General features: G+C 39.7%; 5 protein-coding genes across 9 annotated transcripts in view; 2 read left to right on the top strand and 3 right to left on the bottom strand.

Moving 5' to 3' along the window:
• The first annotated feature begins 2,020 nt into the window (after nt 1-2,020).
• Nucleotides 2,021-8,546, top strand: cmklr1 (chemokine-like receptor 1). Of its 3 annotated transcripts, XM_041788164.1 has the most exons (3): nt 2,021-2,083; nt 6,818-7,829; nt 8,130-8,546. In XM_041788164.1, the coding sequence occupies exons 2-3, from the start codon at nt 6,835-6,837 to the stop codon at nt 8,146-8,148; spliced, it is 1,014 nt and encodes a 337-aa protein (XP_041644098.1). In that variant the 5' UTR covers nt 2,021-2,083; nt 6,818-6,834; the 3' UTR covers nt 8,149-8,546. The 3 variants fall into 3 exon arrangements, with proteins under 3 accessions (XP_041644098.1, XP_041644095.1, XP_041644097.1); XM_041788161.1 differs by having other exon boundaries at nt 6,818-8,546; XM_041788163.1 differs by having other exon boundaries at nt 2,040-2,111; nt 6,818-8,546.
• A 7,082-nt stretch (nt 8,547-15,628) lies between these two features.
• On the bottom strand, nt 15,629-134,143 carry wscd2 (WSC domain containing 2). Of its 3 annotated transcripts, none has more exons than XM_041788438.1 (11): nt 133,701-134,143; nt 102,033-102,100; nt 73,025-73,076; nt 65,547-66,440; nt 49,031-49,145; nt 38,724-38,908; nt 28,904-29,025; nt 28,655-28,829; nt 24,761-24,925; nt 24,473-24,673; nt 15,629-16,979 (listed from the first exon to the last, which is right to left on the bottom strand). In XM_041788438.1, the coding sequence occupies exons 4-11, from the start codon at nt 65,920-65,922 to the stop codon at nt 16,627-16,629; spliced, it is 1,692 nt and encodes a 563-aa protein (XP_041644372.1). In that variant the 5' UTR covers nt 65,923-66,440; nt 73,025-73,076; nt 102,033-102,100; nt 133,701-134,143; the 3' UTR covers nt 15,629-16,626. The 3 variants fall into 3 exon arrangements, with proteins under 3 accessions (XP_041644372.1, XP_041644374.1, XP_041644375.1); XM_041788440.1 differs by having other exon boundaries at nt 102,033-102,103; XM_041788441.1 differs by lacking the exon at nt 102,033-102,100.
• Nucleotides 134,144-175,234: 41,091 nt separating this feature from the next.
• On the bottom strand, nt 175,235-218,411 carry si:ch211-225b11.1 (uncharacterized protein LOC561694 homolog). The gene is made up of 13 exons (XM_041786635.1): nt 217,992-218,411; nt 211,410-211,544; nt 202,552-202,762; nt 198,768-198,900; nt 198,306-198,440; nt 197,039-197,142; nt 195,213-195,337; nt 194,504-194,616; nt 180,489-180,629; nt 180,140-180,239; nt 179,442-179,542; nt 179,175-179,342; nt 175,235-177,214 (listed from the first exon to the last, which is right to left on the bottom strand). The coding sequence occupies exons 1-13, from the start codon at nt 218,197-218,199 to the stop codon at nt 177,086-177,088; spliced, it is 1,803 nt and encodes a 600-aa protein (XP_041642569.1). The 5' UTR covers nt 218,200-218,411; the 3' UTR covers nt 175,235-177,085.
• A 4,071-nt stretch (nt 218,412-222,482) lies between these two features.
• Nucleotides 222,483-273,540, top strand: limk2 (LIM domain kinase 2). The gene is made up of 16 exons (XM_041788332.1): nt 222,483-222,713; nt 222,949-223,045; nt 243,307-243,442; nt 258,749-258,858; nt 261,180-261,365; nt 261,540-261,645; nt 262,912-263,126; nt 263,214-263,400; nt 264,804-264,890; nt 265,116-265,247; nt 265,715-265,771; nt 268,634-268,699; nt 269,045-269,219; nt 269,308-269,363; nt 269,705-269,862; nt 272,376-273,540. The coding sequence occupies exons 1-16, from the start codon at nt 222,698-222,700 to the stop codon at nt 272,587-272,589; spliced, it is 1,998 nt and encodes a 665-aa protein (XP_041644266.1). The 5' UTR covers nt 222,483-222,697; the 3' UTR covers nt 272,590-273,540.
• A 1,263-nt stretch (nt 273,541-274,803) lies between these two features.
• The window catches only part of pik3ip1 (phosphoinositide-3-kinase interacting protein 1), an 18,245-nt gene continuing 4,690 nt past the window's right edge, over nt 274,804-288,358 (bottom strand). Inside the window, exons 4-6 of the mRNA XM_041787764.1 lie at nt 283,742-283,924; nt 283,533-283,611; nt 274,804-278,541 (exon numbers count right to left, since the gene is read on the bottom strand). Coding sequence (XP_041643698.1) covers nt 278,322-278,541; nt 283,533-283,611; nt 283,742-283,924 — 482 coding nt within the window. The 3' untranslated portion in view covers nt 274,804-278,321. The remainder of the gene's footprint in view (nt 278,542-283,532; nt 283,612-283,741; nt 283,925-288,358) is intronic.

Genomic DNA, 288,358 nt, shown 5'->3' on the forward strand with positions numbered 1-288,358 from the left:
ACAGGATCCAGAAATGCCATCGTCCTCTCTGGGCCAAAACCTATTAAAAATGAACTGAGGCAAAACGGAAAACTGTTCTGTGGTCAGATGAATCAAAATGTGAAATTATTTTTGGTAACTGCAGATGCTGTGTCCTGTGGACTAAAGAGGAGAGGAACTACCCAGTTATTCTCCTGCAGCCTGTTGCACCAGCGATGCGTAAGTTCTGCCTTAAGTTATGGTGTAAAGTCCACGCTAAACCCTACGTTGAAACTAGTTCCATTCTAACTTAAGTCGTGTCATTGTTCGGTTGCACCACAGAGACGTAAGGTTGATCTTAACTAGTAGAGATTTATGTCCAAACTAACCAAAATATTGTCGCAGATATGGCGTATTCTCTTACTTTAACCAATCATTGAAAAGCATTTTTTAACCCTGTGTTTGCTACACATGCCAACGGCTAAAAATAACGTTTGCTCACTGCCGTTAATCATCAAACAGCATCCAGCGTGGATGAAAAATATGACGAGGCGCTTTGCCTGTGTGACTATTGTGAAACCCACAGCCTAAACCTAGAGCCAGTATAAGATAACAACACTGCCAGTGAGTGGTGAAGTTGCTAATAACACAAGATAATTTAACAGTGGACGGTGGGAATGATCTCCGCTCATGGAAACAACAGCTATTGATCATGGAGAACGCAGTGCCGACTCCAAATTTCCGGTAAAATCCTCAACTCCTCGCCACCCTCCGGCTTATCACGTCTTTTAGAGCTATAACTATGACAGATGTATTCTACGGAGGACTTTACACCTAGTAGGGGTTAGGTGTAGGATTTAAGTTATAACTTAAGCCTACATTCAAACTATTGTGAGGCAGTGTTACCCTCAGACAGTTGTTATAGTGTAATTATTCCCCCGCTCCTTCTTTGTTAGATGCGTGTGTTACACTATGTTGGTTAGACAGTTGTGTGACGTCTGCACACACCACTACACTACTGGGCTGCTTCTCACAGACATGGTCTGCAAGAGGGGCCTGAGATCTGCAGTCTGTGGCCAGACCCCTGTGACATAGAAGGGCCCATGGAGGTGAGCAAAGATATGGACCATCCTATATTTAAGAAAACCTCCATGTCTATTTTAAACCTAAAAGTTGACCAGTACTTAGAAGCTCTAAAAATACACATTTTATTATTATTATTGCCTGTTTCAGAACATAATCTTCCTTTTCTTAAAATCAAATGGGCTTTTACTGTTATAATATTAATGTTGTAGATGAATGGACCTATTAAACTTTACTGTCAGAGCAAAAATGTCTGTGTGTAACAATGTTTGATCTGCAACAAACTCTATTATTCGGTCAGCTCCAAAGCGTATGAGAGCAAGGCTAGTGCTAACGCAAATGATCCAACATGCATCTTCTAAAGTTGGATAAAATCGGGTGCTTCACCCATTTCTATGGGTGGTACTGTTTGCAACTGCAACAGGCATACAAAAGAGGCTGCAGAGCAGAAATTTAGCTGAGTGGTGTAGAGTGGTGTGGACAAACCAAACCACAAGTACATGGTGCTCGCAGCATAAACCATCCTGAGCTAGATATATGAGACATATATGAAGCAGGCTTGAAGAGGATGTGGTTAGATGATTTTACAGCTGATGATTACAAAAAACAGGTATGTACACATGAGAAGTTCATGCAACACAGTATGAGACTGAAGACAAGCATGCAGAATACAGTCTAGCTGCTACAGTCAAGGGTACAAATAAAGCACCCTCACCCTGTTAAAACCTGTCTTCATGTTTCTAAAATAAAAACTACAGCTGATTTTTGAAGAAACATGAAAAGCCACAAGCACACAGATTGATGTTCCTCAGATTGAGTCTTACGTAAAGTTTGTGTGTGTTTGTTTTGGAACAAGCTGTATTCTGGTGTGTTTGAGCTCAAAATGCAGTACTGAAAGTGAGGAGGAGATGGAAGTGTTGAGAAACCGCTCTGTCAGCTGATTGCAAAGCAGTGTGGGTTATGTGGCGTATCACATTTAAAGAAACCACACAACCCATCTGGACAGCAACGAGTCAACAGCTGGAGGAGCTCTGAGCTGCAGGTACGACATCTATCTATCTGATCTGAATGTAAGTGAGATTTATCACTAAAACAAACTCAAATATCTGATCAGTTCAGCTGAGATAAAAACCTGATTTTAAGATGTAAAAAGCAGAACAAAAGGCATTAGTTCTGTAGTTAGTAATTTCTTCTCACATTTCATTGACCTGGATGAACAAACCACTTTAAAAATAACACTTTATTTTAAGACACTCAACAAGTTGATTTTGCATGCTGCATTAGCAGCCATTTCTACTCACTACAAGCAATGCAAACCTTAATCTGAGCTTTTTATACCTTAAAATAAACTCTTAATCTGGAGTTGTACAGTGTGTTCAGCTTATGATTAGTGTAATTTGATGAAGGAAGGGCAACTTTGGTTACAGTGAGGGCCGCATTGATTTTATTGCCAATAACTCTAATTCTCAATTAAAAATATTCAGTTAAAGTAAGAATATATTGCTTTCATTATCATTTATAATACCATCATTTTAGTTTTTGAACTCAAATGCAAAAAAAAGTTAATTTAATGAGAAACAGAATTAAATCAAATTCAAACTGTTTTTAATGCAGTGAAAGTGATTGTTTTTGGTTTTTTACTTGCATATTTATTTTTAAAGTGCATTTAGTGATGAGTATAAAAAGTTTTACAGAAACGCCTGAAGCCAATAAAATCTACTAAAAAGAAAAAACAAAATAAAAAAAATAGAAAAAATGAAAAATTAATCAACTCAGAAAAATAAAAGGGATAACATGTAATCAAAATAAAATAGAATAAAATAACACAAATAAAACACATTTAGCATTTATAAATGTTTTTTATTTTCTTAACAAAAATAAAAATAATTTTATTGAAACTAAAAATAAACTCAAAAGTAAATATGAAGTAAAATAGATAAAAATAAAATAAAACACCAGAAGAAATTGAAAGAAATTGTTTTAAATAACTAAAATACACCAGAAGTGAAAGACTATATGAGAAATGTTTCTGTTTTCGTGTCATATTTTTTTCTTTTTCCTTTAAATTTGTAATTTTTTGGTATTTAACACTGACTTGTGGGCAGCACTGAGTGAGGTGGAGGGCCACCAGCTGCCCGACCCTGATTTAGATCAATATCCTTGCTGTGGGTGGAAGTTGTTGAGGTTCTAGGCTCCGGTGTTGTTGATTTCAGGTTGTGAGTTGAGTTTGGAGACATTTTGGTCTCCTACAGTGAAGAGTGACAGACTTATAAAGAGTTTTTTACATCAAATCCAGCTCTCTTTGTATATGCAATTTTATTTTTGTTTAAGAAGATGCATTGCTCACTTATACAGTCATTTTGGCCACTAAAGATAAGAGACACAGGTTGAAAATTCTGAGTCTAGTCCACATCAGTGGGTGAATGTAAAAGAGTTTCAATGCATTTATCTGGAAATTATGATAATATCCAGAATATCATGGTGTAGAAATGATGTGTTTAGGGAACGATTTCTACATCTTTGGCTGATTCTGACTTAAGTTGTTTTTAAGGTCTGGCCTGTTGATGCTTATTTTAACTGATTTAAGTTTTATTTTCTTTAGAATGACAGCTGACTTCAAAGCAAAGATTTTGTAACTTTTTGTTTAAATTCAATTTTATGTTATTCATAAGACGAAAAATATCTTCAAAACTGCACCAGGTTACGAGAGCATTTTCTAGTTTCTATTGATGAGAGTGAGAGAGTGCGTGGTAGGGAGCAGAGTGCACGCAAACATGCTGACACAAACATCCAACTGTTTACGCGCTTTAGTGTCAATGAAAACACACTGCAGTTTTCAGTTTCTGTTCACAGTAATGACAACAGCTTTTTCATATCAACAGTCCTAATCAATCGGATCAAATCAACCGTATTTATGAAGCACTTTACACGAAACACAGATGAGCCAATGAGCTTCACGGTGAACAGAGAGAAGACGACGTTAAAAGAATGAAAGGAAACAGAATAAAAGGAGTAAAATTTAAGAGATATAGTAATGGTCATAGTAATGATTATAACAACAATAATAAAAGAAACTAGGGCTGAAAGCAGCACTGAATGGGCCTCACACCTTTGTGCATGTCAGGGTTTGGTGCACAGCCGCTAAATCTGATATAATCATAATAAGAGTACACAATACAACTGACTAAAGCACGCTCACCAAGAGGTTTCCCCTCTAAGACTTTTCTTAATCCTGTTTCATGTCTCTGTAACAACTTTGACCCCTTCGCAAAACGACTTCGTGTTTCATGGCCAACAAACAAATCGCCAGCATTGAATGAAACCTCATGACCTTCATTGTGGTGCAAGGTGAAGGTCTTTGGATATTTCAGAGCAAATTTAAGTGTGATTTAAAAAACAACACAGGAATTGTGGTTGATGATAAAGAAGCAGTAACTTTCTACTTCCTGTTTCTTGAAAAATATGCAAATTCGAGTGCTCGTCATGGCCCCTTTGAGTTCTGTACAAGATTTTGATAAATTTTCATCATTCACATCTCCTCTAATGGCCTATTAAAATTCAGCTTGACTGGACTAACGCCCACGGACAAGTTAATCCTCAACCTCAACCAGTAAAATACAAAATATTTCACCAGGCCCCATGCATGTGTCACATTTTAAGACTTTTTGGATATGTTCAGGCTGCCAAATTAAAAACTTGCACAGGATAAGAACCGCGACAAACAATCTCTAACAGGGCCAACAACATTAAGAAACCTGAGTGTGCTTAGTTCGGGACAGTCATAACGCCAAAGAGCAGAAAGGAGTTTCCAGATGTCTCTTGAAAATCTCAGCAGTTAAAGAGAGAGTTCCATAGTTTTGAGGCAAAGAAGGCCCTGTCTCTCTGAGCTTTGGGTGGCTTTCACATTAGGGGCCCGGTCCTGGATCCGAGTGCACTTTAGCCCAAAGTCAGTTCATTTTGGTCAGTGTGAATACAAACAGACTGGGCCCGGCTGTGGTCTCAGGGTGCGATTCAAGTGGAATCTGGCACAGTTCAGATAAGATGTGAATGCAACCCCTCCCAGATACAGGAGAGAGTGTTGTATCAGCTACGTGAAGTAATCGTAAAAACTAAACTTCTAAAACCCAAACTGAAGCCTGTTTAATCTGCAAAAAGGTCAATTTAATTTATCATTTTAAGTGCTGATAATAGCAAAAATAATCAGATTTTAGCACTCAAGTGTGCTCTATAGTGTTCTTATCTGTGGTTTTCTTCTTAACAAAGAACAAACCACTGATAAGAAAACCTAAGTGAATGTGAAATCCTCTTAAAAACTGCAGAAGTGTAACCTTGCATAGTAGATGTATGAAACATGGATGTGTGAAACAAATCCATCTGTGATGTCAGGTTAGCAGAAGCGGGTTTAAAAAACAAATTTCCTCTTTAAATCAGTTGGTGGATGAGGCCCGTAGTCTTTAAAAACTCAGTGTCTTTTCAGCATCTCTCAAAAGCAGCCATAGCTGGAGTTTACTGTAACGCATCCAGCTCACCTGACTAAAGTCCTGTTTCACTGCACTTATCCTTATTATTTACAGTTTTTTCCAATTGCTAAAAATACTTAACACAACTCACAAAACCACACACCTAAACTGCAAAATACCTCATATATCCTGCAAAATGAAGCACTGCAACCAAAACTATATATAGCATTATCAAAATCAAACTTTTGCACCAAATGGCACACACTTCATTCATATCACCAGATTTTAGTCTAACCAACTACACACTGTTGGGCTTAATGAAAAGCACTCTCATCTTTAGTATGCTTTGACATAATACTAAAAAAAAGTTCAAACTGTAGAAAATTCTTCAGATTGTTCACATGCACAGAAATATTTGCAGATAAACAGACATGCTGTTGAAACATTTATTTTCTATTTTTCACCAAACAAGTCCGTGCAACAAATGCACAGCAGCTATATTTGCATTGGAGTGAACAAAAATATGCTCACAAAAAGCAGAAATTTGAAAAATAATTTGCAGTAAAAATGTGCAGAAAAAAACATATAGAAAAAAAAAGAGGCAAGAGAAATTGCACCCACATCAATTTCATCACATGCCTCTTCCATAGCCTGCACAAGCCCACTAAGGTTGCTCTGATTTCATTTGAAAGTTGTCATCCTCTTTGGCCATGAACTCCTCTAGCTCTACCCCTACCTCTCACTCTTCCTCACCCTCCTTCTTCTTCCTCCTCTCTCTGCAGCGTCTTCCATTGTTGTAAAAAAAAAAAAAAAAAAAAAAAAAAAAAAGGTGCTCACCTGTGGTGTTTTTATAGTGCTTACTTCCTGATTGAAGTGCTAACAATTAACCATTGAGGTGTTCAGCCAGGTGACACATATATTGGCCAACTAAGCTCATGTAGTGTCATTCTGAATGGCAGTGTTTGGAAATGGCAAACGTGACTATGTCAGATTGTTGTGTTGAGTGCATTTAAAAAGTGCCATTTTGAATTGCAAAATGTGTGTAAAGCAGAAAATGTGTTTAGAGTTTTAGAGACTTGAGAAGAGGTTTTGCTCTCTGTGTGTCAGTTTAAATAATTGTGCTATGCATGTCATTTCAGTGTGTTAGCAATTGGAAAAAAAACTGTAAGTCAGATGAATGTGGCTTGATAGTAGTATAGTATCACATTTTGATTCGAAAAAGTTAAACTAGACTATTTTGGATAATATTTTATAAATATTGAAAAATACTCATCTGATACTAACACTTCTTTTATGTCTTTTCCTTTCTCCCACAGCACTGTTGAGATTGAAGATGGAAAATTTTGATAATTATGATTCCAACTACTATGACTATAACTACACTGAGGGAATCACCGAAGCTCCACATGACTCGGCCGTCTTCGCACACAAGGCGACGTGTTTGGCTGAAGCGCTGTGCGTGGGCTTACTCGTCATCAGCATCTTCATTTTCCTGCTCGGCTTCTTGGGAAACGCCCTGGTGATCTGGATCTCAGGCTTCAAGATGAGGAAGACCGTGAACACCACCTGGTACCTGAGCCTCGCCATCTCCGACTTCGTCTTCTGCGCCTTCCTCCCGTTCAGCATCGTCAACATGGTCATGGAGGAGTGGATATTCGGACGCTTCATGTGTAAATTCGTGTCCTCGGTGATGTTTCTAAACATGTTCAGTAGCATCTTCCTCCTGGTGGTGATCAGCATTGACCGCTGCATGTCTGTGGTGTTTCCGGTTTGGTCACAGAACCACCGCACCGTGAATAAGGCATCCGTGGTTGTGTGTCTCTCCTGGGCTCTCGCCATTGTCCTGTGTGTCCCCTCTGCGATCTATCGTGAAGTTGGCTCTCACATGGGCCGAACCATTTGTTATAACAACTACACATCGTCCCAGTACGGCCACAAAACTGTCGCAGTGAGCCGCTTCTTTGCAGGATTTGTCGTCCCCTTCGCCATCATCATCATCTGTTACTCCATCATCATCCTCAAACTACGCACCAACAGACTGACCAAATCATCCAAGCCTTTCAAAGTCATGACGGCGCTCGTCTTGGCGTTCTTCGTCTGCTGGCTGCCGTACCATGTCTTCGTCCTGCTTGAGCTAGACCACCAAAAGTACGACCACAACGTGTTAGTGACGGGACTCAAAGTGGGAACTTCTCTGGCTGCAGCCAACAGTTTCCTCAACCCAGTGCTGTACGTGTTCATGGGAAACGACTTCAAGCAGAAGTTCAAGAGCTCCATGCTTTCAAAGATGGAGAACGCCATGGGAGACGAAGGCCGCACCATCAGCAGGTACCTGTCCAGGTCCAGCTCCATGGACGCCAGAGCCTCCACCCACATCTAGACTTTACTGCACGACTGTTTTACAAGCACAGATACTTCAAATGTTTAATGACTGTAGCACAAGATATGAAATATGTTAACACATGCTGTAAATAACTGTTCTTTTATTGTTGACAGCACAGGGAAATCTGCTGCCAGTTACAATGTACATAACATAAATCATAATGTAGTCAAAGACTGTGTGAGCATGAGTAGACATGTTCCTCTCATGTCCTGCTGCAGACTTACGGTGTCTATCTCTCCCTGCAGAATGAAGGAAGGCGGCTAAAAGTCCTAAAATTACTTCCTACAGGTACGGCCAGGTGGAAAACTGAACTCCATATGGTGTGGGTACTAAACAGTGAACTAAGGTTTAATTTTCATGGATGAATTTCACATTTTGAGAGAGAAGAGCTGCTTAAAAAGTGCTGATGTTATTCCCGCTTGTGCTTCCAGTGGATGGGAGCCACATGCAAAGCATTTTGGGAACCTAATGCAGCGCGAGGCTGGAAGGTGCTGCCATTTCCCACCCAGGTTGTAGTTCTTTTTCAGACTCAATCAGATTGTCCTCAAGGATTTTCTTATATTTTACTGCATTTATTTTACCCTTCACCTATACAAGCCTTCCAAGGCTGGCTGCTAAGAAGCATCTCCACAGGATGATGCTGCTACCACCATACTTCACGGTGGGGATGGTGTGTTTGTGGTGATGTGCAGTCTTTTTAGATGGCCCAAAAGCATCATTTTGATCTCTGCAGACCAAAGAACTTTCTCCCACATGCCTTTTGGTGAACTCTAGCCCAGATTGAATCTAAGTTTTCTCCAACAGTGTCTTCCTCTTTGCCAACTCGCCCTTAAAACTTTGACTGGTGAAGAACAAAGCCAGCAGTTTTTGTCTGCAGAGACTCTCCCATCTCAGCTGCTGAAAGTTGGAACCCCTTCAGAGTAGTCATAGGTGTCTTAGTGGCCTCTCTGACTAGTCTCCTTCTTGCACACCCACTCAGTCTGTGAGAACAGCCTGATCTGTGCAGATTTACACATGTAGCATAATACTTCCATTTGTTGATGATGGATTTAACTGAACTCTGGGGGATGTTCAGAGCCTTGGAAATGTTTTAATGTCCATCCACTGTCTTCTACTTTTCAATCACCTTTTCTCTGAGTTGCTTGGAGTGTTCTTTTGTCTTCATGGTGTAATGGTAGCCAGAAATACTGATTAATTAGTGACTTGACCTTCCAGGTTGTGATAAAAACTCAAGTGAATAAAAAAAGTTATGAATTGATTTAATTCATTTGAGGTCAATTTGATTGAAATTGTTCTCATTTGATAAATATTGTGTCAAATTTGATCATCCTGGTTGTTTTTTATTCATACAGCTCAAACATTTCCATGAATGATTTAAGGAAAGAGGCCTCAATGATGGAAGGAACAAAAAGAAAGAATAGAAATTAAGGTGATGTAAGTGTATGAGATTTGATGCATCAGAAATGCACATGAATTAAGACATCAAGTGATGAAAATGTTTGTGAAGTGAAATAAAAGTTAATCCTGAGATTTATGAATCACTTTTTATAAATTACAACATGTAATTTCTGTTTCTTCCATCTTTGAAAAAAAAAGAGTGTGCTTCCACCGAACCTTACTTTAATGTCTGGACTGCCAGGAGACTTTTTAGAGCCTTTCAGGTACTGTTTCAACACTGAATTACCTTTAAGTGATTTCTGAGACAAGAAATGAATGTTGGTGATTGTTAAGGTCTTTGCACACTGAGTCTGTTATTTATAACTGATTTAAAAAATTAATAAAGCACCTGTATATATGCACATTTAATTCTGTTCTGTTGTGTTTAAATTGTACAGAAATATGTGATGTTCACCGAATCCAACATACCCCCCCAAAAAAGCAGCTGCAAACATTCAGAATCCACTCTAGCACACTTTTATGTAACAGTACTTTATCAACTCCAACATGACAGCTGATCAACAACCACAACACAACACAACACCACTGCAGCATCAGCATCAGATCATCCTCCCTTAGCTCACTCATCCCTTTGAAATGCACACACCATATGACACACAGCACCAAAAACAGCACCTGCTGCTAAACTGTTCTGCACTTATAGAGGAGACTTCTGAGTCACCTCAAAAATAAAATTATTTTATTAAAGACTTAAAAATGATCCAAACACTGTTTTAAGTTTACTTCACTAAGAAATGCCAAAATAAGCTATTTTAAAAATGAATACCAAAAGGCATGACCACAATATTTTCCGTAGAAAGCAATAATAATAATAAGTTGGTTAACATGTGAAAAAAGCTGTAAACATGGCTTTTTAATTTCTTAAGGTGTAAAACACATCAAAATGACTTTAAATTGCGTTGTTACGTTTTCTAACCTGCTGCCCTTCAATCCAAGGGCCTGTTTTCCTCAGAATGGGGGCGTGGTCACCTTGGAAAGCAGGAAGTGACATTTCATCAAAATGTGATTGGCTAATGACACTGTCACTCAACGCTGTAACCCCAAAAGTGGCGGCTAGCTTCAATTTAAGGCTTGTAATGCATCTACCGCTGGCAGAGGGAAGGAGCTGTGATGCGTTTAGAATGTAGGAAATTTCTGCTCTGCGCCACAAAATACAACCATTCATTTTCTGCATAGAGTTACATACTAAAGAAGTACGGAAGCAGATTAGGGCCATTTTTGAAAGAGAAAATAATTTTGGACAAGTCGAGATTAAAGTCGAAATGATGAGAAAAAAGTCAAAATTTCGAGAATAAAGTTGAAACATAATTTTGAGATTAAAGTAGAAATGATGAGAAAAAAAATGACGAAACTTCTTATTACTAGCAGATAGATGCTGTGTATTTAGATATAAAAAATAATAAGGTAAAATTTCACATATTCTTTGATATGAGGCATAAGGCATACAGAGACAGTCAGGATTCTCTGTTATTGTCTTAAATATACATCAACAGGAGCACAGCAGCGCTCGTGTCTCTCTTCCTCTTGTTCTCTGATCACCTGTAGAGACGCACAGGTGAAAGACCCAACCTCGTTACCTAATGGGAGAGTGAAGGGAGACTGATCGCTCGTTTATTGATCATAGGCTGCTGCTAATGACTAAACGTTAAAAAAGGCAAAAAGGGAAAACTTTGTCACGTGTTGTATTGGAAACTCTAGTTAACAGTATTGTGTATGATACAGAAAATGTTACATGCAAAACGCCATGTACATGATGTACATTACATTTGTGTATGGAATTTAGAAATAAAACCCCCCATATGTTTTTATTGCTGCTTTCATGCATGGGCTCCATGCTTCCCTTCAGATGATGATGAGTATTTAAGACAATAACAGAGAATCGTCACTGTCTCTACACAATGCCTTATAAACATCTCAGCAAAGATCCAGAGAAATGGGAGGAACCTGAGCTACATTTACAGTGTTGCTGCAAAGGGTCTGAATACTTACGTCAGTGTGATATTTCAGGTTTTTTATTTTTAACAAATCTACTATAGTGTTTACAGATTATCTTTTAATTTCACAATGATAACAGGTTGTGTGTGTAGATTATGGAGAATATTTTTTTTTACTGTAGCATCAGACTGAAACAAACACTCAATCCCAGCGCTCTTTTTTAAAACAGTCAACCAATCACCATGATTTCATGTCCTCATTTATTGGGCCTTATCAGATAACATTCATTCCATAGAAAATACATTCAGATGTGACAGCTCTGTTCACAAAGTGTCAGCTTGTCAATGAGAGCAGGAGCCAATAAAGTTTAAAGCATGTGTTAAAAATAGAAACAACTTTTCCTGTTTGCTCGCTGCCATACAAATATTGTTGATGTGTCAGCACACGCTACAAAAATATATTTATATCATCCTGAAAATGGAAGTCAGCTCATGTTTAAGGGCTCTCAGTCGCCAGTGTTTAATTCCTTTATATATTCATGTCAGTATTATTGATATATCTGTTTATCTGAAGCATATAGCAGAGCACAATGAGTACCATAATAAGACGTGCTGCTTGTAAAGTCAGAGAATATTTCACACCCTTTAAATTAAGAAGAGTTCACTCTATCAAAGCTCTTCTCCCTACAAAGCACTAAAAAAAATTCACATTCTGTATGATTAACTCTAAAATAAACCTCTACTGATCACTACTGCTGATCTAGAACACGAGCATAACGCCTGATCTCGGTGATCTTTGGGGAAAAGTGTTGCACAGTGAAGTGCTTTTTGGATTTCTGCATCGAGTCCAGTGTAAAGAAAAAAAAAAATCACAACCAGATTATTCAGCATGTGCACGGCACACACCAGATAAATAAATGCTGTGGAGAGAAATCCTCTTCGCTCGTTGTGTCAGTGCCTTCAAGACTGAGAGTTCATCTTCTTGAATATGAAGAGCTGAGAGTGGAGTTCTTCTCTTATGTAGGACAAAACACAGTTTCACTTTCAGGTAGTTAAAGCCTGCATATTGCATTTTTACCCCTCAGACTGGGGTTATTACTTTAACAGTGACATTACATAGAAAATAGTGTTGTTCTGTAACTGTTATAGCAGCAGAGGATTAACACATTTTTATATTTGATTATTCAGAATTAAAATTCTCCTTTGCAAAAATAAGCTCATACATCACACTTTGAAGTAAGGTTGTCAAGATTACTGATACCACAGGATTTAAATATTACAATCCTGGCTATTTTGGTGAAGACAGCAAATAAATAACTATTTCATAAGATGCATATGGAGGGGAAGGAATCTGTCCAAAATTGCAAGAGAAAAACCTGCACTTTGTCTCGATTGCACAAATGCAGTCATGTGCAGAAGTTTTAGGCATGCAGTGTGCCCCCCTCCTGGCCTACTGGCAGTTTTCTAGCCATCCACATTACAACCAGGGGCAACCCTACTTATCCAGGCAGTATCCTAGGCCATGCTTGCTCACCACATACACCCCTTACTCCACCCTACGTGTGTGGAATTTGCTCCTGGTAATACGCAAGGACATCCAGAGCACAACCCGGGTTTTGCCAATCCTCCTTGGCTTACTCACGATTACACGCCTCATTAGTTGAGATTTTGGCCCAAACATGCCTAAAAGTTCTGCACAGTACTGTACATTGGCATATTTCAGATTTTTTTAAAATGCATGTCAAGTGCAGAAGTCTGCCTCCAATTGTGGACACTGAGAGTAGAACATAATAGTACCATCAAATCCAGGTTGACCAGCTTTGGATACCCATTCTTTTGTGGCTTTGTCCTGTTTACCTGTGCCATCATTATACCACCTGAAACATGCATCACCATGACCACCAGTGCAGCTGTGACCATTACTTGCCGCAAACAACCTGACGCTACACAAAGTGTCACCCATGCATATTGCAAAACCAATGCTACACTAACCACCCCTAAAAATGTGCTGGGATGCACAGCAAGACAGACCAGGCAGGTTGTGACACTTTTTAACAGCTTTTCTCCCTCATTAACTCCTAATGACTCATTCAAAAACTGCAAATGTAAAGACTTTTTGTAGACACGCCACCACAGTGGACCATGGAACTACCACTGACGACATGACCCACATGGTGACATCTTGTCAGTGTTTGCTAGCATTAGCAGTAATGAAATCAACCTCCGATGGCATACTGGAAACCTGTCTGAGCATAAGATCACAGAAAAATTAATTTAACAGTCTGTCTGTGTTCACTTCTTTATAACTGCTCTTGTAGTTTTGGTTTCATTCCTCTCTTTCCGTATGTTCGACCAAAAGCTTTGCTGGAAGCACCATGTTTATCATTGATTTAACTTGGCGTTAGTAACGGTGCTGGCTAGCGTGTTTACAGCTGCTCCTCTGACCTCTTTAATGCCACAGCCCACCTCTTTAGTCATTATAGACTTAAAATAACAGTCATCTGTTAGAACACACCATTGAATAGTTTCAGCCCTTATGATACCAGCTGGTGCAGCACTGGGCTCAAGACGAACCTAGGTGGAAATTTCTTCATATATCAGATACAATCCCTTCACGTAACAAAAAACTTAGTTTAACCAATTTACCTGACACGGAGATTAATATCACAGTTTACTCAGTACTGCAGACCTCCTAGCTTCCAGCATTGTCTAGCCAGAGGACGTCAGGTGAGAGTCTAATGGAATCTTGTTCTGATCTAGGAGGCTAGCTGAGCCTCTTTAACATCTAAAAAAATTCCTCATTTAGTCACAAACATGCTTGTAATTGAAATGGTGAAGTCCTACCAGCCAAATAATCCTTGTGCCATTCATGAACGAGCCTGTGCTATGAAACGGCTCCTTCAGGTGAGCCACTGTAGCTAGCTCCTGTTTGAGTGCCAGTTTTCTTTCCTCCATCTTGTCTCGTTATTTAATCTGCATTTAAAAAGCCAAACTGGTACCAAATGAGAAACCATTTGGGAGCCAAACAACCAGCTCCACTGAGCTAGGCCAAATGATCTGGGTCTCTTTAAAGAGACGGATTTCCCACCACAATGAGTGAGGCTGGACAGACATCAGCTCAAGGAAACACATGCAAAAACAGGATTTAATGAGCCAAACCATGGCAAAACTGTACTGAACTAAACCGGACTGTTTTGTGGGAACGGATCATACACTATGATTGTGTGACACCGCTCAACCAGGCATTAGACGGAGGCTTTTTAAAGCTTTTAAATGTTTTTTTTTTCTGCCTGATTGTTTTACTACTTTTGGGACTGGTTTGGGACACAAAAGTACCTGAAGAACTAAGAATGTTTTTATCTGCTAACCCTTTATAAACTAACCCTAACTATAATGCTGGCATGTATGTGGCATTCCTGGTGTCTAAGCATGCAAAAGAAATTCAGTCTTTGGTCCTTGGTCCTCCTGGTCTTACTTTCTTGTGAGGCTTGGATGTTGACTGATGGCCAGAAACACCAGCTGGACTCCTTTGTGACAACGTCTCTTTTGGGCATCGTTGGCACGACCGTGTGTTTAATGCTGACGTGCTCAGGAGAGCGGGCATGTGAAGGGTCTGCTGCTTGATATGGGAACAGCAGTGGCACTTTAGACCAGGGGTGTCAAACTCAAGGCACAGGGGGCCCGTGGAAAAGTTAAATCTGGCCTGCAAGATCATATGATATTTCTGTTATAACTAGCAGATTTCCTCAAGTATAAAAATGTCAACTTAGATATCCTTGTTAGGTCTTAAAATCTGAAAAATTAAGGAGTAAAAATAATTTTATATTGAAAATTACAAATTGATTTGTGTTTTAATTTCACATTTTCAATTTTGCATCTCACAGTAAGGACTCAAACTTGGGATTTGGGTTTTTTTATTTTGGACTTTAAGCATCTCAACTCAGAATTCTAACTTCTTATATATTATTTTGAGCTTTTAGATTAATAATTTAAATTTTAAGTCATATTTGACCCTTTTAACTGATTATTTTGTATTTCATCTCATATTTACAAATCCTTACTTTGACTTCATAATCCCATAGTTTGACCTTTTAGACTTACAACTGAAAATTTCAAACATCTTTTGACTTTTAATTTCATGATTACAGATTTTATTTCATATTTTGACCTTTAACACTCATAATTTTGACTTCTTTCTTATATATTTGCCTTTAAAAACCACAATTTTTCAATTTCATGTTATGACCTTTTTGAACTAATAAATTTACCTTTCTCAGACTATGAGCCTTTAAACTCATCTTTTTTACTTTTTTAACCTCAAAATCGTTTTTCATCAGTGCTAAGCTTTTTTTTCATATTTTATTACTGGTGAAATGAGGTTAACAGTTTATGGTTAAAAAGGTGACCCTGGTAGGCCTTCAGGTTAGACTTGAATCCAGAATCCAGACCCTGCTGTGATTGAGTTTGACACCCTTGCTTTAGACTAAGATTTGAATATACCTATTGGAACTTTTAGAAAATAAAATTTAAGAAGCATATGTTGGATTAAAAACTCCAGAATAAAAGACAACACGGGATCAGAGGAGGTCTGCAGAGCAACTTTTGGGCTGTTGGTCTGCGCGCCATCATCAGTATTATTACAGACAAACAGCTTAACCAGTGTACGGTTAGCTGGCGATCACAAACTCAGTCTGGTTAAAATAGATGGTACTAAAAGCTGCACACGTGCAGAAACTGAATATTGTGGACTTCACCAAAACAAAGGAAATTGCTAAGTTGGAACTTTATTCTCCCAAAGAGATGTCTACCAAAAGACTGCATCTGATAATCCAGATTTTGTGGCACCAAATATTGGTGTCTACCAGTTTTGCTGCTATGGTGTTAAACCTTTATCAATACGATTTTATTTTTATGATTATTATATCAGAGTTTAAAATTCCAGTATCATGACAACCCTACTTTGAAGTATTTTTAGTATCTTTTATGGGTCAAATGTTTGGATCACTGGCAACAAATCACCCAGCACAGTCTGCAGTCACAGCTATGGTACCTTCTACATGTTAAGGCATGTGCACACGCCCAACAGCACATGTGCATAGAGCAGGTTAAGAAGTGCTTTTCATTCAAACCAAAAAGTTCAAAACAGTTTTTTTATGTGAATGCTGCAGAAGTCCAACTGAGAATGTAAAAGATAATGAAAAGTGAAAAAGAAGAGACTCTCATTAGCTTCAATCAATGTGACTGTAGAGAAAAAATAAAGTATTAAAGCTGTCCTACAAAGAATGTTGCAGAGTCCGCTGACAGAACGGTCCAAATAAAGGAGAAAAAAGAGAAACAGAGATGACGTGTATCATCTCGGCATGTACTCCTCTGGAACTCCGGACATTTTCCTCTTCTTCAAGGCAGCGTCGACTGTTCTGATCAGTTCGTCGATGCTCGCTCTCATTTCAGGAGTGTACGGGTCATATTCCAGCTTTCTTAGCCCTGATCGTTTAAAGTTTCCGTCCTTCTGTCCCTCCACGCAGAGCAGACGGTCCTCAGAAACCCTCAACCCTAAAAACTGGACCATCCCTTTCAGCTGGGCGAACAGGTCCCTCTTCAGATCCTCGAAGTGGACCACGTGGACGTTCTTCCCGTAAGTCAGCCAGTCCAGCGTGTGGGATGCCCACCAGGGGGCGTAGTTCCTCACGAACTCTGGCCACTCTGCAAGACAGAACAGAGATTTAAACGTGAGTACTCCCCGGTCCAGTTTGAATTACTGATAGAGATGCTGAATGTGAACATTTAGTTTTTCCTGCAGTATCCGAGCAAACAAACTTACTAAGAAAGTTGTTGCAGTGTCATTTTGCACAGACCATGTGTGAGCACTGTTTTATTGACAAAAAAATCTCCCTGTTTCTTTAAAAAAAAGTCAAACATGTCTGACACGTTGCTGAAGGAAACATTTAGAAAAGTTTCTCTCGACAGCGTCCCGTTTTTACCCAGGTCTGTCACCTTGGTGCTAGTAGTATCATATTTACCGAAATGGGAATCACATGAGTGCAGTTAATGTGTCTCAAGTGACTGTAGTATAAAGATACTGGTTAATCAGTATTCCTGGCTACCATTACACCATAAAGACAAAAGAACACTCCAAGCAACTCAGAGAAAAGGTTATTGAAAAGTATACGTCAGGGGATGGATACAAAACAATTCCAAGACTCTGAACATCCCCCAGAGCTCAGTTAAATCCATCATGAAGAAATGAAGAAATATGATACAACCTGCCTAGATCAGGCCGTCCTCATAAACTGAGTGAGCGTGCAAGAAGGAGACTAGTGGGAGAGGCCACCAAGACACCTATGACTACTCTGAAAGAGTTACCAGCTTCAGCAGCTGAGATGGGAAAGACTCTGCAGACAACAACTTTTGGCCAGTGGCAAAGAGAAAGACACTGTTGAAGAAAACTCAGGATATATCTGGACTACAGTTCGCCAGTGGTGGCAGTATCATGCTGTAGGAATGCTTCTAAGCAGCCAGCCCTGGAAGGCTTGTAAAGTAGAGGGTAAAATGAATGCGGCAAAATAAAAGAAAATCCCAGGAGATAATCTTATTCAGTCTTTGAGAGAACTAGGGCTTCAGAGAAGATCTATTTTCCAGCATGACAATGACCATAAGCATACAGCGAAAGCTACACAGAAATGTTTTAAAGACAAGGTGAATGTTCTGGAGTGGCCAAGTCAAAGCCCAGACCTCAGTCCAATGGAGAAGGGCTGTTCACGCTTGATCCATGCACAACCTGACAGAGCTTGAGCAGTTTTGAAAAGAAGAATGGAGTAAAACAGCACAGATGTCCTGATTGATACCTGTCCACATGGACTCAGTGCTGGGATTGCAGCCAAAGTTGACTCTACTGAATTCCTACTTAAAGGTGGTGAATATTTATTTAGTCACATATTTTAGTAAAAAAAGCAGTGGAAGTACAGCGGTAGGTCAAGCTGAAGGGCTGGGTGCGTTTGTAGCAGACTTATGATCGAAATCTAATTATGAGGGGATAAACATGAGGCCTAATGACCCTGACCTTGACCTGTGACCCCAAAATGAAACCAGTTTGTAATAAAGTCAGAGTAGGCATTTGTGCAAAGGTCAAAGGAAATCTCTCAAAGATATCTGAGATACTGCTGTCATAAGCAAGGGGTGAACATGAGCATCCAACTGTCTTGACCTTTAACCTTGAACCTTAAAACTCAACAGGCTGTCCTTGAGTCAGAGCAGACGTTTGCTGCAGGTAAAAAGTGTTCTTAAGTTGCACAAGAATGGCCGGAACATAAAGACGGATGAAACGGATGATCGGACGGGTAACCTGAAATCAAAAAGCCTCCAGCATCTTCCAGCCTGCGAAGGGCTGAAAAATGATCCAACATGAAAAGAAATGGAAAGAAAGACAACAACCTTTTGAGAAGTAAAAGATTTACAAAATGCAGACAAAGAACAAATTCTCTAACGCTCTGACATGTGAGTAGAACGGCTTGAATAAGGAAGCTGAAAATGTGAGTGTACTTAGTTTGACTCTTGGCTTTTCTTGGCTCTAACATCACTTCCAGTACTTTAGTTTTAAATAAATGTCCTCTCGGGACAAAAAATCTCTGAATTAAAAAGTCAAAGTGGGGGGTGAATAAAGGGGAAATGAGAGCCGAGATAGGCAAACATGGTCTGGGGGTATTCATGAACGAGCACATCAAGCTTTTTCTGAAATGTCTGCAGGGTTAAGTGGACTTTCTTGGTTGTCAAAGTGCAGAGGCCCTGCAGGAAAAAGCCTTTGCTTGCATCTTTTTACCCATTGATAATCTGCTGGCCCATAAAAGCGTTGGCTTGAAGGAGCTGCTCTGTCATTAAAGTTTAAAGCTGCTGAGTTTGGAGGGCAGTCTTAGAAACCAATGAGAGAGGCAATTTTTGTTCAGAGTGGACAGAATATTTAATACTGCTTTGAAAACACAACAAGCTGTGCTGAAACATCAACTCAAAGACTCTTCTTCTTATCAGACTTTCTAGAGAAACCACAGATTGGTATGAGGAATGATTCTTGTCAAACTACAAGGCCGTCATGAGCTCAAACTGTTGTTTAACTGAGTTGTGCTCACCTTTGGTCTTAAAAATCAGATTTCTCTCAGCAGGGGTTAGCAATACAGAGGATGACTGAAAGTCCATTTTTACCAGTAAAGAGAAAAGAGTCAGAAAACAGGGATTTTGAACAATGCATCAACAACAAAGACTTCTCTTTCGTGTGAGTCTGTTGAGTTTTTTTAATCATTAAACATTTTTAGGGCTCTGTCGATCATGGGAACTTAAAATCTTCCTATGGTGCCCCTGCATGCAGAAAATGTGGTAATGGGACTGGATAATGTGTAAGAAATTGCACAAACCAGGCTTTAAATGACATGCGTCTTCAACATACAAGTCTTCACTTACTTTCATATTATCTGAATGCCTCTCTTCTGCAGCTACTGACAACATCAACCTATCTACACTTTATGGACAAAAGTATTTGGCCGTCTAACCATCCCCCCAGTCTGTAATGACATTCTATCCAAATACATGTACTTTAATATGGAGTTGGCCTCCTTTTTCAACTATAACAGCATCTACTCCCCTTGGACAGCTTCCCACATGATCTTGGAGTGTTTTTTTTGGGAACTTTTGCCCATTAATTCTGTAGAGCATTTATGAGGTCAGGCACTGATGTTGGACGAGGTGGCCAGGCTTGCAATCTCCATTCTAGTTCATCCCAAAGGAGTCAAATGGGGTTGAGGTCAGGCCTCTGACTCATCAAAACATGTCTTTACATCCTTCTTTGTGTACTGGGTCACAGTCATGTTGGAATAGAAAAAGGCCTTTCCCAAACTGTTGCCACAAAGTTGGAAGCATAGCATTGTGAAAAATGTCTTAAAGCATTAAGATTGGCCTTCACTGGAGATAAGGGGCCTTAACCAAACCCTGAAAACAGCCCCATACCCAGTGTTTATTTTGTCGACTAAAACTAAGACTAAAAATGTTCGTCGACAGCCTTTTTTTCCATGATGAAAACTAGACTAAAACTAACAAAAATAGATCTTTGATGACTAAAACTGACAAAAACTAAGTTTAGTTTTTGTCAAGATGACTAAAACTAGACCAAAATGTAATTTAGTTCTTGTTGGACATTCAAAATCTGTGGTATTTCTTCACTGTAGGTAAATCTGTCAAAAAACAATGCAGCTGTATCTCTTCTGCCTCTCAGCTGAAGAAAGCAGGGACTCCAAGTTTGGCAGGATGCAGAATACACACTAGCATGATTTGGTACCAGATTTAGGCAAGAAAATAAATGCTTGGACTAAAAGTAAAGACTAAAATGTGAGGACTTTTAATGGAACAAAACTAGACTAAAATGTTTTTGAGTTTTCATTGACTAAACTAGACTAAAACTAAAAAGGATAGAAATGACTAAAATGTGACTAAAACTAAAATGCATTTCATTTAAAGACTAAAACTAAGACTAAAATTAAAAATAGCTGCCAAAATTAACACTGCCCATACCATTACCCCTCTTCCTCCAAACTTCACAGTTGGAACAGTGCAGTCAGGCAGGTAATGTTCTCCAGGTACCTGCCAAACCTAGACTCACCCATCTGAGTGCAAACAGAGATTGGTCACTCCACAGAAAACGTGTCCACTGCTCCACAGTCCAGTATCAGTGTGCTTTACTTCACTCCATGGCCAATTGGCATTGGACTTGGTGATGTGAGGTTTTCATGCAGCTGCTCGGTCATGAAAACCCATTCATGAAGCTCCTGCTGCACAGTTTTAGTGTTTATTTTATTTACAGTGGAGGTTCAGAACTCTTCAGAGATGGACTCAGCAGAGCGTTGACCCCTCTCTGTGATTCCACGTGGTCTTACGTTTCCTGGCTGAGTTGCTGTTGTTCCTAAACTCGTCCACTTTCTAATAATTTCATTTACAGTTGACTGTGGAATATTCAGGTCAGGTTCAGGTCTGGGAGCCACGTCGACCTTGGTCCTGTCCTGTTCTGGCCTGCTGATAGCATGACGAAAGCGGTTGGCCCCCGGCATCTGGGCCATCCCATCTTGTCCTGGGCACCTCAGTATACACCAGGGATGAAACTACAAAAACTGTCTTATTTCAAAGGTGCATCCATCATAGTCCCATGCTTGAAGTCACTGAACTCTTCGGAACGACCCGTTTAGGATCGCAAATGGAGACTGCATGGCTAGGTGATGATTGTATACACCTGTGGTAATGGGTCAATAACTAACAGGTGTGGCCAAAAACTTTTGTCTTTATAGTGACAATAGATCTGTCTGTCTGTCTATGAGAGTTCATAGTCGTCCTCAGATGACTCTGTTATGTAAAACATCCTTCCCTCTAACAGAAGTCGTCCTTCCCGCTGTCTTCTCTTTCAGAGGCATCAGCAGTGTAAGACCATGTGAGGCCTGAAGTCTCCCTCTGCAGAGGTGAGCGCTCCAGATCAAACACTGGCCGCCCTGAGTACAATGTCATGCTGACTCTCAAACTTCTCCTCTGCATGTATTTAATGTGGCAGCTGTCATAAAGCCTCTCTTTCTGACGGTGCTGATGTCACAGTGGCGTTTCCTCGCATACAGCGGGAACAGACAGTCATAGGACGTGACGGGATAAATGTGCTGATGTTCTCACAAAGAGAGGCAACTGCTGGGTCGGCAACTCCACCGCCTCTGGAAAGAATTGATTTAAACCCTGAAAAGAGTCAGAGCATGACAATGCGCTCGGTGGACGACACAAAAGCAGCTGCCATGGTTACGAGGACACCATGAGGAGAATGAACGTGGCGAGAAAAAAAGAATAATACATGACATGTACGGTTGACCCAAAGTCACTGGACCCAGAGGTTTCATTTCCGTATTTATCCGCTCAACATTGACATCTTTAAAAGTATTAATCATCTCATGGATTCAGGAGGAATTTAACTTGAACTAAAGAGCTAAAATGTTGTAACAGTGTTGCACAATGCAGAATGACACATCACTTGATGTGGACATTAACATCATGGAATAATTCAAAAAGGAACAATTTAATCTGTAATGCAATACCCAACACCTACAGTAAAATCTGGATTATAAATCACATCAGCATGCAAGATGGTCAGTCTTTGGGGTCTCCCAGAGGAAAAACTGCCATCCTGTGTTATGGTTTCAACTGCATTCAAATCCACAACGTATAGTTTCTATGCAGCTGTGTGACAATGCCATACCACGTCTTTACCATGCAGTTTCTATGCAAACTTAGTAAATGCATTTCCTGATTAAATGTCTCACGAGAGTCTGAGGGCCAGTCTGGTTTTAACCGGTGATACAGCTCATGATATCAGGATGAGTGTGGTTGTTTGCCTAAGAGTTTCATTTCTTCTTTCTGAAACAAATTTTGTCAGATAAATGTCAGAGCATCTTCAAAAATAAAGTCCTGAGCTCTGCCACATCTGTGGATAAGTTCAAAACCACAAAACGGACATGGGTTTGATGCTCATTTCCTCCATTACTTACTGTAAAACTTTAACGGTGGTCTGATCTGACTTCATGTAGTCAAAACAAACTCAGTAAAGACTGGGGATGAATTTACTTCTACATGTCAGTATGTAGGGCAGAGGGGATGGCTTTTGTTGTCTCTTTACATCAGTATCAGGACTGCAACCTTCAGTCTGGAGATTTTTCTGCTCACAGATGTTAATATTTTGGTTTGTAAATCTTAGCCAGTGATCTTGCTTCCAGTAACATATTGAATATTCTACACAGGATGCTATGTCTTAACATAACTATGCAAAAATGAGCTGTCACACATCAGCGGTGGAGAAACTATGGCTGGCATCTTCTCTATACTTGGTGCCACATGTTTTGAAATGATACGATCTTTGAGTGTCCTGGCCAAGACAGGCAGCAGTCTATTTTAACAGAGACAAAAACATGACACAGTAACAAAGAGATCAACCAATCCTAGGTCACAGAGCAGGAAGTCACTGGTCAAAACTAGGGTGGGAAATTAGCCCCCGCAACCAAGCAAATGTGGGTATTTTTGAGCGGTGAATTTGCTAAACCTACCAGCAACTGAGGCAGGTCAATAAAAGCAGCATAACCAGATGAGGCTGTGATGGTAAATGACCTAAATTAATTTATGATTTTTCTTTTTTGCTTGTTTCTATCAGTTAAATGACAAGGATCAAGCAGACAAAATTGACCAAAGGACCAAAGGACCCTGCTGCCTCCTCCTCCCTGTGCCAGAGCTGCTGTCAGATCTTTAAAGTCGGGTGTTCGCTGGAACAGTTTGACCCAGTATCATATGAGTAGTGCTGCTAAAGGTGTCTTTAAACCCACGTTTCACTTGTTTTATGTCCATCCATCCATCCATCCACCCATCCATCCATCCATCTATCCATCCATCCATCCATCCATCACCTGCTCTTGGATAATAATGCACCAGTATCCACAGCCACCTGTAAATGAAAATATCAACAGCTCCAAACAAACATGCAGGAGGGAGATGGATTTATGTACAAACTCAGCTGTGCTTCATCCCTCAGGCTGTCTGTGCCTCTGCTCTGCCTCACCTACAGCTAACAATAACAAAGACAGACTGTTCAGATTCACAGCTTCTATAAAGTCCCTTTGGTGTGAGATGAGGATGCACGAGGAGTTTGTCTGTTGCATACAGATCATGAAGGATGAGCTCCATTTCTTTTCTAGCTGCCACACAAACTATTTGAGAGTGGCAGGAGCAGCTGCATGGGCAATCTTCAGTTCAATTAGACCACTAACAGGGGCTGCTGCTCCGTTTCTATGTAGCTCTGTAATCTCATGAGATGTTTTTCACCTTGACAAGAAATATTGCAACATCTTATGGCATGAGATCATGCCACATCCCTCAGTCTTTACCCTGTTTTGGGGGGATAAACCTCCTCCTGATGCTTTTCTTTCCCTATTAAAATGATTTTAAATGAGTTGGCTTGTTTTCAGCTGCTTATCTGCAGCAGTGCTGTGAAAAGGTTTGTAAATAAAAAGAATATATTTCCAGTTTTCTGCTGCCAAAGACTTGTGTTTTGTTGCTGTGGTATCATAGCAGGCATCAGTGGAGTCTGCCTGTTAACAGGATTGTATCAAAGTTAAAAATCTGGTATCATGATTACAGCAGCTCACCTTTCCCTCTCCAGTGAGCCTGGGAGGCAAATCCAATATGGCCGCCGTATTTCCTGTTAAACTCTGCCATGAGGGCTTTGTATGGGTTTCGGATCATGAGGATGCTCGAGTCAAAGGCTTCGATCTCCTTCCTGCCGCTCTCGTGTGTCTTAATGCAGATCGTCCTCCCGCTCCTCCAGTGGTCCCGCTCCCCTTTAAACCCTGTGTAACCATGACAACCGACAGTAAACACATTTAATCCCCAAAGGTTTCCTCACAGATTCGAAGGTGGCATGAGCTGAAGCATACCTTTATTATAAAGAGATCCATCAAAGTAGTAGCTGCCGGTGTAGAAGCCAGTGGCGAGCTCTATGAGGTGGCGAGCCCATGTGTTTCCGGCCCCGGGGAAACTGGCGAGGGCGACAAGCTGCTTGGCACGAGTGGACAGGAAGTGACGGTCCATGCAGCGGTTATCTAAGAAAAAGCACAACAAAGACTTTTCATCAGGGTTTTTATAAACAAATATCTGTTTTAGCTTGTCATAATCCTGTTATCCTACAGAATTAAAGTATTTTAATTGTGATCTTTTTTGATAAAACTAGAAGAAAAATAGAAGTACTACATGGCCAATTGTACCAAAGGCACCCTAATGTTTTTTTTTTTTTTTTAATCAATAATCACATATTTTTATGGGATTTTAGATTTCCACTGTTTTGCATTTTAAACTGCTTTAGTGTAATTTGGGATTTTTATACTGTCTTAACTGAGGTTAACTGACGTACTTTTTTGGGTGCAGATCTACTTTTGTAAATAAATTAAGAGATTATTTAAAAGGTGCAGATGACACTGAGCTTTTTGAGAGTTTTTCAAAAGGGAATTAATATAATAAAAATACTAAAAAAAAGAGATAAAAATAACTTTATTCTTATAGCACGTTTTTAAAAAACACAGTTACAATTTGCTTCACAAAACCCAGAGGGGCAGACAGATAAGCAAACAAACAAAACAAACATACCCCCAATAAGTAACACAATCAACATACTGTATGTTTAATTACAACACATATAAAGTGAAAAAAGGGCCCAAAGTGTCACAAAAAGACAGCACATCTCAGAATCCAAGTTATGGAGGACAAAACAAGACAGTTTTTACTAGTTTATTAGGCTCACATCACAAACAAAGGATTATATGTTTTGGCACAAGGCCTTCATCAGAGCAATGCCACAAATGCTCTGATAAAAATGGTATTGTTTTGTCCTCCATAACTTTGATTCCGCGATGCCCTGCCTTTTTGAGCTTGGGCTCAGCACTCCACTGATGGTATACGTTGATGTGAAGCGCAACTTTCCCCTCCAATGAAGTGAAAAAAGGATTGGACCCAGAATTGGCCCTTGTGGGACTCCACATTGCAAGGGGGCTGAGGAAGACTTAAAATTATTAATGTACACATTATAATATCTGTCAGACAGGTAGGAGGTGAACCATGTAGGAGCTGTACCTGAGATGACAACCCACTTTGCAAAAAAGACATCAAGCAACAGTAAGGATGTATTTTACATTACTTTGTCTGCAGGAAGATGCTGCTGAGGCCTCAACCAAAGTGTGTTGAAAGGGACAATAAAGCATGCAATTAATCACAATTAAAAACTATAAGTGCACTAATTGTGGACCTTAGTTAGTCATGATTATCAGCTCTGATCGTTTCCTCTATTTGATTCCTCTATTTGTTTCCTCATCATCTCAGTGCATCAAACCATACATCCCTAATTTGTGTTGTTAGCAGCTGATCATCTTGCATAAACCAAGCCTTGGTCTCCTAAGGACAGTAGTCCTATTCGGACTTTGGGGGTCCCACAGGACCATGTGCTAGGTTATCTAAATTTCATTATGAGGGTGTAAACTGGGGGAGGAGGTTTCCTTTTCTGAGCATGTATCTGTTTCATCCGGTGTGTGTTATATCAGATATTGATCTTTCTTTAAAGAATAGAGAGATCACTGTGGGGTTTTTTGGAGGAAGGACAGCAACCGTGAGAGAGCAACATGTTTAAAAAGTTGCTCAACATGAACAGTCCTAAGATAGATACTGAGAGTTGGCCTCTTCTGCTTTTAAAGAGTTCTGTGATAATGTGGGCAAAGACAAAGAAGTTTTATGTTGAAACACTGGAAGCGTGGTTCAGACATTTAACTCTATTAGACACAAAGAAAAGGTCATAAAGTTCTCCATTAAATGAAACAGAAAGGTTATGATATGAAGTTTTTTGTATGTGGGTTCCTCTGATTCCTCAACATCTCAGATTGCAAAATAATCCTACGTACTGATGTCACTGTGTTGGCTAACAAATGCAGTCATGTCAAAATTACAGAAGAAGCTAAATGAAGTTCTGTTACACAGGATTTTGGTTTTAATGTGTAACTTTGCAGCATCTAAACCTCCTTTATCATCATCTGAAGTCCGGGGTAACAATGCAGCACTCAGCTAAATAATCAGCCTAAGATGACATCGGGATACATCTCTCTGACTTTGTTTGACTGACTGGCAAATAGTGCTTAAATTTTGTCTTTACAGTGCTGTGAAGAAAAATTTCCCTCCTTCCTTTTTGCATTTTTTTCACACTTACATGTTTCAGATCATGAAACAGATGTTAATACTAGACAAAGATAACCTGAGTAAATACAATGTTAAGCTCCACATCACTGTGGAGGAATTTTGGCCCATTCTTTGCAGAATTGTTTAATTTTAGCCAGAGGGTTTTCCAGCATGAACGGCCTGTTTAGGTCATATCACAGCATCTCAATCAGATTAAATCCAGACTAAGACTAGAACACTCCAGAACCTTCATTGTTTTTTAGTCCATTCAGAGGTGGACTTGCTGGTGTGTTTCAGGTGTCGTTGTCCTGCTGCATAATCCAAGTGACCTTGAGCTTGAGGTCGTGAACTGATAGCCGGACATTCTTCAGGAATTTCTGCCAGAGAGCACAATTTATGGCTCCATCAATCCCAACAAGTGGTCCAGGTCCTGAAGCAGCATAACAGCCCTAGACAATTGCAATATCACCACCATGTTTGACTGTTAGTCTGATGTTCTTATTACCAAATGCTGTGTTAGTTTTACTCCACATGTAAGGGATCACACCTCCCAAAAAGCTCAATTTTTGTCTGGTCAGTCCACAGAATATTCTCCCGGAAATCTTTGGCCTTAGAACTCTCCCATTGTTGCCCAGTCTCTTTCTTATGGTTGAGTCATGAACTCTGACCATAACTGAGTCACATGGGGCCTGCAGGTCCAGTAGGTTCTTAAGGGACTTCCTGGTTGAGTCGTTGAAACGCTCTTAGAGTCATTTTTGTTGGCCAGCCACTTCTGGGAAGGATCACCACTGTTTCAAGTTCTCTCCATTTGTGGATAATGGCTCTAACTATGGTTCACTGGAGTCACAAAGCCACAGAAATGTCTTAACAACCCTCTCCAGACTGATAGATGTCAGTGACTTTGTTTCTGATCTGCAGCATGATGTGTTGCTTTCTGAGATCTTTTATCCTACTATACTTTATCTGACAGGTTCTGTTTAAGGGATTTCTGGATTCAACAGGTCTGGCAGCAATCAGGCCTGGGTGTGGCAAGAGGAATTGAACTCAGCTGTCCAAAAAATGTGGTTAATCACAGATATTTCATGATTTGCCTTGGGGGCTAATGACTTTTCCACATAAGGCCATGTAGTTTTGGATGATTTTTCCCCTAATAAACAAAATCATCATTTAAAAACTGCATTATTTTTGTTCACTCTGGTTGTCTTTGTCTAATCTTATAATTTTTGATGATCTGAAAAATTTGAGTGGACAAATATGCAAACAAAAAAAAAAAGAAATCATGAAGGGGGCATTGGCTTTTGACCAGCACTGTATAGACATAAAAACTGGATTTGAAATGCAAAAATAATTTTAAACATCAAAAAAAAGAATGAAGTTTTTAAAATGAAATGTTTGACAGCACTTTAAAAAAGGAAACAGGGCTGTCATAGTGTGGCATCAGCTATTTTCCTACTTCCGATAATTTGACTTTTCACACTTCAAAAAAACAACACGCTCTAGAGCGTTTTACTGCAGGATGTGGTTAACATTTGATTTTCCAAACATAGACACATACTGAAGATTGACATTTACTTTCTGTTGTGGCTTTGCTGCCTCATTCGAGAGAGATTACCTACCTTGAACCTGCGTCTGGTACACCACAAAGTACTCCTCATTCCCACAGCTCTCAAACTCCTCGCTGTGGCAGCGGTGCAGACACATGCCTTCGTCCTCCGGCTCATGCAGTGAGAAGAGAGGAGTTGGGAAGCCGCAGAGGCATCGATCTCCAGCCAGGACGGCCAGGGTTTTCTCCTGAAATACAGGCGCCGTCACACACACCCTCACATGCAGAAATGTACGATGCATGAATACACACGTCCACTCACCCTCTCTGTGCACATGTCCACACACTTGTCCACAGACATGTTCTGGATGACGGCGCTGAAGGGAAGCGCCACAGTGACGTTGTCAGGTCGGTGGAAACATCCTTTGAAAATAGCGCTGCCATCTGAAAGAGACAGAACGAAACCAAACAAGGCCTCAGAGAAAGAAAAAAGACAGTCTGATGGTTTGTGAGCTCAGCCTCCATCAGCCTGGCCTCCATTCACTGACCCCTGATGAAGAGCTCCCACTGGGACTCTGTGAGTTTCCCAAGACCCTGACCTGCCAGCAGACCCAGCACACAGCAGCTCTCACATCTCTGCAGTGTGTGGATGACCTTTAATCTGACGACCTTGCTCTGCTTTGATAGATGGATCATATATCACACAGCAGAGGAGACCGGATCCTTTCTATGCAGGATGTGAGTCAGTGAAATGATGCTTCAGAGGTTGATTTTTGCTATTTTTGGACATTTTTGTTTCCTACCCCTGCACATACATCCCACTGAATGATTAGACATGACAGGTTTAGCCTCAGGGGACCTTTTCACACATGCATTCATGAAATTTTTAAGAAAACTTCAGGAAATCTTTCTTCACACGTCGCTGGCAGAGGGAGAGTTTCCCTCTTGGATGGGAGAGTGGCTGTCCAAGGCTGGAGATATACTTGTTCCTTGCTATACTGGCTTAACTACACATACAAATATGCATGATGGCTAAAGTGTATTCCTGCATCTGTTGGCAGGTTCTCAAACATTAACATGACACAGATGCAGGAGGCACAGTGCTGTGAAAAAGTATTTCCCACCCTTCTGATTCCTGAAGTTTTTGCATATTTATAAGACTTAAATATTTTGGATCATCAAACCAATTTTAATATTTCACAAAGACAGCCCAAGTAAATAGTAAAATGCAGTGTCTGTGAATATTTCATTTTTTAAGGTGGGGGAAAAAATCCAAACCTCTCTGGCCCTGTGTGAAAAAGTAAATCCCCCCTTAACTTAATAACTGGTTTTTCCACCCTTGGCAGCAATAACCGAAATCAAGTATTTGTGGTAACTAGTGATGACTCTATGGCATTACTGTGGAGGAATTTTGGCCCACTCTTCTTCACAGAAGTGTTTTATCTCAGCCATATTGGAGGGTTTTCCAGCATGAACTGCCTGTTTAAGGTCACACCACAGCATCTCAATTGGATTTAAGTCCAGACTTTGACTTGGCCAATCCAAAACCTTCATTCTGTTTATTTTGAGCCATTGAGAGGTGGACTTGCAGGTTTGTTTCAGGTCGTTGTCCTGCTACATAACCCAAGAACTCTTGAGCTTGAGGTCATGAACTGATGGCCGGATATTGGCCTTCAGGACTTTCTGGTAGACAGCAGAATTCATCGTTCCATCAATCACAGCAAGTGGTCCAGGTCCTGAAGCGGCAAAGCAGCTCCAGACCATCACACTGCCACCACCATGTCTGACTGTTGGCATGATGTTCTTTTTTATCAAATGCTGTGTTATTTTTACTGCAGATGTAACGGGCTGCACACCTTCCAGAAAGAATTCGGCCTGAGGCCCTTCACCGCACGTCTCTCCCTGCTCTCTTCCCTGTTTCCAACTCTATCCACTATCCTCTCCTCTATCAAATAAAGGCACAAAATGCCCAAAATAAACCTTTAAGAAAAAATAAAAAAAAACTCAGAAAGGGGGCAAATACATTTTCAGGGCACTGTACATGTCTGGTAAGGGGAGACTGTAACTGAGGGAACAACAGAAGTTATGAGGTGCTGATGGACCACAAGTCCACAATGATCTACATCATATGTCACTGTTGGTGTTTATGTCTACTGGCTGAGTCCAAGATGGGCCTGGGGTGGCCCACAGCCTGGAGTAGGTTGGGACAGTCTCTTTGCCCTTCCCCTCTGGCCCCAGTCATGTCAGGCTCAAGGGGAGTCGAAGACGTCCTATCAGACATAGCAGCATAACTTGGGCTGGGCGATATGGCCAAAAATTAATCACAGTATTAAAAAATAAAAAGAGATAAAGCACAACCCCACTCTCCTCCGAAAATCCTGTCTGTAATGTGGTACTGACCTACGTTTTCAATATGGTCTTAAAATTGGATTTCAAATGCAAATACATTAAATTTGAGTAAAATTACGAAGGAATTAAAGACGTTTGACAGCCCTGCAAAGAAAGGAAACTGGGCTCAGGGTATTGCCAGCTTTCTGCTTGTCATTCAATAATTTGACTTTTGATGTTTGGAAGACTTTAAACGTCACGCTCTAGAGGTTTCTGCTGCAAGATGTGGTTAACACTTAACATTATAGCACTGATTTCTTCAATGTCTGATTTTGACAAAATGATGGCGAAAAGCTGTCACTCTGTGAGCACACAGACCATTTTGATTGGCCTGCAGCAGATTCCAGTTATAAAATGAAACATGGCCCACATTTGAACATGAAGCTTGTGCCTGACTGTGTTGGAGTTCATGGTTTCGTTACAAGGTGGTGCTTCCGTGCTAATTCTGTAAACAAATATCTTGACTAGAAGAATTTATTGATTTTTTGTGACTAAATTGAGACAACACTGTACATGGTTAACATACTGGCATCCAAAATAATAACAGTATCTTGTTTTCTAACTCCCTGGTGATTATAGCAGCAAATAGCAGTACTGATAACATTCCAGTGACGGCGCCAGTGGTAACTGGGGTCAAACATGGCCAAAGCCTGGGAATAATTATCTATTTACCTTGTCAGCCATCAAATCCAGCAAAAAGTGTTAGTCTGGGTGCTGCCATAATTGCAATCAGCTGATTACACACAAACCCTCATCAGCTGACGGCCAGCTGATTTGCTCTGAGGACGCTGTTGGCTATTCGCTCTCATGCTGCCTTATGAAAACTGCTCTTTCCTCCATCCCAGCTTCTCCTTCATTCTGCTTCTAACTCAGTCAGTGTGATTCAGTTGCCCTTGGTGCCTGCTCTGCTCTGGGGTTTTGCTGCTTCTCTCCCTGCCTTAGGCTTTTCTTATCAGCATAGGAAAGGCAGACACATGCTGATTGATGCTTTCCATATAGGCTCATGAAAGGGCAGAGAGATCCCAGAACAACCACACCCCCAAACATAAATAACAGCAATAAGTGCTAATTAATAACTGCTGGTAAAGAATATTTATGTAGATATAAGTAAGTGTGTTTCTGACCAAGTGGTCCTGACTGTACTAGGCCATACAGGCATACTCAGTCACTTACAAGCTTTCAAATACCTTATCTTGTGGAGATCAAAGTGGCACCAACATCCGTGTATATTTCTGTGTGCCCCTCATCTGAAAAACTTTGGACCCCCTTTCAGTAGACTGTAGCCGTCTAACAGACTACCGACTATCCAACACCCTAGAAAGTTTCTAAAGTTTCCTTTAAATCTTGCAGCTAACGCTCCAGATGAGCAGGAGGCTGAACGCTGCTGATTGGAGTCAGTGCTAAAGAAAATCTTTACATCTCTTTAAAGATTTACCCCAGGCTGTCAACATGTCAGCCGTGCTCACACACTTCAAGTCTCTGCTGACTGTGCATCATTAATATCAGAGAAATGAAACCAAACACTTGAGAGCTTTTCAAACTGACAGATAACATGAAGAAGAAAAGGGGGGCAGCTTTCTGACTCAAATAGGAATAAATAACGTAAATGGAGGTATTGGTGGTATTGCTTTGTTTTGATTTATTTCTTTTATTTAGGCTCATACTACTAAAATATGCACCTCCACATCCTGCAGAGCTCCTCTCTGCTTTTTCTTAATCCCACCCCCAGTGGATTTCTGACCAGCTCTCACCTGTCCAGTCCTGCCCATGCCTGAGTTTTCTTGTTCCATGTGTGCAGAGGGAAGTGTTTGTCTTTGAAGAGAGCCGACTTTGATGGAGGAGAGTGTCGTGGGTGTATTGTCTCTTCAAGAACTGAATACAAGTCCACTATATCAGAAATTTTTATGTTTCAGCAGAGTCCAGTTATTTTCCATCACTGCCTCTTACTAGAAATGAAAAAATCTGTCCACAAATAAAACTTTCCTCATCATGGGCTATAAAACAGCGTTTCTCAACCTTTTCAGCCTGTGACCCCCAAAATAAAGGTGTCAGAGACCAGGGACTGCCACTGTACCTGAAGGTGGTTGAACACAGCCATGCACATTCAAGAATAGTCAGTGGAGACAAGGCCGTCCATTAGGGGGGATAAGGGGAGAGCTTTCTGGGGCCCGGCCAAAATGGGGGCCCATGGAGCTCGGCAAAATCATGGTCTATTGTAAAGTTAGGCTGTGATCGCCATGTTTTATATTTAACCTGAAAAAATAACCACTCATATTAATGGAAAAAGTTAAAAATGGAAAAAATGGGTTAATCATGGCAAAAAATAAATAAATAAATGGGGAAAAGGTGGTGAAATTCAATCCCAAAAGTAGCAGAAATGGGTTAGAAGTGGCAAAAATTAGATAAGAATGGCAAAAAATAACAGAAAAAAGGCAAAAATGAGTTACAGTGGCAAAAATGGGCATAAACAGTGGTGAAAGAGAATTAAAAATTGGCTGAAAAGGAATCAAATTGGCAAAAATTGGTGAAAATTTGGTGAAATGGGAAGAAAAATTGATATAAACTAGCAAAAAAGTGCTAATTGAGAGAGAAGAAATAGGCAGATATTGGCAGAAGTTAGTCAAACTGGCAAAAATGGGCATATCAGATAGTGAAATGTGGTTAAAATGGGTAAAAACTGGGAATAAAAAGTGGTAAAATGGGGTTAATAGGGACAATAGTGGGTCAACAGAGGCAACATTAGGCTTTTGTGGCAAGGAATGGTTTAGAAGTGGCAAAAACAGGCAGAAAAAAAGTGTTGAAAGTGAAAAATGACAAAAATAAGTGTTGAATGGCAAAAATGTGTTGAAATATGTGGAAAAAATGATAAAAACTGGTTAAAATTTGGCAAAATTGGTGTAAAGTGGCAACAGTTGAATTTTAAAATATATTCTTAGTTTTTTTTAGGGAATCTGGAGACCCCCTCTTAGTGTCTCGCGACCCCCAAAGGGGTCCTGACCCCAAGGTTGAGAACCACTGCTATAAAAAACATTCTTCCTTTTTTTCCCTTTTTGTTTTGCTTGGGTCGATTCAGACCCATTAAAAAGAACTGATAACAGCACCGAGGCCGAGGCCGTGGCTCTCTACCAGAAAAACGGTGGGTTGCTCCCTCCGGGTAGTGAGAGTGTCTCTGCTCCAAGTGAAGGAGTTCAAGTAGCTCAGGGTCTGTTGAGGGTGGAAGGAACCTCAAGATCGACAGGTGGATCGGTGCAGCATCTGCATTACTGCAGACGTTGTACCACACCATCGTGGTGAAGAGGGAGCTGAGCCAGACGGCCACTCCAGAAAGATCATGGGTTCAAGCTGTTGAAATGAGATTCTTCAGGAGGGTGTCTGGGCTCAGCTTTAGCCATAGGCAGCTCGGACATCCAGAGGGGGCTTGAGGTAGTTGCGTCGAAAAGGAGCCAGTTGAGGTGCTTCAGGCATCTGATTAGGATGCCTCCTGGTCTCCTGGGCATGTCCATTTATTTGTGCCCATGTCCATGAAATTTCTGAACAACAGGTGATGTAAGACGTGCCAAGAGGTTGTGCAATATGCCAGCATGCCACTGCTGCCAGAAGTTTGCTTTTTATGTAGATGTAGAAAATTGTTAGATGGATATACTGCTGCTACAGGATGTAATGTTATGTGCTCTGTATGATCTTTATGTATGTATTTATTGATTTTGTAACTGTGGGACAGAGTCCAGGATAAATTTCCCTACGGGGAGATTAAAGTCTATCTTATCTTATCTTATCTTATCTTATCTTATCTTATCTTATCTTATCTTATCTTATGTCCAACTGGAAGGAGACCCTGGGATGGACCCAGAAATCACTGGAGGGATTATACATCTCATCTGGACTGGGAACACCCTGGAATCCCCCAGGAGGAGCTGAAAAATGTTACTGGGGAGAGAGATGTCTGGGTTGACCTGCTTGCTGCACTATGATGTCGAAACAGCTGGGCAACCGTAAGTAGAGTCAGTCATCTCGCAATCAGAAGGTTGTAGGTTCAATCCCCAGCTCCTGCAGTCACATGTCGATGTGTCCTTGGCCAAGACACTTAACCACACTTATAAGTGGTGTGTTAATGGGTGTGCATGCAATTTAATGGAATTAGCTTATACTGATGGTCAACTCTCCATAGCCATCTCTGCCTCAGTGTGTGAATGAGGAGTGAATGGTGTGAAAGAGTATGCATGGGTGTGACCTGAGGTGTAAAAGTGCTTTGAGTAATCTGATGACGAGAAAAGAGCAATATGAGCTCAAGTCCATTTACAACATGGATGGTTTCCTTCCTTTGCAAATCAACTCTGAGATCAGCACTTATTCTAGATGCCATTACTGATTTGTATCTGAACTTCCAAAAAGAAAACAGAACAGCTATTACAAAAACAGAATGCTACCACCTGAAAAACATTTCTAAACTGAAGTACTTCAAGCTACAATCCGACTCTGAGAAGCTGGTTCGTGCATTTATATAAAGCAGACTGGATTACTGTAACGCCCTCTTTGCCGGACTTCCTAAAAGTTCATCGCAAGGCTCCAGCTCATCCAAAACGCTGCGGCCCGCGTGCTCACAAGGACGAGGAAAACGAGGATCTTACGCCTGTACCAAAAAATCTTCACTGGCTTCCTGTTCAGTACTTCTTGTCCATAAATCTCTGAATGCTATGGCACCCCGACTACCATCCAATCAGACTTCTCCAATCATCAGGCATGGGTCTCCTCAGTGTACCTAAAATTAAAACTAAATCTGGTGAAGGTGCATTCAGTCACTGCTTTTGTGTGCAGATTTGTTCATGGATGTTAGTATAGTCCTTTAAGGAGACCCCTACATTAGTTTATGCAAAATGCTGTACAGATTGGTGCGATGTGTGTCTAAGCTCATTAATTGTTTTGCCTAGAATTTCTGTTTTTCTTCACTGACTGGTGTATCGTCATTGCTCTTTTTTTTGTGAGTGTTTTTATCTTCTGTAAAGCACATTGAGTTTACATTTGTGTGAAATGTGCTGTATAAATAAAATTCAATTGAATTGAATAAAGGGGTTGTTAGGAAAATGTATAGGGTTTGCTGTCTTGGTGGGTCAATGAGCCCAGACTTAGCTCATAACACATTTTAAGGTGCACAAGTTATATCCACTCTCATAGCTTTTTAAACAACAGACATAGTTAATTAGAAAGTGGTGAAAAAACACATCAGAATCAGGATAGACGACGAGCTAAAATGTTGTTTTAAACATGAGTATTGGCCCTGAATTTGACAAAAGTCTCCCCATGTGTGAACGTTATGGTCTCTAAGCGGTAAAAACACAAAACAGCCACATCAACACATTTCCTGAGTTTCCTCTTTGATGGTTGCAGCGCTCACATGATGGGGATCAGGGTCAGAGGTGAAAACACACGTTGATTCAGCAGTCTCATGGATGGCAAGAAGGGGTTAGAAAGCAGAAATGAGAATAATAATAAACAAACAGAAGTGACCCGGGCCAGGAAAGTACCATCATTTAAAACTCAAAGGTTTAGTGTCAATAAAAATGTTCACCCCGTGGATGTTTTACTCTTTTATTGATGTATTAAATCAATCCTGATCAATATAGTTTGACTTTTTTGACAAAAAAGAAAAACTACTAAAGAAAAAAAACTCTTTAAACAGATTTCTACAAAGTAATGTCAATTAAATAAAAATGTGTACTGTAAAATAAGTGACTGCATGAATATTCACCACCTTTAAAGTGACTGACCTAATTCAACTGAGGTCCAGTCAATCAGTGCTAGTAGTCTCACAGTTAGTGAAATGGGGATCACTTGGGTGCAGTGAATGTGTCTCAAGTGACTGTAGTATAAAGACACGTGTGTCTGGAAGGTCCAGTCACTGGTTAATCAGTGTTCCTGGCTACCATTACACCATGAAGACAAAGAAACACTCCAATCAGTGAAAAGGTGATGTCAGGGCATGATACAAAAAAATTTAAAGGCTCTGAACATCCCCCAGAGTTCATCATGAAGAAATGGAAGGAATATGCCACGTGTGAATCTGCCTAGATCAGACCATCCTCACAAACTGAGTAAGTGTGCAAGAAGGAGACTAGTGAGAGAGGCCACCAAGACACCTATGACTACTCTGAAGGAGTTCCAAGCTTCAGCAGCTGAGATGGGAGACATCAACTGTGGGTCAGGTTCTTCACCAGTCAGAGCTTTATGGGACTAGAGTTCACCAGAAGAGAAAGAAAGTTCTTTGGTCTGATGAGACCAAAATGCTACTTTTTGGTCTCATCAGACAAGACGCCAAACACTTACATCACCACAAACACACCTTCTCCACTGTGAAGCACGGTGGTGGCAGCATCATGCTGTGGGGATGCTTCTTAGCAGCCAGCCCTGGAAGGCTTGTAAAGGTAAGGGGTAAAATGAATGCGGCACGATATTGGTAAATCCTGGGGGACAATCTTATTCAGTCAGAACTATGGCCTCAGAGAATATTTATTTCCCAGTAAGCTACACAGGAGATCTGAAGTGGGTAACTCTGACACAACTCCACCAACTTCCAAGGTGCACGGAGGATGAAGAGTCTTGAAGAGAACAGAAATCTCCAGCAACAGCTGTAGTTTAAAGAACAACTTTATTAGGCGTTGGTTTCGGCATGTAGCCTTCATCAGGGATGTTCCCTGATGTACCCTACAAGTGTTGCTGGAGATTTCGGTTCTGTTCCAGTAAGAACCATTACTGTGTAGAAATCAGTTTTCACTTTGACAATAGGTTTTTTTTTTCTTTTGGTAAAAAAAACACAAAAAAAACAAGCCAAATTACACTGACCATGACTGATTTACTGAATCAATAAAAAGGTGAAAGATCAAAGCGGGAATACTTTTAAAGACAGTGTAAACGTGTATTCTAGCTAACTGATCATCTTCATGTGTGAACAGAGGACTTCTAAGAAGCACTGGGCACATGAGAAAAAGGAAGAGGAAACAGGAAGAGTGAAGTGTGAGAAGCTACTACCGCTCATGTAGGGGACTTTTGAAAATGTTCACAGGTTGAACCACCAAAGGAAGGGACACTGTTTTGCAAATAAATCTACCGAAACATGCAACCATTCTCACTTCTGATAATCACCTCGTCCTCTCTTTTCCCAGCAGTAGGTGCGATTGTTTATGATGCAGACCACAGCTGGCTGCTGGGCTGTGGAGGTGGCTCAACTCTAAAGAGACGGGGGTAAACACAGCAGAGCAGCCAGCTCCACGCTGTGGCACCGAAAGGCAAATATTCTCTCTAACAGCCGGAACTGCTACAGTTCTGTGTGAGGATGCAGATACCCACTATTTACTCTCTATCATCTAATTCATAAACCTTTATCGCAAATCTACATTTCTTCTTCCACCAAACCAAATGAATAATTTTAATACATTTTCCTTTCTGCTTATAGAAAGAACACAAATGTAAAAAAAAAAACAAGTGTTGCTCTTATTTCATCAATGACTTTCCCTTTTAAACGTATTTTGTAAACTTAAAATTGCACAGTGCTGTTCCTGTATTTGTCCCCTTGCTGATCTGATGATCTAAAACATTTATGTGTGACAAGTAACCATTATAACCATTATAAAGTGCAAAGCTTGCTTTTGTTTTTTTATGGCAACTAAGGTTGAGTGATATATATATATATATATATATAGAGTGAGTTTACTTATATGAAGCCTAGGGTTTGGTGCTGGGGTGGGCAGGGTGAGACTTACAGCGGCGTGCAGACTCCTGGCTCAGCTCCAGTCTGTAGATGGACAGCCTGTTGGCTCCTCCACACTGGTTGTTCTTCTCTCCTTTACACTCCATGTTACACTCGCTGTCTGAAGCATTGGGCGCCTGGATCTTATGGCCACAATAACACTCTGCTCCAAACTCTAGACCTGCATACATGTAGCCTCTGGAGACAAAAAACAAACAGACAAACAAAAAAAAAGGTCAACATTGTGTGTAAAGAAGGACAGACAATCCTCTCACGGATGTTTTTCAGAGCAGCAGAACAACAGGAACAAACAGATAACATTCAGAAGATGATAGGGCGGGGGAGCTGGTCCCATCCTAGCTGTAGAACTGGAGGATCTGATTCAAAGACTGATAGATGTGAAGATTTTGTGACCACTAAACATGAGAGAAACAACATAATGCAATACAAAATATGAAATACATGAAATATGATAAAGTACAATCTGGTACAATATGATATAATATGACATGATGCAATACAACACAATATAATACGATATGAAATTCCCAAAACGAAAGAAATGATACAATTTAAGATGAAATATCATGATATATGTAATAATATGATACCATACGATGCGATATGATATGATACAGTATGATACAAAACAACAGATACGATACGATACTAGACAAAACGATATAAAACAATACAAAACAACACTATACAAAAGATATGAGACAAAATGTTAGAAGACAATACAAAATGATTCGATACAAAACAATATGATAAAAAACTTTAGGAAACAATGGGATATGACACGAAACTATACAATATAAAATGATAGGAAACAACAGGAAATGATACACTGCTATATGAAATAATATGAAACAAAACAATAAGATACGATACAAAATGATACATAACAAAACGATACAGAACGAAACAATGCAATACTATAGAAAGATTATGAAACAAAACAATAAGATACAAAATGATACGATTCAAAATGAAAGGATAGGAAACAATATGAAACCATACAATGCGATACCATACTAAACAAAAAGAAACGGACCGATACTCTACTATACGATACAAAATGATACAACATGATATGAAACAAATCAAAACTATACCAAATAATACGGTAGTATTTGATGGGATACAAAAATGATGTAATACACAATGATACTAAATGATATGAAATAATGCGATACAAAATGATACGAAATGACTAGAAACAATACTATACGAAACGATACAATACTATACGATGTGATACAAAATGATACGAAAGGATAAGAAACGAAACAATATTATACAAACCCATATGATGAGATACCATACCAAAGAAACGATATGATACTATACAATGCGATACAAAATGATACGATATGAAACGAAATGAGACCAAATGATACGATAGTATATGATGCGATAAAAAATGATGTGCTATGAAACGATACGATAGGAAAAGATATGAATCGACACGATATAAGAGAACAATAAGACAACATAATTTAACACACTACAATCCAGTGGGATGGCACAGTACTCTTCAGTAAAGTTTGATACGATACGAATCATTGTAATATGAATCAATATGACAACACAACACGATTTAGTTTGAAATGGTACGAAATATTACATTACACAAGATATGATACTATGTGATGGGATATGAAATGATACAGTATAATGCAATACTGGACAATACAATAGGGTAGGATCCAAAGTCAATGCAATATGGCAGTGATCATCAACTGGCGGCCTGGGGGCCACATCAGGCCCCCTCAGATCTTCCCATCAGGGCCCCAGAATGTTATCAAATTCAAAACTTGCTGGAAAAACAATGTTGTGGTATTTTGGGTATTTTTTTTTTTTTATAAATTCCCTCCAGCTATTAAAATGACACAATTGAGGTTGAGGTTGAAACAAATTTAATCAGGAATGCATTAATGTTGCATCCATTTTTCACCTGTCAGCCATTATTAACAAACATAAAACGTGTTAAACAGATTTGTATCAGTTCATTGTTGATTAAAGAAAGCCATCTTCTCCGGTAACTTTTAGCGTCAGGCGTTTTGAGAGGGCAATTTTCCTGCTTGGGTGTTTCACTCATCACTACACAGCATGTTAGCATCAACCCCAGTGAGACAGCCTTAGAAATATACAGGTAAAATATCTCAATCGCCCCCTTGTGGCTGGCTGAGATAAAGAGACTGATATCACTGTTAGAGCCTAAAAATTATGTACATTTGAAAGAAAATCAAAATATTTAACCAAAAATATGTTAATTAGACCATTTTTGAAATTCCTTTTGTTTATTTGAATCTTTGGCCCCCAAATGTCTGTTTTGGAAAAAGCTGGCCTTGTACAAATGTAGTTGATGAATATGAATAAATTAATTCCTTTCATTGACAGGATCTTACTCAACTCTAAATAGCTCTACCCTCACTGTAATGATCATTTACATTTAAATATATTACTGACATTAATCATAGCTGCTGCAATACCATATTTTCAATGCCTCTCAGCCTCCCTGTTAAACTACTGTCTTCAATACCGTCTAAACTCACTGACTTCTGTACCTAACCCTCGTCTACTTTACACTCAACCATACTCATGCACTAGTATTTCACATTTTTAATGCTTTCTGTGTGGCTCTTGTTCTGCATTGTTGTGTCAAAATAACCTGACACTTTAGAGCACGGGAGTCAAACTCAAGGCCCGGGGGCAATATCCGGCCCGTGGGACGATTATATCCGGCCCAAAAGATCATATCATATTTGTATAATAACTGGCCCACCGGTATGAGGTCTGCAGATTTCCTCCAATTTTTATCTCAGATTTGAGCCTTCAAACTTATCATTTTTACTTTTTTGAATTTCCAAATGATTTATCATCAGTGCTGTTATTTTATATTTTATTACTGGTGAAAATGAGGCTGACAGTTTATTGTTATAAAGGTGACCCTGTTAGGCCCTCAGGTTAGACCTGAATCCAGAATCCGGCCCCTGCTGTGACTGAGTTTGACACGCCTGCTTTAGAGTTTTCCGTCAGGATTTTATGACGTTCAATCTCAACTTCAAAATGAGAAAACGTCCTATGAAAACTCTGGTATGATATCTGTCTTTGGAGAAGAGAGGAGAAACAGCCCACGCTCTGAAGCAAAGCCAATTATTCTTATCCAACACTCGATAACTGAAACCCTCACACTAGGTCTCCTCCCTCTTTTCTGCTGCCTCACGGAGGATTCGGCTCCCGTGGGTCGGTTCTCGTGCAATTACACGTCTAACACAGCCCTCACACGGGGCGAATCCCGAGGGCTGTCAATCAAACGCTGATGTGCTGCTGCTGCCCCTCATTTGTTTGTCTGTTTTTATTAACTTCCTGCTCGTGGAGAGGAGGAAGGATGGATGCAGAATGAAGAAGCAGAGGGAGGATGGAGGTGAAAACAAGCTCTCTGCTCCTCTGCACTCTGAGTCAGTGATGGGTGTAATTCAATGCATTCGATAGAGCCATCCCTGGTGTTCTTCATAGATTATAAAAGGTGTGAGAGAGATGGGTGAGGAAGGAGAGCAAGGGAGAGAGGAGGAAGAAGGAGCAGAGATGCTTCAATAACTGAGCCCATCTATAACAGATATGGGTAAATGAACTGTAAGTCAGCGATGATTAGTTTACCATTTCTGTTACAATCATAACATTTTTCTTTCTTGTGTGACAAGATTTTCCATTTTCTAAATTTAGAGGAAGATCCATCTAGAATCTTGTTGTGTGTACCTCTGAGACAAACACACAGGCTTCAAATTAAATGAGCAAAACGACAGCTGAACTCCTGCACAAATGCACAAATTTCTATAGTGTTTATCATATCGAGTTCCCTTGCAAAATTCCCATCCTTACGCTGCTTATATAAGAACCCTGTCTCTTCAGGGAAAGCACAAACAACCGTTTCTGGGACCTTGCTGCAGGATTTTCTCCCACTCAGCCAGAAAAACATAACTGATGTTGGGCACTGATGTTTGGCAATAAAGTCTGGCTCACAGTCGGCTCTAAAACTCGAACCAGAGAAACTGGAACCAAGCACAGACTGTCAATCACGCAACTCAGACAGAAAATACCAGGGCTGAAAAATAGTCACCAATAAACAATCCAAGCTTTTAGAAAAGGTTGTGTTGGACCAGAACTGATCATCCCATTTTATATAAAAAGGCTTACACTTCATAAAAAGATGTACGATGCAAATAGAGCACATTAATATGTTAATTTACTAAAAGTGAAACAACACAGCTTACTGACATTTTTGTGATACACTATAACAGGGGTGTCAAACTCAAGGCCCGGGGGCCAAATCCGGCCCGTGGAATGATTATATCTGGCCCACAAGATCATATCATGTTATATATAATAACTGGCCCACCAGTAAGAGGTCTGCAGACTTCCTCCAGTATAAAAATGTAAACTTAAACTTGATTATTTTAAATATTCTTGTTAAGCCACAAAAATCTGAAAAAGTAAAGTGTAAGAAAGATTTATGAAAAGTCAAGAATGTGGGGAAAGAAATTAATTTGTGTTTTTATTTCATATTTTTAATTTTAGATCTCAAGATCTCAAGACTCAAACTTATGATTTTGACTTTTCATTTCATACTGTGACCTTTTCAACTCATAATTTGGACTTTGGAACTCATGATTTTAATTTTTTTTCTCATATTTTGACATTTGAAAGTAATATTTTTTTACTTTTTATATCATATTTTGACCTTTTACACTCCCAATTTTGAATTTAAGTCATGTTTTTAACTTTTAAAATCATCATTTTGAATTCTAGCTCATATTTTGACATTTTCAACTCCTAATTTTTGGCTTTTTAATCCAATATTTGGACCAATCAGACTCACAATTAAAAATTTTAAGCATATTTTGACTTTTAAACTCATGATTTCAAATTTGATCCTATGTTTTAACCTTTCAAATGTATGGTTTCAACTTTCTCCTAATAAATTTGCTCTTTCAAAACATTATTTTTCTATTTTTAATATCCTGCTCTGATCTTTTGAACTAATAAATTGGAATTTTTATCTCAGATTTGAGCCTTTAAAGTTATCATTTTTACTTTTTTTTTAATTTCCAAATGATTTATCATCAGTGCTGTTTTTCCACATTTTATTACTGGTGAAAATGAGGCTGACAGTTAGGGTTAAATGTTGCCTGGTTAGGCTCTCAGGTTAGACCTAAATCCAGAATCCGGCCCCTGCTGGGACTGAGTTTGACACCCCTGCACTATAATGACTAAAGTATTTAGCCGCATTACACCAACAAGAACTGTAATGACATTATATTCAAATCCATGGACATTAATATGCAGCTACAACACTCTTCTTGAATGGTTTTCCATGTTGGAGTGTTTCTGTGGGAATGTGTGCCCATTCATCCTGCAGAGCATTATGATGTCTGGTACTGATGTTGGACAAGAAAGCCTAGCTAACAATCTCTGTTCCAGTTCATCCCAAAGGTGCTCGATTGGTAGCGGCCAGTCAAGTTCCTCCATACCAAACTCATCAAACCATGTCTTTATCGTCCTTTCTTTGTGCTCTGTTGGAATAGAAAAGGGTCTTCCCCAAACTGCTGCCACAAAGTTGGAAGCATAGCCTGTCCAAAATGTCTTGGTATGCAGAAGCATCAAGACTGACATTCAATGGAAATGAGGAGACTGGCCCAAACCCTAAAAAATGGCCCTATACCATTATTCCTCCTCCTCCAAACTTCACGGTGCTGTCAGGCAGGTAACGTTTCCCCAGCATCCTCCAAACCCAGACTCACCCAGACTGCCAAACAGAAAGGCATGATTCACTCCAAAGAACACCTTTCCACCGCTCCACAGTCCTCCGTCGGTGTGCTTTCCATCATTCCATCCAATGCTTGGCACTGAACTCAGTGACATGAGGCTTGCATGCAGCTGCTCAACCATGGAAGCCCATTCATGAAGATCCCACCACACAGTTTCTGTGCTTACATTAATGCCAGTGGAAGTTCACAACACTTCAGCGATGGAATCAGCAGAGTGTTGGCCACTTTTATACACCATACACTTCAGTCATTGACTCTTGTGATTAAGTTTTAGGCAAGCAGAGTCAAGCTCGACACATGTCAACACACATGTGTGCTGTTCTGCAGCGAAGGTCAAACTCAATGGTATCTCTTTTGTCCCGGCCTTTTCACCCTGATACACCCAGAAAACCGCAGACAATTTTCTGTCCCTTGGGACATCCATAGCACAACCATGAATCAAGCATAACATTCAACCACTAAAACTCATTTTTCTGTTTAGGAATGCAAGTAAATAACTATAATTTGACATATTCATCAGGAAATAATAATATGCTTTACTATTTTTTCAGTTTTGTTGTAAATCAGTAAGTTTGAAAATTCTACATATTGGTGTATTAACCATTGCAGAAACATAAAAAATGATTTTGGTAATTACCAGTGCTGTTGATTTAGGGCAGCTGTGGCATAAACCTTACTTTGGTGGTGGTCTAATAAATTTGTTAAGCACTGTAGGAATAATAAACAGGGTTGTCAATACAATAGTAGCTGCTAATTGAAACTAAATGAAAAAAATCAATCTGACCGTAAAGAAAGAGAAGCTTAAAATCTACCTCAGAAAGGGGACTTGAGTAATAAACACAATAACATCCTAACACTGCCAAGACCGATGCTCCTAACTAAACTGTTTTCATAGAAAATCTGCCAGCCTGCAGCGCTGCAGTCAAAGAAACTGTTGAGAGAGAACGCAGTGAGAAAAAGTGAGGATTATAACATCCAGCTGCTCATATTTCCACCATAACAGGCTGATCTGTCCATGTTTGGAAGAGTTGAGGCAGCAGCTCAGACCGCTGGTCAGTTTATCCACAGGAAACTAAAACACTGTTTCTTTATGGACCAGAGGAGACGCTGCCATGGTAGGAACAGAAAAAACAGCCTTTACAGTTTTCACTTATGTTTTATACAAGTTTCTGCGTATGTTGAGAATGTATGACTTTTTATTTCCCTGGCAACACAAAACAACAAAAAGTGTCTAAAAGGAGATAAAATAAACACAGTGGAGGGTAAATACTTAGAGGTTTGGGTTTGTGTATGAACATATATTCAGCTACGATAAAACCTCACAAAACAATCTACATCAGGGGTGTCAAACTCAGGGCCCGGGGGCCAAATCCGGCCCGTGGCACAGTTACACCTGGCCCACCAGATCATATCATATTATATATAACTGGCTCACCCGTAAACTTAACCTTGATGATTAAAAACATCCCTGTTAAGTCATAAGAATTAGAAAAAGTAAAGAGTTAAAATAATTTAATAAAAAGTCAGGAATTTGGGAAACGAAATTTGTGTTTTCATTTCATATTTTCTAATTTGCATCTCACAGTTATAACTTAAAGTTTTGGTTTTGACTTTTTATCTCATAATTTGAACATTTAGATTAACGATTTTAATTTTCAAATCATGTTTCGATGTTTTAAAATCATGAAATTGAATTTGATCTTACATTTTGAACTCCTAACTTTGAATTTTAATCGCAAGTATTAAACTTTTCTATTTAAAATCTTATATTTCTAGCTCATCTTTGGACCTTAATAACTCAATACCTTGAATTTTATCTCATATTTTGGCATTGAAAACTCATTATTTAGAATTTTATTTTATATTTTGACCTTTAAAACTCTTGATTTTAAATTTCATCTCATATTTTCACCTTCTAAACTCTTGATTTAGAATTTTTTTTCTCATATCTTGACATTTTTAACCCCTAAATATAAATTTTAATCCCAAATATTGACCTTTAAGATTCAAAATTTTATTTTTTTAATCTTATCTTTTGACCTTTAAAACTCATTGTTTTGAATTTTATCTCGTATTTTGACATTTAAAACTCATAATTTTGATTTTTTTTTAGTACTTTAATTGTTAAAGATCACAGTTTTAACTTTGAACTCTTAAAAAAAAATTCTCAATCATTTATCATCAATGTTACCCCCCCCCCCCAAATTTACGTGAAATTTTGACCCTGTTAGGCCTTCAGGTTTGACCCAAATTCCGAATTTGGCCCCTGCAGTGATTGAGTCAGACATCCCTGATCTACATGAAGCCCTGAGCAGATTTACTTTCCTTGTTTGTTTGTTTTCTGTGATAATCAGTCATTTACAGTAGTTTTCTACTGGAGCATGACTCTTGTATGTTAAGACAGAAATCTTGAAGTTGAGAAATCTGTCTGGTCACTGGAGAGGGCGTTTCACTTTCGCTGCTGAGACATTGTTAAATTAAGCATTGAAAGTGCAACTTCTCAGGGAGTTTGTGTGTTTGCATCCTCTGACTCTGACACCTCTCCATTAAAGCATGTCCAGTCTGTCCTGTTAAGCATTTTTGCACATTTGGGTCTGTACGAGACTTTTGCCTATGTAGATAATAGGGCTGACACCCTCAAGTCAGCTGGTCAAGTAGTTAGTCTTCAAGCTCTTGATCACAGAGGAAGTGGAAGAGGGGAGTTGGAGGGAGGGCTGACAGACAAACAAAGCAGTAACACAGAGTCATAATGTGTTATTTTCTGATTTTCCACCGTGGTTTGGCACTGAAGAACTTAAAAAATATCAGAAGCTTGACAGAAAGGTGCAGGAGTTGATTGCATGGAAGTAGCGCGAGTGTCTCCACTCTGCAATCAGTCACAGCATCTACCCTCTACATCTAAACACCCTGCACAAAGGCATGATGGGAAAACTCTGGCCCCCAGATTTGAAATTGGAGTAGGCGGGGCTTGGAGCTATTGACTCTCTACAGTGTTGGACTAACACTGTGAAATAACTCTAACACTAAGGGCCATCCACGCTGAGTGGAGTTAAAACACACTTTGAGTGTTAAAACCAAAACTGAAATGTTTAACACTGAGAATTCAACACTCCAGTTTTTGCTGTGCAGTCATAGTTTTAGTTGCCAAAATTAACACTGCTGTACTCGACATCAGGCACGAGTCAGCTTGAAGAAGTTGGTCTTGGGCACGGCTGAAGTGGACTCGGGCATGGTATGAAGAAGATGTGAATGCAACTGGGCTGCAGAGTGGACGTAGAAGCAGGAAGAAGGCCGTTGTTAATGACTTATTTATACAAAATAAGGACTCTCAAGAAGCCCAGTTGGTCCGGGCTAATCACAGCCATACTCTGTTTTCTGATTTTAAGCTGCTATTGTCCAGCTGCAGATTCAGCCTGGCAGCTTGCAGGACTAAAAAGCTTTATAATTCCTTTGTCTCTGCTGCCATTAGCTTTTGAAATGACTGTGTGCCTGTGTTAGTTTTTACGATTCACTTTAATTGTTGTATTTCACTTTATTGTTCACCGTCTCTCTGAGCCTCTATTAATTGTATCTTCATGCTTAATCTATGATTGGTTTTTTTGTTTGTTTTTTTTGGGGCCTCTTCATGCCTTCACCAGATAGAGGAAGGACAGTGGACGGACTCAGAAACAGGGAAGTGAGTGGGGAGAGACATGTGGCAAAGGGCCACAGGCCAGACCCGAACCCAGGCCACCCGCACACATGGGCAGCACCTCAAACCACCCGACCACCTACGCCCCAATCTATGATTGTTTTGGGTGAATAATACTGTGCAGAACTTTTGGGCATATCTGGGCCAAAACTGAGGCTGACGTCAGGCGTAGATGTGGCGAGTAAGCTGCCTGAGGGCGCCATCGAGCAGGAAGGAGGACTGACACAACCCTGACAATGGCCTTGCATATCACTTGGGGCTGAGGAAAATAAACTGTTAAAAAAATAAAAAATTAAAAAAACAAAGTCCACACCTTCAGGGCGGAGTAAGGGGTGGATGTGGGGAGCAAGCATGGCATGGAGGGCACTGTCTGGGCTGGTAGTAGGGTTGCCATAAGCCCCTTGTCATGTTGTGGATGTCCCAAGGGCTCCAAAACCACAGGCAGTCTCCGGGCATATACCAGGGATGAAAACACTCAGACAAAAGAGATGCCAATGAGCTCAACATGTGTTGAGCCTGACTATTTAGTCGACTGCAGTCTCTGTAAATAACTGAGTGAACAAATTCCCCTTAAGGGCCAGTATTTAACTTCTTCTTCTTGTGAAATTCACATAACTGGACATCCAATGTAATATCACTGGGCTATATTAATCTCCACTGACAGTTCCTTTTTTATTTGACGTCAGGGCTAATTTCCTCATCAGCTCTTTCAGTTCAGAAGAAAAAAAAAGGAAAAGAGAAGGGAGCTGGAGAAATCTGAAGTAAGAAGCTTTTTGTTGTCTGCAGATCTCATACCTTTCTGCACAGTTGTCCTGGCAACGAAATACAGTCATCCTCTTGTAGTCGAAAAAGGAAACTCCTCTCAGTGCTCTTTTCTGTGTGTCGTCCACATAACAGCCGATATATTTCGCTGAAACAGAGAAAAAAAATGTATGTTAGCCATGTAAACAGAAGGAAGAGACAGGTAAACCCCACACAAGTAAACAAAAGATGCTGTTTTTATGGTTAGATTGTACTTTATTAGTTAAAAAGAGCTGTTTGACTGTGAAACTGTCCATAAATAAACTCCTCTCACTGCAGTTTCTTCTTCAAGTATCAGAGCACAGGAGGAGTCCAAAGTGGGGCAGAAGCTTTATTTATTCATAAAGACACACATCCCCTTCTAGTGGCCTCTTACTGTAGTGGCAGTCATCTCACTGCATTATTTCACAAGTGCGTGGGGGTTGGGTTTCAGCGAACCTCTGCAGAGGCGAGCAGCGTCTTCCTTCATATTCAGAGCAGACTCCTCAGTGAAACCAAGCTGTACGGGCTCCACTGTACCTTTAACAAACAGACCTCTCACCATCTGTGCTGTGCCATTACCCCTCTGAGCCTCTGATAATAGCTCAATGAGTCCCTGGCCTCTGCATTACTTTAATTGTCATGGTCTAAAGGCCTGCATTTGTGCAGCATGTGGTGCAGGACTATAATCTGCTTCCTAACTATTGTTGAGCTGGAAAATATAATCTGCTTTACAGTGTAGGGAAACAATGATTCAAATGGAGCTGCTGCATCATTTTGTGCCATATATTCCTGCTGGAAGAGAATGAAACAGCATCTACAGTATTGGAAAGGTATTATTATTATATGCTAGTTTGTTTAAAACTTAGCATGCAAAATCCTCCCTCTTTACCTGCTGAACCTCAAACCACTTAGTAGCTGTGTTTTTTTAATCACTGTGATGTGAAAACAGTCAATGAGTTCATGAGAGAATCTATTTAACCCTTTACCTACTGAGTCTAAAAATGGCGATGTGGACATATTTTGTTATTATGGCTGTAAAATAGTCAGGAAATGCCCTAAGTCTGAGAGCTTTGGTCCCTTTTCCCAGGAGTACTTCAACTTGACTTTTGCACATTATATGGAATTGTCAGCAGTTTAAAAGAAGAAAAACACAAAAAAGGATTTGTTTTTCATGGCTTTCATGAGAAAATTTTGTTATTGCTCATGAAGTTTTGATTTGACATTTGAAATGTGAACTTATACATGTTTAGAACAATCACCAGTCATTTCTTGAGTCTAGGACTCTGGGTGTGCAAAACACAGTGCAAAAGATAACTATATACATAGGCGACAATTAGTGCAAATAAAGGTGGAAAAATGCATTCTCAACATTCTCAAGTAACATATTGTTATTGCACATGTCAGACAAGCACAAATGCCTCTATAACGCTATTTTTTGAAAACAAAATCCCACTCTCGCTCGCTCTCCTTTTACTCTCTTCCTACACTCCCCTTCTCACTCGTCTTCTGCCAAAGCTGCCGTTTTCACGGTGTTGTTCAACATTACCGTAATATATATACCACACATCATATATTGCTGGAAAGCACAGATTCTCAGCTCTCTGTCAGCATTGGAATTTTTTAGATTGAGCAAACTTTCGTGGAGTTACAGTGTTGAGAATCCATGTAGTGGTCTTGCAATACTTATGGTGTTTTGCTATGAGTGCCCACGTCTTATGGTTGCGAGTACCATAATAAACCATATATGTGCCCATGCCCACAATTCTCAGCTTTCCAACACCATTGGAATTTTTCTGATTGAACAAACTTTGACAGAGTTACAGTAATAATACTCCGGACATATAAAACACAGCACTGGCACTGGGTCAGTATCTAAAGGGTTAGAAACAACTGTTCAGTACCAATAAATCTGGTTTATAAGCTGCTCTTTTAATACTTTTTTTAACCTAAAAAGTCGGCCAACATGCTGGTATAAAGTGCTGAGACGTCATTCCTGCAAATGCATCCAGCTGCTGCTATCACAGACTGCAGGAGACCTGACATGACTGAAAACTACCCTGTTCACTATGTATTAACTTCACTGCTCAGAATATGCTGGAATACATAACAACCCAGACCCAACCGGCAGGGGTTGGTGTCACTTTTTAATTTTAACTTAGTTTTTCTTCCTTGTTAGGTCAAACAGTAATCTGACAGGCCACATGGACTGTTTCATGTCTCCACTGCATGGAAATTTTTCACATTCATCTTAGAAAGCTCCCATAAAGCATTTGAGAAGGGCAGGACTTTTCAAAAAATTCTCTGAAGGTATTTGGAGGAACGTTCTGCCTGTCACGTTCACGATGGGCCAATCAGAGCGACAAGACAAAATGATGTTGTGTGCATGCTCTTGAGCTGACAGACTACGGCAGCAGGCATCGGTTTGCCCGCAGAATTGGGCTACTTTTAACATACTGCCATGGGTAGATTTTTTTGTCCGCGGGTTGAGCAGACCCATTTTTATGTCTTGTGTATGAGTATTTAATTTCTGTAGCAGAACAAACTACTCTATTTACACTCAAGTACAGCTACAACAACCAGCGGAGAGGCAGGAAAACATGGAACATGGCACACAGACATACACGCCACCCACAGAGAAGCAGAGTGTCTGCGGGCAATCAAGCAATATACGCAGTGTGGCAGAGGCTTTACTGTATTATTTTGAAATTCAGCATCAGGCTTGGTTGTTTTGGGCTAGTTTTTATTGGCTATTGGGCTGGTTTTGTCACACAGGCCTGGTAACCCTGTCCAGTTCTGACAAAACTGCCGCTGTGGCTAAGTCCAAGCTAATCACTCGACTAGCATTCATTGTATAATCACACTCACACAACTAACCCTTTCCCCCATGACTCTCTAACTCATGCACTGATTGGTCCTGGTGGATTGGAGCTTTTTAAGATGGATTTGCATGATGAAAGGGTGGAGTCTGGCATATCCATCTACTGTACTTTGCAGGGTTAACACAGCAGTAGAGATCCACCAAGAGTGAAAACGAGGGCTGGTGTTTAAAATAATTTTGATTTATTGCAGTAATAATGATTAATCAAGGCTGACGATTAGTGCTCTATTTTAAGCAAATAACTGCTTTACTGTCTCTTTCAGCTCACTTTGGTAAAGACACGTCCGCGTTTCCCTTGGTTTCATCAGACCAGAGAAGCAGTCTGAGAGTCTTTCAGGTGCTTTTTGGCAAACTCCAAGAGGGAGCTCATGTTTTTTGCACCTCGGAGATTTCTGTCTATCCACTTTTCTAATCACTTCTCTAATTTTATCAAATTTGCAAAACACTCTAAAAATTCTGAGTGTAGATCAATAACTGTAGCATCAGGCTGCTACACAAAACTGAAAAAGTGAAGGGGGTCTGACTACTTTCTAAAGGCACTGTACATGACCTCTCATGGCCGGACTGCAGCACGTTTGGGGCCCACCAGGGGGCCACAGCCCACACTTTCGTAAGCACTAGATCCTGAACAACGCTATCACGTATGGCGTGTTTTCTGTATATGATGCGGGCATAGCAGGAACTTAAGTCAACAGAGCCTCAGCTCTCTCTCAGTCGACTGCTGTGCTCCTTCAGTACAGAGCACCTCTGTGCTGCTGCAGCGGGCTGGCTGTGTGTTTCACTGCTGCAGTGAAAATCTCCCGCTGCAATGTGTTCTCAAAAGCAAGTGAGAAGTTTGTGCAGAGGAGTGCACAGAGAGGAAAAACTAAAACACATAAAGGTATTAAAGCTGCACAGTGATGAGAGATACAGGAAGCGAGAGAGGACGCAAAGCTGCTGATTCCTCCAGAGCCACTTTAGCTGCAGTCCTGTGAGGCTCAGAGAAGGAGACACCTTCATTTGATCAGATAAACCCTGGTCTGGGTGTTCACTGTAAACATGTTTGTTTTCTGGCCTTAAGCCTGAGGAACTAGCTCACCACGCTCTATGAAAACAGATTTCTTTAATAATAAGAGACCTGCACTGTACTGTGGAGTGACTCAGAGCTTTCTGTGTAATAAAATCACTTCTTTATTTTCTCTTCGAGCTCGCAGAGGTTGGCGTCCGGCCCAGAGTGGAGCGAGCTAAAAAATGAGGAGAGCAGCCTCCTCGTTCTGTCTCGGCACAGACAGACGGAGCGGCCATCACTTTGTTTTACATTAATGTGAAGTTATGTCTCCACCCGCCTGTGCTGCACTGTGAAACCAAACAAACCACAATGGAGTTACAGTAACAACCTCCAGGTATTCATTACCATTCAGCATCTTTTTAAAGACTGTACGGACATAAATGAAGAGAATATTACAGCGCTGACATCAGCCATCTTTCTGCTGACTGAGTACCTGTACATTCAACCCTCCAGCAGCAGTTCTCCAATGGTGTGTCAGGGCACACTAGTGTGCCTTGTGGCAAGTCTAGGTGTGCCTTGGGAATTTGTACAATCATGCACTATTAGTACAACTTTATGGCGAGTAGTGTAATCAGGCCTGCGCACAGATCTGCCTGGGCCCCTGAAAAAAAATAAAAAGGGGCCTCCCCAGGTGTGATTTATTGATATCAGTGCATGTGTGTTGGATCAGCGGCATTTTTGTCAATTTTTCATCACTTTTTACCTCTTTTTACCAATTGTTTGCAACTTTCACCACTGTTTTGCTGCTTTTAACCCATTATTGCCACATTATGCCTATTTTCACCCATTTTTTTGCCTTTGTTTGGCCACTTTTCTGCCCTATTTTACATATTTTTCTTCCCTTTTAACCTATTTTTACTCACTTTTTTGCCACTGGTCACCCATTATTGCAGCCTTTTTGACGTCTTCACTAGTCTTTGCCACTTTTAACCCATTTTCTGGACACTTTATTTATTTATTTTTTTGCCAATTTTGCAATAGTTGGGAAATTTTTGCCAAATTTTTCATCACTTTCAGTCCCTTATAACCACCTTTGGACCACCTTTGAACCCATTATTGCAACATTGTGCTATTTTGCCTACTTTTGACTTTGTTTGGACACTTTTTTCCCTATTTTTGCCATATTTTTTCATCACTTTTAAGCCATTTTTACAACCTTTGCCAAGTCTTTTTACCTTATTGTCACTTTAAACACATTTTTTGTTACTGTTAACCCATCTTTTGGACACTTTTTGCCAATTTTTTACTTTGATTCACCACCTTCTGCCTGATTTTGCCATGTTTTAGCATCACTTTAACAATATGAAAATGGTGCGCCTTGAGATTTTGGCTTAACCTTTAGTGTGCCTTGGGCAGAAATAGTTTGAAAACCACTGCTCTACAGCACTGAAAGCAGCAGTTCTCATCTGGTTTGGCATCAGGACCCACCAGTAAGCTCTTACCAGAAAACACAACTCAAATGTTAAAACATTTTCAATTGCTTCAATTTTTTTTTTAAACTGTCGCACAGTTGTTGGACTTTCAACAAAACAAAGACAACTGAACAGGACAATTCAAACATGTCAAAAAGTGCATGGATATAAAAAGCATGCATGTTTACATTTTATTTTTAATCCCTTTACCCAAGATAGCATGCAATTTCAGTTAATTTGTGAGGAATTGCCTTTTTATCTTGGGAAAACCAGCTTTGTTATCCCAAGAAAATTAGACAAATAAGTAACCTTGCAAAGCAGATGGATATGCCCGTTTCTGTGTTTCACACTTGTAAATCCATGCAAAGCTCCCGTCTGTTAGAAAGTGACAGGACCAATCAGCGATGAGGGGCAGTACTCTCAGGCGCGGCAGAGTCGTGATGTAAACAAGCAGCAGCAAGAGCTGGAGCAGTTATGGAGGAAGAGATTAGCGTGGATGCTGCTAAAGCGCCAGTTTTATCAGAACTTGATGACATTTCTTCGTTAAAAGAAGAACAAAGAACAGCAGTGCACGTTTTTTTTTTTTTTTTTCAAAAATGACAACGTATACGTAAAAGCATATGGGACTTTGCAGTGCAGTTTGTATTGATTAGCTCTTTGCATGTGCTCTGTGGATCAGATACTGTCTTTTTCTGTCATTTTTACCAGTTTGGCAAATTCAGAAGCAGTGCTATTCTTCTGTGGCTTTGGCCCTTAAACTTAGCCAAAGTCACATGACCATGCATGCAGAATTGGTCAAAAAATTCAATAATATTAACAGGAAAAGAACCCAAAAGAAGCAATCTAAAGGAACCCTGGTCTTGCATTTACATTTGACCTAAAGAAGACAGGTGAGTTTTCCTCCATCACTGACAAAGCTTATGTCAGATGTCCCATCTTTGATTTGGCATGGGAGAAGGGACACTGATTAGTGTGGTGCCATACTGTTGTGTGTCGAACCAAGGGCGCTTTTGTGTTTCTGAAACACTGAACTACACTAGTTTAGTTTAAGATTGACCCCCACCAATGGAAAAAAACACAGCGGCCACAGACACGGCTCTTGATTAAAGGATCCAAGAGTTCTTCCACAATAATTCTTCTTCACGGTGAGGCCAGGGGTACTGTTACAGGAAACTCTGAGCTCACAATCTGCTGTTGATTTGATATCACATGATGGAAATATCCACTAATGTTGTTTTAAATTATTAACACTTATTAAGGCAGAGCGAGGACAGAGTGGCAGGATAAGAAAAGAATGGAGGATAATAGAGGCAAGCTAAGGGAATATTTGAAACCCTCTAATCAAGTCATTTGATCAGGTTACAGTAAGAAAAGAAAGCAGACTGGAGAAATCTAAATGTATCTAAATGAGCCAGTATATAATATATCTCATTTAAAGAGAGGTAGTAGCTAAAAGTCCTTGCTGCAGAAGCAGATACAGACCATACATGTGCTTTTTATGACTTGGTGCCAACTAAGGCCGAGGTCAGCATTATGTTTGGTGTGGTCTGTCCATCTGTCGCTCAATTCTTGTTAACCCTTTAAGCATTCTAGGGACATTTTGTGCCATTTAGGTTTTTTTTATTTTCAGGCCATTTTGGCTGTGTTGAATAAAAACAGTTCATATTTGCCAAAGATATTCTTTTTTAAAACTGTTTAGAATTGTATTTGTTGCCTAAGCTACACAAAAACGGACACATTTGTTCCAAAAGACAAAAATGTCCATTGAAAACCATTGAAAATGTCATTTTGATCCCACATTTATCTCCACATAGACTAATGCCTTACTTCATCTTAACATTTCATTTTGGATACTAGCTTTTAATTTTTAATATTTATATTTGTCCACCAGATGGCGCTCCTTTTTCCCATTCAAAGCATGCCACAAAATTTCACTCTTTCTTTCTTCACACTGTTTTCTGCAAGGGTGACTGAAATGATAAGTGTGTGTCACTATTTATGTTGGATTATGGTGTGTGTATTTTATTTGAGCCATTGTGATTTTGTTCTGTTAAAAACAGTGGAGTTGTGTAAACATACTGGCCTTTAAAGGGTTAAAATCCCCAAATATATAACCAATATTGATGTGTATATTTCAGGCTGAAGTAGTTTTAAAAGACTGACTCCTTTAAAGTGCAAAAATACTAATCTCTAATATTTTTACAGCAGTTTTTGGGAAGCAGACTTATTTTTCCTCAGGGACAAATGGGAGGATAATATCAGGATATTAAAGCTGCTCTCAAGGGTTAAACAATATAATGAGAATGACTTGACTTTTGAGGTCTTAAGTCAGATATTTCAGTCATTAAGCTTCAGCTTCATCTCTTGCCTAACGATCAAATTAAGAACACTTTGAGGGATTTTCTTCTAACTTTGCACAAATGTCCACTCTGAAAAATCATGGCACCATCTAAAGAAATTCAAGAGAAGATTAAAAACAGTCATTGACATCTATCAGTCTGGAAAGGGATACAAAGACATTTCTAACACAGAGAGAGCTATTATCCACAAATGGAGAAAACTTGGAACAGTGGTGAATCTTCCCAGGAGTGACCAGCCTACCAAAATAACTCCAAGAGTGCATGGATGACTCATCCAGGAGGTCCTTAAAGAACCCAGAACATCTGAAGACCTGCAGGCCTTGCTTGACTCAGTTAAGGTCAGAGTTCATGATTCAACACTAAGAAAGACACTGGACAACAATGGCATCATGGAGAGTTCTCACGCCAAAACCACTGCTGACCAAAAAGAACACAAAGACTCATCTCACATTTACTTAAAACATCCTGATGATCCCCAAGACGTTTGGGAAAATATTCTGTGGACTGATGAGACAAAAGTTGAACTTTCTGTAAGTTGCGTGTCCCGTTCCATCCGGAGTCAAACTAACAGCATTTCACCAGAAGAGCATCATGCCAACAGTCAAACATGGTGGTGGAAGTGTGATGGTCTGGTGCTGCTTTTGGACCACTTTCTACTGACTTTCTGATCTCTACAAGAAAATCCTGAAGAAGAATGTCTGGCCATCAGTTCCTGAACTCAAGCTCAAGCTCACTTGATCCTAAACGCACCAGCAAGTCCACCTCTGAATGGACTAAAACAAAAATAATCCCCCCTTGGACCCACTCAGAAAAAGTACACATTATTTGAAATTGTTTTCATTGACAAATTCCCAACATAACAGACCTATATAGACTTGTTCTTGACCAAAGATCTATATCCAAACTATCAATTAATATGACGGTGTATTAGGGCCGCTCTTGGGAAAAAGAAATGCTAGTTTCAAGAAAAAAAATCAGGTTTATAAAGTTAATTCATAAGAATGTTTTTTTTTTAATGAGTTTAAAAGCCGTAAATGTCCCTGAACCCTGGATTCGAATTTTTGAGATGATAAAGCAAAAAAAAAAAAGACAAAATCTCAAAACTGTTTTCAGTTTGGTTTCTTGAAAATTGAAGACTTTAAAATCTAAAATTTTGACTTTTTTTTTCTTGTAAAATCCTAGTTTTTGAAACTCTGAAAAAATTGAAAATATCAGACTTAATTATTCTTAAAAAATTGATTTTTTTCAAAATATATATATTTTATATATACATATATATTTTAATCTGTTAGGTTGGCCCCTATTTTTCCTGTGTTTTTTTTTAATGAACATCTAATTTTGCCATCCTCAGAGCAGACAAGGTCTCTGCCCCCCCTGAGATCTTTGGCGACCCCCCAAGGGGTCCCCGGACCCCAGGTTGGGAACCACTGGTCTAAAAGAACAAAATGAGGGCTTTCGAGTGGCCTAGCCAAAGTCAGGACTTAAATCCAACTTAGATGCTGTGGCATGACCTTAAACAGGCCATTCAACCCTTTCAATGCTGCTGAATTAAAACATATCTGTAAAGAAGAGACGGCTGAAATTCCTTCACAATGATGTGAAAGACTCACTGCCAGTTATCACCAATGCTTGCTGCAGTTGTTAGTTTTGGTTCATCATGAATAAAATGTATCTGAAATGATCTGGTGGAATACAGTAATAATAAGAGTAATGGGATATTGTTGTTAATAAACTGGACAAACACACCTTCTGAGATCTCATTTTTCAGTACAGTCCTTGTAGGCGTGCCCCAGAGCTTAAAGGTAAAGCTTTCCTGATAGGATCCTGGAGCTGCTCGGTTTATAAACAGGCGGATAAACGTGTAAATCCTCTGATAAGAAAATCATTAAGATGAGGTGATAGTAAGGCAGCCTCAGGGTGCTGTAGCTCCTCAGAGACTCACAGAGAGCTGTAATCATAATCATCATCACCAACATCCTCCAGAGATTTCCTTCAGGACCAATTACAGAGAGACGCTCTCCGTCATTAAGAAGCTGCAGTCAGTAATCAGGGATTGCTTTGGATCAGCTTCATATAAACAGAAACGCTGGGGCATAATTTCTGTCTGCACCACAAACAAGCCTGGACTCTAAAGTTTTAAGTGTTTTAATTGGATAAATATCAGCAGTAATAACATCCAGATGAAATCATGATTATCATTCTAAAACACTTTTCACAAGAATTGCATTGTTCACACTGAGTAGTCATCAATTTTGCATAAGTGCAATTATTTCTGCAATCGTTAGCATATGTATTAATCATTCCTCCATTAAAAATGTATGTATTCTACTCACGCTAATCAGCACAAGTACAAGCTGCATTTAATTTTTTTATTCCTTATGATTTTATAATGAGGGTGAAGCCAAGAGGAAAGTTCAAACATCATTCATGACTTTAGTTTTTGTTTTTAGTTCTAGAGATGTGAGAATACGTGACGAGTCTGTGGTTTAAAGTCAGATAAGAGACATCGATATCGCTGCAGTGACCTCCATCTCTGTGCTACAGCAGCTCCATTTGATATCACAGTTAAATCAGCTGCAGGACTGCAGGAGAGTTTTAGCTGATTAGGTACCGTCTACTATCCTAACACAGATGTAAGGACAGGTAAAGTCATCAGGCATGGTCAAGAAAGACTTTTATTATTCTCTGTCTGTGCTCATCAGGTGTGCGTGCTCTGGAGGGGGTTGTGTTTGGCACAATATCAGGTTTTTAAACTTCAATATAAATCAAACCACGATATCTGGTTTGATACCATGACAACAAAAAAGAGAAGCCCCAGGCTCTCAGTGCTGACTTATTAGAACTTTAAAGGTCACAGATTATGCAAAATACACTTTTTCAGGCGTTTCCAGCAAAAGATAAAAAAACAGGAGAATCAGAACCCCCCCCCCACCTTTCACAAAAGGTGTGCTGAAACAAGCCGTTCTCAGATTTTCCTCTCATGATGTCATGTGGGGAGTTAGCCCCGCCCCCAGGTTCAGTTGGCCCTCCCCGCTCGGTAGAAAGCTCCACCCTCCTCTCCTGATCCTCCTCTTAGCTGAGGATCAGGAGAGCCACATTTATTAAGCTGCATCAATTTCCTGAGAGGGGCGGAGTCAGGGGCGGAGTCAGACAGCTCAGTAGCATTTAAAGCCACAGACACATAAACAGCTCGTTGTGATCAGGGGTGAAACAGAGGTTTTTAGACATGCAAAAATCCAACACTGGAGTGTTTTTCCAGCAATAAACTTCACAGGCATGTTTTGGGGACCTCTGAGACCAAAATAAACTTGTCTTAAAGGGGTAAAATATGTGACCTTTAAATAACCCAAAACTGTCAGCAAACTGCGTCAGACTCTCTAACTCCCAGATGGTCTGCAGCAGCTCACTGGTGAGCCTTGAAGCAAATCTGAGAATGCTGTGTGAGAATGCTGTGGGAATTTGAACAAATATGCGTTAATACTACAATCACACAGCTAAAGAAACTGCTACTAAGATTCTGGCTTTGTTGGAGTTGTCTGTGGGGCAAAAAAGTCTGAAACTGGAGGACTAAATTACAATCATTCTTGACAGCTTTTGTTTCAAAATGACCGAAGATTTGAAAAAGTCGACACAGCAGATATCAACTGGATTTCTGTATGCTATTATTGTGCAGTACTGACCGGCTGCTGGGTTTAACAGCAGAGAAAGAACCTCTCAGTGATGTTTTAAGACTTGTCATGAATTTTCCTAGATTGAGCCCTACATTAGAAAAAGAGAAGTCTTGTCATTATTCATGTTTCTATGTAAGTTACACAAAAAAATGTACTAAGGAAGCTCAGCACTAGTTCATGCAGGACACAGATCAGCTGATCGCCTCCCAGCTCCCACAGCCAATCACAGCTCAACACAGCGGTGTATTTAAATATGACATACTTCTCACTAATCCCTGCTGGCATTAAAGATACACCACACTGCTGCTGGCAGAGCTTAACCTCCTCCACCCCAGCCTCCTCCTTTATAGCATAAAGCTGGTTGCACCCCCATGCTACTATGTCTTTATTGCTTTTGAACTCATTTTATTGTATTCAGTGTGCATTGTCATTAATGTATCTATCCATATGGGGGTTCCTAGCCATACGCTTCCTGGAAAGTCTAAGTATGCTGCTTGACTAACCCAGGGAGCATCTTTAGAGCAGAGCTTTCTACGCCAAGTAAAACTGTAGATCCACTTTGCAATAAAATGTACAACGGGATCCTGGCTGAAATATTGTCTTTGGGTCAGAATGACCCGACAGTTGAAATCACAGTCACAGAGTCAGTTTCACACCACAAAAATGTGTGAGTGCTTTAGCTCTGTCAGGTAGATGATCAGTAGCAGACAAACATGGCAAGACGTGGTCTTTACCGACAGAGTGCTCTGCCTCTGACCGGCTCCGGCCCAAACAGGTGGCACTAAAGATGAGTGTCAAAAAATGTGACAGACTCTCATGACTGATGGAACAACATGGCCACCTTCTGTGCGTGTGTGTGTGTGTGTGTGTGTGTGTGAGCAGATTCAGAAACCTACAGTTGATGGATTGGCAGGAAAGCAGGTACGGGAAAATACAGGCTGTCACGATTGAAATATTACCATTTTGCCACCTTGCGAGTGAGGCTGCTCAGAGGTTATACAAGTGCTTCAGATGGCAGTGTCCTGAATTCAACCGCGGCCCCTTGTGGGGCAGTGAGAGGAAGAAGGGTCAGTCCTGCCCACCAAAGAAGGGCTGTAAGCTGCAGGTGTAAAAAATATATCCGCAAAGGCTGTGCTCTTCCAAACTGTTCTGCATGTGTAACTGAATCATGTTGTTTGGTTCACATTTCCAAATTTTTATAGATATAATATCAATTTCATTGTTCACAGGCAACGCTAGTTATTGGAAAAATTAAAAATGCATTCAATGCAAATAAAGTTTTCACTTTTCTGCTACTTTCTTAAGCTATAGAAATACTATACAAACACTGCATTAAAAATACTAGAGTCAAACAAGTGACTGTGTCATGGAAACAAGTGGTTTCTCCAAAATAAATGAAGTCTTTCTGCCATATAAAGAGGGAAAACTCAGGTATTCACACAATTTGTGGTAAATGACGAGTGGTTCCTTTAAGCAAACTAGATCTGGTGTTTAAAAATCATTTAAGCTGCTTTATTTAGGAGGTTTAGTGAAGGTGGGTCATCTTGACCACAAGGGTGCACAGAATGCATGCAGTTAAATGGTTATATTTGTTCATCAACTTAGCTGATTTTTCTCCTACATTTTTGAGTCTGTTGAACTAATTACCTTCATTTCTTTATAAACACACATGAAACCTCAGTGGAAAATGCTCTTTTGAACTGTATTGAACCTCCCACCACTAGAGGCCGCTGTAGCTTCAGTTAATGGCCGCTGCCTTCCTGTCTGAGCTTTTTCCTGGTACTTCACCAGACGTAAACATGAGAAGCTTAGCGGTTAGTGTGTGGTAGGAACAACACAGTGTGACAGTTTGTAAAGTAATAACTGAAGTGAAAGAGGCCTCATATTGAAGCGCGATATTAATCTGCAAAGAGGAACGAAGGCTGATGGCGCTAGCTGCTAATGTTAGCTACGCTCTACACAGTATACGAGGCTCACATCACACCCGCTAACACAATGACCCTGTGATGAATCTAACTGTTCCTACGTTTTTTTTGTCATTTCTATCCTTTATTAACCTTTCAAAGCAGATGGATACGCCCGTTTCCGTGTTTCTCATTGGTGAATCCGTCTTGGCTCCCATCTGAACAGTTTGGGCCCGGTTACAAAGTGACAGGACCAATCAGCAACGAGGGGCAGTACTTTCGGGCGTGGCGGAGTCGTGACGTAAACAAGCAGCAACAAGAGGCCGGTGCAATTATGGCAGAAGAGATTAGTGTGGATGCTGCTAAAACGTCATTTTTATCAGAACTTGACGACATTTCTTCCTTAAAAGAAGAACAAAGAACAGCAGTGAGTTGTTTTCTTTTCAAAAATGACATAAGTTGTGTACTGACATGTCTACAGTCGCCACGGTTCATTTTAGGCAGCTCTCTATGGAGTTTACTCCTTGTAGGGGCTACGTCATGTGTTCTGTTGCTCTGATTGGCCCGTAAAGATGTGACAGACAGAAGGTTCATCCAATCGCCCTCCGAGTTTTTCTTCAAAGGCCCTGCACTTTCCCAAACGCTCTCTATGGAAGGTTTAGGTCAGGGTAATCCTTTATAGCTTTAGTCTAGTTTTGGTCGTAAAAAACACTTTAATCCAGACAGTTTTAGTCCATTAAAGGTCGTTGCATTTTAGTCAGAACCTGAAGTCAAAACGATTACTTTCTTTGCCTAAATCTGATGCAAATCATACTTCTAATCTTTACTCTCAACAGATTAGTCCGACATAACAGCCTGTGCTCTCACATCATGAACTTTGGAAATTGAATTACTTTAAGTCTCATTTAGTCTCCCTAACAAAACTTAATGAAACTAAACTTTTTTAAGTTACTGCAGGTGGCCTGTGAGATGTCATTTATTACAACCAAAAACCAAAGAAATTATATTCATTTCAATCATATTTTAAAATACTTGATTACAGGTTATTATCTAAAGTCTCGGAAGTAAAAACAGACAGCCATAACATTTAACTCATGGAACCTTTATACAGTATTAATTTTGTCAACTAAAACTATGACTAAAATGTTCGTTGAAAGCCTTTTTTCCATGACAAACACTAGACTAAGACTAACAAAAACGGATCTTTGATGACTAGAACTAGACTAAAATGTAGTTTTTGTCAGACATTGAAAATCTGTGATATTTCTCTGCTGTGGGTCAATCTGTCAGAAAAACATGTGTTGCTATTCTGTCTCTCAGCTGTAGAAAGCAGGGACCCCAGGTTAGACAGAGTGCAGAGAACACACTACCATGATTTGGTACCAGATTTAGGCAAGAAAATAAATGCTTGGACTAAAACTAGACTAAAATGTTTTTGAGTTTTTGTCGACTAAAACTAAAAAGGATAGAAATGACTAAAATGTGACTAAAACTAAAAAAACAGACTGAGACTAAAAATGAAAATAGCTGTCGAAATTAACACTGCCTTTATGTCATGTATTTTGTTTGATGTTGGGAAAGATGTCACAGTTTAACTGGTGTTGGATTTACTGGTGACAGTCTGTTAACCATTCTACTATGCCCCTTGCTTCCACAGTTTTAAGAATGTTTTAGATTCTCCACAGACATTATTACTAATAGGACAGAGTGTGCAGGATCACAAGGTACATTTACAGAGCTCACTTTGCAGATTCCTGATTAAAACAATATAAACAGCAGTGGCTCATTAATTAATCTTTGTGCCCCGACAACAATCCCCAAATATTGTTAATGAATCTGAAAACCAGACATGCACATTAAAATCCCCTGACTCTGATATAAAGGGTAAATATTTCACTCTTATGTTACGGTTGTACCAGGGTTTTCTGGTGGGCCCCAAGGTTTCAAAATGTGCCACAGCATACTGAAGGTTGATAAGTCTCCTCTAGAGTTTTTATAACCAAAGATCTGTTTTAATGGTCTTAATGGACCCCACTGTACCTGAAGGTGTTTGAACACAGCCATGAACATTCAAGAACAGTCATGTGCAGACAAGGCTGCCCATAAAGGGGGATAAATGGGAGAACTTTCTGGTGCCCAGCAAAACCATGGTCCATTGTAAAGTTAAGCTGTGATTAACCTTAAGAAAATAACCACTCTTATCAAAGAAAAAAATATCTTTTTAAATAATTTGTTTAGTAAATAACCTTCTTAAAAATGTAAATCCTCTTTGTTAAAAAAATAATAATAAAATGGTTTAAAAATTGCTACAATTGGTTAAAAAAAATGGCAAAAAATGGTGGCAAAGGGGAGAAAATTGGATTTTAAAAATAGCAGACATGGGTTAGAAGTGTCAAAAACTAGATAAAAAAAATTGCAAAAATGGGCATAAATAGTGGTAAAAGGGAGTTAAAATGTGGCTGAAACAGCTTTAAATTGGCAAAAATGGGTGGAAATTTGGTGAAAGAGGATGATAAATTGATATAAACTGGCAAAAAGGGTTAACTGAGAAAGAAAAAATAGGCAGATATTGGCAGACTTGCAAAAATGAGCATATCAAATGGTGAAATGTGGTTAAAAGTGAAAACTGGGAGTAAACTGGTGAAAAAAGGGTTAATAGTAGCAATAATGGGTCAACAGAGGCAGCATTAAGCTTAAGTGGCAAGAATTGGATCAGAAGTGGCAAAAATAGGCAGAAAAAAAGTGGTGGAAAGAGTTTAAAACTTAGCAAAATAGGTGTTAAATGGTAAAAATTTGTTAAAACTGGTGGGAAAAAAAGAATGAATGGGGTTAAAAAAAAAAAAAATCGGTGTAAAGTGGCAACAGTGTTATCTTAAAAATATTCTTATTTTTTAGGGCAACTGGAGACCCTCTCTCAGTTACTCACGACCCCAAAGGGGGTCCCGACCCAAGGTTGGGAACCACTGTCTTAGTCTATCTTCCTCATGGACATTTTTAGACACAGTTTTAGTTGAGGAAATCAACGCTGCTGTGAAATGCCCTTACAGTTTCTCTACTCTGCAATACAAGGCACTTGATGTGCTTTATTTCTTCGTTGCATTTCTTTTTTATTCCCTCCATATTGCTGTATTTCTTATTCCTATTGTGTGTATAAGAGGAAGTTTACCACCCACCTTTTCCCCGTTTAAGATTTCTTGATTCTGAGTTGCATGCTTCTTTCAGAATGAAGACATTATCAGCCTTGGTCTAACTCACCTCTTCCATCGTCTATGTCTTTGGCATTGCGTCCTTTAAGTGCACGGTTCCAGTTGTTGGTATAGTCCCCCCCTCTGCGCACCGTCTTGCCCTCCTGCCTGGTCTTCTTCATCCACGGGGGGCCGTACCTCCACCCAGACCTGCGTGTCTCCTTGAACACTCTGCTCATGATGCTGAGCCCCCGAGTGTCAGCCGACGAAGTCCCTGAAGACACCACAGAGTCCCGGCTCCCTCTGCCGCCCGAGCTGCCGTCCCCGACGAAGCCAGAGTGCAGGAAGACGAGGCTGCCAGCTGTCAGGTAGAGGAGGATGAGGGAGAAGAAGCGGACAGGCTTCCTGCGGAAATAACGCTGTATCTTCAGCAGAGGCTTGGCCATGCTGGCTCCACCTGCCACTCAGACACACTGTCCCTGTGATGAAAACTCATAAAGCAGAAGAATCAACACCAGGTCACCTTGTTCCCACCAAACAGCCCCACTGGGCCCCGACTGGGATGAAAAAATGTCAGCTGAAGAGGCTTAATCCAGTGAAGAGGTCATCCAAACAATAGCATGACTCTTGTATGCCTCCTAAATCTTATAAAGATGTTTCCAGCCTCTCCTCTGTCCCGCTCAGCTGATCCTGTCTGTGTGAGAGTCTCTCTGTCGTCCCGCTGACAGTCCCGGCCCCGCTGTGTGAAAGGTGAGCAGCTCAGAGAGAAAGTTGATCGCCCAACACTGCTTTCATTCCAGTTATCAGCCTGCAGAGATGCCACACCAGCACAGCAGTGGCACCCTCTCCCACGCTGTGCTGAGGGAAGAGGGCTTTATTCAGGCGCTGAGCTGAGATCCTTTCGCCTTTGAGCAACCGGCTATTCACAGAAACGGTCCAACAGAGAGGGGGCGTGACTCACCATCTGTAGTCAAGAGAAACACAGAGAAAAGGAGGAATAAGGGTACACCTGAGCTAGCTGTGTCACAGGTGGTCACAGAGAAAAAACATGAGCAGATGCTTCTCCTGCTGAGAATCACAATCCGAACTTCCTGGTCATCTCTAATACCAATCAAAGATGACTTTCAGACACACATAACACCCGTTAAAACAAAATGACTGGCCTATTATCAGGTATGAATTCACATTTTAAACATCATTTTCAGTATCTGGTCAAACACATTAACCAGAGCGAGGAAGAGCAAAGACAAATAAATCAGGTCCTGTTTATTTATGTATGATTTGTTTAATGTGACTCTTGTGCATTTAAAAGTGATGTGCCACATAAGATGTTAGTAGTTTTTCACTGAGATGTGCCTCTTAATGGATTATCCTGTATTTTATTGTTTAATGAACACAGATACCAAGGAGTACTGCTAACATGTGCAGCACCACAGTCCAGGATAAATTTCACCAATACATGGCACTGTATGGTACGGTATCATGACATATTTCATCTTATCATATATTGCATCAAATTGAATTTTATTTTACCAATACAGTGTAAAGTAAGGTATGCTATGGGCTGAGATTTGTGCCACTAGAAACTGAATTTGAATAATGATTTAAATTTGAATAGCATGATTTAAATTTGAATTTAATGTTTTGAAACTAAATTTAATGTTTTAAAACTGAATTCAGTGTTTTCAAACTGAATTTATTTGCTTTGAAACGGAATTTAATGTTTTGAAACTGAATTTATTTGCTTTGAAATTGATTTTTTTTTGCTTGAAATTGAATTTATTTGCTTGAAATTGAATTTATTTGCTTGAAATTTAATTTATTTGCTTGAAATTGTATTTTATTCACTTAAGCATTTAACTCTTTATATTCCCTAAATTCAAAAATAAAAAATTAAATTTCAGTTCATTCAATTCAAATTCAGTTCTACAATTCAATTTCAGTTCAGCGTGGCGCATCGTTTACGTCATCCACTTCCATGAGGAAGAGTAATCGAGCACAGATAGTTCTCAACTGAGTGGGACTGCTGAAAATACAAGAAGAAGAACTGAGTGGAGCTGGTGTCTCAAGACCAGGTATGCAATAATCAGGTTTGTATCAAACTTAAAATTGTTCTTATTTATCATCGTTTACAGGAATAAAAACATGATGTAAGTCCTAACATTACTGTAGCTATTGGAGCTAGCTACTAGTATGGTTCAGCATAGCCTCAGTCAATATGACAGGGACAGCTGGCTTACAGAATTTTCCTCCAGTGCATGTAATGCCCAGCCAGCTGGGGAGGGTGGTGGAAATTGTTCCTCTCAAACAGCCAAGTTACCTTAACGCCATTTAAAACTGTTATTATTTTGCTGTTCTGTGCTCTGTGTATGAATGAGGAGCATAACAGCGCCCCGCCAGAGGAGACTGTTCGGTAGTTTATTGACCACGGAGAGAAAACTTTTATGAAATGAAGTAAAGTGCCCAGATGGTCGGCAAAAATCCCTCTCAGGTATAATCAGTCACTGATGTGAAACCCTGCGCTGTCAGACAGCCATTCCCCTGTTCATGCTTACCTGTTCAGTGACAGGTGCTACTGCAGCTGTAAGGCAGCCTGTCTGTCCGTTTCCACGCGTGCAAAAATCACTAATAGTGATTAATAGTGATCAAAAAATATTACAGGTACATCTTAGTAAGTGAAATACAAATTAACTGCATTAAGTTCTTGATGGGACCTTGGGCCAGACACACTTACTAAGATGTATGTGAAATATTTTTTGAGTCTTTCTGTATCGAATCATCAACAAACAGTACTGTACTGCACCATATCTTACTACATAGTATCATATATTGCTCAACAGTGCTTTACTGTCCCACATCATATCATATTGTTTCGTCTCGCCGTGTATGGAATTGTATGGTTTGTTTCATATTTGTATCCTGTTGTCTTATATTAAAGCATATTGTATCTTACCGTATCAAATTATATCATACTGAATTGTTTCATATAGTCTCGTCTTGTACTGTATTGTTTCGCTTTATAAAACATCACACTGTCTGGTAATGTATCAAACCATATTGTATTGAATTGTACAGTATTGTATCTTTCAAAACAGTGCTGTACTGCACCATATCATATCAAACATCATACTGGAGTACATTGTTTTGTGTCCTATTTTTCAGACCGTATTGTATCTGATAGAACAGTAATATTTTATATTCTGTCTGCAGTTTGTTTCTTTATAAATGAGTCAAAAACCTTCAGAGCAACAAATCAAAGTTCAACTTTTCTTTAGAAATTAAGAACAAGCTAAGAGGCTAAACAGCTCAAATGTCTCCCCCCGGCAGTTCCACTGATGTGTTAGGGAGTTCATGTGTTTTTGAACTGAAGAGAGCTCAGGAGTGTTAGTAACGATGATTTAAAGTGATGATAATTGGTGTGAATATCAGACAGAAAAGAGCAGACAGACTCATTTTAAGGAGGCAGAGGTTATAAAATGTGAGTAAAATTGCACCTTTGATTCCAGAGCTTGCACTGACTTTCCTCATTCAGTGAATGATTTAGTGAAGGACTTCACATCACATTTTCTGGGATGGTTGAATAAAAACTTCTGAATTTCTCAGGAGCTGCTGTCAAAGGAGTCTCTGTTCTGAGACGAGCTCCGGAGGCTACAATTGGAAGTTGTAAGGCAACACCCCTCGAGGTCAGGGAATTTTCCCCAACATTGAAGGGGACACTCGGCCCTGTGGCTCTTTGTCTACCCCGGGATAAATCCGCAAAAAAACCTCGCCACCTGACACCTCAATGGTGCCGCAGACCCCCCTTGGCTTTCTGCCCCTCTACTTCTCCCTCCGGTAGTCTGGGACGAGTCTGGGACCCTCAAGGAGAGATGGATCACATTCTGCTCATGAGCTTAAACTGGCAGCAAAGACAATCCTCATCCTGTCTGACTTCTCAAGCTTTACTGCTTTGCCCTGCTCAGTAACTTTTAAAAAACCTTGAAGGACGACTTTTATTTCAAACATCTCAGACTGCATTTTAATTATTCAGTTGGTTGTTTATTTTTGGATGTAATCCTTTTATCCAGAGTCAAATTAAGCATCAAAATAAAACACACAGTAAATGATCCGGGGTGCAAATAAAGACTTTTTAAACTGAGATTCAAAGTTGGTAGGAAATAAAGTGAGTGAGGATGAAGAGGCTGACACGAAGGACAAGACCCCATAAATACAACATTTACTCGTTTTAAATTAATGCCCTAAAAATAAACCTGTATCATGTGTAATCAGTTAAATGGAGCTGAAACTTAAACATTTATTACCCACAACAGTTCAGTTGATGAAGAAATAACAGGGAAATAACTATTTAAAGGTCAAAGGTGATTATTTTAAGACATGGATTTCTAACAGACAGACCCGGTTGTACATCTGAGTTTGTTAGCTTGATGCTTACGCATCATGGAAAATGTCTTTAACAAGCTAATACATTTAGCAATTATTGACACTGATTGGATACAAACCTGCTTTTATTTATTTGTGGGTAGATTGAAGATGATGACCTGAATTAACCAAAGAACAAGTAACTAACTACAGCTTGAAAAGGGAATAAACGGTGAAAAGACAAATGTTTGGTATCACATGGTCCAGAGGACTTCTGACTTGTTGGCTGAGCTGTCTGAGTTTTTAAAGTGAAATGAAACATTGCAGAGCAGTGGTGGACTTATTTCACATCGCTATGGCTTCAGGGAGATGCTGACCTGGCTCAACCACAGTGAGCTGAAAGGGTTAATAAAACATGCGAATAACCATGATTTCAAAAACTATGAGTTCAGGACATTAATGCTGACAGCCCTACTCTATTAGTCTCTGTGTAACTGATTACTGCAGACGTGCTTTTTCTAACACGTCTTATAAAGCTCTGGTTACTTCTGCTGTAAGCTGTCTAAATAAACCAGTTTCCATTTATGGGGAATAATTAAAAGCTCAGTTTACCATCTTATTATCTTATCTTATCCAAACTAAACTTAACTTATCTGAACTTAAATGAACTGAACTTATCTTATTTTTGCTTATCTTATCCAGATGTAACTTAAATGATCTCAACTTAACTGATCTTGTCTGCACATATCTTTTCTTTTAACTTACCATACCTTATCTTATCTTACTGAAACTTATCCAAACTTTAAAAATGAAAAATTCTTAGCTTAGCTGAACTTCACTTTTCTTATCTTATCTTTGCTTATCTTATCTAAACCAAACATTACTTAATTCATCTCTTCCTATCCAAACTTAACTGAATATACCTTCATTTAACCTGAGTCTTATCTTATCTTATCTTATTTTTTCTTATCATATCTTATCTTACCTTGTCTTATCTTGTCTTATCTCATTTTATCTCATCTTATCTAATCTTGTCTTATTTTGTTTTATCGTATCTTATCTTGTCTTATTTCATCTTCTTATCTTATCTTACCTTGTCTTATCTTGTCTTATCTCATTTTATCTTATCTTATCTAATCTTGTCTTATCTTATTTTGTTTTATCATATCTTATCTTGTCTTATTTCATCTTCTTTTCTTATCTTACCTTGTCTTATCTTGTCTTAACGTCTCTTATCATATATAGCCTGAACTTGTACATAAAATGTGAAAATGTTTTTTACTTAATTTCACTTAACTTAACTGAAGCTAACATATCTAAGCTTTTCTTATCTTATAACTAAGGAAGAACTGCTATTAGAAGCTGTTGTTACGTTGCTCTATCCCATTCATGTTCTGTCCAGCTTTTTCGTTATGGACCACATTTATTCTCTTCTATCAGCTGAGGGTGAAAAACTGTTAAAAATGTTCTTTCTGGTTTGCACTGTGAGATATACCAGAATGATATGTGATTAGTTTGCAGACTGTCAGTATGAACCGGAAGCACTGGCTTTTCTCACTCATTATGGGAAATTCTTCCATGAAAACCAGACATTGGTTTTGGTTCAGTATATATTGTATGGAGTCAAATTTTTTCTCATCTCTACTCATCATATTGTCTCAGTGTTTTGACTGGGAGCCCCCTGGCAGCCAGATTCACATACTGTGCATTTAAAGATACAATACGAAGGTTATTTTGTACATTAAAACTGAATAGGTAGGAGATGACAAAACCTATGTTCCATATATTTAATAGCTGGGTACTTAGATTACCTCAGATATTTCCAGCAGTCTTTAAAACCAGAGAAATCCTTGATTTCATAGTTGTAACTGGATGTCTTATCCTGGCAGCTGCCATTGTTCAATTCTGTCTTTATTTTCAAAGGAGAAATAAACTGAGTAGCACGTCTCTGCGTGTTATCTTGTGTTTTTGTTTTGACTGAGAGCCCCCTGGTGCCATTAGTGCTGCACGATTTGGTGAAATTGTGATTACACTGTTTAATACTGCAACTACGATAAAACACATGAATGCTATCATGAGTCTACTTTGCTTGGTTCTCAGGGCAAACACAGAATAATGATAGTTTTCGAGTGTTTACGTCTCAACCGAACACAAAAGTAGCTTAAAATTACATAAAACCAGATGTTTTTACAGTACTGCTTTCAAAATAACTCAATATTTTAAAAAATGAATTATTTCTTTATGGAAATAAAGGCAGTGTAACACTGCTGTTAATTTAAGAGCCTTTATGCAGGCCTTTGTAAACCTATAAAGCACTACTTAATACAAAAATAGTTGCAGCTTTTTATACAATTACATGATTGCACAGCCTGACATTGCAATTGCAATAAGATTAATTGTGCACTATTTTAAATCAGGTGTTCAAAGGTTTCTCAAAGAGAAGATGGAAAAAGTGACCTTGTCCCAACTTTATAAAAAAAAAAAAGCTGTCTGCATCAGATTCAAAATAGGAAAATATTTTTTCTTTTAATCTCAGTTTTAGTATTTCATAAGTTGTTTTGTGCTCTTTCAAATCAAACACAGATGTCCAGAGCTTTGTAAATCCTCACATCATGTTATTTCATTTTGCACACTGTCCCAGCTTTTTAGGAAATATGGTTGTTTATTTAGATGTGTCATATTCCCAGAGGTCAGTATGATTATACAGTTATAATATAATTTGATTTATGATAGGAAAACAAACCAAAGTGGTGTCACTCTTCTCTTTGGCAGGAACAAAGCTGAGAATATTTCCCACACTACTTTTAATTACGTCCGTCTGAAACGGCATTTATTTTCATTCCTGCAGACAGCCTCCACAGAGATTACCAATAAATGCTGCTACACAGTGCAATAATTGCTTATATTCATTTCAGCAGCTGAACAGCTGTCTAAACAGCATTAAAAAGTTCCTCCTACGCTGCTCTATCAGTTAGCATGCTGATTCTCAGCTCTGTGTCAATATTTGGATCCATGCTGATGGAGGAATGATTCATATTTCAGGACAAAGGAGAAGCTATGAGCCAGCCTCTATTACAAACTGAATAATTTGTTTGTGTAAGAGAAATCACATCTCTCCTAGGTTCCCTGAAGGGTTAGAGTGTCTAAATAAGAAGATAAAACTCAACATGCCTCCTACTCATGACTCACCGTGGAGGGGAAACTGTATCCTGGAAACGTGGAGCGGCCTCACGCTGGGATCCTGTGAGAAAAGAAGGAAAATAGAGTTTTAGAGATACGTGTGCAACAGTCAGAGCGTAACAGCCACAGATGAGAAGCAGCGAGGCCGCGTTGTCCTGGAAATACGGTAAAAAAGCTTTTTGAGGTCGAACAGATGGAGCGAGAGATACAGTGCGTGTGACACCCTTCCTGTCACTCACATACAGTATGCAGCAGAGCCACACACGGCTTAATACACCACGTTAATTATTTATTCAGATCCTTCTCTGCAGGTTCAGATGACAGCAACAAGACTGTAGATAGTCTTGTATAGATCCTCCATATTGTATGAGGTAAAAAGAGACACGCCTGCACTGTAACTCTAGTGGCATCCTGAAACTGTAAACGTACAGTGATGCTTTTAGCTTAATGCTAACATGCTAAGGTTTAGGGGGTATAATAATTCATGTTGAATATCCTATGTCAGCATGTTGCTATTTGAAGTAGCTTTACAATACCTCACTGTGTACTCAATAATGAGGTCTGTATCAACCAAAGAAAAGCCTGATCTACTGAAATCACACCAACTGAATGCTTGATCATTGGGGTTCAAAATAAATCTGCCTTAACCTTTTCTTTGAATCAATCTAATCAGAGGCAGAAATTAGGGCAGAACGATTTGCAAAAATAATCTAATGCAATTTTCCCCCCAAAATATTGCGGTTGCAATTTAATATGCGATTATTCTTGGGTGAATATCTGAATAAAAGGGTGCAACAAGCTTGAAGCTATAAAGGAGGCGGCTGGGGTGGGGGAGGTGAGGCTGGCTACCAGCTGATCCCAGCTGGGGTATGACTTTCGTGAAGTAGCTAAGTTTCATCAGTTTTAGAAAGAATGAGCTAACTATTTTTGCTCTTATTGCAAATGTTATGTCATTTGCTCTGTTTAAGGGCATTATCATTTTTATGTCACTTGTTTTGATGCATAAAACACAAAAAGGAGGATTTTTTCAAACCATTATAAAAAAAATGACACTTTGCATAATGTGCAGAAAACCTCTGCCGCTGCAAAAGATTGATTTATTAAACTGGTATTGTGACACATTTTAAGCTCAAGAAATCTTGCAAATTCTGCAATTTGAAATTGCAGCAGGCCATATTGCGATTTAAACTAATTTGCGATTAATTGCCCAGCCCTAATGCTAACTGTCATATGTTTACCCTTTGTGAGGGTCTGTCAGCCAATGGCAGGCTGTTCTGTAATCACCTCATGCTGCCTGAATAGAGCGTAATGGAGAGATAGAGAGAGAGAGCCTGTGATGCAGCCTCCTGTATAATTATTTTAATAACAATAATACACAAGGGGGCGATCGAGATATTGTAGCTGAATGCATCGTGGAGGTTATGTTCTCCATTACTGAGTTTGATGCTAATATGGTGTGCCCTGATTGAAGAAAAACCTGTGCAAGAAGAAGGTTTTTACTTTTGAAACTCAGGCAGGAAGACACTTATAGTGGAAAGAAAACCATAGTTTAATCAAGAATGAACTCAAAATAGTTGAGTTTAGTTATTTATCAAGGGACAGTGTGCAGTGACATTGATCATTCATACATAGTAAATGAAAACATGACTAAAGCCATCTGTTGTCCTACATAAAGCTGACACAAAGCATACATAAAATTCCTAAAAACAAGGGCAGACACCTTCCAAGAACACAACTGACAAGACAAAGTACAAAAATACACTGTTGATAATTATAGAGGACGATCAATAAGTCCTACTACATACAAACAGTATAAAGGTAAGAAAGTAGTCTGAAATTTCACATATGTATTTTCAGGCTAAGGCCTAACACACTAGATAAATAAACCATAAATAAACCCTATTCTATGAGGTATATAAAGTGCAGAGCATTGTCATGAAATGACCTAGATACAATAGCAGCAACATAGAAATAAAGGAAAGCAAAGTAAAAAAATATGTATTTACATGCAACATATTTGCTAACTAGAAATGCACCCAGAGAGCACAGACCTCCACCATTAGCCCTATCTCCCAATAGCGAAGAATCCTTTCAAAAATTCCTGGATCCATCCCTGTGTGCCCCCTACCACGGCATTCACCGATTACTCCCTCCCCAGTGGGGTGGAAACACAGTGAGGCAAGGCATTGACTTCACTACGGGTGGACTGTCATAGTAAGCATTGCCTGCTGGTGCCAACAGATGCACTGACAGTCTCACCCATGGTCTCACTGGATGACTGGAAGTCATGGCAGAGGGTGAATATTCCTCTATTCCTCCCAGCATAGTGAGTATTCTCGCTACAAGTCGCTGTCTTTCTCTCTGTTACGCTCCGACTCGTCTCTTTGACCGGGCGTGCGTCGTTCAAAGTCTATAAACTCCAAAACTTTGAATAGAAACACAGCCAAAATGCTGCTGGGATTGAAGTTACTCATGTCCGCCATCTCCTGGTGAAAAGTGGTAACAGTGCAGAGTTCCGCCATTAGCCCTATCTCCCAATAGTACAGAATCCTTAAAAAAAATCCTGGATCCAGATTCTGATCCAGATCAGTCCCAAAATCTAATCAGTTCTTCCTTATGCCATTTCTGACATTTCCTGAAAATTTCATTAAAATCCGTCCACAACTTTTTGAGTTATGTTGCAAACAAACTAACAAACAAACGAACAAACCCACCCGATCACATAACCTCCTCAGTGGAGGTAATAATGGCTGACAGGTGGACTTCCATAAAATGGAGCAAATATTTAACCAATCTGGACATTTTTTTAATCAATCTCAATTGTTTTTTTTAATTGTAGCTTTAGGGAATTTATTAAAAAGGTACTTTAATACATCAACTTTTTTTCTCTGTGTATTTCTGAATATAATAATGTTCTCAGGGCCGGATGGGAAGATATGAGGGGCCTGATGTGGCCCTCGGGCTGCCAGTTGGTGATCACTGCCACTGGCACTGATGCAACCCCATACCATCAGAGATGCAGGCTTTAGAACTGTTTTAACAAGCTCCATGGTCCCTCTCTTCTTGAGTCCACAGGAACTGGTGTCTGTGGTTTCCAAAAAGGATTTCAAATTTTGATTCACTGACCACAGAACAGTTTTCCACTTTTCCTTTTTGAATGGGCCTGTTCACATATGGTTTCTTCTTTGCATGATGTGGCCCAACTTTTTTGGAATTGGGTTTTGTTCAAATTTAGTCTTAGTCTTATTAAAGTGTTCTTAAGTGTAAGTCACATTTAAGTAACATTTGACTTTATGGATTTTTAGTAGTTGTAGTTAGTGATGCACGGTATTGAATATTTGCTGATGTCTGACATGCCGATGTTAACAAATCAGTTTGAGCCGATACAGATATTCAAATGAAGGTCAGGCCTTACACTTCAGTCCTTAAAAGTCACAATTTAAAGTTTGAGGATGAACAAATTAACAAAATAAAAACTAGAAACGCACTTGGAGAGCGCAGACCTCGGCCATTAGCCCTATCTCCCAATAGCAAAGAATCCTTAAAAAAATTCCTGCACTCAGACGGTGCTCCGGATCACACCCAAAATCTAATCAGTTCTTCCTTATGCCATTCCTGACACTTCCTGAAAATGTCATCAAAATCCATCCACAACTTTTTTGAGTTATGTTGCTAACAAACTATCAAACTAACAAACCCACCCGATCACATAACCTCCTTAGCGGAGGTAAAAATCCTATATTCCCTCCCAATAACCACCCTGAACAATATAAAACAGACACAACACAATCATTATTTTGAATGACATAAAAAACAGCCCCAGATAATTGTTTTGGTCTTATTCTATAATGATAGTTATTAACAGGACCTATTTATTCCAGGCTGTGTAATTTAAGACCAACATCATATATTTATTTACCAAGGTGAAGTGAATATAAGTCTGCAGGTCAGGAAGTAAAGAAAGACTTTCAGGGGTCATAAGCCATTGCTGTGTCCTCCCTCTGCTCTCCATCTATAATAATAACATGATAAACAAACACTAAGTGACTTAATAAAATGTATTTACTGACCGGTGAATAAAACAAGCTGCAGAGGCTGGATCAGAGACAGCAGCACCACTTCAATCCTTCCAGCATTAGTCAGTGTGTCTCTATGTTCTTCAGAGCCTAACCGCTGTGAAACGATCAGAAAATAACATGTTTGTCTACCACTGCTCCTCTCACTGCTGCATACTTCCCCCTATTCTCTCTGCTGCCTGTGCTCTCTCTCCCTGTCTTTGTCTACTTGATACCCCACTGATCATTATCAGTTTTAACTAATCCAACTCATACGCGTCGATACACATTCACACACCACTGACGCAGCAGTGGAAGGGATTTGTGTTAAAAGTCTAGCCCAAGGACACAACGACATGTGGGAGCTGGGGATTGAACCCCTGATCTAAGGCGGCTGACTCTGCCTACTCTGGCTTCTTTTGGTTGGTATTTGGAGCATAGAAATATAGAAGCAGATTCAACTATTACGCTTATAGCCTGCATCTATGCAGGCACTATTCTGGAGTGGTATAGATGTGGTTGAAAAATAATGACAGCAGGAGGTGTAGCCGCAATTCAAATATCCATCACTCCCTGAAATGTGAATCAACTTTTAGTCTGTTCTGTTACATACAAATATGGACAAAAGTGTTAGTCTGCCTGGCCATTACATCACCAGGGACTGTAATCACAGTGTATTCAAATAAATAAAGTTTGAAAAGGAGCTGAACCTCCATTTTGCAGCTATAACAGCCTCAGGTTATGTTTAGGGAGTTAGGGTTAGAGGATTAGGGCAAGGGGGGTTACAGTTTAGGGATAAGGGTTAGAGGGTTACAGTTTGAAGGCTATGGTAAGAGAGTGAGAGGGTTGGGGTTAAAGGCTTAGGGTTAGGAGGTTAGGGTAAGAGGTCTAGGGAGTTAGGATAACAGGGTTTTAGGGTTAGTTTGGGTGTTGGTGTAAAAGAGTTAGGGATAGGGAGTAAAGGTAAGAGGGCTAGGGGGTTACGGTAAGAGGGTTTTGGGGTTAGCGTTCGGGGTTATGGTTGGGGGGTTAGGGTTAGAAGGTTATGGTTTGAAGGCCATGGTAATAGGGTAAGAGGGTTGGGGTTAAAGTCTTAGGGTTGGGGGTTAGGGTTAGGGGGTAAGGGTAAAAAACCACCAAATTACAAAAGAAATGCCGCAATATTACAAGAAATTACTCAATAACTAATACATTATTACTAGGATGCAGGATATTATCAGCCTGGCATCAGTATCAGCAGATATGAACATTTCTGACGATATTTAAAACCAATATTTTGGCTGCAAATAACAGGATATTTTGACTGTAAATATTTGCCATTTGTACTAAAAACTTTATAAAGTTTTAGGCTGGACCAGCAGACCTATGTCAGTGTAGGTCTTTATCTGTGTTCATTCTCAACCTTTCAACTTCAAAATGCGTTTTAGGCACTCAAGTTTGTTTCTTTGTTCATCCTTGTGCATTAAAACTTGTTCAAAGGCCTGAAGGTCTACGTCTGAAATACATATTTGAAAATCTGTTTGGATATCAGTACTGGCAAAAACTAATCTGTAAATATTGGTTAAAAATATCAGATATAGTGCATCCCTAATTATTACCTGGTAAATACTTCCTTAATACAACAGAGCTATTACTTGCAAAAATGGTAATTTATTACTAGATAATAACCTCTTATTACTATAAGATTACTAGCTCATTAGGGCCCACTGGAACAAAGAGTTACCAGCCATTTTTCTTCATCCCAGGAAGGACTTTTTCTTGAATTGTTGTCACTCTGCACTGAAAATCATTTCTAAAGATATAAAGAAAATCATTTCTTCGTCAAGGACAGAGTGAATCTCTGCAGCCCCTGGAGAATTTGGAAAAATTGTGCAAATTTTTAGCGGTTGACTTTTTTGGAAAGAGCAACCAACAGTGCTTCACTGCTGTCTCTTCAATCATAGAGAAGGCCAAAGTCCCAGAGCCAGGTCCTCCCACAGCTTCACATACTTTAACTTTGTGCTTGTTAAATCCAACATCCAGGAGAAGGTCTAGTTTGTTCTTATAAGGAGCTAAAAACATGAAAACTGGATCATAATCAGACTGACACGTCAAACCAGTCACACAGCCCAAGAGGAAATTCAACAGACAAGAGACAGGAGGTACGGCCGAGGACTTTGTGCCAAATCATGGCAATTACTCCAGAGAAGCAGACATGAACTCACTGACTGACCATTAATTCACAGTCATATTAAATGAGCCAGCAAATATTTAATCAGAGCGGATTTAGGAGAGGAAACGTCAACGTTAATCTTTGCTAAACGGGCTGACAGTCTGCACGCCGTGTGCTGCAGCCAACGCCTCCACCAGTCAATCATAAATCAGGTCTCAGATCCGTCCTGGGACTCATCGATACGGGGTCCAGACAGAGCTGGGAGGTGGGGAAAAATGAGTGTGTTTCCATGGACTTGAGTGTGTGTTTTGATCATATTCAGGATGTTCACATGTGCACAAAGAAACCTGGTCATTTATGTCCCTGCAGAAATGAGAAATACAGTTTCTGATCGCTTTATCTTACCTGCACAGGCGTCTGTGGTGTTCATTTTATTACACAAACCTTTTTAATTTTGAAATGTGAGAAAAATGAGCTCACTGTAAAACACTATAACATGCTAGCATCACATTAGAGAAATGGTATCTGCATCATTTCAACGATAGAAGAAAAAAGAAAAAGATTTTAGACCTATATTTGACTCAGAACATGGAGAATCATGATGAGCAGCATCTCTGTGGCCCTAAAATTTTTTATTTTTTTTTTCTGATTATTGCGTTTAACTGCTAAATATTAAATGAACAATAATACAGGAGGCTGCATCACAGACTCTCTCTCTCTCTCTAGACTCTATTCAGACAGCATGAAGTGATGACGGAACAGCCTGCCATTGGCTGACAGACCCTCACAAAGGTCTGTCAAAGGTAAACAATATTCATTCAAGCTAGCAGTAATAAATGATCATAATTGGATTAAAATGAATAAAAAGAAGTTTAATATCGGGTTTACTGATGTGGATTTCATCATCGAAGTCCCCAAAAGTCACACGAGTTCCAGGCTCGCTGAAAATGCCCCCATTAGGGATTCAAAGGTGTCAAGGGGAAGGCACAACCGCTAGCTTCAAGAGGAAAACAAGTAAGAGACAACGATTCATGGTTCAAAGTTATTTAACTTTCGACAAACTTCTTGTTGTGTACAACAGCGCTGGCCTGCAAGGCATTTTTAAAATCACAATCAGAGAAAAACTGTAACACAGCCTCCATTCTTTGCTGCTGCAGCGGGTCCTTTGGTTCTTCTTCGCTGCTCTAAAAATGGTAGCTGGTGTATGCAGTGTTTTCCAGCAGAAAAGAAGAATTGATTTCCCGTTTCTAGCACCAACATTTATGGCTAAAACAACAAAGCAAAATATAAAGTTAAACCAAACAGTATCGAATCGATGCATAAACTTGTGTACTCGCCGATACCAATACCTGCATTTTAAGCACTGGGCATTTTTCCAATACTGGTGTTGGAATCAGAACAACTCTATTTTTTTAATCAACTGTTTCAGCTTTTCATTCTCATAAAAGCCCTGCTAGAGACTGGTGTTGCAAATTAGCTATAAACACTCTGATACGTGCATAGGATGGCTGTCTCAGTTGTCCATGCATCCTGAATCAGCCCCTCACAAATAAACTTAAAATAAATTAACTAAAGACGTCACATGTTGGAAGCTTACAGCACCTGTGTGTGAACCTTTATGTAACACTCAGTGAGACTGTGAACCACCAGTTTTATCCTAATAAACACAGTCTCATTGTTATACACTGTATTCCAAAGTATCTGAAGATAACTGAACAGTCTAATAAAGTTTTGTCTGCCCAGGTCGTCCACAGCTACGACTTCATCTTTGAGTCATGTTACGGCCAGCCAGGACAGACCTGGGAAGCAGACTGCCTTTGGCCTCAGCTATTGCTGATGTGGACGCATAAAAACTCACAGATCAAGTTCAGACTTTTAGTTTTGTCTCTAGAGTTCCCAGACTGTTGGAAAAAGCTTTAAAAACGTCAACATCAAATTCACTCAGCAGTAAAAACACTTTTTCTTCTGTGGTTTAAAGGAAACAGCCAAGACACAAAGCAAAAGGACATTTTATGTTGGTTTAAAACAGGGGTTCTCAACATTGGGGTCAGGACCCCCTTGGGGGTCACGAGACACTGAGAGGCGGTCTCCAGTTGCCCTAAAAAACAAACAATATTTTAAAACTAGAAAAGCACTCAGAGAGCGCAGACCTCCACCATCAGCCCTATCTCCTAACAGTGAAGAATCCTTTAAAAACATTCCTGGATCCAGACGGTGATCCGGATCTCTCCCAAAATCTAATTCACCGATTACTCCCTCCCCGGTGGAGTGGAAATACGGTGAGGTAAAGCACTGGCTTTGCTACATGTGGACTGCCATGGCAAAAGCCCCCATGATCTCACAGGACGACTGGAAGTCATGGCAGACGGTGAATATTCCTCTATTCCTCCCAGCATTGTGAGTATTCTCGCTACAAGATGCTGACTTTCTCTCTGTTATGCTCCGACTCGTCTCTTCGACCTCGGCGTGCATCTTTCAAACTCTATGGACTCCAAAACTTTGACTAGAAACACAAAAAAATGCTGCTGGGATTGAAGTTACTCATGTCTGCCATCTCCTGGTGTAAAGTCGTAACAGCTCAGACCTCCGCCATTAGCCCTATCTCCCAATAGTACAGAATTCTTTAAAAATTCCTGGATCTGGACGGTGGTCCAGATCAGTCCCAAACTCTAATCAGTTCTTCCTTATGCCATTTCTGACATTTCCTGAAAATTGAAATGAAAATCCGTCCATGACTTTTTGAGTTATGTTGCTAACAAACAAACTGACAAACAAACAAACAAATAAACATACAAACAAACATACAAACAAACAAACAAACAAACCCACGCGATCACATAACCTCCTTGGTGGAGGTGATTGCACTGTTGACACTTTACACCAATTTTGTCAAATTTTTTACCCCTTTCATAATTTTTTCCCACCAATTTTAACACATTTTTAGCATTTAACACATATTTTTGTCAGTTTTAAACTATTTCCACCACTTTTTTTCTGCCTGTTTTTGCCACTTCTGACCAATTCTTGCCACTTGAGCTTAGAGTTGCCTCTGTTGACCCACTATTGCCCCTATTAACCCCTTTTTATGCCCAATTTTCCCCATTTTAACCACATTTCACCATTTGATATGCCCCATTTTACTAATTTAACAAATTTCTGCAAATATCTGCCCATTTTTTCTTTCTCATTTGACTCTTTTTGGCGAGTTTATATCATTTTTCATCTCCTTTCACCAGATTTCCAAACATTTTTGCCAATTTAAAGCCATCTTAGCCACTTTTTAACTCCCTTTAACCACTATTTATGCCCATTTTTTCTACTTTAACCCACTTTTGCCTTTTTTTCTATTTTTAGCTTATTTTTGACACATCTGAACCATTTCTGCTACTTTAAAAATCCAAATTTCACCACCTTTTCCACCATTTTTTAACCCATTGTTGCAACTTTTAAAGCATTTAAATTCTTTTTTTAACAAAGGGTATTTATATTTTTAAGAAGGCTATTTACAACACGAATGATTAAAAAAGATATTTGTGTCTTTGATAAGAATGGATATTTTTTTAAGGTTAAATATGAAATCACAGCTTAACTTTACTATGACCATGGTTTTGTTGACCTCCATGGGCCCCTGGTTTGGCTGAGCACCGGAAAGTTCTCCCATTTATCCCCCTTTATGGACGGCCTTGTCTGCACATGACTGTTCTTAATTGTGCATGACTGTTCAACCACCTTCAGGTACAGTGGGGGTCCCCGGTCTCTGGCACCTTTATCTTGGGGGTCACGGGCTGAAGAGGTTGAGAACACCTAAAGTTCCTCATGTTTATTTTCATCACCCTAAATAAATACAAAAAGATCAAAAATTAAAATATGAGAAAGAAACATTCAGTTGTTTCTTTATTCTCCAGATGTGATCAATTTCCATTCCCCCATCCTTCGATTGCCAAACTCACATTTTTCACACGAATGTGGGCGAGGCTTTTTTAACTGCTCGACCTCAAAGCTGAGCTGCAAAAACGCCAGCTGAATGAAATTAGATTTCTTCTTCTCCCACACTTTAAATGGGTTTTTACCCTCTGAGGTAAAAGTTAGAGAAATAAAGGTCAGCATTAAACCCAACCCTGGAAGTGGCTCAAAGTCACTGAAAAGTCACTGAGAGTGCATCTCTAGAGGAAAGAAACACACATTATTGTGATAAGAAAACAAGTGTTCACAGTGGCAGGAAGAGGAGATTATCCGGTGCAGCAGTGCAGAGGGACAGGAAGCCATTTTCTGACTCCCTGTTTGTGTAATGTGCACACAGAGTGAACTTTGGTGTCGCTCCGCGCTCTGACAGCAGAAGAAGGGTTAACCGCGCTAGCAGCAGCCCTGACCCCCCCTCCACCCCGGGGCCTGTCTTTCCGCTCTCCTAGTGTGTTTGGCCTGCCAGTGTGCATTAGCTGTGTTTGTCAAATCAAATCAAACTGAAGATCACATTCCTCCCCCGGTGATAACTCTGGCTAAGCCTGCGTTTAAGTTTGCAGAGATTGCTCCACTTGCAGAGTCGTCTCATGCCTCATTACAGGTTCAGGAGGAGAGTCAAGAGCAACAGAAAGGCACAAAGTTGGCCTGAAGGAACTTTAAACAATCATCCCATTTTATAAAATGCAAGCATGAAACCAAAAAACTGTCGCTACACTGTAAAGAGGGATGCCTGTTCAAAGGCAGGACTGTCACCATGACAGAATATCAAACTTCGGTTTCAAACATTCAAAAGTTGCAAAGCTGATGACTTGGCCAGACAGGCGGTTTTCAAAGTGTGAGGTGGGAAATAAACCAAAAAAGGTAATCTGCTTTGCTAACTTCTGCTGTGCATGGGGCAAAGTGGACAGATTTACAGCTAGAGACCATACTAGAGTCGTCTGTCAACCCTCAGACCCTCCTAGTGTCTGATTCTATTTTTGCTCTTACTTTGGCAGTTATCATGCTAAGATGATGATATTTGACAAAGATGTTCATTTTTATTGAACTTTTGAAATTTCATTTTCCACACTGTGTTGACAGAATTTTCCACTGTGTAGACAAAAGACTCACTCTCCCTCCTAGAGCCCTTTTAGGCCTCACTGACTACCATTAAAACCACTGGTTTTCATTCGACAGCCACTGCAATACACAAATAAGAAATCCTGCTCCTTCAGTCATTCAGAGGTAAAAAGATTTGCACACCAAAAAAAATAGCACCAAATTTTGCCATTTTTCAATGTTTGCAGAGGGGCATTGTGGGCAATAATGACCTTGTTTGAACTGATAGGATAAATCAGTGACTGTAGGCCAGTGGAATTAATCATTTCAGCTAAAACTACTTTGGGTGTTTTCTATGGATGTCAGAGTCTGGTGAAAAATTAAAATTATGAAAATTAATTCACATGCAATACATGATGAGGACTGGAGTTAAAAGCCAAAAATAAAAATAAAAAAAAGTTTTTTCTTTCATGTTTAACATTTCTAAATATATCCAAAGTCCTAAAAGGGCTTTAAGAGGGAGAGTGTGATTCCTAAAATTTTTTTGTTATTACACAAAACCTAATACTACGTCGAAATCAGTGTTGCTGCTAATCATTGACGTATCCAAGACTGATAATCCCTGCACAAAAAAAATCTGCTTTGCATTTTTCAAATAGAAAATAATTCATTTTTGTGTCAGAAAATGTGCCATTATATAAAAAACCTGGCATTTATAGGGTTAAAATTATGAAAAATAATACACATCTGCTATACATGACGAGGACTGGAGTTGAGGACCAAAAAAAAAAAAACAAAAAAAGGTTTGTCATTCATTTTTAATACTTTGAAATATATCCAAAGTCCTAAAAGGGCTTTAAGAGCAAGTGTGACTTTTTTAAAGGAGGGCCTGAGGGTTAAAGTTGGGATTCTCTTGCACTGGTCCTGATGATGCTAAATAGCTACAGTGTCTAATTAGCAAAGATGTACAAGCTAATGACAGCATAAGGCAGTGTAAACCCTGGGGTCATATTGAAACAAAAGCCCTACGTCTAGTGACCAAACCAGGGGAATGTCTTTGACAAGAAGTAAAAAGGAAACAGATCACTGAGGATAACTGAGACATTTAGCATCGTAAACACTCAGACAGCCTCTGCATTAGAACATAAAGCATAATAATGATCAGGTGGTATTGGCAATAAGTTTATCAATGAAACTAAATAACTGATGGAGTAAAAGATGGAAAGATGGAGGTTAAAAAAACATGTAGACTAAAATCAGAAAAAATATTAAATAAAAATGCCTGAAGATCAGACATACTGTATAGTTGTTTAAATCATGTTTTTATAAGGGTGTGGGTCCACAGTAAGGATGTTCATAAGCATCTATTTCCCTATTCGACTAAACACTCATTTACATTTCGTTTAACCGACTAGTCTGAAGAGGAGAAAACCCCAGAAAACAGTCAAATTCCTCACAGGGTCATTGTGTAAGCAGGTGTGACGTTAGCCAGATATACTCTCTACAGCCTGGCTAGCATTGAAAGCTAGCGCCGCCCGCCTTCGTTCCTCTTTGCAGATTAATATCATGCTTATTTGGCATCTTTTCACATCGGGTGAGTAGTCATACGTGAGCTCAACCCTCGACAGCCCACATACCACTTTATTTCCGTTTACTGCATTAGAAAACTGCCATGAAAAGTGGCAAAAATTGGCTGAAGAGGCAATGAAAAAGTGTTCAATGTGGCAAAAAAATGGGTGAAAAGGGACAAAAAAATGAGCTACAAACGGCAAAAATGGTCAAAGGGCAGCAAACACGTGGCAAATAATGAGGAAAAATAATGTAATATAGGCAAAAATCAGCAAAAAGGAGGGGAAAATGAGCAAGGAGTGGTAAAATGTGGAAAAAGTGGCATTTTATGGAAAAGGCAGCTTATATGGGTGAAAAGGGGCAAAAAAATTTAAAGCAGGATAAAGGTGGCAAAAATGAGATAAGAGTGGCGAGAATGGGCGAAAGGTGACACAAAAGAAGTGGTACAATGGGCTAAAAGCAGGAAAATGGGCAAAAACTTTGAAAAAAGTGGCAAATTTGCAAATAAGGGCAATGGAAATATAAGGCTGAATTCAAATTTGACAAATAAAGCCTGCTGTATAAGTGTGGGAAACAAACTGATTAAAGTGACTTGCAATTGATCATTTCTGAGGTCAGAGTTTTCTTTTGTTAAGGTTTTCTGAGCGGATAATATTTCAAACTAAAAAAGCACTCAGAGAGCGCAGACCTCCGCCATCAGCCCTATCTCCTAACAGTGAAGAATCCTTTAAAGACATTCCTGGATCCAGATGGTGATCCGGATCACTCCCAAAACCTAATTTGCAGATTACTCTCTCCCGGATGGGATGGAAACACAGTGAGGCAAAGCATTGGCTTCGCTATGCGTAGACTGTTATGGCGGAGGCACCCATGGTCTAATCAGATGACTGGAAGTCATGGCAGAGGGTGAATATTCCTCTATTCCTCCCAGCATTGTGAGTATTCTCGCTACAAGTCGCTGACTTTCTCTCTATTATGCTCCGACTCGTCTCCTCGACCTCGGCGTGCATCTTTCAAACTCTATGGACTCCAAAACTTTGACTAGAAACACAAAAAAAATGCTGCTGGGATTGAAGTTACTCATGTCCGCCATCTCCTGGTGTAAAGTTGTAACAGCGCAGACCTCCGCCATTAGCCCTATCTCCCAACAGTACAGAATCCTTTAAAAAATTCCTTGATTCAGACGGTGATCCAGATCAGTCCCAAAATCGAATCAGTTCTGCCTTATGCCATTTCTGCCATTTCCTGAAAATTTCATGAAAATTTGTCCATGACTTTTTTGAGTTATGTTGCTAACAAACTAACAAACTAACAAACAATCACATAACCTAATTAAATAATTAAATCACAAAAGAGCCACAAATCATCCCAAAAGAGCCACATGTGGCTAAAGAGCAACACTGTGAGTATCACTGGTCTAGAAGAATTTGCTGGTCTGCATGGTCAGTCCAGAAAGTTCACACTGGTATCAGATCAGGGCCCTGTATTGGCCGATACCCAACACCTTGGTATCAGAATCAGTATCAGGAAGGAAAAAGTGGTATTGGAACATCTCTATTAAAAACCCCTGGGCCAGGCTGTACGCCTGTTAAGTGGCTGTCTTTTAAAGATTCAGTCTGAAATGCTGATTTCTAGTCAGACAAAGACCGGACCAATCAGCGGTAGAAGGGGAGGGAGCTGTAGATGTGGTTTAGTTGAAGTCACTACAAACCTGTAAACAATGGCAGTCGGTTAAGAGATTAGCATGTATGCAGCTGTAGCAGCAGTTCCACCAGGACAGGACATTTAGTTTAAAAGAAGAGCAGAGAGCCACACTGAAAGATTTTCTTTGTGGGAAAGATGTTCGTGCTCTTCTCCTGGCCAGCTTTGGGAAGAGTTTGATTTAGCAGCTGGCTCCACTGGTGGTGAACAATGAGAACAGCTGGTGGTCAGGTTATCAGTGTCCTACACTTTTATTTCATTTGCTCTGGACTCAGGGTATTGCATTATGCCTGAGGTTTGGCCTGTGTTCATTTATAGTCATTTAAAAGTGCAAAAAAATGTTTGATGTGTGAAGGGAATACTCTCTAATTTGTCAGAATTACAGGAAAATTCCCATAAATAGCTGCCTGCCTGGCTGTGGCTGCTCCAAAGTCAATTTGTCAGTCCTAAAATGGACAGACAACTACACAGATTAATACCAGCTCTGCTTATTGTTTTTATATTGCTTACATTTGTCAGTGTGGTAAAAAGTTGGAGTTTGAAAAAGAGCCAAAACTGTGGTTTGAAAGTAAAATACTGATGTGCTGAGGTCACCGTAGGCTCTTTCCAATGAAGTTCCGGGAAAGGCGCATGTTAATCCTCAGGTATGCCTATGATGAAAACAGTCTCAACAGTCCGGTTGTTTGGTCTGCACTGAAAGCTTTCCCATCAGCACAAACAATCTGCTCTAACTTAGCCGGGGATTCGAGTTCTTAACTGAACAAAACAGATTAGGTGTGAAAACACCCTTTTGAACCTTTGTGTAGAGACCGTGAGTGGGCTTTCCTCCACAGCACAGTTATGGGGGTTTCTAGGGCAGCTTTACCCTTGCAGCGCAGATGGATTGGCCAGATATCTGTCATCGGGCAAATCCATATTGTGTTCTGTGATATTTTCGCTTTTCTGCTGATCTGGTTTTGCGATCCTTACAGGTGGGTTGAGTTCTACAGTGAGCTGGAAGCCTTTAGCTCAGATGTAGCTTTAGAAAAGCACCTTTTCAATCAGACCTTGACCACATTTCTTTATTAAAACAAGAGCAAAGAGCCTGACTGAAGGCTTCTGTTAGCAGGAAAGATGTTTTTGCATGTCTCCCAACAGGTTTCAACATTAATATTAGCCACTGACGAGCTCCACTGTCCAAAAACTACAGCAGCAGTAGCCATGTTTGACTAAGGTTAGCACTTGAGCTGCACATCTGCTACCTCATTTTGTCCTGTCACTCTGATTGGCTCATTATGAGTGTGACAGACAGAACATTCGTCCAATCACCTTCTGAGAGTTCTGTGAAAAGTCCCGCCCTCTCAAACATTTTGCACGAAAGCTTTCTCAGATAAATGTGAAATATATCCATGCAATGGATATATGAAGCAGTTCATCTGGTGTGTTGGGTTAGAGTAGCCCCACACAGACAGAGCAGACTGTGGGCCTAAATCCTAAAGAAAACTTTCTTTGTTGGATTTTTAAACAGAATGCATGTTGATGAGGTAAGATTAGTCGATGGATCTGTGTATGGCTGTAGTCTGAGACTTCAGAGCACTTAAACATCATTGTGTCCTTGCAGCATGAAAGCATGAGACATAGTTTTAACCTTGCAAAGCAGATGGATACGCCCGTTTCCATGTTTCTAACAATCCATCTTGCAAAGCTCCCGTCTGAATGGTTTTGGCCCGGTTAGAAAGTGACAGGACCAATCTTGAGGCCTGTGCAATTACAGTGGAAGAGCGTGGATGCTGCTAAAGCGCCAGTTTTATCAGAACTTGACAACATTTCTTCGTGAAAAGGAGAACAAAGAACAGCAGTGAGTTGTTTTCTTTTCAAAAACAACAAAAGTCGTGTATTGACATGTCTACAGTCGCCATGTTTCGTGTTACTCCTCGGTAGCTGTTCACGGACACCTTCGCGGCTATGTCTCGTGTTTTGTTGCTCTGATTGGCCCGTAAAGATGTGACAGGCAGAACATTCATCCAATCACACTCTGAGTTTTTTCAAATCCTCTGCCCTTTCCCAAATGCTTAGTATTGAAGGTTTTCCAGATGGATGTGTGAAACAAATCCATCTCGTTTGTCAGATTAGTAGAGTTTTGCATCGTGCTGCATCCCACTGTCCACACTTCATCAGCTAAACATCTTATGTTCTTCCTAGAAATGTTCCAAGCTTTTTGCTTGGACACATGAGTAGAGCTGCAACACACGATGATTTCAACCATCGATGAATCAGGTGATTATTTTCTCGATTCATTGATGAATTGGATGCTTTTTTTGGGGGGGGGGTCCCTTAATGAAAAATTGAACGTGGATATTCCAAAGCTGTCAAAATATTATTAGAGTTTAAATGTCTATATTCTTAAAACTAAAAGAAAACTACACTTTTTGAGTTATGTTGAATTTAACATGCCACAGAATAAACACAAAAATATTAATATTTTAAAAAATGAAAATTGTATTTTTTATGTTTTTACTTCCTCCCTCCTTACAAACATACATAAAAAATAACTAAATTAAATAACTACAACTAAAATTCAAGAATCATTTAGTTAACTGAAACTAAATAAAAACTAAGCTTAACCAAAAAATAAAAAAAGAACACTAAAACTGTAAAGTGCGCTTACAAAACTAACTAAAATAAAATAAAAATGGAGACAAAATATCCTTAGTTTTAGTCTTTGACACATCCATACTGACTGGCACCTACATCCAAGTCTGGAGAGTGTAAAATTGCCTGATCTGATTGGTTAACACTTCACACGGTGGTAGTTTTATGTCTGGAGTTGTATTCAAACATCATCTTTAAATAAATAAATGATAAGTGAAGAGAAACCTGTTCGAATAAGTTTTTTAAAATGGATGACACTCACTACATCTATCTGTTAAAAACTAAAACTAACACTAAAACTAATAAAAACTAAACTAAAACGAAGCATTTTTGCAAAATAGAAAATAAACTAAACTAATAAAACAGCAGTCAAAACTAATAAAAACTAAAACTAATAAAAACTAAACTGAAATCAAACACAGAAAGTAAAAACGAAATAAAAATAGAAACTAATGAAAAATCCAAAACTATTATATTGTTGCCAACATTTTTAATTATCCATTTTTATCGATTCGTTGTTGCAGCCCTAAACATGAGTACTAAAATTCTGATGCAAAGAAACAGAAGAGAGTTGTTTTCTATTCATGAGATTTCAACAGCAGTGAGCTGCCTCTAAAATGACAGAAATCAGAACATAACATTTCAAACACAGAAATAGATAATGCACGACTGTCTCTGCTTTGTAAAACAAGCTACAAAGCTCTGTTGAGTGAGGAAAGGAGAAGAAATTCTATTTTGTCTGATACTCCTGGTACCTTGTCATCTCCCTGTTTCCTTTAATCTAATGGGGTTACACCGGCTCCACATAACATGACTTTTATCCTGTTTTCCTATTGGTTTTTATTATTATTAAGCCTATTACTAACTTGTAGAGTTTTTTTTGATGAAACATGTCAAGGTAACAAAAACCCTCTGTCCTAAGCTAAACATGCTACCTCGCTCACCAGCCATTAGGGTACAATGACAGGAATTAGTGTAATCAAGCTGATTTAGATGCTTACGCCTGCTGATACTGTTAGACAGACAGTTGAGGATATTTAAACAGATGCAGATTTTTACTCTCATCTTTGCTTTTGGTATTTTCTTTATATCTTTTCATCTTATGTCATTTATATTCTACCTCTATAAAGCTCTTAATATCATAAATGTTGTGTTTTTTACTCTGTAAAATACTCCTAATTGCCCTGTGGGTATCTATTTATGTACTTTCAATACATTTGTGCAGTTGCATTCACAGGGTTTTTAAGGATCTGGTGCCTCTTATTTAGACATTGTTTCTGCTGACAAGTTGTAAGTGTCATGTGAATGTAACTTTGCAAATGCTGCAGTGACTGTGATTGTTTCCTTTCTTTTGATTTCTTTTAATAAGACTCGGCAGGCTGTGAGACTAAATTGCCCCTCTGGGATAAATAAAGTTTTCTGAATCTAAATCTGAGAGCACAAATAAACCAGTTAGACCCAAAGATTTTCTGCACTGCTGAGCAGATTCAAGCGTCTCTCAGCACAGATAAAAACTCTTAGGAGTGTCTGACCCCTGAAAACCGGAGTGTGAACACGACTGCTTCCAAAAACAACACTGCCAGAGCCGTTTCTTCACTCCATGTTGGGCAGAAGTAACCACAGCATGCTCTGCAGCCTTGGCTAACCTCTTCGGTTTTAGCTACTTAATTAACCAAGGTTTAATCCCTCTGTTTCCCTGCATTAGTGAATGGCTTACTGCCCAATACATTTAATTACTTATGACCATTTAAAGGAAGGCTCAGGAGCAGACGTATTAGCACGAATCTCTGTATAACAAAAAAACAATACAAAGCAGAGATTCCAGTGCCTACAACAACAAAGAAACTGTTGATTTCTATGATCAACAAGAATGGCTGTATACCAATGGCTACAAACGGCCTACACCTGTGCTTAAGTGCAAAATGCTGCTGAATATAGAATAAGATCCGGTACTTTACATTCAATACAATAGCATACATCACGGTGTGTTATGACACGTTACAATGGCCACGGTTACATGAATCTTTAAATTCTGAATTAATTATTCAGAATTAAATAATTCGGAACGAAAGTATTCTCTTTCCTTTTTAAATGGAAATAGTAATTCCAAATTGAGGTTTACATGGAAAACACGTTTAATCGCTTTTATTCAATTCCACTTAAGGTCTGGGGGTTGGGAAGGGTTGTGATTGGACAGGGGGGCTGACGTGACGTATTTACATCTACCAGAAGAGAACAAACTCCGTCTGCTTCCGTCCATCCACTCTTTTCATTATATCCATATCTTCTAAGGCTTTTATTAAATAAATAGTCCTGGCTCGATCCCAACGCTTGCTTCGGACGGCCGTCCTGGAATATGTGCCCGCTATCGCGACAGGACAAGGGAACGAGGGGCGGTAATGCACCAAAGTGATGGATGCCAACTGCCGTAAAACCTAAGAAGAAGAAGAAGACAAGGGGACAAGCATGCGCAGAACAACCAGAATTAATTTAAAGCAGAATGAACGTATACATGGTCGAGGAATTATTCAATTCAGATTTAAAATCAGAATAAACCAGCCACTTACTTCGGATTTAAGTTAATTCTGAATGGTCATTTTCATTCGGAATTAGGTGTTTACAAGGCCTTTTTAAAGAGGATTTAACTTTAATTCTGAATAAAAGGGAAATTAAAGCTCTCATGTAAACGTGGCCAATATAATAGAATAGAAAATGATATACAATACTATACAAAACATTATATACATAATGGTAAAAACCACTGCTTTATCTATCGTTATGTAACAATATGATGCATTACAAAACATTATGATAGATTATGTTACAAAAGGTAATGTTATGTAATATTACAATATCATATGGTATGAAATAGGTGAAGTTATGTTTTATAATGTCATGTTACATAACAATACAATATAATATGAAATAGTTGACGTGTTATGTTACATTATGTTACTATGTTATGTTATGTTATGTTACGTGCATTGTGTTGCAATGTTATGTTACATTATGTTATATTATGTTGCTATGTTATGCTATGTAATGTTATATTATGTTATATTATGTTACATTATGTTGCTGTCATGTAACATTATGTCATGTTAAGTATGTTATGTCGCTATTTTATGTTACATTATGTTGCTATAATATGTTACTTTATGTTGTGTTATGTTATACCTAGTTATGTTAAGTACATTATGTTGGATGTTATGTAACTTTATATTATGTTATATTATACTTGGTTATGTTATGTTAAGTACATTATTTTGCTATGTTACGTTATGTTATGTTATGTTATGTTATGTTATGCAACAATAGGATACAGTATGAATTAAGTGGCATCATGTTATGTGATGTGATGTTTTCTTCAGTAGTGTTATGTTACACTATGTTATTTCATGTTATGTTATGTTGTTAAGTAACATTATGTTGCTGTTATGTCATGTTACTTTACAATAGGATACAGTATGAACTAGGTGGTGTTATGTTAAGTAATGTTATGTTACATTATGTTGTTATGTCATGTTATGTCATGTTGTGTTATGTTCTGTTACAATAGGATACAGTATGAATTAGGTGGCGTTATGTTAACAAATGTTATGTTACATTATGTTCTTATGTCATGTTATGTCATGTTGTGTTATGTTCTGTTACAATAGGATACAGTATGAACTAGGTGGTGTTATGTTAAGTAATGTTATGTTACATTATGCTGTTATGTCATGTTATGTTACATTACGTTGTTATGTTATGTTGTGCTGTGTTATGCTATGCCATGCTATGCTGTTATGTCATGTTATGTCATGTTGTGTTATGTTCTGTTACAATAGAATACAGTATGAACTAGGTGGTTTTATGTGAAGTAATGTTATGTTATATTATGCTGTTATGTCATGTTACGTTATGTTGTTATGTTATGTTGTGCTATGCTATGTCATGTCATGTCATGTTGAGAAAGGTGAACAATATTACCATCCACTGTGTTTACTCTGCTTTTATTATCACCACCTACTGAGAGTCTCATGATTTTTGATCTTCATAAAAATGTCTCCTTAATATTATTTGAGTCTATTCTTCATTTATTTTGTGCATTTCTGTTCTAGGATAAATTGATCTTGTATACCAAAGTTGCTGCATATCTAAATGTAGTGATAACATCTGAATACTTGTAAGCATAGATGTATAAAGTGCAGTTTTACTGTCTTTCTTTAAAGCCATTTTGATCATGATAAAAAGACAGGAGTTAAATCTCTCCTGCTGGCAGTGAAGTGAAAAAGGCAGTGTTTAGTTTTGTTGTTCTGTTCTGCCATTAATTAAGGGATTAAGATATAAATGCTGTCATGATATGATTTCTGTCTCTAAACCCCTTTTAACAACCACCTAATAGTAATTAGAAAAACTTGTCTTTCAGCGTCGGAGAGGTGGAACCGACCAATCACCGGAGGAGTTTTTAAGCACTCCCCATAAAGCTTAAAAATTAAGCCCAGGATGGCAGGCAAAAAGCTCATTGTAATCCTGATAATACTCAACGGTCCATTAAGCTCAGTGGTGACCTTTCCTCTGAAAGAGAAGAGGTAAAATAAGGGGGCTGAAAATAATGTAATCCCCCGCCGACTGAGGCACAGTCCAGCTAAGCTGCTGCATTGTAATCGAGTGACTGAAGATGGAGAACATTTCCTCCGGTCAACGCTGATAAAGACGTGAGACAATGGGAGAGAAAACAACAGAGAAGGAACATTAGGAGATCTGAGGTTCAGGATTAGGTTGTTAGGACTTTAGATACTTTACAATGCCAGGCATGTTTAAATGATGAGATTAATAGTACTGAAGAACAGAGGTGGAAAAAGTACTCACAAGTGAAGATACTTGTGTGAATAAAAGACTCTGGTAGGAGTAGAAGTAGAGATTCAGCTCCTTTTATCAAGTAAAAGAAAGAAGGCACAGACTCTGAAATGAACTAAAGTACAAAAGTGAAAAAGGATTTATACCATAAATAACACAAAATATCATTTTTGTTCATTCTTTAAATCCATAAAGTTGCAGGCACATAAAACAGGATTGTTTCCCTCTTTTGTTAACAATCTGCAAAGTGCTGATTCAGAGGAAAAAATCACAGGACACAATCTTGTTTTGCTGCCCAGAAAATTTCAAACAGAATAATCGAGACTGGACTGACCAGAGATCCTGCTTCAGTGCATGGACTATTTTTTAACCCTTCAAGACCTGCACTTTTTTTAACCTGTCTGTTTCACCTGGACTTCTTGTCTTAAAAAGCTTGTAAAACATCAACCCTGTGGTGAACAGTCAAGCTCTAAACATCCTTTCTACAGGATAACCTGGGCTTTAAGCATGTTTATGCTGCAGTAATGCTGCCTGAATTTTAAAATGTTTTTGGGACTATAGGGAAAAACTAAAGAAAAACTAAATGAGAACTGAAACTCTTTTTGCCTGACACAGTGAGTTATAATGACTGTGGTTTTTAGGATTTTCATTATTTAGGATGAATGACAACTTACACAGACATTTCACATACAGTACTATGTACCATCTCATCTTTTAATGTATTATCTTTTGTCATATCAATCAATCGTATCATATCATATCATATCATATCATTTGTATTAGAACGGAACAATTGCAAAAATAATCTGAAATTTTTTTCTGCAAAATTGCGATTGAAAATGCGATTATTTAGGTTCCTCATTTTTTCTGTTGTTCAACAAATATAAGCAAGAAACCATTCTATATTATAACAAGTACAATATTAGACAAGTTAAACTAGGGCTAAATTTAAAAAAAAAAAATTTACTGTGATTTTGGCTCATATAGCAAATTTGATATCAATTGCTTCATTAAAGGGGATGATCATTTCTCATATTTTTCTCATTTTGGTGAAGAAAAATAAAAGCATGAGCAAGAAAAGTAAGAATTTTGTAAAAGATAAAATAAAAAAGATACTTGAAGGGTTGGATAAAGTATAAAGCAGTGATACTCAGTGCATGGCTCTAGAGCCACATGTGGCTCTTTTATTTCTTAATTACCTCCACCAAGGACGTTATGTGATCAGGTGGGTTTGTCAGTTTGTTTGTTAGCAACATAACTCAAAAAGTCATGGACGGATTTTCATGAAATTTTCAGGAAATGTCAGAAATGGCATAAGGAAGAAGTTATTAGATTTTGGGACGGATCCGGATCAGACTCTGAATCCAGGATTTTTTTTGAGGATTCTGTACTATTGGGAGATAGGGCTAATGGTGGAGGTCTGAGCTGTTACCACTTTACACCAGGAGATGGCGGACATGAGTAACTTCAATCCCAGCAGCAGTTTTTTGGTGTGTTTCTAGTCAAAGTTTTGGAGTTCATAGAGTTTGAAAGATGCACGCCTGGTCGAGGAGATGAGTCAGAGCATAACAGAGAGAAAGACAGTGAATTGTAGCGAGAATACTCACAATGCTGGGAGGAATAGAGGAATATTCACCCTCTGCCATGACTTTCAGTCATCCAGTGAGACCATGGGTGCTTCCACCATGGCAGTCCACACGTAGTAAAGCCAATGCTTTGCCTCACCGTGTCTCCCACCCAACGGGGAAAGAGTAATCGACGAATTCGATTTTGGGAGTGATCCAGATCACCGTCTGGACCCAGGAATGTTTTTTAAGGATTCTTCACTGTTGAGGGATAGGGCTGATGGCAGAGGTCTGCGCTCTCTGAGTGCTTTTCTAGTTTTAAATATTATTCTCTCAGAAAACCTTAAAAGGGGAACCTTTTTCCCCTTTTACCCTTTTTTCCATTTTTAATCCATCTAAGCCATCTTTTTGCCATTGAATACCACGTTTGCCTACTTTTTTGCCCACTTTTGCCACCTTTTTCCCATTTTTTGCCACTTTTATCCCATTTTTGCCCTTTTTTCTCCCCATTTTCACTCAATTAAGCTACCTAGTGTCATTTAATACCTTTCCTAGTTTTGCCCATTTTGGCCACTTCTTTTTGCCACTCTTATCCCATTTTTGCTCTTTTCACAATTTTTTCCCCACTTCTCCACCATTTCATCTACCTTTTACCACTAAATACCACTAGTTTCCTCTTTTTTGCCCATTTTTGTCACTCTTGACTGCTTTTTGCCCATTTTAGTCACTTTTCACTCATTTTTTCAGCCACTCCTCACCAATTTTTGCAACTTTCTGACCATTTTTCCACTTTTTCTCCCCATTTTCACCCATTTTTGTTGCCTTTTGTCCATTTTTGCCACCTTAGCTTATTGTTATTGCTACTTCAAGCTGTTTTTGTCATTTTCAACACTTAGATTGTGGCTCTTGCAAAGGTATTTTTCAACAATTTGGCTCTTTGTTTGAGCAGAGTTGAGTAACACTGGTTTAAAGCATAAAAAAGAAAAAAATATCATATCAAACTGGTATTTTGACACTTTTCAGGTTAAAGAAATATTGCACTGTCTGGGATCTGACAATTGCAGCATACCATATTGTGATTTTATCTTATTACCCAGTCCTAATTTGTATGGTGTTGTATTGCATCACATGGTTTTGAATTGCAATACATCACATATTGTTCTATATTGTCTTGTATCGATCCTATCGTATTGCATCCTATCACATCATCTTTTATGGTACCATATCACCTAGTATTGCATTGTGCTTTTTAGTAAAGTAAGGTAAAATAACCCTAATGTGAGTTATCCTGCCATCCTCACTCAGTGAAGAGTTCACCATGGCACGAGCAAATAGACACAATTAGAACAAAACATCAGCACAGAAGTCAGGATCAGCCCTGTTCCTTTACTTGTAGACTTGTTAGAGAAAGTATTGCAGAGTCTGTTTGGTGCTGAAAATAAAATCTTTGAACCCAACAGGAGAGACAGCCTCAGCACTAATGATGTGTCAGAAAGCTGAGAACAGAGAGAAACACACCTGATTCCCATTGTGTGAGTATCAGACCCCCTTCCTCGGTGGCTGACACTCCCACATCCCCGTCGGCCACATTGAAGGACATTTGAGAAACAATCACTTGAATCGCTCCTCTTTAATGGCTTCATAAAAGAAGTAATTATTCTGCAGCACGGAGCCGCTGTCAATGGGAGATCAAATGATGTCTTCCACTATCCAGCCTCGACAAAGCTTTTCATTCAGGGCCGCACAGAAAATCTGCAGTTCAGCTTTTTCAAAGTGCAAAAGAGCTTTTCTCCCTCTTCTCCTCTCCCACCTTCACTAAGCACAGAAGATCTCTCAGCTTTAATTAAAAGTGAATTCTCCCGGCTCTGTTCTGCTGTGAATCTCAGTCCTCTCTGCTTGAATAGACTTTAGAGAGGATTGCAGGGAGTTTCAGAAATGTTTAAGGCTAAGCAAGAGGAGCCATGGAAATCGAAAAATGCCTCTTATGGAAATATAGTTTTTCATTCAAGACACACAAAACATGAAACTTCAAACTTGTAAGGGAGAGAATTCTCAAGAGATGCAAAGAGTGGGAGATAAAAATTATACGTGGACATTTTTAGTCTTTGTATAAAGATTCTTCCTGAAGGATCTGTGCTCTGAGTTCCATCATGTAAAATGTTCTGGTTGTTCTGGTTTCCATTTGTTGTCCAGACTGTCTCCACATTAACACCACCCCCCATGTGCATGGTAGATATGACATCAAATGTATATCACAGCAGGTTTTGTTCTCTCTCACTGTGGTAATACCAGTATATCATGGAATTACAACCTTAAAGAGGATTGTACATTGTACGGGATTGTACCCCTCCCCCTGTTGGGTTAAGCCACTACTGAAGACAGCCTAATTCCTGATATCACTGTTTCATAATAAAGGACTTTAAACAACATAATAAATGGGGACGGATTTTATTTATCCATCCATCCATCTATCCATCTGCTTATCCCATTTGGGGTTGCAGAGAGCCAATCCCAGCTGTCATTAAGCGAGAGGTAGGGTACACTCACTTCTCATAAGGCATACCGGTCATGCTGCTGGACGTTGAAAACAAAATGTTTTTGAAGCAATAAATGACAAAAGAAAAGGTTCAAATGAGTGAGTCAGATAAAATAGAAAGTTCAGCCAGAAAAAAAATTCAATAAAACTACAAAAGGACAAAGGTATGACCTAAAATAGCCCTGGTACTCCACCCTACCCTTCATTCCAACAAGAAATGGGACTCCTGATCCCTGGATGTAAACATGCAAAACATAAGGGCTGTATTTCCCAGTGTTCATTTTGGCAGCTTTTTTTCAATTTTAGTTTTAGTCTTTAAATGAAATGCATTTTAGTTTTAGTCACATTTTAGTCATTTCTATCCTTTTAAAACTCAAAACATCAGTCTAGTTTTAGTCCATAAAAGTCCTCACATTTAAGTCTTTACTTTTAGTCCAGGCATTTATTCTCTTGCCTAAATCTGGTACCAAATCATGGTAGTGTGTTTTCTGCACCCTGGTAAACCTGGGGTCCCTGCTTTCTACAGCTGAGGGACAAAAGAGATAAGGATGCATTGTTTTTTGACAGATTAACCCACAGTGGAGAAATATCACAGATTTTGAATGTCCAACAAAAATTAGATTTTAGTCTAGTTTCAGTCATCTTGACCAAAAAATTAGTTTTTGTCAGTTTTGGTCATCACAAATCTATTTTTGTTGGATGGATTCACCCGTTTCTGTGTTTCTCACTGGCAAATCCATTTTGCGAAGCTCTTGTCTGAACCGACAAAAGTCGTGTACTGACGTTTCTACAGTCGCCACGGTTCGAGTTTTGCAGTTCCCTATGTAGTTTACTCCTTTGGTAGAGGCGCAGCTCAATAGCGGCTACGTCACGTGTTTTGTTGCTCTGATTGGCCCGTAAAGATGTGACAGACCGTTCGTCCAATCACACTCTGAGTTATTTTTAAAGGCTCTGCCCTTTCCCAAATGCTGTGTATGAGTGGTTTTCCAGATGGATGTGTGAAACAAATCCATCTGGCGTGCCAGGTTAGCGTTTTACTGCTAAATATTAAGACAACAATAATACAGGGGGTGGCATCACAGGCTCTCTGTCTCACTCTTCATTACACTCCATTCAGGCTGCATGACATGACAGCAACAGCCCGCCATTGACCGACAGATCCTCACAAAGAATTTAATCATTGAAGTCCAGAAAAGTCACAAGAATTCCAGGCTCACTTTAAATGCTGACGCAAGGGATTCAAAAGCATCAATAGGATCAACAGGATGACACAACAGCTAGCTTCAAGAGGAAAAACCAGTAAGGGGCAACGATTCATGGTTCAAAAGTTATTTAACTTTTGATAAACTGTGTCACTCCTTGTCATGTATGACAGCGCTGGTCTGGGAGACGTTTTAACGATCATATTCAGAGAAAACTGTCACGTAGCCTCCACTCTCTGCTGCTGTGGCTCCTTTGGTTCTTCTTCCCTGCTCTAAAAACGGTAGCTTGTGCATGCAGTGCTGTCTGTCAGCGAAGAAGAATTGATTTCCGGTTCCTAGCGCTAAAATTTAGCATGGCATAACAAAGCGAAATATGAAGTTAAACCAAATTGTATCGAATCAGTGCATAAACTTGTGTACTCGCAAAGACCAATGCCTGCTTTTTAAGCAGTATAGGACGTACTTCTGATACTGGTATCAGAGTCAGAACATCTCTAGTTTCATGTTAGAAATTCAGCTTCTTACACTGTTTTAACATTTTTCTGCAGCTGTCAGTATCATCCTGTACCCCTGTACTCCAGGAATATGCTATCTCATCAGCTCTAATCCTTCAAACACATGGCTCACTGACAATGAAAACAGGATGTTAAAGTGGGGGTACTATGCCCTTTTTCAAGGCTTTACACATTTCTTTGATACCCATGTAGTAGCTTCACATGGGTTCACATGGAGTCCTGAAAAACCCTTATTTTAAACGCTTTTCGCTGCTGTCTCTTAACCCCCCCCCCCCACAGACCTGCTTTCCTCCTATTGGCCGATTTTCCGGAGGTTGGCCGGCGGCAGGACTCAATGTTTTGTGCCTGCCCCCTCCAATGTGGCTATGTTTACGTACTTGTAAACTTTGAATGAACTGGTCCGACTGAGTAAAATATGGCGAATTTTAAAAGACCCTGATAGTTTGGAGAGAGAGGGAAGAAAACCAGCAGCAGTGTTTAATTACTGTGTTGCTAAAAGGCCTTGTGGGGTCGGCCTGTACTGCTTTGCCGGCAGCACGGACGAACCAGTCAGGAGATCCTATTGCGATGACCTCATCAGTTCGCTCCATCGAAATCTCGTCTCAGGAAGATCTCCGAAAGATTCCCAACGAACCGTTTTCATCAACACGCAAATTCCAAGATTCCTGCCACATATGTTTATCTTGTGGTTTGAAAATTTGCATACGTGGAGTATGGACACCCAACATTGTGACTTTATATTTATGTTTTAAAATATCGGAAAATATAATATCCCCTCTTTAATTGAATTGCTCTAAAGGCGAGTGATGGTATTTAAGCATCTTAATGCAAATTACCACTAAAGAATACCGTCAAACCAGCAAAAACACATAAACCGATGAAATGAGGTGGGGTGGGATGACCCTCTCTGCTACCTGTGTGTGGTATCATTCTGTGAGGAAACACTGTTGTGTCTAAAATGACAGCGTCAACATCTGCTGCACAAAGGAAGTCATTCAACACTGACCATCAGCTCCTACGGGACAAACTGGCTTCCACTCCCAAACGCATATAAGATCTACAAACAATGACACAGTAAATTATTAACATTTATGAGTTTGTCTGCAGTATTTGGCGGGTTTATTCAATCCTTTCCTGACTACTTGCCTTATAAAAGAGATGTTGCTTGGTCAACTTTCATGAATGTAAGCGAAAATATATCAATTAAAATCATGCAATATTGAAAAGTACTGACAGTTTTGAAATCCTTACCCTTGCAGTTGTTTTGCTTTTCCTGTAGACTCAGAGTGTGGTTGTAACGAAGCCCAGCTCCTTCAGCTCTGCTGGACAGAACAAGAACAGAAACAGAAGAGTACTCAGCAGTGACAATGGGACAAAGACCCTCAACTGTAAGACGCTCATTTAAGCTCCCATGTCAACGAGCTTTCTCTACTGAAGAGTCCTTAACCAGCCGTCCTCCAGCTCTGGACCCTTCACTCTGATCTCGGGCTGTTTGGGTCATTCAGAGGCCCCTGGTAAATACCAGTATAATTCCTCTCCTCATTTAGCTAAAAGTAAATATTTGGAAGCATCTTTTCAGGTAACAAAGCCAGAGAACAGGACATAACCCAAATCTGCAATGTAAACAAATACCCAGCAGTATTTCACCAGCTTTCAGAGAAGCGTAATCATAATATTTCATCATGTCTCTGGGCCAGGTAGAAATGATAGAAATATAAATATATGTTCACTATAGATGCAATACTCATTCTTCTGTCACAAATCAAGCATTTTGCCACACAGAAATCCACCAATCAGGGCTTCAGCATGTCCAAATTAGCTTGACATGAGGACATTTGAGGTGCTTGTACCTCCCTTGGCACTTTCCAGATAATCAAACTCGAGTCTGATGCTGTTTTATTTTCTCTTGGCGCGTTAATTCCCATAGCATTACTGTAAAATCTAGAGTTTAAGCTGCACTATAAAACCTATTTTTTAATCAACAGGTCATTCTGGAAAGCATGTGTCCCCTTGGCTGGGCTCTGATCAGCTTTTGGAGTTTGCCAACAGGTCACTGTTGGGATTTAAATATTAATGCTGAGCATTTTTCTCCACAGTCCCTCTATTAAAACCGGGCCTCAGAGAGCTTCCTGTTTTGTCTTTCTGAAGCTGTGACTCTGTGCAGCTTAATTCTTCACCAAAGACACCGAACGTTACAGTAAATGTTTGGTGTGAAGCTCTGAAGACAGTCGGGTTGAAATGAGTTCGTGTCAGATCAGGGCAGGTCCTGTTTGAACTCAGCAGTATTGACTAAACCTCACTTCCTCTTTACTTCTGTCTTCTCTCTCCTTTCACAAAACCACAATGCGGTTTCAAAGGCTCATTTTTAAAACATTGCCCTTTGCCTCACTGCTCGGTCTCATTCTTACCTCACTGTCAGCTCTTTTAACATTTTAACCAGCGCACATCTCTGACAGCTAAATACGACCGCATCTGTTAGAGCAGGAAAAAGACGATTAGAGAGACTACTTAAGATGTTGTCCGGGGCGAAAGAGGTGAAGCTGCAAACGGCGCCACATGCTGTGATTGCTTCAGACGGTATCCTGAAAGTGCAACCTGCTGTCTCAGCGTGAGGTGCACAGAACTGCAGGTGCTTCGGCAAAACTGTCATGAACTGTGTTTTTAAAGAAACCATAAACACGATCAAGCCTCATTTCACATTTATGTAGGGGGATTTTTGTGACATTTTGTGACAAGTGCATTTCCTTGACATTTAACATTGGACAAAATATAAAGAAATTCAGGCCTTTCAGGAGAATAATGCACAGATAAACAGGCTGAGAATCAAAGTTGTAGCTGCAATAAACATGAGAACTGTGTAATATGATATATTTGTGTGCAACACATAGTACACGGGGTATGTGCAACATTGTATCTTTATTCTGTGGTTTAAATTATTCATTCATACGATTCCAGTAAAAACAGCACCTACAGTAGGGATGGGACCGATCCGATCTAATATCAGTATGGGGTCTGATCTGGACGTAACTAATAGATCAGATATCTGACTGACGGCGCCGATCCAGGTGACCAATCCAACTCCATCTTACAGTTTGTGGTAGACCATGAACGCACCGCAGTCTAACACGAGACAGTCTGTGTGTAACTGAGCTAGGATTAGTTAGGATGTTTTCAGCAGTATAATTACCGAGTAGATTAAACATAAATCTATATTTAGAATATTTTAAACTAGTCTAAAGATGAGAGAACACAAAGAAGAGTGGGTGTGACATTAGCCTGATACACTCTCTACAGTGTGGCTAGCATTGAAAGCGCCGCCCACCTTCGTTCCTCTTTGCAGATTAATATCGTGCTTTGATTTTTGGCCTTTTTTCACTTTGGATGAGTAGTCATACGTGAGCTTAACCCTCGACAGCCCACATACCACTTTAGTTCCATTTACTACTTTGGAAAACCGCGGTCTTCCTGCTATACGCTAACAGCTTAGCCACTGCCGAGCTTCTCATTGATAAAAATCCGGTGAAGGGTCAGAGAGGAAGGCTGTGGCCTTTAACTGAAGCTACAGCGGTCTCTAGTGGCGGGAGGTTCATTAAAGACAGTATAGACAGGCATTTCAAGCCCGCTTTTTGGATAATGTTGGTATTTATTTTTTAGCAGTAGTTCAAATAAATTTGTTTGGAATATATTTCAATTCAATTCATTTTTGTATTTTTTTGCTTTTTAATAAGAGGAGCTGGGTGGTTTACTACAGCCTCATGTAACCGCACACATTATACCAACAGCAATAATAATTGTTAAAAATAACTACATACATACATATATATAATCAGCATGGGTATCGGCACATATTTATCGGAATCGGATCGGAGCTGAAAAAAAGTGGATTGGTGCACCCCTAACCTACAGCATCTACTTTTGAATATGTTGACTCTAATGTCATTCTACTACGGAGCCCCTTAAGGGACATAGAAGGAAAAAAATTAAAAATAGGAGAAAAAAAATTAAAAATGATGGATTTTTTTTTTAATATGATGATGGGGATTTTTTTTTTTTTGGAAACAGTTTGCCAGATCTCGCAAAAGCAGATTGAAGTCATAGACATAGTATGTACGGTGATTGAGGGTTTTTGTAAATGTAATGATCCTCTGCTGAGTTATTGTGGCAGAAAGGCCGAATCGGTAAATATCTTTCTAACTTTACCTAAGTCCAAAATTGGCTTTGAATAAAAACGCATTAAATCCATGGTTAGTCGCAGGCACGCTTTTTGTATAAGCGAAAGGCATTTGAATAGATTTTTAGGTGAGATGTGACTCTCGTCGGATCCGGTGGACCTGGTCGAATTCATCAGCAACCAGTTGTAATCCTCCGGACAGCCGCACGGGTACAGATGAGCGTGTGCCAAATGTTGGGTAGGCATTAAGCCATTTGACCTTCCTTGAAAAGCCACCAATGCTCCCATTGATATATTCCATATGGCTTCAGTTTATCGTACGAAACCAAGTGCCAGATGAAGTGAGCTCCTTTTGCAAAGTGGTTCCATCTTCTTAAACGGCTCGCTTGTCTTAATGAATGCCCTCTTGGATCCATCTCTTACAAACCCAGTTGTACGTTTTGTTCACTAACACGTAATATTAGCTCTTTGCATTTGGCACACACCCATCTGTACCGTGCAGCTGTCCGGAGGATTGCAATTACACGCTGATGAATTCAACCAGGTACGCCAGATCCGATGGTAGGTTTCTACGTCACATAAGCACCACCTTTTCAGAAAAGATTTTTTGAGGCAGATGTCCATTTGAGCTAATTAAAAGCCGTAAAATACAGATTTTTATCAGTTTGGAGCAAATTTCAGCTATAACACCAACATTGATGTGTTTTATCATAGATCAGTCAGATACCACAGTGTACAGATGGAAAAAAATGTTAAAGTGTTCACTACCGCTTTAATCTGTCTTTATTTATTTTTTTGCTGTTGCAAACACAGCCACCTACCATAACCTCTGACAGTGAGCGGAAAATATACATCATTTTGGTTCTATCAAATTTTGGGCTAAACATGCCTAAAACTTACATGCAGTACTGCATATTTTTAAGTTGAGTACTTGTATCATCCAATTTAGAGCCCGACCGATTTATCGGCGGGCCGATTAATCAGGCTGATAATAGCATATCACAGATTAATCGGCCAATATGTAGCCGATATATTAACTTTTTTGCTGCACAGGGATTGTCTCTACTCCTGTCACTCTGTGTGTGTCCCTGCTGAACTCAGCCCGAGCCTGCCCCCCCAAAAACACAGAGTTCAGCAGCAGCTCTCCCCCACTCACTGTTGCCAACTTAGCGACTTTGTTGCTATATTTAGCAAGTTTTCAGACCCCTCTAGTGACTCTTTTTCAAAAAAGCGACTAGCGACAAATCTAGTGACTTTTTCTGGTGTTGCTGGAGAGTTTTGGAGATTCTGACGTGAAAGCACGTATTGTTGTTGCTCTTCTCAGTGAGCAGTGGCTGCTGCTGAGGGCCCCTCCCCATCTCTAAGCACTCACAGGCAGCCAAGTCCTCGCACAGCAGTCCCTGCTGCAGTCGGACTCACTCGGCTTGTTTTGCTGCTTGTGTGTGCCGCACATGTCAGCTCCGGTTCCTGCCGGTGCGGCATTCACACAGGGCGCGAGTTTTCTGCATGTCAGCCACATCTCCCTGCTCTCCAAGCCCTGTCCTTCTTCAAGCGACTTGATTCAGTGTATAGAGGAAGTGTGTCTGGAACTTTTCAAAATAAAAGCAATCTGTACAAGTGAACTGAGTTTCTCTATAGAAGTGCTAAACCGGGCTTTTACTTTGAAAAGTACAAACCAGAAAAGCAGTCGGTCTTTTTCTTTCCTGTGACATATTCTACCAGTGTGGAGACAGAAAGCTTCACTAATAGACCTTTAGAGAACAAATTTATAAAAAAGGCAAATTTAAGCTTGTTGCCTTCCTAAGGGTTATCAAGAAACACATTGTAAACACATTCTATGTGCATATTTGCCACAATGATGTAAATATGGCTCTCCATTTATCATTTTCATGTCTAATATGGTCCACAGCCACGATAAAAGACTATTAAACAGCGTTTTAACGTCGTCTAAGTTGCATCTTTGTGAAATAAACAAAGATAAACACAACTGGTTATTCACATGTCCACATTTGTGTTCGTGTACAGTTTATATCCTGTGTATATCAATGTTCTTATTTCATTTATCGGCCGAAATAGCGGACATCAGCTTTTTTAGCCCCAAATATCGGCATCGGCCCCAAAAATCCCATATTGGTCGGGGTCTAATCCAAACACTTTTGAAGGTAGAGAAATCGTAACTTTTACAGATGTTACAGTCCTGGGTGTTATGGCAGAGACTGCTATGGTAAGCTGCTGTTCTGTTGCTGTACCTCATTCATTGCCACCAACCCCTGCAGCAGTGTGGCCCTACTAGACAAGCAGCTACTCCCACCTCTATTAATTGTTTCTAGTTTTGAAATCAGGACTCTGGCCAATAATAAACTCATTCTATAAGGTGCTATATTAAACTGCTGTTTTTGTTTCCTGATGCTTTGCAAGTATCTTCATCTTGTAACAGTAAAACATCACTTGTGAATATTTGGTATGTTAAATCTGAAAAAAGGCTGTTTTTGCAGTTTTCTGCTAATCACGTCATCAACTATGCCACATTGGTTTCCTCCATTAGAAATAGGTATAAAGTAAAAAAAAAATCGGTCTTGCTGCTGATGGTCTTGTCTGCTTTTATAGTTCCCACAGAAGCATGAATGTCTGTTTATAACAGCTAAAAAGAAAAGCATAAAAGCTAAAAAGATTTTACCACATTATAATAATTAACAATACATGACTAAGCGTACAACAGAAAGGACATATTCCTGTTAAAATGTGAAGTGTCTGTGAATAAATTTGATCTTTTCTTGATTAGATTTCCTCAAGCATTTGCAGTCTTCATGCTCACCAGTTGCAGTGACAGCTGCAGAAGGGGAAATCCAGCAAGAAAAGTTTCACATCATTCTCACAGACTGTTTGTTCACCAGAGCATGCGATAATGCAGCCAAAATGTGTTTTGAGTCTTTTTCTCTCTGCAGGAAAGCATTTAGTATGCAGCCTATACAGCAGCCACCACCTCCACACATGACCCAGAGCAGCAACAAGCCTTCTCCGGCTTTATTTTCCTTATATAACAGAGGAGGCTGTAGGATATAGCATGAGAACATGCAGCGTGTCTGTCACTGCGAGTGTTGCTGTATACAAGCTATTTAGCTATTTCTGATGAGCTGTTCAATGTGCACAATCACGCAGCACAGTGAGCTGGGTGCACTGGTCTGGATGCATTTATGCGAGGATCATGAAGCGTGTATGTGCTAGGGTGCTCTTTTAGCATGCCTTGCAAAATGTGAAGTCAACCATGAGCCTCATCAGGATCACGAAGATCTGCCTGTAAAGGTCGAGCAGCACCAGAGGCCGGCTGTCAAACCATCCCGTCCAATTAGAGGCCAACATCATTAGGGGCCTTGTTGCTCATAAAAGTATTTTTAGTGGTTGTTGATGTTGTTGATATCTGCATTGTTTGTCCCATCATCCCGACATGAAATGACATGTCAGAAGCACATAACGTGTTCAGTCTTTGCTGCTCTGCTTGCACTTTAACAAGGGTTTCATAACGACGAGTCAGCATGCTCGATGTTGGAGTAATCTGCACAACAGAACTGCAGTAATGATATGAAGTGAGACCACAAAGGCCACAAAATGGAAACCTTTTGCTGCATTGTAGCTTTTGTTTTAGGGGGAATTAGCTGCCCGGAAAACAGAAAGTTTTAGAAGCAGTTTCCAGTGTGCACTATTTTTTTTCTTGACCTTTACCCTCATCTATAATATTGTTACCTGCATGGAATTGCTCATTATTTACTTTACACACCAGTGACCAAACACCAACTCACAATAGCAACACCATAATCAAGAAATGGCTGACTTTTGAAGGAACCTGCTCCTCTTCATATCAGGGGACATATCAGGGATTTTAAATTTCTGGGTTCACACAGAACCTCACATGGATGACTAACAACACTGCCCTTGTGGAAAAAAGCTCTACAGCGATTGAACTTTTTCAGAACATTGAGAAATTGTTATCTTTTTATAAATGTTCTGTTGAAAGTATCATCACCCACGACATCCTGGTGTTTTTCTGCACCGTGGCAGACAGGAAGGCTCTAGAACAGTGTTACTCAACCCTGCTTAACCAAAGAGCCAAACTGCTGAAAAATACATTTGCAAAAGCCACAATCTAAGTGGTGACAAGTGGGTGAAAGTGGCAATAAAAATAAGTTAAAGCTGTCAAAATAGGTAAAAAGCTGCAAAAATGTGGCCAAAAATGGGTGAACAGGTGTAAAATAGGCAGAAAATGGCAACAACTGGGTGAAAAGTGACAAAAAATGTGGAGAAAAAGTGGCAGAAATGGGTGAGATGTGACAAAAGAATGACTTACAGGTGGTAATAATGGTTAAAAAAAAAAAAAAGCTGCAAAAATGGGTGTTAAAAAAATGAGTGAAAAATGACTAAAATGGGCAAAAAGCAGCAAAAAGGCTAAGGGAAAATGAGTGGAAAATAACTAAAGTGAGAAAAAAGCAGCAAAAAGGTGGGGAAAATGGGAAAAAGTGGCATGTAATGGTAAGAAGCACCTTAAATGGGCAAAAAAGGGAAATAATGCAATTTGTGAAAAGCAGGATACTGGTGAACTAGTGAAAAAGGTCAAAAATAGGAAAAAAGTGGCGAAAAGGGAAAACAAAGGGTAAAAAATGCAAATAATGGCGATGGAAACATACAAATAAAAAATAAGGGTTGATAATTAAGTTTGACCTTTAAAGCCGACTGTAGAACTGTGGGAAACAAATTGCAATGGATAATTCTGAGGTCAAAGTTTCCCTTTATTATGGTTTTCAGGGGAATAATATTTAAAATTAAGAAATAAAAGAGCCACAAATAATCACAAAAGAGCCACATGTGGCTCCAGAGCTATCTCTGCTCTAGACTCATAAAATCAGCGCAGGACTTTATAAGGACACAGCTACCTTCACTGACTGACATATAAAGAGCCAGACGCCTGTGAAGAGCCACCAACATAATCCAGACCTGCTCCCATCCAGGCAACAGCCGGGTCACACTGCTGCCTTCTGGGAAGCACTGCAGGTCTGTTAGGCCCCAGACTATGAGATTCATGATCAGTTTCCATCCCAGTGCATTTAAGAGACTGAACTCACAACTCTGGGATTGTTCATTATTACAGGGACTGTGCAAACATTCTGGTATATTGACTTTATGACGAGGTAATTCTCTTTTGCTCTTCTACAAGGAGTGGCATGTGATTTTCATTGTCCATCTGTGCAATGACAATAAAGTCATTTAATTTAATCAAATCTCTCCAGTCTTTGAGTACTGCTGTGTACACAGTTAAAACCGGAGTGTTGAAATCTCACAGTTAAACAGTTCAGAGCTGGTTTAACTAATGTTGGAGATATTTCCCAATGTTACTAGTGCTGATCCATCAGTTTTATGTAACCCTCTATAGTCAGCTGATCAAAGCTCTTCTCACTGCTATTTAAATTTGGGGGATATGAGGACAGAGTTTTCCCATCATGCCCTTGGTCAGTGTTTAGATATGTTTCATCTGTGTTAAGATTTGTTTTTTGGTGTTATCTGTTGTACAGTGATCACCGCTTGGATTCCTTTGCTCGTGTTTTTGGTGGATTGTTGTTTTATATGCGACACTTGTGCACCATGAGTGAAGTTATCTACTGAGTAAGTGACTTTGCAGCCATTAGGAACGAATGGGAACAGATACTACAGGCTTCAGTGAGACAAGAGTGTTGGGGAGTCTGGTATTGAGCTAAGAGGATGGTTGAGCTCCTTTCACATCTAAAAATCTCTCTTTTTGTCACGAACACTGATACTTTCAACTGAATTAACTTTGAGTGTCCAACCTGATTAAAGATCATGACAGTTCATGAACAAGTCTGTTCAACAAACAGCTCTTTAATGTGAGCCACAGTAGCTAGCTCCCGCCTGAGTGCCAGTTTCCTTTCCCCCCTCCTTTGCCATTATCTAATCCTCATTTAAAAAGCCACACTGGTACCAAATTAAGAGCCATTTGAGCCAAATAATTAAGATCTCTTAAAAAAGACAGATATACCATCAAAGCAGACAAGACTAGACAGACATCAGAAGACACAAGATCAGAGTTTAATGTGCTGAACGGTGGAAAACTGTACTGAATTAAACTATACTGATTTGTGAATATGGACCACACGTGTGACCATACAGGCTTAGAATGAGGCTTTTTCAGTTCCTGCCTGCAGCTGTTACTCTGTGACTATTTTTTAGCCTGAATATTTCATGACTTTCAGAACACAAAAGTAGCTTATGAAAAACGAATGTTTATTTCTGCACTTTGAATGCTTGCATAGTAATAAACAGCCTAAAACACTGCCTTTTGTTAGTGTTTCTCTATGCAGAAATCGCTACTTGCCCCCCTGAGGATTTCTCTGCTGCTGTCATCTGCAAAGAACTGATAAAGCTGTTATACTGAACGCTATGCAGATTTTTTTCCTCAGCCATATCTTTAAAACTTTCTGCCGTCGGTATTCCTACCACTGTGCTGACTTTTTCACATCCCCCTACACTGTTACTTTAATATGTCTACTCCATCCTGCAGCTGTGCAGAGCAACTTAAATCTCAACGATGTGCAAGGCCAACCCTTGCATGCAAACACCTCATTACAAGCAAGTATATCTCTGGCTTTAGATGATGGGCAGAGGAGCAATAGCACTAAAGCAGCATTACTCAACCCTGCTCCACAGAAGAGCCAATCGTTGAAACATACCTTTGCAAAAGCCACCATGTAAGTGGTGAAAAGTGGCAAAAACGGATTAAAGTGGCTATAAAAATAAGTACAAGGTGGCAAATAATGGCCAAACAGTGGCAAACAGTGGCAAAAAGTGGCGACAAGGGGCGAAAAAGTGGAAAAACAGGGAGAAAAGGGGGCAGAATAGGGCAGTAAGTGGCAAAAATGGGTGTGAAATTACCAAAAAATGAGTTACAGGTGGAAAAAGATGGCCAAAAAGCAGCAAAAACATGGCAAATTAGAATGGCCGTCTGAGGCAGCAGACCCACGCCTAAGCAGCGCCTCCGAGGAACTCACGCCCCCATTGATTACTGTGGTGTTGAAAATTCAAAGTCCGAGAAAAACTGAACGGGTGTGTGGATCATCACCAAAATCAAATCGATTCTTCCCTGTCACTATCCCAATATTCCCTGAAAGTTTGGTGAAGTTCCGACTTTCCGTTCTCCAGTTATCTTGTACCGTACAAAGAAAAGAAACAAAAAAAACAAAGATACAGAACCCCTTACATAACCCCCAGCCGATTTCATCAGCGTGGGTAAAAATAAATGTGTAAAAGTGACTAAAATGGGCAAAAATGTGGGAAAAATGGCCAAAAGACAGCAAAAACATGGAAAAAAAATGAGTTCAAAAGTGACTCAAATGAGCAAAAATGGCCAAAAGGCAGCCAAAACATGGCAAAAAATGAATGTAAAAGTAACTAAAATGTGCAAAAATGGCCAAAAGGCAGCAAAAACATGGTAAAAAATTGGTTTTAAAATGACTAAAATGAGCAAAAATGGCTAAGACAGCAAAAACATGGCAAAAAAAAAAATGAATTTAAAAGTGACCAAAATAAGCAAAAATGGCCAAAAGGCAGCAAAAACATGGGAAAAAAAACTGAGTTTAAAAGTGACCAAAATGAGCAAAAATGGCCAAAAGGCAGCAAAAACATGGAAAAAAATGAGTTTAAAAATGACTAAAATGAGCAAAAATGGCTAAGACAGCAAAAACATGGCAAAGAAAAACTGAGCTTAAAAGTGACCAAAATGAGCAAAAATGGCCAAAAGACAGCAAAAACAGAAAAATGCCGAAAACTGGCATTTCATGGCAAAACATGGCTTAAATGGGCAAAAAGTGGCAAAATGGCAAAAAAAAAAGGGAATATTGCAAAAAAACAAAAAGCAGGGTAAAAGAGGCAAAAAACTAGTGGCAAAAATGGGCTTAAAGCAGTAAAAATTGATTAAAATTAACAAAAAAATTGAAAATAAGGGCAATGAAAATGTACAGACAAAAAATAAAGGTTGAACATTAAAGTCAACTGCTGAGGTCATAGTTTCCCTTTTTAAAGGATTTCTGGGGGAATAATATTTCAAATTAAGACATTAAAGAGCCACAAATCATCACTAAAGAGCCACACGTTGAGTATCACTGTACTAAAGAGTTCATGTACATGCTTTGTTTTTAAAAAAATCTTTTTGTGGCATTTTTAGCTACCTGCAAACGAAACAAAACCTGAGAAAACATCTTAAAAGCAACCGTAGACAGGTTTGAGACATGCCTACAGTCATACTTGGCTCCTCTCTCTAGTATTTTCATTTTTCTTTTCTCTCCTAACATGACAGCCCTGACTCCCACCCTTTCCTCCCCCAGTCCTTCAGCCCTCTACATGTATGTGAGCACCCAGGGGAGCGAAGCAGTGTATCATTAAATGTGCCTACATGTGCAGTGTATAGACGTAGAATCGGTCAAAGTATCAGGGGATTCAGGCTCTCTGACAGCTGCCTGCTTCAGGCTGCAGCGCTGCTACGATGAATAAAATATGACGAGCCTGCAGAAGTGTTTCTCTGCTTCTCTGATGTAACGTAGACAAAGTCTCTAAAGCAGCGGAGGAAAGCGCAGGGCTGTGTTTCTATGAAAAACAAAGAGAGATAACAGACAGGGGCTAGAAAGGCTACCTGCTCTTCAGTCTAGTGTGGATGTGGTTGAAGTCAGATTCTCACATGCCCCAGAAACTGATTTCCTCTCGTCCCTTTGGTGGCATCGCGACGTGATTTTATGAGCCGAGGGTTTCAATCTCTGCCTCTGAAACTCAGTGGGACTCTTTCTTCTGAAGAGAGTATTCAAAGAAAAACCTTCTCTGTCAGCTCGCTGGATTTTCCAGAATAACTGGGACAATATTTATGGAAGACATGTTGCTGCTGACTTCTCAGTAATCTCTCGTCCCAAAAACAAAATTCCCCAGCCATCATTTATACAGAAGCGTAGACACAAATCTCAGTGCCTCAGCAGATTACACTGGCTATTTTTAAACTGTTTGGTTTATATCATACTTTAAAAGCATTCAGAGGGGCTTGGGATGTGGACAATGGGTTACCAGTCAGCGACAGAGATTCTTCTCTAATAACTAGTCACTAGAGTTGGCCAAATGGACTTTGGAGTTAACCTACAGTGCGGATAAAAAGTATTCACCCTTCTAGATGTTTAACCCTTTTATTGATTTTATGAATTTTGAACTAAGATTTATTTCTTTGATAAAAGTGGTTATTATTCAGGATAAATATAAAATACCACAGCTTAACTTCACAATGGGCCATGATTTTGCTGGCCCCCAGTTTGGCTGGGCCTCAGAAAGCTCTCCCATTTTTCCCCCATGATGGGTGGCTTTGTCTGCACGTGACTATTCTTGAATGTTCATGGCTGTGTTCAACCATCCTCAGGAACAGTGGGGGTCTCTGTCACCTTTATTTTGGGGATCGTGGGCTGAAGAGGTTGAGAACCCCTGCTTTATGGGAAAGTGGCGAAGAGAAAGCCGATGTTGAAGAAAACTGATTAAATCTGGACTAGAGTTCACCAAAAGGCATGTAGGAGACTCCATGGTCAAGTGGAAGAAAGTTGTTTGGTCTGATGAGACTAAAATGGAGCTTGTTGGACAAAACAAAAGACCAAATACTGCACATCACCAAAAACACAACATCCCCGCTGTGGAGCACGGTGGTGGCAGCATCATGCTGTGGGGATGCTTCTCGGCAGCCGGCCCTGGAAGGCTTGTAAAGGTAGAGGGTAAAAAATACAGGAGAATCCTAGAGGACTATCTTATTCAGTCTGCAACAGAACTACAGTTTAGGAGGAGATTTATTTTCCAGTAAGACAATGAGCCGAAGAATACCGCGAAAGCTACACAGAAATGGTTTAAAGTCAACAAGGTGAATGTTCTGGAGTAGCTGAGTCAAAGCCCAGACCTTAATCCAAAAGAGGGCTTATGGCTGGACTTGAAAAGGGCTGTTTATCCCTGTGCAGTCTGACAGAGCTTGAGCAGTTTTGCAAAGAATGGAGTAAAATTGCAGTGTCCAGATGTACAAGCCTGACTGAGGCCTGTCCACACAGACTGTGGTGACTCTACTAAATTAGTCATTACTATAAAACCAATTAACCCCCAGCACTGGTCAGAGCGGTGATCGAAGGGTGTCTCTGAACTGTCTGACAGCCTCCTGCCACATACTACAGCTCCAGTTAATGATCCTGCTCTCCTCATTCCTACCAGCACAGTGGATGAGTACCATCTTGCAGGAGCAGTGTGGTTTGACAGTATTTTGGAATAAATATGAAGTTGTTTTTAGGCTGTGTTATGGGTAATTGGTTAAATTTGCAGAGAAAATGAAGCAACTAGCTGAACTTTTTGGTCACAAATGGGCAGAATCAGCTGAATTTCTGTTAATTTGCTGACTCACAGCACTGAAACTTCTTGGACTACTGATTTAGAGTGGAAATGTCCGGCGTCTGCTACTATAGGGCTAATGATCAACAGCTCCAGACTGTGGTTGATCAACTATTAGAGACTCCATGAGGCAGAGTGTTGGAGTCTGCCTCACGGAGCGTTGTTTGTTTGACAGACGAACAAAAAGCAGTGGACGACCACAGAGTCAAAGAGAGCGGTTAATACAGCGTGCGCTCTGGCCTCAGCGGTTCAGACAGACCGTGCTAAGTAGCCGCGGTTGACTGAATGAGCGGCCTGAACCAGGAGTCAGCGAAGCGCTGAACTCCAGCTCAGGCTGAGTCATCCCGCCCCGAAGCAACCTGGGAGAGACATCTGCACAGTGACCGAGAGAGAGCCGGGGTGATGCGGGTTGACGAGGCGTGGAGGCCGGCTCGTAACTGACCAGGCGTGCTTCATTTACTGCATGTGATAGTTCCTAACATCACGGCCAACCTGGGCAGCCTCGCTGACAGATGGAGAATATTAGCACGGCTGCTGCAGAGCTCTGCTTACTGCCAGACTCGGAAAAGTAGCTGATAAGGGGATAGACTTAGGCGCTCATCCTGCTAGCTGCTGGAAATTAATGGAAAACATGTAAGGCTGAGTGTAAGAATAATAAGCTCTACTTAAAGTGTGTATAAATAGATCAGGCTTCGTTCCTGTGGCAAATCTTTCAGAGGAAATCCCTGCAGATACAATTACCGAGCAGAGAGAGTGTGCCTCTATTTACCTTTTAATAACGTATTGCCATGAGAAATCAGCAGCATTAGTATATCCATTTAAAGCCTGAGTATCCTTTTATTCCATTATGATCCCAGCTGTAGAGGGCCTTCTTTAGGGAGGGAAAAGAGGGATACACATCTTGATTTGGCCAAGAAGTTTATTTCAGAGCGACCTGACAAATTTCTCGAGCAAGCGTGAGAGCCCAATTAAAGGCGAGCTCCCTGAAAGAGATCTGACGCTGCTGACACCGACTGCACAGGCGGAGATACCCAGAGGGGACTCTGCTGCTTCTGATGATTTATCACTCAGACGATCCTGCTGCTGTACTGCAGTACAGTGAGGACAGGGCTTATAGAAACCTCCTGACGCCTTCTCTAAAGAGGAGGCTTGTCTAATTCTTCATAAAACATGATGAGCAGGTCAGAGTGGTCGGTGTAAAGGAGAGAAAACCACAAAAGGCTGGATGCATATACAATAAAATAGAGCTTAGAAATCAATTAACTGTCTTAGAGTAAGTGGAATTATGCCTGCACCTTATGGGAAACTGTGCAATGAGTGAAATGTTAACGTTGCAATAACAGATATAAAGTTAGCAGGGGCTCTGGGTGTCTGCAGCTGCAATGAAGCACTTCAGTCAGTTCACCTTGAGGTTCGTGTTGATATCATGACAGAGTGATATAGGTTAATTAGGGCCAAATCACAGAGAGGTGCAAAGTCCTAATTGTTACTGCTTAGATCACCCATTTTCAGTTTTCTCCATCATTGGATGGACTTTTCAGGGCTGTCACATTTTAACAAAGATGTATGAAATTTTGCAGGTAGATCAGGCCTTGCAAAAATTGTGATATGTCCATTGCAGACTGCCTCAATAATGCCCCTAACAGTATTAACTGCAAAGTTCCTCCTTTAATGTTGTCATAGATTTCTGAAATTTTGTGGGCAGGTACATCTTTGGGGAATCTACAAAAAACATACTGGGACCATGTCTCTAACTCCAACATGAAATGTGCCATTTTGATGAAATTAACCAAAATGGGCTCATTTTGGACACGTTCAAGGGGTCCTACCTTCTGAACTCCTCCTGGGAGTTCATCCAATCTTCTTGTACTTTGACATACTGCTAGATGGGACCTTGCTTATGAAAAGTTATAAAGATATTTTTCATTAATCAGTTGGGGGTGGCTGTGGCGAGCCCTCAAATTTGCAAGTTTTTTTATAAGAAAAGCCAGTGGCGATGAGAACAAATGGAGGCAAATTACAGCCAGCAGTTAAGCAGCTAGGCTTTTCTCCTTCTTGCTTTTTGAGGAGAAACTAATGCACTATTAAGCAAATAAATTCTGTGGTGTGATTAGATTGAAATGACAACTTAATTCAGACGACAAGTTAAGAGGGAGTTGTGATGTGTCTTATAGGACGAGCTGGTTTGAAGAGCTGGCTCCTTTTTGTGAACTACAGGACTAGATTCGATCAGTGAGACAGTTTCATTTTCATCTTTTTTTTCTTGTTATCCAAAAATGTTAAAAGGCAACATGGTAGCAAATGAAGAGCGGTTTGGGAGCTGAAAGATCAGCTCTTTTTATCAAGCTGAGACAAATAATCTAAATCTCTGAAGAGCTACAAGTCCTGTGACTCCAAACAAGGCTGGATCGACACAAAAACACCTGTGAAGATATTTTGGGGCTTTTTTGCCTTAATTTTGATAGGACAGCTAAAGAGAGACAGGATTTATGGGGAGAGAGAGTAGGGGAAGATGGGCACCAAACAGTACCAGGACTGGGAATCTATCCTATGACCAGTGTGCCGAGGACTCTACCCTCCATGCTGGCACCTACTCTTCCAACTGGACTAAATTGGTGCCCTGTAAATAAACAGAAAATTTAAAACAGAAAAATTAAAAATGGAGTTTGCATGTTCTCCCCATGCATGCGTGGGGAGAACATGCAACTTGCTCATTAGGTTAATTGATGGCTCTAAAATTGGCCAATGGCGTGAATGTGAGTGTGCCTGGTTGTCTGTCTCTATATGTCAGCTCTGCGATTGACTGGCGACTAGTCCAGGGTGTACCCCGCCTCTCCTCCAATGACAGCTGGGATTGGCTCCAGCCCCCCGCAACCCAAACGGGATAAGTGGTATAGAAGGTGGATGGATTACCCTTAATATCAGATTGCCCAAAATTGATATAAAGCCCTAATAATGCATTTGGTGAACAGGCTGGCTGGTACTAGTGTTGTACTGAAGATCACACTATCCGAGACCAAGACTTGGCCGAGACCAGAGTGCACCAAGACCAAGACTTTTGGGGGTCGAGACTGAGTCAAGGCTGAGACGGAGACAAGCCAATACCGAGACAAGACCAAAACCATAAAAATCCATTTCAAAAACATGAAAAGGTTAAAGAGCATTCTTTCTTTCATTTTAGTTTTCTTTTACATAAATTTGACAGATAAAAACAAGCTGTCTGCAACTCTTTCAAAGCACAAACCTCAAATCTTAACAAATTTGTTCAACTACCTTCTTGTCAAAAATAAATCCTTGTATGTATTTAAAAGCCACTGACAAGTCTGGAATTATTCTAAATATCTGAAAATGAGATGTTTATCTAGATTCGTCAGGTGAATGAGGCCTAAATTCTGACTAGAAATAAAATGGACGGAGCTTTTGCAGGTGTGGCTATTTGTTGTTTTAGTGCTCCTCATTATCACATCAATGAAGTTGAAGAATAGCAGATCAGTGCTGGTCTCAACTGGTCTTGAAGGAAAATCCCAAGTCCGGCCAGTCTGAGACTGAGCCAAGACCAAGATATTCAAAACGTGGTCTTGAAACAGATCTCAAAACCAAGGCCGTTCTTGAGTACTACAACACTAGCTGGTACTACCTCCAAAGACAGCACAGAGGGGAGATAAACTCCTCCCCACCTCTGCAGCATTTACAATGAAGGCCAAAAGTTGGATGACCTTAAATATCATGGTTTGAGACTACTGTGTACTAACCTTTGACCTCCAAAACTAAGTCATTTCATCCTTGAGTCGGACTGGACATTAGAAGAAAATCTCTCAAATCATTCAGAAGACCTTGTGTTCTCTAGAAAGGCCCTGATGCATCCACAACCCAGAACATTACCTCCAGCCTTGACTACCACTAATGACCTAAAGACCAATCAGGTGGGTTTGTTCTCTACCGTTATCTTTTTAATTATTTACTTCAATCCAGTTTAATTTGCATAACATATTCCATTCCAGGCTGGTATAAGAAGTCCAAGCCCATGATTGGTGAGGATGAAGCAACACTGATGAGCACAGCGCTGATCCAAAAGTTGAACTCTGTCAGCTGAGAGCAGTAGAAGAACAATAAACAGCTGTAGCCAGGTGTGTTTTTATGCTTAGGATGTTGAAGGTGGTGAACTGCACTGGTTTGTGCTGAAAATAGGCAAATTCTAACCCGACACGCCAGAAGGATGTGTTTCACACAATAACGCGAACCATGGCGGCTGTAGACGTGTCAGTACACGACTTTTGTCGTTTTTGAAAAGAAAACAACTCACTGCTGTTCTTTGTTCTTCTTGAATGAAGAAATGTTGTTAAGTCCTGATAAAACCGGCGCTTTAGCAGCATCCACACTAATGACTTTCGCCATAACTGCGCAGGCCTCTTGTTGCCGCTTGCTCACGTCATGACTCCGCCGCGCCTGAAAATACTGCCCCTCGTTGCTGATTGGTCCTGCCACTTTCTAACCGGGCCCAAACGGTTCAGATGAGAGCTTTGTAAGATGGATTCGCCAGTGAGAAACAAGGAAACGGGCGTATCAATCTGCTCTGCAAGGTTAGGCAGATTCAGCACATTTAAAAAATGCATGAGTGGACAGAAGCTCTAAGGGCGACTTCAGCTCCTCTTGGTTGTTTTCAAGTAGATTTATAGACAGCTTCAGCATTCTAACTACAGATTTGGGCTTCATAACACCCAGTCAGAGACAGGAGGTGAGACCACTGAGACTGTGGAAATCATCAACATCTCCAGGCCTCTGTCTGGTAAAATGTGCCCAGTCTGACAGTAAAAGTGTTGCTTAAAATATTACTGAGTTATTGCAATAAATTCAGACTTTTGCTCTGTGCTAATCGTGCAATAATGATGAAAGAGACACAAGTGGCTCTAATTTATATATCAACTGGTTTGAGTTAAGCTGTCAGAGAAAATTACTACTATGAATAAAACATCAACCCTTTTAGTCTAAAATAATTTGAATTTTCTCAGGATTAACAAGATAACTTTATTGCTGTATTTTGGGGATAAATGGTGCTTCAGTTTAAGGATTAAATGCCTCTTGGAGGAGCACACAGGCAGCACTCAGATCGTTTCTTCCTCCAGTTTCCTCAAAGTGGGCTCGGTAAACTACATTTCTCCTTGTAAAGGCTCTGCTGTTGCCAGTTTGGAAATCTGTTGGTGCAGCAGGTACAGAAAACAGAGCCCAGCAGTTTGACACCAACAAAGGCCTTTTTGTGCAGCAGGGATCAGGTTGAAGAGAGGACAAGGAGGTCTGCTACTGAGGTGAGCAATTACAGCCGCGATGTGCTGATCCTGCAGACTGGCACCGTCTCAAGGTCGGCCGTGGACCGCTGAGAATCTAGCTTTTACATTCACTGTTTTCTCCTTTATCTTCTGCTCCTCATTGTTTTTCTTTCTCTCTATCGCTCTCACGCTCTATTTCCTATTCTTCACTCTCGCACAGCCTCCATGTAGAGCTTCCTGCATCCTCACATGTTGATATTCACACAGCTGTGAGCCCGTCACACCGAGAGTCTGAGTCAGTGTTTGATGACTTTTGGTGGATTCATTCCTCTCATACGAGCCTGCCTCATGAAATAGGTGAAGCTTTTTAAAGTTTTGGTTCTAATTATCTATCAAAATAAGTAACTGTGCTGAAACAAAACATTTACTATCATTAAAATTTGACACCCTTACTCCGTGTCCCTACAAAATAGGATAGAATAGAGAAACCATGGGCTGTGAGTCTGACAGATAAACACAAACACATCATCTGACTCCTCATATTAGTCTGGCTGGATTAAACAACATCCATGTCCTCAGCAGGGAGTCTGTCTGTGTCTGAGAGGAAAGCCTTGAACAGCAGGCCTCAGCTCACAAATATGATTAGCCATTAAGCTTTTGAACAGACGACCAGTCTGAAAAGTTTTCTTGAAATCCTAAAGGTAAATTTAGAAGAAAGACAGTGCACAGTGACTTGAAACGTGCCACCATTTGTTTTACATTATTAGAAAATCAGCTCAAGAGTGCTTAGAAAGAGAGAAACCATCATGCAGTCTAAGGCGCCACCCATGCACGTGGGCGTCCCAGGTTCGAATCCGGCCTGGGGCCCTTTACTGCATGTCTCCCCCTTTCTATCCCATTTCCAACTCTATCCATCATACTCCTCTATAAGAATAAAGGTATGAAAAGCCCAAAAATAAATCTTTAAAAAATTTTTTAAAAAAGCAAGGAAGATGTTTTTGCTCTTCTCCTGACCTGATTGCTACTCTGCAAGACTGAGCAAGGCAGCATTCCCAGTATCTGAGCGTGCAGATGAGAATCAGAGTCTTTGGGTCCACAGTCCCCTTGGTCGTACATACTCCTGTGAGGCCTGGAAGCTGGCTGATAGTGCTGACTGGACTCCTTTGTGACAACTTATTTACTGTGTAATTTTGGGTATTGTTGGCAAGACCACTGGTCAAACGCTCACACGCTCAGGAGGGCGCAGATGGGAAGGGTCAGCTGCCTGATACAGAACAGTGGCTGCACTTTTACGGGCCTGAGCCAGCTCACTACAAACTTGGTCTAGGGCAGGGGTGTCAAACTCAAGGCCCAGTGGCCAAATCCGGCCTGCAAGATGATATCATATTTCTATTCTTATTGGCCTGATGGTATGAGGTCTGTAGATTTACTACAGTATAAACATGTAAAGTTAACATTTGAAAGGTGAAGAAGTAAGGATTAAAAATATTTAGATAAAAAGTCAGGAATGTGGAAAAGAAATGACACTGTTTTCATTTCATATTCTCAATTTTGCATCTCACAATCAAATTACTGTTTGACTTTTTATTTTAAATTTGGACCTTTGAAATTCACAGTTCTGAATTTAAAGTCATTTTTGGACCTTTTCAACTCACTGTTTCCAATTTGATCTCACCTTTTGACCTTTTCAACTCCTAGCTTTGACTTTTAATCCCACATTTTGACCTTTTAGACTAACAATTCAAAATTTTAACTCATGTTTTGACTCTTTAAACTCATGATTCTGAATTTTATGTAATATTTCCATTCCTAAAACTCCCAACTTTTGACAATATCTCATGTATTTGCCCTTTAAAATCATTATTCTGACTTTGAATTCTGTGTTTTGACTAGGGCTGGGAAAATTAATTGAAAATTAGATTAAATCACACTTTGGCCTGCAGCAATTTTCAAATCACAGAGGGTGCAATATTCCTTCAAACTGAAATTTGGGTCAAAAAGCATTTTAAAACTTTTTTTTTGCAGCAGAGATGTTGTGTATTACAGATCATGCAATCATTCACAGGCAATGTTTTAGAATGGTCTAAAAAAATCCTACTTTTTTGCATGTTTTTCTCATTAAATATGAGAATTACATAAAAACTATAACTCCTTGCAATACATCAATTCCTATCCAATTTGCAATACGAGTCAAAATCATCACAATTAGATATTTTTCAAAAGTGTTCAGCTCTAGTTTTATCTAATAAAAACTTATTATAACCAACCTTTGTGTTGGTTATAATAAAAATTATTTATTGCTTGTGTTTGTTGGAAAAAACTGAATATAAGGAACTTAAGAAATACTTGCATATCAAATCACAATTAGATTACTTCCCCAAATTGTTCAGCCCTAGTTTTGACTTTTATAAATCTGAAAACCATTTATTATCAGTGACAGGCACCTTATAGAGACATTTCTGCAAATCATTTGTGATACACAGACACCTTTCTTTTCCTCCTGCTGACTTTCAACACACATTTTTTTCCCCTTAAACATACTGATTCAAAAAAGTTTGGACTCCCCTGGTTTAGTTGCACCAAAAGCCCATAACAATGGCTGCTGCTGGTGTAGTGATTAGCTTGGGTGTAGCTAGCATAGCATCAGTTTCATTACAACAGAGAAATGTTTCTTTGTTAAAACTAAAGCAGTCAGCCCCACTGAAAGCCTTCCTTGGCAGGGAAGATGTTTTTGCCCTTCTCCTGACCAGCCTCAGCATGAGTTTTATCCACCAACAAGCTCCACTGATCATGAACCATGACAGCGCTTACCTACTGAGGTCGGGTTGGTACTGGAGCTGCACATGTCTACATCCTCATTTTGTCTTGTCACTCTGATTGGCTCGTGGTGAATGTGATAGACATTTGTCCAATCACCTTCTGAAAATCGTTCTGTCCTTTCCAAACGCTTTATATGGGAGGTTTCCCAGATGAATGTCAAATATATCCATTGCAGTGGATATGTGAAGCAGTCTATCTGGCGTGTCAGGTTAGGACGTGGTGAGTAACATGCACCTTTAGCCATCCAGGACAGCATGTGTAATGTCAGACACAAAAGGTCTACGGCTGATGTGCACTCTTTAACTTTTATGCATCACTCTGCAATCTCAGTTTGCACGCTCTTCTTACATCATGCAGGCCAAGTGCGCTTCAGTGCAAAACTAGTGTTAATATCTGTGAAAAGGAACTGCAGACTTGAGCTAAACTAGACTTATCCCTGTCCTCCCCACCTGCCTGGGCAGTGGATCCATCTTTAAGCTGAAAACCTGGCTGCAATGAGGCCTCAGAGATCTGACCCACTCCTTAGATAAGTGTCACTGGTACACAAGTTTGAAGGATATCCTCCTCTTATAGCCGCTTTTCTTTCCAGTGAAAGCAAAATAAGTGATTCCCATTAATATCAGATTAAAGCAGACCCTTTTTAAGAGCATTCACACCTGTAAAAATAAAATTTCAAGTGCAAAATTACATCACAAACACCTCACACTGCAGACTTTGAGCACGTCTGTGGCACACAGCAGGGGATTCAACTCCAAGCTATATCTGCATGAGCTCTGATGAGAATCTTTCTATGTTTTCTCGATGATGATATCGGTCCAACACCCAGCCTACTCACCGCTCACACTGCCTCTCTGTTATTCCACTAACACCAGCACGCAAAACTGTATTTCCTGTCAGCTCCTCGGGTGATCTTCAAAGCCTGCGGACTCTGGATATGATCCACGGCACGTCCCTGAGAGGGAAGATGAGATAAGCTGGGGAGGAATTCAAAGCTTCTCGCCCCGCTGACGGCCACCCCGTCGATACACAAAGGGCGTCAAAGCTGAGATGCTCTCGAGGTCTCCTCTGCAGCCACGGATAGGAGTGAAAAACTTTAAAGTAACAACTCTGTCTGCTGGGAGACAATCTTCACTGACCAGTTTACAAAGGCTGACTCTTGAACTCCAGAGGGGACGGTGGTGATGCAGAACTCTGACCCTGATTGTTCACTGAATCAACAGCACAATGGAAACAGCAACTTCCCATTCTCAAGTGCACTGACACAAATAACAGTGGTTGCCATAGTTCTGTGACATCTGTTACCTCAGAGGACTGAGCTCACGGGACGGAAACGCCGCTGAGAGCAACAATAAAATACGTGTTTAGATTCAGGAGCTATGATCCTTACTGAATAACCCAGGTCAGTCATTCTTTTCTTTCTATTTACTGTCATGCCACAGGTTTACTTTACACCATGCTGATCAATTCTAACAACCATCATGTTCTCCTCTAGTTCGACACCTCACACAGAGCAGCTGACTCAATACAGCGATCAAAGCGATCAGGTCGTCTAAAACAATGAGCAGAAGAAGAAGAGGCGGTGGCTGAGAATGAGAGAATCCATTAAAATCATTAGTTTGGTTTTCAGAACAAAGCCTGCACCGCAGACGAGAAATAGAGCACGGATATTTAGTCATTTTCAAAACAACCTGCTGCTTTTTAAGTGTTTTATACCTCTGAGATGGAAGCAGGCAAAGGCAGAAGACGTCATGTTTTTGGACTGTCCTTTCGTACGTGATATCTCAAAAAGGCAAAGAGGTATTTTCTAGGGATGCACATAGCTTTATATTGGAATCTGCAGATATTAAAAATTCTGCCAATATTTACAACCGATATTTGGCTGTAAAATCAGTCTATATCAGATGTAAATATCGGCTTAATACTAATAAGTTAGTGGAGTTTTAGGCTGTACCAACAGACCTACATCGCCTAGTCTCTCTCTTTATTCATGATAATTCCTTACACTCTAAATCAGTGGTCAACTGGTGGGTCAGGACCCAACAGTGGGTCACAGAGCCCTTTTCAAAGGGCCACAAATGTGTGCCTGAAAAAAAAAAGAAAAAAGAAAAGTTTGTTCCAAAAAGTCTAAAACTTTTTTAAAACATGCTTTATGTCCAGTTAATTTGTATTTTAAAGTGTTTGCACTGTTTTAGGCCAAAACTGTGCTAATTTTCATTTAATTAATGTTATTTTAAAACAAATATTAGAAATTAGGGTCCCAGTTTGTTAATGAGGAATTAATGGTGGGTGCTGAGGCTCTACCAGTTGGGAACCATTGATTTTAAGTTTATTTAAAGGACAGAAATTTGGTAAGGGGCTGCACGGCAACGCAGGGGTTAGCACTGTTGCCTCACAGCAAGAAGGTCTCTGGTCCGCCTCCCAGTCAAGGCCTTTCTGTGCGGAGTTTGCATGTTCTCCCCGTGCATGCGTGGATTCTCTCCAGGTTCTCTCCGGCTTCCTCCCACCACCGAAAACATGCTCGTTAGGTTAATTGGTGACTCTAAAATTGGCTGCAGGTGTGAGCATGCCTGGTTGTTTGTCTACATATGTCAACCCTGCGATTGACTGGCAAACAGTCCAGGGTGTACCACCCCAGCTGGGATAGGCTCCAGTCCCCAAATGGGATAAGCGGTATAGAAAATGGATGGATGGAAATTTGGTAAGTTGCTCCTCCTCAGACTTTAAATTGTGTGTTTTAGGGTGCTTTCACACTAGGCCTAGGTGTTTTGAGCCATGCAGTGGTGCTGCCTTTCTTACACACTGGCATAGCAAAGAAGTTGGAAAAAAGTGGAAAGAAATTTAGTTTTTACAATGTCATATGTCCACTTGAATCGCACCCGAGACCACCTCTGAAAGTGGGCCCATGTGTTGTTAGTTTGCATTTACACAAGGGCTGGGAAATTAATTGCAAATTAGATTAAATTGCAATATGGCCAAGAGCAATTTACAATTCGCAGAAGATGCAATATTTATTTAACTTCAAATAATTTATGTCAAAATACCAGTTTAATGCTACATTTTTTGCAGGAGTAGAACTTTTGTGCATATTTTGCATACATTTTTTGGAGTATTATTTTAGAATGGATGTCGTCTAGAGCACGTTATCATGACTTGGTTTTAATCATCAGTGTTTGTTTTCACATTTTAATGTCAGTTTTTCATGTATTTTTGTGGATTGTGTCTTGAATTGTGAATTACTGATGTCGTTTTTGTCTCAGGGATGCTGATGTCTGCACACAAAATTTACCCTTTTGGGTACTAATAAAGGACCTTGAACATTTAAGTTTCAATTTTTTTAGAATGGTGTACAAAAATCCTCCTTTTTGGTTTTTACACGTTTTTCTTAATCAAAACAAAAATAACATAAATTGACAATTTATGTTACTATTACAGGATGTCTCGAGAATACTTGGACAGGTTTTGCTTTAAACTTTGCACAAACATCCACTCTGACTCCAGGGTTATAAGAAGCTTTAATTTAGGTTGTGGGACAAAGATCAGGGTAAAATAAGTGTTTTTGTTGTTGTTGTTGTTGTTGTTGTTTTTATATATAATTTTGGTTTGAAGACCTTTAACCAGAGATTGGACAGTGAACAGAGTCTGTTTTTGGTGAACCACTTGAAGGAAAGAAACCAGAGACAGATTAAAAGCCAAGCAGCCTGTTTCTACAACAGCAGATTTTTTATGTGAGGTCTCTATCAGCACCAAGAATCATTTAAAAGGTCAAAGGTCAAGGTCTTTGCAACTCATGTTCATCTCTTGCTTGTGAATGTAATGTTTCTGTGAGAGACTTTCCTCAAACTCTACACTGATGTCCACTCTGTCTCCGGGGTAAAACAGCGACTAATGTGGGATGGAAGGTCAAGGGTCAAGGGTCAATGCATCGTATGTTTATCCCTTACTTGTGAATGTTGCATTTTCAGAATGCTTTGAGGGATTTTCTTCAATCTTTGCACAGATGTCTTCTCTGACTCCACAATAACTTCTTGCGTTATGGAGGTCAAAGGTCAAGGGTCAAGCTCAAAATCCATTGAATTAAATGCAATATCTCAAGAAGGTTTTCTTAAAATAAATATCCACTCTGACTCCGGGATGGAATAATTATTATGTTTAGTCATTAAAGATTTTAGGTCAAAGGTCAAGGTCATTGCATCTTATTTTCATCTCTTGCTTGTCATGTGACATCTCAACACTTTGAGGGATTTTTTTACAAACTTTGCAAAAAAGTCCACTCTGACTCTGGTACCAGATTTTTGAGGTTTCAGGTCTAAGGTCAAGGTTATTGCACCTCATATAGATTCCTCTGGTGGTGTGGTATCTTAAGAAAACCTTCAGGGATTTTCCTAATATTTGCATGAATGTCCACTCTGAATGAAAAAACATAACCTCAGACCAAAGCTTTAAAAGTGAGGGCTATTTTGCCTTAAGTTCAGCCCTTGCTTGTTAACATGATATCTCTTAACACTCTGAGGGATTTCAAATATCCACTCTGATTCCAGGCTTAACTCAGTGTATTTTGGATATCAAAGGTCAAAATTTAAAGCCCTTAAACCTCATGTTCATCTTTTGCTTATAAAGGAAATATCTCAGGAGCGCCTCGACAGAAATTCTTCAAACTTTACATGAATGTCCACTCTGGCAGATTTCTGCCTATTCTCTAAATTCCAATAAACACAAACACATTGCAAATGAATCTGTGCAATTTAGAGAGTAGGTGATGCTTTCCTGCGATTTGTGTCAGACTTATTGCTCTCCTTTGCCTTTATCTTATGAAAATAATGCAGCTTTTCATGATTGAGGATTTGTAAATATCATCAAAATAAAAAAAGAACATACCAAATGATGTGAAACTGACAAGAACCAAACTATCTGTCCACCTAAGCGTGGTTCTGTCCATGCTTACATAAGTGGTTTAAAATTAAAGACACAAATGAGGGGAGGAAATGCAGGATTGGGGATGTGCGTCTGTTTCCTCCGTCTGCTTTGCGTCTCTGGTTAAAAATTAGCAGCAGTGCTCTAATGAAAGTGCAGCGACTTCACACTTTGGGGGGAAATGATTCAGTCTGCGGGCCACCAGCCATGCATGCTCCTGGTTAATGCATCTTTACTGCCCAGTGAGCATGAGAATGTGCTGAGGCCAGAGCAGGGACACCTGAACATCTGCCACACATGCCACACAGGCTCTGCAGGTGAAAAAACATACTGGTTATATGAAGATAAAACGTCTGAGGATGTCATTTACGCCAGAATGCAAACTTAAACATGATCATAGAAAATCAAATAACATCAGTGCATGGTTGCTTACAACAGCTTTAAAAACACAAGGCCCAGGGGTGTCACCAGGATTTCAGAGCTCTTTGAAAAGATTTCACCCTCCACCACAGCCTCAATCAAACAGCAGGATGGCAATTGCACTTTTATGACGTTTCTTTTGCATCCCATTTTTTAATGAGTTTGGAAGTCAGTGACCTGAACAAACTTGTTGCCCTAAATGCATAAATACTGTCTTCATGCAACAACCATGCTTGTCAATGCATTAAATATATCCATATACAGTGCCTAACAAATTTATTAGACCACCCTAACCCTAACCAAAGTAAGGTTTATGCCACAGCTGCCCTAAATCAACAGCATTGGTAATTACCAAAATCATTTTTGATGTTTCTGCAATGGTTAATACACCAATATGTAGAAGCTCTTTAACCCAAATGATATTTTTAATGCTAAAATATAATTATTATTGTTATCCATGAATTTTCAAATTTACTTATTTACAAAAAACTGAAAAAATAGTAAAGCACATTAATGTTTCTTGATTAATATGTCAAATTATAGTTATTTACTCGCATTCCTGAACAGAAAAATGAGTTTTAGTGTTTGATTGTTATGCTTGATTCATTTCTGACTTCTCAGAGAAGCCCAGTGAGCCGGCTCAAATTTGGGTGAATTCAGTTTGAAATCCCTCATTCCTGTTCAAAATGGCAAAACATGGAGAGCTCAGTGAAAATGAAAGAGTCTGCATTAAAGCACTTCTGGGCCATAGTTTTGGACACCACTGATCTAGACAATTATGCATTTGGCAGTTTTAGGTTAGAAACATGACTGATGAGCTGTTATTATTCAAAGCTTTGGTTCTTTTCCATGCTGTTGATGACTGAATAATAATAGTTTGAAAACACATGAAATCTGAAAGTCTCAAAGCAGCTGCAGCACTGCTGCAGGTGTCAGCGTTCCTGTGACAGTGAAGATTAGGACAGGTATTTTTATCGGCTGCAGCTCCGTCAGTAAACACATATGCTTAAAATAGAAGGGGCTGATGCAGCAGGCCTACAGTTAAATCTTCAGTTAAGTGGAGCAACTTTATTTAAAACAGGAGAGGTTCAGCTCCACTGACAGGCCGTACTAAAGCTGGGCTATATGGATCAAACGTCCTACCTCAGTATGTTTTAACTGAATAAGAATAAATTGTATATTCCCTGACATTGTTTCTGTAAATCATAGACTTAGCTGTACACTCAAACCCCACTGAAAACAGGTCTATGACCCACTTTTGGGTCCAAACTTTTACACTCTTAAATCCTATGTATTTACAATAATACCTCCTTTATTTTAGTGATCAGTGGTATCGACAGTACAGAAAAATTGTGGTCTTCAGTCTTATTTCTAACCAGAGGAGGAAGAGCATTGCAAAAATATGGTGGAACGGGTTCAGAGTGAGGGATACTGAAGTCTGTTTGATACCAAAGCCAATAAAACAGAAGTCCAAGACATCCAATAGTATTTATTTACTCATTTATAATTATTCAAATGTGGAGTCAAACTCCTACACAGAGTCAGACGTGGACAGAAACACTGGCAACATTTCTCTGAGTTTGTCAAAATGTTTTATATGCTTTAATATCATATGTTCAAAAAGATCAAATCTGCATTTTTTCAATGATTAGTGGTATCAAACAGTACAGAAACATCACGATTCAGTAACAGTTTTAACTAAAGAAGGGGGGGCAGTGTCTAGATTGCACAAATATGTTGGCAATGGTTGAAAAAGATGGTGGAACTGGTTCTAAGTTAGACCTATTGATACCACTGGAAAAAAAAAATAGGTTCTAGTCATATTTTAGATATTTTCTCATTTTTATGTCATAAAATTCTCACACACTGTCTAAATTGTACAAAACCATTGGCAATATTTCTTAATGTTCAGTAATCAAAATGTTCTCAACTTGTAATACCATGTGTTTTAAAATAACCAACTCTGTCATTTTAAAGATCAGTAGGATGAGAAAGAACAGAAACGTCATGATTCAGTCACAATAAAGGAGGGAGAGAAATGTCTAGATTGCACAAATATGTTGGCAATGGTTGGAAAAAGCGGATGGGGCTGGTTCACAGTGACGGACACTGAAGACTGTTTGACACCATGGGAACAACAGTCCTAGACATCCCATGTTGGATATTCACTCAATTTAACACATTAAAAACTGCAGACAAACTTCCACACAGTCTCTAAATTGTACAAAACGATCGGCAACATTTCTCTAAGTTGCTGTAACCCACAGTTTCTCTGCTCTTAAATACCATGTGTTCCAAAATGAACAAAACTTCATTATTTAACAATCGAGGGGATGAAAATGTACGGCAGCTTCATGATGTTCAGTCATATTTTTAACCCAGACACAGAGCCCCGTCTTTATTGCACAAATATGTTGGCAATATTCGTAAGGATACTGAGACCTGTTTGATAACACAGCAACAAAAATAGAAGTTCCTGACACCCAATATTGTGTCTTTTTTGGTTGTTAGTAAAATTTAAAATTGCAGACAAACTCTAAATTGTCTAAATTGTGCAAAAACAACGGCAACATTTACATACGTTAAGTTTGTCAAGATTTCCTTAACAACTCTTTCATAGTGATCAGATATTGATTAATAATCAGTGCCATAAAAAAACATATTTTTCACATTAAAAAAGGATTGTTTTAATTGCACAAATTAGTTGGCAACATTTGGAAATGCTGGAGGGACTGGCAAGGACCAAGGACAGTGATACCTGTTTGATAACGTAGCAACAAAATCAGAAGTCCTAGACTTCCAGTAATGTGTTCTTTCTTTTTTTGTTGCTGTTGTTGATTTTAATTCTCATAAATTGCATGCAAACTTCTAAACATGTTCTAAATTGTACAAAAACATTGGCAACTTTTCTAAAAAATGAGGTCATACATATTTTTGATACTCCTTTTTACTTTGCATTTCAGAATGGCCAAATCTGCATTATTCTAATGAGAGGGAGACGGCTCAGTCTGAGTTGCACAAATAAGTTGGCAACATTTGGAAAAGCTGCTAGCAAGGATCAAGGATACTGATACCTGTCTGCTAGTGCAGCAACAAAAACTAAAGTCCTAGACTTATTTTAGTGTGTTATTGGGTTTGTTTGCTGTTTATCAAGAACTGCAGGCAAACTTCTAAACATGGTCTAAATCAGTGGTTCTCAACTGGTCCAGCCTCAGGACCCACCAGTCTGTCTTATGACAGATCGCGACCCAAGTTTCCAAAAAATGTTCAACAAGGCATGTTTAGTTAATTAAATATGTTGCAGTTTGGAGCATGATTGGACCAAAACACCTGAAATAAAAAAGAAAAGGGACAAAACTGACTAAATTTGTACCCTCTTTCCTCATCATTGTGTGCACATTTTTGCCAGTTTTAACAGAGAATTTGTGAAATTCCTTCATTATCATGGGAAAAGTAGCCATTTGTTGCAATCAGAGGAGATAAATTAGTTGAAAAACTGATCAAACATTTAAATTTACACAATTTTACAGTAAAACAGGGTAACATAAAAGGTATTGATGCATGTCAAAAAAAGAATTTCAGGACATTTCCCACCATGTTTTTCTCTGACACCTAGTAACAACTAGAGCTAAAAGATTTGGGAAAATAATCTAACTGCAATTTTTTTCCCCCTAATATTGCAATTGCGATGTGATATGTGATTTTTTTCTTAAGTTCTTGATCTTATGGCTTTTGCAACAAACACAAGCAATAAATCATTCTATATTGCAACAAACTCAATATTAGATAAAACTGAAATATCCATTTGTGAGGATTTGACTCGGATAGGAATTGTTGTATTGAAAGGAGTCATACATTTTATATCAATCTCACGTTTTGTAAGAAAAATGTACAAAACAGGAGCATTTTTGTTGACTTTTCTAAAAAAAACTGCCACTTGGATGATTGCATGAGAAGTAATTTATAACATCTCTGCAGCAAAAAAAAAAGTTTTAAAATTGCGGTTTTGACACAAGTTTCAGGTTAAGAAATATTGCACCTTCTGCAATTTAAAAATTGCACCAGGCCGTATTGCGATTTAATCAAACACGTCAGTCACGACCCACTGAAAACTGCTCTGCAACCCACTTTTGGGTCCCGACCCACCAGTTGAGAACCACTGTTCTAAATTGTACAAAAAATTGGTAACATTTCTGAAAACTGAGGAAATAAATACTTGTACTTCTTTATACCATGCATGTCAGAATGGCCAAATCTCCATTATTCTGATGAGAGGGGGAAACAGCAAAGTCTGAGTTGCACAAATTAGTTGGCAACATTTGGAAAAGATGGGGAATTGACAAGGAGAGAGGGAAACTTATGCTTGCCAGTTCAGCCAACTTCTCCAAATGTTGGCAACTTATTTGTGCAATTTAGAGAGTGTGCAGGAGTTTGCCTGCATTTTTTCATGTTTGAACACAAGAAGTAAACTAAGGTTGTGTGTCAGGACTTTATTTTTGTTTCCATGAAATCAAACAGGTATCAGGTATTTGATTTTTACTAGTAACACAAATGTTCCTAATTAAAATAAATCAGAACATAATCTCCCCTTTAGACTAAACATTTTAAACCAACTGTCTTGTTATGACTAAGAACATTAGCATGTTGGTTTTTACTTTAATCAGATTTTATTGATAGAGAATTAGACCTGACGTCTAACATTAGTGATGTCTATATAAGCGATGATGTCTGGTCTGCAAACATAATAATAGCGGTTTATCTGAATAATTTGGCATATTGCCCAGCCTCAGTCCAGACTTTTCCACCTATCTCCATGTACAGCACAGACTTGGAAGTGTTGTCCTCCTGTATTGACTCCAGACTGTAGCTGGTGTGTGAGCTTACCTAGCAGAGGAGTGAGGAGGCTTCAGAAGGTCTGATGTTGACAGGACACACCGAGCTGAGGATGGTCATCATGTTTCCTCATTCAGCCAAACACGAACAGCAGCATGCTCTCTGTCACCGTCCCCTCAGCCACACAACGGTCCCGTCATTTTAGCAAGCTTATTATAAGCTCGTGCTGTCTCCTGGCGCCGTCCACTGATACTGTACGGTCCGTTACCGCAGAAGAAGCTGCAGCACTCCGAGGAGGAGGAGGAGGAGGAGGGAGTCAGGATAATCTTCCTCCTTCCGTCCTTCCTCTCCGTCTGTCGCTCCTCTCAGCTGCTTGGGTCACGGTGGATATGAGGCAGGTCGACCTGTCTCTTCCCCTCTCCCTGTGTCGCGGTGCTGTGAGGAGCAGGAAGCCTGTTTGACGCTGCGGAGAGGACGCGCCGCCGCACCGCGCGCTCGCGCTCCCACACGGACCAACAGCACTGCCTGCTGTACTTAAAGAGACACAGCAGAGGAACCCTGCACTCTGCTGCTGTCTGCTGGGACACACAGTCAGGGCCGGATCCGAGGGTTTTAACTCCGAGGGTGTTCGCACTGGAGAGACGACGAGTGCTGGGCAACGTAGGCGAGTCTAGAGCCGTTTTAGGGGAACTACAGCACCGATGAACTCCCTCTCAGCACCCCTGAAATGATAACAAGGGCTCTGCCCAACCAGGTTTTTATAATCTAACAGGTATCTCATAGATATCTACTTATTCACCACCTTTTCTTTTATAGAGATAATCAGCAATTATCTGCCACATATCATCACTTAAGTTTAACATCGGACAACCCGAGTAAATCCAAAATGCAGCTTTTCAATGATGATTTCATTTATTAAGGGAAAAAGCCAAACAAACTCCCTATGTGAAAAAGTCATTGCCCATAAAACCTGATCGCTGCAAGCAAGCATTTGCTAACCTCGCCAAGCAGATACATACACCTGTTTCTGTGTTTCTCACTGATGAATCCATCTTGCAAAGCTCCCATCCGAACCGTTTGGGCCCGGTTTGAGAGTGGCAGGACCAATCAGCGTCCAGGGGCAGTACTTTCAGACGCAGCAGAGTCGTGACGTAAGCAAGCAGCAACAAGAGGCTGGTGCAAATACGGTGAAGAGCTTAAGGCCCAAACATACTGGAGCATACCATGAGTGGAGCGGACTCCACGCGGACTGTCTGCAGTCATCAGAGCTTCCATATTCGAGCGCGGAGTAGTTTCCTGTGAAACTTACATGAAATCCTACATTTCCCACAATCCTTGCGCATTTACATTTTTCTGTCATGGTGTCCTACACCGACGAAGCCTGCTCCCTTTGCAAAGCAATAAAATCAAGAGACAGTGGTATGTACAGCCATTAAATGCCACAACAGACAAGGAAGGGGAGTATGCCGTGTTGGTGAAGGACATGCGAAGTATTTACGTGGAAAAACATTTTTAATACTTCCAAATGACACCTAAATACTTCGATGATCTAGTGGGGCGCCTAGCCCCACTCCTTCTCCACTCTGGGAGTCACCGATCACCCGTCAACGCTGCACAAAGGACCAAAATGCAGGGCGGTGTCACATTTAACGCGGGTCGTTGTGAAAAATACATTCCGAGCAGTTTTTTGTGTGACACCAGCACGCGGAGCATAGTCCATGCAGTCGTAAAATTTGAGCTTTGCGCACACGGGCCTTGCAGACGTCCACTTTGAGTCCGCGCTGACCTCCGCGGAGTCCGTTCCGCGTACATTCCGTCCGAGTATGTTTGGGCCTTTAGCATGGATGCTGCTAAAGCGTCAGTTTTATCCAAACTTGATGACATTTCTTCGTTAAAAGAAGAAAAAAGAACAGCAGTGAGTTGTTTTCTTTTTAAAAATGACAAAAGTCGTGTACTGACATGTCTACAGTTGCCATGGTTCGTGTTATGCAGTTCTCTATAGAGTTTACTCTTCGGTAGGGGCGCACCATGGTTTGGGGCGACAACGTTATATGTTTTGTTGCTCTGATTGGCCCGTAAAGATGTCACAGACAGGATGTCCATCCAATTACCCTCCAGGTTTCTTTTCAAAGGCTCTGCCCTTTCCCGAATGCCGTCTGTGGATCCATAGACCATTTGGAATGTAAGGTTAAGCGTTTGCAATGGCTGGCCATGAGTCTTTCACATCGTTTTGGAGGAATTTTGGCCCACTCTTCTTTGCAGAATTGTTTTAATTCAGCCACACTGGAGGATATACCAGCATGATTGGCCTGTTTAAGGTCGTGCCACAGCATCTGAATCAGATGTAAGTCCGGATTTTGACTGGGGTGCTCCAAAGTCTTTGTTTTTTAACATAATGCAGAGGTGGACATGCTGGTGTTCTCCTTCAGGATTTTCTGGTAGAGAGCAGAATTCATGGTTCCATCAATCACAGCAAGTGGTCCAGGTCCTGAAGCAGCAAAGCAGCCCCAGACCACCACACTGCCACCACCATGTTTGACTGTTGGCGTGATTCTGCTGACGAAATTTTCTGTTAGTTTTACTCCAGATGGAAGGGGACACACACCTTCCAGAAAGTTCAACTTTTGTCTCAGTCTACAGAATATTTTCCGAGCATTTGTGTTCTTTTGTTCAGCAGTGGTTTTGGCCTTGGAACTCTCCCATGATGCCATTGTTGCCCAGTCTCTTTCTTATTGTTGAGTCATGAACTCTGACCTTAACTGAGGCCAGCGAGGCCTGCAGGTCTTAAGATGTTGTTCTGTGTTCTTTTATGACCTCCTGGATGAGTCGTCGTTGGGCTCTTGGAGTCATTTTGGTTGGCCAACCAGGTTCACCACTCCATTTGTGGATGATGGCTCTTGCCTAGGTTCACTGGAGTCCCAAAGCCTCAGAAATGTTTTTGTAACCCCTTCCAGACTGATGGATGTCAGCGACGTTGTTTTTCATCTGTTGTTGAATTTCTTTTGATGGTGCCATGATGAGATCTTTTTACTCCACTTTGTCAGACAGGTTCTGTGTAAGGGATTTCTGGATCCTACAGGTCTGGCAGTTTTCAGGTCTGGGTGTGGTTAGTGAAACTGAATGCATATTTAATTCATGGCTAGATGAGAAACAAAGTCACTGATATCTATCAGTGTGGAAAGGGTTAAAAACATTTCCAAGGCTTCTGGACTCCAGTGAACCACAATGTGAGCCATTAACCACAAATAGAGAAAACTTGGAACAGTGTTAAACCTTTCAAGGAGTGTCCGCTCTACTAAGATGACTCCAAGAGCGCAACGACGACTCATCCAGGAGTGCAGTTTTGTTGACAGCAAAGGAGGTAGGCGGAGCTGAGCAGCGTGTCTCCACTCATCATGTTTTTTTGTTTTGATTACATCATGTGAGAATCAGGAGAGAAGAAATATTTTAAAGTTTTTGTTCTGTAAAGTTGAGATAAACTGGATCATATGGTTTGAATGAGTCCTCACAGCAGTGATACACATGTGGCTCATTTGTGATGATTTGTGGCTCTTTTTTGTCTTCATTTGAAACATTATTCCCCCAGAAAACCTTTAAAAGGAAAATTTGACCTCAGAAATTATCCATTGCAAGTAACATTAGTCAGTTTGTTTTCCACACTTACACAGTAGGCTTTAACTGTCAATCTCTGTTTTTTTGTCCACATATTTTATTGCTCTTATTTGCAATTTTTAACTACTTTAAATCCATTTTTACTGCTTTTAGCACATCTTTGACACTTTTATTCAGCTTATTGCAATTTTTTGCCTATTTTTTGCCCTTTTTGCTGCTTTTTGCCATTTAAGCTGCCTTTTACAATTAAATGCCACTAATTTCCCATTTTGATACTCTTTGATGCTTTATGTCCATGTTTCCCACCTTTTTTTCTGATTTTAGGTCACTTTTCATTCATTTTTCTCTACATTTTTGCCACTTTTGGACCATTTATGCCACATGTAACTCATTTTTTCCACTTCTCGCCAAGTGCTGGCTGCATTACGCCCATTTTTGCCCTTTTTTGTCACTTTTCTCCCCATTTTTCAATTTTTGCCAAATTTAGTCACTTTTCTCTCATTTTTCTCCACGTTTTTGCCACTTTTGGACCATTTTTGCAACCCGTAACTCTTTTTTTCCTCTCTTTTCACCCATTTTTGCCACTTTTAGCCATTTGTTGCCACTTTTCTCCTGGTGTTGGCCACATTAAGCCAATTTTTGCCTCTTCTTTTTGTCACTTTTCTCTCCTTTTTGACACTTTAATTTTTGCCCCTTTTTGCCACTTCTCGCCCATTTAAACTGCCTCTTGCAATTAAATGCCACTTTTTGCCCATTTTCCCCACCTTTTTACAGATTTTTGCCCATTTTAGTCACTTTTCTCCCAGTGTTCACAGGTTTTTGACCATTTTTGCCACCTTTATCCTGTTTTAATTGCCACTCAACACTAACATTGTGGCTTCTGCAAATTTACTTCTCATCAGTTTGGCTCTTTGGGTGAGCAGGGTTGAGTAACACTGCCCTACAGGATGCATTCTTGATCCTAACAGAGTGTCCTACATAGTTTGAAGTGTTTGTGACGCATGTGTGAGTGTGCATGGGTTCATCAGTTGTTATCTGTGTGAACAGAAGCAGAAACAATAACAAAACTCGAGCTTTCCTACCTTTTTAAACATTACAGACTGAAACACCACAGTATCACCACTGACAGTGTTTTTGTCTGCTTCCTCCTCTGGTTTTTAATCCTGTTTACTGTTTCTGCTTCACCCCTCTCAAACCCACCTACCAGATGTTAAGCTTGTGTTTGTGTCCATGCTGCACGCAGGATTTCCAGCATCAGATCAGGCTGATCATCTGTTCTGTTTAACTGCAAATCTCCTCGTGTGTAAACTGTGTGCTTCAATCAGTTTTATCACTCTGGTCCTGACAGTCACGGCTGTTTAATCAATGGCTTAAACCAACTATATTACACAGATCTCCAAAGTGCATGTGCGTCTCATGCAAGCAGAGCATAGCTCGACAGCACAGAGGGAGTGTAAAGTCTGAAATCCACCTGGCTGCCGTGGTTTAGGAAAATAAGAGCGTGTCTAACAGAAAGATTAAGAGTTAATGAAAGAAGATCATAGATTTGCCTCACCTGTGAGGTTTCAGTCAGCCTACTTAGTCTCCTCTTACTCCAGCACCTGCAGTCTGAACAAGCCACTCCGTCATTACAAGCTTACCGCCGCACAGAGAGTCCCTGAGGGATGGTGTGCTGACACAACAGAAATGATTCTGCATATTTCAGCTGCATCAATTCATGCACTGGTTGCTGTTTGTGCTGTCGCCAGGAGCGCTGTCACCTACAATTACTCTCCTCAACATGGTGACTCAGCGATGGACTCCAACTTAGAGGGGAGCTCTTGAAATAACCAGTGTGGTGTGGTGCTATTACTCATGCTGAATCAGGACAGCAGCACAAACAACACGATCTTATGACAAGACAAGTCAAACACACTGCAACAACTCAGAGGAGTTTTCCTTTTTATTTAGCCTTTATTTGACCTGGAAAAACCAAGATGAGATTAGAAATGTCTTTTTCAAGTGTCCTGGACAAGACAATTGTAAACTAGAAAAGCACTCAGAGAGTGCAGACCTCCGCCGTTAGTCCTATCTCCCAAAAGTGAAGAATCCTTTAAAAAATTCCTGGATCCGTCCCCATGTGACCCCCACCAAAACATAACCATCTACTCCCTCCCTGGTGGGGTGGAAACATGGTGAGGCAAAGCACTGTCATGGTGGAAACATTGCCTGCCGGTGCCAACAGATGCACTGACAGTCTCACCCATGGTCTCACTGGATGACTGGAAGTCATGGCAGAGGGTGAATATTCCTCTATTCCTCCCAGCATTGTGAGCATTCTCACTACAATTCGCTGTCTTTCTCTCTGTTACGCTCTGACTTGTCTCTGCGACCAGGCGTGCGTCTTTCAAACTCCATAAACTCCAAAACTTTGAATAGAAACACACTAAAAATGCTGCTAGGATTGAAGTTGCTCATGTCCGCCATCTCCTTGTGTAAAGTGGTAACAGCGCAGAAAGCCACCATTAGCCCTATCTCCCAATAGTACAGAATCCTTTAAAAAAATTCCTGGATCCAGATGGTGATCCGGATCACTCCCAAAATCTAATCAGTTCTTCCTTATGCCATTTCTAAAATTTCCTGAAAATTTCATAAAATCCATCCTCAACATTTTGAGATGTTGCTAAAAAAAACAAATAAACAAACCCACCTGATCACATAACCTCCTTGGTGGAGGTTAGGTCAGAGATGCAGTCTGCCCCAAAGACATTGAAATTCCTCTTAAAAAGTAAATTTAAAAAAATTACTTATTGACTGAACGTAAAAAAATTATGTAAACTTTTTCCACCTAATTTAAATGCTTGTAAATGAAGAAGTAATTGTGCTGATCTAACGTAAAAAAGTTATGTTGAGTGCGTACAGATGGCTGAGCAGTCTAAGGCACTACCCATGTACGTGGTTGCCCGGGGTTGAATCTGGCCTGTGGCCCTGCACAGCATGTCTGTCTCCCATTTTCAACTCTATCCACTGTCCTCTGCTATTGAAAAAAGCCCAAAAATATATCCTAATACTAGAATGGCTGTCTGACACGGTAGACCCACGCCTAAGCAGCGCCACCGAGGAACTAACGCTCCCATTGATTACTATGGTGTTCAAAATATCGAAGTCCGAGAAAAACTGAACGGGTGGGCGGATCATCACCAAAATCTAATCAATTCTTCCCTGTCACTATCCCAATATTCCCTGAAAGTTTGGTGAAGATACGACTTTCCGTTTTCAAGTTATCTTGTACACATACAAACAAACAAACAAACCAACAAACAAAGATACAGAACCCTTTACATAACCCCCTGCCGGTTTCATCAACGTGGGTAATAAAGCCCTAAATGTATCTTAAAATCACAGGAACATAGAGTTGAAACCTGCCCAGAATTCAGAGTCTGCTGCCCTGCTGTTATCATAAAGTAAATTCCCACAGTCAGCCAGTGACCAACTCAGCAGACAACTTCACTCATGGTGCAGAAGTGTTTAAAAGAAACCAATATGATCAGACAATTGGGTGGATATTTGTATCTCTCATATGTATACCAAACAAAAAACGCTCTAGATATCCGCACTTTGAGTAAGTTTCAGCTTATAAACTTACCAGGAGGCCGCCATGTTTTGGTCTGCACTGGTAGTGTGACGTCACTAGCGCTCTTCGTCGTTCTTATGCAGTAACTGGTTTTTCAGACTGGTGGTACGTTTTGCTTCTGGCAGCTGTTGCTGCCATAACAGCTTTCACACCAGACACGGATTTGCTGCATGTTGGCTTTGTCTCTCTGCTGTCAAAGCTCTGTCATCCCTCCTAAGTTTTACCTCAGTAAACCTCCCTACAAGTGACTGGATCCAGTGTATGGTGAACCATTCCAGGAGCTTTTCAAAATAAAAGCAATATGTACAAATGAAGTGAGCTTCTCCAAGAAATGCTAAAGTGGGCTTTTACTTTGAAAAGCACAAACCTGAAGTGTTTTCGCACTGTGTTTATCTTTACCTGCAACATTTTGAACCATGTGGAAACAGAAGGCTTCATAAAGAGTAGAAGTTTGGGGTACAGCTTTATTAAACAGACACACTTTAGCTCATGGCCTTTATCTGGGTCGTCAGGAAACCAATTCATTATAAATATGAGCAATACAAATATCTGTCCAATAAGGTGAATTTGTCTGCTCATGCAGGGTTCCTTTAAACATCGAAAATGATAATTAACCAGAAAAATGAGCAAAGACATCCCAGCAGTGATCCAAGTACAACAGGCAGAGGTGTCAAGTAACTAAGTGCAAATACTTCATTACCTTACTTAAGTAGAAATTTTGGGTATCTATACTTTACTGGAGTAATTATTTTTCAGCCGACTTTTTACTTCTACTCCTTACATTTTAAAAATAACCTCGTTACTGCTATTTTATTTCAGCTTGTTTTCATTCCGGCTTGTCATCGTTCAAGAAAACACAAATAAAGAACCCAAAAACCTATCCAGATTAATTGCGCCATCCAGGTAGAGTAAATTGACTGTGGTTGGATGAGAAGTGTAAACATAATACCATTCCGACACCCTATTGGTTTGTACGCGATCCGTCGCACCAGCACACGGCACACGGCACAAATCACGTTCCAATGTTTTTTTGGGGAGGTGGGGTAGTGCACTATAGGCCCCTGTGGAGCAGCCTAAGCTTTTGTCCTTAATGGCATTTTTTCCCCCTTACATTACTTTTACTTTTCTACTTTAAGTAGTTTTGAAACCAGTACTTTTACACTTTTACTTGAGTAAAAAGCTTGTGTTGATACTTCAACTTCTACAGAAGTCTTTTTAAACCCTAGTATCTATACTTCTACCTGAGTAATGAATGTGAATACTTTTGACACCTCTGACAACAGGCAACATCTATATACAGCTAACGGTACAGAAAAATTTCGGTTCGATACGTATTTCGGTTTTGAAGTCACGGTTCGGTACGTTTTCTGTACGCTAATTAAAGGGAATAAATGACAATTTAAATTTTTTTTTTAAAATTGTATTAAAATAAATAGGCTGAGTGAATTACATTTTAATAATTAATAATGCTGCAACCTCCCTCCAAATGTCTTCAATTAATAAAAATATTAATAAATAAATACATTTTTGAATTACTAGGTTATTTTAATTGACATATTGACATATATACCCATATATGACATTTATACCCATTCTTCAAACACTAAAATTTCCCGGCTAACTTGAACACATCATCATACAACTATGCGTTAGCTTGTTAAGTATGCTATTTAGCAAATATTCTGTCGATTTTAACACGGACTTCAGCACTGGTTTACTTTTTTAACCAATGGGACCTACTACAAAGTTTGGGAGAACTTTTCACAGCCCATCTAGGTGGATAAAGAGGTTAGAGCCGTGTGAAATCTGAGGATAACTTTACCTATGACACAGCTGCAGACATGATGGAGTCCCCTCTCCCCCTCCTCCGAAGCTGACAGTTGAAGCTACCAGATTTAGAATGAATATGTTTCACATAACCAGAGCACCATTGTTGAAATAAAAAGATCTTAAATAATGGGAAATACATAACAGGCTAGTGAGAGTTTTTGTTTGTCTTTGAGAAAACTAAACACTAAATGTCAGCACTTAAATATTTATTATTTTATTTACAGAGGACAAATGTATATCGACTTTGTTAGAAAAATATTTAAACCCAACAAATGCATACATTATAAATTAATAGAACACACTACATATTTCTAAAGTAAACAGTTCCTCTAGTTGATGTTTGAGTTCATCCAATAAGACTAGCTCATAAAGCTTCAGATCTTTCTGGATCATTCCAGACAAGTGAGCAGAAAATGTAAACACCAGTTCACCTCTGACCTTTGTAGCAGTCCTGGAGAAGAAGAACTCAGGCCTGGAGATCTTAAGGTCTTGTACTTTTCAGACTGACGCTGCTAAGAAGTTAGGGAGGAAGCAGACCTTGTAGATGATGGCCGAGGGCTTCTGAGAGAGTGATGAAGCTCAGAGCTCCATGAAACACAGTATTCCAGCTCTGAGACAAGGCATGCATGTAAAAAACAGCTGTAGTCCAACTCAGATGTAAAAGTAGCAGCAACTGGCCTCTTTGTGGACTCAAACCACAGGCAGGATTTGATTCAATATATTTTAATATTTTTACCAGCAGCTAAGTGTTTAGTAAAAGAGAAAGACTCATTAATTAAAACATCATGATATCTATAACATTAGATAAATGTGACCTGGGCACCTTGAGAGGTGGAGATGGAGGGCAGCTTGGGAGTGTTTTCTTTGATAAAGGGAAATGTTATTTACTCTTAAGCTATTTTCATTTCACTTTTCATCTGTAGGAAGTTCCCTTTTTCCATGGTTGAACAAAGGTCATAGCTTTCAATCTACCAGCCCTTCCCTATTTTCATCTGACACAGAGGCAATTTTTTAAACACGCAGGAAGTGAAATAGCATTGATTTTATAGAGTACAAATGACAATGTGGAAGTAAAAAGAAAGCTTTTTGCTTTATCACTAAACATGAGCTCCTTTCCTGTTTTAGCTCAGTTAGGATTAACAAAATTATTTCGATTTGCTAAATGCCAGAACAATAAGAGAGCTTTTGTTTCGATAATGCTTTATTACTTTCTACAAAGTCAGACGTTTACATTTCCTTAGTATTTGGAAGCGTTGCCTTTAAACTTTACAACGAGGGTTCAGCAGGTGAAAGAAGAATTTCAGTAACCCCACAATCTAAACAGAGAAATGTTAAAGCTCTGACTGCGCTTTACATCTCATCTGAAGGTGGTTTCCAAAGTCCTTAAACAGAACATGACCGTCTATTATTGCAGTGGTTCTCAAACTTTTTTCACCCAAGGCACACCCAACATCAAGTCAAAAGCTGAAGGCACACCCAGTGTTAATTTTGGCAGCTATTTTAATTTTAGTCTAAGTTTTATTCTTTAAATGAAATGCATTTAGTTTTAGTCACATTTTAGTCATTTCTTTCCTTTTTAGTTTAAGTCTAGTTTAGTCGAAGAAAACTGAAAAACATTTTCATCTAGTTTTAGTCCATTAAAAGTCCTCACATTTTAGTCTTTACTTTTAGTCCAAGCATTTATTCTCTTGCCTAAATCTGGTACCAAATCATGGTAGTGTGTTCTCTGCACTCTGCCAAACCTGGGGTCCCTGCTTTCTAGTGGCAGAAGAGATACAGATGCACTGCATCTAAATTACATTTTAGTCTAGTCTTAGTCCTTTTGACAGAAACTAAGTTTGGTTTTTGTCAGATTTAGTCATCACAGATCTATTTTTTGTTAGTTTTAGTCTAGTTTTTGTCATGGAAAAAAGGCTTTTTTAGTCATAGTTTTAGTCGACAGAATGAACACTGCTGTGTCCTGCATGATCTAACGTAAGGTTTAATTTATAGCATCTTCAGTCATTGTACAGTTAAATTAATGATGCATTGTTATACAAATTCCACAGGCACACCTAGACTTGCCTCAAGACACACCACTGTGCCTTGCCACACCATTTGAGAACCACTGTATTACTGTACTGATAGAAAGCTAATAAAGTTAGCTAAATATGCTTGAATATGTTATCTGAGATCATTTCTTCACGTTGTCCTCTCTAGTAGAGGGTGGAGAAGTCATAATATCATCCTGGATGAGGTGTAAGAGATGACGTTTACACATTTTAATCTCCACATTGCTCTAATAATCACGTTTAGCATCTATACAAAGTCCCATTTAGACAGAAAGGTCCGGAAGTTGTGTCCACATTTCAAGTATATGGGGCTGAAGAATAAGGTGGATAAATGACCATTATTTCTCCATCTCAGCCGTCTCCTCTAAATAGTTTAAAATCTCAGAGAGCTGAGGTATGTTTGGTATTAATGAGAGGATGTGGGATTTGGCTGATCGTCTCATGTGCATGCTCTGTTAAAGGTCAGAAGTGTGTTTGTGTGTTTTTCCGGAGAGGGTGATAAATCATGTGGTGAAGGAGATAAAAACTCCAGACCAGCCAACTCAGTTCGTCAGCATCACAAGTCTGCAGTGTGTGCTTGGAGAGCATTGTGTGCTGGCTAGTGTGACCACAGCTGATTCCTCTGCTCTCCAGATGCAGGAGTAAATAGATGATAATGGCTCCGTTGTGTAAAGCTGCTCTGTCACTGGGACGCGTTGGCGGTGGAATGAAAGGGGGATGCAGAGAATGTTCCTTCATTTTTCAGACTGAGCTGAGTTAAATCATTGTTCTGATGGTGCTGTTTCATGTCGCCGTCTGACAGGAGGTTTAAGATGTAACTCATCCTGTTGGTTTCCAGCCTCTGTCTATGGAATAACTGCACCACATGCCTCATGAACAGAGCAAGTTTATCAGAGATATTTTAAACATAATCCCACACGTCAACAGTCTGGAGGGGCGTCTGAGGAGTTGTGGGCAACTTTTAAAATCCCAGTCACTACCCTTTCCAAATTTTTTGCCACTTGCAGCCTGTTTGTGTTACTTTAAAACCCCTTTAAACACTTCTAATGCACGTTTTTGCATCTTTTGACTCATGTTTGCTACTTTCTGCTAATGTTTTGCCTCTGTTAAGCCATTATTGCCACTTTTGAAATCCTTCTATTCACTTTTTCTGCTTATTTCTGCCACCATTAACCAATTTTTGATACTTTCCACCCAATGATGTCTCTGTAACCCATTGTTTTTTTTGCCATTATCAACCCCTTTACACCATTTTTATGTAATTTCCCAATGTTTACATCATTTCTCTATTTAATATGCTAATTTTTTCCATTTTTAACACATTTTGCCACTATCAACCCCTTTCAACACTTTTTATTCCATCTTTGCCCATTTAAACCACATTTCTTTATATAATCCACCCAATTTTTGCCACTTTGAACCAATTTTTTTGCCACTTTCAGCCCGTTTTTGCCTCTTTTATACCATTTTTCAACCCATTAATACAATTTTTTAAAAAGATTTTATTTTGGGGGCCTTTTTGTGCGTTTATTGTCGGCAGGGGACAGTTGACAGAATTGGAAACAGGGATGAGAGAGCTGGGAAGAGACATGGGAAAGTCCCACGTACATGGGGTGCCCCTTAAACCACTAGGCCACCTGTACCGCCCATTTTTCATCATAAGAAAAGGGGATTATACTTTGTAGAAGGCCATATCCTACAGCATAAACTAATGCAAATATTTGCTGCTTTGCCAGGAGTGGTTCTTATTCAGGTGAAAAACAGGCTTATCACAGCTTAGCATTAAAATGGACCGTGATTTTACTGACCTCCATGGGCCTCCCGTTTGTGGGGGCCCCAGAAAGCGCTCCTCCTTATCCCCTCTTATGGGCGGCCTTGTCTGTCAGTGACATCCTGATTGGAATTTAAAATACCAAACATTAGTTTAAATTTACAAAGAGGTTCAGGAAGCTCTGACTCAATTGTAAGCAGTCAAATAATCATACTTAAACCTCACATGAGGCTTAGTTGGACAAATAATCAGCTGCAGCCAGCCTTGAATCAGACCACATACCCTCATCATGGGGTTGGTGGCCTGGTTCGATTCAGTTGGTTAAATTCACAGAAAAATTTGAGAATTTGTGCAATTTAGACAATGTGCAGTTGCTTATAATTCATCCATTCTTCTATTATCTTTATGGAACTTGTCTTTCTGTTGCATTGAACTCAAATAAGATATCAGTAAAGATGGATTTATGATGACAATGGCACAGTTTAAATTTCTGTTATTGAAACTACTTAGAATAACTAAACCTATATGCTGCCCCATAAAAAAAGCTAATGCAGTTATGCAGTTTACAATAAAAAGTAATAGAAAGTGAAAATGAACTTCACACAGTGAAAAACATTTTTGATTTCCGTGGAATCACTTTTAAGCATCTCCTGGATATTTTTAGAACTGTTTGTCTCAGGATTTTAAAAGTTAAGAATCTTGTTTATATCTCAGACAGTCTGACCTTTACCATGACTGAGAGAGAAACAAATTTTAACAAAAAGCAGATTTGTTTCAGGGCCGTTCCCTCCAATGAGACCCTTGAGAGGCCGTCCCACCTTCCACCCATGCTTGTTTATCCTCAAAGGGGCAGTTTCACAGAGAGTGATCATGGTTATGTGCTGTAAACAAAGCATCATGGGAAATCTGCTGGAGCTACAGTATGGGAAAAGCTCATTACTGAGAGTTTTTGTTGTTTTGTCACATGTGTCTGAAATGTGACATGCTGCTAAAGGTATGAAGCGTAGTCCCTGTAGATCCACAGGGAGCGTCACATGTCGAGGCCTCTCACTGATGTCAGTGGAAGTCACTGGGGTATCATGTTTCTAACTGGTTGGTTTAGTTTGAAGCGGCTTCAAAAACACGTTTGTCGGGAGGCCATTGTGCCTGTTTTGAAGAACTAAGCCTCTATTAATCGTCACATGAGATCAGGAGCAGTTTTTGTGTCATCAGGAACAAAGACACGTCAGCTCTGAAACCTGACCACGTCACCATCAGTTCTTCATGTAAACATCCTTCTTCATGTTTCCAGCTTTTAACAGAGAGGAAGAGGAGGACACAGGAGGAGGTTTCCCACGTCTACACGGAGCTCTCTTCACAATTTCACATGACGCGGTCATCATCCTTTTACTGTCTGCTCTCATGTTTGTCTGGCTGCTTTGTAGAAACACCTGCAGGGGCAACATGTTTGGTAATGTATATCAGCGTCACTGTGGGTTTCAGGTCTTGTGGTTTTCAAACTTGTGTCCTCGCTGCCATGTGAACCCTGCTGCAACCAGAGCCATCTAAAAGGCTTTGCACCTGATTTTAACATGCTCCCAATGGCTCTCCTTCTTACAGCCTGCAGATTCTTGGAAAGCCTTGAACTTGGTGAAGTAAACCCCCTGAACCTACTTGTTCAGCGAGCTTTCCACCCCTGCCTCTGACAGTCAGTTACCAGGTCTGCAAACTTTCCCTCTCCTGAGCCTCTTCCACACCTTCGGGGGGAAGGTCAGCTCTATGTAGACCACTTTCTCTGACCTCCCAAACATCAGGACTACATCACACCTGAAACCTATTGAAAATGTATGGGGTATTATCCCATATTATCCCATCAGCTGGAGCCTATCCCAGCTGTCATTGGACAAGAGACGGTGTACACCCTGGACTGGTCGCCAGTCAATAGCAGGGCTGACATATAGAGACAGACAACCAGGCACGCTCACATTCACACCTACAGAGTCACCAATTAACCCAATGAGCGTGTCTTTGGTGGTGGGAGGAAGCTGGAGTACCCGGAGAGAACCTACACATGCACGGGAAAACATGCAAACTCAGCACAGAAAGGACCTGACTTGGAAGCGAACCAGGGACCTCCTTGTTGTGAGGCAACAGCGGTAACCCTGCGCCACTGTGCAGTCGTATGAGGTATTATTAAGCACAAAAAATAACAACAGAAACGTCATTCTCCTGTGCACTCAAAGTGCACATCAAACCAGAATGAGAAAGATTTCCACTCTCAGAACTTCAACAGTGTCCTCAGGCCTCAGATGCTTACAGAGTGTAATAAAGTGGTAAACATGTTCCTGTCCCAGCTTTTTTTGGAACATGTCTCATGCATCAAATCCAGAATGGCTATATATTCTCTAAAAACACTGTATTTTACCAGTCTGAACATTATATACACTATATTACCAAAAGTATTCATTCACCCATCCAAATAATTGAAATCAGGTGTTCCAATCACTTCCATGACCACAGGTGTATAAAATCAAGCACCTAGGCATGCAGACTGTTTCTACTAACATTTGTGAAAGAATGGCTCGCTCTCAGGAGCTCAGTGAATTCCAGCGTGGTACTGTGATAGGATGCCACCTGTGCAACAAGTCCATTGGTGAAATTTCCTCGCTCCTAAAAATTCCACAGTCAACTGTCAGTGGTATTAAAACAAAGTGGAAGTGATTGGGAGCAACTCAGCCACCAAGTGGTAGGCCACGTAAAATAACAGAGTGGGGTCAGCGGATGCTGAGGCGCATAGTACGCAGAGGTCGCCAACTTTCTGCAGAGTCAATGGCTACAAACCTCCAAACTTCATGTGGCCTTCAGATTAGCTCAAGAACAGTGGTAGAGAGCTTCATGGAAGGGTTTCCATGGCCGAGCAGCTGCATCCAAGCCATACATCACCAAGTGCAATGCAAAGCATTGGATGCAGTGGTGTAAAGCACGCCGCCACTGGACTCTAGAGCAGTGGAGACGCGTTCTCTGGAGTGACAAATCACACGTCTCCATCTGGCAATCTGATGGACCAGTCTGGGTTTGGCGGTTGCCAGGAAAACAGTACTTATCTGACTGCATTGTAGGGATGGACAATTATGGCAAAGAACCATGATTGATTGAACTTTTTACCTCGATTACGATTAACGGACGATTATTCCACCCCCAACTTCTGACTCTGTTGTTTTATAAATGTTTTTTTTTTATAATTTTTAACAAATAATTGAAAGGAACATGCACATATAAACAATTTATGGTTATTTATTAAAACATTTGACAAAAACATACATAAGCTGAAATGATTTTTCTTTTCTTGAAAAGTCAAATTTCCAAGAAAACTAGAAAATAACTTGTATTTCTTGTTAACAACATAAATTATTTTTATACTATTTTATAAAAAGTAGAAAATAACTTTGCTGCTCATGTTGCACAGTCTTGTCCATGTTTGAGTTTCAGCAGACCGGATGGGATGGTGTCACATGACTAGTACTTCTTCTCTTGGGTTTCCAGCAGGATATGATGGCTTCCTATCACGTTACTACACAGCCAGTAGTTTGTTTATAAGGGGGTGGTACATCAGTAGAGAGAGAATTACAAGAGGAAATAATTGAAATAATGGACATGGCAGGTTTATGTTGGTTAGAGGCTCTAAATGTCGGTTTCAATTGTTTTCGATTAATTGCCCAGCCCTACTGCATTGTGCCAAATGTAAAGTTTGGTGGAGGGGGGATTATGATGTGGGCTTGTTTTTTCAGGAGCTGGGCTTGGCCCCTTAGTTCCAGTGAAAGGAACTCTGAATGCTTCAACATACCAAGAGATTTTGGACAATTCCATGCTCCCAACTTTGTGGGAACAGTTTGGGGATGGCCCCTTCCTGTTCCAACATGACTGTGCACCAGTGCACAAAGCAAGGTCCATAAAGACATGGATGAGAGAGTTTGGTGTGGATGAACTTGACTGGCCTGCACAGAGTCCTGACCTCAACCTGATAGAACACCTTTGGGATGAATTAGAGTGGAGACTGAGAGCCAGGCCTTCTCGTCCAACATCAGTGTGTGACCTCACAAATGTGCTTCTGGAAGAATGGTCAAAAATTCCCATAAACACACTCCTAAATCTTGTGGAAAGCCTTCCCAGAATAGTTGTAGCTGTTATAGCTGCAAAGGGTGGACCAATGTCATATTAAACCCTATGGATAAAGAATAGGATGTCACTGTTTTTACACAGTGTTCCAACTTTTATGGAATTTAAATGATAATACAGGTTTATTATCAGCAGCACTCTTCTTACTTACACAGTCTATTCACACATCATACCCACACTGCTGTGCTGAGCTCCAGATTAAATATTTTAGTCCTCGTTTGGTGGTGAAAATAAAAAATAAACAAATAAACCATCAGTCTGTATCAGCACAGAGCTATCTCCAACCACAAATAACTCTAATGATTGGTTTAGTTTTCCTTTGCTCATTTTCCAATGGGAAGCTGCTGATTGGTCTAGTTTCTGCTAGTCATGCGACATGTTCATCGACCTGCTTTGGGATTTATTATCAGCAGAGCTGCAGGCCGTGCACCCACAGGACCAATCAGTGATTCTCGATGTGATCAGCAGTGAAACCTCCCCAGCCTGACACATTTAACACAGACATCACTTCATTATGTTTGCTTTTATTCTTCTCTGCACTGCGGTAATCATCTGAAGCCGTACAGTTCCGTTCTGAAATAGTCCTCATCGACTGGACGCCAGAATAACACGATCGATAAATGGAGCTGCTGTGACCTTTAAACCAATAAACACTTATTGCCCACTCTGCAGGCAGCTTGTTGGCCACAGCTGCAATTACATAAGTGAGTTATACAGCTTTATGCAGCGAGCAATTTCTCTCTTTGAGGCTTTTCAGCATGTAGCATAAATATCAGCTGTCTTTGCTGAGATTCAAGGACATTTCCAAACACTTTTCTTCACATGGCTGCAGGATCTTACACTCCCACTGCTCAGCTGAATTCCTCTCTCACTCCTCCACATGCAGCTCCTTAGGATAGATGGTTTGAAATCTAAAAACCAAAATAAAATAAAAATCTATTTCTCTTCCTCCTTTAACAAGAGAGCTGTGCAGCTGCACGTCTGTATTCTTCCTGCCTTTGTGTTGCCCTGCAGGGGTTGAGATACATTAACAGAGAGCCATAAAAGGCTGCAACAGCTCCCCGATTGTTTTCCTGACGACCATGAAGTGACATTATCATCACTGAGCACTTCTACTCAACAACCAGCGTGAATATTTAAGAAAAACACCGATGCTGCTGCAGTGAACAACTGTTCCATTATGACTGCTGCTGATTATTTCATTCACATCTTTAACTTATCTGAAGAAACAACCAGAAGGTTTCTGTCTCCATCATACTGGGTTTAGAGGAGATGCACAATAAGCTGTATATACAAGATGGACACGGCAACAGTCATCTGTGTATGAAGCCAAAATACAACACCAGTTCCATAAACAACATATCAGATGCCGAAACTGAGACATTTTACCATTTCATGAAAAATATAAGAACATTTCTAATCAGATGGCAGCAACACATCTCAAAAAAGTAGGGATGGGGCAACAACCCAGCCAGCTTGTCCTCGTGGGCCCCACATGGGTTATATGCAGGCTACAATAAGGGTCCCATGTGGGTTTGTCAGTGGGTTCCATGGTGGCCCCACCTGTGATTGCCCATGTGAACTGCAAGTGTGGATCATCCCATAAGAGACCCATAGAGGCCCCAGATTCAAGATAGATCCTACTTGTAGTAAGCATGGGCAATTGCAAGGGTCTCTAGATGGGGCAATGACCCTGCAGTTCACATGGGCATTCACCAGCGGGGCCACCATGGGATGCACGGACATGGACTGTGCCTTACAAAGAAACACCATATGTGAACATTATCAAGAAATGCATCTGTCTTCTGTGGGATGAGGATCATTTAAAAAGGAGGGCCCACCAAGCTTGTTATCCTGACAGTTTTAAAGCCTGTATCTCTGATGTATGGGGTTGCATTAGTGCCTATGGCGTGGGCAGCTCACAATATTAGTCGACAAACTCAGTATGGTAACTTCCCTACACATAAACCCAGTGGCCAGACTTTGATTCAACAGCTGTTATACAGTTTGTGTAGGTGAAGGCACTGTAGTGGATATAAATGGACACAGCAAAATAATAAGCAGAGAAAATACTAACCAAATCCAGGAGTGATCAGTCTATTAATGTTCCTTCCACTGTTCCAGCAAGTTAAAGCCTAGTGGTGTCAAGATTCAGGGCTCATATCATCCTTCTTAGGTGGGAAGAGGGTTGTGTGTTCACATCTGGAAAGGAACTATCAATGCCGAAAAATAGAGAGAAGTTTAACTCAATGAGTGCCAGCCCTTTAATAAAATGGTCATGGCTTGTGCCAGCGTTTCTGGCCATTTTGAGTCTTCTGTCAAGACCTACACAATATTTTGTACTATGACTCTGAAAACACAGAATAGCTCAAATGAAAGCACAAACTCTCTATTTCATCTTGGAAAAAAAACATTTGTTTGCACCTTGTTCCATTCTTGATTTATCTTAAGTTGAATAGAGGCTAGTTTCACCAGAAAGGCTACTTTTTTTCTAGAAAACTGAGAAAAATGCATTTTTGTGAAAGAGAGTCTGTCAGCAAAACAATGGTTTGAATGTTATAATTTTGCCCTCATTGACATAAAAGACATCTGAAAATTGTATTACAAATGTTATTTTATTGTAAAATGAATAAATATATAAAAATAAATACAAAATACAAATACACAACAGCATGGTTTGAATAAAAAATCTGTCAGAGAAAACCCAGGAGTGTTGAGCAGCCAGATTCCTACATCAGATAAGAATGAGACAACATTCCTCTCCCAAAACTCCAGCAAATGCTCTCCTCACTACCCAGACATTTACAGACTGTTGTTAAAAGAAAAAAGGATGCTACACGATGGTAAACATGGCCCTGTCCCTACTTTCTGAGGTGTGTTGCAGTCATCAAATAGAAAATGAGCCAATATTTTTAATGAAATGGTAAAACGTCTCAGTTTGAATAACTGAAATGTTGAAGAACATAGAGATTTCTAATATTTGGCAATCCTTGACTTTTGTTTTTATTTACATTTTACAAAGCGCCCCAACTTTTTTGGCATTGAGGTTGTATCTAGAGCTCCACCTGATGACTGACTGTAGTAAAGGTCACAATCATCAAACATTAGAGCTGAAATGGGCTATGCTAGTATATGAGTCCCACTCCAGCACTGGTACAGACGGTCAGCTGTGGTTTTCTGCCCAGGTCAGGGAAATTGATAACAGAAACTAAACAAGCCCAAAAAATCTGGTTATTGGCTACATTATGTTCATCAGGCCTGGTTTTATGAATATAGTCTAGTATTAAGCTCTGGGGTGTTGTTTCACCCTCTGATACAGCCAAAGTCGGTGAAGTATCTTTGTCATAATGTCGTGCAGTGAAGTGAGCAGCTCTTTGCATCATTTATTAATCTCTCTGAAACATTAAATCACTGCTAGTCCACATTCTGTGAGCTGACAGCTACGATCATCCATATTGCTGTGACAGACTGGAAGCGATCCATCAAATCCTGGTGACACAGTGACTTTGGCTTGTTCTTCATCACTGTGCCCTTCAGAGGAGCTGTGTGGAGCCACCACTGGACTGATAGGCTTCACTTGGCTCCATTAAAACAAATAAATCTGACTTGTTTCTTCACTATCTCAACGTAGGTACATTCTGTTCACAGGACCTTGTGCTGTCTGTTCTGTGAGGAAGTTTAAGTAAAACATTTATCCTTTAGTTTATCAGACGTTCTGTTAGAGCAGATTAGAAACCATTGGTTCCCAACGTAGAGTCTGATTAGAAACATAATGTACAATGGTGTACACAGGCCATCTTAGAAGAAAAATAAGAGGATCTAGGGTTCATTTTTTTTAGATTTTTTTTTTTTTTTTGAGATTATAAAGTTGTATATGAAAAAATTTAAAAATATTTTTTTAGTCTAAAAAGCCATAAATTTTGACATTATAAACTGTTAGAATTTAGCAATTGTTAAAAATCAATACTAACTTTTGTAATTATGAATACAAATGATTAAAATCATTTATCAGGATAATAAATAACTGCTATGAAGACAGGGAACAAAAGCAAAAGAGAACAAGTATCAGTCTCAAAATTACATCATTAATTAGTGTTAGGAATGATCAATTAATATTTGTATTAAAATAAACTGAAGGCATGAGATAATATATGATAATACATGACTATTTTAATCAGCAGATTATTACAATGACTGAAGAATGTGAGAAAAGTGTGGGTGTCAGAGAGTAGGAGAGAGAGAGAAGAGAAGAAGAAGATGGCTGACATTCTAAAATAACGTTCCTGGATAACATAGGATCTTAAAGATGGCGGACTTCAAACAAAGAAAGCTCCCTGGCGTGGTGAAGGAGTCTACAAACTTAGTGCGGTACCCAGTAACTGGACTTTTATTCAACAGCTGTAATACCGTTTGTGTAGGTGAAGGCACTGTACTGGATATAAATGGACACAGCAAAGTAAATCAACCACACATAAGAAGAGACAATATGACAACAGAGCTAGATTAAAGGGTGATCGGTGCATTAATGTTCCTCCCACTGTTCCAGCAAGTTAAAAGCCTTGTGGTGCCAAGATTCAGGGCTTGTTCCATCCTCCTTAGGCAAGAAAAAGTTACGTGTCCTTTTACGGATTCCGGTGGACTCTCTGCAGCACTCCCATCCAGATGGTGCTGAGGGAAGGAAGAAAACTCTTGTACTCGATCGGCCAGTTTCTGACTGTGCCGAACTGTTAGGTGAAACATGAAACACAGTGGAAATCAGCTGGTCTGCTGCTTGATGGTGATGGAATGGCCAGTATGAAGGGGCCACAGGGGCTTTTATTTCATGTGGACCCCCTGCAGAATGAGTCCTCTCTGAATGTGCTGCAAAGGATCCTTGGATAATGAGTCTTTCAGTTTTATAGCTAGCTGTCTTAAATTCCCTCAAAACTAGAAAAACAGTCCTCTGCCATGCTTGTTTTGCCCTCTGTTTTGTTTCTTCACAGGTCTGGTTCCCAGCAACATTCAGAAAGTGTCAGTCAGTCTGTTTGGAGGGTCTCTGAGGCCTCCTGGAGTAAACACTTTGATTAAGGCGACAACTATCGTTGGGCCTCTTCAGAAACAGCTGGCTGATGCCTCTGAGACTGCATTCATGTTTACAGTCTGTTTATACTGCGTGATGCTTAAATGCCCTCCACAGACACTGATTTGACCACAGAGAGCAGGACTGGCCTGGTCTCAGTGAGGAGTAGGTGTAACAGGATTAACTGTGTCTTTATTAAACATGGGGATGGATGCTGGCATTAAACATTCATCAGTCGCTCTTAAAACTAGTAAAAATAGATGCTGCATTATTAAAAGGGCACACTGAATTAATTAGAAATATGAATTAATGATGAGATTATCCCGAGCGTTCAGCTTGAGTTCCTGGTAGTAGAGCTCTGGGAATCAACCAGCTGATCCGTTCAGAGTGTCGTCACACAGACATACAGAAAATGTACTCCTGCTGCCTGGAAGGCCGGCGCTGTGAAATCAACCTCACACTGTAATTGCTATTCAGGGAGTGTCTCAATGTCAGCGCTACAGCTCGGAGTCGAATTACCGCAGACTTACATCTTTCAGTCAGCATTAAAAAATCATGACTCTTTGACTCTGCTTTATTTGATCTATTTGACTCTGCTGCTTGCCGTACCTCGTTAGACACATCAGACACGGTTTGAGGTGTTTCGTCAACAGTCTGGTTTCCTATCAGAGCACCTCTGCTGAGAAAAACACGTCCTTATCTTGTGTCTTTGCTCTTATTTGTATCTCTTTATGGGATTTGAACCTCCGTGCTCAGTAATAATGCTCTGTGTTCAGCTTGTTTTATTAATTGGAGGCTTTAATTTCTCATTCTTACACTCTGTTAAAAGCAGCAGCCTTTAATAACAAATGTCATCCCAACTGAGAAGATTTCACAGACCGGTGTAACGACACGCTTGATTTTCTTTAAAGGCTGATGCATAAAGAAACAGGAGAGAGCTGCAGACAGTGAGTAAAGTCGTCGACTCTCTTTAAAGTGGTTCTGTTTCAGTCCCTCACATCAGCCCAAAGCTTCATTTCTTCTCTCTGTCTGATCTGACTGGTTTATTATAAATGACTGCAGAGTGAATGATGAGCAACTCTACAGATAAAGAGGAGTCAGACAGAGGGAGTTTGGGCTAAACTCTTTCCATCACAGCCATCAGTCACTTTATCTCAGGTGCTATAACAAAGTTTTAGTCCTATTAATGCAACCAGGTTTTTGGTATTTCTTCTCTTTTAATTTCTCCTCTAAGATTTTCATTGTTTCTATTGAATTGCATCTGTTTGAAGTTACATTAAAAGTGGAAAACACTCTGAAATGATAAACTGTTGTCTCACTGATGCTTCCCGGACTCAGGACGTTTGAGGGGCGAGAATTATAAAGGACACCTGTTGTATGTGGTGCAGCAACAGAGAGCCGACCATTCTTTAAATAGAGTTATAATAAAGTTAACTTAATGGGATACTTCAACATTTTGGCAAATTCGCCCATTGCCATAATCCCTATAGTCTTAGTAATAGGTTCGTTACCTTCAGTTGTCGGTGCAAGCTATTTTTAGATCGGCCGTTGCCAAGTTCGGACCTGCTGTGCCAACTCAATGTAAGCAGACGGTATTCCGCCTTTCCCTCATCAAACTCATCAAAGACACAATCCAACAACTCCAAAACACTCTCAAGGACAAGTAGTGACCTGTACATTCACCACACTATGAAATAATAACGTATAATTATGTAACATTACGACACATGAATCAAAAACTCGGAACTATTTCTTGAGTAAACCACTGGGCGGAGTGACACAGTGCAGCAGCCATGTCTGGAGTGTAGTTCCAGCTCCATATTATGGCAATGGGCGAATTTGCCGAAATGTTGAAGTATCCCTTTAACATTACCTTAAAACACAGGACTTTATGGCATCTTATTGAATTTTCTACTTCTTGAGACATGTGCCATAGAAGGCGCCTTGATATAGGGCACTTATGTCTTCTGTCCAGTTTTGTCCATTTCAGGAGTACCAACGAGGATGCTCTGGCCAATTTTGTACATGTAGAGGGCACTCTCTCTGATTTTGCCCATTTAGAGGACACTGTCTATGTTCATTTACAAGGGAACTAAAGAGGGTGGTCTGTCTGATTATGGCCATTTAGAGGGCTCCTTAGTGTGCACTCTGTCTAATTTTGTCAATTTTGAAGACACACACGTTGCTAACTATGTCTATGTAGAAGGCACTTTGTCTAATTATGTCCATTTAAGGAGAACTAGAGGGGCACTCTGCCTCATTTTTGTCTACTTACAGGGGATGTAAGAGCATACTCTGTCAAAATTTGTCCATGTAGAAGAAACTTTGTCTAATTTTGTTCATTTCCAAGGAAACTAAAAAAGGTACACTATCTAATTGTGCCTATTTAGAGAGCATTCTGTCTAATTTTGTCCATTTAGAGGACACTGTCTAATTTTGTCCATTTAGAGGACACTGTCTAATTTTGTCCATTTAGAGGACACTGTCTAATTTTGTCCATTTAGAGGATACGGTCTGATTTTGTCCATGTAGAGGACACTCTGCCTCATTTGGTCCACTAAGAATGCACCAATGAGAGCACTCTGTCAAATTTGTCCACTCAGTGTCAGCCACATGGCCATTTTGGCTTCGTTTTTCAAACATTGCTGCCTCAGGGGAGCAGTGCCCCCCCCCCATCTGAGTCCAAATGTGTCCATACCACAAAAGTTTAGCATATTAAAACAGCTATTCAGTCGTTTTAGAGCCACATCTTTCTCCACAGTCCTCGCTTTGGTTCTATGTAGCATAAAAACATTCCTTTAAGTAAGTTTCCACTCATGCAGCCCTGAGACCTGGTGTCAAATCACCGGCCTACACTGCAGTGCTGAAACTTCATCCCTGTCTGACTGAACCATACTGAGGCTACAGAAATCCTGATGACTTTCTGAGTTGTAAAAGCTAATTATGCAGATGCTTCCTGATCCAAAATCGATGTATTGATTTGAACACAGTTCCTATGTCAGCCTACTTTAGAGACACATTTCTGTCACTGCTCATTGAAGCCTTTGGGTTGTTTGTTTGTTGTGTAACGAGAACATGAGGCGCTAATTGGGTTTGTGTCTCTGTGAAAATTGCAGGGTGTCAAACTGTGCTGTCAGACCTCAAACAAAAGCTTTTCCTCATGATTATCCCTCACTGGAAATCATTTCCCCTCATCCAGGCTGCTCATGTCTCAGTGTCTGTCTTTTATTCATAAAGGATGAAAACTATGGGTACTAACTGCTCTTTTCAAAGTCAAATGGCAGCTGAGGATTGCCACCATTAGCCACACTGAGCGTGCCCAGGAGAGTTGACCCACTTCATGGTGCGATATGTCTCTGTGACATCCTCCTTCACTGCTGTTTCCTCCTGCCACAGTCCCCATAAATAAACCCAGATGACCTTAAAAAGACAAGAGGCTTAATTACTGTGCTGGTTTCCGTCTGTGTTGTTGCTGAGACACGGATCAAACCAGTAAAGATCAGCAGAAAACAACACTCCTGTTTGTTTGATACAGTTATCAAGTAGAACATCCGCGCTGCCAGAGGCAAGATGTCAGCTGAAATAACGTTTCTGTCTCCTAAAGTGCAGTTAGTCTGTGTTTTCTTCTTTTAGATGAGATCTGGAACAAATGGAATTAAATTAGATTTTGTATTTGTTTGATTTCAAAAAGATAGAGGTCCTACTTTCAGTTTAGCCCTCCTGAGGCTGACAGGAGAGGCCAGCAGGAAGTCACAGTGTCGGCATCTCTGACAGCAGATAAACCTCCATCTTCAGTGATAACAGCCTACATGTAGACATGTCAAATGAAACAATCTGTAAGAATTCATTATATAATCATTACATTTTACAACCCCAGTTCCAAAAAAGCTGGGGCACTGTGTAAAATGTACATTTAATGATTGTCAAATCTTAGAAATCTATATTTTACTCAACATATCAGATGTTGAAACTGAAAAATTTTATCTTTTTATGAAAATATTAACTCTTTAAGCGCCAAAGTTGCAAAATTTCGACAAGCAACATTGCTGAATTAAACAGGCTCTAGCCGCAAATATGGTGCCTAATGTTGTTACAACTTTACACCAGGAGATGACGAACATGAGTTACTTCAATCCCAGCAGCATTTGTGGGTGTGTTTCTATTCAAAGTTTTGGAGAGAGAGAGTTTTGAAAGACCCACCCCCGGTTGAGGAGACGAGGAAGTGGTAGTAGTGGTTGTAGTCGGAGCGTAACAGAAAGACAGACAGCGAATTGTCGCGGGGATACTCACAATGCTGGGAGGAACAGAGGAAGTTTCGCCCTCTGACATGACCGGTGAAACCGTGGGTGAGACTGACGGCGCGTCTGTGAGCACCAACAGGGAGTCCGTGTGCCATGACAGTCCACAAGCAGCACGTACCGAAGCTGATGCTTTGCCTCACCGTGGCCAGGTTGGTAGTCATCGGTGAATGCCGAGGAGGTGACGTGGTGGGGGTATCAGGGTTGGTCAAACTCCCTGCGAATAGTGACGGAGGTGGCCGAAATGAAAAACAGGGGCAGACATGGTAGAAGCCGTGGGAGAAAACTCACAGCCAATGGCGGTGGAGGCCACCTGGTGATGTCAGAATATGCAAATTAGATGAGTGAATTTACTCCCATCACGAACCTTGGGTCATACTGAAGATTCTTCTCATTTACAGTATGCCTTTATCTCTAACCACGTTCAAGCTACAGCCTTTTAAAATCCTGATATCAAAATTGAATATTTTCTTGAGAAAAGTAGGGACAGGGCGATATTTACCACTGTGTAGCATCCCCTCTTCTTTTCACAACAGTCTGGGAAGTGAGGAGACCAGCTGAGTTTTGGGAGAGGAGTGTTGTCCCATTCTTGTCTGTAAGATTCTAGCTGTTCAACAGTCCTGGATTTTGTTTGACAGATTTTTCATTTCATGATGTTCCAAATGTTTTCTACTGGTGAAAGGTCTGAACTACAGGTAGGTCAGTTCAGCATCTGGACTCTTCGATTGTGAAGCCATGCTGTTGTGATGGATGTGGTTGATATCAGCATTGATATTTCCAGATGTGTAAGCTGCCCCCGCCATAGGCACTAATGCAACCCCATACCATCAGAGATGCAGGCTTTAGAACTGAGCCAGGAGAACAAGCTGGATGGTCCCCCTCATCTTTAATCCACAGGACCCAGCATTTATGGCTTCCAAAAAGAATTTCAAATCTTGATTCATCTCGCAACAGAACAGTTTTCCATTTTGCCTCAGTCCATTTTAAATGAGCTTTGGCTGAGTGAAGTGAATGTTTGTGGGTCATGTTCACATAAGGCTTCTTCTTTGCAGGATAAAGCTTTAACTTGCATTTTTGGATGGAACAGAGTATTTTGTTGACAGACAAAGATTTCTGGAAGTGTTCCTTAGCCCATGCAATGATTTGCAGCACAGGTTTTTCTAATACAGTGCTTCCTGAGGGCCCAAAGATCACAAGCATCCAACTTTTCCCTTCAGCCTTGTCCCTTGCTCACAGAGATTTCTCCAGATTCTCTGAGTCTGTTGATGATATTATGGACTGCAGATGATGGGATATTTCTCTTTCATTTCATTTCTCTGAGATTGTTTCACAATTTTTGGCATCTTTTGGCAGATTGGTGAACCTCTGCCCATCTTTACTTCTGAGAGACTCTGCCTATCTGAAATGCTCCTTTTATACCCAGTCATGTGACTAACCTGCTGTCTATTAACTTAATAAGTTGCAAAAAAAATCCATGCTGTTTTTCATTAGTACCACTTGCTTTTCCAGCCATCTGTGACCCTGTCCCTACTTTTTTGAGATGTGTTGCTGACATCAAATTCAAACTGAGCTTTTATTTCTATGTAACGGTAAAATGTCTCAGATTTAACATCTTATATGTTGTTTATGTTCTATCGTGAATAAAATATTTGATATGTGATTTAAAAATTATTGTAATCTGTTTTTATTTTTATTTTACACAGCGTCCCAACTTTTCTGGAACTGGGGTTGTAGATGGATCAAAATAATGCAGATTTTATTCTGCAACCAACCAGTTTGATTGAAGTAATATTAGGTCATCATTACAGAACAGAGAGAATGTGGATGTTTTACAAAAATGCATTTAAACTCAACAAAGACTGGAGTAAACTCTGCCTCACACTAAGAGATGCAAATGTTGAAGTCATGCCGGGGTTAAATAAAGCTCGGGGCTAAATTCATTCCTCTCTGATTTATGAAAGCAGATAAGATATTCAGTAATCTGTGCAGCCTGGTTGTGTTAGCATGCTGGAAACAGAGCAAGAGAACAAGGAAAACAAGCAAAGATTGTTCTTTTTGTGCTGCTACAAAGCTCAGCAGACATTTTCGGAGAGAGAAACAGAATTTTTTTTACGGCCTACACATGAAAAATGTTTTCCAGCTCCATTTAAAATCCAATCAAGTTCTTTACAGGACGTTATATTGAATGAGTGGCGGCACTGCTGTGGTTTAAACTGTCCTCTAGGAAGCTTGGAGGCAGACTCCCTCTGTGTACACATCAGAATGTATCACATCTGAGCGCTGGAGTCCAGACATATCCAGTCTGATCAGCATGAGACCTGCTTATGGGCCAAAATCCTTTTAAAAGGGTGCAGTCTGGTGCCTTTGATTTAGAACAGCAGATCTGTAGGAGTTTGGATGCCAGTTCTGCTTTAACCATCGGAATATAGAGGCCTTAAGCTTCCTGACTTTTATTGTGAGTTTTTTGTTTCCACAGATTAAATGATGGATTTTAACCCTTTAAAAGCTACGGGATCGCCGGTGCTCCCGTTTGCATATCTATTTTCAACCATGGGTAGAATTGTAACCAAATGAGATAGAGAAATAATTATATTTGCATCTAAAACCAGAGGAGTAACACTAACATATCACACATTCAGTGTGTTCCAGAGTACTGTTTCCTTCTAGAAATATCCTTCCTTCTTTTGCATAAATGTAGTACAAAGCGCACATGTTAAAAACAATATAATATCATATAATCCGAGCTATACTAGTAAATGTGTGGTTTTCTTGCAGGTCATGAGTCGCACTAGTAACTGTTTCAGCATGGTCTTCTGCAAACACATGTATGCTCAAAAGTATCTGGCACACTTAGAGATTTGATTTCACTATTTGAGCTCAAATTGAGCTCAGTTTCATTTTATTTTTCATTTTTGCCACAGTTTATAAAGATGAGTGTATTTCAAAAATGAAGTTATGAACATACTCAAAATATTTTTTTTTGTGCTTTGAAATGATTTTGTGCAACTTTTTTGCAATCACAATTTTGAGGGACACAGCTAAGACATCTCTGTGTTTAGAAGAATGTGTAAAAAGGCTTTTAATTTTTCTTGTGTTTTTTTGCACTTTTGAGCGATTTCATTTCTTACTATAGACTAGGCCTATTCAATCAGCGGCCCGGGGGCCACATGTGACCCAGAACCAACCCCCAAGTGGCCCAGCCTGTGGTCATGCCAGAGATGCGGACCGACGTCATAATAAACCCTATGGATTAAGAATGGGATGTCATGTTTGGAGACAGTGGCATAAATCTTTCTCCTTTCTTCTAACCTGACATGACAGATGGACAGCAAACAGTGGGATTGATTTATGTTCCTCACATTTTTTTCAGAATATTAATAGAAAATAATTACAGACATTTGAAGAAATCATATCTATTGTTTCTGCATCTTTATCAGTATTATCGTCATTGCAATGATCAAGTCCCATATTTCATATCTTAAACATCAGTGAAGCCTTCCTCACTGAGGTGAACTGCTGACACAGTACAGCCTCCATAGTATTGTGAGAAAGCTGCATTAACGCACCGTCATCCCCGTTCCTTGAAAGAGAAACTGACTTTGCATAAGCGTGGGACAGCGGTTCGTTTCCAGGAGAAAGGCCAAACCGTGCCTTGAGCGGCGGCCTCATTACCAGCAGGAGGTGAGCTCTATTTATGGACACACTTGTTATGTATGCACATACCAAACAGCCTGAAAGAAAGCTAAAAAATCTCATTAAACAAAGGAGACTGGTGCAGCGTCCCTGCCTCGGTCACATCTCCATATGAATAGACTGTTAGATATTCTCATTAGCATTTTAACAGGGTGAACTGGAAGACATAAATAAGCAAATGTGTGAAAGATGGACAAGTCCTGTGTGTATTCAAATAGGCATGCTGCTATTTTAAATCTCTGAATAAGTGGATGTTAGAGGCTGAATCAATCAAAACCAGAGGGACTTGAGTCAGCAGCAGTTGACATCTTTATGGTTTAAATAGAAGCAGTTTGAGTCTTTGTTTTACTGTATTTCTGATGATGGCTGCACTGCCAGATGCGTCAGTTCTGCTCAGAGACTCGGCAGCTAAATGCAAATCAAATAAACCACAAAAGAGAGCAAATGTTCAGGCTGGGACAAAAGAATTTGTGTCATGTTTGTTTGTGCAGAGTTAAAATGAAAATCAGCAGCCACTAAGACGAGCAAACTGCATATAAAGTATTTATGCAAATAGAGGAGAAATGAGAGAGCTGCACAGATATTAGAGCGACTCAGACAGAGGACGCTGAGCTGAGATAAGAGAGGCTGGAGACGACGTGTTTACAGGGCAACTGTTCGTCCATTCTTGTTAAGAGAAACTGCACAATTTTTCACCCTGATCTGAGGATGAATTTAAGGAAGAAATGGGTCAAAGGTCAAGGTCAATACCAAACTTCAGCTCCAAACTGAGTGTTCTTCCACCTCAGGATATCTGAGCAGCTCAAGTAAGCTAAAGCAAACTTAAATGAGTGATTTCATCTTTATTGATGATGACGTGCCGATTACTGTGGATAGGAGCGGATACTTTTACAGGAACTTTACAGCTGGAGACTTAGCAGGAAGAGAGAGAGAGGAGAGAAACGTCAGTGGGGGCTGGTGAGCAGGAGAGATCCAGTGTTTGCTGGTGGTGTAGATGTGGAAACCGTGAGCGCATGAACACGGAGAGCTGCTGCTGTCAAGGATAGCGGTCCACAGACGCCTGCAGCCTGCATCACTCCCCATCCAGAGTTCCCCCGCCTTACAGAGTGCTGGTGTTTTACAGACTTTCTTAAACTTTCTGCACCGTAGAAAATCCACAAAAAAAGCAAAAAAAGAAGCACCCTCCCAACACTAAACTATAAGGTAGGTGCACAACCAAAAAGGTAAACTAGAAACAGGAAGGTCAGCACTCAAAATGTCCTTTTAAAACATTTATTTAGGCTAACAGGCAACAATGGACACGTTTTGACTCATAGGTCTTCTTCAGCTTTGTAGACAAAGAGTGGAAGAACACCTTAAGTACAGGAAGTAGGTTTCAATTAGCGGTTGTGTCTTACCCAGCTAACACGAAGAGTCTTATTTTGAAGAATGTACCTGTACTGTTTGAGTTACTTCCTGTATTTAAGGTGCCCTTCTGTTTTTTGTCTACAACGCTGAAGAAGACTTATGAGTCAAAACAGGTCCGTTGTTGCCTGTTAGCCTAAATAAACGTTTCAAAAGGACATTTTGAGTGCTGACCTTCCTGTTTCTACTGCAAAAAAATCCAACCTGATAAATGTTGACTGAACAAATGAGTCTGTGAACTGAAATCAGCAACACACACTACTGCTCAAGAGTTTGGGATCAGCTTGAATTTTTCTTGTTTTTTCATGGAAAAACTTGTGAAATTAGTCTAAACAGAAAATACAGCAAATGACCTGGACATGCTGACATTGTCAGAGTTAGAAATAATGATTTTAATGAAAAATATTCTTTACATTTTGCCTTTATAGAAAAGACCTTAGGTATTCCAGCTGTCAGTTTTTCACGTTAATCTGATGAGATTTCACCCCATGCTTCCTGGTAACCTCGCAAAGCAGATGGAAACGCCCATTTCCCGTGTCTCTCACTGGTGAATCCATCTTGTAAAGCTCCCGTCTGAACCGTTCGAGCCTGGTTAGAAACACGGAAATAGGCGATTCCATCTGCTTTGCAAGGTTAGTTGCATGTAGTGTGCAGCAACAGTCTTTTAATTCATGAAGTGCTGCACAATGTGTTGTTCTAAAGGCCCATCGGCTAGCAACTGGTTAATGTTACTAAAAACAATGACTGGCTAATGCAACAACGGCATCCATCTTTTTTCCAACTCATCGTGGTTGTGACAAAAGGCAAAGGTTGTGACATCTGGGAAATCTGTTTTTTTCAGACAAACCTGACATCATTCCCAGTTCCGACATCCGACGTCCGAGGTAAATGGAATGCAGCAGCTCTTCCTGGGCTCACAGTTTCAGCACCTACACCAAACAGTACATCAGAATCTCTCCTGCTCATCAGTCGCCACTGATGTTTCTCTCCTCTCTTTTCTCTGTGCTGATCTTCATCTGTAGCTTCTTTTATCCACAGTAAACGGCACGTCAGTTCAAGTCTGCTTGAGCTGTTCAGGTACGCTGAGGTGAAGAGCATGTAACGGTGGCCAAAGACTGCATTGCAAACTAGTGCCAACAAGTAGGCTTTCTGGGAGACAAATGTTCAAAAATGTTTGAGTTAGCGTACATTTGGGTCAACATTGTTTTTTTGCCTATTTTTACCAAAAACTCACTAAAGTACGTGGAGAAAGTTTATGGCCTAGTTCAGTGGTTCTCAACTGGTCAGACTTCAGGACCCACCATTTCCTCTTTAAGAGAAATCACGACCCAAATTTAAAAGATATTCTTCATTTTATTTAATGAATGTTGGTTAATCAGTATTCTTGGCTACCATTACACAATGAAGATAAAAGAACACTCCAAAAAATATTGATGATTGGACTCTAAATAGACAAACTTATTGAACAAAGAGACGGAACAAAACAGACACGTTTAAAGCACATCACTACAGAAGGATTTGCATGCGTACATCTTATTTCTATCCATATTCCCAAGATAGCATGGAAGTTTGGTAATCCCCCCCAAAAAATTCCCTTGTTATCTTGGGTAAACCAGCTTTATTTCCCAACATAAGGAAGACAAACAGGTAGATATCCTAAGAAAAATACTGAATTCTACTTATAATCATAGGAAAACCTTAAAAAAAACTGTAACCACAAATTTCTGTCCACTTAGGGCTTCCGTAGGCAGAGTTCTTGTCACATCTTTTTTCCGTAGCATACATTCAAGACCCACTTTTGGGTCCCGACCCATCAGTTGAGAACCACTGGCTTAGATTCCCAAAGCACGCCCTGCACAAAGGGACAACGCACACTGAAATCACTGCAAACTAATGGCACTACTATCACCAAGTTCCTCATACAATCAATTTAAAAATTACCAGAATATCCCTTTAAACTGTCATAGCATTGATTTTAGATTTCTGATGTTTGAATTGTGTTCCTGGCTGCTATTTTTTGGCCCTTCTTTGTCTCTCAAAATTCGGGTATGTTTTTTATTTGTCTTGTCACTCTCTAATGTTCCCGTTGTCCTTGTGTCTTACCTCAAAGTTCATCCCAGTCTTTAGTTTCAAGTCTTTAAAGTGCCATGCTATCCATCCCTGCCTGAGGTTTTGCATGTTTCTTTATAATATTTCTCTTGTTGAGCTTGCTCAACCGTGAAAAGCAGATGGATCTATGGATCTGCCAGATTCCGTATCTGTCATCAGGCAAGCCCATCTTGCAGAGCTCCAACCTGAAACAGCTGTGCCATGTGTAAAATCAGACCTGACCAATCAGCATCCTTTAAGGAGAACAAGGCAGCTAGAGGCGGGGTTTAGTTGAACAGGAAGCCCATAGTAATGGCTGCTACCAGTGTAGCAATTAGCTTTAGTAGCTTTTGTATAGCAGTTTTATCAGAACTAGACCACATTTCTTTGTTAAAAGAAGAGCAAAGAACTGCAGTGAGATTTTCATGGTGGAAAAATGTTGTTGTTCTCCTCCTGCTGTCTCTCTCTGGTTGCTGTGTCTTTGTCGAGCTCAGATACTGTAGTGGATTTCCTGCACTGCTGCACTCTTGCGTCAGAGAAGGTCAAACAAGATGTGAAACCGCCCGTACATGAGGCTCAGCTCAGTTTACCTGGAACAGATTAACATCTTCATAGCACACCAGGAATTAGACCGTGCCCGTGTCTCTCCTCATGCCCTTTAAGGCCCACTAACACGTCCTCTCTGCTATGTATAACTGTTAATTTAGTGCCCCTGGGCCTCTCTGTCTATGACTATTGATCAGACCGCTCTCTCTGCACTAATTCAGAGCCAATGATACAGTCTGTCATGAAGGATGTGGGGAGTATTGATTGAAGTACAGCTGTGTTAAGAGCTCTGCTGCAGCGTCGCTCTGAAACAAGGCTCTAATGAAGTTTGAACCTCTCTCTGCTCTGCAGTTCACCTCTGCCCTCTGCTGCACTGACACTGTTTCTGTGGCGACTGCTTCATCTGTTACTGAACTCCCAGTTTACCAGACTGTACTGTACTTAATTTTTTTGTTTTCACTCTGAAGTTGTAAGGAATTATCCTGTTTGTTTCTGGTGTGCTTCTCAAACCCAAGCTCAAGCTTCTCTGGACTGTTCCCTGTCCCACATTTAACTTTTTTACGTTTTTGGTAATAACCCTGGAAAAGGGATATGCTGTTTTCAGTTTATTGCCATTGGCTGGGTCGGTGGTCACCTGCAATACTCTAGACCTGGTGTTGCTGTGAGCCCAGTAGGCCTTCGAAGCCAGTTAGGCTTAAGCCAAGGTCAGGCTACACAAGTTTTTAGTCTGTTTCAGTAATAACTGTGTCAGATTGGGTGGTCACAGAGCTATAAATTCAGGTTACACAGAGGCACGGCCAGCTAAACAAGCCTGACACACAGAGAATGGGCCCCCTCTAGTTCTGATTTAGTGATAGTATCAGTGTGTGTTTGATCAGTAACACTGGTTCTTGTCTTTGTACCACTTTTCATAAATTGTGCACCTTTCCTGCCTATTTTTTCTGCTTTTGCCACTTTCTATTATTTGGCTATGGTTAGCCCATGTTTGCCACTTTAAACACGTTTTTGCCACTTTTCAATAGTATTTCATCACCTTTTCTATTTTTGCTAGTTTAAATCCAATTTTTGCCACTTGTAACCCCTTCTCACCGCCTCTGCTATCCCATTTTGTCACCCTTAACAATACATTTTCTGACAATTTTTAACCACAATTATTTTTGCCCATTTTTTGTCGCATCAAATTGTTTTTGTTTTTTGTTTTTTTTTTGCTACCTTTAACCCCTTTTCAACACTTCCGCCTGTTTAGCCATTTTAAACCAGTTTGTTCCTTTTTCTACCTGTTTCCCACTTTTAACCCATTTTGCCCGTTTTAAATGCTGTCATCTTTTCTGCCCACTTTGTTGCTCTAACCCTTTTTTTGCCATTTCAAACCCAATTTTGCCACTAATAAGCTTTTTTCACCACTTTTCTGCCCATTTTTGCCACTTTTTAATTGTATTTTACCACTTTTTCTGCCCATTCTTGCCATTTTTAACTCATTTTTGCCACATTCTACCTGTTGTTGCCTTTGATGACCCATTTTTCCACTATTAATCCCTTTTCACCACTTTTCATGCCCATTTTTAACATACTTTGCCGCTTTTCCAACCATTCTTTTCCTCTTTGACCAATGTTTGCCACTTTGCATCTTATTTCTCAACTTCTCTTGATTAAGATTGGTTATTTTTAAGGCTGTTAACACTGACGCCTTAACGCGTGTGATTAATCTTGAAACCTTGATGTGTAAAAAAAAAATAGAAAAGCATTCAGAGGGCACAGACCTCCACCATCAGCCCTATCTCCCAATAGTAAAGAATCCTTTAAATAATTCCTGGATCCGTCCCCATGGGCCCCCCACCACGGCATTTGCCACTTACTCCCTCCCCAGTGGGGTGGAAACACAGAGAGGCAAATCATTGGCTTCACTACAGGTGGACTGTCATGGTGGAAGCATTGCCTGCTGGTGCCAACAGATGCACTGACAATCTCACCCATGGTCTCACTGGACGACTGGAAGTCATAGCAGAGGGTGAATATTCCTCTATTCCTCCCAGCATTGTGAGTATTCCCGCTAAAATTCGCTGTCTTTCTTTCTGTTATGCTCTGACTCGTCTCCTTGACCAGGTGTGCATCTTTCAATCTCTATAAACTCCAAATCTTTGAATAGAAACACCTCCAAAATGCTGCTGGGATTGAAGTTACTCATGTCTGCCATCTCCTGGTATAAAGTGGTAACAGCGCAGAACTCCACCATCAGCCCTATCTACAGAATCCTTAAAAAATTCCTGGATCCAGACGGTGATCCGGATCACTCCCAAAATCTAATCAGTTCTTCCTTGTGCCATTTCTGATATTTCCTGAAAATTTAATCAAAATCCATCCACAACTTTCTGAGTTATGTTGCTAACAAACTAACAAACTCACCCAATCATATAACCTCCTTGGCGGAGGTAATAATTACACAATTTATTCATATGACTAAGTTTGACCTGGACTTGTTCCCATAGTCCTCCAGCGTGGATGTTTACGTGCCTGGGGGTGAAGAGGTGAGAGGGTCAGACACAGACAGCAGTGATGAGTGGGGAGACAGACCCAGGTCTGCTTAACGGTGATTTTCTTGTTAAAAGCTGGAGAATGTTAGTTAACATAAAACCAGAACTGTGGGTACATGCTGCAGTGATGAACTGTCTTTACACAGAAGCACAAGTCTGAAGTTCCACCTTCAGGCAAAGCACATCTTTGCTAACGTTAGCAAAGACACTAACAATAACACGGGATCAAGCCGTGGTCATACCACTCTGTTCAGCTGCTTCAGGACAGTTTTCTTCTTCTGCTGCTCAGATAAATGCTGAAAAGTTCTCCAGAACTTTGAGACAGTCCTGTCTGCTAACAATATTAATCCAGTGTAGAAATCTGCTGTGGAACCGGTAAAATTGAATTAGTGAACTTTACCAGCTGAAGATGGAAAATATGATGCCTTCAGGTAACCTCAGTTAATTACACGGCTATTCTAGATGTTATGATGTGTTCAAATGTCACATAAAAATTATAAAATGTAGTTTTTGATGAGAAACTTCAATAAATACAGTGTGAATGTGTGTTTATATTTGAAGGGATGTACCATAGATGTGACAGACTGAATCAGGGCTTTTAACTCAAGCTCTACTCAGCTAAGAACAATTCTAGTTTAAATATTTGCCCTTATTTTTTTTCCACCAAACTATAGAAAGTATTGATAGTCGTATCAATAAGGACTCAGATCAGGACTTTAATGTTCTGGACACAGAATTAAAAGAATAAAAATAAAACACTTGACAGTAATTACCTTTAAAAATCTAAAAATACACTTCAACTATAAAAAACATAGTGATGTGATTAACTTGATTAATTTTTTTAAATCGAGTAACAGCACTAGTTATGATTTAGGTAAAAAAAAAAAAAAAAAAGGTTATCACAGCTTAACCCTTAAAGCCTGAAAACACAAATTATAGACAGAAAATTCTAATTTTTTGGGACTGAAATTTTTTTTTTTAACTTTCTACTGAAATAAAAAAAAAAAAAAAAACAGAATTACCATAAAATGTAACTATACTTTGTATCTCATTTAACACATTAGGTGTTTTTGGTAACTGATGATCCACTTGAGGGCATTTTGATCATTTATCAGATTGTATTCAGGAGGTTTTATTTAGTAATTTATTGATCATATTGATTAGACAGAGGTATTATAAAAGTATGTATTAAATATGATACAACAGGCTTTAAGGGGTTAACTTCACAATGGAACAGGATTTTGCTGACCTCCATGGGCCCCCAGTCTGGCTGGGACCCAGAAGGCTCTCCTCTTTTATCCCCAAGCTGGAGCTCTAAGCTGATTTTTGTTTTCTTCAACTTTAAAATCAGATTCAGAATCAGCTTTGGTGGCCAGCTATGCAGAGGAAACAGGGAATTTGACTCTTGTTAGATTTACTCTTGATGTTCAGGAATGAAACATTATAAATAAAACTGAAAAAGTATTAAAAAATAGATCTTAATATGACCAGCTCTTGCTTTGTTTTTTAAAAAGTCAGATTGTTAATGGTGTTGTTGCAAAGGGTACAAGATTGCTGAATAGACATGATGATAGTATGAAAGAACATAATTTAAGATAATTGTCATCAACTAATGCAAATGTGCAGATATGGTGATGAATTTTACCTCAGTACATAAAATGACTAGATGTACTTGCTTTAACATTTGTATAATATTTAGTATATTATATAAATGTATTATATATATTTTTTATAATATATATCATATATAATCTTTATTAAAAGAAAACAAACACAGTTAATAGAAGATTTATTGAGCAGGGCTGGGAAGTCTTCCTTGTTTATAAAATTGAGTTAAACAGTAAAAAAGCTCAGTCATGTCTCCTCTCAGGTAAGTTTCTGCTGCTCTGTTGCCACCTAGTGGCTCCATGAGGACAACAGAAATATTTGTCAAGTCACCTAATGACGCCAGACTAGACAGAGTTTAACAGGATTGTGTTTTTTTATTATATTTGACATCTTAAATCACAATACAGCAGAATTCTAATAAAAATGTCAGAAAAAGAAACAGTCAGTGATATGAAAATAAAAAGTTGATTCAGATATTAAATTAAAATGTCCTCACAAACATTTAACACTGGAAAACAGAAACTTCAGTCCTGATATTTAAAATAAACTGTACAGATATAAAGGCATGTTTGTTATTTGTTAAATCCTGATTCCACTGTGACAACTCTGACTGTCACGGGTTAACGGGATGAAGCCTTAGCGGCTTGATTAACAACATCAACACATCTATGGAAAGTGCTCTGTGGGTTACAGTGGGCTGTTATTATTCCCTCCAGGAAGGAACAATTAGCCATCAGTTCAGTCTGTTATCTACTCATCATTTCCCCTTAGAATCAGCCTGAATCTCCTCTGCTTAGTTGGACTTTCAATCACACATTGAGCTCAAATCTCAGGGCTCCATAAATGACTGAACACTTCCTCCATGTGTTAGATATTATATGGAATCTGGACTTTGAAATAAACTCATGCAGCTCTCACAGACAGCAGGTTGACCATTAGAAAACATGACCTAACTGTGCTGCACCGTCTCAGAGTTAAAGCTCTAGTTTAAACACTACGGTGAACTCTCAGATGGACTTTTCTGATAAGACACAGAGGTACAACAGTCAGTGATTAACTGAAGCTTTGGCATCAACAAAATGTGGAACACTAGCAGAGTTAGAGCTGACTGAACACCGCCCCAAGCCAGCTCCATCCACGGCACCACCTATAATCCCTATTATACACCTGAGTGTATAAAAATATTTTTTTAAAGTATAAACTCATCCACAGCCTGCAGACATCAGTCAAAATCACAGTTTCAGTCTCAAGACCGATGGGTGCAACCTCAGCCTGCTGCTGGTGGTAAAGCGAGTCTTTGGTAGGTTTCCAGCATGAGAAGACGTGATTAATTACATTTTGAAGTGTTGCAAATTTAAACAATGATTGTCAGTGTTGACAGCCTTTCAGAATAAGACTGTGCTGGCAGCATCTTCAGAAGGCTTGGTCCAACCTGACAGCGCCAGCGATGTTCTGAAACGTTCTTGTTGTATCGTGAATCTTTGGTCTGAACTTAATGGTCGGCTTTATGGTCACTACTGGGGGAAGCAGAAGTCAACTTTCATAATCAATAATCTGATGGATTAAGCTCCTTCAGACTGATGTGTGAAAGCATTAACATTTTACCCAGGCCTCTATCTACACATGCAGAATACCTCTTTACACTAAAGGGACATTACAGTGTATTTGAAGTTGGGTTGTATGGAGTACTTGGCAAGAGCAGTGCCATCATCCTCTAGTGCAGTGTTACTCAACGCTGCTCAACCACAGAGCCAAATTGTTGACAAAGACTTTTGTAAGGGCCACAATCTAAGCAGAGAAGCAAAAACAGCTTGAAGTTCAATAACAATAAGTTAAAGGTGGCAAAAATGGTCGAAAAACGACAAAAATGGTTAAAAAGGGGTGAGAATGGGGAGGAAAAGTGAAAAAGGGGTCAGAAAGTACCAAAAAATGGGAGAGAAGTGACAAAAAATGAGTTATAGGTGACATGAAATGGTCCAAATGTGGCAAAAAAATGAGTGAAAAGTGACTAAAATTGGAAAAAAGCAGTCAAGAGTGGCAACAATGGGCAAAAAATAGGAAACAAGTGGTAATTAGTAGCAAAAGGTAGTTAAAATGGGTGAAAAGTGGTGAAAAAGGGCAAAAATGGGATATAGTGGCAGAAAGAAGTGGCAAAAACGTGCAAAAAAGAGGAAGCAACTGGTATTTAATGGCAACAGGTAGCTTAAATGGATGAAAAATGGCAACAAAAATGGTAAAAAGGGGCAAAAATGGGATTAAAAAAAAGTGGCTTAAATGGGAAAAAAATTGGAAAAAAAATGGTATTTAATCACAAAACGTAGCTTAAATGGTTGAAAATTGGGAGAAAAAATGGTGAAATGGGGAAAAAATGGGATAAAAGTAGCAAAAATGGGTAAAAAGTTACAAAAAATGATCAAAATGGGTAAAAAAAAAGTAGGAAAAAGGTGGTGTTTTATGGCAAACGGTAGCATAAATGGTGGAAAATTGCCAAAAATGGTGAAAAAGGGGCAAAAAAGTTTCCCTTTTTTAAGGTTTTCTGGGGTAATAATATTTAAATTAAGACATAAAAGAGCCACAAATAGTCACATAAGAGCCACACGTTGAGTATCACTGCTCCAGTGATCTCAGTGAGCTTTGCCCCTTAAACAGGGCATACAGCATTGCAGACAGGTATAGTTTCTCTGTGTAATTTAGCAACCATGGCCTCAGTGTTTAACACTATTTGGCAATGCAAGCTTCGGCTACCAGCTACCGCCTCTTTCCCCTCAGCCGCTAGTGTGTGCTGTAGTCTGTAGCCAGCCTTAGACAGCAGTAGCTCTCTTGGGCATGGGTTCACAGTTTCCACACCTTCACTGCCAGGTAAGCTGACCAGTCTCCACTAAAGCTTCAATCCCTCTCAGGCTCCCTCTGCAGAAGTTGTTCCTCATAAAGGTTTCCTCTCGTATCCACGTTAAACGGCACGCCACTGCTACTTGAGGTGAACTCGCTAATTTTAGGTTTGCTTAAAGGGGACATACTACGCAAAAATCACTTTGTCAGGCTTTTCTAACACAAATATGTGCCCCTGGCTTGTCCACAATCCCCTCAAGTACCAAACATATCCATTCCCTACCCCCCTCTGTTTCTCCACCTTTCAGAAAATGTGTGCTGACACTAGCCATTCTCAGATAGTTAGCCCCGCCCCCAGGTCCGCTTGGAAGAAAGTTCCGCCCTCCTTTCCTGATCCTGAGAGGAGGATCAGAAGATCCACATCCATTAAGACAGTGGTTCTCAACCTTTGGGTTGGGACCCCATTTGGGGTTGCGAGACACTGAGAGGGGGTCGCCAGATGCCTTAAAGAAACTAAGAATATTTTTTATATTACACAGTATCCTCTTTACACCAATTTTGCTAAATTTTAACCTGTTTTTATCACTTTTTTTCCACCAATGTTTGCCAATATAAACTCGTCTTAAAGGGGTGAAATATGTCCTCTTTAAGCTAAGTTACTTGTTGTTTCCTGCAAAATGGCGCCAAACACAGAGGCTTTCTGGGTAAAAAATACAATGTTTTGAAAATGGCTGAAGCTGTCAAGCCTTAGCCTCCACTGAAATCACTGAAACAGGGAGCCTGATGGCACTACTATGGCCAAGTACATTATACAACTCAAATTAAAAAATATAGAAATAACCCTTTAAATAGCTTTCTTACATTCTTCAGTAAATTCAGACTTTTGCCACGTTTAAAGGAAAAGCTCTCTTTTCAATTAAAGCCAAAGTAGCCCTGGTCTTTGTAGTAGAAAAGGGTTTGTATTGAGTGAAATGTGTTTAGTCTGATTCTCTTTGTCAGTTTTAGGATTCTGAACCTCTTACATGTCTGCTCTGTCAAAGGTCAGATACATTCAGACAGCACACACTCAACGTAAAGTTAAACATTTCTAAGTTTATGCTGAGGCTTCTGGCCTAAAAACAGGATGTTCAGAGATAGCTCTGTTGTTTTAGCTAGACTCATAACTGGGATAAAGGGTAAGAGTGTATTTGTTTTACTTTTTGGGATTTGTCATGTCAGCAACATATCTAGAACAATAAAAGGGAAATAATGTCTTCTTTTTGATAAAATTATTGCTGCTTTCATATTTTAGTTTTAATCAGTCCTCCATTCACCTCACACAACTTGTTAAAAATGCTGTGGCATGACTCCTTTGTAGATAAAAAGAGAACGCATTACAACTATGAGCATCCTTACAATGGCTCCCAGTTTGGAGAAAAATCCCAAACAACATGCTCCTGTTTTTGTTAACAGCCTTGCATTGAGCTAAGCTCTTATCACCATACAGAACAGCTAGAAAGAAACAGTTAGAAAGTTAAAAGGTTAAGTTTTGCTGAAATTATCTGTGGTTTTATGTAAAATTATTTTGCTAAATGTCCTCAAAAACTAACTTTTCCTCATCAGTGGCACCGTTGTAGCTCTGTGACCCTCTGATGTCCCAGTGACTCTTCGCTCTCGCTGCAGGATGAGACATAAACTTGATATGGTGATGATTTACAATCGGGAGTCTGAGTATTGTGTCGTGTTTTGAAAGAACTCATACTCCACACTTGTTTGGAGCTTTCTGATCGACTGGCATTGATGCAGCTTTGCAGCAGCTGGTGCTGAAATTAGACCTGCAGCGTAGCTCAAATGAAGCGCAGCATAGTGGCAATTCAGGGACATACCAGTGCCGGACTGGAGCACGGGCAGTGGAAAAGCTCTGATAGACTAGAAAGGGAGTGATTTGCTCCGCAGTATGATTTGCCAGTGGATCGGTGCAGCTGCTATATGTGGAAATAGCAGGTTACAGATTTTTTTTCAGATCATCAATGATGATCAACAACAACCATAACCAACCATAAGAGATGCAAAAGTAAATTAGTCAAGAACTTACATAATAATTTGACTTTTTTTCTAACTGCATATGAATATAATGGCTGACACCCTGTCATTAACAAAACACAATCTGACCACGGCCGTAACACTGCGTTTATAGTCCCTGCATTCACAACAGAAAACTACAAAGCATTGTGAGATGAAAAAGAGGCCGATTCTGTCTGCAATGCCTCTTAGAAAAACAAGGCCTTTACCGGTTTAGTCTACAGGATACTAACTGAACAAAAAACAAATACACGCCATTAAAACCTCCACTAGAGGGCGTGTTATCTTCAGCTCTGGTCCATTTCTTGCTTTTGAATGAATGACGTCTCAGACGTTGCGTTGTTGTGGTTTTGTTTTTCTGTTAGATAATCTTCAGCATCGAGGTCTATGGTGGACGTCATCGCTGTTTTAAGTCTCTGAGGGTCAGACAGAAACAAAAGTTTAGACGACTTTTACAAACCTATGACCGGTGTCATACAGAGAAAAATAACATAGAGTCAGCCCCAGCTGTATTTCTGACTGTGTGGTACAAATCTAGATAAGCGTGAATATGACATGATAATATTTGTGCTAATACATTGGATGTTGTTTCTGCTAAATATTAGCATTTGGCCAGTCTTCTACGCTCTTTAGTTACATCAGTCTTTCGTAAGTTTATTTATGGTTTTCTTTAACTTTTCTAATATTTGTTTATGCTCTCGTGACTTTTATTTAACACTGCTCTTATTTGTTCAATTATTTTTACCTCTGTTGTTGTCATTATGTCCTTAATTGTTTATTATTTTTATTGCTTTTCACCCTTTTTATTGCTTTTATTTCTTTTCACACTAAAATCTCGTTCATAACCTTTTTTACCTTTTGTTTCATTTTGTTGTTTTGTTTCCTCCTTGTTTCGCTTTTCTCTCAAACTCTTTGTTCTCTACCTTTTTAAACCCAATTCTTCCTACATTAATTATGTTAATGACTGTCTTCTCATTGGATTGTTTTATCTTGATTTACTGCTTTTATTTCCTGTTTTGTAGCCTATTTCAGCAATTTTATTTCTTCAGCTATTTTACATTTTTTTATCATCTTTTTTCTGCCATTTATTTCACTCTTACATTTTACTTTGCTCCCTATTTCCTGATTTATCTCTTTTTATATCTTTTTGTCTATTTATTGATTTTCTTTTCTGATTTTGTCTCTTTTGTCTGGCTGCAATTAATTGTTTTTATTTCTGAAATGCCCTTTCTTCTTATTGTTTTTTTGTTTTATTGCATATTCTTTTTTTAATGCTTGTGTCTTTTATTACCCTTATTTCTCTCTTACATAACTTTTTCTGTTTTTGTTGCTCTTTTAGTCTTTTTTATTTCTCACTCATGTCTCTCTCTCTTTTTCTTTCTTTATTGATGTTATTTGTTCCTGCAATAATATTGTTATTGAATAATATTTTGATTAACTAGTTTTATCCCCTGTTTGGTTTTTCCTCTCTCTTTTTCAGCAATTTTGTTTCTTTTTTTGTTTTATTTTATTGTATTTTTTGTACTAATAAATTTCTCTCTTACATTGCTTTTATTGTTCACTATTTTTTAATTTTTTTCTCTATTATTTTTGTCTTGTCTTGATTTTCTCTGTGATTTTGTTGCTGTTTTATTTTATTGCATTGTCTTGTTGATTTTGTCTCATTGTTATTATCTCTCCCTTTCTAACTTTTTGTCATTTTGTCACCTTTTTCTTTTAGTTTTTACATTTCTAAAGCTTTTCTTTAGCTCTTTCTTCTTTTAAACCTGTTACATTATTTTTTGCTCTTTCTTTTTGTGTCTTTGCTCTCCTTTTATTGTTTTATGACATTTGACATTTTTCTTGTATGTTTACTTGTTTTTTTTGTCTGTAACTTTGACTGTGCTGCTGCTGTCTTGGCCACGACACTCTTGAATAAGAGATTTTTAATCTCAAAGAGCTTGTTCTCCTGGTTAAATAAAGGTTCAATTAAAAAAAATAGTTTTGTCACTTTTAGTTTCCTATTTTTGATTCCTCCCCTTTTATTGCTTTGTACTATCAAAATACTATTTTCTTTCTCTTTTTCTTGCTTTTATTTTTCTACATTGCTTTTTATGCCACTGCTTTGTTCTCTGACTGTTTTTATTGTTTACCTCTTTTTTTTGTACTTTACTCTTTTACTTTTATTTATTTAACTGCTTTATTATTCTTTTACGCTTCGTTTGTGTTTTTCTTCCTGTTCTTTTGATTTGACAATCTTTTGTTGTTAAAGCTTCCTGTTTTTACACCCCAAGTTCTTATCATTAATCTTGTAATCATTACATGCTAGGGTTAGAATAGATCCTTATTTGTCTGACTTTTACATGAATCTGTTATGGTACTGAGTGTTTTACTCACTTGAAGAAATGATCCTTTGTTTTTTAAGATCTCCTGGATGGCTCCGATCGGGATCCACACGATGGAGACCAGTGAGACGAACCAGCCCACACATTCTGCCCACACCGGGTACGTGTACGTCCCGTAGCGAGCTGGAGTGAACTGGGCAATGCTGGAGGTCAGAATACACTGTGACAGGGAACAGAGCAAAGTAAAAACCTCGTTAAATCATTGTTACAGTCATTATTACTCTAATAGTCAGAGGACATCAGATTATTTCAACCTCACCAGCACCAACAAGGGACAGAGGAGCAGCCAGCAAACACGAAAATAGATGTTTGGACCTTTTCCCATCATCCTCTTCACCATTAAGGAGATTTTTGGGACACCTGATTTGAAAATGCAGCTCCTGATTGAACTCTTTAATCAACTGATCACAAATATTAATTTACCCTATAATAAAGATACACTACATTGCCAAAAGTATTCGCTCACCTGCCTTGACTCACATATGAACTTAAGTGACATCCCATTCTTAATCCATAGGGTTTAATATGACGTCCATCCACCCGTTGCAGTTATAACAGCTTCAGCTCTTCTGGGAAGGCTTTCCACATGGTTTAGGAGTGTGTTGATGGGAGTTTTTGACCATTCTTCCAAAAGCACATTTGTGAGGTCACACACCGATGTTGGACGAGAAGGCCTGGCTCTTAGTCTCTGCTCTAATTCATCCCAAAGGTGTTCTATTGGGTTAAGGTCAGGACTCTGTGCAGGCCAGATTCACTGGAATTAACTGAGCTCCTGAGAGCAACCCATTCTTTCACAAATGTTTGTAGAAACAGTCTGCATGCCTAGGTGCTTGATTTTATACACCTGTGGCCATGGAAGTGATTGGAACACCTGATTTCAATTATTTGGATGGGTGAGTGAATACTGTTGGCAATATAGTGTATATAATGTAAGCCTGAACTTTACGTTGATCTTACCAAAGATCCAGCAGACGGCGATGACTTCAAAGAGAGCCAGGAAGACGAGGGACACCACAGCAGTGTAGTGATCCATCAGCTGAAACACAAAGATCCCTGCCTGTGCAAGCAGAGACGACACAGAGAAGAGATGCAGCAAAATGACAACACATCTGACAGCAGAGACACAACAGTTACAACACATAGACGGCCAAACGTCCTCATTTTCTTTCTTTGAAGAGGTGAAATGATGTGTAGTTACGTGCTGTTGTTTTCTGGGCTAGATTTTATTATGCCGCCCTTTGAGATTCCTATCAAATGTAAAATGTGTTATGAGTATAATGTATATTTCAAAACATTTTTTATGTACCCTTGTGACGTGAGGAATCCCGAGTATAAAGCCGACCATGCACACAGCCAGCGTCACCAGCTCTTCTCTCTCAAGGTAGCGCAGGATGCTTGGACCGAACTCGTCTTTAATGAACGTCACTCCCACTTCGACTGTGGCAAACTGAAGAGAAAACACACTTTGTTATAAAAGTAATCCATTTAGGAGGCTTATACAGTTTCAGATTAGAGGGGAAGTCAAGTTTTGAGATAGTTTTACAGCCCGACTACCAAAAAAGTTGGGGCGCTGTGTAAAATATAAATGAAAACAGAAAGCAATAATTCTTGAATATTATAACCCCCTTATTTCATTCACAGTAGAGCACAAACAACATATCAGACGTAGAATCTGAGACATTTCATGAAAATATAAGCTTATTTTGAATTTGATGGCAGCAACACATCTCAAAAAAGGAGGGACAGGGCAACAAAAGGCTGGAAAAGTAAAAGATATAATGACAAACAGCTGGAGGAGTATTTTGTAACTAGGTTAATAGGCAACCGGTTAGTAAAATGTGAATATAGTAAAATGTGTATAAAGGGAGCATTTTAGAGAGACAGAGTCTCTCAGAAGTAAAGATTAGCAGAGGCAAGGCCCATGAGGGGGGTAAAAGGGAGAGCTTCCTGGGGCCCATGGAGGTCAGCAAAGCCATGGTCCTTTGTAAAATCTAGCTGTGATAACCATATTTTATTTTTTACCTGAAAAGTAACTTATCAAAGCAACTTAAATATTTCTTTATTTATTTATGCCATAGTCTATAGCCTCCTTCAAAAGGCAACGGGTTTAAAGCGGCAAAAGTGGGTAAAAAGGCCAACAACAAGTTGTGGAAAGGGGTTTAATGTAGCAAAAATGGGTGAAGTGTAATGGCGCTTTAGCTTCCTTTGTCTCAACACCCCCACTGTTTTCTTATCTTTGACACCTATCCTCTCATGGACATGGGTAATCGACCTTGCTGAATATGTAAAGACAGAACAACAAAGGCTAGCTGGGCCAGGTTTCCTGACAAGGTGTGAAACCCTCTTCCATGACTGAACCAAAAGGTCCCTTTGTGTGATCTCCAGACCTCCTAAACCCCCCCCCCACCCTGTGCAGATGTGGATTGGGCCCAGACAGAGGCGTAGCTCAAACACATCTTGGGGAGGGGACGTAGCTCAGCCGGCAAATTGTCTAATATTTCTTTTTTTCACCCGCAGCAACAGAGAAAAATTGCAACAACAGTTTGGTGTCAGAAGTGGGATCCCTCGAGTGATCATCTGGGGCAAGCTGGACAGTGAACAAGACATCCTGGAGCAGAAAAAGTTTTTTTCCAAGCCTCCAACCTCAATTCCCCTTCTGAGAAGGGAGGACTGACCGCTGATGCCTAAATCATCACTGCTGGGATTCTATGAACGAGCAAAATTCATCTGGTGAGCACTGAAATACTGACATTCTTTTTCTTTAAAATTTGGGTTTTTATTTTGGCATAGCATTTCCATTCTCATGATATCTACAGTTGATCTGCTTTTTGTTGCTTGTGGCCTTAACACGAAGCAATCGGCTTTTTATTGCTTGTAGCCTTCACAAAGCAATCTGCTTTTTGTTGCTTGTAGCCTTCCTGAAGCAATCGGCTTTTTGTTGCTTGTAGCCTTCACAAAGCAATCGGCTTCCTGTTGCTTGTAGCCTTAACACGAAGCAATCAGCTTTTTCTTGCTTGTAGCCTTCACGAAGCAATCGGCTTCCTGTTGCTTGTAGCCTTAACACGAAGCAATCAGCTTTTTGTTGCTTGTAGCCCTCACGAAGCAATCGGCTTTTTGTTGCTCGTAGCCTTAACACGAAGCAATCAGCTTTTTGTTGCTTGTAGCCTTCACGAAGCAATCGGCTTCCTGTTGCTTGTAGCCTTAACACGAAGCAATCAGCTTTTTATTGCTTGTAGCCTTCACGAAGCAATTGGTGTTTTGTTGCTTGTAGCCTTCACGAAGCAATCGGCTTTTTGTTGCTTGTAGCCCTCACGAAGCAATCGGCTTTTTGTTGTTCGTAGCCTTAACACGAAGCAATTGGCTTTTTGTTGTTTGTAGCCTTAAAATGAAGTTATCTGCTTTTTATTGCTTGTAGCTTGATCGAAGCAATCCTTGCAGAGATGTCTGTATTGTATTTGTTGTGCACGGCCTCCATCTGGGATAGAGAGCTCTGTTGAGGGTGGGACCTCCGGAGGGACTGATTGTGGATGTAATGAGAATGAAATGTGGGGAAAGTCTAAAATACTTGAATGTCTGGGCAACTAAGTTAGGATTCCCAATAGGGGGGGATCTCTCAGTTTTAGGTCAAAAAAGGCTAAACCAGTCCTAAGTACATGTACAGTAGTAATGGTACCATTAATATTTCAAAAAATGTTGCAACGCAAAAAAAAAAAAATTTGAAAAACCTAGAAATGCAAAAAAACACAGCAAAATCCTAAGGAAAAGTATAAAATCTGAGAAACGATTTTTCTTTCATTAAAAGGGAACAGGAACGAGATAACAAAAGAGTTTTTTCTTTAAGTTAAAACTTAGAATATACCCTGTGCTAAATTTGTTTCAAATTGAGCCTGACAACACAAGGAATGATTTTGTTTTTAATCTTATTTTTTAAGTCTTCAGGAAGCAAAAGCAACCATTTTTGATCAATCCAAAAGACTTGGATTTAAACAGAATGGGGTTTTTAATGTTTATTTGTTTTTATGTTTGTCTCTTAGTGTATGTCTGTCTCGGTCACTGTTGAGTTATGTGTTGATAATATGATTTTCTCAGTTGCTGTTGAGTTTTTATGCCATTTGTTTTTTGTTTTGTTTTTTTTTTTTGCCCTTTGCCTTTCTCAATTTTGTTATGAAATTGGTCATTCTTGCTTTTTTTTCCGATGATTATAATGATGATGAGAAAATTAGAATGTGGTGACTGGAGTTAAACTCAAGGCTCAACGCTGGAATCTTTAAATCCAAGGACTAATTGTTTGCAGAGTGTTTTCACTACACAGTTTGAGTGGAGAGAATGGCAAAGGAGTCCTTTTGATATGGAAAGTGATTCACACTTTTTGGACAAAGCCACCCTTGTTCTGCTGCTGGGACACAGTTGGTAAGAGATTGCAGCTCAGTCTTAACCCTGTCTGTAGCCGTGTTTCCATCAGGGGGCCCGGTTTGATTCAGTTCGGTTTGGTATGGTTTGGTACGCTAAACCCCAAAATAGTTTGCGTTTCCACAGACGCCCATGCTCTCACTTGGGTGGGCGGGCTGTAAAAGCATGCATGTGAAGTCACAGACAGCGTGAGTCGGCTGTTCCAGCTGCAGAGTTAAAGAAAGGATGAGTGACAGAAATCAGTAGGGAATAAGCAGTAAACAGCTTTATTTCAGCTGAAAGTGCTTTTTAAAAAAATAACTACATTTTAATGATGTTAACCACTGTCAGTACAGATCCTCGGCTGCTAGAATACGTGTTCAGAGATGGTTTGAGTCGTAACGCTATGTTAATATATGAATATATCTAGTCTAGAACAGTTTATACAACAAAATATGAAAGTTTAGAGCTGTACTGTGAGAATTCACTGCATTAAAAATAAGGTAAAAGTTCAGCTGGTGTTAAAATCAAGCTAGATTAAGTCAGAAATCCAGGGTACGCTGATCTCGTTTTAAAATAGTCTGCAGCCTGAAGTTTTATGAGCCCGTTCAACAACCACAGAGCGATGTTTTCACAGTTTATCTAACGTAACAAGTAGATTAATAACTAGTTACAGATGAGAATGAACTGTTCTAAGGTTTTGTATTCACAAAACTTAAACATTAATTTAGTTTCACATCCATCGCGGTTGGATCAGGCTGATGTGAGCCTTTGGGCTCTGCTTTGTGTTCTTAAAATCAGGTCCAGATAAACGCCAGAAACTTGATTTGTGGCCAAATATCAATATCCATAGACTAGGAAACAGTTTGGATCTCTGTCGAGTCCAAATATTTCCCATTTAGGCAGATATTAAGCAATTTTTCTCCCATTTTCAGCCGCTTCTCACAGCGCAGACTTCCGTGTTTGAAGCCCGGAGGCGAGCAGCTGTGTCGAGCGCTGATATGACGTCAGTGCAGCCCCTATTGTTGTGTGTGTAGCTCCACCTTTTTGATACGGTTAGGTAAGATTGGCACCCCTACGGGAGGGTGCCAAAATGTGGGACGGTAAGGGTCATTTTTTTGGGACCCTTTCCAACTTTTGCTCTATGGAAACGCAAAAAAAATGCGTGCCGAACCACACCGAACTGAGCCAGACCGCTTGGTGGAAACAACCTAAAAGGCAACTCATATGGTCTCTTTAACTTTTGAATTTATGTGAAGTTATATACTACACACCTTTTTCTAATTTGATGCTCCTGATGGTATGCAAGATCTCTTCAGGCTATGATCTGTTTTATGAATCAAATTGGTAAGACCAACTCCTATGTCCATACTAGACGGACCAGTGGTCAGACACTCTTTTTTCAAAGATTTTGATTTAATTTAGTGTTTGATACCTACGGTTGCATTAAGCTTACATTAAAGTTAGTTTTAGCCCAACATGGAGCTACATCCTGCACTCACCCTGGCTTATAGCAAGGCACATATAGACACACAACACTTACATTTAACAGTTGTTCTTACACCCTATGCTTCACTGAATGCATTAAGATGATTTATTATTTTTCTCCCTGACAGTCTTCATTCATAGTGATGATTGTGATGCCCAAATTCTGAGTCTCTTCCTGATCTTCCAGATTCTCCTCACTATGATCTTGCTTTCAACAGCAGTGGATTTGCTCATAGAGAAATGGATTGCCACACACAGGGGGACAGTTTTTATTAAGGACGCTACCTTGCCATTCTCAAGCTCCACATAGGTAGCTGAACCACTCTCTCTGTGAACTGTCTGCCACTTCACCAAGTTTTTTTTATCAGATGGTCCTGTCCCTGATGCAACTTTCTTTCCTGACAGTTTACCCACCTTTTGCTACTAATGTATCCCTTTTACAAGAATGCACTTGTTAAAGGGGGGATACATTGTTTTCTTATAGCTCTAGATCCACAGTATTGGCCATGTTGTGGATCAAACCTCTGTGCCCGTGGTTTGTTCACATGTGACTTGGCCCGTTACATGTGAACAAAGGGGGGATGTGTCAGATAAGCCCTGCATGATTTGCATGTTTAAGTGCCTTTTGCGCCCACCTTTAATTTGCAGAAAAGAGGTTGAGAGAAATTTGTTATAGTGGCACATCCTTCTCCACGTGGATCTGAGAACTTTCTTTTTGTTCAGAACATTGAAATAATTCTTCCCTTGTGAACACATGAGTGTTCAGAGACATCTATGGTCAATGCTTATTTTGGTTATGGGTATTTTATCATTATGCTTGATTTGGTTATGGGTATTTTCTTTTGGACTATGCCATCGTACTATGTGTTTTTTCTTGATTTTGCTGATACCACAAATGGACTCTATTACAGACTTGAATAACCAATTTTATGCCATTTCCTGAGTCTGACTCCTCCACATGAAATTCAAGGCACAATCAATAATTCCCTAACTGCACTAATATGAACTGTCTGAGTCTCTTCTCAGAAAAAAAACTTTGCCAGGGCTCAAGCAAAACATCCTGCTGAGTCACACCACCAGACCTTCTGCCGAGAACTGCAGGGAAGTGTCCTGTCCTTTATCTCCCGCTGAGCTGTAGAAGACTAATGGCTCCTTGAGAAGGACCTCTTCAGCTACGAGGATGGACTCCAGCGGCCCAGCAGCGAAGCTGGTACAACCAACAAAGGAGTCCAGGGACTGGGGAGGTTCCAGGGGCATCGCAGAGACGTCATGGACTTCGCGGCCGGCGGAGGAGCTGGGACGTCGCAGACTTCACGACCAGCAGAGGAGCTGAGACGCCGACTTCACAGCTGGCAGAGGAACTGAGACACGGACTTTGCTGCCGGCGGAAGAGCCGAGACATAGCAGCATCATGTCTTTAGAGAAGCAGAAACTTGGCAGACCAGCAGTCCAGCAACCCCGCAGAACTTGCTGGATGACAAGAAGAGCAGCGCAGACAAAGGCCCAGAAGCAGAAGTAACTATCTGAATAGACTGTTTCTTTTGATGGACTCATAGACATTGTCACCCTCACCAACACTCACAACAATACTCCACCCCCACCCCAACTCATGGACGTTGAGGGCCCTTTGAACTCTTTGTGCAAGGACAATCTGTTCCCTGAAGGAGACAGCTTCCTTCTTGAACATACGTGTTCCAAAGGACTCTATGAACCTGAAAGACAACACCCTTGCATTGAATTTGGAACATTTCCACAGAGTCCTGATGAAAACGAACTCACAATCTTGGCTAACAAACTCAAGCCAGTACCTTCAGAGACTGTAATGGACACTACAACCCACTCATTCTTCATTGAAGAACCTCTGTGCACAGCATTCCAAATGCCAATGACAACAGTGCAGAACCTTTCATGAACATTTGTGCTGGACTCAATTTCTTAATATCTCACTACTACAAAGCGCTGGGAAATGGACTGTTTTTGCAAAAATTTCCGACACTTGAAATACCATGAACAGTTTTGTATGCTTGTTTCAAAGTTGGGACTCTTATTTTATTTTATCTTATCTTATTTTCTATCTTTTTGTTTCTGTGGTTAATTAATAATCACAAGGGCGGAGTGTAATGGCGGTTTAGTTTCCTTTGTCTCAACACCCCCACTGTTTTCTTATCTTTGACACCTATCCTCTCTCAGACATGGGCAATCGATGGGAATGGTAGGGCATCGACCTTGCTGCATATGTAGAACAACAAAGGCTGGCTGGGCCAGGTTTCCTGACAAGGTGTGAAACCCTCCACCATGACTGAACCAAAAGATCCCTTTGTGTGATCTCCAGACCTCCTAAACCCCCCCACCCTGTGCAGATGTGGACTGGGCGCAGACAGAGGTGTAGCTCAAACACATCTTGGGGAGGGGGCGTAGCTCAGGCATAAAATGTTCTTGTCCCTTCTCTTGGGAGCTCTTTCTCTCCAGGACTCTCTCCTGTCTTGAACTCTCTCTCCCAATGATGCCCTGTTTACACGACAACGTTTTTGAGTGAAAACGCAAAAGTTTTGTAGCATTTTGGCTGTCCGTTTACACAGCAACACCGTTTTGGTGTGAGATATTTCACGGCTCATATTAACACAAAAATGCTTTGCTAGATCAGTCTTGTTATAATGTAGATATCCGCTGAGAATAATTCACTCCCCATGGACAAATTCAGCTCCTACAGCCTTTAACTTCTCGTGGATTTTTTCATAAAGCGCGGCACTGCTCATGAGTGCAAGTGGAGCCTTTTTTTAGAATGATATTTCTATTTTCCTATATATCTGCTGCTCAGAAATGATTTAGACTTTATATTTTTTTCTTTAAGTTTAAATAACTTATTGAATTTCCCTTCGGGGATAAATAAAGTTACTGTATTGTATTGTGACTCCCCTGTCTCCTCCTCCACCAGCTACATATCAATGTACAGCTGATGGAGGAGACAGGATTAGAGCTTCTGTGTTTAGTTAAAAAAGATAGCTAATCACTTCCAGGAAGCAGATAAAATTGAAAAAGGGGAAGTAGAAATATTGTTCTGAAAAGGCTATCATTCTTTTGCTGCGCTAAAAGTAGGAAGTGCTGCACTTAAGGAGAAAATTCATGAGAAATCAAAGGCTTTAGGAGAAAAGTTTGTCCCTGGAAAATCAAACAGTCTTAACAGTATTTTGTTATAATAAGACTGGTCTTGCAATGCATTTTTGTGTTTATATGTGCCGTAAAATTTCGCTGCCGCGCTACGACGGTGATGAGGAGGAGGATTTAGTGCTGAATTACTCTCATGCACTCGTGTATGATAAAAATGTTACAAATGATCAAAAACACATGAAAAACACTATCCTTGTTGTAGAGAGATTTTATTGTGCAGTGTAGATGGAGATTGTTTTCAAAACATTGTCGTGTAAAAGTGGAACTTTTGGGAAATGAAAATGGAAAACGAAGCAAAACGTCATGTAAACAAGGCCTCACTCTCTCCCTCTCCCTCCTCCTATCTGTTGTACCTTCATTCAATACATGAATGAAATGAGACGTGTTTCCAGGAATATGCACTTTATTGCGTGCTGCTGCATATCAGGACATTTCCGTCAACTGCCTGTCACTATGTATCTCCGCGCATGCGTAACTCCACCGAGCATGCTGGGAACTGGAGTTCTAACGTTACTAACACATAACATCACATCTTTCCCCCATAAAGAAAAAAACATGTTTCTATGCAATATGTTTAGCTCTAACCCCAAAACAGTTATTCCTTAACTATGTAAACATTATCTATTTTCCCCCTCTCCCATTTGTGTCCCTTAAGGAGGAAACAATAAACTCTAGCGAACAATTCCTCAAATCCTTCAGAACCATAGGACCTAGAATACTATTATCAGACTTCACATTTCAGTTTTTCCATTACAGTATATCATTCACTTCCTTTCTTTCTTTCTTTCTTTTTTTTTTAAAACACTCAGGGCAAGTATACTACTGTAAACAGTCCACATTGCTTCCATCAAAAACAGTCCATACTGTTTTTCAGCAACTCTCAATCAGCCTCTGCTGTGGCTGAACATGTCTTTTAGGTCTTAAACGTCTCTCAGCAGCTGGTGACTTAGACACTACTGTCTGACATCTGTCAGCATGATCTTGCTCGCTGTTGGATGATTCAGGAGATTCAGGAGCATCTTGTTGAGGCTCCACCTCCTGAGCTGTTGTTCCTTCATCAGTCGGTTGCAGTTGAAGATCCGTGCGATTCCTTCTCAGAGACAGTCCACACTCCATTTGGACCCTGTAAGAACGTGGAGAAACTTCTTCCTCGACGCATCCCTGCTGTCTCCATGTGCCTGTGTCATTGTCTCTGAGACGTACTCTGTCGCCACGCTTCAAGGTAGGCAGATGTTTCGCCGTCCTGTCGTGTAGCTTACTTTCCTTGAATATGATGTCATCCACCACTGTGAGCTCCCCTCCGTGATTCCAATAATCCTGTATTCTCCTTGGACAGTTTCTTTTGCTGTCAGGCCATCCTTTTTGTATTGTCTCTTTAAGCTCTTTCATTGTTTCATCCTCTTTGGTTTCTTTCCTGATTTGCTCAGTTCTGTCTGCAGTAACCGGTAGTGATGTCACGATCACGTCAACGTATGCCTGTATGTCGGCACTCTTCTCGTTGTCTGCACTCTCCTTTTTGTCCACTGCTCTGGACAGAGTGTCGGCGGTGAACATGTATTTTCCAGGTGTGTATATCATCTGTACATCATATTTCTGCAGTCTTATTAGCATGCGTTGTATTCTTATAGGGCAATCGTTCAATGGCTTGGCCAAGTTTGACACAAGTGGTTTATGGTCTGTTTCAAGTTCAAAAGCTTGGCCGTAAACATATTGGTGAAAACGTTCACATGCCTACGTACTTGCCGAAAGCTCCTTTTCAATTTGTGCGTACCTGGACTCTGCACTTGTCAAGGCTCTGGATGCGTAGGCGACTGGTAGCCAGTTCTCCTCGTTGTTGTAATAGCACCGCCCCCAGGCCATACTGTGATGCGTCTGCAGAGATCCTAGTGCTTCTTTCTGGATCATAGAACTTCAACACAGGCTCTTGTGTTAGAGTCTTTTTCAAATGCAGAAAGCATTGCTCCTGTTCATGTGACCAGATCCACTTGTTTTTCTGATCAAGAAGGCTTCTGAGAGGTGCAGATTGTGTTGACAATTGTGGTATAAACTTGGCGAGGTACGTGACCATATCGAGGAACTGTCTGACCTCATCTCTGTTTTGAGGTCGCTCCATGTTGTTGATCGCTGATGTCTTTCTCAGGTCACCCCTTCTTCACTGATAACATCTCCCAGGAAGGTAAGTGTTTTCACCCAAACTCACATTTGTCTTTGTTTAATTTCAGGTTGACCTCTCTTGTTTTGTCAAGTACTTGTCTCAGTCTTTTGTCATGTTCTTCTCTAGTAGACCCCCAAACAATGATTAACATCCATCATGGTGTCAACTCCTGGTATGTGCTCAAAAATCATGTGAATGGTCTTGTGGTAGACCTCGGGTGCTGACAAGATGCCATATGGCAGACGAAGAAAGCGGTACCTGCCCTCGGGCGTGTTGAAGGTACAAAGCTTCGAACTCTCCTCATCTAGTTTTAGCTGCCAGAAACCAGACGACACGTCCAGTTTACTGAACCATTTTGCACCAGCAAACTGTGCCATGATTTCTTCTCTGGTTGGTAGTTTGAAATGCTCTCTCTTAATTGCCTTATTAAGGTCTTTTGGATCAAGGCATGTTCTTAACGCACCTGTCTTCTTTTGCACCAGTACCAGTGAGCTGACCCATTCTGTAGGCTCATCAATCTTCTTTATGACCTCCATTCTTTCCATGCGTGCCAATTCCTCTTTCAGCTTTTCCCTGAGCTTGAACGGAATTTTCCTGCAGGGGTGCACAACTGGGGGCACACTTTCATCCACGTGTATTTTGTGTTCAACGGGTGGACGTCCAAGTCCTTCAAAACAGTCTCTGTACTCCTCCATGAGCAAGTCGTGATCATTTGAGGTCTCTGACGATGTCACTACAAACACTTTCTTGACCAGACTAAGCTGGTCCGAGGATGGGTTGAACCCTTTTGTCCACGATCAGTAGCTGAGCCTTGATCTTTCTTCCTTTGCTTTTGAAGGTTGCTATGCAGCCCCCTTTTACTGGTACCGGTTCTCCAGTGTATCCTGTCACTTTGCTATTCACAGGATAGATCTTGCTCTTGACAGTCAGCGTTTTGAAGTCCTCCATAGATAGAAGGTTGGCCTGGGCCCCTGTATCAAGTTTAAATGGTATTATTGTTTCATTTACCTCTATTGGCACAATCCATTCAGCTTTGTCAGTGCTGCTAGTCTGTACACTGTCCACTACAAAGTCCTCCTCCTCTTCTTCAACTGCATGGACTTTCTTTCTTGTTGAAGCCACATTACAGCATTTGGAGAAGTGGTTGCTCTTTCCACAGTTATTACATGATTTGCCATATGCCGGACACGATTTGGGCTTGTGACTGCCTCCACATCTACCACACTTAAACTCAGTTGATTTCTCTCTAGCATCCTTTTGTTTGGCAGATGGTTTCCTCTTTTGTTCCTTTTTCACTGCATGTACTGTAGTTTCACCTCTGCGCAGCTCCCTGGCCTGTGCACCGGTTGTTTCTGCAGTTCTACACATGGAGACACATTTCTCTAGCGTCAGTCCTGTCTCACAGAGCATTATCCACAGTTCCACAGACTATCCTGTCTCTGACAAGTGAGTCTCTTAGGGCTCACATGTTTTGCTCAGTGTGTGAGCAAAACATGTGACTCCTTGTTTCTGGTTGTGGGTAAAAAACTTATACCGCTCATACGCAACATTCTGGCTAGGCACAAAATATTCTTCAAATTTGGCCATTAGTGCAGTCAATGTTAAGGTATCTTCATCTAGTTGAAAGCTATTATATATGTCCAAAGCATCTTCTCCTATTACATGCAGAAATATGGACGCTTTCAATTTTTCGTTGTCACCCCCTGCTCCACTTGCCGCTAAACAGATGTTGAATCTTTGCTTAAAGCGCTTCCAATTATCGGCAAGGTTACCAGTTAACTGCATGCATGAGGGTGGACTTAGCTTATCCATGACGACAACAGGTCTGAGTACCGGCACTTCCACGGATTGAATTTCTTCTAGCTGGTTGTGTTCGGGAACTATATCAGCATCCATTCGTGGTGATTAGTCCTCTTCTTCTCCCACAACACCGGCCCATTCATTTTCATCTCAGTCAAGGTAACGTAGCTAGCTCCTCTTGCTATACAGTGCTACTCACTCGACTGGAGACTTTTTTTCCTCAGTAAAGCTCCACTCACAGTCCTCGTTGCCAGTTGCAGATTTCCTCTTTCTCTGTCATCACTAGCAAACGACCACTTCTGTCACCATGTTGTACCTTCATTCAATACATGAATGAAATGAGATGTGTTTCCAGGAATATGCACTTTATTGCGTGCTGCTGCATATCAGGACATTTCCGTCAACTGCCTGTCACTATGTATCTCCGCGCATGCGTAACTCCACCGAGCATGCTGGGAACTGGAGATCTAACGTTACTAACACATAACATCACGCTATCCATTTCTCTCTCTCTCTCTCTCTCTCTCTCTCTGTCTGTCTTTTAATGCTTACTGAACGCTGTACATGTTGATTGACCTTGCAAGAATAAACCTTTTTTGTCGGCCGGCAAATTGTCTATTATTTCTTTTGTTCACCGGCAGCAACAGAGAAAAATTGCAACAACAAAACCAAAAGGTGAAATACAGTGAAAAGTGGCAAAAATGGGCATAAAAAGTGGTTAAAAGTGACATTAATGGGGCAGAAGAAGTGGTGAAATATGATTAGAAAGTGTCAAGATGCATTAAAGAAGGCAAAAATAAGTTTTAAAGCTGCAAAAATTGGTTAATAGAGGTAAAAAATAGGCAGAAAGGTTAAATGTGGTGTGTGAAATGGGATTTTAAATTGAATACAACTGGTAAGAGCCCAATCTCTGGGTTTGTCAGTGGCCCAGCCAACTCTGTGGGCAGGCCTTGGCAGAGGTTCAGCAATCTGCAATAAACTGAATCTAAAAATTGTGAAATCATTAAAAAAAAATGTTCCTCAATGTACAATTCCAAAGACTTTGAATCTCCCACTATCTATAGCACATAATACCATGAAAAGATTCAGAGAATCTGGAGAAATCTCTGTGAGCAAGGGACAAGGCTGAAGGTCAGTACAGGATGCTGGTGATCTTCAGGCCCTCAGGCAGCACTGCATTAAAAACAGGCATGATTCTGTACTGGAAATCACTGGATGGACTCAGGAACACTTCCAGAAATCCTTGTCTGTCAACACAGTTCACAGTGCAATCTATAAAATGCACATTACAGCTGTATCATGCAAAAAAGAAGCCAAATCTTATTTTAGAATGGACTGAGGCAAAATGGAAAACTGTTCTGTGGTCAGAAAAATACAAATTTGAGACTTTTTTTGGAAACCACAGACAGTCCTGTGGACTTAAGAGGAGAGGGACCATCCAGCTTGTTATCCTGGCTCAGTTCTAAAGCCTGCATCTCTGAGGGTATGGGGTTGCATTAGTGCCTATGGCCTGGGCAGCTCACACATCTAGAAAGGAACGATCAATGCTGAAGAGTAGAGAGAGGTTTAAGAGCAGCATGTGCTCCCATCCAGACAACGTCTTTTTCAGGGAAGACCTTGACTACTTCAGCAAGACAATGCCAAAACCACATACCACATCCATCACAACAGCATGGCTTCACAGGAGAAAAGACCGGTTTCTGAACTGGCTGCCAGCAGTCCAGACCTTTCACCAAATGAAAACATTTGGATTAGCATTAAAAAAATCTGGAAAAGAAGATCAAGGACTGCTAAACAGCTAGAATCCAATATCAGACAAAAATGGGACAATATGCCTCGCCAAGAACTCCAGCACTTGGTCTCCTCACTTCTCAGATATCTGCAGACTGTTGTTGAAAGAAGAGGGGATGCTACAAATGTTGAACATGGCCCTGTCCCTACTTTTTTGAGATGTCTTGCTGCCATGAAATTCAAAATGAGCAAATATTTTTCATGAAATGGTAAAACATCTCAGTGTCAACATCTGATATGTTTTTTATGTTCTATTGTGAAAAATATGGATTTGTGAGATTTGACAATCATTGCATTTAGTTTTTATTTACATTTACACAGTTGTAAGTGGGGTTGTAAATTATGTCTACATTAAGCAAACGTGCTCATGCATGTGTATCCTGTAGAAGTCCATTTCCTCCATCCATGCCACGGCCATGGAGGTTTATCTTACTGGATCATTGTTCGAGCACTCACACCGATCAAACCAGACTTTGGGGGTCAAACATGCTTTGGTAGATTGTCTTCTGTAAGAGAGAAGACGAGTTTACCTGGCTGTCCAGACCCAGACAGAGCAGCATGAAGAAGAAGAGAGGAGACCACAGCTGAAAGACCGGCATGGTGGCGAGAACTTCAGGGTACACAACAAACACCAGACCAGGACCTGAAACACAACACAGAGGAGAATGCTCACACTGTAAACATGTCAACAAATTACATCAAATGCATTCTTGTATTTCAATTCTACTTGCCAAAGAAATTTGAGTAATTTTCACTTATTTGTCATGAATTTAAAGTACCTGACCTCATAGCAGCTCCTTTCTTTTTTTAAAATCATACATCAACGACTCATGAATGAATCATAATGAATCATAAATCATCAATTAATTGATATCATAATCACTGTTAAGAGATGATAAATGTCAAAAATGTGCTCTATAAATAAAGTGTATAGGATCTGACTGGAGGCTGCTTCGTTTTTCTAAATGAAAAGTGAACAGGAGGCACTGACATTTTATCAGCTGGTAAATTCAACATTTTAATTTGAAAATTTACACAGCCTCCTTTGAGAAGCATTGTCATATTTGGTCCTTATTCTGTGAACACTAACAGGCCATGAAGCACAAAGCCCAAGTTACTAGAGAGAGTTCATAACCCCGTTTATGATAACATATCTAGGCTTTGTAGAGCCAGCTCATTCAGTGAAATTCTGGTTGTGATAAACTCTCTTCTTGTACACCACTGAGTTTTTATGCTTACCATCTGTAGCTATGTTGTCCACTGGGAGGTTATGAATGTGAGCCATGTAGCCAATAGCAGAGAAGATGACAAAGCCAGCCAGGATACTGGTGAATGAGTTGGTACACGCTACAATCAGAGCATCCCTAAAAGAAGGAACAATGTCAGCACAGGACTAATATTACAGAAACTCATGAAAACTTGGTATTAGAAAATGACAATCACAAAGACAGCTGTTTTAAGAAACTCTCATTCTGCATTTTGTAGAATTTATAACATATAAAAGGTTATTTAGGAAAAGTCTGTATGTATGGTAGTAGAATAACTGAAGCACTAAGTGAGGATATTCAGCACAACATTGGGAAACTAACTTTGCATTGTTGCATTGTGAAACTGGTTTAGTAGTAGATTAAATGTAATTATAATGTTTTTAAAATTATTTTGGCTGAGTTAATGCTAACAACAGATTTTGGAGAGCAAGTTTTTTTCATAGAGTTTTGAAATTTTACCATCAGAACCTGTAAGGGTACATTAATAAGCTCTGTACACATTTTGCCTACACTCAGCAAAAATGCCCCATCAAAACACATTCAAACCACAAGTATTGATCTCCCAACCACAGCAGTAAAACACGTTTCATTACATTAGACTTTCATTCTGTAGTCCTTGCTTCAAATTTGCAGTTTTTCCTGTTCATCTGAATGTCAACCATTTTCCAATATTTAGCATAAAGGGAAATTGCAAGCTTTTTTCCTGGTTTCTCATTGCCCAGTAATGAGAGATTGATAAGAGTTTACATGGATGTCTCTGTATTGTGTGAAAAAATGTATTATTCATTGGCATTAAAAGTGAGGGGGATTATATGCTATTTACTGACATTTGAAAGGGTTAAATTCCCGAAAATGTATCAAAATGTAATATTTCTCATCAGCTCTTATGTCAATTAAAAAAAATAGAGCAAATAAGGTGGGAAAAAATATTAGTGTATAATATTCTTATTGCCGTTAACGTATGGTGTCCATTTTTGGACATAAGGAGTCGCTGAGATTAACAACTTTTTAAAATCTTGCAGTGTGAACAAATAATAATGCATGAATATCAAAGTTGCTGCTCATCATTGACATAGCCAAGGATGTGATAACCTTTTCAAGGAAACCCAGTTTGCATGTAGTTTATATAAATTATTTTTGTGTGTGTGTGTGTGTATGTGTGTGTTTCCACATTAAAAACAAGGGGATTTTATGGTTTTAAACTGGAACTTAAAGGATTAAATTCCTGAAATTCCTTATTAAAATTTTGTATTTTACCTTTAGGTCTCATGTTGGTAAGAAAATGAATGCAAAAAAGTGGGAAAACTTTTAATGTATAATGTTTTTACTGCTAGACATGTATGATGCTATGTGCAACATTTTTTTAGGAAAACTGAGGGTTAATGATAATTTATTCACCTAAGAACATCTGATCTGCTGTTTCTAGTGTAGTTATCCCACAAATATTTAAATTTCCTGCAAAAATGTTGAAATTTTGAAATTTGCAGGGGAGGGGAAATTTTAAAAGAGCCACCAAGTGGCTGTTCCTTAAATTGGGAAACAGAAAGAACATTGGATCAGAGAAGTAGTAATGCAAGGTTTGGTCCAACACAATGTCAGACGGAGGAAAACAAATTCAGAGATCACACAAACACATGTTTATCTGAAGTTTTTAAACTAAATATACATATAATTAATGACTGTGATATCAGCATGTTTAAGATCAGGAGTTGAAAAACAAAGAGTGGTCAACCAGAAATACAAGAAAGGATAAGTCTAGGACAGTTTTTAAAATCAGACAGCTCCATAATTCGTCACCTGAGGATGTTGTTGTTGAATTTGTTATAACTCGCCATAGAGATCTGGGAGCCAAACGCTATCCCTATGGAGTTAAAGATCTGAGCAGCAGCATTAACCCACACCTGTGACAGAGAGGGAGGAGGATGTTAAGATTCACATTAGAGTAGTTTCTTTACACAGGTAGACCTTTACAGTCACTGCAGAGAACAAGGACAGAGAAACAGTCATGAAGGCAATAATTATCATCATACATCTTAGTTATAACGTCCTTCAGGTTCTTAAAGAAAATCTATACAAGTTAAAAAGATTAAAACAAAACACTAAACACAGGTTAAATATACAACAATATATCATCAGCATATAAAGTCACACAGCACAATCAGAAATGTTTTAAAAGGTGAATTTCATTGTAAATCTTTGGAATTATCCAGTACCAGCAACAGACTGGAGATCTGTCCTCATAGTTGGAGATGATTAAAGGTCACATATTATAAATAATACACTTTTTCAGGCTTTTCTGACAAAATATGTGCCCCTGGCCTGTCCAAAAACCCCAAAGAATCAGAAGAATCCATTCCCTTCTCCCCTCTCTTTCTCCACCTTTCAGAGAATGTGTTCTGTACCAGCCGTTCTCATGATGTCATGTGGGGAATTAGCCCCGCCCCCAGGTTTCGGTTGGCCCTCCCCACTTGGAAGACAGTTCCACCCTCTCTCCTGATCCTCCTCTCAGCTGAGAGGAGGATCAGGGGAGCCACATCCATTAAGCCACATCAGTTTCCTGAGAGGGGTGTGGTCAGGGGCGGAGTCAGACAGCTCAGTAACATTTAAAGCTACAGACGCAAAAAATCGTTCTAAGCAGGGCTGAAACAGAGAGGTTTTTAGACATGCAAAAATCCTATACTGAAGTGTTTTTTTCAGCAACAAACTTCACAGGCATGTTTTGGGGACCTCTGAAAACAATATAAACTTGTCTTTAAGGGGTAAAATATGTGACCTTTAAGAGTTCATGCTCTGGATCATAAAGTTATAGTTAGAAGATTTTTGGCAGATTTAGGTTACCGCAGGCTTTAAGGCCCGCCCAAGTTCATTCTCTTTGTTTCTGGACTGACTGAAAGTAAGCTGCAGCCAACATTTCCCTAAGGAGACCACTGTGGTTCTCCTTCATACGGCCTCTTTAGAAACCAACAGGTGACATCACTGAGCCCATGTCCATGTTTTATACAGTCTCACAGTCCTACAGGCCTGTTTGTAAAACATCATGTTATTTATTTATGAACAGTCTCACCTTCACTTCAAACAGTTTGCCCCACACAGGCGTCACAAAGTAGAGGATGCCGTTCTTTGCTCCAGGAAGTCTCACGTTATTGATGAACAGGGCGAACAGGATGAAGTACGGAAACACGGCGGTGAAATACACAACCTGTGGGACACGAACAGAGGAGTGTGGGGGTTAGTTGCTTAGAAAAGATGAACAACTCTGACTGTTTAAAGGGTATAAAGAGGATTTATGTTGGTTTATTAATGCATTATGGCTTACACAGGGGGATCAGCTGGTTTCTAGTTGATTCATGATTGTTAACTGTCGGTTGGCCGGACAAACATTGTTATGTACATAACTCTGACATATGATTGGACAGAGAGTTAAAAATATTGTGAAATTACATCATGCAACCAACGCAACAAAACAAAAAATATTCTTAACATTGTGCATTCACTTATCTTTCAGAGATTCAGAGATTATTCTGACCTTTCCAGTGGATTTGACTCCTTTGAAAATGCATAAATACACGATGACCCAGGACAGAACCAGACAACCGAAGAGTTCCCATCGAATACCACCAACTTCTTCAATGCCACTGGTTTTCTCCAGAAGCCTGTGACTGGGAATAATACGAAAAATTCTTGTCGTCAGGTCTCAAGATAAGCAAAGACTTGATGAGGTCTTCATTTAAGAAAACATAGAAACTATCCATAAGGATTCAGCACTCAAAAAGTAGCTATTCTGTTTCATTATGAATGTGAAGGCAGAGGTCAAAGGATTTTTTCACCCTGACTTTCTTTACATTTTATCCAGTCAGCTCTTTGAATTATTATAATTTCTAAAGTACTAAAGGGGAGCTGATGTGGGAACACATCAGGAACATTTAGGAAAAATCACGCTTTGACTGAAGCCTGATTTATACTTCTGAATTAATTCCTGTTGGACTACATTGTTGTGAGCACTACATTTGGGATGATGTGTCAACGTTGCTCTGCAATACCAGTTGCTGGAGTTTTGGGCGAGGAATGTTGTACCACTCTTGGGTCATTCCTGGGTCTTCTTTGCTGGGTTTTTCATTTTACGGTGCTATGAACGTTTTCTATTGATGAAAGATCTGGAATGCAGGCAGACCAGCTCAGCATCTGGACTCTTCTACTGTGAAGCCATGCTGTTGTGATGGATGTGGTTTTGCATTGTCTTTCACTATGCAAGTCCTTCCCAGAAAGAGACATTGTCTGGATGGGAGCATGTGTTGCTATAAAACCTCTCTCTACTTTTCAGCATTGATAGTTCCTTTCCAGATGTGTAGATGCAGTGGTTCCCAAAGTGGGCTGTGGGCCCCCCCAGGGGGGCGTGGGGTCATAACAGGGCTAAGCAGCACCATCTGATGATTTCAGCCCTGTAGAAGAGAAGTTTATTGAAGTCTCCTCCGATTCAATGATAATATTGCAGTTAAAGTCCAAGACATGCATTTTGGACTGGAGTGTTAGTGGCAAGGCACACTTTGCCATACGTTTTCCTTTTGCATCATCCTACCTGTATGAGGATGTTGCAAAAGGCTGTTGCATCTACAATACACCCAAGATGCAAAGAGATCTGAAGCACCAAATAATCCCACAGTTGTCACTGAAATTATAGCAGGACTGTGTGTATAAATCTAAAAGATGTTTACAAAGTTTTCATTGTCAGGGAATTGTTCATCTTTAAAGAGGCAGGTTTTTAAAACTTAGAATTTTAGGTTTTATGTTGTGATAAATTCTAAAAAAAAAGAAAAAAAAGAAAGAAAGGGAATTTGTTTGCAAAAATTGTGAGTAATAGTGTGTTTGTCATACATTTACATGTTTTTACTTGGGCTGTCAAAGTTAACGCATTAATATTGCGTTAACTCAAATTACTTTTAACGCCGCTAAATTTTTAGTCGCATGATTAACGCATGCGCGTCCTGTATGACCCTTGACCCATCCCGTAGTTTGCCAGACCAGAAGCGGCGCCGTCGTGATGCGGTACAAGCGAGCAGAAATGGATAAAGGACAGAGACCCCCTGAATGACAGGTTCAGCTTTCATATCATGTCAGATAAAACTGAAGTTATTTCCTCCTACTGTCGACATGAACGGAGTTACAGGAAGTTCGTAGAGTCTTATATAGTCCGCACCACTCACTAGCCATGCACACCGCTAATGCAGAGAGCCGCCCCCCTCGCCATGCTGGATTTGTTTACAGTGGAGACACTCAGACAACTCTGCAGGGATGGACTCGCAATCTGGCATACCGGGCATTTCCTGGTGTGCCGATGCACTTTTGGGCCAGTATGATTTATTCATTTATTTAGGCTATTATATCTGCCATGAACCGGCACCACAGCTGCGCTAATGACTGTTGACTGGTCCGATCACGTCTCCTAAAGGTCCGCTCTCATCCCCACACAGCTCCTGCTTGAAAGTGAAAGTATTCGGAATAAAAACTAAACTTACTAAAACTATCGACTGGAACTGTGAATAAACGCCAAATTTAAATAACAGTCAATCAAGATGCTGCAAAACTGTCAAAGACTCTGCAGTCCCTATAGGAGATTGTCTGATGCTGGTGAATGTACAGCTGCATCATGAGGAGGAGGAGGAGACAGAGCAGCAGAGGCTGGTGTGTGACAGGAGAGCAGAGGTTAGTGAATGAGCTCTGTAGAGTATCAGAATATAAGCTGAAAGCATTATTAGACTGTGGGTCTCCTTTATTTAGGAAGAAAAAAAGGTTTCAGATTAAATCTGTAGCTCTTTTATGATCTGAAGAATGAAGAGATGGTTAAGTCCTCTTTCTACAACTTAAAATTTCTCAGTCATTTCTTACTGTCAGCATTTATTTTACATTTGGACTACATTTTTAGTTTGAAAGTAAAAATATGATAAATAATAGCAGACATTTTTTAAGTAATTACTTGCTTTTTCTCTTGAGCAGAGCAGATGTGTCCACTTCACATCAGAACAGTGAAACACCATTAGATGTGTCTGTGCCTTACTGCTGAGCTCTCAGCAGAGACTTGACTTCTTTATGTCCATGTGTGATGATGAGATCTGTTGTTTGTGTTCAGCTGCTGAGAACAGAGGAGTTAACTTCTAGAAGTCTAAAGTTTGACTCTACATTGTGGTTTTATTCAGTAACGTTACATTAAGGTCAGTATCTCCACCTGTTTTGGCTTGAGTTTACCATGATATGCTCTCAGCAGATTTTTGCAGCGTTAAGTATCTTTGAGCTCAGACTAGAGAATTTTCTGGACTTTATCTGTTGTTGTTTTGGGTTGTTGACATGAACAAACATTTGCATAAACAAAACATTTTTGTCCACTTGTGTTGATAAGGGTATTTAAATCTTGAGAAATAGTACTGTAAGGTACATTTAGAATAGACAAAAAAGTGTGATTAATTTGCAATTAATCACAAGTTAACTATGGAATTTGTGAGATTAATCATGATTAAAATTTTTAATCTATTGACAGCCCTAGTTTTTACATATTGATACGTGTGGTGAGGGTTAGGGGGGCCTGAAAATACTTTCCTCTGCCAAAGGGGGCCCGATAGAAAAAGTCTGGGAACCACTGCACTAATGCAACCCCGTACCAGCAGGTTTTTGAACTTTTGAACTGTGAGCTGATGACAAGCTGGATGGTCTCTCCCATCTTTAGTCCACAGGACACTGGTTCCTTTCCCAAAGGAATTTTGCATTTTGATTCATCTGACCACAGAACAGTTTTTAATTTTTCCTCAGTCTGTTTTGAATGAGCTTTGGCAAGGAGAAGAGTGCACCGTTTTCATGTTCACACATGGCTTCTTCTTCTGCTTCTTCTGAAACAGCTTAACTTGTATTTTTTTGGATGGAACAGCATACTTTGTTAACAGACAATGATTCTGGAAGTGTTCCTGAGCCCATGCAGTGATTTCCAGTACAGATTCATGCCTGTTTTTAATGCAGTGCCCCCCGAGGACTTGAAGATTATGAGTATCCAATACTGACCTTTGGATATTTCCCCTTATGCACAGAGATTCTCCAGATTCTCTGAATCATTTGATGATTTTATGGACTGTAGATGTTGGGAATGTCTCAGTTTCAACATCTGATATGTTGTTTATGTTCTATTGTGAATAAAATATGGGTTTATGGGATTTGACAATCATTGCATTTGTGTTTGTTTTGACACTTTACGCAGCATCCCAACTTTTGGGATTTGGGGTTTTATAATCAGAGAGATGCGTTGTGGATCTGCAGATGTAAATGCTCACTCAAAGAACTGCTGGCTGGCGGACTGCAGGTGGGTGGCGTTGCCGGGGAAACCACTGGAACAATTGGCGACGACATTCCAGGTGTTGTTGCAGGAGGTCCAGGGCAGGGTCGCTCCAAAGGTGTTGAACAAATAGTAGAGCGCCCAGCTCATGAGCACATTGTAATATGTAGAATACACAAAGGAGATAACAACTGTGGCCAGACCAACACCTGCAGGGAGACAAAGAGACATTTTACACCAGCAGGGAGGAAGACAGTGGACATTTTTAAATCCATATACTTGGAAAATCTTTCTCATGCTGCGTACAATGCAGGAAAATGTCAGTGCCTTGGGCCTTGTGTGGGTTATACTCTCATATCTCATATACAGATAGACAGCAGAGAGAGGATAAAAGCATTCTTAGAAGCGTGGATTATAAATTCTTCTGTCTGTGAATACAACAGGCTTTTGACCAAATGAGTAAAGGAGTGATCAAAGTCCTCCAGCAGATGTTAAATATTCAGTCTTTTAGCACCTGTTGCTCTCAGATATAAGGTCTGTCTGTGTGCTCCTGGTTGTTTTCATCCGTCTCCTCCCTGATGAATTCAGAGCAGTGACTCAGCTAAATATCTAACCCTCCGGAAGAGAAACAGGAGCTTCATTATTCTGCTAAAGGGCATGTCAGAGGGGAGCTAATTATGACCTTTACTCCTAGTTTGTTTATGCTCCTTTAACCTTTGTAATTTTATCGACAAACATATCTGCAAAATAAGGTTTAAAAATGTATTTTCCCATCTGTTTAAAAGACAGAAATACTTCCTGCAGAAACATTAACCTTACAGGGGTGAATTTTTTTATTTCTAAGCAAAATACCTGATTACAGTCATCTAAGCAACCATTACTTGACAAATTAGTAAATGAGATATTCCGCAAGTATGTTTTGGTTGCTGTGTTGGCGAATGTTTTCTATCATCCCAAGTAGTTCAAGACTAATTTCTTGTGACCTTGTGACCTGCAGTAACCTTGTCCCATAGCCTACTGTAGCTTCTAAGGAGTTATAAGCAAGCAGAACAAATATAATAGATTTCAGTCTGGTTGCAGACCACAGATCTCATACTTGCAAACACTGTGGTGCAACACATGCTAAAATTTTCAAAATATAATTGGTCATGACATACTAAAAACCTCTTCTTTAAAAAAAGCAAGATTACATGTTATTAAAATTTGGTTAAAAACGGGGATTACTGGACCTCTGAAGAAGAGAAGTGGTCTAGCTGCAGACCATAGCTCTCAGACGCCCCCTGTCGCAGACTGTTACTGTGAGATGCCACATCTGTCAGAACGGAATTACGTGCTAAAACTTTCTAAATAAAATCTGTTTAAAGTTTCAGTTAGTTTCAATTACGGTCAGGGTTCGGTTACCAAAGTTAAAAGTCAAAATCCTAACCTGCAAAACCTTTCATTAACATACACTCACTTTTAAATGAAGCTGAGTAAACAGTCTGCTTACTGGATAAAAGCTAGTCCTCCATGAAAACACCAATGCAGCTGACGTAGCTAATACTAAAGCTATTTAGCTATGTAGCCAAGTCAAAAGCAAAACATTAGCTATGTAACATAGCTACATAACTAAAAAAGCTAAAGCAAATGAAGCTATGTTAGCAATGTTTGCTGAAGCTAGACTCATTTTAGAAGTAGGTACACAGCGCAGCTCTGTTAGCTTAGCTAAAGCTAACATACTGTATCTACACTGGCTTATAAAGTGATGTTAACTACGTAGCTAGCAAGGTTTTGTTAGCTTTAGCTAAAGCTAACAAAGCTAAAGCGAGCCACTGTTCATGGACCTACTTCTAAAATGGGTCTATACATAATTTAATCCTGGATTATTTATTAAATGTTTGTCTGTATTGTTTGTAAAGTGGTAATTTCATGAATTTAACTGCCAGACTTTGTTTATGAATGAAGTTGAAATAAGAAAAAAAAAAACTTCTTAAATGTTTTACCAGCAAATTATGTCCCTTCAGTTCTGATAGAAGTGGGCTCTGAGATATGAGGTTTGCAGCCGGACCCCTCTCAAAATTTCAGTCTGATTTTTTTTTAGAGACCAGTGTTTCTCAACTGGTGGTTCAGGACCCAAAAGTGGGTCACGGGGCCCCTTTCAGTGGGTTGCAAATGTGTTTCTGGTAGGGCTTGGCAATTAATTCAAATTACATTAAATTCCAAAAGGGCCTGCTGCAAATTACAAATTGCAGAAGGTGCAATATTTCTTTAACTTGAAATGTGTCAAAATACCAGTTTAATAAAACAATTTTTGCAGCAGCAGAGATTTTATGCACATTATGTAAACATTCAAGTGTCAATTTTTTATGGTTTACAAAAATTCTCCTTTTTGTGTTTTTGTTGTTATTCTTCATCATAATGAGTGACATAAAAATGACAATGCTCTTAAACAAAGAAAATGGCATCACATACATCACAATACGAGTAAAAATAGTTGATGAAGCCTAGCGTTACTTCATGAAAGTCATACCCCATCTGTGATTAGCTGGTAGCCAGCCTCACCTCCCCCACCCCAGCCGCCTCCTTAATAGCTTAAAGCTTGGTGCACCCAAATATTCAGATCCATGCTACTATGGATTAATTGCTTTGGAAATTATTTCATAGTTTTCAATACACATGGCCTTTTTGTGAAATTATACATGGCTTGAATTTGTCGAAAATCACATACGATTAACCCAAGAATAATCACATATCAAATCCCAATATTTGGGGAAAAAAATCACAGATTATGTTTGCATATCATTCAGCCCTGGTTCCTGGAAGTAAAAATTGCACCAAAAAGTCCATAAAACTCATTTAGAACTGGCTTGTTTTTTCCTGTCTCTTTGATTTGTCACGTGTGTTGTACTGTACTAGATCCAAACTGTATATTTTTCATCAGATAAGCCCAATTGGTCCAAAAAAAAAAAAATCTGAAATATGGGTAATTATTTCTCAATGAAGAGTCAATGGTCCTCAGGCTTGAGAACCACTGCTCTAGACCGATGTAAACATAAAGACAAATAAAACAGAGCACCACAGAGGCAGATAACTGATGTAGTAGCTCTAGTTTTTACCTGATCATAGACTGGACTTGAACTGGAAATCAATCCAAATGTTTAACTCTTTTACTATGAGGAAAGTAATCAAAGATTATTTTTAATCTGCAGACACTCTTTTTCGGTCATTCCAATGATATTAATAAAACTACCATAAAGAATGATACAGAAATATTTAACCCCTGACAGAGGGTTGATTAACCTTTACCTCCTGAAAACATGTTTTCTGCTCAATGTGAACCAACTGGAATGCCATGCTCCGCTGATTCCTGTGTGACTATCTGATCGATTGGAAGGAGAGGCGACTGTGTCATCATAACGACTAACCAAAAGGAAGCCCCCTCTGAGCTCCAGGATCAGCTGAAACCACCAAACTAACCGCTTCTGTTTATCTGAGGACCTGTTTGCATTTTTAACCCTTCGTAAAAAGCTCACATGGTTGGCTGCTCCGCTGATACAACATACAAACTCTAAGAGGGAAGTTAAACATCATGACATAACATACAAGTCTATGGGGTCCAAAACAAGGCAGAGTCGAACAAGGGCGTGTCAAGAAGTTTTAAACTGGACTGGTCCAACAACGATTTTTAGGGCTGGCATGAAGTTCTGTATGCAAACATGCCCTAATGGTATTTATCAACCCCGTCTCCATGAATTATGCACATCTTTAACTTTAAAACCTGAAGTATCATACAGTTGATTTATTATTGTGAATGCGTTCGAATGTAATGCTGAGGTTACACCAAAACTTGGTCCGAAGGGAACATATGGACTTCACCGAAGTTCTTCTTAGAACTACAGAAATCTTTTGGATGAGAGGCGAAACGTCTTCAACCTCAGTCAAGTCCAGTTGCCCCCTTTGGACCAAGTTTAGGACAACCATGACCTGGATGACTGAGAACCTTCCCAAACATCTTGCCAAGGTCAGACTACACATTATAAGCCAGACTATAGCCCTGTTAGAAAACTGAACAGTGTCAGGACTGTAGCGCCACATTATGTAATAATGTAATACATTTTCCATCCATCATGTAATAACGCCGCATTTTCTAAGCCACTAAGCAGTTAGAGTTAGGGCAAGGTAGTAGGGTAGGTGTTTAGTCTAGAGCCCTGAAGGGGGGTTAGGTTTAGGCATAAGTCACTAAGCGGTTAGAGTTAGGGCAAGGTAGTTGGGTAGGGCATACCTTGGAGCCCACACTAAGTCCTGTGGTTAGGGTTATTACGTAATGTGGCTTTATTAAATAATGTGGCTTTACAAGGACCCCCATCCCCTAAAATCAATAATTTACCCTATAAAGAGTGCCATTCTGAATGACAATTAGAGACAAATGTGACCCTCCCTACAGCAATTCTAGCATTTTTCACTTTTCTGTCTGCCTTTTATGATTTCTTTTGTTGTGTCAGTGATGCTAAACAATGAGAGCACAAAGTGCTCTTTGAGTTAAAAGAGTACCTAAGTTTGGCATGAACCTGATGGAGGCTGTGGGCTCACAACATAGTCAATTTGGGGATATGAGAACCATGACAGGGATGGGCTCTGATATCCAACCCCTCCTTTTGATCCGTCTCCAATCCATTCTGCAGCCCATGTGATAATGCCTCTTTTGCCTGTAATAGTAGCAGTGTTAATTTCGTCGACTAAAACTATGACTAAAAATGTTCGTCGACAGCCTTTTTTCCATGACAAAAACTAGAGTAAGACTAACAAAAATAGATCTGTGATAACTAAAACTGACAAAAACTAAGTTTAGTTTTCGTCAAGATTACTAAAACTAGACTAAAATGTAATGTAGTTTTCGTCGGACATTCAAAATCCGTGATATTTCTCCACTGTGGGTAAATCTGTCAAAAAACAATGCAGCTGTATCTCTTCTGCCTCTCAGCTGTAGAAAGCAGGGACCCCAGGTTAGGCAGGGTGCAGAGAACACAGTACCATGATTTGGTACCAGATTTAGGCAAGAAAATAAATGCTTGGACTAAAAGTTAAGACTAAAATGTGAGAACTTTTTATGGACTAAAACTAGACTAAAACAAAAAAGTGTAGAATGACTAAAATGAGACTAAAACTAGAAGACATTTCATCTAAAGACTAAGACTAAAATTAAAAATAGCTGTCGAAATTAACACTGAATTTAATTTCTGAATGAACCTAACTGAGCAAACAATGTAAAGGAGGTTCAGTGTCTTTAGCTCTGCTATTAGTGTATAGTACTGAAATGAATCACCAAAATCTATGTTGAGATTTGGCCTTTCAGGTATTGGACATGTTGGCACTGCTACTATTGTATAGGGATTACCACAACAGGCTGAAAAAGAGCCATATCAGTGAGAAATAAGAGGTGAAATCAGCAACTTGGTAACTCCTGTAAGCATTAGCTTTGAACTAGCATGAAACACATCACTTCATCAGAAATGGAAAAAACAGTGTAATCTAATTAATATGTTTTATAGTCTTTTTTCCAGGTGTGGTCTAGCCCTGCCTCTCTTCCTTCCTATGCCCTCATGTTGGTTGTGATGATTGGTTTGTTACTGTGTAGTCTTTTAAGTCAAGTCAAATACTAAAGTATGGCTCCGGGATCACCTAACCTGACATAGCAACCACTGTAATGGACAAAAAATAGTGCAGTCCGAGAGAGAGAGGCTTTATGTTAATCTTACATGATGAATTATTTTATTATTTAATGATGGTGATGATTATGGTGATATGCAGTGCAGGTGCAGGGGGGCACATCTTGTCATAAATGTAACTCTTCCACCTTTAACTGCAATGACAGCTGATCAAAATTTCAGGGTGGGGTACCGACAGTGAGCAACCTGATTGCAAAAGAAGCATCGGACATTCTGATTAATTTGTGACATCTTAAAATCATGGATCACAGGTAAATCACAGCACTGCAGCACTGAGATGCACAGGTAAACACATGAAAAGAGCATACAGAAAACAAACTACCTGCTTTTGGCCTTTGTTTAGTATTAACCAGGAAGAAATGATCGATAAATCAAGTGAGGGAGCCAAACGTTTTGACCGGGTAGATAATCTCTGTCTTTAAGGAGATAAGAAAACTATGGAGAAAAATCTTCAGTTAGAACAGGTCAGACAGGATTTTCAGTTCAAACCCACACGTGCTGATTGTTGATGGCTGGGCTCCTGTTAGATTTGGACATTGAGTGCTTTGATAAGCTCTTGGGTGGCTATCAGTGCATGCTCAGTAAACATCACTCAGATTGTTTGCAGATTTGGCTTTTGTAAATAGATCCTGTCATGCATAATGCAAATAGACAGTGTAATTTTTAGACAGAACAACTTTAATAGCATGATTTATGTGAACATTGTTTGACAATTTGAACCGATGTGGACTGAGAGCACGCCGTCATTCACCCGCTTTGGCTTAATGATCATTCAGAGAAGTATGATTTGAATTTATTTAGCTTAAAAACACAATATTTTCTGTCTGAATCATTTTTTTATTGAGAGTTCTATTGATTTCAGAGTTTTTTCAAATTTTCAATAAAAGCCTCTAAAAATAAAGTGATACACAGTGGCCCTGAAGGTCAAAAACATCATCCTGTCTTGATCCCTCAATCATTTGTAACTTAATCCCACATCGTTTGACCTTACCCTCATTCCTTTACTCCACATTTCTTCATATGCTGCACTCATACATTTACCCTACAGCCTTCAACCCCTCCCTCATCCCAGTAACATACATTCCATACAACTTTCAATCCCTTTCTTTTCCCCTTTATATTACATTTCTCCACCTGTCTCCTCCTTCATCCCTTTACCCTACATCATCCTATATCCTTCAACCCCTACCCTCATCTCTTTACCCTACATCCTTCAACCCCTACCCTCATCTCTTTACCCTACATCCTTCAACTCCTACTCTCACCCCTTGCTTTCATCTTTTTACCCTGCATCTTCATACTCTACCCTCACACTTTACCCTACACCCTTCAACCCCTACTAAGGCTGGGTGATTAAGGAAACTTTGCATTAATTGCAATATGGCCTGACCTTTATCCTCATCCCACTAACCTACATCCTTCACCCCCTACCTTCATTTCTTATCCTACTCTCTTCCTTTCATACCTCTCACTGAGCACTTACCCTACATCCTTCAACCTTAACCCTTATCCCTTCACCCTACATTATTCACTCCTGCCCTTACCTCTTTACCCTTCATCCCTCTGCCCTTACATCATCCATTCAACCTACATCAATCAACCCCTACCCTCACCCCTTTACCGTACAGGCTTCAACCCCGACTCCAATCCCTTCACCCTACATCCTTTAACTCCTGCCCCATCCCTTTACCCTACATCCTTTGACCCCTATTCTGATACCTTTACCCTATATTATGCTACATCCTTTTACCTCTACCCTCATTCCTCTATTCTATATTACCCTACATCTGTTGACCCCTAGCCTTATTCCTTTACCCTATATCCTTTGATCCCTAGCCTTATTCCTTAACCCTATATAACCCTACTTTCTTTTACCCCAACCCTAATTCCTCTACCCTATATTACCCTACATCTGTTGGCCCAAAGCCTTATTTCTCTACCCTATATTACCTTACATCCTTTGACCCCTAGCCTTATTCCTTTACCCTTTATTACCCTACATCCTCTGACCCCCACCCTCATTCCATTATCCTATATTACCCTAGATCCTTTGACCCCCACCCTTGCCCTACATCCTTTCACCTTTATCCCTTTTCCCCTTAATACTTTTACTGTTATACCCATTCCTTTGACCTACATCCTTTGACCCCTACCCTTATTCTTTTACTCTATTTTACCCTACAACCTTTGGCCCCTACCCTCATTCCTTTACCCTATATCACCCTACATCTTTTGACCCCTCCCCTCCTTCTTTTACAATATATCAACCCACATCCTTTGACCACTTCCCTTATATTCTTACCCTATATTACCCTACATCCTTTGATCCATACCGTCATTCCTCTACCCAATATTACCCTGCATTTTTTTCACTGCTACTCTTATTCCTTTACCTTATATTACCCTTCTTCCTTTGACCCCTACCCTCATTCCCTTACCCCCCAATACCCTAGATCATTCGACCCCAACCCTCACCTGTTTGCTCTACATCCTTTGACTCCTACCACAATATCTTCTTAGTGTTTTAAATCTTGTTTTGTTTTGTTTTTTTTATTTTGTTCTGCATGTGTTTTTGTGCCTCATGAAATGTTTCAGTGTTTTAGGAAAGTTGCTGATTTTCATATGTGTTTGCCTTTCACAATATACATTTGTGTTTCATGAAATGTTGTGCATTGATTATGTGCTTTGTTGAATATGTTTGTGTTCAATCAAAGCTTTCAACAGTTGACCTTCAGGGCCACCGTAGACTGTAGTTGTTATAGAAGTGATCTTAAGCAAGTTCTCAACCATCAACAAGTGAAAACAATACATTTATCAGACAGAGAAGGGTTGATTTGATGAAGAAAATAATAAAGTAAAATTCACTCCAACATGCAGCATAGTCCCCCACATGGATGATGTTCATTCTGGAACTGGTACTACATTAAAAGCCCAGAAACTAAAACACTAAGTGCTACGTACATGTCATGATAAAATACTGAATATTCTAACAAGTGAGCATGCTTTTGGCTCTGCTAATACAAAGAATAAATGGGTACACTGGCACAAGCTAACTCAAATACATCTTTGCAAAATTGCCCTCAATATTAAAAACAGTTAAAAACCTATCATCCTCATCACATGAAGAGCCTTTTGAGGAAGACTCACCCACCTTTTAACAGAGGACAAATTTTGGCGAAAGCGTGCACAGGTCCTATACGAGTGTACTGTCCGATAGCGAACTCCATGAAGAGCAGAGGAAGACCGCACAGGACCAGCATGATGAGATAAGGGACCATAAAGGCACCTGGAGAAGAAGAATACACAGGAATAACAGCTGGCTAATACTGCTGCCATCTGTGGGATATGTAAAGCATTTATCATAAGAGATCACTGGGGTCCAGTTTTCCACTGTCTGCATGGAGCACAGACAAATGTTGACGTGAGTGGTTGCCATCATTCTGTCTCCTTTCTTTCTTCAAACTAACCACATGCATACTGTTGCCTACTGTTGTCAGACTGCGTACTTTCATTTTTTACTGCTGTAAAATCAGACCAACAGGGACGGGGGAGTATGCTCGGGCACAGTACAAAACAATCGTGCCTAATATAAAGATGCCCTCTGTGTATTGTGCTTTGAGCATGTGGTGTGTAGCCCATATCAGCCCTCCTGCACATGACTGCTGCAAATGATACAGGCTTTCAGGGCGGCATCTGGGAGAGACTCTTCCTGAGAAAAAAACTTTTAACCTACTTTCTTTGTTTGTTTTCCTTTTCAAATCATACCCAGCTGCCAGTTATGAGTTAAACCTGTAAATCTATAACTTTAAGTATAAAACCCCAGCCCAGTTTTTCTTCACAATGCTTCATGTGTCCAGTTTCAGTGGGATGTGAAGCAGCAATTACATTTTAATGAAGAAGTCGGAGTTTAATCGAGTTTTACCCAACAGAGAGAGGGAGTCAACATGATTCTTCCCTGTCCGTGAAGCCAGCTGGTAAATTACATTTTTGCCAATGCTGATCAAGAGAAGAGCAAAAACATGTTTTCCACCAAGAAAAGCTTTCAGTGCAGTGTTTTGCTTTAATTTTGATCAAAGAAATGCTGTCCATTTACAATCAAACTGCTGCTTCATCCACACTTATCTTTTAGCCGGTTGCCATTGTTAACAGGTTTGCAGTCACTTCAACAAAACCACGCCCACATGTCCCGCCTCTTTCTCCCAGGATGGTCTGGTCAAAGGTTAAAATAGTTCTGGATCTTTCATTAGTTTTAATCTTTATTTCGTTGTCATCTATTGTTTCAGTTTTCAGTTTAGATTTGATTAGTCATGCTTTATTTTAGTTTAGTTTAGTTTTTATTTTGCAAAAATGCTTCAATTTTAGTTTGTTTTTATTAGTTTTAGCGTTAGTTTTAGTTTTGTCTGCATTGTGGGATTCCTGCCAGGGGTGAGACCCAAAAGTCTCTTCACTTTTTACTTTAATCATTCAGTTTTATTTCTCTGTTTACAACTCAAGACCTAAAATTACCACTGAGTGAAGTTGTCTTCAATCAAATCAAGCAGTTTACACTCTCCAGACTTGGGTGTTTGTGTCCGTTAGTATGCTAGTTTTCATTTTAGTTGTAAAGCTTGGTTTCTATTTAGTTCCAGTTAACTAATACAATTTTGACATTTCAGTTTTGGTTATTTAGTTTGTTTTAGTAAACTATAATAACCTCGGTCTGGTCTATGACAGCAGGAACAAACACCAGCTGGAAGTTTTTTTAGAATGAATCTGCCTGATGTCACGCAGCAGCGGAGAACTCCTTCTGGGGTGCAAGTAGTGATCTAGAGAGAGAAACGCTACCAATAAGCCATGTGTGGAGCTGTTTACAACAATGCCAAATGTTCAAAGTATGAAAATCAAAACATCCTGAATTCTTTAGCTACTTTTGTGTCCTGAAAGTAGTGAAATATTCAGGCAAAAGAAAGTTTTTAAAAAACTCATGGAGACACAGCAAGAGTTGGGAATTATAAAAGCTTCCATCTAAATTGTGGACAAGCGATGTCATACACTTGTGTTTTCACAAAACGATTCAGCGGTTTGGTTCAGTACAGTTTTCATGGTTTTGCATAATAAACTCTGATCTTGCCTGTACTTCCTCAGCTGATGTCAGTCAAGACTTTCATCTTCTTTCATCTGGTCAGACAACGGTCCGCTAGGAGGTCTGCAGGACTGAGTAACTCGCCATTTTGATTGCCTCTACATCAGGTAAATCAGTTAAATCACATGTGTCAAATTCAAGGCCCGGGGGCCAAGTCTGACCCGTGGAACAGTTTAGTCTGGCCCACAAGATGATCTCATATTCAATTCAATTCAATTTCAATTTCATGTTTCGACCTTTTTGAACTAATAAATACACTTTTCTCAGATTGTGAGCCTTTAAACTTATCTTTTAACTTTTTGTAATGTCAAAATCGTTTATCATCAGTGCTAATTTTGTTTTCATATTTTCTTACTGGTGAAACAAGGCTGACAGTTTATGGTTAAAAAGGTGACCCTGTTAGGCCCTCAGGTTAGTCCTGAATCCAGAATCCGGTCCCTGCTGTGATTGAGTTTGACACCCCTGAGTTAAACAGTGGAAAAAACACTTTTTTGTAACGTGCAGGAATTGTACTCAATAAGATTTTCTGATAATAATTGCAGTGAACAGATCCATTTAGAGTAGTAATCATAAACTGGCGGTCCGGGTGCCACATCAGCCCCCCAGAACATTATCATATTCAAAACATTCAAAAAATATGTGCTGTTATTTTGGGTATCTTTTTTAAATTGTTATAAACTCCCCACAGCTATTAAAACGACCCCAAGAACAATTAAGATTAAACCATTTAATCAAGAGTGACTTTATATTTCATCCATTTCTCAGAAATCCTGTCAGAAATTATTAGCAAATGTAATGCATGTTAAACACATATTTATCAGTTTATTCTTAATACAAAAATAACTGCTGTTTCTGTGGGAACTTTCAGCTACAGGCATTTTGGGGGTACAATATTCCTACTTGGGATTTTTCCTTATCAATACACATAATATTAGCACTGAACCTGTGATAGACAACATAATAGCCATAGAAATATCCAGCTAAAATATCTCACTTGCCTCCTTGGCTGCTAAAAAGGGCCTGATCTCACTGTTAGAGCCTAAAACTTAAATTTGAAAGAAAATAAAAATATACAAACAAAAATGCATTAATTTGATCATATCAAAAATTTGGTTATTTGAAAGTTGGGGCCCCAAAGTGCATGTTTAGAAAAAAGCTGGCCCTTATACAAATGTAGTTGAGCTTTAAAGTTCTAACTTTCCTCTGTTCCTTTTCATTTCTAATGGCTGTTCCCGACTTCCTGATCCGCAATGGACCTTTGTGCATCATCAGAATCACGACTGTAAAGAACCAATGCAGAACTAGCATCTCCGTTACCAGACCTTAATGCTAAGTAAAATACCTCATAGAGTTAAAACAATGTGCAATAATAACTATTAGCAATGTCTAACATTTTAATTTAAAAAACAGACAGGGCTGTCACATAAGTAAATTTAAAAATTTGATTTAACACTAGTTCATGTTTCAATACCATGACAGCTAAAATACAAGTCTTTGGCTCTCGTTATTTGGTACATTTATTGTGTTTAAATCATTAAAACTGCAGGCCATCTCCTGCACACTGTCTTAATTGTCCAAATTGCCAATTGTATTTTAATGATCAGTGATATAGGAACATACTGAAGCTTCAAAAACGACATCTTTTTCATCAGGTAGATGCTTAAGAGAGGACTGAGGGCATCAGCAGCAGCAGCCAAACTCTTGCACACTACCTAGATTGCATTAACGTATGGGCAATCATGCAATTTAGGAAGCATGCAAGATCTAAACTTTTGAAGACTGAAAATAAGAAATTACCCACTACTGGGTGCCGAGGACTTTTATTTTACTGCGAACTTATGAAAGTTTATCATTTCTGGTCACAACTTATGGTTAAATGTGTTAGAAAAAGAAAAAGACACTACATATTGAGAAATATGTCTTTTTTACTTGCTAAATAGCAGGAAAGGTCATGCAAATTGTCTAAACTGCAGAAATACCTTTAACGTAGCTATTCTTTGGTCAAATGTAGAGTGGGCAATAGTTCGCCTTAGATTATTTTACTGATTCACTCTTCTCCTTAGCATGTGTCAAATGAAACACTTGTAGATTTTAACTGTTTTGCTCTGGTATAAGTGCCATGATCAATGATCTTTAAGCATTATATCAAAGTTTATCAACTCTGACGTTGTGAAAACCCTAGACATATTTTTGTGATACATGCTGCAGAGTAATAATGAAATAATGTAATGTGTCTGAGATATAGGGCTGTCACATTGAATTTTAAGCATTAAACAAGGTTGATACCTGTTTCAGTACTGTAGTTACAAAATTAAAGTCTTGTGTACCCTATATTGCGAACCTTCTTGTTTCAATTACCATAGAAGAGCTCACATTGTGGCATTACTTTGAATGAAGTGTCTCTACTTTGTGGTTTGAACAGTAAACTCTTGCACACTGTGTAAATTGCAAAAAAATCTTCACCAATTGTCCAATAAAGACACTGTGCAAGATCTTGTCTGCAAGTGAAAACAAGAAACTACACAACAGTGAGGGCCTAGGACTTTTATTTTGTTATAAAATAGGGTGTAATTTAATTTAAATTATGCTATCATGCCTGCATGAAGTTTTAAATTCCTGTTTTCAGTGAGATCCCGCTGCTTAAAAATGTACAATAACAGCTAGGGTTGTCACAACACCACAGTGTGTAACTTTGTTGTCAAACTAGTAAGAACCAGGTGATACTCACACCTATTTGATACAATTTCAACCAAAACAGAAGCCTTAGACACCAAATATTGGATAATTTCTTGGTTTAGTAATGAAAAAAGTCTGCCAACGCTTTGTGCAATTTAGACGGAGTGCGTGAGTTTGCCAGCAGAATTTGATGGGATGCTTCCTCTACATTGTTTTTCAAAATCTTGTGCAAAAAAAAAAAAACTCCTAAGTCATAAGTATGAGATAAAAAGTTAAAATAGTGAGATGACTTGCTATCTTATAATTTCGACTTTCTATCTCATAATAATCACTTTTTTATCTCATAATTTTGATTCTGTCTCATAATCATGGCTTTCTATCTCATGTATCAAAAGTCTAATAATGACTTTTTATTGCATAATTACCTCCAAGGAGGTTATGTGATCGGGTTGGTTTGTTCGTTTGTTTGTTTGTTAGCAACTTAACTCAAAAAGTTATGGACGGATTTTCATGTAATTTTCAGGAAATGTCAAAAATGACATTAGGAAGAACTGATTAGATTTTGGGACTGATCCGGATCACCGTCTGGATCCAGCTGCTATGGCTTTACACCAGGAGATGGCGGACATGAGTAACTTCAATCCCAGCAGCATTTTGGGGTGTGTTTCTATTCAAAGTTTTGGAGTTTATAGAGTTTGAAAGACGCACGCTCAGTCGAGGAGACTGTCAGAGCGTAACAGGGAGAAAGACAGCAAATTGTAGCGAGAATACTCACAATGCTGGGAGGAATAGAGGAATATTCACCCTCTGCCATGACTTTCAGTCGTCCAGTGAGACCATGGGTGAGATTGTCAGTGCATCTGTTGGCACCAGCAGGCAATGCTTCTGCCATGACAATCCACACATAGTGAAGCCAATGCTTTGCCTCACCGTGTTTTCACCCCACTGGGTCGGAAGTAACCGGCGAATACCGTGGTGGGGGGCACATGGCGACATATCCAGGAATTTTTTAAAGGATTCTTCACTATTGGGAGATAGGGCTAATGGTGGAGGTCTGTGCTCTTCGAGTGCTTTTCTAGTTGTGACATTTTAGCTCATAATTTTGACTGTCTCAAAATTTTGATTTTTTTATTGCATAATTGTCTTTTTATCTCATAATTATTCCATTTTATCTCATAATTTTGAATTTTTATTACGAAGTAGACTTTTAACTTAGAATTATGATTTTCTTTCTCATAAGAATGACTTAACACAAAATTTTGACTTTTACAGCATATTTGTCTTTTTATCTCATAATTATGAATTTCTATCTCATAAGAATGACTTTCATTGCAAAGTTGACTTTTTATCTTATAATTATGACTTTCTATCTCATAAAAATGACTTTCTAACATAAAATTTTGACTTTTCAGCATAATTGTCTTTTTATCTCATAATTATGAATTTCTATCTCATAAGAATGACTTTTTATCACAGAATTTTGACTTTTATGGCATAATTGTCTTTTTATCTTAGAATTATGGCTTTTTATCTCATAATTTCTACTTTCTATCTCATAATTATGACTTTTTATTTATAATTTTGACTTTCTATTTCAGAATTATGATTTTTTTAACTTATTATTTTGACTTTTTATCTCATAACTGTGACTTTTCATCTTATGATTTTGACTTGGGATTTTTTTTTTCTCTTCTTTTTGTTTTTTAGAATAGCCTGACTTTCTTTTATAAGTGGCGGAATTTGGCCCTCTTAGAAAACCCTAGATAAGTTATACTAGTAATTCTACTGAGATCTGTGGTGGCGTTTATTCAGCAGCATCCGGCAGCTGATCATTTGAATTACATCTGGATCAGTGACACACCTTTATCCTCAGACTATGCTACAGACTGGAATGATAGCTACATCCCTGTTTAACCCTCTGACTGCCACCCTTACCTCCACCGCTGCGGTAGCACAGGTAGGGAAACCTCCACACGTTGCCCAGCCCCACCGCGTAGCCCACCGAGGAGAGGATGAACTCCAGCCGGCGGCTCCATGTGGGTCTCTGCGGCTCAGCTTCCGCCGAGGACTCGGTCTGTTCCCTCCCGTCCAAGGCTTTCAGAGCGTATTCCCTCTCCTCCTGGGGTTTCTTTGAATTTTCCATCCTTCTTTCAAAGCGAGAGTTGTTTTAGTTCATACCAGAGCCGCGTTAAAAACGTGTGGTTGGATTTACATGAAGAGTTTTGATATTTTCCGTTTAAATCAACCAGGAGGAGAAACTGAGCCCCATGGTTAGAGATGGGATGATGGTAATTAGCCAAATATAAGTTCCTGGGTGTCTGGTAGTCTACTCATCTATTTACTATCAAAATTAAGTGTATTACCTATAAAGACAGGTTCAACATCGGCAGGACCGTTAACATCTGAAAGTCCAGGGTTAAAGTCAAACTAGTCCTTTGGTCCAACTCTGTTACTCCCGCCTCTCTCCAAAAAAGGAAGCTGAGTAGTTGACATGTATGGAAGCCTAGAGCAAAGAAAGGCGAAGTATCTGAGCATGAAAATGTAAGATCAGAGTCAACATGATGGCAGAGGAATCTAAATTATGGGTTAAAAGGTTATGAGATTAAACATTTAATGTGGAGATTTAAAAAAATCAAAATAATTACATTAACTGTCAAAAATATTAGAAAATAAGTAATGATTATAAGATAACGTTTAAATTATTAGATATTGTCATAAAAGCCTAAATGATCTGATTTAAGTTTTGACCATGAGGAACAATCTTCAAAACGTTTACTTTTACACTTGTAAACTTTTGTAATTTCTGATTTTGATAATTTATCACAAAACACGTGATAAAAGCCAAAATGATATGATTTAAAGTTTCAATTGGGAGGAAAGACATTAAAATCCTTTTACATTAAAGTTAATAGAAAAGAAAAAAAGTCAAAAATCTGCGATAGAGATTCATAGAAAGTAAAAAATAATAATGATAAAAGTTGGTATCATGAGATAAAAGTCATGATTATGAGATAAAGGGTTCAAAATGATTACCATAACCGTGACACAAAAAGTTATGATAAGAGATAAAATTATGACACAAAAGTGGTATTATGGGATGGAGCACGATTGTTAGGGAAAAAACTGATATATTTTTGAGATCAAAGGTTAAAACTGTGAAATATTATCACAAAATATGATATAAAAGACAAAAGTCTATGATTTAGTCTTAATTGTAAGGGGAATAAAACGTTTACATAAAAGTCCTAACTGAGAGATTAAAAAAAGTGAGATAAAATTTCATAAAAATTAAAAAACAACAAAAAAATAATAATTTTAAATTTTCGTATCATAAGAAAAAAAAATATAATAATGATTTAAATAGACATTGGTCAAAATTATTACATAAAGCCATAACTGTGACATAAAAAATTTTTAGAAGAGATAAAATTCTGAAATAAAAAGTTGTTTAATTAGATGAAATATTGTTATATGGAAAAATAATTATGTGCTGATAAGTTATAATTATGGTTTAAAAAGGGAAAATTCTGAGATATTAATAAATATGATATAAAAGCCATAATGATTAGATCCAAAGTCTTAACAATGAGAAATGAGTCAGAACTATTATAATTCAAACTGAAAAATGAAAAGTCAAAGTTGTGTGATAAATATGTCATAAATAATCAAATGATACCATTTTTAAAAATTGGTATAATCAGACAAAAGTAGTAATTATGAGATCAAAAGTATTAGGGTTAAAATTGTTACTTTAAAGTTCTCACAATAAAAATCATAATCAAGAAATAATATTATTAAATAAAGGTTTTATATCATGACATGAAATATGATTATGGGTTAAAATGCCAAAGTTGTTTCAATAACAACAAAACAAAACAAAACAAAAAACAGTAAAGCCATAATTGTGAAATAAAAATAATAATAATTATTATTATTATTATTGTTTTTGTTGTTGTTGTTGTTGTTGTTGTTATTGTTATTATTATTATTATTGTTGTTGTTGTTGTTGTTGTTGTTGTTATTATTATTATTATTTTCATTATTTTGCATAAAAATGATATCAATGTTAGTGACGTCGGATAATACCAGAATGATATTAGTGCTGGTAGATAGTAGCTTAAAAAATGTATTGTTGCTATCAGCAGATAAAAACATGCCTGCAGTATTTAAAACCAGTGTGTTGGTTTTAAATATCAGCTTTAGATGTTGGCAATGTACAAGTGATTTTATGGAGTTAAATGCAGGACCAACAGAGCTACAACATCTGAAGTCTTTTTCTTTGTTCATTCTCACTCCCAAAACTCTCAGGTCTGGACAACATTTACAGATTTATAGTATCAATAGATTTAGATAATATTATAGTATTAGTATAGTATTAATATAGCACAGTATTATAGCAAAGATAAATGTTTAAGTATTGGATAGAGGCAAAAATCCAATACCATGCATCCCTGACAAAGGTCATGGGCTCTTTGTGTGACTAAAGGTCACAATTATTATAATGAAGTCAAAGTCATGACCCAAAAAGTCAAATAGTAAAATAAAAAGCCATAAATATAATAAAGATAAATAGATTTTTACATAAAAGCCATAACCATTGGACAATAAGTCAAACTGTGAGATAATTTTGAATTTTGAGATTGTCCATTATTCATAATTAGTCATAACTGTAACATAATGAGACATAATTATCTAATAAAAGTAGAAAAGATGAGTACAAAGTTTAAATTTTGAGATAAAATCATTATCATGAGCTTTCATCCTTTATCTCATAACCATGACCTTCCATGTCATTATTCCAACTTTTTATCTGTTTAGATCAAAAACAACCCCACACTACTTTGAGCTGAGATTATTCAGGGGCCAGACGGCGTGGTAAAGCATCCTCAAGTTGTAACTGAATCTTAGAGAGGGGCCCTTAAAGCAACAGCCGGCTCAGCAGGGAACAATTAGTGGTTTCATACACACTGTCCAGCTGAACAGGGGACACCATGACCCCAGACAGGAAGTAGATCTTAAAGCACCACGCTGTTCAGATTGTTGCACTGGACTTGGACTGGAGCATTGCTTCTTTCATGGTTTTAATTGGTTTAAAAACAACAACCAAAGGCTGATTTCTATGATTCATGAGTTCATTCATAGATGTAGATGTCATGTATGCTAATCATTAACATAACACTCATCACTGTAAGGAGTCTTTTTGAGCAGAAATGTATACCTCTTCTAGGTCTGCATGTAAAATTAAAAAAGCATTATAAGACATTGTGTTATGTTTTTTGTATTCCAGTCAGTCTGCCAAGGTGAACATGTGTAAGTGGCTTTTTCTTTCTCAAATAATGCCCCAGTCTCCCCCGCCACCTAAAAATGTAATGTAATGTCTGCGTTACCTTACTGTAAAAAAATCAGTCATGAAAATATTATTTTGGCTCACACAAGAATTTTATTCTTGCTTTGGTAGAAATGATAAACTTTGTGTTTTCTAACCTACTGAATTGTCTTCCATCAAAATCAGAGTGAACGGTGAGAAGAAAGAGTGAAGATAGGGAGAAAGAAATGTCAAGTTATGTGTGTTATGTGTTATGTTGTCAAGTTGCGTCACATCGAGTTTAATGCAATATCACATTAAGTCACATCACATTACATTACGTTACGTTGCATTATGTTTCGATAGAATAAGATATGATACATCACAGTAAGTTACAGGGCTGTGCTTCATCATGTTTTAGGCTGGTGCTATGTTACATGTTAAGGTTATGTAATACAACCCTTCCTGCCAGCTTTAAGTTCCAGTTTAAGTTATTTCACTGGATGTTAAAACATTCTCCAAGACTGGAACAGTTTACCTGAAAACATTAGAACTCTTCTCTGTATTAAAAACATGATTAAGAGTCAAAAAGAGCTTGATGTCTTGACATTTATGCACTTATTTACTCTGTTTCTAATTGTTTTTATAAAGTTCATTTGTTATTGTGTCTTATTGCCTTCTATTTAATTTTTGGTATCATTATTGTCTTCAGTCTGTGAATCACTTTGGTCAACTGGTTAATAAATAAAATTTGATTTCTCCTGACGAATGCATTTTTTACTCAACTTTAAATTCACATGACTTATAAATATACATCTTCCACTGTTTTTATTTTATTCGTGTTACTTTTATTCCTCGTACAGGTCCCCCTCAGAGGTTAAACAGGTGTCTATAGACAGGTAGAGGACCGGCCAAGGGGGCCAGCTTACAGCAGGGCGGGCCTAACAGTGAAATTGCAGTGCTGTTGTATTGGCAGCAGGTGGCGCCACGCTCCTTCTCTTCCAGTTTGGGGGCAAAACTCGGGTTTCTGCTTCTTCCAGGTGCTGCAGTTGATCCTTTCCGCTCTCCGTACAGGAATTTGTTGACGGCATTACGTCACTCATCCTGGCTGCCAGCGGCAAAAGCAGCTCGGTCCAGGAGGAGGACTGCGGTTTGTGCTTTTTTTTCCTGCGGAGAATTAAAGGGATTTGTGTGTTTTCTGTTTGTATTCTCCGCTGTATTCAGAGCTCGGAGTCCTGTGAGGACGAGAATAAGGAATGAACCAGAGCTTTCTCCGCTGCTTCACTATGAAAAGTTTGTGAAAGTTTGTAAAGTCGACGACGCGCTCAGAGAAGAGATGGAGGAACCAGAAGGTGAGGATTCTTTCAGGTTGTAACTTTATACCGAGCTGAGGTTACATAGTTTCGGATAATGCTGCAGTCTCACCGTTTAAGACTAAGAAAAAGCTCTTTGAAAGTCTCTTTTCTACGTCGACATGCTTACTGTGTTCTCTCTGAAGGTCTCGGCTCGTCTATTAAAGCAGTGGTTTCGGTGGTTCAGCTCATTCAGAGTGAATTTTTAGGTATGAACTGGTTCTGTTTCTGACAGGTACAGACGGGTGTTACTGTGCGGGCTGTGGAGGAACAATTCAGGACTCCTTTCATATTAAAGTCCTCCAGGACACCTGGCACAACGCCTGCTTTCAGTAAGTGTTCACTCAAACACGTCTGCTCTGCGTTAAGGCTGTCATAAATGTCGACTTTTTCGGTACTCTCTGTTTTAAAACCATACAATCTCTGGTATCTTAATGACCGCAGTGTGGAAAAGCACTGTGAAATGTTAAAACTACATCTGTTTTGCGAGACAGGTGAGTAGCAGCAGGGGCGTAGCTAGGGATTTTGGGCCCCCAGAAAGAATATTACAAAGGGCCCCCCCTCCCTTCAACCGGCTAGTCAAGCAACAAATACTGCATCATTTTTACAAATATCTATGCATTTTAATGTATTTTTGCACAATAACTTCCCCATTTATGATTAATATTTTTACTATAGTTAAATTAAGTTTACTTTAATTGTTTCATAGCAATGAACTAGAACATTTAGATATTTTAAAGGGAGGAGCAGGGCCCCCCCAGCATTTATTTTATTCTATTTGATACAATTTCAGTCTGTTGAACGATTAATTTGGTCACTTTTGAATCAATAATGGCACTTTTACAAGAAAAAAATAAACTAAAACCACATTTTTCATTTACTGTGGGCCCAGGTAGTCAGTACCCTTTTCCCCCCTGTGCTACACCCTTGAGTAGGAGAGGAATAAATCCATTAAAACTGCAATGAAACAGTCCAAATTGCACACAACATTGTTAAAGTTCACGTTTAGTCATCATGGAAGGGTTCATTTCCAATGTTTGTTGTTAAAAGTTAAAAAATTGCCCAATTTTGGGTGCCTAGAACTCCTTTACTTGTTGCTGTAGTGTTGAAAGAGGTATTGATGTTTATAATCTAACAGGGATGTACCAGTATCAGCAGATATTGGCTCTGCTGACAAACATCAGCCCGTTTGCTTCTTGCTACCTAACTGCTGCATCAGAAAGTGTTTGTTTGTTAGGCAGAAACGTGACCTGTTAAATATTTACATGGTGAGTCTTAACACAAAAAAATGATGTAAAAAATCAGATTCACCATTTGCTAAATTGTAATTTGAAAAATCTGTCGTGGCCCTAATCCATCTCCATGATTTGTATTTTTATGCAGACAGCTCGACCAAGTAATCGTAATTGGACTCAGATTGTTGCACACAGCTGCTACTACATTAATAGTTAGAGATGCACAGATGCGTTGGTTTAACATCCAGTATCAGCACTTTTGGCAAACACTAGTAAATAACGTGGGCATATCAGTCGCCAAAGCGATATTTATTATTGGACAGAAGATTTGACCTGCATCAGCCCTGAATTTTACAATCATTGCATCCCTAATAGATAGAAACAACAACAATTCACGTGTAAACACACAAGTCTCATGTACACAGAATAGAAGACCCACAGATAACATTATTGCTCATTACACGTTACAGTGTATACCCCAGTATATTTAGATGAATTGTGATTCACTGTGTCTTGTTTTTCTGTTGTTGTTAAAATAAAAACAAATCCTTCTCATAATACCAGAATGATAAACTTTGAAATGATTGTACAAATCAAGCCATATTTGAACCTGTTTAATACCGCAGCATCAAAAGTAGAAGTCCTTAACTCCCAATTTTGGGTCATTTATTGATTTTAATTATCAAATGGTGTCTAAATTGCAGGAATAGGTTGTCAGTACTAGTATAAATGCAATGAACAAGAATTCTCCTCACACTCAGGAGTTTCACTCACATTCTGTTGACCATTTAAATAATGGAGAATGTGGCCCACTGGTTAATGAAGACTATTAATGATGCATGTTTACATGGCAACGTGGCCTGCTGAAATTTTCAAATAGCAGAAGTTGCAATATTTCTTTAACCTGAAATTTGAGTCTAACTACAGGGTTAAAACTTTTTTTTTTTTGCAGCGGAGATGTCATGCATTATATATCATGCAATCATTCAAAACATTTTTTTTAAAGTCTACAAAAAATCTTACTTTCTTCATTTTTGTAAATTTTTCTGATTAAATATGAGGATGACTTGAAAATTATCATTCCCTTCAATACAATGATTCATATTCAATTTTCAATAAAAGTCAAAATCATCACAATTAGATATTTTTTCAGAATAGTTTAGCCCTAGTTTAATCTAATATTGTGTTGGTTATAATATTGAAAGATTTATTGCTTGTGTTTGTTGGAAAATACATAAGATGAGGTACTTAAGGATTAACTGCATATCAAATCGCAACACTGGGGAAAAAATGCAATTAAAATATTTTCCCAAATTGTTCAGCCCTTTGCATGATACAAGATTTTTGCCAGTATCTGATATGCCAATAGTTTGCTATGAGTGGTGGTGCCCTAGGCCAGTGGTTCCCAACTGTTTTTCCATTGAGCCCCCCCTACCTGTATCTAAGAAAACCTGGGCCCCTCCAGGACTGACACAATAAAGTAGTGATACTTTGTGGCCAAAATTAACATAAGTTTTATTTATTTTTGTGTGTAAATCCAAACAGAGTAGCCCTAAACACAAATTTGTTTACCCCAAAACCATTGTATGAACTGTTTATAAGTGTTATACAATAATTCTGTTAATTTGTGCAAATCTGATTTTAACAACTTCAAGGCAGACAGAGCCTTGTGCTCATCCCTGATCCTACCTAGTGATCTTCAGCCATGTTTTTAACAAAAAGAGGGAGCCAGCTTACCATATGCCAACACATTTCTGCACTTTAGATTAGGGCTGGGCAATTACGGCAAAAATCAAAATCATGATCAATTGGGCTTTTTACCTCGATTACAATTAATGAATTATTATTCGACCCCTAACCCCTGACTTTGTTTGTTCTGTAAATATTTGTATAATTTTAAAATGAATAACTGAGAGGAACCTGCAGGGATTAACAAGTTAGGGTTATTTATTGAGACAACTGAAATCAAAATACACAGCTGAAATGAAACTACCTGGCTGCCTAGCACGTGAATACACAGCTAGTAGTTTGTTTTTAAGGGGGTGGTGCATTAGTAGAGAGAGATATTACAAGGGAAAATATTTAAATAATTGACATGGCGGGTTTTTGTCAGTTAGAGGCTCTAAACGTCGATTTCGATTGTTTCTTGATTAATTGCCCAGCTCTACTTTAGATTGTGTGCATTAGTTTGCCTCCAACTTTGGGTAATTAAAACAAAAAGTTACCCAATACTGGGTGTCTCGGACTTGCATTTGTGTTGTTGTATTAAAGTGGGTGGAACTGATGAGGACTGAGGAAAATCCTCATTCATTGCCGGTTTGTCCCACTTTTCCAAATTTTGCCAACTTATTTGTACAATTTAGACAGCATGCAGGAGTTGTCCTGCAGTTTCTGATCATTTAAAACAACAAATTACCGTATATCAGGTGTTCATGACTTACCGTTTTATTTTTACAAATACACATTTTCCAAAATTGGTTAGATAATATCCCTAATTTAGCCTAACACTAAACACTGAGAGGGATCAATCGATGCCTTTTGAAAATAAAGAGTATTTTTAAATGATTTAAAATCATTTTTTTCCCATTTTTTTATAACATTGTTTGCATAAAATCAGTTAAATGTAAAATAAAAATCTGGTCATCTGGTGAGATTTATGCTCTAATCGAAGGAATGTTTAAAAAATCCTTAAATTGTAAGTCCTCACATGACTATTCTTGAAAGTGCATGGCTGTGTCCTTCAACTATCCCCTGGTACTGTGAGGGTCCGTGGTCTCTGGCACCTCTTTTAGGTGGGTCATGGGCTGAAAAGTTTGAGAACCCCCGGCGTAGTGAGGACAGCTTTCCTGCCTTTAGTCTGATAAGTGAATGTTTGTTTCCATGGAAAGAAGAAGGGAAACAGCTTGTATTGATAGGCACAATTGTTGTGTTTTCTGTTGGTCAACATGCTGGCTCCGTCCTCAGTGTCAAGCGGCCTTGTAGATAATCCTGGAAGCTTCGGTCTTGTAGTCTAAACATGGGCTTAGATGTGTGCTAACAATCCTCCTTTGTGTTTGAGCCTCTCTGCACAAAACACACCATGTAGGATGTCATTCCAGCGCACAGACGTCTGTATGGGGACGCCTCTGGTCAGCGGACACAGATTGGTCAGTGAAACGGTCCGTCTCTCCTGGAGGACTTTGCTCGATGTCTCTGCGTCCCTTTTTGAGGTTTAATGATTGTCACAGCGGAGCTGGTGGGAGCTTGCTGGTTGTCACGGGTCACTGGAATGTAAAGGGAGATGGATATCTGTGTGGGGCAGTGATCCATGTGAGTGGAGGACAAGGAAAAGTGTTCAGTACTCAGATCACATATTTTTAAATGATACTGTCTTTATTTCAGTGAATGGTGGTAAGATAACCCACACATATTTTACATGACAGCAGCATTGAAGAGGAAGAAATCCATCAAAAACTAATAAGCAAACTCCAGCAGCTGTCTGAATTAATTGGCAACAATTAAGCACTGAAAGGTTGCCAGTTTATTTGTGCTCAGTGTGTAGGGGTTTGATAGCATTGCCGTCCAGACCTACCCAATGGCTCCTATGTGAAAAGGTAATTGCCCCCTTAATCTTGTAACTGGTTGTTCTACCCAAACTGCAAGCAAACATTTGCCAAAGTTTTAGCCACATTGGAAGGTTTCCTGCGAGAACAGCCTGTTTAAGATCATACCACAGCATTTCAATCAGATTTAGGTCCAGACTCTGACTCAGCCACTCCTTAACCTTCAGTTCATATTTTTTAGTCCATTCAGAGTCGGACTTGCTGGTGTGTTTTGGATCATTGTCCTGCTCCATAACCCAAGTGTGCTTGATCTTGAGGTCATGAACTGGTGGTCAGACATTCTCCTTCAGGATTTTCTGCCAGAGAGCAGAATTCATGGGTCCATTATTTACAGCAAGTGGTCCAGGTCCTGAAGCAGCAAAACAGCCCCAGACCACCACACCACCACCACCACCATGGTTGACTGTTGGTATGATGTCCTTTTGATTGAAAAGTTCAACTTTTGTCTGGTCAGTCCACAGAATATTTTCCCAGAAGTCTTGGGGATCATCAGGATGTTTTTAGTCAAATGTGAGACGAGCCTTTGTGTTGGTTTTGGCGTGGGAAGTCTCCCATGGGTGCCAGTCTCTTTCTGATTGTTGAATCATGAACTCTGACCTTAACTGAGTCAAGTGAGGCCTGCAGATCTTAAGATGTCCTGGATTCTTTTGGGACCTCCTGGATGAGTCGTTGAAGTGCTCTTGGAGTCACTTTGGTAGGCCCGCCACTCCGGGGAAGGTTCAGCACTGTTCCAGGTTTTCTCCATTTGTGGATAATGGCTCTGACTGTGAATCCTTAGAAACGTCTTTGTAACCCTTTCCAGACTGATAGATGTCAATGACTTTGTTTCTCATCTGTTATTGAAATTCTTTAGATGGCTCCATGATGTGTTGCTTTTTAAGATCTTGTAGCCTACTTCACCTTGTCAGACTGGTTCTATTTAAGGGATTTCTGGAGTCAACAGGTCTGGTAGTGATGCGGTTTGGGTGTGGGTAGTGGAATTGAGGCAGTTGCTTTTCACACAGGACCAGGCAGGTTTGGATGACTTCTTTTCCCATAATAAATTATTTCATCATTTAAAACCTGTATTTTGTATTCACTCAGGTTATCTTTGTCTGATATCAAAATTAGTCTGATGATCTGAAACATTTAGCTGTAACAAGTATGCCACATAATTTGGCCAATGTTGGCCGATACTGGTGTTAAATCAATGCATAACTACATAACTTGTAATTTGCAAATAATTAATCAGTTCTGCACTGATGCAGTGACCGATGCAATCATTGTAAAGTGAGGTTGTTTGCAGATTTTCTGGACATACTCAGACCAGTATATTTCAGTTATTCTGGTGCGATAATACAGAACTGAGGATGCAAACCATGGCCATGCATCTTGATATTGAATCAAAGTATTGGCATTGGCAATCATAAATGAACTGAACAGTCAGACCACTGAAGATGCACAGCCCTACTCTCAGGTTTGGTAGGAGAAATGAAAAAGTCTCCACCATGTCTGCCTTGTGTTTGGTTAAAAGCATTCTGGGAAGTATCTCTTACCTGTATCCCTGTATGTATTCAGAATTTCCCCATGTGTTTTCTGTGAATGTATATCACAATAGCAATGAAATAGTGATCAATTTTAAAACCCTCATTGAACCCAAAGAGAACACTCAGGGTTAACTTAATGTCAGCTCACAGCTGTTTTAGTTCAAAGACAATTTATTCAGTACTTGCATCACTTTATATGACTCTTAAATGAAAAAAAGAGTGCTATTAGGAGCTGAATCTGCTCATGGTTCTGATGTAAGCACAGCTTTCCCTCAGAGAAAATAAAAGTTCTTGGTTATATGACAGCAGCCTGGCTCTGGGGGACTTCTGGCATGCCCAGAAAGCCTTTAAAAATAGACCAAATTAAACGCTGACTGTGATGTCTGAAATAGCTTTCTTGAAGCCAGGATCCTGCAGCACTTTGTCCTTACATAACCTGGGATTCCTCGCTGTCCAAACTCTGACTCTTGAATAAATAATGCACACACAGCTCTTTGAGTCATCGCCTTACAGGCAAAATTTAAAACACAGCTGTGATACTGACCATTGATACTCTCTCTCGCTCTCTCTTTGTGCTGCAAAGCTGCATAACGTTTCGGTCTCCTGCTTCATCTTTGTCTGAAACATCTGCAGCTCTTTTATGCGTTTTGATTCCACGTTTTAAAGCAACAGAATCTTGATGCCATAAAAAAGTACCAAATGTTTAGCAAAGGATTCAAACATCACTTAGGTTTAACCCAAAGCTGCAAGGAGAGAAATAGGGAGCACAGCAGTGGGTTAATAAGTCACAGGTCAGCAAAAACTGATGTTTTTAAAGTCCCTTTGGAGTTTCATAAAGATGCAAAATCTGCATTTATGTCTGCACAAACACAGAAAGAAGAGGAGCTCACTCTGACTAAGATGCAAAAGTATGATTGCAACATTTAGCACCTAACATTTCCAATCTAATCATTCAATTTAGAAGTTTTGCAGGAGTTTGCTTGCAGTTTTTGCTTTGGCTGCACAATAAATCAATAAAATTAGTAACTGAAGGTGTTGGCATTTTGCTTATTGATTTGTTGTAAGGGCTGGGTATTGTTAAGAACCTCACGATTCAATTCGATTTCGATTCTTTAGGTTGTGATTCTTTCAGATATCGATTCAATTCAATATTGATTTAAATGCTTCAATGTCGTTTCAGTTAGAAGTAGAAATACACAAATAACCTGTTGACATTTTTTTAATAATTATTTTCATGCCCATGTGGACATATTTGGTAAGTCACCTCACATTTTTGAGCAATAAAACAGAAATTTGCACAATAATAACTTATTTGTGCATATGGAGTACAAAAGTAAAAAACATGACAGTTCTGTATAAACACTGAAAAAGTAAAGTGCATGTAAACTTAAATAATATTTCTGTCCTCTTGGAAATTGTGATAAACCTCACATAACATGGTTATGGTTAGTTGTTGTTTGGTCGAGTGCGGCCTCCGTCCATACACAGCGACCCCCACTGGCCAGGAGGTGAATTGATTCAGAGGATTTGCTGAATCAATATTGAATTGGGGGAGGAAATATTGCGATGTATCAATTAATTGATATTTTTACCCACCCCTATTTGTTGTGATTGCATTGCAATTATACCATCATTTCCTGCGATGCAGAGTTGTTAAGTCACAGTCAGTTGAGGGTTTTGTTGCAGAGCATCTTGTCGTGTTAAGCATGTGCTCTATAATAAAATTCATTACTCAGAGGTAAACATTTCATGCTTAGCAAAAATTATTCGTAGAAATTTTAACTAACGAGCAGTACATGCATGATATTTTCTTAAGATCGCTGGGCTCGGGGCGCACTGATGGTTGAGTGGAGGACGAAAGTAAAACATGGCAACTATAGACGTGTAAGTACTCGGCTTTTGTCGTTTTTGAAAAGAAAACTACTCACTGCTGTTGTTTGTTCTTCTTTCAACAAAGAAATGTTGTCAAGTTATGATAAAACTGGTGCTTTAGCAGCATCCATGCTAATCTCTTCCTCCATAACTGCACCAGCTCTTGCTGCTGCTTGTTTACGTCACGACTCTGATGTGCCTGAAAGTACTGCCCCTCGTCGCTGATTGGTCCTGTCACTTTCTAACCAGGCCCAAACGGTTCAGATGGGAGCTTTGCAAGATGGATTTGCCAGTGAAAAACAAGGAAACGGCCGTATCCATCTGCTTTGCAAGGTTACCACTGCATAATGAAGGCACAAAATGCGCCCCAAAAAAAAAAAAAAAAAGATAGCTGTGCTGCAGTCCTGTCGCTGTAAGGGTTGATCTTCTGTGATCATTTTCATCATAAGGACAGAGATACCCACCCTGCAGTGATCTAAATCCCGGCTCCCTGTTTTGTCAACACAATTATAAGATTCTAAAAGCTTGTTTAAAGTGATAAGGAGCTAAGACTTTGAACTTGTCAGAAAAAAAGTCATAAAGCCAAAAATAAGACGCCCTTGACAAAGTTGTGCCCCCTCCCCCGTGGGGCTCCTATTGTCCATTGTCCACACGCTGCCACTCTGCCCTCCGTGCACCTCCACCTTGTGTAACATTCTTACAAGCTGACGTCACTCCTGTTCCAGTAAACCTGGCCGTGTTTTTGAGGTCTATAGGTAACAGCACCCTCCGCTTGGCTGCCTGCTGCATTCCTAGACAGCGATTCAGAGATGTGAGTCCGACGTCCCAGACATCCACTGCAGACTTCTGTGGGATTTGTCCAAAGACAGATCTTTGACTTTACTGGAAGTGGAGCTACAGATGCTGTCATCATACTGTTTCAGGAGTGTTTTATTTGTATTGATTTATTTTCACTTTACAGGAAAGATAATGTTGATTAGAGGCAGGACAAAAAGCTGAGGGTTGTTGGGATAACAGATTTTTATCTTTGATACAGCCCTGTAAACTTTCAAAGACGGTTTATTTTCAGTCCATCTTAACCTTGTTCCTCCTTAGAGAATACATCAATCACCAGTAACCTCCCGACCCCTGATCAGCCTCAGCAAGAGGCTGGCTGTCCTGACATGATGATGGCTTCCAGTCTTACTCCTCAGCAGCATGTGCATGCTTACTATGACATGTGCTTTTGTTGCTCTGATTGACCTGAGATGAATGAGACAGGGCGTTTGTTCAGTCAGCCTCTGAGCTATTTTGTAATGGGCCTGACTTCCCAAATACTCTTTATGGGATGTTGCCTCCATAGATGTGAAGAATATCCCATGCTGTAGATATGTGAGGTGTAGGGCAGGACACGACTTATACATGTTCTTTATGTTTGTTTTAGTTTTGATGACTCGAGTAGTGACAATGTTAGCTCTGTCTTTATGAATCAGTGCAAAAAATGCACATTGGTTTTATTTAGCCTTGCAGAACCCTCATACAGAATTTATGTAACTGATGGACCAGTTGATGGATAATGCTGATGATTTGCATGATCAGCTGTGTTGCAAAATTCCTGCATACCATATTACATCTGTAACTCGCTCTCCATGTGAGAAATACAGTAACTGTCCCTTTAAACAAGACAGACTCACACCCAAAGCCAAACACTCCCTCGTCAGGTCTTTAAGGCCACGGCTTAAGGTCACTCTCCAACTATCTCCACTCCATAATTCAACAAAGGAATTCACTGCTGCAGGAATGCGGATTTAAGGAAATGAGTAATGTTTACTCTGTAGTGTTTATGCAGCCGGGAACGCTGCATTGTTCATTAAAGAACCACCTGAGCCTGCCCACCCCGCTATTCAGCCGCACACGATGAGGGAAGTTTTTACAAGCGCTCTTACATCACTTTATCTTGATAGATTTTAGACATAATGGGCAATAATTGGAGTTTATCAGCTGGGTTTGTCTGGGAATGTTTTTGTGCTGCATAAGGCAGACGAGGTGGAGATTTTTATTTTTCCGGCCACACCTGGACAGACACTAAAACCTACAACTGCCCAGTTAACATACAGAACTTTTCACGAGCCTGTCGTTTATTTGAGGAATTACATTTATCCATTGGGATCTCTAAGAAGTAGCCTAAGTCATGGTTAATTTAACTGGATATTTGTCTGATAAAGCTGTGCACATGATGGACTTTAAATTCCTTCTGATAGCAGGATTTAAGGGTAGAAAATTCACTTTAGTTTAAGATTTTTTGGGTCCTTTTCACCTTTATTTTGATGGGATGGCTGAAGAAGAACAGGAAGCATTGAAGAAGAGAGTAGGGGTGGACGTAAACCAAACAGCAGTAGGATCTGGATTTACTCCTGCACCCAGTGTGCTGAGGACTGCAGCCTCTACTTATCAGCACCTGCTCAACCAACAGAGCAAAAGCAGCATCAAAAATAGACATTTTAAAACTCAAAAGCTTCATGATCTTATTTAGCTTTGCAAATTTTGAATGAAGGTTCTTTAGACCACAAGTAGACCTGCAAATTAAATGGCAAGGCTGAATTTATCCCAATAAATAAAACAAGTTTTAAAAAACATGTTGCACACATGTAATGTATAGAACACGAGGAACAGATAAACAGTGAGTTTATATTGAAATATTGTTAGTGCAATACTGAACAGTGTGACTACATCTCACATATTTTTCTCATACTCTGCAGACCTGTTGCAGCATGCTTTCCTTCTGCGTGCTGTTTGGCCATTTTCACACAAATGCTTTTGCAAATCTCTAGAAATTGAGGCAGCCTACCTCTAAAGATCTTCCTACTTTCCATTAAAAATAATTTGTATGTACTGCAGTTTGTTCAGATGTATCCAATATGATGATTGTGATCATGCAGACCAAGATAATTTTGCTCAATAGTGCAACTCCGCCCTGGTGTTTGCAATGACTGGTGCTAACCCACATAAGTAACCTGCAGTTTCCACTTACAATGGATACACCGGGATCTGCCAGCAAAATGCTCTGTGGAGCATATCCCTCCTTCTGTAGTGAATCAGTGCAGTTCCACTGCCCTCGCTTCGGTCAGGCTCCAGCACAACCCAGAATCTCCGCTCAACTTCATTGGATATACGCGGCAGCTCTACTTTCAGCTCTGGTCGCTGCCGAATCGCATCACTCAAGGTAGAGGAAACTGATCCAAACAGCTGGAACAACATGCAGAGCCTTCAGTCAGCTTAAAAAAAGCAAATCAATGCACAGACTCCTGATTTTAAATCATATCAACGTGCCACAGAATTTTAAATGAAACCACATTTAAAATTCATTTGTAGTCATGTGCCCCTGGAAATTCAAAGCATGCTGCTTGATTAACCCAGGGAGCATATTTTGAACATAGCCTTCACCACCAAGTTTAACTGTAGATCAATTTTGCAATAAAATGATAAAATGTATGACAAGTATTCCTGACTCAACAAGAATTAAAGAGGCTATTTTGCATGGGAATAGATATGTTGTGCCTTCAGATTTTGACTCAATCTTAGGTGTGCCTTGAGTGAAAAACGTTTGAAAACCACTGCCCTAGTGAATACAGAAATAATACAAATATTTGTTTTTGATTGCTCGTCATCTGCCACAGAATGCGTGTCAAATAAAAATGCTGGCAAGCAGACAGAAACTACATTTATTTTCAATTTCTAATAAAAGGATTAAGAGTGAATATTATTATTACTAAAACTGAGCAGGATGTTTTTTCTTTGTTTTGAGAGGACGTTTTCCTCGAGTTTGAGAACACTGATTAAACATGAGAAAAATGAATAAATTGCATCTTTTTGTTCACAAGTTTGCCAAAGCCAGCATAGAACTAAAGCTTCTGACAGTAGCTTTTATTTTTGGTATTTTTGCAGTAAAGTTTAACAGAAATCACGATTTTCAATTTTTCAAAATATTGATTCAACTGATTTGTTGCCCAGCCCTAATTTCTGCCCATTTATAACCCTTATTACAATAACCAGCTTCTGTTATTGTGATATTTTTGCAGGTTCATGTCTTTGTCAGTCCAGGTCTGGAAATTTGTCTGATAGTTGGAGACGTACCAGTTGAGTTCCTGAGTACTGCAGATGTGTCCTGAGCAAGGGACTAAATCCCAGATATCTCTGGCAGTCTTACGTGCTCCCCCTCACTTTGACGTTTCTCCACAGGATCCTATGAATGGATGGGCGATGTAGGCAGTGTGAAAATTAGATTTGTCCTTTAAGGATTAATCATGAATATCTTCTTCCTCTTTATACACAGTGAATGGGTACACTAGTCCTCAGATACTCCTCATCTAAAGTGTGACATCTTCACATGCATCAGACGTGTGGCATTCATCACAGCTGTGTCCCCATCAGCAGAGCCACCATTACTCACCGGCTCTTTACCTTAGCAGGCGTTGAGCTCTGCTCCCCAACATGTCACAGAGTGATGAATCAGACCGCAGTCATTATTACTCTGACCTCGTGTCTGATCTCCGTGTTTGTCTCTTTCATCTCACTCGAACAGACTGTTTATTTCCTTGCGTTATTGTTTCACACGGATGTTGAAGGCTAGCGGCACTTCCTCTTTTCTCCACTCTTCCCTCCACAATAGAAACAGAAATGTGATCTCTGCTCCATAAGACAGATGGCTCCCTCTTAACTAATGCCAGAAAACTTTGAAATATGTGAGATCTTTGCCAGAGTCAGTAAAGAGCCTGGATCGACCTTACCTGCAGAAACATTATGTGTGAGGCTGCTGCATGCTGAAACTAAAGAACAAATAAGCAAGAAGAAACCTGACTTATTGTTTTAGATTCCAGACTTGAAATTAGGGACTTTAAGAGATTTGACTCCCAGATTATTGACATCTGCAGAGCTCTTAGAGTTTGGTTGCACATTGGTGCTTTTCCAAATTGTGGTACAAACTCGACCCATTTATTTTTGTTTTTCATCAAGGATCATCACTGGTACGTGCTTCTTTGTTGGTATCCCAACATATGATGCTAAGACACAAACACTGGGTAATCAGACTGATCACATGGAGCATCCCAAGTGGGCTGACCAGAAACCAGGCACGCTATTGCCTCACTGTCCTCCATTGTTGTTGTGCAGGACACTACAGCAGTTTTGGCAACCATGCTATGACAACCCAGCTCAGTAGACGAGGCACCATGGAAGTATCTACTGTAATGGAAGACAAAGTTCCTGGTTCTATGTTGATACCACATACTGTATGTCTCAAGAGCTGGCCAGTACTAATGTTAAAGCAATACATTGATGCATCACTATTTTGCTGTGTCCGTCAATAACACTCCAAACCCAAACAAAAATAGACGTGTTGAGAAACATTTGGTGCATTTGTAAAACGTGATTGCAGCAGCCAGACGTCTGTGTAACTTAATCCCTGACAGAGCTGCTCATCCTTGGCCAAGATCTTGCAGGAGAAACTGTTGCCACCATTCTGCAGAACCAGTGCAGCTTGTTCAAGGAGCACTGAAGCTGCAGGTGCTTTTACATCTGTGAGAGAAACTTCAGCATTCCTCTCTCTGCTCACATCGTCCTGAAGTTTCAGCCAGGAATGTCCGCTTAAGTGACACGCTTTTTCTGAGATGAAAGATTGGATAGGAAGCAATCCTTAACAGGGTTGTCATGGTTACAGAAGCACCGATACCAGTATCAGTGTCATTGCAGATACCAAACTGAAGAACTTGTTCTCATATGGTGCTTTAAAATTAAACTTCTCTTGTCTCCTTTACATTTAAGTATGTTAGGAGCCATGTTTGCAGGTTTCAGAAGTAGAGTAAGCTGCAGACTAAGCACTGCTAAACTGTGAAGAGAAGGGAAGAGGAACATCTATGAAATAAATCAAACCAAGATCTGTGTTGTTACTGTTATTACTAGTGCTACTATTGTGCTACTATTACTATGTCCATTAACTAACCAGATATGTAGCCACTGTATTAACGAGCACCAGGATGAGGTGCTGCTGATAGTGATAATTTACTCATGTAAATATTTGTCCATATTAGGGCTGAACAATTTGCAAAAATAATCTAGTTGCAATTTTGTCCCCAGTATTGTGATTGCAATTTAATATGCGATTTTTTTAGGTTCCTCATCTTATGTATTTTTAATTTTTATTTTTATTTTTATTTATTTTTTTTACAAATTCAAGCAATAAATCATTCTATATTACAACCTACATTCAGTCAGGAACATGCTCATCATACATTTAACCATTTTATTTTAAAATTGATCATTTACTTGGCGGAGGACGCTCTGCTCTAAAGATGTCCCCTGGGAAAGTCTAGCAGCATGCTTTGATTCAGGGAGTGCATAGCTAGAAACCCCGGTATGGATAGATACATTTATGGCAATGTGTATTGACAATATTGAAATTATTTTAGAAGCAATGGATCATCAGTAGCATGAACCTGAATATGAGAATGCACCAAGCTTTGAGCTATAAAGGAGGCGGCTGGGGTGGAGGAGGAGAATTCTCCCAAACAGCAGCAGCAGCGTGGTGCATCAGCATTTATGCAAGCAGGGATTAGTAAAAAGTTTGTCATATTTAAAGGGATCGCTGTGTTGACACTTGAATCTTTGCTGCTGCAAAAAGTGAATATATCAAACTGACACATTTCAAATTAAAAATTTGTAAATTGCAGCAGGCCATATTGTGGTTTAATCTAATTTGCGATTAATTTCCCAGCCCTAGTCCTCATTTTGTCTTTCCACCAATCTATAGAAAAGTATTGATAGTAGTATCAATAAGGAGTACTGATAAGGGTATCCATGTCAATTAAAATTATCAATCGCGGTTCAAACTGCCCATTCTCGCCCCATTTCCGTCTCTGTCCACTATCCTCCTCTGTCAAATAAAGGCACGTAAAAGCCCAGAAACAAAATCATAAAATAACAATTATCGATCCTCATCCCTGTTCTTTTCATGACAGTAAATATTTTCCAGCAAAGCAACAATCCCCAGTCCTCTGCCAATGCAGGGAAATGTATTTAAAGAACAAAACAGATAATAAAACTCTGACAGTCATTGGCTGACCTTCACAGCATCCATACCTGAGTAATACCGAGGCATTATGGGATCACATGGACAGAGAAAGATAGAAGACAGACGAACTCTGAAGGACTCAAAGGGAGGCCACACTAAATCCTGTCTTCTGCCTAAAGAAGCCATAAGGTCCTTAAAGCTATGTTTTTGTTCTTTTGTATGTTTGATTAGTGTTACATATGTCTTGACGTTTCTGGTTGTATTTGCTAAAACGGTGAAGCTAACTGTGACCTCAGTCTTTTTCACAGTTCTGCATATTGTTTCATATTCAGGGTTTCCCCCAGAAATCTTGCTAAGCCTGGCAGTAGGACCACTAGGGAAGCCTGCCGGCGGGCCACCAGCAGCCCATCGGTGGCCCACCATGTTTTTGTAAAACAAACTGTTAAAAGTTGACAGAAATACGAAATTATGACTATTATACGTTATTGTAAGACATTTCTTAATAGGACTTGCACACCAACTATGGTCTTACAAAAAGGCACACTGAAATACTGTTTTAACAAACACAATTAAAATAAATATTGTCTTAAAAGTAAAATAAATTACCATAATTAATTACATAACATACACATAATACAATTATGTATACAATAATAATATACACATACAGGGCTTGACATTAACTTTTTTGCTCACCAGCCACAGTGGTTAGTGGTTTGCAACCTTACAAGCCACTCAGTATTTCCACTATTCACAATTTTGATGTTGAAAACTATGAGCTATGTCAAATTTGGTACAAAGGGTATGATACAGTACGACGCGTGCTGTCCTCTGCTCTGTTCTTCTTTAAACTGTATGGTGGAAATGTCTTCATATGAGTCTAAAATTAATTAAAATATCTTTTTAAATAATAGATGACATATATTTGGTGCATGAAGCTCACATTTGCAGAACATTAAACAGCTGTAATGTCTGTTGTTTAATAATATAAGCAAAAAAAATCACTGTTTAGTTTAATTCCCTTCGACTCCAAAGTTGAACGGTTACAGACTTTAATCCTTCTGCCTCTGTTTCTGACTGCCTCAGTGAACTGATTTAAAGTTTCGGAGTTTCTCTCGTCTTTTATATGCGTTAATGATCGATATATGGCAAATCATTATACAAAAGTATCAAATGTTAATTGTGTTAATGACGTTTAAATTATGCACGCATTTGCACAGGTTTTATCATTTAGATCGCCCTTAACAAACAAAGAATATAGATGGAGTATTACTCAAATAATATTCAGACACACTGCACGCCTTGGCTCGCACGAGCAAGACAGACACACAGCTGGAGCTCACACGCACACACAAACACACGGCGCTGACACACTGATCCTCCGTGGAGAGAGAGGCCCTCTAAAGCAGAGAGAATGTTCAGGTCTGAGTTTATCCTCTAACACTCAAACTTTTACCCTAAACAGATAGAAGCCTCCAGTCTACATTACCAACACGCCAGCGCGAGTGTGTGTCCGTATATGTGTGTGAGTGTCATGTTTATGTGTGTCATACAGCATCAAAGCCCTTGGCACTGCGTAAAACCGCACGAATGAAGAGACCAGCCACTTTGCAGTTGTTTTTGGGGAAATTTGAGCCTGGCGGCCCACCAGGCCTATCATGCACTGGGGGAAGTCCTGATATTATATTGTATCAAAAGCAAATTTTCGACAGCCTTCTTTAATTTTACCTTTTCTTGTAATATTTCACTTAAATCAGACCTGTAGGGTTTTCACCTTTGACCAGGAGGCTGACAGATTCTCTGCTGTTGTTTACATTGATGTAGATAAGAAATTACACAATGACAAGTTGAAGTGGCTGCAAGAAAAACTGCACATTCAACAAGCAGGTGATCCAAGGACTTTGCCCCTGTAGATTTTTTTCTATCAGGGTTTAACAAGCCGTGTTGGTTGTTGTGTAAGCGATAGTTAAGTTTCATTCAAAAACAGGATCCTATTAATTTTCTTGATTTTGGTGAAGCTTATTGTTATTGCTAAACACTCCTTTAATCCCCAATCAGCAAGGACTTGGAGGATTGTCCTCTCTGAAGTGAAACGGCTCATTGTGCCGTCTGTCACTTTAACTCTGCAAACTTACAAGACCCAGCACATCTCAGGTATTTACTGTGGCCTGCTACACCTAGTTAAAGAAAAGAACATGCTGTTGTCGTCGGGAACATGCCCCCAGCTAAAGTTCCTGTGTTCTTCAGTGTATGTTCAGCTGTGTGATTTATAGTTTCTCCACAGGCTCTCTTCTATAAATTAATGCCTTCCATGGTATGTAATGTATGCAATAAGGCTCACAGTTTTAACCCTAACCCTAACCCTGTAGAGAGAAAGTAAAGACAGGTGACACGTTTTATGTCTCAACTTTTAAAATAAGGATGCTGCAGTGTCCTCATTTTAAACTGATTTAAGTAGAAAATGAAGTGGTTATGGATTTTTTCATCACTTCATGCCCACTGTCCAACACTGCATAGACTGTACCTCAGCTGCACACCACTAGCTGTTCGTAATGACTGCTGTCTTGTTGCTGCTTATCCTCTTAAGGGTCACAGGGGGCTGGAGACTGTCCCAGCTGCCAGTGGGTAAGAGGTGGGGTACAGCATGGACAGGTCGCCAGACAAAAAAACAGGCACACTCACACTCACACCTGCGGGCAAATAAGAGTCACCACTTAACCTAACGAGCATGCCTTTGGTCTGTGGGAGGAAGCTGTAGTACCTGGAGAGGACCCACACATGCTAGGGCTGTCTGTTTTTATTGAAAATTCAAACACTGAAAGATCATACCCCAACTAGGAATGGGCAGTAATACGGTTATACTGGTGTATTAAAAAACAGCCACGTTATTGCTTTAATTACCGTCATGGGTTAGGGTTAGGTGTCTGTTTCCACCAGCAGCACCACTGTCTGAGTGTGAAGATGCTTTAAAAGTGATGACAGAACTTCTGTTAATGATGTCGGGACAAATTGGTAATGTGCACATACATACCGGCACATAGAAACTCACATGCCATGGCCTGGCACAGAGCTGCATGGCACCGCGGCATGGTCTTCTTTAAAGTCAAACTGTTGAATGGCAACTGTAAAGTGATCCAGAACAGCGCAGTTTTAAGAGTACTTTAATTGGAGCGCCTGTAAAGGCAAGCATTCTGCTTGTAAGTGCATTCCAACAAGTGCTAGTATAATTTTTTTTTTTTTTTTTTTTTTTTTTTTTTTTGACACCTGGCGGTAATACCGTAAACCCTGGTAAAATTTGGCGAGGATATGACAATATTAAAAAAAAAACAATCCTGTGTTAATGAAGCCCAATACTGACTCCAACTGTTATGAGCTGTTCAATGTCAAAATACTCAATCTATCAGTGCACCATGCACCAGTGGGCCCCTCACTGTAACTTAAGTGCCCTTTGACCCCAGTAAATAAAGACAGTTGCCTTTATTTAAAGAAGTCAGTTTTACAAAGATGGAGGATGTTGATAGCAGAGCAATGAGCGGACAATAAGACCTAAACACTTTAGAAGCACTGAAATAGTTTGTATTCTACACTGTGAATGGCAAAACAAAAATCAGGGTAGATGTGATTCAGGAGAAGCAGATGTACATAAAGGAGACTCTTCTTTCTGGCAACAGCAAACGGCTGCTTTGGTGGAGAGATAGGGTGCACTAGAACCTTGGTTCCCAACCTGGGGTCTGGTACCCCCTTGGGGGGGAGCCAGAGATTTCAGGGGGCGGGGGGCGCAAGCGTCTTTCTGCTCTAAGGTTGTGAGAATTGGGTTCACTCAGATTATCTCAAGTCATGTTAAAACACATGAATGGTTCATACAAGGGTTTTGGGTAATATAACACTTGTGCATTTTGTTTCGCATTAAACAATAAAAACAATTTAAACTGACCTGTATTTTTGACAGCAATGTCACTTTATTTCGTGTGGGTCCTGGGGCAGCCACAGTTCTTGTAAGATATGTGAAGGAGGGCTCAATAGAAAAAAGGTTGGGAACCATTGCTCTAGAAGCCTGCTTCATAAACATTTGTGCAAACTGGGAACCTCTGTACAATCTAAGTGGGTGTTCTTTGTCTACGGGTAATACCGTAAATAAAATTTGTGCTGCGCTCGATCCATATCATGTTGACAGGCTTGTCTTTCTAGCATATAACACAAAAACAACCAGGATCATTCACGGTGCTATCAGGATCACATTGAGCACAGGAAAATGTTTTTCATGTAAAGTCTTTTAGGACTGTTATTTTTGTTATGTTGAACTCCTGTTGAGTGTAGCTCAATGAAAGATAACTGCGCACGGGATGGAATGGAGTGGGGTTCAGATATCCTCGAACATTAGCTTTTTTTCCTGAAAAAACTGAGAGCCCTAATACATGCACAGGAAGAACATGCAAACCCCGCACCGAAAAGCCCTGACTGAGATTCAAACCAGGAACCTTCTTACTGTGAGGCAAGAGAACTAACCCCTGCAGCCTGGTAGACAACAGCTCAAAAAATCAGTGGTTTACTGGGAAGTAAATGAACCTTTTGAAGCATGAGTTTGATTGAAAAGGTCTCTACCCATCTCTGCTGGACACTTGTTGTCCAGCAGAGATGGGTAGAGCGACTCAAGCTGTGGGTCTGAAACCCTCAAGTCAGTTAGCCGATATGTCTGCTGAGCTCCTGTCAGACCTGTTTCCTATTGTTCTTACATCTGCAGAGAGACGTTTCCTGCCTTTCTTTAGACTATTAATGGCAAAAACTCAAAAGATTAATCCTATAAACAAGGTTGAGGGAGACTCATTGCCATATTCATTTATTTGGACAGTTTTACCGTTAGTATGAAAGCTACGACTGAGAGAAAAATGTATTTAAACAGAGAAATTGCAGCACAAAAAAGTTCTCCACTTGAGCCCTGGGTATTCAGTCCCATTATCCCCCCCACCCCTATGCTGATTTGATCTGGGATTTATCTTGAAATTGATTTTTGCTTTGCATGCAATGTTCTGTTGATAACTGAGTGAGACAGATGGGAGACAGAGCGGACCTGTTATTAAGAGAAGTGGAAGGCTGAAGATCTTTGAGACATCGGCTTCAGTGCATACCTGTACAATTATCAACATGTCTCTGAAATAACACACCAGCCCTTTGAGCGGCTGCCATTTCACCTCCAAGGCGATTGTTTACGGTTGGAAAAGTCCGCGCCCAAACCTCTTGTCTGATTCATGTTTATTCTGCTCGTCTTCTTTTGTTCTGCTCAAACATGACCTCGACTGATTTTCATCCTCTCAGGTGTTCCGTGTGCTGCGATCACCTGACCAACTGGTACTATGAGAAGGACGGAAAGCTGTACTGCCGCAAACACTACTGGGAGAAGTTTGGGGAGCTGTGCCACGGTTGCTCTCTGCTCATGACTGGACCTGCCATGGTGAGCCTGCTGCTGCATACGTTATGTTCACATAATACCTGAAGATGTGCAGGTGATGTCAATTCAAGGCATTTAACTGGTGAAGGAATTTCTGTTGAAACTTATCAACCAGTGCCATCTGAACTAAAGCCTCATAAGATTAAATTTTGTATAAGGTTTTGGTTTCATATTTGTACTAGTCTTTTGGCATGTGGGCTGCATGTTTGCAGCAGACGGTTACAAACAGTGGGTGTGGCTTGTAAGACGTTGGTATTTAGCAGGGAGGACAATGCAACAAAGAAGCTGTCAGGTTGCATTAGGGAATATTTGGGATCCAAGGTTTTTGCAATCTTACCCAAAGAAGGCATGTGTCTTCAGCCTGGTTGCAGATGCTATTTTCTGATACGATATACTCCAAAAAAATCTAATTTTTCTGCTGCCAGTGGTCTTTAAATGTCATTTAAAGCTCCTGTGTGGAAACTTAGCTGGTTATGAAAAGGCCAAAATTCATATTGAAACCTCAAAATGACCAATAAGGCATGGCTGCTATTTATAGTCATGCATAAGATAATACAAAGTGCTTAACAGGCAAACAAACAGAGCAAGGATTTTTTAACACAGCTTTTCAAAATTCTAGTTTTATTATGAATGCTTACATTATTTTAGTTGCTAAGATGATGCTCAAAGCTTTTACACACACACAAAAAAACATAAAAACGTACTAAAAACTTTAGTAAGGGTTTGAGCCGTCACTGGAGAAAGCATCGTGCCGAAAACCAAAGAAGTTATCACAGCGTTTCCAAGAGTGAAGAACTGGAGTGAGAAGGATCATGAAGAAATTCAGAGAGAGCCACACAGTCCAGAACAAGCCTGGCAGAGGAAGGAAGAGAAAGATTTCAGTAGCTGTGTTTCCATTACCCTAAGAAATGTGGAAATCTAAATAGTGCAATAAAAAACTTGGCGCAGTACGTGTGGAGGCGAGACTTTTCTTAACATCATACTTATACCCTTATATGTGGCTTTTGCCTTGCATACGGACTGGGCCTCTGAACTGTCATCCGTTGCCTTCAAGTTTGGTTCAGAAGTATCAAGGCGACGACATAGTCATAACCTTACCAACATGTAACAGGTTTTGAGCGTCCAGCTTCCTTGTAGCGGATTCACGCGAGACTGGATTTTACAAGAACTGCAAGGTTCATGCCCAAAACTCCCTTCAATGGAAACACATTCAAAGTGCAATTGTATTTAGTCGGAATTAAAGAAATATTGCTTTTATTTTGCAAAAAAAAACTGTAAAGGAAACCAGCTAGAGACTCTGGAGAGAAAACTAGTGCGAGATGTGTCTGAAGACCCCAGAAAAACTGCAAAGACACTTGTGAAGGGCTTAGACGAGTCAGGAACAGTCGTCTCAAAGAAGACCATCACCAGAGTCCTGCACAGGAATGGACTGAGATAAGTCCACTTCTGCTGAAGACACACCTTCAAGCCAGACTGAAGTCTACTAAGGACAACCTGGAAAAATGATCCTGATCCTGGAAGCGTGTCCCTTGGTCAGATGAGACCAAACTAGAGCTCTTTGGTGACATAGGCGTTGGTGGTGATTGGAGACAGAAGGAGAATCCAGAGAAAACCGCAGTGACAGACGGTCACAGTGAAACACGGCGATGGGAGGATTATGCTGTTGGGACGCTTCAGTGAGTCTGGAACTGGGAATCTGGTAAAGGTGGAAGGACTCATGAAGAACGGTCAGCAGCTAAACTGGCTGCTTGTCGCTTTGTCTTCCAACGACCCAAAACATCCGTCGCTCGTGGTGATGAACTACCTCCAGAAGATCAAAGTGAGCGTTAATGAGTCGCCTGACCAAAACCCTGACTTAAATCCCATTGAGAATCTGTGGTGTGAACTGAAGACCAAGTCCGTGCCAGAAGACCATCATATCTGTAGGAGCTTAAGAGATTGGCCAAAGAGGAATGGGCTGAGATTCCTCAGGAGACGAGTTTCAGGAGACGAGCATCGGGGGGGGCTAATAATTTAGACCCTGGTAGTTTTTAGTTTTTTGTGTGGTGAGCTCCAGGTAAAATTCAGGTGCTCTTGAAGAATGGAGCGTTGTCTATAAAAGGGGAACTGCTAGGGCTGTCTTCAGGCACACTCACTTGAGTTAAGGATTATGTCAAAAAGCCTTTATTAGCTCAGGGCATATCTCAATCTGAGACTAGACTACAAAACTAATGGTATCTATGTTAGATGATAAAAGATAGTTTTCTCATGAGTCTTGGTGGTGATCCGTAGCCTAATGGATGATTTATCCCACCTCTAGTCAAAGATCTAGAGATAGAGTTGGCTGCTTTCCTTCATCTAAACTCTGATTAGTCATGATTGCATACTTTCAGTCTAATAAAGCCTGACACAGGGTGAAATATTAGACCGCTGCTGCTACATGGGATTGCCAGGCTTTAAAGTTGCCTCACCATGATCGTATAACAGCAATTGCCAACAATTTCCTCCTCCACTTAAATAATACCAGAGAGCCCACAGAGCGTGTCAGTGCTCTCCATGTTCCAGTTTCTCTCTGCTGCTCTAGATCAATACTAATCTGGAGGGGAGGGCATTATTGCATTTACAGATGAGTGAGACTTTACATTGGCTGCTGTTGAACGCAGCACATGGGGCTCCGTGGACCCCGGCACTTGTGAACTCCCCCTTGAGGCCCCATTATGTTCCCTCTCTGTACAGAAGTTCTCCACAGTTCACTTCCCAAATACACACAGCATCGAGGTGGAAGATGCTGGAACACGAGGCGGTTTGGAGGCCACCATGTTCAGTCCTCTGTGGTGAAGAGGCTTTGGAGATTTTACCCACAATCCACCACTCAGATCATCATTTGTCCTCATGCTTTTACACACAGCTGTTATGAAAGCAGTGACTTTTAAAGGAGAAATCACTTCTCCTTCTCTCTTTAAAGGTTGTTTAACAGTTTAAAGCTGCAATACACATTCTCTTTTATTTGAATGAACAATAACATCAAAAATCACTGAAACTTTAACAGTGCTCAGAAGACATTGCCAAGGATTTTGTACTAAAATGCTGCCAACATATTTGTGCAGTTTGGACATTGTGCTGGAGTTTGCCTCAAAATTGGTAATTAAAGAAAAAATGACTAGGACTTCTATTTATCTTTCTGTGGCATTAAAATGAGTATTTACATCATTTAACTGTTACTGGTATCAAACTGAAGTTAAAGTTCTGCTGCAGTGACAGCTGTAGTCTAATATGACAAATGTCTGATCAGTTAAAGTTGGTAAACTTCAGTGAGGCATTGTTATGTAACTGACTTGTTTCTACTTGTGCTAAAGTTGTGCTATAATTAAGTTATATAACCCTCTTTCAGAAAAAAATATCTGCATAAGACCTGAGAAAAATTCTACAGTGTAACATTTGTCTTAGTTATACTATAATAATAATAATAATAATAATAACTTTATTTGTATAGCACTTTTAAAAACATGGGTTTACAAAGTGCTCTGACATATGCAGAGGCACACAGAAGAACAAAGCAACAAAACCCAAACAAAAGACAAAGATGACAGAACAAAAGACACCAACAACATTAGCAGAATCCAAAACACTTAAAGCATCTTCACCTTAACCAAAAATATGATCAAGATGATAAACAACATCGAGAACCCAGACGTTAGTTCTTCAACCTTTGTTGGCGATGTAAACTGGATCATGTGATATCACACTCATCACACCTGCCGAGTGTTTTCATGGCTCTATCAGAAACAGCCTCCTTTGAGAAGTTAATCTATAAAATAAATGATAATCTAGATGCTTCTATGGAACTATGGGGCCCTTTTATGACACAGATCAGGGAATCTTAGACCAAGGAGCAGTGTTAATTTCGTCGACTACAACTATGACCAAAAATGTTCATCGACAGACTTTTTATCCATGACAAAAAAAATAGACCAAGACTAACAACAATAGATCTGTGATAACTAAAACTAGACTAAGGGTGCGTTCACACCAGAGCTGTTTGGTCCGCTTTAACCGAACTCTGGTCCGTTTTCCTGGATAGTCCGGTTCATTTCGAGTGGTGTGAACACTCACACGAACTCTGGTGCGGACCAAACAAGCGGACTCTGGACCGCCTGAAACTGGTGGTCTCGGTCCACTCCCTAACGAACCCTGGTGCGGTTCGTTGGAGGTGTGAACGCAAAGCAGACTAACTTGTGAACCAAAGGCAGGAAGTGGCATAAAGCGTAACGATATACGGATTTGTATGTGATTTAATACACTCAAATACATGTCGGTACCTCCCTTGGCGTCTGGGTAGCCATGGCAACACGTCTTAGTCCGTGCTGATTTATTCGTCTCGTGTAAAGGACGACATGCTGGACAGCTCACCACCTTGCCGGCTGTTGATAATGTCGAAAGAGCAGAAACCACAAGACAACGTAAATTCTGTGTTTTCATTGTTTATGTGGAAGAAAAGACCAGTGGAAGGAGTTTCGTCTTCTTCTACGCCTTCTTTTCTCCTTGGTCGCCGTTTGTGGTGACAGCGCCCCTAGTGGGCAGAGGTTGTAGGCGTTCAGACGGTTTGGTCCGCTTGACCAAGAGAGCAGTGTGAATGCGAACAAAACCAAAGGAAAGTGCATCAATGTTGCCATTTCTGTTCCGAAAATGACCGAGTCCCTGGACTCTCAGGTGTGAACACGACCTAAAATGTTATGTAGTTTTTGTCAGACATTCAAAATCTGTGATATTTCTCCCTTGTGGAAAAATCTGTCCAATTAAAAGAGTTTTCTCTAAGATTTGTCACTCTGCTTGCGATTCTGCTTACATGTAACCCTGCAAAGCAGATGGATACACCAGGTTCCTTGTTTCTCGTCATCCTAACAACGTTAAAAAGAAGTGGCAGCAGCCACTAGCCTCAGCCACTGGCATTTGGACGAAGCCAAAGGCTAATACCAGACAGATTGCTGAATCAGCAGGCATTGGAAGCTGAGGGAAGTTCGGCAGAGCCTAAAGACAATGCTAATAATGACAAAATCAGTCTGACAGTCTCCTGATCCACCGCTCTTGTCAAAGGCGTATCCCTGCCTGCTCTGTTTGTCGTGGTTTCATTCAGTCTGATCGACACTGGGAACTGAAGTTTAGCCACGGACCACGCTGTACTTAACATTTTTAACCATTTTTGATAAGACTTATGTCAGTGCATATTTTTAATCTTTATGTAAAACTTCCGCTCTCTTTATTTTTGACTCTAGCAGCAAAAAAAAAAAAAACAGACCCCCAAACATCTCCATTTGTTAAGCATGACAACCTGTTATTATTTGGTTTCATGTCTGATTTGACATGAGTCAGCTGAATTCTTGTTTAGTTGATAGAAATGTCAGATTTGACCACTTACCGAGATACTTAAATTCATTTCAAGACAAAAGGGGAAAACCTTTGCCAGTTGTTTGTGTATGTTGTACTTGTACACAAAGGTTTAACTAAAAAAAAAACAGTTAACTATAATTACAGTTATAAAGTCAGAATAGTTCTTTGTTTTTTGAAAATCACCAGTGATATTAGTTAGAATTACTTATAAATATCTTTTCCCACTACATATTAACCCCTTCTGACCCCCAGATGTGCATAAATACATCAAATAAACTTATTTTTTTAAATCAGCAATTGAAAAAACATTAGGCTATCGGTTCTTATCAGTTTTCAGCCATCAGGGGTCGGAAATTATTGGTTATCAACAAAAATACTTATCGTGCATCACTACTTTGTGTATTTACTGCTCTTAGGCCTTGTCCACACGGAGATGAAAACGATATATTTCTGTTTTGTTTTGAAAAATTTTTCCATAAACACAGGATTGTTTCAGGAAATGTCCACATAAGCATGGAACCACTAAAAAAAAAAGATTAAAAACGTTCTAGTATATATGTCGAGCCTGTACGTGGCGGTGTAATGCTGCCATGGAAATGCACCAAAACAGAGCAGACGATTACAGAAAACTGCCACAAACTTTCTTTTTAAAAAAGTAGCGTTTATGGACTCCCAAAACGCCGTTTCCATGTGGATGAAACGCCGATATGACAAAAAACTTTTGTGTTCACTCCTGAATTCGTCTCTGTGTGGACGGGGCCTTAGACCAGCCAAACTGACCAGCAAGTAAACGGTGTAGTCATAGTCATTCTGCAACCATTTCAAGCCAAGAACAATAGACCAGCTTGAAAAGGCGTAAAGTTGACCAGGGAAAACCATCAATTTAAATCTGACTGGGCTGAGTAGGGTTTTTTGGAAAAACAGCATCTCAGCGCCCTACATGCTTCCAGTTTAATCCCACTTTATTTGCTTTATTGGCTGCTGTGAATATTACAGATTGCAAATGTAAAATCCACATGGTTTGATTTTTTTAAGAGTGAATTTTGTCTGGTTTGTCACTTAAAACCAGTAATAATTTATATTCACTTTTTTTAGAGGAAACAATATCTTCACACATCAATAAAACTTTGACATCAAGGGTGGAGAAAAAATCAGACTTCTGGCCCTCAGCTTTCTTTCCCTAAAATATTTTGGCCCTTGGGGAATACGAATTGGGGAACTCTACTTTAGTACTAAAAAAGCACTTATAAGTTTCAAGAATGAGGATAAACAAAGAAGACTTAGGTGCAGCCTTAAACTCCGCTAATTTATAGTGTATAAAATAATTAAAATTATATATGGCCAGAATTTACAGTCGATATATGCTGATATTCTCAGCCAAAATATCAGATGGAAATATCTGCAGAAATTTTGATATTTTTTTATTTGCTTTATTGGCTCACAGACTCGTACAAATCTGTCTCAACTGTAACACAGCTGCCCGTCACCAGTAGCCACTGTAGCCATTTAATCCGATCTAAACAACAGCTTAATTACCCCTGACCATTAAAGTCTTTAAAAGGTATTTGTCCCTTTACAAAGAAAGACAACAGAGAAATAAAATGCCATATCTTGAATCTCTGTGATGAACTGCCTTATTTCTTCTCAGAAAGATTTAGAGTATGAAGCCTTTGTCTTGTCTGATCCATTAGGTATCTGAATCATGTTAAATTAAGATTCAAGCAGCGTACATTTAAACCCTGCAGGAAATAACCACAAAGTCACATCTGGCTCTGCTGGATCTGATGTAACTTTGACTTGGATCCAAGCATCGCTCTGCTCCGATTCAGCGTCTGCAGGTTGAAACATGAAATTCAGAGTGGCAGCGGCTCTCGCTGGTCAACGTCGAGGTCACTTGGGTAACTCGGAGACAGACTGAAGTTTTTCTTTTTGCCACCAAGCAACAAACACAATGAAGTCTTCTATTTAGTATTGGCATCCTGCTTCATCAGCCCGCCAAGCCAAGTGTTTTTGGCAGAGCTGATTTGGCAGCGCGGCCCCTCGGTCAGAAAGAGAATCATTGTGGGCCATGGGCAGAGGAGGGTCATGCAGAGCTGCTGCAGCTTGTTAGGCATTCAAGGCCGGGACACTGCTGTTTTTGTCCGCCTTTGAATTATTTGTTGGTTTATTGATTGACTAAAGATGGTTGTTTTGTTTTGAAGGCTGTTTTTGGTCAGAATTTTATGTAACTCTCCTGTGTTTGCTGTCCAGCGCTGTCACGATACCCAAGTTTTAAACCTTGATATGATTCTATTAAAAAATCAGATGATATCAAAACCTCCTCAGAACCACAACAACAAAACTAAGAGTCATAGGCACCCAATACTACAGGGGCCACCAAGCACATATACACAAGGGCAGATGTAGTCTTGACAGAGACTCTGGGGCCGGACTTTCAAACAAATTAAAACTAATTAAATATTTTGGGCTAATTAACATATTATTATATTAGTATTTTCTTTCAAATGCAGAATATTTTTAGGCAGATCTATCCCTATTATCTTTAATGCAGTAATCCACAAGGAGACAAGCCTTCTCACAGAACATTCCCAATGAATGGGCCCTTCATCTTCAACACTTTTTAACCCCTTTTCACTACTTTTTAAGCCATTTCTGCAACATTTTTGGCCACCATTAACCCATTTTCGATTATTTTTGCCACTTTTTAAACAATTTTTGCCACTCCCTCCCCATTTTGCCAGTCTTCAGCCCCTTTTTGGCACTTTTCTGCCAATCATTGCCCCTGTGTGCCACTCTTCAACCCCTTTTCACTACTTTGCCTGGCTATTTTTGCCACTTTCAAACCATTTTTGATCATTTTTGCCAATTTTTTATCTATGTTTGCCGTTCTTTAACCCCTTTAAAACCACTTTCATGCATGTTTTATGCCCTTTGTGCCACTCTTTTATCCATTGTTGCCCCTTTTTAACCCCTTTTTCTTACTTTTTTGCACCATTTTTTATACTTTTGCCTATTTTTCCTCTTTTACCATTTTTCCCCCATTTCAACCACTTTTCCTGCCATTTTTTGTCCTTTTGAGCCACTTCAAAACCCATTTTGACACTTATCACTAGGGGTGTGACGAGACACTTATCTCACGAGACGAGACAAGATTTTACACTTTTTGAAAATTATTTTGGGAAAAAAAAATACATGGGTGGAAAATATGTAATTTATACAACTGAAAGTCATAATTGCAAAGCATTCAGGTCTATTCAATTTTTTAAACTAAGTACTGAGTAGGCTATCAGTGCTTCCAAACAGTATGTCTTGTCTAATTCTGATTCAAACTTTACATTTTAATGTTCTTTAAATCAAACCTTTTATTTTAACAGGCTACAAAATCATTAATTTACTACACTATGCTCTTGTTGCTACAATTACAATAACTATTTTTAATATCATATTTAATTATATATAATAAAAGCATTTAGATTATTTTGAAAGTACTTTAAGCACTGTTTACAACAGGCCTAAATCTAAAGAGCTGCATCAGTAAAATCAAACTATTTCTCATCCTGTTTAAGGACATCCATATTTTAAACACTCAAAAGAAATATTTCTGTCAAAAACACGTTTGCTGTTATTAAGAGAAATAGATTATTTTATCGCTTTGTGGTCTTTTTTCCTCATATGAGCTTTGACAGCGTTGGACACGACGCACAGATGAGCGTTGTGTGTTGTTGAGCAAGTGTGTGCCTGCTTTGTCTCCTGTTAGACAGCAAGCAGGGAGCGTTTAACTGGGGCTAAAACTTCGTTTTTTGGAGCTAACAGTGGACTCTATGACGCTCCAACAGAGTTTGTTTAGCTAAGTTTACCGCTGCAGTAAACGGCCCGTCACGCTACCCATGTTAAGCTTCTGACTGATGATATGCACAGCCAACAGCTGATGGATGTGTGACTGACACATGATGAGACGAGGAGACATGAGGAAGCAGCGACTCAAACTTACAGTCACAAAAAGCGACACTAAAAGTGAATCTTTGCGCATACACGAGCTAAATAAACGCTGTATTTCCCTCATGGAGACTGCACAGGTTACCAGCAGCAGAATCTCATCATTTCCGACCGTTATAATGAACTTATTACGTATAGGCAGATCATGAGTGGCCCCACATAGCGCATACAGAAGAGGGGGTGGGGGTTGACGCGGTGATCGTAATGAGTCATGGATCAGCTCTGTTTCTTCATTTGCTCTCTCATGAACAGTTTAAAGTCTCCAGGGCACCTTTGTGATCTTTTATAATTTCCAGTTTGGTATTTTTTTCTGTAAGGAGAGCTGCTACTTCTACTGTCAGCGCGATCTCTTGGCACAAGATCTCATAGCACCCCTACCTATCACCCATTCTTGCCACTCTATAACCCCTTTCCAACACTCTCTGGCCATGTTTGCAGCATTTCTGCTAGTCTTACCCACTTTTTTCTTAAATTTCTGTTAAAACAGATCAAATTTGAAGTCATTTAAAAACTTTATTTAGTAATTGTTTTTGGGGTGGATTTAACAGCTGCAGACATTTAAAGCCAAAAGATACCCTTAAAACCACAAAATCTTCTTTTCCTCCTTTTCTGGATTTAATGATCCTCTGAGGGCCGGATAGGAAGCTTTGGGGGACCTGATATGGCCCTCAGGCCGCCAGTTGATGATCAGTAGATTATAGGGATGTGACGAGATCAAAATGTCACGGGATGTTTCATCGACATGAAAATCATCTCACGAGATCAATATTGCCCAGACACCAGGAGCAGCAGCGCTCCTGACAAAAAACAATACCTAACTGGAAGTTATAAAAGATCACAAAGATGCCCTGGACACTTTAAAACTGTTGGTTTGACAGCTAATGAAGAAACGGAGCGGATCCGTGTACCATCCAGAGCGCCGCTCTTTCCCCACCCCCTTTTCCGTGTGCGCTACTCGGAGCCGTGCATGATCCACCAATGCATAATGAGTTCATCATAACAGTGTGAAATGATGAAATGCTGCTGCTGGAAACCTGTGCAGACTCCAGAGTCTGTGTATGCGCTCATAGACTCACTCATAGCGTCGCTATCTGCCATGTTTGTTGTCTGACAGCAGAGCAGAGACACACACTCGCTCAACAACACACGCACATTAACACACGCGCTCATCTGTGCGTCGTGTCCAACACTGTCAAAGCTCATATGAGAAGAAAGACCACAAAACGATAATTAAAGCTATTTCTCTACATTACTGTAAAAGCAAACGTTTTATTGACAGAAATATTGCTTTTGAGTGTTTTAAATGTGGATGTCCTTAAAGAGGATGAGAAATAGTTTGATTTTACTGATGTAGCTCTTTATATTTCAGTCTGTTGTAAATAGTTTTCAAATCACTTTCAAAATAATTTAAATGCTTTTATTATTATTATATTTGTAGCAATGAGTGCATAGTGCATAGTGTAGTAAAAAAAAGATGTGGTAGACTATTAGTTTGATTAGAGGTAGACCAGACAAACTGTGTGTAAGCATTGATGGCCTTTTCAGTACAAGAGGAGTTTAAATTTCTGAATAGACATGAATGCTCAACCATTATGACTTTCAGCCATATAAAGGACGTATTTTCCACTCATATTTTTTTCCCAAAATTAAAAAAAAAGTCTAAAATCTCGTCTCATCTCGTCTTGTCCAGTCTCGTCTCGTCTCGTCTCGTCTCGTCTCATGAGATAAGCGTCTCGTCACACCCCTAGTAGATTACTAGGTCATTCCTTTCTCTTTGTTCTCAAAAACTGTAGGACAACTCCTGCAAGATACTTAAATTTTATATTAAAAAAAAAAAAAATTTTTGGAAAAAAAATTTTGGACACATATCTGATGAAGTATCATGTTTTTCAATCTGTGATACATCTTCATTTGATCAGTCATTTAAAAAAGTGAGAATGTATCATATTGAGATACTTATGATTAAGGTTGTCAGGGACACTCCTTCATACTAAATAGCTCTTCTTAAATCTAATGTTTTAAACAATAAAAGTTTGTATATTTTATGAACAGTAAAATCCCACAGTAAGGATCCTCTGACCCGTTTTACCTGGAAGTCAGAGAAAGAGTTCTAGATTGCACAAATATGTTTTAAAAACATGAAATTATCCAATATTGACCGTGTCAGCCTTTGTTTGCTGTGGTGTTGATCTGACCAGTACCACTTTCTGGTATGGTGACCACCCCAGTCTCATGTTGTTGTTGCAGAGTGAATCTCAGTGCTGCTGTTAATGCCTCAGGCAGGTTATGACGGTTTGGTGAAGGAGGTGGCTCTGCTCCCGGCACAGAGTTACAGTCAGACTCCTGGGATGTCACAATGATTCGGCTTACATCACACTTATACCTCTGTAATAGCAGAGAATCCTTTCCAAACACTGACTCACCAGCTCAGAGCTGTGGGAAAAAACACTGCTTCAAACTTTGGATGTTGGTGAAAAGCAGGTCACTGAACTTTGACACACTTACTAGTAGGAGTGTGACATTCATAGAGATCATGGTTTGAATTTAGTTTAACAGGAAAAAACAACATAAAGTCTGGGATCTATATTTGTATATTTTTCTAATTTCTTTTAAATGAAAAGTGGACCAAGTTCAGTAGTTTCAGCTACTGTTATTAAGGCCTCTCTGTGATGGTTAATAAAGCTGCTGTATGAAACATTAAACATAAAAGGGAGAAAAACTAATAGAAACACAGATCTGTGCACAGAGATGTGATCATAAAACAGCTACATTTTTAATCTGTTTATTTATTGAACATTTGACGTTTGAATCTCTGACTTATCCTATTAATAGAGTATATTATAGAGTTCATTTGTAATTATGTATGTTTATATGTTCTTGTTTTAATCAGATGTTTTTACATTTTATTTGGTGAACTAAAGATCGGTCTTTCCATCCCTGGAGAGAGTGATGGGGGTACTAGCGCCCCCTATTGACCAGTCGCCACAGGCACTAACGTGAATTAAAACGAGTGTCTCTCAACTGGTATGTCGGGACCCAAAAGCGGGTCACAAATGTATGCCTGGAATAAAGGGGCAAAAAAACCTGTGGCTGAATCTTAATCTCCCTCCTAAACCCTGAGCCCTTATAGACCAGAGCAACCTATCAGGGTACTTTTGCCAAACGATACTAGGCCCTCCCCTTTCTGGGGGAAAACATTCCTTAAAAATGAATGCTGCTCAATGGGAAAGATTGGGTCATTAGGAATTAAAAGCCTTAATTATGAAAATCGTACAGTTAAACAGTTATTGGGAGCCAAAGCTTGATGGCAAGTGAGATAAACATATTATGTAGGCCATTTATGAAAGAATACTAGCATCATAACAGTATGTGGTAAACAAAATTATAGATGTACATGGGGATGTTCAGGCTCCCTTCGTCAAACTGGACTACCAGTTCCATCATGTGACCATACCTTATGTGTGTTCGATCGTAACGCTTTAATGTGGTTGATAAGTTGGTTAATGTGTGAAAAAGCTGTTGACAGACAGACAGACAGACTACAGCTCCTGCTGTCACAGAGCCAACGCTGTCTTAAAGTCATTAAGAACACAGCATCAGTCCAACATTAGCCCCCTTTACTCCTCTCTAGTTTCAGCCAAAAGACACACAAGCCTTAAACTATGGATTTTTAATTGTTTAAGGCACAAAATACATCAAAATGGCCTTTAATTGAATTGTTGCAGTCATTTTCTAACCTACCACCATTCAATCTATGGGCGGGAAGCGGGAAGTGACATTGCACTGCTCTGATCTATGGACTGAACTGACTGCACCAGGAAAGTGATTAAGAGTATGAGGCTGCGAGGACTGGAAGTAGTAGAAATAAGAATGGGACAGCTCTTTGTTTTTTTGTTGACAGTCGGCGTCTTTGCGGAGATAAAGACAAAGATAAAAACAAGCGTGCCTGGCCTATAGACCTATTTCTTCTTTTTTTGCTTTTTTTTTTTTTGCAGCGTCAACGCTTATTGCACCTTCTGTTTTTTTATTTACCATTTTGCTCTTTTCACTTCTCTCATACTTCACAGTGCTATGAACTATGGGTAATTCCCTCACGTTAGGTCTGCAGATATGCCCACTCACAGAGAGGGTGCATGAAGGGCTCAGAAAGTCTGCGAGAGATCCCTCTGACACTTTACGATTTGACAGTGGGACAACCTTAAGCCCTAACGGACTTAGCGAGAGCGCGCCTCAAAGTCAGTGAGTGTGTGAGTGTGGACATTGAGACTGTGTTATATGGAAGCCCTAAAAGCAGGCATTAGGGCTGAACAATAAAGAGGAAAACCTGGTGAATTGTGAATTTTTTACTTGTACTGCGATTTTGATATAAATTGTTGTGTTAAAGAGTTACAGTGTCTGCATCACTATTATATTTTAAATAGAGACGTTTATTTAATTATTATAAAAAGAGCATGAACACGATTGATGACTTTATTTTTGCAATTTTTGAACAAACAAAAAATTATTTATTCTTATGTCTGTGTATTAAAGTGCACCAGATTGGCTCATATATTTCATATTTTACTTTAAAGTGACATTGCACCTCCTGCAGTTTCAAAAATGCAGAGGCCCATATTGCCATGACAGTAAAATTCCAAATAATTGTTCAGCCCTGGTGTAAATGTACTTTTTTGGTTATTTAGTTATTGTATGGGTCAGTGCTCATTAATGAGCATGGACATGTAAATGTGCCTGATTGTAGCCATAGGCTAATTTCCACTGGAAGTCCCTGGCAGGTTGATGGTAAAGTATAAAAGCAATCATCAAACATGTACATAATGAAAATGAGAAATATATAAATAAAACCATTCAACAGCGCACAAACATCCATACTTCTGCTCAGTTTTCCTGAGGTAACAAGTAAATTTAAGTCATTTTTACAATATTCTACCTGATTTATCTTCTTTTCTCGAGATAATGAAGCTGATTTTCTTAAGATAATAAGGTAAATCCTCTCTTATTCCTTGTAAGGAGGCAGTGATGGGTCCTAAAACCAAACCAGTTGAGAGCCAGTGAATTAAACAAACTGGGTTTGGGGTACAGATTGCCTAGCGTGAGTGTGCCCTCAGAAAGATATCGGTGGCACGCTGTTCCTAAGACTCAGTGTGCTGCACAGTGATGCACATGCAGAGTGCTTGCAGGTAGATTAGCAATCCGATCATTCTTTCATTCATTACAGCTGACATGATGGGAGTAAATTCTCCCAGAGCTGACAGGCACGCTTACAGGATTTATAACTCCTTTCTTCTTTAAGCATGTGAAGTATGGATGCAGATATTATCAGTGTAGTATCAGTTCTAGCAGACATGTAGTGTTGATCTATCAGTCATGATAGCAGAACGGATCTGTTCTTTAATAAATTAGAATTAAGATGCATCCTGTAATCATCATTATGCTTCTTCAAAGTGAGTTTGATCTCCACATCTCTCCGGAGCATGTAGGGGCAACTCTTTACAAGATTAAACCTAAAATCAGCACGCAGATTCAATGACCTTCTTAAGGGGTGAGCACATTATCTCACCTTGCATGAGAAGTAAGAAGTGAGGTGAGACGGGAGCGTCAGACGTGTTCAGAAAGTGAAATCAGTCAGGCGCTGGTAATGAGGGAGAAAGCACATGATAGACTGTGAGCTGGTGGTTTCAAAAGCTAGTACGTCAGCGAGACGAGCGGCTCAGACCTGCACGGCGAGGTGACATCATCACAGATTCCAGACGGCGTGAGAGTGAAGCAGGTGTTAAGAGCGTGTCACGGCGAGAGGGTGGGCAGAGAGCTAACAGGCAGCACATCACACTCATCTCTGACGAGGAGAGGAAGCAGAACCAAACAGAACGCCAGCCTCATCTGTCCTCTCTGCTCTGAGTCCGCTGGATGTTTTAAGATCGCACTCTTGTTGTTTTGTGTTTCCAGGTGGCTGAAGAACACAAGTATCACCCCGAGTGTTTTGTGTGTCTGAGCTGCAAGGTGGTGATTGAAGACCGGGATACCTACGCCCTCGTCGAGCGATCAAAACTCTACTGGTAAGACTCCTGAGCAGGTAGTTTTTAACGGTTTCATACTTTTCCTCTAAAGCATCCTTTACACAAATGTGTCAGCATGTCAGAAATAAAGGTTTTAAGATTCTCAGGTTATATGTTGCACTGACTGAACTTTTCCACAAAGCACAGGTCTTTTTAGTAGTGCTTTTATTGCTTTTATTGACTTTCTTTGGTTTTTATACCAAATCAAGTTTTTCTTAGGCATTGTTTTTACTTATTTGTTCTCTTTTGAGCATACTGCTCCTTAGTAATGCGGTTTCATTCCACCGTATGTACAGTACAACGGTATGACTGGAATGACAATCAATGAATTAACTTTAAGGAAGTAAGAGAACAACTTCCACCCTCAGAGTTGGTATTTCCAGTCTGTGCTTGTAAAAGGAACTATTGTGATACAGGGGCATTAAAAGCTTTTATTGTATGGCACATTAGCATCTTCACTTCTCTTAATCTTAATATTAAGGATGCACAGATGCATCAGTTTAACATCAGTATCAGCTGATACCAGCCCTGTTGACAAACATCAGCCATCGGCAAATATTGTGGCGTGACATTTGCCTGTTATTTCAGATTAACTGAATGCTAACATCTAGCAGACTTAACTTCTGAATAACAGACGAGGTTTTTAATGAGCTTTGGTACCAACTCTGATCTGCTTTTATGATCAAACATTGGTTTATTGGTTTTTGGGGGGAAAAAAAACTCTTGTATCTAAGAAAACTTCAGCCCCTCCAGGACCAACACAAAAAAATAGTGATACTTTGTGGCCAAAATTAGTCTAAATTTATTTGTTTGTTTTGTAAATCCAAACAAAGTAGCCCTAAACAAAAATTCTTTTACCCAACAACCATTATATGAATTATTTAAGTGTTATAACATGATTCCTGTTAATATACAAATCCAAGCTCTGTCCCGGTTATTTTAATGCAGAAGGCCACGAGGAGAAAGACCTGTCCACTGAATAGGCTGGACCCCTGAAATTTCCTCAAGTATGCCCTGTGATTTAACATCAATATGAACCCGTTTGTGCCACTTTTTACCTACTACACCACTTTATTCTGCCATTTCTGCAACATTTTTTGTTACTCTACACCCATTTTTGATCATTTTTACCACTATTAAACCACTTTTTACCACTTTTTGCCCATTTTGCCACTCTTTAATCCCTTTCACAACTGCCCTGCTAGTTATTGCCCCTGTGTGCCACTCTTTAACCCCTTTTCACTACTTTGCATGGCTATTTTTGCTATGTTTTGCCAATTAAAACCCATTTTTAATACTATTTCTGCATGTTTTATCTCCTTTGTGCCACTCTCTTATCCATTTTTGCCACTTTTGATCTATTTTTGTCACCTTTAACCCCTTTTCAATACTCATTTTGCACAATTTTGCCACTTTTAACCCATTTTTGATACTTTTTCCCCCTTTTTTCCTCTTTAATCCAGTTTTTGCCGGTCTTTAACCCATTTTTACTACTTTTCCTGCATGTTTTACCCCCTTTGTGCCACTCTTCGAACCTTTTTTTGCGACTTTTAACCCATTATTGATACTTTTCGCCCCTTTTTCCCTCTTTTACCAATTTTTGTCCCATTGCAACCTTTTCTTACCACTTTACTTGCCTATTTTTGCTCCTTTGTGCCACTCCACAACCCATTTTAACACTTATCACCCATTTTTGCCACTCTTTAACCCCTTTCCACCACTTTATTTGGCCATTTTTGCAAGATTTCTGCATGAATTTTTGTTAAAAATAGATCAAATGTTAAGTCATTCTGAAACTATTTCAATATTAGTCATTTTCAGGTGGGTTTAACAGCTGCAGACATTTAAAGCCAAACGATACCTTCAAACCACAACATGTTGTTTTGCTTCTTCTCTGAATTTAACAATCTTCTGAGGCCCAAATAGGAAGGTCTGGGGGGCCTGATATGGCCTCGGGCCGCCAGTTGATGATTAGTGCTTTAAATGAAAGCTGCTGCAAAAGAAAGAGAGAGAACACTCCATAAATCACAAAAATACATTGGCAACTTTTTGGTCATGAAGTTTGCCTATGTATTTGTCCATGTTAGACAGTATACAGGAATTTACCTGCGATTATTGGTAACTGAAAACAGAAATTTCCCACATATTGGTTGCCTGTGACTTTCATTTTTAAACTATTTTGGCCTAGAACTGTTTAAAATAATTCAGTATTTGGTATCGTGAGTGTTAACCTTCTTTATGAGTATTGACTCCTTCATATTAGCTCAGTTATGTAACAGCCAGCACAGGCAGTGACCATCGCCCTTTTCTATTGTGTGCAGTGGGAAGTGCTACAAGCAGGTGGTCCTTACACCCATGTTGGAAAAACGCTCACACGACTCGGTGTTGGACTCTCTCCCTCACACCGTCACGCTCATCTCCATGCCCTCCGCTGCCAACGGGAAGAGGGGTCTGTCCGTGTCCGTGCTGAGGGACGTCAACGGCTCAGCCAGCGTCCAAGTCAAAGAGTAAGTGGTTAAAGTATGATTTCTGCTTTACATAAGACTGATTATGGTGTTGTTGAACAGGAGAGCACTGCTGTGTTTGAGATGATTATGAGTTTGACCCATTTTTCCACAGCTTTAAATGAGCACAAAGCTGGTACAGTACTAACTCTCATATACGTGTCGGTGCTGTTGCAGAGTCAGAGGGATGCTTATTAGTCCAGAGGTGAGAAATGCCATCCATGTGGGGGACAGGATCCTGGAGATCAATGGCCTGCCTGTGGGGACGCTCATGGAGGAGGAGGTGAGTATACGACGCTCCTGGATTGATGTGAAATTCTTCCGATCAAGTTCAATAATGTCACTGTGAAGTGTAAATGCATTCCTTAGGTGCAACCTGAAAACTTCAGTTCTCATTATACAATGAGTGCACATGTGATTTTTAACATTCCTCACATTCCTCCATCATTTATTCATTCTTTGGGAGGGAGAGGACGGTATGTGGTATGACTGCACTTAAAGGTTCATTCCCACAGCCTCGCCCTGTTGTAGTCATACCAGCTTTGTTATTATTGTGCTTTTTTCTTTTGTTTTAGTTTCCTGTCATGTTTCAGTATTTCCATTTTAATATCAGGTTCCACCTCAGAAATCAACTCTACCTTTCTGCACATCCACTGTAAATATCCTGTCCTGCTCATTGGTGTCACTCTTCCACTGTTTAAGATGAAGCATGCATTGCACAGGTACCATGAGCTCCATCACAGCTGAGTGGACATTTTTATTTTAAACTTGAGACTGGATTGGTTTTTCTGATTCAAAGATAGCATTTCCTTTTTTAAAGGAAAACGACTGAGGTGGAGGCTACAGGTGGGGTGTAGTTGTACTGTCAGTAACAGTGGCTGCTTTTCCTGACCTACTTCAGCTTGAGTTTGTGATCCTTACTAGCTGGGTTTAGTTGCACTGTAAGCCGGTATACAGAGTGGCTGCAGGCAGATTGATTAGCTTGGATGTTGCTTTAGTAAAGCAGCAGTTTTTTTTTTACTGGAAGAGGGGCAAAGAACCACGCTGAAAGCCTTTCCTGGAGGAGAGGTTTTTTATGTCCTTTTGCTGTGTCCCCACTGGCTGTGGCATGAGTTTTATCCTCCTTCTAGCTCTGCTATTCAAGTAGCCGGCCTTCAGAACTAACGTAATTCACATAAGCTGGATGTGCCTACCTCCCTTTTGTCTTGTTGCTCTGATTGACCTGTATTGAATGTGACAGACAGAACATTTTCTGAAAAGTTCTGCCTTTCCCAAACACTTTGTATGGGAGGTTTTCCAGACAAATGCCACATCTATCCCATGCTATTGCTGTATGAAACAGCCTATCTGGAGTGAGAGCAGAACCACAAGCAGAATCCTCAATTATTTGGCATTTTTCCCTTTTTAAGCTGTTTAACAGCATCTTAAATGACTTTAATAACAACAGGAATGCCGGAATAATCTATCTATCCTAGTTCAAAATGAGTTAAAGATTTTGTTAATGTCTGCAAATAAATTCTACCCTCTGTCTTCTTCTTTTGTGGTTCAGGTGGATGACCTTATTCACCGCACCAGCCACACGCTGCAGCTGCTCATCGAGTACGACCCGGTCAGGCAGCGTTTGGACCGCCTCAGACTGGGATCCCCGAGAAGCCGTCTGGGAGTCCCTGCCACCTCTCGTATGCGTCTGTCCTCGCCGTCTGATGCTGTCCTCGAGAGGACGGACCTGGTTGATGAGGGCACGCTGAAGAGGAGGTCTTTGAGGTAGAAGAGAGAAACAGAACAGCAGACATGCTGAGAAACAGGTGATGATTGTACATCATCTGAATCCTCTGTTTTTTCTGCATCTAGGCGCAGTAACAGCATCTGTAAGTCACCGGGGCCCAATTCTCCTAAAGAGATGCCTCAGATTATGCGAGACATCGGGCGCTCTGAATCTCTGAGATCCTCCAGCAGCTGCTCTCATCGGATTTTCCGACCCTGTGACCTCATCCACGGAGAGATCTTAGGGAAAGGCTTCTTCGGACAGGCTATCAAGGTAAAACTGCAGCTCATGGAAGCTTCTCATACTTACTCTTAGTGCTAATTGTGATTCTTGTGCAAATGGCTTGGAGCAGGGATGATACTTAAAATTCTGGGCAAACATGTTAATGTTTAATAAGCAACGAACTTAGATTAAACATGTAAATTAGATGTGATGGATTATCACAAAAGTATGCGATTAAATCTAAAACATGTAGATTTTTTGCACTGAAATGTCTACTATAGCAAAAATGGCTACTTACATTACCTCCAATATTTCCAACAGTTTTCAAAACCAGAGAAATCCTTCATGTTTATAGTTGTAATGGGGCTTGTCTTTTTATTGTGGCTGTTATGATGGTGCAGCCCTAACAAGACAGAACTTGTTTATGTGCCAAAAAACACAGGATGTAACATGAAAGAGTGCTATTCAAGGAAGCTAGAACTGTTACTGGAAGCTACTGTTGTTCTGCAGAACTTCATTCATGTTTTGTTCTGTTTCCACTGGTGGACCATGACTATCTGGTCTTCTTTGGTCCAAGCTTCCTCCTCAAAGCACAACTCCACCTGCAACCCCACATGTGGTTAACTGCATTACATCGAGTGTATAACATTTGTTCAGGCAGGCCACAGAGTAACGTGCTGTCATATAATCGAGATCAGCTGATCTCGGCTGACAGCCAGCTGATTTACTCTAAGAAAACTTTTGCCTAATCATGGCTAGCCTGGACACACTTTGAAAGACAAGCCACCCCCTTCAAGTCAAAGTTTGCATCACTCCTCCAACCCAGTTCCTCCTTTTTTCTGCTAATCATTGTTATAGTGTTGTCACTGATGCCTGCTCTGCTCTGGATTTATTACTGCATCTCTGACTGCCTCAGGTTTTCCTTATCATGCTGCACGGTGGCATAGGGCATTAATTCCCAACCTGGGGTCTGGGACCCTGCAAGGGAGGCGCCAAAGATCGTAGGGGGGGCGCTTTTCCTAGGTACATGTGGGGCAAGGAAAATAGTTGGGAAACACTGGTGTAGGAGTTAGCGCTGCTGCCTCACAGCTAGTAGGTTCCTGGTTTGCTTCCAGTGCTTTTCTGTGCAGATTTTGCATGTTCTCCCTGTGCATGCATGGGTTCTCTCCAAGTACTCCGGCTTCCCAGTGACAGCTTGGATAAGCTTCAGGCCCCCACCACCCCCAGCGGGGTAAGCGGTGTAGGAAATGGATGTATGGATGCATCAAACATACACTGAGACTGGGAACTGATCCCTCAACCAGTGCGTGAGGACTCTATTGACCAACATCGGTGTCTAAAAACTGTCCTTATTCCTTTGGTCTCCCACGTTAATGAAATCAGTAAAGATTTGAGATCGTCTAATGTTTTGGCTGGCCTTTGAGTCACATTGATTTTTGCTCTGTTCTCCTCAGGTGACCCATAAAGCCACAGGAGAGGTGATGGTGATGAAGGAGCTGATCCGCTGTGATGAGGAGACTCAGAAAACTTTCTTAAAGGAGGTTGGTGGACGACAAGGAAAACAGCTTTTGTGATTTCTTTACTCGGAGTAAACGCCTGCCTCATTTCCCACAATGCCCTCTTTGTACCTTTCTATTTTTAAGGTCTGGGCCTTGGTCTTGTGGCACAGATTAGTCTGATTTTATTGTATTTAATGTTGAACCTGATTAAGGATTATCAGCTTAAAACTATAATGAAGCATTTCCTTTAACTCTTCCCGGTTTCAGGTGAAAGTGATGCGAAGCCTTGATCATCCACACGTTCTGAGGTTCATCGGCGTGCTCTACAAGGACAAGAGGCTCAACCTGATCACTGAGTTTATCGAGGGAGGCACGCTGAAGGATTTCATCAGAGACACGGTGAGCTAAACGACTTGATTCACTTAACTCTGCTCCAACAATGGAGCTATGAAAAATCCTTCAGTGTCTGCTGAGAGCGGGGTGGGAGGGCGCTGGCCTGAAGTAAACTCTGATCAGAGCTCTGTCGTGGGCTCGCTGGCATGTCAGCGGGGCATGATGTGGAACGAGACAAGCAGTAGAAAGTGTTTCCAGGTGAAATTTAAAGAGCCCCTCCTCCTTCTGCTGAGTGTTTATGTAGATCAGCTCAGCTTAGACGACCTGGTGAGGAGAGGGAGACTGTTTATTCGTCTCTAATTCTGTTTAAATTCAATCATAAAGGTTCTATTCTGTTCCACTTTCTTGATGGATACTGTTCCCTCGCTCTGTCTCTGTGCCAGGACTTTAAGTATTTACTCATGTTTCGCATTACGTCCTCTGAAGGAGCCTCTTTTCATGTCGCTCTTTTCTTCTTCTCTCCGGACAAACAGGAGCCGTTTCCATGGGAACAAAGAGTGAGCTTTGCAAAGAGCATCGCTTCTGGCATGGTGAGTTGGCTTCATGCAAAGACATTTCCAGTAGTCAAATCTTCAACTCTTTTTATTCAGCTGTCTTCATGAGTGGAAATGTTGCTCTATGGTTGTACAGACACTTTGACACTCACAGGGACCCCTAGTGGGCATCAGGAGCAACACGTCAGGGACCTGTTGCACCAGCTTTCACTTCTGTCTCTGGTTATGGTGGAAAATCCACACCAAATCGCATAGCTTGAGTTGGGTCAATTTTTTGGATGCATCACAGAGAGGCAACATTTATTTTGGCCCTTGAAAAGTGCTTGAAATCCTTGAAAATGCTTTAATTTCAATGGGTTTTAAAGTTGGAAAGGGCTTAGAGTTTGAGAAGAAAAAAAATGATGAATCCAGAAGATAATGAAGAAATAAAACAAGGCTGAGAGTTTTTCCCATTAAAAAATGACAAAATAATTGATAAAATAAGTTTAGGAAAGCCCTTAATTTGTCTTTAAAAAGGACATCTCTGGGCTAGAGGTTTAAGTTATTTCTAATGGATCATCGCCTTCATATTTTAATAATTAATCTATTGAAAATATGAAGGTGTTTGTTTGGCTAAATGCCATCTATGGACTTAAATGGCTTTCTTTTAATTTGGCCTCCATGTCTTAGCTGCTGACAACACGTTTTAGGGCATTCATACCAGTTTTTCTCAGCTGGTCAAGCCTCAGAACCCACCACCAATTATTCAGTGAGAAACCGCAACACAAATTTCAGATGTTTTTTAAACAGTCAGATCTATTTAATGAAAAAATAATAGTTTTGATCTCAAACAGGATAAGACGTGGCAAAATAAAGAGAAAGGACAAAACAAACATGTTTAAATGAGTTTCATGAGCTTTGTAGTGCAATGGTTTTTCCAGGTGTACATTTACGACAAACTAAAACGGACATTTTTTGTCCCCAACCCACCACTTGAGATTCACTGGTTTGTACTAGGACTGTAAAGATTAATCACATTAATTTTAATTAATTAAGGTTTACAATAAATGCACTAATTGTAAATAAGTACACCAGTGCTCCTTAATGTCTCATTTCACTTAAACAACTCACAGACAGCTCAGTGGGCAATTCAGAAGTACATGCACCTTGTGTTATTAAACATTTACCGTTTTACTGTTCCCTTATTTCCTTTTCAATCAGTCAGAAGTTCCTTTTCCCATGGTTAAGTTCATGTTCAAATCTAACATGTTTAAAAGCAAACAGCAGTAAAACATTGATCAGTTGTTGAGAGGTAAAACAAACTACTCCCTATATTGGGAATCTAAGAAAATGACTGGGGTTGTGTGCAGAAATATTCATGCTAATTGGTTTTGCTGCAGCTTTATCAACAAGAAGAGACAAAGTAAAAATGCATGACCATCAAAAACAGAGCGCTGTTTATTTACACCTAAAGATGCAAACTGCTCTTAGAAAATTCAGTTCTGCCATGATGGATGCTAGTATGACGTAGAAAGCTGGAAGAGAAGAAATAAAATATTTGACTACACTTTAGTACGTGCATCTATGCTATGCATGAAGAAATTTTCTTCTCTAGCCCACTATACTTCATTTCTTTGGCTTTTTAACTGTAGCTTGGTATCCCTGCAGTGAAGCCACTGGCAATACAAATAACGATTAAATCAGCGTCGGGAGTCTAGTGCTGCCTCTTTAACAGCTTTTCTACCTCATTTTGTCATCAACATGCTTTTAGAGGACACGATAATATACTATTTAGCAAATAAAGCTGGTGGGAGACTGGTTAAATTAAAATGAAACTTTGTCAAATGAGGAGTTATGGGGGAGTCATGATGTGTCGTTCACAGACGAGTCAGTTAAAGGAGCTGGCTCTTTCTGTAAATGATGGGAGCCGGCTCTTGTTTGAGGGACAAGTTCTTTTATTTCCCTTTTTTTGTTTTTGTTTTAGAGACATAAAAAAGGAAAAATGGTCTCAATTAAAGAGCCCTTTTGGAGCTTAAAGATGCTCTTATTGCTGAGTTTAGAAAAATACTGAAAATCTCCAGAAAGAATTGGGGTCCGCCGCTCTCAGATGCCCTTTGCCCTTTGCAGACGACCACGGTGAAAAATCACCTCTGTTAGGATGGAAGTAATGTAATTTGCACGTACTACATATTTGCCGTTTTTAAAGTAGTCACAAGAACAGTGGCGAAGGATTCAGGATTTAACGACTTTTTTAGGCAAGTGTGCATGATTGTGGCACATTTGGAGGTAAATAACACAGCCTGCAGTTGTGAAACTAACTTAGAATATATATTTTGGCTTGCTTACATTCACTTTTAAAAACACAAGGAATTCTTATTTTATTTATTTATTTATTTTCTTCATTTTATTGGTGATGGAACAGTAAGAAGAAAACACAATGAACACACACAAAAAAAACAAACAAAAAAAAAAACAAATAAACAACATTAATTAATTTATGAAAATAAAAACGGACATTATTATGGCCTTGGTGCTGGATAATCTGTGGTGTGGTAAGGTGTCCTGGCTTGTACAGTATATATTATTCTAGTCTTGTGTGTTAAGGGGAAAGAGGATGGCTATGAGAGAGTATAGTTGTCCTAAAAAAAATAGAAATAAATAAATAAAATTTAAAAAAGGGGGGTGAACTGAATAGACTGACAATTGAAATGATAATAATAACAATGATAGTAGACATAATAATAATAGATTAAATAATAAAAAGAAAACTTTGTAGAGATCAGCTGAAATTCAAAAGCAGTAATCAACTTATTTCAGCGTGAAGCCCTGAAGAAGATCTGTTGATAGTGTCTAAGAAGTCTTCTTAAGTATGACTGGAATCTCTGGCACATGTGTGAATTAAACCCCTTTTTGTTTCAGGCTTACCTTCACTCCATGAGCATCATCCACAGAGACCTCAATTCCCACAACTGCCTGGTTAAACTGGTAGGTGACTGAATATCTTTGCAGGTTATTACACTTCATAAAGTTTGAACAATCAAAAGAACAATTTGTCTCAGGTGTTGTGATCCAAATAAAAGTTGGTATGCAGCAGCTGTGGGTGAAAGAAGTTCCCATCCCATAATCTTACGAGTGAAATGTGAATTCAAGACGTAGTTGAAATACTTGAGATTGCAGAGAAGCCTTCAGGTGTATTTAATGGACACATGATCCTCTGAAATTTGAGAGCTTATAGTCCTTACTAGAGACTTAAAGATCATTTATCACTATGAGAAATACATACTTAATAAAGTTATATTTAAAATGAATAACTTTGACATCTTTTAACAGGATAACACCGTGGTTGTCGCCGACTTTGGACTGTCACGGCTCATTGTGGAGGACAAAGTGAAGCCTCCACCAGAAAAACCGTCCAATAAGAAGAGAGTGTTTAGACGCATCGACAGGAAGAAGCGCTACACCGTGGTGGGAAATCCTTACTGGATGGCTCCAGAGATGCTAAATGGTGAGAAAAATACCTTGAATCTTGATTTGCTGATGATTTAGTTAGTTAATAAGTGATTTTACATAATCATTCTACTTTGTTACGTTAGGTAAACGCTACGATGAGAAGGTGGACATTTTCTCCTTTGGGATCGTTCTTTGTGAGGTAAGCCCAACGTTTCATTTGACTCTTTTTTCACATAACACAGAGCAATTTCTGGTCATTTTTTTCCCTGAACTTTTTCCTCATTTATCTCGTCATCTCAAGATGACAAATGTTGAAAAAGTTTCCTAACTCTTATCCACTGTCCTCTCTAAATAAAGAAGCCCAAAAGTAAATCTTGGGGAAAAAAAATATGTAAACTGAGAAAGGAAATAGGGATATCCAAGTTCTACCTTCTTGTTCTTTGACACGTGCTTTTTTAGTTTTTTTTTACCAATCTGTGTTAAATGCTGATATTTGTGGTGCCTAAATCTTCATGAGCAAACACAACTCTTCTGATCCAGATTATTGGAAAAGTCTATGCAGACCCAGAGTGCCTCCCCAGGACGATGGACTATGGCCTGAACGTGGGGAAGTTTGTGGAAAAGTTTCTCCCTGAAGACTGTCCTCCTCCTTTCTTTCCTCTCACTGTGGCGTGCTGCGACCTCACGCCAGACAACCGGTGAGTACCTGATATAATTCTTTATATTCCATTGTATTTATTTTAGGGTGTTTATGCCTTTATCACTGATGAAACAGTAGATAGATTTAGAAACTGGGTAGAGCTAGAGAGGACCAGATGTGATCCTGGGTCACAACAGCCTCTGCATGGTGCACAGACATAACCAACTCTGTATGGGGCAGCTGGCCTTGGTGTAACTGCACCACCCAATCACTGACCATCGCCTGCTGCATCAGCACACCCTGACTTCTTGCACAAATTTTGCAAAAAAGGCAGACAGGAAAAAGCCAAAATGACAAACATTCCAATCACTCTCACATGTGCTGCCCATCCTGACAGTTTTAAGTAATTTTTAGGAGTTTTGACCGTGTTTTACTTAGGCAGAGGTGGCAAAAGTACTCACACTCTGGTGCTTCATTTATACCTTTAACAAAATGATACAAGTCTAAAAACAGCTACTCCTTTCTCCCTCTTCCCTCACTTCCTCCTGAGGTGATCTAGGAAGCTGAGGTACTGTTCAGCATGCTTTTAAACGGATATAAAAACTGGGCTTTATTTTTTCTGTGTTGTTCTTCAATGGCAATCACCGTTCGCAAATTCATTTTATACAGGAAAGTGTTTTTAAACTCACATTTCTTTGGATCATATTACAACCATTGGTCCACATTTATCAGTTTGACTTCAGAGAGGACCAGAATGCGGTACAAGAACTCTGCCAGGCCATGGCGCACAAGTATAAATGCACCGGTTTATATGTGCGAGTTTGTTGTTCACCAAATTAGCCCAGCATAAATAACAGGAGTTTTGTCTCTCCTGGACTTTTTGTCTTAAAAATCTTGTTAATCATCAACCCTGTGGTGCACAGTCAAGCTCTAAGCACCCTGTTTAGGATAACCTGGGATTTGAGAATATGTCTACTGCAGTAATGTCACTGGAATTTGAATCAAAGTCATTAAAATTCATTACATATAAGCCCTATTGTAAAATTAATGTCACTGTAGCTTTACTTTCATACCTTGAACCAAACTCCAGGCATGCATTTTCAGATTATTAGCACAGTGAAAAAATATCACGGATTTTGATCGTTCAACAGCCTAGTCTCATTTTAGTCTTATGGACTAAAACTAAACTTACTGTTCATCAGAGTTTTCAACACCAAATATCTGTTTTTAGTTAGTCTAAGTCTTGTCTTCTTCATGGGTAAAAGGTAGTCCAACATTTTTAGTTGTGGTTTTGGCCAACGACATCAACACTGCATGTCTGGTAGATTCAAGATGAGATATATCATTATTGATCCAAAACAGGGAGGTTTTCAGTGTTTATAATTGAATTTCAGTCAGGAAATATCTATCACTCTCAGACATTTAATTAGGGCTGGGCAATGAATCAAAAATTAGATTAAATTGCAATAAAGCCTGCTGTAATTGTCAAACCGCAAAAGTTGCAACATTTCTTTAACCTGAAATTTGTGATAAAATATAGTTTAAACCTTTTTTTTGCAGCAGAGATGGTGTGCATTATATGTCACGCAATCATTCAAGTGCCATTTTTTTTTTAGAATACCCTTCAGAAAAAAACCTTTCTTCATTTTTGTGTGTTTTTCTTAGTAAATGAGAATGAAACAACAATGATCACTCCCTTCAATGCAGCAAATCAAATCTAATTTTGCAATGAGTCAAAATCAACAAAATAGATTTTTTTCATAAATAATTCACCCCTAGTTTAATCTAATTTTTGTACTGGCTGTAATATAGAATGATTTTTTGCTTGTGTTTGTTGAAATAAAACATAAGATGTGGAACTTAAGGAATAATTGCATGTCAAATCGCAATACTGGGAGGAAAAAAATTGCAGTTAGATTGTTTCCCATATCGTTTCCTACCATTTTATTGCAAAATGGATCTACAGTTTTACTTGTCAGAGAAGGCCCTGCTCAAAAGAAGCTTCCTGGGTTATTCAAGCAGAATGCTTTGAATCTCAATATGAGGGTGCAACAAGCTTTATGCTATAAAGGAGGAGGCTAGGGTGGAGGAGGTTAAGCTTTTCCAGCAGCAGCAGCGTGGTGCATCAGCATTAATGCAAGCAGGGATTATTGAGAAGTAGGTCATATTTTAATACGCCGCCGTGATTGGCTGTGGGAGCTGGGAGGGGATAATTGTGATCAGCAGGCCATCAGCTGATGACTACCGTGTCCTGCATAAACTAATGCCGACTTTCATATAATAAAAGAATCCTCCTTTTCAACATTAGCAGTGCAAAAATAAGAAAAATAGCTTAGCAAAGCTTGCAGCCAGTTTGATTACTATGTAAAATAAACATTACTGGTTTAGCTCAGTGTTTATATTGGTCTCCCTATGTACCCATTTACCACTTCATCCCCCACTCTAGCATGACTGTCCATTCCTCTCTCAAGACATGACCACCACCCTCCTTCTTTCAGGTTTTCTTGACTTTGTCAGCCTGGTTTTACCTCAAACCCATCTCTGTGCTCTCTCCTCCCCCTCCTCTCTCAGTCCACCTTTCCAGAAGCTGGAGGACTGGTTTGATGCTCTGTCCTTAAACCAGGAGCTGGGGATCCCTCTGCCAACCGAACTCGATGAACTCCATCAGAGTCTGAGCAGACTCATCTGGCCTAAAGACAACTCGCCGTCTCAGAGCACAGAGGAGCCGTCGTCCCCCACAGCGACCTCTCTGGACTCCCCCTGCATGACGGAGAACGGCTCCTAGGACCTGTTCGTCTGTGTGTCACCCTCTGAGCTGCTGCACTTACACTGTGGATGAGAAAAGAGGAAACTTGCATTGAACCCGAGCCATATTAGAACTGGATAACGTGATGTAGCTGCACCAGTGAGCGTTGGTGCGAGTGGACACATTTCAAAGACTTTCCCACTCAGCACACAGGATTGTACGTGTGTTTACTGTGTATAAAGACGACTTTCTGTGGTCATTTTCCCCAGCAGGAGACGAGCAACCGATGAGGTGAGAGCATCGATGTGACAGCAGTTTAGTTCTTCTGGTTCTGGAGTTGTCGTTTGTTATGTGTGGCATGCACACATCAGTCTTTGACAAGTAGAGCGTTCACTTCATCGCCGCAGCAAAGCAAACAAAGACGATGACAGTCTGGCTCATTGGCACATCCGGATTAAAGAGCACCGCTGTGACTTCAGGAAGAAGCCCACGCTGACCCTGAACAGCTTCATCTCTTTGAATGATGGCAGAGGAATGTTTTTAAGCACCACTGAACTTTTTTTTGACAACATGGTTACAAGTATAGCTCTGTACTTTGTAGTCACATGATTTAAAGCCTTTTCCTTGAATGATGAATAAACACTAATGACATTTTTCATGTTTATCACACTGACATTTCCATCAAAGTTCCTCTCATACACCTGATGCAGGAAAGCAAGGCTGTTATCAATCTTTGAGAGACATTCACCATGAAAAGTTGCTCTGTACAGACCTAGATTGTTTTCTTAAGCAGTGTATATAGAGATATGTACATAGAAAGCCTCTAATTGGGTGTTATTTTCTAATGGGATCTCTAGATTTGTAGATTTTCAGACATTTCGTCATCGTTTTTGCCTTTTTGCTGTGATCATGAAAGGTACTGACGACCTGTTGTAACCACTATTATTTATATCACTGTAGTGTTTCTTAAATAAACCTTCTCAAACTTGACTTCTGGTTGTCTTGCTTTATTGAGAGGGACCTGGATGCAGCTGAGGACCTCCACTTCATATCTGAAGTTGGATGAGCGCCGCCATATCTCATCTTCTGATAGCAGAAGTCACTTGAACTGAACTTGTCTTCTTCATTGTTTTCTCCTGTGTCGCCGCCATATTGATAGAGGCAGGTCCACCACATAAGGGAATACAAGTAGACACAAATTATGTGAGTTTTCAGGCTAGCAAGCACAGCGATTACATAACAGTAATTTTAATGAGTTGATTTATCATCCAAATTAAAGTATCCCTTTGCACAGATATAATATGTGACGGGAGGTTGGTTGGCTGGCTGGATGCCAATGTCGCCACCATGTTGCCAGAGGCAAGTCTGCTACCTCGTTCAATACAGTGGACAAGGACTGTGCAAGTTTTCGGAACGAAAAGCTCAAACTATTAGATTAATATATATAAATATATATACACAAAATAAATATCTGTACATATATGAAACTATTATATATAATTACTGTATTTTAAATTATGGAGTACATCTTCATTTAACTGAGAAAATACAAGAAGGTGGATTCTGCTTTTCAGTTGAGAACCACTGTGCTACCTCACTTATTCCTTTTGGGGTTGCAGGGGGCTGCAGCTTTTCCCAGCCATCATTGGTCAAGAGATGGGTTATGCCCTGGACTGCTTACCAGTCAGTTACAGAGTTGATACTGAGACAAATAACCAGGCATGCTCACACTCACATCTACGGGCAATTTAGTGTCACCAGTTGACTCAATGAGCTTGTCTGATCTGTCGGGGGAAGCTTTAGTACCCGTAGAGAACCCAAACATACACAGGGAGAACAAGACATGATTCTTCGGGCACTGCAGATTAGCGCTTGGCACAAAAAACATCAATTCTAAAGGAGGGTTCTTAGCTCAATTTTACCATCTTAGTTTGAAAGGACAGGGAAATAGAAAAGGTCAGTCACAGCTAAAGAAAGAGAAAACAACCTGTTCAGCAGGAGTTTGAATCTCTGAATGGTGTTCAGACGTTTTCAAAGCCTCTTCAAATCTCTTTGTTTTCTTGACCTACTTTCTGAGGTGGCTGCAGTGACTACAGGAGTGTTCAATGTTGAAAAGTCGTCAACAGAGGGAGCTGCTGCAAAAACTTTCAACACCTGAAACACTCCTGACTGGCTGTGCTTTCAAGCTGTATTATAACATCCCAGTTGATGCTAAGCACGCTTTAAATAATGAACTAATGTCCTGAGAAAGTGTCTGTTTGATGTTTTATTTCAGTCCCAGCAGTGAAAATCTGCATTCATACAAATACATTTACATAATGCAAATGCTGAACAACATTTGAACACATTATTCATGTGAAGAAAACTAAATAAAGAGCCAGCATACAGACACTTCAAATAAAGAGCAGTAGTAACCAGTGATGTGATCCAGCTCAGGACAAGACCACCTGGAGTGATGAACACAAGAAGAACAAACAGTGCATCACAGACTAAACCCTTCTGTGTGTGCAGATTTCTTATGCCAGGCAGATATTTTGAAAATGTTGTTTCTAGTCAGTAGTTCTAAAAATGGCTCCTGAATACAAACATACAGCAGGTAACCATGGACATGCATTCATGTTTTTGATTGTTTTCTGGATGAACTTTGGACTGTTTCTATTCTACTTCATTCCTGAAGCATCGGGTGCATAAATCAGATGTGTGAAGCTTATCTAAGGCCCTGTTTACATTTTGCATTAAGGGTTCAGTTTGGCCGTTTAGATACCAGGTGACTGCACTTTAGAGCATGCCTCCATACTCTCCATTAACAGTACATCTTCCTGTTATAGTCTCTTTTGCAAACAACAGCCCATATGTCATTTCAGGGGCTCTCTTACTGTGTTTTGGTATCCCTACATGCTCCAGGACAAAACAGAGGTTTTAATCATTGGCTCAAAGCTTAAGAGAGAAAAGTTGACCCCCAAACTTCCCCAAATAGGACTTGTGCACCAGGCCATTATCCCTACCTCTAGACTTTGCCAGTCAAATCCTAATAACCCCGATGTATGTTTTCACGAAATTTACCACCACTTCTGGCACTCTCAAACACCCTCCAGATACGATTATGAGGTACAGTCGCAAGTGCATTTGCCAGATCTGAAGCTGCCACCTGTAAATCCCTATTTTCTACCACGGCTGCCTGAATCTGATGCTAAATCATGCTTGTATGTAGTCTGCACCCCTCAAAACCTGGGATCCCTGCTATCTGCACTGTCCCCTCTATTGTTTTTTTCATCTCCAAATAACTAGCTCAGTGGTTCCCAACCATTTTTCCTTGGACCCAAGACCCTAACAAAAAAAATGTTTTTATATTGTAGCCAAAAATCAGCATCCATTTAATTGTTTCAGTGATAAAACCCTAAGGAAGTGGCTCTTAACAGGTTTTTCTTTCCAAAAAACCATGGTATAAATTAAGTGCTTTACTATGATTTTACTTAAAATCTGCAAATCTAATTCTGACAACCTCAGAGCAGACAAAGCCTCTGGCCCTTCCTTGAGATCTCTGGCGTCCCCCCAGAGGATCCCAGACTCCAGGTTGGGAACTACTACCCTTCAACATTCTCTGAAACTGGCTCAGATCATGTGACTCCTTCTCCTTGGGAATCAGACTTCTCACTACTCTACACCAGGCTTAGGAACTTCTTGGCTAATTGTTTCTGTAGAGCATTTGTTCCCAACCTGGGGTCCAGACACCCCTAGGGGGGTACATGTAGTCTTGTCTGTTCTGAAAAAAAATTAGAAGTGCAATTATTTAAAAAAACATATGATAAGAATCACAATGCATGACTACATATTCAGGCAATGGTAAACAACTAAAAAATAAAGAGGATTTTGTTAACTTTTAAGAAAAAAAGAGACATTTTTGAGGTAATACACTCTTAAATATACAATAAAAAAAAAAAAAATTTCGAGTTGAATTTTTGTTTTACTTTTAACATTTTGTACTCAAAAGTGTGAAGTTTTTAAGTTGTAAGTTTCCATTATAAAGGCAAAAATCTTTGACAAAACAAAACTATAACAGTAATTGTATAACCCAAGTTTACTGAAATGTCTCTTCTAAGTCCAGATGATAATCTAAATGTGTTGTTTCTTTGCTAAAACCACAGGGACTCCGTTATTGATCAGTCCTAGTATAAAGGATCATTTGATCAGGCTCTCAACTGCAGGACTGGTGCAACAGCTTCATCCAATATGATTTTCTTCTACACAAGCTGCTATTTACAACTTTAAAACCTCAAAAATCCTGTTTTTTGGGTCACAGACAATTATGTCTAAATTTATTATGTCTAAATCCTAAATTTATGACTTTTTTTAACTCAAAATTTTCGTATTTTTTCTCAAAATCCACAAATCCTCTTTATTGTTTTTTACATTTTAGAGTTGCCCTGATAAGCCATAGTAGTAGTTAGCATAGATCTTTTGGTATGATCAAGTGTCTTATTATGTTGGAATTTTATCAATGAGAACAACTAAATTGATGTTTCATTTTTCTAAGGGAACCCTGGAGGGGCTAAGCCTTTCTTAGATAGCAGACTAGTGTGGAGCCTAAGTGGAAAAGGGTGGGAATCACTGCTGCAGGGCACAAGTATCTTGTGTTGACTTCAAATCTAGTGGCGCTATAAGGGGAGGATCCTCCTCTACTGTACATACAGTAGTATGTAAACACCACTAAGGCTAGGCTCTACCAGCTCAGCCAGGCTTTTCTGGTTTTAGTGATTTGAATCGTGTCCCCGGCGCTGGTCCAAAGTGACAAAACTCAATGTCTTTGGTTTTCCACAGTTGTCCCTTGGTATTCAAATGCCCAAAACTGATATGAACCCCTGATAATGCATCATGTAAACGGGGTAAAGACACCATTGTTTTGCAGCACATCCCACTCACAGTCCTGCTCTGCAAACAGGACGTCACACCCTGACTGCTCTGTGTCGTGGCAGTGCTTTCGTTCTTTCTTTCTTTCTTTTTTTTTTTTGCTATTTTCAACCTGAAGACTAATCTCTCAATCTTCCTGAGAGCTCTCAGTTATATTTCCTGTCACTCCTTAACCTGTGGAAGAAAAGGGCAAGCCCTCTTTGTTGTACGCCAATGAACATCATGCTTTACATCAGCATTGGCCAGCAACTCGAGTACAGAGAGGGGATAAAATCCTCCAGGAAAGATACACAGATACATTCAGGAGTATCATGCTAAGGCAGTTTCCCTTGTCTTCAGCGGGCTTGTTTTTTTTTTTCCTGGTTCAGAGGAGGAGGAAGATTTTTGGACATATAGCAGTCTTTGTACACGTTGTGTCTGAGTCTCCCTCGGCACAGCCAGCAGGTCAAAACAAAAACTCATATTCATCAACACCCTCAACTTACGTCGAGAACTTTCTCCTTAAAAACACCATCTCTGTAGGAGAATTTTCATCACAAACCTCTACCAACACGTCCATTTTCCCCATATTCATACGGTTTTAAGGGGGATCCAAAAAATTCATTTTCATGGCTTTAAAATGAGTCAAACTTGAATTTAAAGACCACTCCATCATCTCTGCTGTGGTCTCTAGGTGTAAAGAAACGTGTTAGCTTGTCTGTGTCTCTGCAGTAAAGAAAAGAAAAAAGGACACAGCATTCAGTTCAGGTCTTTGGAGTCAACACTGTCCTCCGTCTTCTTTAAAACAGAGCGGAGAAAACAAGGTGGGAGTGTTTTGGTCCACAAAACGTTATCAGAGTCCTGTAAGAGGGCCACCAGCCCACTCACGCTCCGGGGGTACCGGCCTGATGACCTCCCATGAGAGGGTCGCCGCCCTCCACGTTGTCCTGGACGGGGGTGGTCTCGTTCTCGGCCGTGATGACAATGGTGTTCTCGTCCACCAGCTCACAGGTGGGGTTGGAGAAGGCGGACAGTGGCAGAGTGATCCTCTGCATCTCACGCTCGTATACCCGCTGCTCATGCTGCTTCTTTAAGTCCCGACCCCTGAATAAAAAAACACAAAATAGAGACTTAAATGCTGTAAAAAATCTAAAGTAAGGCCTCAAATTAAAACCAACAGCCACTTAAATATAGAACCTATCACATTTAACCAGATGTCAGGGGGATGGACACACCCCTACATTTGGACTCAACCAACTGCACAGGGAAATAGAGTCAAACTTGACACATGTCAACACACATGTTGCCAAGGTCAAGCTTTGACGGCATATGTGTTGTGCAGGTGTTTTTACTCCTGGTTATACGCCCAGAGACCACCAGTGGTTTTCAGAACCTTGGGACATCCACAGCATGACCAGGATCTTGTGGCAACCCTAATACCTGCCCAGAAGGTACCCTAAGCTGTGCTTACTTACCACATCCACCCCTCACTCCGCCCTAAAGATTTTCAACAAAGATTTTATTTTCCTATGCCTCTGGTAATTTGCAAGGACATCCAGAGCATGACTGCCAATCCCCCTTCCCAACCAATGGTGCCCTCAGGTGGGCTTTTTTGCCTTACTAAAGCCTCATTTTTTGGCCTAACATGCCTAGAATTCTGCACAGTACTGTAGTTATCTGTTTCAGGCAGTCATTCAGAGTTTGAATAACAACTGCTGACTATTCATCAGGCATCTATGGCATCTATATCAAGAGATCCATGGGTAAATCCAAAACAATGACCCTAAAGAAGCCAAAACACTCTGAAGATATACAAGGATCTGCACAATAAGGGGGTTTGTGTAAGCATTATTAGTATGGTAAGATCTTTACATTGGTTCCAGATTGGTTTCAGTGTAAATTAAGTCTTACATAAAACTGTTTTAATTATTTCTGCAAGCTAAAGTCATGAAAACTGCCAAACACTTTCCAGACTACTTAGCAGAGATAAAATTAAAAGACTTTCAAAGTCGTGCCTCTAGTAGCCTTGTAGCTGATATAATGTACAGTGTTATTTCTGGGGTCCGTCCAAGCCTAATAAAAAAGATAAGGAGCTCCAGATAACAGTGTGTCAGTAGAAAACAGAGAGCCTCTCTGCAGCAAACACTAGTGACAGATGGTGAAAGGGAACACTGGCACGCAGTTTATCTACTCCAAGGCAACACAGAGACGGGCAACAGCACGAGGCCGCTCTCTACTGATCTGGAGCCAGAACACGGAAATACATTTGGAGTCAAAACACCTCCAACCTGCCTGCCTCAGGGCGGCAGATTGTGACGTACAGGAGAGCAGATTGTGCAGCTCTGCTCTGCTGTACATCACCACCTGGTCTTCACATTTACGGCGTTGTTTATTTACATTTTAAATATATCTGGGGTTCTTACAGCTTTGTCTACACATTTTAAACACTTTCTTTTATCACTCTAATGTTTGTGTCATAAGCAGCCAGTGCTAGCAAAAAGCAACCCCTTGTGTTAAAAACTACAGCTCCTTACATGTCCACTAGAGCAGTGGTTCTCAACCTTTTCAGCCGCGACCACCAAAATAAAGGTGCCAGAGACCGGGACCCCCACTGTACTTAAGGGTGGTTGAATACAGCTATGCAAAATCAAGAGAAGTCGTGTGCAGACAAGGCTGCCCATAACGGGATAAAAGGGGGAGGTTTCTGGGACCGAGCCAAACTGGGGGCCCATGAAGGTCAGCAAAATCATGGTCAGCTGTAATTTAAGCTGTGATAACCATACTTTATATTTGACTACTCTCATCAAAGAAACAAATATCTTAATTTATTCATTTGTGTACTAAATAACCTTCTTGAAAGGAAAACTTTTGTTTAAAAACATATTTCAAATGGGTTAAAAATTGCTCAAATTGGTTAATAATGGCAAAAACTGTGGAAAAGGTGGTGAAATTAGATTTTTAATGTACATTAATGGGTTAAAGTGGCAAAAACGGGCACAAAAAGTGGTCAAAGGGGATTAAAAAGCAGCTGAAATGGCTTTAAATTGCAAAAAACTTTGTGGAAAAATGGTGGAATGGGATGAAAAACTGATAGAAACTGACAAAAATGGGTTAACTGTGGTTAAAATTGGCATAAACTGGTGTGAAAATTGGTTAATAGTTGCAATAATGGGTCAACAGAGGAACAAATGGGAGAGAGTGGCAAGAATTGGTTTAGAAGTGGCAAAAACAGGCAGAAAAAAGTGGTTTAAAATTGACAAAAATAGGTTTTAAGTGGCAAAAATGTGCTAAAGTTTGCAAAATTGTTGTTAAAAAGTGACGAAAAGGGGTTAACATTGGGTAAAATTGATGTAAACTGGCAACAGCGTAATCAAAAAAATAAATACGTTGCTATTTTGAGGCATCTGGTGACCATCTCTTAGTGTCTCGCAACCCTCAAGGGGGTCCTGACCCCAAGGTTGAGAACCACTGCAATAGAAGCTGGCTCCACAAACAAACAAACCCCATGGGGTACCGTATTAAAATGTTAACTTTGAAAGATGGAATAAATATGTTTATGGCATGGTACAAGCATTTTTTTTCGGGTTTCGTCATTTTTTATTAGTAAACACTGTAGAGGAATGAATTTTTATTACTGAATAGTTTAATTGAATTAAATCAAGAGCTACTCAATTTGAAAATTTTAGTAATTCAACACTCTGCATTGCGGCATGTTTTGAACCAGTGAACTCTACACTATTTTAATGTACTACAGTATGAAAATATGACAAAAACCTTAAAAATCTCTGCAGATCTTCTGTCATATTTTAGCCAAAACTTGCTGCAATAGAAAAACATGGAGAGCACTCTAAAAACCACACATTAATGTTGTTTTTGCATTGAAAAGTTGCCACAATTTTGAGCCAGTTAGGGTTCAGAGGTTTGCCTACCTATACATATTTGTACCCACATTCAGAGTGGTTATAAACATCCCAAATCTTGAACATTTCTTGAAAAACAAACAAAAATTTCCAGAGACCATTGCTGGCTTTAGCTCTGAATCTATCAGAGATATCAGTCCGATATGTTACATTTATTTTCAGCCTTATGTAACTCTACATTCACTGGGGTGTTCAGATCATGCCAAACTCCTTGGCTCCTCGTGCTCTGCAGGGGTCTGTTAGCGTGGGATAAGTGTCCTCGGCAGGACGCGGCCCCTCTCACTGGTTGGCCCACTGCCTGTTCCCAGGATGGGGGGTACAGTATGAACCTCTGTTGGCTTTACTATTCTCTGGCTTCAGGAGCCATGAGTACAAGAGAGTAAACTCCATTCAGTCTTCTTACACCACGTTTAAAGGTCAACATATTGTGCTAGATCTTATTTGTTTGGCTGTTCATATTACAATTTTATTACTGCCTGAATGCAGACTGACGTGTCAGCAGGTCATGGTTCTGAAAGGTCAAACTGAACTGATGGCTTGATTGTGGTCAAGCTCATAAAATGGACACATGATCTGCTACCTTGACTGGAGTCTTCAGCCTCTTTGAGGAATTTTATCTTTCCTTTGGCACCATGTCCTGACCATGTTCAGCCATTTCTTTCAAAATTCTTTCACGAACAGGGCAGTTACGATGACTCCTCAAGTTTTGCTTGTATGAAAGCATCACCCCAAATACTTAGGAAGTTTAACACCTAACTGTCCCTCCAATGACTGCCTCCATCACTGCTGTCTTCCATGTTTGAGTGCCAGACTCCTGATTTTGTTGCTCGCCAGTGCAGAACTGTGATGTCTATCACTCCAAAATGACAACAAAGTCCCACTCAGCGTGCCATGCCTGATCAGATCACAGTAGAACTCCAAAAGATCAGATATGTGTCCAATTCAAGCGCGCATATGAAAGTAGCCTGAATCTGATGTGAAAAAACCTGATTCAGGCCAACTGTGCTATTTTCACTGTCAGGAAAAAACACAACACCTCCTTGTCTCCACAATCAAAATAATAGCACAAGATGTCCAATTTTTATACAAGGGGAAACAGCAGTTGGACGGGCAGTGGTAAAATCGACAAAGCAACATGATATCCGACGCTCACATGCTCAACAGGTCAGAACAGGATGGGTGGAAGAAAGTCCGAAAGACAGCAAGATAAATTTATATATATTGCAAGTGCAAGAGAAAGAACTACACATTTTTGGACAGACAAGGAGACATGGACTGTAATGGAGACATTTGCAAACTAGTTTGTAGATTGTCCCGTATGTGGCATGATGAGTAGACTGGAAGGAGGGCCAATGGTGACTAAATAAAAGGTAGCATATAGCTGACATACATCTTTCAATAAATCCATTCTCCTCTAGTGTTTGTGTACTGAGACAAGGACAGGAGTCCAGCTGCACTGTCTAATCAAGCTAAATGATTATACTGTATTATAAAGGCCTGTGTATTAAAGGAGCATACGACAGCAGCTCACTGACAGTGAAGGGTTGGCTGGATTGCACTGAAGTGATAATAAGCCTGCCTTTCAAACAAATATCACATTACAGAAGGTGATGTCAGTGTACTGTGAGGACAAGTATAAACCCTCTGATATAATATGCTTCTCCTAATAAATAATCACCTCCTATAAATAGAAAACAAGGGCAGACACTGCTAATCAGATTTAAAGCCCAACACTCATCCTGGAGGATAGTTTCTGCTGCATTGAGTGAAATCCTAGTCGCTCCTTTTCCTTATTTTGGTCATTACATAACTACAGCCAATGTGAGGGCGTCTCTATCCAAACAACCCCTCCTCCTCCTCACTGCTTTCAAGAATATCAAATAAAGATGCTTAAAATAGATGGCCGGCGTTTGCTGCGGTCCTCCCCGTGTTCTGTTATGCCTGTGTTGATGGCTTTAAAGTGGTTTCATTACGTTTAAATGGAGCAACACAGAGCAGCGTCACGCACTGTGAACAACAGCTGATACCCTGAACTAGAGAGACATGTGCACAAACCAGATCAAACCGGCTTTTAACTGTGGGTTTAAAGCTGTAAACACCTCTGCATTTAAGAGTGGAAACACAAAACACCCTTAAATAATCAGAATCAGCTCCATGTTCTCTTATGACACTAACCTCTTATAGAAGTAGCCCAATGTGATGCCCACTCCCAGTATGACGATGAGGGCCATCATGAGGATGCCAATGACATAGCCTGAGAAGAGGATAGAAAAACTTTAACTTTAGCCGACAAAAGAAGCATAAAAAAGCAGTGTCACAATGCTGAAACTGCAGGTCATTATTGCTAATATGATGTTGTCAGAGTCATAATAACACTAAAATACCAAGTGTGCCGAGGTCTTTCTTCTTCTTTGGTCCTGTGCGCACTCTCTGGCTGATCCCCATCACTGGCTGCACTGCAGCGACTTCTCCCTGAGACGTTTTTGACTTGTCGGGCTGGAAGCTCTCTGTGGACGGAGTTGTTCCTGTCGGGGATTCAGCCTCAGCTGGAGCGGCAGAAGCTTCTTCTACAGAAACAATCAGTAAAAGGAGAGTTAATACAAACTGTTGAGCATTTCAAGCTTCTTAAAAGGCTACTTTTAATGTGAAAAAAAAGGAGCAGGCTATGATTTCTAGTTCAAACATTGTTTGACTTTTAATAACCTGTGTTAATTCTTGTCGTGTACGACAACACTGGTCTGGAACTGTTTTAAATCAGTTTGGTTCATAAACGGGTACTAGCTGGTACCAATGCCCACATTTTCAATAGTGTGGCAACAGTGGAATCAGAAAAAGCTAAATAAAACCAAACATTGGTTTCCTGTTGTAAATATACTGTATGGTCATCTTTTGTTAGTGTTTTGACTGAGAGCTACTGCTGATTAACTTTCCATGGAGCCAAAATTTTTGGTCATTTCCAAATTGGATCATGGAAACACTTTCCTGATTCCTCAAGACAGTCTGACACAATCGATGCAAATGTGACGACACCTGATTAGATACCTGCATAGATTTCGCTCTAATGCTATCTTTTCATGTCAGAGCACATTTAAAACCAATTTCAGCTGACCAAAGAGCCGCACAGGCCTAACACACTACGTAAAAACAAATGCAGATAAAATGATGTACAAAAACACAGTAAAAGGAGCAGAAAAGATCAGAATATCATGCTCAACTTGTGTTAAAAACAACACAAAGAGGGGAGTTTTAAACAGATTCAGCAGCTCTGTAACCTTGCAAAGCAGATTCCCATTTCCGTGTTTGTCACTGGCAAATCCATTTTGCAAAGCTCCCGTCTGAACCGTTTGGGCTCAGTTAGAAAGCGACAGGACCAATCAGCATCAAGGGGCAGTACTTTCGAGTGCGGCCGAGTTGTGACATAAGCAAGCAGCAACAAGAGACCGGTGCAATTTTGGCAGAAGAGCTTAGCGTGGATGCTGCTAAAGTGCCAGTTTTATCAGAACTTGACGACATTTTTTCGTTAAAAGAACAAAGAACAGCATTGAGTTGTTTTCTTTTCATAAACGACTAAAGTCGTGTACTGACATGTCTATAGTCGCCATGGTTCGCATTATGCGGTCCTCTATGGAGTTTACACCTCGGTAGTGGCTACGTCACATGTTTTGTTGCTCTGATTAGCCCCTAGAGATGTGAAAAACAAAACGTTCAGCGCGATGTGTGAGACAAATCCATCTGGCATGCCAGGTTAGCAGTTCTGATGTAGACAGGTAAACTGCTTCACAGATTTCAAAAGATGCTTTGTAAGCTTGGATTTTAAGTCTGGATCTAGGAATGTCTAAAAGTATCTGATGTGTAGACTGAAGCTCTCTGACTAAAGCTGCAGCTCAGACAAATAGGAGGCTGTGCAATGTTTAAAAAACAAGTGAAAACTTAAACTGGATCCTGAAGCTAACAGGAAGTCAGTGAAGTGTTGGTGTGATGTGGTTACAAGGTCTCTTCCGGTTGAAAAGGCACACGCCTGAATCAGCTGAAAACAACTTAAGAGAAATTGATCCACAGCATGCAAAGACTTAAAATAATCCAAACGGGATAAAAAAAACATGTTAGTGAGAGTCTTAAACTCATTAGGAGTTCCAGTCTCAGCTGGAAAAAGCTGCTTTTGACCACTGGACCAACTTGTTGGCCAGTTTAACGGCTGACATTTCCACTGGTGAAACTATCACTGCAGCAGCGAGGCTAAAGTCTGCCTCTGCTCTCATGAAGCTGCTAGAACATAAATCACTTCTCGGATCGAGGCGCTGAGAGCTTATTTCTTCATACATGTCAGACGTAAACAGGATCTTCAGGCCAGGTCTGAGTTTAAAGAGACAGCACGCTTCAGCTGCTGATGTAAACATCTGCTCTCTGACTGCTTTTTTTTCCATTCCCACCACACAAGTTGTTTACCAACTCTGCTGGAGTTAAAGGGGGTGAAGCCATAAATTGAAACAGCCAGTCAAAAGCTGTCTCTAAGGGAAGACTCTCCCTGTCGGCCAATGAGCTCCCCTGCAGGGCGGGGTTGACGCCCTTCTTCAAACTGAACTTTCTGCCATGTGACTGCAGGCCTTTGTTTTCGTCTGACTTCTTGGGTCGGAGTCAAGAAGGAAACAAAGAGCTGAGCTCTCTCAGAGGCTTAACTCTGACCAAGTGACCTACAGACTAAAACTCAGACATGAGAACTCTCCTGGAGAGTAAAAGTCCTAGATTCAGCTCTCAAAAATCCCCAAAGTTTGTTTATTCGTGCTAAAAATGAAAACCTTTACACTTCAAGTTTGGCTGCATCCTCCTCAAACCTTCTTTTCTGTTGACTAATTAGAAGATTTTCAACATTGTCCTCATTATTTCTCACCAAGCAGGGCTGAATTAAAAATAACAAGAGCTTCACTGGGAAAGGGAAAATAACAACCAGTATCATCTAGAGAACATTTCTGATGTTCAGCTCTGATTTAGGACATGCATATTTTAAATTTACAGTTTCAACTTTGTCTGCTGTTTCTGTTTTGCATAAAATAATGAATAACAATGTTTTACTTTGAAAATCAGTATTTACTTGTTCATAGGTGGGCGGTTGGTTGCAAGTTTTATCTCATGAAAATGTCTGATTATTTGGAGTGTATTTTGTTTACTATTTTGTTCATCTCTAGATTTATCCTGCTCTGCTTTTAATTCAGCATTTTAATTTTTAGAGTCTTAACACATTTATTGTTTTTAAGCTTGCAAGACTGTCATCACGCAGATCCAGCTTTAAAAACTCTAATCCACAACACCCAAAACAATTCTGACCAACCACCGCCATTTGAGGAGAACAAGGTGATAGCTACAGGCGGGGTTTGAGTTATACTGTGAGTTGTTAGCAATAGCTGCTGCGGTTAACTTGGGTTTAGCTATAGCATAGCATCAGTTATATCAGAACTTGACCACATCTCTTTCCCAAATAAAGAGCAAATAACAGCACTGAAAACTCTTCATGACAGAAAAGATGTTTTCAAACTGTTTGAGCATGAGTTTGTGACGGTTACAGGTGGGGTTGAGTTGTACCTTAAGCTGGTGTATACATTGGCTACCACCACAGTAGCAATTAGCTTGGATGTAGCTTTAGAAAGTTGGCAGTTTAACTGCACTAAGGATGTTCCTAGGTGTCTATTTCTGTATTCGGCTAAATGTTCATTTAAATTTTGTTTAACCAGCTAGCCTAAAGAGGAGAAAATCCTTAGAAACTCTTCACAGGGTCATTGTGTCAGCAGGTGTACGTGTCTGATACAGCGTGGCTAACATTAAAAGCTAACACCGCCAGCCTTCGTTCCTCTTTGTAGATTAAAATCGTGCTTTGATGTGTGGCCTCTTTTCACTTTGGTTGAGAAGTTATATGTGAGTTCAGCCCTTGACAGCCTACATAACACTTTATTTCCATTTATTACTTAAAAAACTGTCATACAGCGCTATTCCTTCACACTAATTGCTCCTCGTGTTTACGTCCCGTGAAGTGCCGTGGAAAAGCTCAGACAGAAAGGCAGCGGCCATTAACTGAAGCTACAGCGGCCTCTAGTGGCAGGAGGTTCATGACTGTTTAAACTAGAAAAGCACTCAGAGAGCACAGACCTCCGCCATTAGCCCTATCTCCCAATAGTAATGAACCCTTTAAAAAATTCCTGGATCCAGACAGTGATCCAAATTAGTCCCAAAATCTAATCAGTTCTTCCTTATGCCATTTCTGACATTTCCTGAAAATTTCATCAAAATCTGTCCATAACTTTTTGAGTTATGCTGCTAACAAACTAACAAACAAACTAACAAACCCTGCGGATCACGTAACCTCCTTGGCAGAGGTAAAAAGCCCTTTACAGACCGGGATTTCAGCCCTGTGTTTATAGAAGATGATAGGTGATAAGTTAGATATACTTCTAAGTCTTGTGGCGACTAACTTGCTAAACAAATTTAACCGTTTAACTGTGTGCATCCCTAAACTGGACCACATTTCTTCATTAAAACAAGAGTAAAGAGCTACGCCAAAAGCTTCTCTTTGCAGAGATGTTTTTGCACATTTCATGATAGGCCTCAGCATGAATTTTAGCCATAACAATCGTCACTTCACCATTCAAACACTACTGTAGCGCTTGCATGAAGAGCCTAGGTTAGCACTGGAGTTGTGCATGTCTGCTTGCTCATTTTGTCACTTTGATTGGCCTGTTACGAATATGTCGGACAGGTCCAATTACCTTCTGTGAATAATTTCAAAAGGTCCTGCCCTTCTCAGACTTTTTGTAAAACAGGTTTCCCAGAAGAATGTGAAATATATCCATGTTATGGATGTATAAAATTGTCTATCAGGCATTCCAGCTAAGATTTTTTTCCTATTACCATATTTTTAAAAGAACCATTTTAGAATTTTGTCGATTTTGATACTTTTAAAATAATTTCTTACATTGTTTTCATTTACACTTTAATGTTTTGTCAGTATTTAT

The sequence above is a fragment of the Cheilinus undulatus genome, linkage group 5 (genome assembly GCF_018320785.1).
Source record: "Cheilinus undulatus linkage group 5, ASM1832078v1, whole genome shotgun sequence".
NCBI classification, from domain to species: Eukaryota; Metazoa; Chordata; class Actinopteri; order Labriformes; family Labridae; genus Cheilinus; species Cheilinus undulatus.

Excerpts from the sequence above, each read along its gene's own strand:
- cmklr1 (XM_041788161.1), top strand. The coding sequence starts at position 6,835 with ATGGAAAATTTTGATAATTATGATTCCAACTACTATGACTATAACTAC.
- wscd2 (XM_041788441.1), bottom strand. The coding sequence starts at position 65,922 with ATGGCCAAGCCTCTGCTGAAGATACAGCGTTATTTCCGCAGGAAGCCT. Across the intron at positions 29,026-38,723 it reads CCAGGAGTCTGCACGCCGCT|ATGGCAGCGCTATTTTCAAA; the intron begins GTAAGTCTCACC and ends TGTCTCTTTCAG. Across the intron at positions 28,830-28,903 it reads TGGACATGTGCACAGAGAGG|GAGAAAACCCTGGCCGTCCT; the intron begins GTGAGTGGACGT and ends CCTGTATTTCAG.
- si:ch211-225b11.1 (XM_041786635.1), bottom strand. The coding sequence starts at position 218,199 with ATGGAAAATTCAAAGAAACCCCAGGAGGAGAGGGAATACGCTCTGAAA. Across the intron at positions 197,143-198,305 it reads GCAAACTGTTTGAAGTGAAG|GTGTGGGTTAATGCTGCTGC; the intron begins GTGAGACTGTTC and ends TCTCTGTCACAG. Across the intron at positions 179,343-179,441 it reads TCTGTCCCTTGTTGGTGCTG|TGTATTCTGACCTCCAGCAT; the intron begins GTGAGGTTGAAA and ends TCCCTGTCACAG.
- limk2 (XM_041788332.1), top strand. Across the intron at positions 243,443-258,748 it reads TCATGACTGGACCTGCCATG|GTGGCTGAAGAACACAAGTA; the intron begins GTGAGCCTGCTG and ends TTGTGTTTCCAG. Across the intron at positions 263,127-263,213 it reads CTGAAGAGGAGGTCTTTGAG|GCGCAGTAACAGCATCTGTA; the intron begins GTAGAAGAGAGA and ends TTCTGCATCTAG.